Source organism: Pogona vitticeps, chromosome 2 (assembly GCF_051106095.1).
Source record: "Pogona vitticeps strain Pit_001003342236 chromosome 2, PviZW2.1, whole genome shotgun sequence".
In the NCBI taxonomy this organism is placed as follows: Eukaryota; Metazoa; Chordata; class Lepidosauria; order Squamata; family Agamidae; genus Pogona; species Pogona vitticeps.
Genome location: NC_135784.1, coordinates 73,648,752 through 73,937,109, shown reverse-complemented (window position 1 = coordinate 73,937,109; position 288,358 = coordinate 73,648,752). Strand labels below are relative to the sequence as shown.

Sequence of the window (288,358 nt, the reverse complement as noted above, 5' to 3'; positions counted from 1 at the left end):
TTTCGCTTAGCAATGTTATCGTTTAGGAGCGATTTTTTCAGAACAATTTAACATCGCTAAGCGAGTCACCACTGTATATTTTAAGCATATTACATTATCACACTCATTTTGCATGGATGTCTTCTGCTCCATTATATCTTCCTTCTTCTTTGGAAGAGGAAGGGCCATGGACCTGACCACAGCAGCCAAATGTACCCCAGATATACACCAGTTACATCATTTCATAAATTTCTGACCACACAATGCACAGCCATAACTGAATCATTTCATTGGCCAGCGATGTAACTACAGTACCGAACATTTCCCCATTTCAGGGAGAGTTGTGGTTTTTTTAGCCATTAGATTTCAATTCATTCTGTACTGTTACTGCTTATGTGCACACTCCTATCAATTTATTTCCTTTGGAAAGGCCTCGGGTTTCTGGGCACTATGAGGGAGGGGGAACCAGCATGTTATGAACAGCAGTACAATCGCTACAGATGTCAGGTGCCTTCCTGCCTTTCCTTGATCACTTCTCCTCATTTCTGTGCCCAGTGGGATGGGGTGGATGAGGTGTGGAGACCAGCAGCTGAGGGAAAGGGGGGATTTCATCCATGTCCTTCCAAAGGGTGCAAATCAGAGAGAAAAAAGTTGCAATCCAAATGAGAGATGGGGTATTCATATTTGTATACAAATACCCCCACACAGCTGGAGTTGATGAGGGTCCGGCCCCTAGGACTGGACTGTCCACTCACACATCTGCTCATGGCAGCAGCCCCGCTCTTCCTTCCAATCACTCCAGAGCACCCGGTCGGTCAGCTAGCCACTCATCAGCCTTCCAGGGAAACTCATCTTCCCTCCTGCCAGGAGTGGCTAGTCAACCGGGTGGTCTGGACCCTCGCTTACTCCAGCTGTGCAGGGGTATTTGTATATAAATATGAATACCCCCATCTCTAATCCAAATCTCTTCCCAGCAACCCCATCCACCCTCATCCCATATCTCTCCTCACAACTTCCATTCTGTTGTCTGCAAACTGTTCTCAAAAGGCCTGTTCAGGGTGTGCAGGGATGGGGTGGGAAGAGTTGCTTCTCCTCTCTCTCTCTCTTTTTTTTTAAATTCTGTTCTTGCAAAATATTGTGCTCCTTCTGGTTGCTGTATGGCCACTGGATGGCCACTGCACTTGTATCCTTAAAAAAATTCTTTAACAGGTATATCAACAAATCAGCAACTGTTGTTTTTACTAGCAGCTTGAAACAGAAAGCCTTTCATATCTTCTCTTTGAATGAGGGCTTGAACACACACTGTTTCCTGCTTTGAATTGTAAAGAAAGGAGGGTAGCTTCTCCTCTGTTTTTCTTTTTTTTAAATTCTCAGCTCTTGCAAAGTATGTTGTTCCTTTGCAAAGAGAAAGGGGAGGAGGAGAGAAGGCCTGGACTTTCCATTGTAACACAGATATTTTTAAAAAAGGAAGGGAAAGCACTGTGCCAGGAAACATCAGAGGAAATAAATAATTTCCACAGTGTACGTGACCATCATGTTTCAAACAGGAAAAAAAATGATTCGTTAAGATTAAAATAAATGGGAACATTTCCCCCCGGTATAAATACTACGTGGCCACAATTCGTTACAACAGAGATATGGACAGAATAGTTAGAACTGGGATACATTTGGCTGGTGTGAACAGGTACCATATCAATCAGTTGCAAGTATTCTACAGGTTTTAAATATTTAATCTTACTCAATCATTAGATAAATTCTGGAAGATACTTGGTGGAGCAAAAGCAATAAAGCATCATTTACTGCTTTCTGTGCAAGTGTGATGTCTTTGAGCAATCGCAGATATTTTCCACAGCTGCTTTCCTCAGGGTCAATCAGAAGTCAAACTCATCACCAAGCCTTACCATGCCATACATTATCCCAAAGCAAAACACAGCAGTTCAGCTAATTGGGTTTAACTCCCTCCCTTTCTCCTTGACTTTGCTCAAAGAGGGACTATGTGCCCCCACTGTGGAAAGGCCTGCTTTTTGTATCATTAGGTGGCAGCAAAAGCCAGCAGAAAATAATTTGTTCCACCCTGGAGCCAATGAGTTGAGCCACTGGGAGAATGTGCGTTCATTTCGTTCAAGCTCTGTGCAGAAAGGAGCTTGCAATTTGCCTTTTCCTAGTGACAAAAGAGAAGTGTCAAGGAGTCTGCCAGCATTCACGAGGGAACTGATGTAGAGATCAAATCTCACTACAGTACTCTGTTGAGAAATATCTTCAGAGCTCCAGCTGCAGTAGCTTACAAATCCATTCCTACAAACATACATGGATCATTACATTTGCAAAAGGGAAGAAAAAGAGACATTTAAATCCAGTTAGATAGGTGGCCTGGGAAACTGAAGGTGCGCAGATCTTTCAGCTTTCCCTCTGAAGTGCTTAAAAATCACCCAGGGGCTCTCTTAGTAGAAAATTGAAACATAGATGGTAAAGCCATCAGAAGCATCTGACCATCGCCACTTCTCTCCATTGGTATGGAGGGTAGTGCTGCTTTTACTTTGCATGTTCTCAGATACTGGAATTATTTTCAACCTCATATGTTGCCTTTAAGAGGTTTTGGCTGGGAGGGACCTTTATGAGCTGGGGTGACAGTCAATCAATCCATTCTTAGCCAATTCTTCCTTCTCTGCTTCTGATTCTGAAGACAGCCATGTATCTCTGCTTATTTCCCCCTCCTTTTTCAATCTGCTCTCAGTTAGTGATAGAGTTAGCATATAGTATTTAGTAATGCAATATGCTGTTAGCACTTTATGTAGTCATAATGTAGTCTGGAGTTAGCATGCCTTTATCTAAGCAGGTTGTGAGTCATTTAAAGTCTGTTCATGTACCCAGTATTTTTGTACAATATGCTGGGGTTTTTTATTTATTCAGAATTGTGAGTTAATGAAACCTTTTATTCTTTCTCTTAGCAATGTCTCAGGGTGAGTTAGTGAGACTGTAAGTGCCAGTTGTGGAGACAAGAAAGGGTGGTCTACTCTGGGGACACCTAAAGTTAATTCTGCTCTATAGGTCCCTGCACCATATGCTCCATTGCTAGAGATTTTAAGCCAAAATTTCATACTTGGCCAAGAACAGATGTTGCTTGTTCTAAAACTGATCTTGGGATGTGGTCATACCAAGTTTCCAAGTTACTCCTCATAAATTTTGATGTTTTTTGGGGGGTGTTCAGATGGTGCAAAGCCATTATCAATTCTTTTATTCTCCCTCTGTGCCATCTCTGCATCAGATCCAGCCTGCTGGGAGGCTACTACTATATTTGTTCTGTGTATCTTAACACAATACAACTGACATTCCATTGAGCGGGTACTCCAAAACTGATTCATTTTCTATGCATCTGGCATGTAGTCCCACCTCCTTCACCTGCTGTAATTTGACTCCCTTAATTTTTAAATTAATTTTCAAATGGGAATGTTGGTATACTTCTATCAAATATGGAGCATCAGTCCTCCTACCATCTTTTGATCACCACTGCAGTGCACTGTGGGTTCTCCTCTATGGAGGGTAATGAAGCACAGAAATAGGAAGAAATGGCCCAGATCAGTATGTGGCCAGCAAGGACATTTTGTTGACATAGCGATGTACCCAAACAACTTTTTTTAAGTGAAGTGGGCAGAGAAAGGCACACGAAAAGGAAGGGGATATGCCCCTCTCAAGGGGTATAGACAAACATACCACATCTAAGTCACCCCAAAAAAGTGAAATGGTTAAAAAATGTATGAACCACTATCACTGGATATATGCCACATGACCACAACGCACAATTTTACAGGAAACAGAAGAAACTGTTTCTCTAGTGTGACTGCAGCCTAGGTTCTTGTTTTTAAAGTAGCAGAAATCCAGTTCTCAGTTTCTTTGTCCTTGGACAAAGTGTCAACCCTCATATAGTGGAAGAATGTTTATAGGGCTTACGTCTGGCCATGGCAAATACCTGAATGTTCTCCAAAAATGTTTTCATAATCTGGAGAAACAAGAAGAGGCCCTTTAAACATTCAGTTGAAGTGGTTATCTAATGTCATCACCAATTCAATTGCATTCATGGCTTCTTTGCAATCAGCCAAGTCATTAGCTCTGTATAAGCAATTTACCACTCAAATAAACATCCTTGTCTACAGCAGAATATTTTCAGCTGCAGATTCAAATCCAGTAGGTATCACCATATAAATAATAGTCCTTTTGATGCTGATCTTTACTTTGTCATTGGTTTTGTAAGTTCATTTATAAGAGCTTTCAGGTGAAACATTAATTATCCCACCACAGTAATCTATAGAGAGCAGTAAAAGTAACAAAAATACTTGCAAATTTTAAAGTAATTAAATCTGATGGGATGAAAAAATTAAAAAGGCCAGCACATCTAGCTCAGTGTAAAATGCTTCCTCATCCTGTTCTCACTTCTCCATTACTAGATCAGTGGCACTAAATTCCCGGAGATTTTTTTTTTGGGGGGGGAGGCCTGAAAGGAAGGGTTCTGCCCTTATGTCACAGGGGAGGACCTTGAAATGTCACAGAGATGAGGAGGAAAGGAATTGGAGAGAAGCAAGCACAACTCTCATATAAACACTTTCATACTGAGCCAGTGATCATTGGTGCCAGCTGGAAATGGGTAGAAATGAATGTCTATCGTTTAGACATCTTTCAGACCACCCAACCATAGCCTGGTAGCCCAAGTGAGACACATTTAAATTCACCTGGACTTCAGATGATACTCTTACAACTGACAATCGTGTATCTTCAGTTTTTAGTAAGCTGACTATCCTTAATGGAAGGAAGATATGGGTGACAACTCCAGGTGAGTCCTTTGCTAAGTGCTGTCTTCATGCTGAAAGCAATCATGGACCAAGACATTCACAACCCCAAACACTGTTATCTTTAAGCCAATAGTGTGTAAGCCAACTGTGTGTGTATATGTGTGTGTGTGTGTGTGTGTGTGTGTACACAGACAGACAGACAGACAGACAGACAGACAGACAGACAGACATGCTATTCTAAGTGGTTGTTTTTCACTCAAGGGTACTCATCCTGCTTCACCCCACTGATCCAGTTTCCATCAGCTCTCTCCAGCATCGCCAGTAGTGAGGAAACATAGCAGCTGAAGTCTAGCAACCTTTGGACATGTTTCCCCACCTTGTACAGTGAGGTCTTGACTTGAGAACTTAATCCGTATTGGAAGGCGGTTCTCAAGTCAAAAAGTCTGTAAGTCAAGTCTCCATTGAGCTACAGTGCATTGAAAACCGATTAATCCCGTAACAGGCCGTTTTTGTTCCATTTTGGTTTTTTTCTGGTCTGTAAGTCAAATCTCAGTCTGCAAGTCAAACCTAAATTTTGCGGCCAGAGAAGTCTGTAACTCAAAAAGTCTGTAAGTCAAGCCGTCTGTAAGTCAAGGGTCCACTGTATATATATATATATGGGGGGGTGCACCCATCCAACACACTTTCAACTCCACCAACCCATTTCATTCACCTATTCTCTTGGAGAATAATGTCCTCTTCAAGATAATATAGAATTGCATCCAGCTCAGTGTCCCTTTTTGTGTGGAAGACACCCCCAGGTGCACTGCCTCCAAATGCTGATCATAGTCTGCATTCAGAAATAAAGGAAAGAACCAAGATATGCACTTCATAATAAGCTTTGTGCTACTGTAAATCATACATATATATGTCCCAAGACTTTTATACATATATCTATGGCTGCCCAAGGCATGTGTGTATGCAAGAGGAGATCCCATAGGACTCTTGTCAAAATTCTTTCTTTCCCTCTCCTGACTGGCCCTCAACTAAATGTGCAGTGTCATTAGAGGGTATGAATTGATGCCGGATTTTAGTATGAACTTTTCCTGAGTGACAGAGATATAGTTGCCAGAAAAAGAAAGAAAGAAAAAAATTACCCATGCATTGATTTAATGGCTGTTCCACCATTGCTACCTACTGCCCTAAAAACCTAGACCATTTCTCTTGCACATGAAGTGGTTGTGGTCACACCAACATGAACTGGCAACAGGTTAGATGCAAGGCAGGGGACAGCTTCAAATGGATCTATTTTGTTTTATTAAAAAAATTATTTCCATGTCCAGAAAAAATTGGAAATCTTATGCAATTTAAATGGTATGCATTTTCCACAAAAAAGAGGAAAACCCAAAGAATGAATGTCTAATACTGGGTGGTTTGGTTTTTTTAAAAAAACTGGATGGAACCATTCCACTCATACTCTCCCAAAACTGGATATTGCTTTGTCTCCCTTTAAAAGAATATTTTTTCTTTGGCAGACACAAATGAATCTGTGCTCTTTACAATTTTTTTCATGAAAACGCAATTAGACTCCTACATTTTGAATAGAGAACTTGATTTGCAATCATAAAGGGGCCCTCCTATCATTACTTCCCATAAACAATGGCTATTTAAAGTTCAACATTAACTTTGCATTCTTCCTAACAAGGCTGTACATTGATCCTGTCATGCAGAGTGACAGTGTTATGGCATTTTGGATGCTCCGACTGCATTAATGATGTGGTTTGATTTGCGAACGCCCTTCTTACAGCATCAGACACTGACTCACACACACAAAGAGCTGAGAGCAAGAGCTGGCATTTGTGGTCCATGTGCTACAACTTGACTGCTTCATTAACCTTTCTTTATGTAGATCTCCATTCTGAGTCTGGCGTGAGTTATTTTTGGGAAATGCTTCAAAACTGTATTTTGAGCAAGCTGACTGAAGGAAAAACATATGCAACTTCAGACAGAGATCAGAGTGAAATCTCTAGTTCATAGTCAGGCATGTCTCTTGCTACCTTGAGCGGTGACATGTTCCAGGATCAGGACCAGTTTGGGCTTCCTGTTGGAAGGAAAAAGGGAGGGAGGGAAAGCAAAGCTAGTTCACACTCAACCCACTGCCTCACAGCCCACATTCTGAGAGAACAACCTGACATCAGAAGACGCTTTCCAGCCTTAACTGCCTTCCTGCCTCTCTCACAACCAGGGCTGAAGCATCATGGGGAAGGTGTGTTTGCCCATTTCAAGCACCACAATCTTCTCATATAAATTACGAATGTCATAAATTGTGAAGTAAAATTTTCCACTTCAATGTTATGTTTGTCTTCATTCCATTATAATTCAAAAATTTTCTACATCCATGATATGAATACTTGGTCTTCTCCACCATGCCTCCAAACTGCATTCCTCTCCCCCGCTTCTTTTTAACGTCTGTCTCCACTGGATATAACCCCTCTATGAGCAGAAGAGGAGCACATTTAGATTCAATTCGGTGTCACTGTTTCCCTCTGTTTTTCACAGTAAAGTCCAGTGGGCTAATATTGTATAGCTCTTGAATAATAGTAACTGCATTGGAAGTTCACTGTAGTAAGCGAAAAATTTTAAGTTATTGCGATGTACACCCTGTGTCCTTTATTTTCTCTTAAACACAAGTCCACCCTCCGGCTGTATGTCCTCACTTCACGCTGCCACCAGGTAATATTCTCTTAATACCAAAAATCTTAGACACGTGCTGCCAACATAACCAATTTATTGATAATATAGATGTTATGTAAATCACAGAAGAAATGACAGATGTTTAGAATTATTCATTAAATATCATTTGCTTTCACTTGGGTTTGTATGTGTTCTTATTTACTTTTACAATATTCCTTGACTATCTACTTAATCTATATGCATTTGAACTCTTTCCTATTCTTTCTAGCATTACAACTTTCCAATCTCTGTTTAAACGTCCTCAAATCAATCTCCTAATTCACTCTCTTTACTTCCCTATCTCCAAAACCACTTTCCTCCAACTCTCTTCCCTAACTATCTCTGCCTAACTGTCTAACTAACTCCTCAACTGTCCTTCTGGTTCCGCCCCTTCCTGTCTTCTCACTGGCTCCTCCCTTGAGCTTCCAATGATGGACAGACATGACATGGGGGTTCCACTACAGTTATGTTTATTGTTTCAGGAGGTCTTGTGTACAGAAGTCCCTAAAGCTGGCTGCTGTGATCAACATGTATGAGAAGATGCCATGTATGGCTAAAATGACTTCCCTTCTTGAGCAAAGTGGAGGGGAAATACTGGTTCCTGGGAAAAAAGGGGAAATAAGCCTAGGAACAATAATCTACTAATCAAATCACTGAGTACTTAGAGAAGACAAGAAAGTAAGAAGACGCCTGAGCCTATTATTCTCCACTATACACTTATTATAGTTTTGGTGCTCTAATTTCCAACATGCGTCAGCTCTCCATGTAAAGAAAAATTTAGGGTGGGGGAGACATGCAAGTGGTGCCATTTTGTACTTGAAAGGTCTTGCTTTTAACCAAGGATTTCTTTTTTTATTATTATTATTCTCATTTTTTGCAGGCTTCTCCTTTTTGCTTAAAAACAGTTTTCTGGGGGCTGTAACAGGAAATTACCAGAGGCTTCCCTTGTGTTTTCATTACATGTTTTGACTGTATCTATTCTGCCACAGTCGAGGCTTCTCCTGAAGAGTTGGCACTAACTTGATAATGCTAAGATACCTGAATGGAAAGATTCCTAAGCCTTTTCCTTAGGTGGGTGGTGCTGCTGTCACTACTCAAACAAATGTCTGGAGTCCCATCAAATCTCTATCAAGTCTCCATAAACTATGTCAAGCAACTCCAGCATTTTCTGTTTGGATGTTGGCATGGGGAAGGCAATCCACTATGTTGCTGTTAAAGGTGATGTCTGCCTGAAACTTATAATAAGAGACTAATCCCCAGGCATCTAGGGAACATTGACTGGGGGTAAGGACAGAACCAACCTTGACAGCTCTAATGCTTCTTCTCTGGGGAATTTCCCTGTTTTCTGAAACCAAGAAAAATATAGACGTCCATCTTGGAAAAGTAAGGTCTTGTGTTTACTGCACAAATGAAAGCATGAGCATTTTTAAAGGGCCACTTCATAAATGAGAAAAATCAATTCTTCAATAGCAATGTGACACTTTAAGACACTTTGTCTTAAAGAGACAGGGCCTGCATATGAGAAAATGTTGCTCTTAATTCTGTAGCTCATACACTGCTCAAAACTTTCCCCAGGGAAACATATTTGATAATCAGATGTATTACAACAAAGCTCATCCTGCCTGAGGAAGGGGTTTAGAAAAATGACAAGTTTTAACCTCTTACTTGCTGCTCTACCTTGTCCAATTGAATAAAGGCACAAATAGAGACTTAGAGTTCCAGAAGATGGAAGGACTGAGAGGTGAAATGGAACATAAATGAATTATAGCTATAAAAAAGGTTGCAAAAAAGAAAAACACATATCACTAAAATTTGTTTTCGTAGGAGAGATAACACAGAAACTGTTCATTAGCCATAGCTAGAGCTGTTCAAAGCCCATCATAGCTTGCTGAAACACATAGAACAGTGGATTACAGATCGTCGGCTATCCAGACTTCTCTTCGGAATACTAGATATCATACAATTAGCATGAACTACACCAATACACTTTTCTTAAATTAATCAAATTTTGCCAATGACTTTGATGAGAGCAAATTTCATCTTGGGTTTTCATCCTTATCCACATTGTATTTTTGATGGATGCACATTGCAAATGTCCAGGAATAAGAAGAAGTCATCAACAGCTTCAGGACAAATGCAGAAATCAGGCACAAATGAGCGATTATAAGGCTGAATAAAGGAACAAATGAGGACACCAGCAAAAAGGAGTTGCAAACAGATCCTGAATTGACAGCAATATTACTTTTATGTCCTCTTACACCTATGAATCAAAGGTGGTGTTTTAGAAATTCAGTGTATGGTAGCAATAACATGGTTTTGTAGCACATGTCTTTGTAGCAAAATTGTAGCCATTCACACACACACACACACACACACACACACACACAACACACACACACACACACACACACACACACACACACACACACACACACACACACACACACACACACACACACACACACACGAGCTAATTATATTTTGTAATCTTATGCATGTTGCCTACAATAAATAAATCCTTCCGACTTGATCCACTTGAAGTCATCGCTATCCACTTTGGAGTGATTTGTCCTTTCTTTGATAGCCCCTCAAGTGCCTTCCAACATTATTCAGGGCACCCAGTGGCAGGACATTTTCTTTCCATTGACATTTTTCTGTTGTCTTTCCTTTGTATCCAAACCTTTGCTTCTATCCCATGTTCATACATTTTGTAATATGAAACAATTACCACTTCATTCTTCCCAAATAAAAGTTACATTTGTGGAGTGTGAGACTTCTTGATGTAAGAACATGTGGAAACATTATTGCTTTCATATCATCATGGTATAGAAAATGACTATATTAAATAATGGATTTCAAATTAATTATCTTGAATACCTTGAAGATCTGTGATTTCATGGATGAACTTGCAATGATTCAGGTTGCTTGGCCGATCTGTCTTTTGGTGGCCTTCTTTCTTGTGATGAGCCTTTCTATATAGAGCTACTCTGGCCCTTGAGAAATGAACACATAGACTACCTCCAAGTCCATATTTGAAAATAGATTCGCAAAGGCTTTCACGGCCGGGATCTAATGGTTGTGGTGGGTTTTTTGGGCTCTTTGGCCGTGTTCTGAAGGTTGTTCTTCCTGACGTTTCGCCAGTCTCTGTGGCCGGCATCTTCAGAGGACAGCAACCTGTACTCTGGTGTAGTTGGCTCACAGCCATAAATACTCCACTCCCAAGCCAACTACACCAGAGCACAGGTTGCTGTCCTCTGAAGATGCCAGCCACAGAGACTGGCGAAACGTCAGGAAGAAAAACCTTCAGAACACAGCCAAAGAGCCCGAAAAACCCAGAACAACCATATTTGAAAACTTAACAGCCTGGTAGAAACTGCCAGAAGTTTGTCATGGGTGGATAAAATGGTGCCCCCCCCCACAAGCCCTGAATCTCAAAAAATTAAATTGGCTCCAAAATGGAAACTCACACTCCTACCAGTCAAGCTCAAGGAACTTCCCCATGTGGGATCATACACAAGCTGGCTCATGCCAGTTCAGTCCAGGTGGTTCAGTAGCAAGAGATCACCACTGAGAAGGTATTATCCTTGATGCCCATTCCCTGTATTGGTCTAATTGTTTTAGGATAGCGAGGTACTCAAGCAGAGTCTGAAATGCTGATTTAACAGCACCGGCAGATTCATGTGGCTGAAGGTGGTCTTTCAGGTAACCTGGACTCAAACGGCCAGACGTTAAAGGGGCAATAACAGAAATTTAAATTGGATTGGAGCTATATCAGCAACCAGCACATCTAGGACAACAGAGGTGTCTTGTGTTCTCATCCCCTAACGCCTGTCAGAACACAAGGGGGAAATGTGCTGTGCCAGCTGATGTTTCCTAACCAGCCCTAAAGAATTTCCCTCATAGTACAATGTATTGTAATAATGCAGGTTGGATGCCACCAGAGTGTGGATAAAGAAAGCAAGCTTAGGTTTCTTCCACAGTTTCTGTACCAGCTAATGGTTCTAAGAGTCATTCCTGGCCATTAGTACCACAATATGTCCTTTCCTTATTTGGTCCGAATCCAAGCAAACTCACTAACTAGCATTCTTGGTCCTTCCAGAGGAGTGCTACTCTGTCTAAAACCTATCTGAACCCATATTCAATCAAGGGAATTTTTAGAACTTCAGTCCTAGAGACTGACACTCCTTGCCTGGTAAGAGTTGTTGAGTGTGTTGCCCACAAAGCCACATTTCCATCCATTGTAAAAAAAAAAAAAGTGATAGTGATTAAAAACCATCCAAGGGTAATGTTTGATCATTACTGACCTCCAGTTCAACCAGTGACCTAAAGATGAAAAGGCTATGGATCTCATTACAAAGCTCATTTCAGAAAAATCAATAAGCCATCTCAGCATAATATGAATTGATTGACTATCTTTATAAACGTCAAAAGGCTACTCAGTAATCATCCACTTGGCCCATTTATTTAAATACAGCCAACTGATTTAGTGATTTCTTGTAACATAAAAAATAATATGTTGACTCTGCCTCTGCACATATTTGATTGTTTTTAAGGAACATCCTTACAAATTGCAAGAGTAAAGAGTGTGGACACAGTAGTCTAGCACAGTGGTTCTTAACCTTTGTTACTCAGGTGTTTTTGAACTGCAACTCCCAGAAACCCCAGCCAGCAGAACTGATGGTGAAGGCTTCTGGGAGTTGCAGTCCAAAAACATTTGAGTAACAAAGGTTAAGAACCAGTGGTCTAGCAGACCATGAGATTATACACTGTTCGGCTGAACATAAGAGTAATTTTAGATCAAAATCTATGAGAGCTGGAGGCTGTGAATGACAGCAGCACTTTCCTCATCATCTGTTGCTATGTGTTCCATTGTTTCCAACTTAAGGTGACTCTATGAATCCGTGACCTCCAAAAATTCCTACTGTATGAGGTTTGGCTGCCTGTATGCTGTGGCTTTCTGACTGAGTCAGTCCATCTCTCACTCTATTTTTCTCCATTCCTGCTTACGTCAACTTTTCCCCAGGATTATTTTCTCCTGTGGTGAGCCTTGTCTTCTCATGATATGTTCAAAATATGATAGCCTCAGTTGAGTCATTTTGACATAAAGAGAGTTCAGGCTTGACTTGTTCTAGCACACACTTGTGGGTTTTTCCTGACAGTCCATGACATCCATAAAGCTATCCTCCACACTCGATTTCAAATGAAATGATTTTCTTTCTGTTAGCTTTCTTTGTGGTACAGCTTTCATATCTGTACGTACATAGCAATTGGGGGGGTATTATAATATGGATGATCTTGGTCTTTGTCTCCAGCAATATATTCTCATTTCTCAAGGAACTTTTCCAGTTGCTCCAGAGCTGCCTTTCACAGTCTCCAGCTTCTGATTTCTTGGCTGCAATTTCCATTTGAATGGACAGGAGAAAAAAATAACTATTTTGATTCCTTTATTTGTCAGCATTAAAGCTATGCCATTGTTCTGTAGTCATGACGTTTGTTTTCAAATTCAAATGTAATTGTGCTTTTGCACTTTCCTCTTTCATCTTCTTCAATAATTATTTCAAGCAAGGCACTGGACTAGAAAAAAAAGGAAGGGTAGACAGTGAGAATAAAGAAGAGGAAAAGAGGTTTGGAAGGACAAGTGACTCCTCATAGTTATCACTAGGTAAATTATAATCCTAGAACTGCAGGGCTAGAAGGGACATCGCACAAGCAACGGGAGACAGTTCACTGGTTATCACATACCCCATAGCCTTCTTATAGTAGCATGGGACATGGGACCGTGGGACCCAAGAGTGGCAGCCAGAAAACTGTAAAAACCAAGTCATTGTGAGTGATGTACAGTGCAGCCCTGTCCAAGAGGCACAGTGCGGAATTGAACTCTCAACATCTGGCTCCACAGCAAGATACCTAAATCACTAAGCTGTCTAATAACAAGACTGAAACATAGATGCCAGAATTCCACGATTGTGTAACAGTCAGAATGTGTAATGCCAGAATTATGTGAGATAATCTGGAGAGGACCTCTCAGAGAGGTCACATAGTCCTCAAGTCCAGTCCACAAATTTGTGGAGACAGCCACTTTGTGAGGTTAAACCTACTGTGGAATAACTTTTCCACAATATCCCACATGTTCTAAACAATTCTTGTTTAAAGGGTTGGTTAGCTTTGCTTCCAGAGGAAGGCACTGAGAAGAGCATCACATTGTTTGAAACCTCACTTAACCATACAATTGGAAGTGAAACTGTGGCCCACAACCACAGTTTTGGTTGGCACATCACTCAAAAGAGGAAATAAATCTAAGTGATTTGGTGCAACAGCAATGGTCTAGCACACTGGTTCTTAACCTTGGGTTACTCAGGAGTTTTGGACTGCAACTCCCAGAAGCCTTCACCACCAACTGTGCTGGCTGGGGTTTCTGGGAACTGCAGTTCAAAAACATCCGAGTAACAAAGGTTAAGAACCACTGGTCTAGCACAGTCAAAAATGGTAATTTCACTTCCCTGACACTCCACATAGGAGCAGGAAAGTGTTCAATTTGTTTGAAGCTCACTTATTAAGCCAGGTCACAATACTGGTAATTGATAGCCTGGTAGCTTTGACAGCTGCAAGGCTTGATTTTAGTCTGTTTCTAGTCATCACATGCTCTGGAAACAGACTAAACTAGATTGCACCAACCCACACCAAAAAAGTAGAACATGCTGACAGAGGCTCAAAAAGGGTGGGTTGGGTTGCTCTGGGCCACAAATTGAGCCACTCTAGCAATTACTGGAAAAAAGAGTGAACCAAGACACTCCCACAATGTACCAAACAGTGGGACAAATGCCCATTTGAATGATCCCTAATCTCCTATCAGCTGCAGGTGAAACAGCAAAACATTCCCATGTTAACTATATTGTGTATCTCCTTCTTTGCCATTAGAATCACAGAATCATAGAGTCGAAAGACACCCCAGAAGTCCAATCTCTACCAATGCAGCAATTCACAGCTAAGGCAACCCTGATGGACAGCGATCCAACCTCTCTTTAAAACCATGCTGTGGAATGTCTGCCATGATCAGAAGCAAATGTATTCCGAACCTGAATCAAGGGCGTACAGACTGCAACTGGCCCACCCTCTGTCCTTGAGAAAGCATTCAACCTATTCCATCCCTTGGTCCATTATATTATCCATGCATTTCCAGATCTCCATTAAAACAAATAAACAACAACAACAAAAACTAAACCAAATATATTTCTGTGAATGGGGGAAATATTGACTGCTACTGCATGATTCTGGGCCAATGCAACAATCTACTGTATGAACTCAAAATGAATATAACAATCTCCTTAGACAATATCACATGGACACTAGGATTAGTGTTGTAATATTCCAGTAAAGTTTAGTAAAATGAATGAGAGAATAAGGGGGGGGGAGAGAATATTTTAGAACAAAAAAGTTTGTCTTAAGCCCTTCTCTTCCACGCCACAGTTCAATTAAAGGGCAAAGAGTCTGCAAGGGGATATATATACCATATAGTGACCTCAATATGAGCCATCTAGTGCCTCAGTGGTTGGAGTATCCAGGATAGCTTGAGCTTTTTTGGGGGGGGTCAGTTGCAGCGCCACGTCAGGGACGTTGTGGCGCTGCAGGCTAAGCTGCAGAAACCTGTACTGCAGGGTCAGAAGACCAAGCAGTCGTAAGATCGAATCCACGTGACGGAGTGAGCGCCCGTCGCTTGTCCCAGCTCCCGCCAACCTAGCGGTTCGAAAGCATGTAAATGTGAGTAGATAAATAGGGACCACCTTGGTGGGAAGGTAACAGCGTTCCATGGCTAAGTCGCACTGGCCCAAGTGACCACGGAAGATTGTCTTCGGACAAAACGCTGGCTCTATGGCTTGGAAACGGGGATGAGCACCGCCCCCTAGAGTCGAACACGACTGGACAAAAATTGTCAAGGGGAACCTTTACCTTTACCTAGTTGCCACTCACCTTCTTCTTTGTACCAGCAGTGACTAAATGGCTTTCGATGTCTCCTTTTTTCAGTTTGAATAGCTGACCATCTTTTTAGTCTTACGGATGTTCAATGAGATGTGAAGAATCCTATTCAGCACTGGAGATGAACACTGGCTCATTTGCTTCACCCCGTATCATCCGGGAATTGCACAGATACTTTTAATTTGATCCATTTTTGCACATTTGCTTGAAGATAAGGCACCTACCTATTCCAAAACAATGCATCTAAATGACTTACCCCTGTTATCATCAGAACATTCTTCTTAATGTTTAATTAAAATCTCCTTTCTTGTAATTTGATTACACTGGTTAGGGCTCTGCAAACAAGCTTGCTCCATCCTCCATGAGACATCCTTGCAAATGTTTGAAGACAGCTGTTCTATCACCTTTCCTTCTTCTCTTTTCTAGGCTAAACATATCCAGTTCCCTCAACTGTTCTTTATAGATCTTGATTTTTACCATCTTAGTAACCTCTGGACATGGTTCAGCTTCTTGATATGCTACTTAAACTTTGGCCATTTCTGGTCTGATTGAAGCAGAACAGAATGGCATTATTACTTCCCTTGGTCTGGATGCTATAATTCTATAATAGCCTGTCAGGCAAAATCCAAAGGAACAAAACAAAGATGAAGACAAAAACATTAAAGACTACTTAATATTTTAATGTAAGCTTTCATGGATACATCCATGTCATCAGGCATACAGAAACAATGAAATGGAATGAAATGTAGATATCAGTTTCACATTCTAAATGTTCATTGGTTATACGCAGTAATTAGGGCTATGTGTGTTTTAGGGTCCTGTTGTAAAAATTCTTCAAGACAGAAAACAGATGCCAGGTTTTCACAGAAATGGTGAGGGGGGGGGACAGGGAAAAGAACGAAGGAAAGAAGTTAGCAGAGGAATCACATGTGTTCACGTAGGGAATATAGACAGTTTTCACCTTAGAGCTTTGTGATATTTCATCTACATTTCATTCTGTTTCTTTATGTCTGACAAAGTGGACGTGTCCACGAAAGCTTACATAAAAATATAATAGTCTTTAAGGTGATGTTTCTGTCTTTGTTTTGTTTTGGTGTATTTTTGGATTTTGCCTGATAGGTTTGCACATCTAACACGGCTACCTCTTCTAAAACTGTAACAGCCCCGTAACTGGTGCCATTGGTAAGACACTTTAGCACATACTCGAATTCTTCTCTTCAAAACTATTGGTAAAATAAGGATTAAAAGAGATCACTTGTTTTGTGTCCTACCCAGATTGCTCAGTACCTATTGGTGCATCAGTCAGAATCTGCTTTTCAGTTTACTGGAAAAAAATCATCCAATGAAAAGGTTGTACGGAATTAGGAGTGAGGAAAAAAAAGAAATTAACCAGAGTTGACATTATCAGAGCTACTATTTTGCTTAGAGCAATTATAAATGATGTATCTTCAGTGTTTCTGGCTTAATTTGTTCAGACATTAAGCTACTGAAAAAGAGTTTTTACAATGGCACATGAATATTTTCTTAAACAAGGCTTAAAAAGCTGAAAATAGCAAAATCCTGTATTATTTTAAAATTGCAACTATGCTGGTCTCTCAGACAAAGTTCTTTAAAAATTTCCATTCTCTTGGTTTCTTAGCTGTGTCTTTGCATTTAAACTATGCATTAGAAAATGCAAATAGCAGCAGTTCAGGGCACATCACTATTGGAATCAGAGCAGGTGAGGAGGTGTGGTTTTTCTCAGCTTCCTTATGGCCTGATCACACGTAGCAAAAGAATCCTAGTTATACTGATATGGCTGTTTTTTAGATTGTTTCATAAATTTCCAAGCAGCTGATGTACAACCAAAGTCAATTAATTTTCCTGGCCAGTGGTTTATTTCCAGTTTATTTCCCCCTTGCCAAGAAGGTTGATTGTTTTTTTTTTTTTTTTGTACTGATAATGAATCACTTCATTCCTTATCATTTCAGCTTGTGTGACCATTGCTGTTGATTTATTTCCTTTGCAAAGTGGTTGGGTTTCTGGGTACTGTGGCCACTTCATGACCATTGTGCTTGTATCCTTAAAAAAAAAAAAGATATACCAACAAATCAATACTGTATTAGGATCTGCTGCCATTGCTGCCACAACCTCTGCTTCTGCTGCTGCAAAAAAACAACATGAATACATTCACAGAAGGAAGGAGACAGCATTCCCTACCTATCTAGCAAGTGAAGGAGGGCTTCAGACTTCCTGATCTGAATTGCAAAGAAAGGAGCATTGCATTTATTTAACCCTGCTCTTCACAATACTTTGCATGTTTTTCAAAACCCAGCTGGGGTTCTTTTGACAGATGTGATTAGGCCCTTAGTTTTGATTAAAATACTATCAGGAAAGCTCTCAGGAGGATGCCAAATGGCTGTCTTGTTATATAAAAAGACAGATTTGATGTCCAAACATCAAATGCAGTGTAACAACAACAACAACAACAACAACAACAAATGGCAATAGCAGGAACTACATAAATACAGCTCCAATGTTTAACAGATACTTAAGTTTTTGGTTAAAACTTGTATCTGTTATATAATACCAGTTAATATTTTTATAATTTTGACTGTGCCTGGTGTTTATTATAATAATAATAATAATAATAATAATAATAATAATAATAATAATAATAATAATAATAATAATAATAATAATAATAATAATAATAATAATAATAATAATAATAATAATAATAATAATAATAATAATAATAATAATAATGTGTACCAAAGTATGAACCAGAAAAATAATGAATTGGTCTGGTTCATGGTTTGGGTTGTGTCCCAGTTTGTGGATCCTGTTTTGCTGAAACAGAATGAAGCGCCAAACCTTTTCCCCTACAGTGCTTCATTTGGCTTTGGCAAAACAAAGGCCCACCTGCCCCCTTCCCATTGTACCTGTCACCTCCCTATATGGTCCTGCCACCTCTGCTTTCTCCACCATCAGAGACAGCTGATCAGGGTGCATGTGCAGAGGTAGATGCATGTCAAGGAGGCAGCAATTGGCTTCCCTTCCAGGAGCCTGGGGGCTGCCTGCTGCACATGTAGCCAACCCCCCAGCTGATCAGAGCTAACCACAAATCACAAACCATCACAAACCATCACAAACCACAATTTGACAGGTTTGTGCCCATCTCTGCTCCTGACCACAAGGTTCTGGGTGGGAAGGTCTTGAGTCACAGGGGTGTGGTTTGTTGTTGTTTTTGTTGTTGTTGTTTTACCACTCTTTCTAACTGAAGTTTATGGGCTAGGCAGAGGGGCAAGAATTGGAACTAAACAACTGTCTACACTCACGGCAGTGCTGGGAAAGATTTGTCATCTTTCCATGAAAAAGGACTTTATTGCATAGGATAAATTGCACCACACAGGAGATGGAAAGAATGTGTTTACTGGGAGTTTTGAAAACCTGATCAGTTCTGCATTGAATCTTGTGGAAGAGGAAGTAAACATTTCAGAGAATAGAAGACACCAGCTGCTGAGATAGTAGTTTCAGTTTTGAACAGGAAATATGACAGTGAGATGGGCATCGATCAATGGATGGAAAATACAGAATGAGGTGGTTGGTTTCAAATATCTCTATAGAACAGGGCAGTAAATCACATGCTGCAGGTCTCATGTGAACCCTGGGGGAATCAAATACATAGCATCACAACATCCCCCCATTTTCATCCTTTAAAAAACTGCTCAGAAATCCTGTTGTTTTTTTTTTCCAGTTTTGCTGTATTCTGGGTTTCCTCAGCACTTCTGTTAATTTGAATATTTTGGGCCTCCTTAGGACTTCTGTTATGCTGGCTGGATAGCACGGTGAGTGAGATAGCTGGCTGTGGTGTCAGGCAGATTAGGTGTTCAGTTCACCACTGGGCATCCTAGAAGAGCCAGCCTGTATGGCTTTGGGCAAGCTGAATACTCTCAGGATGACCCCAGAATAGGGAAATGGTAAACCACTCCTGAATACTCTCTACCGAATAAACCCTAGAAAGGGTCACCATGAATCAGAATTGACTTGACAGTGCACAATTATAATCCTTGCAACACTTCTGTTAATTTAAATACTCAAGAAGAAAGACTCATCTTCAGATGTCTACACAGTTTCTAGGAATCTAACTTCACTCTGTTCATGGGAGACTCTTCTTTTTACTACCTATTGCAGAAGCTAGTTGGATGCTTAGGCAGAAGGAAGCTACAGAGCCGCATTTCTCTGGCGGTGGCGGCTGTTGCTCGGCGCTGCCTCATTAAAATAAGTGCCAGTGTTTTGATACATAATTCACATTTACAATTTTTGCATGCAGAAATAAACTTTAAAATTAGGGAATCACTTTTCTTTAATGAATTAGCCAGAAGGAATGATTTTGGTTTTTTAAAGGAATAACATTTTGATGCATTCAAAGCGACGTGTTACAAATTAAAATCTTGTATTCTTCACAGCTTAATTAAATATGTGAGCCTATGTTCTTAATTTTTGTTTTATTTAAGTAAGTAAATAAATACATACATAATGTTGCTATTTAATAAATAAATATGGTCTAGAGGGGCGGGGTAAAAATCAAATAAATAAATAAATAAATAAATAAATAAATAAATAATTATTTTGAATTTAGAACAAAAAGCTGCCCAACGTTCCCTCTAAGTTGCGTGAGTGTGTAGGGGTGTAGCATTGCATAAAGCACCTGCAGTCAACCCAGTCTTTCTGCCCATTTGCTTCTATTCACAGCTGGAGCTCTGTACCCAGGGGGCGCAGCCCCCCCCCTGCAGTGCTCCAGAAAATTAGAGAGAACGTTGGCCATGCCCTTGGGAATCGGGATCCCTGTGCTGCTGTTCAATCTTATAAAAGGTCTTTGGTCCTGCTGAAACTGCCCATGCTTGATACATTAAAAGAACATGGGAAACAAACAAGGAGAACATGAATTCTTAACACAGTAAGGCATATATGATTTAATCAACATAACTGAAGATTAATGGGATGAGGTGAGACTCATTACTAGATGGTAATAATTGAGGAAATCGACAAAACAGGAAGGAAAATCAGTAGCACAGTACAGTATGTAAAAGATGTGTGCATCTATGAGGAGATCCATGACTTGACATATTGAAAGCTGGTAGACGGCATTTGAGTACTGAGTATAGCAGAGGCAACAAATACTGACCAAAGACTTAGAATATGCCTTCCTCAATGAAACTGACAAATATCCCAAAAAGAGAGATACAGAAGTAATGATATCTCTTGGAAATCCAACTCAGCCTAGAATGTAAGTTCTAATAAATGTAAATAAACTCTATGGCTCTATTGAATCCAAAGGCACAAGATATGATAGCTCATAATGGCAATCAGTGTTTCCTAGCTATGATGACTCACATACTACCTCCATACACTGTATATTTCCTTCCAACATGTTACTTGGGAGTAGCAGTGTGAGAAACATGTCCTCCTTGCTGGCTACTCTTGGGTATTATTTGTCCCACCCCTCTGAAGAAAAGGAAGTTGGGCTAGTTAAGATCTTAGTTTGATCCAGTAAATCTCTTCTTCTGTTTTCATTCCATTCTCCCAGGCATGGGCCATTGTCCACTTACATTGTTTTGTGTTGTCTTTAGTTTCTTCTTCTTTTGGAAGTTTTTTCCCTCTTACCATAAAAATCTTTGCCTTTCCATGAAAAACCAAGCATACTGATCTCTCTCTCTTTTCACTAATGGGAATGGGATACAAACTAACTAACTAACTAACTAACTAACTAACTAACTAACTAACTAACTAACTAACTAAATAAATAAATAAATAAATAAATAAATAAATAAATAAATAAATAAATAAATAAATAAATAAATGTCATGCTATTTTCAAACATGTAAGAACTTCGGCTCAGTGAACTATTATGATGTGTTATGACTTCAACTTAACACTGCTGAAGGCAAAGTTTACCAATATCAAGTATTAGCTTTCTATATCTACCCAATATTGTATAATTTGTTGTAAAAGCAGTCTGATCGCAGAAGTAGAATTCTACGGAATTGCCAAAGCTAGTCTGTCATAGCTGATCAATAGTTTATGTCAAATAACAATATACTTTAGTACATATTTTCTCAGGGGCGAAAAAACCCACAGCAACTTTCCATTCACTGTATTTAAAGTATGACTGGGGAAAAAGCCCTCTTGATTATTTGTTTTATGTAATAGTTCTATTTTAAGAGATTATGATTGCTTTCTTGATTAGGAGCTTGATTATATTATTTTGCTCCTGAGTATCACAAAAAGAGGCCAGACTTTGGTCTTGAGAAAAAGACCGTACCTCTGCAAGTTTTTTTTTAAAAGTTAGGGATATCACATTATCATTTTCACAGAAAAAGATGCTTCTGGTCTGTTCACACATGTATGCTAGGCCTTCATGTTAATTATTGCTAAAGTCATTTGTTTTAGTGTATATTTATAAATGTGAGATAGCGAGCATATTTGCATGGCTAATGAAACTTGATTTGCAATTGTTGTAGACCAGGCTGCTGTGGAAGAGTAGAGGACGGTTTGCTGGGGCAGGGATATCTCTCTGGACCAAACCTCAGGATGGGTCTTGGAGATACTAGTGGGAGTGGCTTCAGGAGTTTTTAGGTTCAATGCCACCAGTATGCTCATCTCTTATCTCTCTTTTCCATATAATTCCAAAGAAGATGTTTGTGCCTCTACCAGTGTCTGAGGGCATGATGAGGGCAAACAAATTGGAACTTAACTCAGAAGAGACAGAGGTGCTCTTGTTCAGACAAAAGACAAAGCAGAGAATAGGGACCGAGTCTGTGCGAGGTGGAGTTACATCCCCTCTGAAAAGCTGGGTCTACATTTTGGATGTGCTCCTGGATTCAATATTGAGTCTTGAGGCATAAGCTTTAGTTGTGGCCAGGAGTGAATTTACACAGTTAAAGCTGGTGCGCCAGCTGCACCTGTTCCTTGAGAAACTTGATCTGATTATAGTGAAACATGCCTTTGTGATTTCCTGCCTAGATTATTGCAACATTCAGTACATATGGGGCTACCTTAGAAGAATGTTTGGAAACTTCAGCTGACTCCATCTGCTGCAGCCAGAGTAGAGACAGGCACTTGTTAAAGACAGAATATATATACTCCCGCATTACAACAGCTGTCAATTTCCAGGCACAATTCTAAGTACTGGTTATAACCAATAAATGATTTGGGTCCATACTATTTGAAGGATCCTAACTGGCAATTAAGAACTTTGAGAGAGATCTTAATTCTCTCATCCTACTACCATCTCCTCATCCTACTACCATCACAGGACCATTTGTTGTGGATATAAGCAAGAGGGGTCCCTTTCAAAGGCTGCTCCCAGTCTCATCCTCCTACAAGGAAGTGAAGACCTTTCACTTTAGTCAAGTGTTTACATGATTTGCAGAAATGGAGGTATTACAAATGCTGCATTAAATGAATTTGGAGGGTGGTATTTAAAATGATTTTAAAGCATATTTAATTGTGGGTTTTGGTGGTTTTTTAAATATTACATCTTATGGTTTTAAATATTACATCTTATGGAGACAATAATTAATGGCTCTGTTCTACAGAATCCAAAGGGACACATATTCATATTGTAATCTCAGCAACAGCATATTATGCTATCATCCTGGAATTATTATTTGGTATCCAAATCCCATTGCATCATCTCTGAGTATAGTTTTTGACACCCAGAGTGTTCTGGTAGGATAGCTGAGCCCAACACAGTCTAGTTGGAACTCATGCATCACAGATTACTCTCATAACTGTCACAGCTCTGGTTTCAGAAGAGAGACACAGAGTAAAATCACTGCATTGTTTGATGTTAAATTCAAATTTTATAGTATTCTATTCGCGAAGGCTTTCACGGCTGGGATCTAATCGTTGTTGTGGTTTTTTTGCATTTGTTGGCCATGTTCTGAAGGTTGTTCTTCCTAACGTTTCGCCAGTCTCTGTGGCCAGCATCTTCAGAGGACAGGAAAAACCCACAACAACCATTTTTTTTGTATTCTTCATTACTTGCCTCATATTTAGAACTTCCTGCTATGCAGTGGTCCAGACAGAGACCCACAGAGCAGATTTGTGTATTAATTTACAAGAATCAATCAAATATAACTCCCCTTATAGTATAGTTACTTTACACGTTTATGACAATTTACTTCAAGTAGCATACAGTCTCAATATAAATACTCAGAGACTCTGGTTTAGAAAGAATAAAAATGTTTCTGTTTTACTTACAAAAATCTTTATGTCAGAATACAAACAAAAACATGATCACTGATTACATTTTATGGTATCTTAACTGGCTAGCCTTCACTTCACTGATTGGTTACATAAATACTCAGAACAATGACATAACTAACCTCTCTCAGAATATTCACATCACTAGACACTAACAGACTGGAATGGAGCTAAAAATATACAGAATCTTGACAGACCCTGACTGAGCTTAAAAGTTGGGAAATAAAAACTGAGGTGCAAAGGGAAACAATTGGTTACTCAAGGTGACTGACATCCACCCAAAGCCACTCCCATCAAAGCTTATTAAAGGCATAAAATGCTGATTGCTATTCCAACTGACCCCTTCACGGACTGCTGCCTTGTCATGGTGAAGGGGCTAGAGCAAGCTATGGGCTATGCCATGCAGGGACACCCAAGATGGACAGGTCATAGTGGAGAGTTCTGAGTAAATGCAATCCACCTAGAGTAGGAATTGGCAATTCTACTCCAGTATCTTTGCCAAGAAAATGCCATGAACAGAAACAAAAGGATAAAAGATATGACACTGGTAGATGGGCCCATCAGGTCAGAAGGCATCCAACATGTTACTGAGGAAGAGCAGAGGACAAGTACAAGTAGCTCCTGAGCAAATGAAGTGGTTGGGTCAAAGCTGAAAGGACGCTCAGCTATGGATGTGCCTGGAAGTGAAAGGAAAGTCCAATGCTGCAAAGAAAAATACTGCATAGGAACCTGGAATGTAAGATCTATGAATCTTGGTAAGCTGGATGTGGTCAAACAGGAGATGGCAAGAATAAACATTGACATCCTGGGTGTCAGTGAACTAAAATGGACGGGAATTGGCGAATTCAATTCAGATAGTTATCATATCTACTATCGTGGGCAAGAATCCTGTAGAAGGAATGGCGTAGCCCTCATAGACAACAAAAGAGTGGGAAAAGCTGTAATGGGATATAATCTCAAAAATGATAGAATGATTTCAATACGAATCCAAGGCAGACCTTTTAACATCACAGTAATCCAATTTATGCACCAACCACCAATGCTGAGGAGACTGAAAGTAACCAATTCTGTGAAGACTTACAACACCTCCTAGAACTGACACAAAAGAAAGATGTTCTTCTCATTCTAGGGGACTGGAATGCTAAAGTAGGGAGCCAAGAGATAAAAGGAACAACAGGGAAGTTTGGCCTTGGAGTTCAGAATGAAGCAGGGCAAAGGCTAATAGAGTTTTATCAAGAGAACAACCTGGTCATCACAAACACTCTTTTCTAACAACACAAGAGGCGACTCTACACATGGACATCACCAGATGGGCAATACCAAAATCAGATTGATTATATTCTCTGCAGCAAAAGATGGAGAAGCTATACAGTGTCAACAAAAACAAGACCTGGAGCTGATTGTGGTTCAGATCATCAGCTTCTCATAGCAAAATTCAACAAACCTATCTATTCTAAAGGAAATCAACCCTGAGTGCTCACTGGAAGGACAGATCCTGAAGCTGAGGCTCCAGTACTTTGGCCATCTCATGAGAAGAGAAAACTCCCTGGAAAAGACCCTGATGTTGGGAAAGTGTGAAGGCAGGAGGAGAAGGGGACAGAGGACGAGATGGTTGGACAGTGTCACCGAAACTACCAACATGAATTTGACCCAACTCCAGGAGGCAGTGAAAGACAGTATGTGTATATATACATATACATATACATATACATATACATATACATATACATATACATATACATATACATACATACATACATACATACATACATACATACATACATACGTACGTACGTACGTACGTACGTACGTACGTACGTACGTACGTACGTGTGTATGTATGTATGTATGTATGTAGATATATATGTATATATGTAGATATATATACATATCCATACACACACGCACACACACACACACGCACACACACACACCTACAGTATATATATGTTCATGTCTGCCCAGGCGATGTAACATGAAAACCCCACGGCCCCTTTCTGCCAGTCTTCTGCCCTCTCAGTTAGTTTGCCAAATCTCCTAGAATATCAAGGTCATCCACTCCTGAAAAGAGTTGACTGGCTGCTTCTTATCTTGCTTTGCCTGGGATGGGTTTTCAACACCTTAATTGCTCCTGCTGAATTGGGACACAGCATGCTCTGAATGAGTTAATGGAGCAAGAAATCCTACATCTGGGCCTTGATTCAAGCTATCAGTCAGGTCCAAGAACAGGCTTTTTGGTTGTTGTGGCCGGCATCTTCAGAGGACAGCACTGGCTGCAGAGAAGATGCCGGCCACAGAGACTGGCGAAACGTCAGGAAGAACAACCTTCAGAACACAGCCAAAGAGCCCGAAAAACCTACAACAACCATTAGATCTCGGCCGTGAAAGCCTTCACAAATGCGTCAGGCTTTTAACTTGCACATTTTCAATTGTTTTCTTTCTTGCCTTTAGATCACCCTTGTTTATCATGCAGAAGCTAGTAAGCTTGGATGACTGATGATATGTATTTTGCCGAGGGTTGTATTCCACCAAAAAAACCAAAATAAAAAAAACACCCCCCCCCCCCAACAGCTTCCATATTACATGGATAACCTTTTCAGTCATGTCTGGTCCTTTAGATAAGAAATAAGACTAACAAAGGGGAAAGAAAAACACTTTTGCTGCATTCAGAGAGTCAACTCTCTCTTGTTCATGTGATAGCTTTCAACACTACTTTGTTTTCCTGCTACAGCCCTCATAATAAACATATCTTTCATTCCTTATTGATTAATCTCTGAAGGATAGAATTCTCACTATCCTGCTCTGCTTCTAGAGTGGCTGCTTGTTGTGTGGATCCTGAAAAGGGGCAGGACTCGCTCACCCACCCACCTCCCACCTGCACAACAGGAGGGAAAATGTTAGACGGCAAACCTACAAATAGTCAAAAATGTTAAATACCTCGGAATATATCTGTGTAACTATAAAAGAAAATAATTATATAAAACTACTTAACCAAATGAAAATGGACCTAGAAAAATGGAAAAATCTACAACTATCACTATTAGGAAGGATTGTAACAATCAAAATGAACATCTTGTCAAAAATACTCTTTCTGTTTCAAACAGCACCAGTGAAAATAGAGAATAAATACTTTGATTATCTAAACAAGGCAATAGTAAAATTTATTTGGCAAGGGAAGAAAGCCAGAATCAAATTGAAAATGCTGCAAGAATCCAAGGAAAAAGGAGGCTTTGGTTTACCGGAACGGACCTTATATTACCAATTGTCTGTCCTAATGTGGCTGAAAAAATGGATTAGTCTGAAAAACAAAAGACTTTTGTATTTGGAGGGGTATGATTTACAGTTGGGTTGGTATCCCTTTTTATGGTATCAGAAAGCTAAAACACACAGGTATTTCCAAAACCTCTGTATTATAAACTCCTTGTATATAATATGGGCGAAAATAAAAATGAAAATGTACGAAAATACCAGGATGGGTTTCACCTATAGAAGCATTTGTTCATCCCAATCTTCTAAATTTTGAAATTGTTTTGACTTATACAGATATCTTAGATATAGATAGGAGATTAAAACCGAAACAAGACCTTGTAGACCAGGGATTAGATGCATCGTGGTGGCCCATAATGCAAATACAATCTAGGTATGAAAAGGATTCACAAATATATGATTTTTATAAAGGAGAGAAAATATTTCACCAAATAATGTAAACATCACATGATAAATTAATTAGAAAAAAATAAATTTCTTTTAAATTGGAAAATGGAGGATGAATACTGTAGGTCAAAGAAACGATGGTTCAATGGGCAAAATGTTTTGGATATAATATTGACTTTGAAAAATGGCAAAAACTGTGGTCTAGAAACTTTAAAATGACAATGGCAACATCTTATAAAGATAATTTATATAAAATGTTTTATAGATGGCATTTACCCCCGACAGATTAGCTAAAATGTACTCTAATAGGTCAAGGAAATGCTGGAAATGTCATAAGAAACTGGAAGTGACAGAGAAGGTAAAAATTCCAAACTTTCTCAATCCCAGGAACTTCTATTAGCATTTTGAGATCATTGGAAGAAACTGAGTTTATCCCGGATTGCTGAAAGTGCAAAAAGGAAGAAATAATGCCTTTTTCCTTTGTTGGGAAGAGATAGAACCCAACATTGTTAGGAAGACTGTACAATCAATAGAGCTATATAATTATGGTGAATAGTAGGCATGTCCAGTGTCATCAGAAAAAATGTGCAAAACGAAGTCAAATCAGGGGTATTTGTTGGATTTTAGTGCAAATGCAAGGTGGAGCAAAAGATCTTTGCCTACCTCTGAGGCACAGCAACACCTTGACACATCCTTCTTCATCCATTTGGCATTTATTGGGTTAAAAAGATGGTTTGCAATTCCAAATGAGCAAAAATGAACTCAACACCAACCACATTGTGTTCAGAGCACCAAAGGAGAAGGCAAATGAAAGCTGACCCTGTCTCATTCCTATGAAGCCCAAGAGATTCCTTGGACACTCCAACCACAGAGGATCTAGGGAGAGTTCGGATGAAGTCACTGTAAACTGTGTATTCTTTGCTGTTGCTACGCCACCTATTTTGCAGAACTGTAAAGTGAAAGATTTGCACCGCTGTTTAGACTGACTTTTTGAGTGCTGGAATATTCTTCTTGTGGATCCATATGCGTTGACACAAGCTGCACTCCTCACTGCTCTCCCAAAAAACCCCCACACTGTTAACCTTTTAAAGCTTTATTGATCAATTTTGTGGATAAAAGAAAGGCCACAGCTTCAATTGGCTGCAGCAGAATAGTCTTGGTGTAGCATGAAGGATACCGACAGCAGGTGACCTGCCTGTTTGCCATCCAGCGCCTACCTTGCAACCCTTGTAAAGTTACCAAGGATTGCCAAGCTGAGTTGGGTATGTGCCAAGGTGTGAGGCCACTAGGAAAACTCACCAGCATTCCCAGGGTGGGGGCTGTGGCAACCCTCCCAAATAGGGCATGCCCCCTTCAGCCTTGCCACTCCAGGACCCCATCCAGGAACGTCCAATTTGGGATAGGGCCACAGCCCATCTCCCTTAGCTGGCATTTGCTCCTATGCACAACAGTATATCTGTTACAGGTGTCATCTGTAACCAGTGACACCTGTGACAGGTGTACATAATAAACTTCACCAAAATAATATATTGTTACAATACACTTCTCTTGACATCTCTGGACAATTTTTCAACACAACTGTTTGGTGAAGTGCTCCTGTACCTCTTTCAAACCTACCAAGCCGCTTACGTTCCATAGACCCTGATTAGCCATGGTCTCCCACTAAATAACAGCCCTTGAATCACTGTTTCAAAGCTACCCAAAAGTTTTACAGGAGGATGTCTGGGGAAGCCTGATAAGGTTGCAACCGAATAGATGGCAGCTTTTTCTACCTACTGAAGAGGGTGGTGTTTTTGTGTGTTGATTAAAGGGGGACTGGCATAAAAAGTATTCTCTTTAATATATTCTTCAGTATTTATTATTTATTTATTTCAAATATTTTTTTACTCCACCTTTCTCCTTGAAAGACAGGGTAACATTCACCTTTATAAGCTCTACTTTAGTCCTCCAAATATTTTCTGGAGATTTAATTCTACTCTTGCTACAAAAAAAAATCAGTATGTGCTGTTGGCATTCATGCTGTTTAATAGCATGGCAGAACCACCTTTCAGGAATGGTGGCATTAGGCATGCTTCACTAGCTCACTGAGCTCTGAAGTCGCCAATTTATTGCTTCATAGCACAAGGTATGACTGGAAATCTCAATATTCTGGCAAATGTACAACCCTGAATGCTATAATTCCAAGGCCTATTTGGGTGCTGCCTCTCTGTAACATATTTTCTCAGTCCCCGAAATGTTTCAGTAATATAAAGCTTTACCAGATACACATGCATATATGAACATTGTAAATAATGTAAAAAAAAAAGATCAATGATCCAGTGATACAGAGTGTTGTATCACTTTATCATTTTATTGTATTTTATCTTTGTTGTTGGCCGCCTAGAGTAGTCCATTGGACTAGATAGGCGGGATATAAATTAAATAAATAAATAAATAAATATAAATAAATTGTATACAGAAAGTAAGATGGCAGTGGTGACGGATGGGGACAGCAGTGAAAAATGGGGACTTAGGGATTTGAGATGAGCAAGAATCAGATAACAGGATCTAGGCCTATCGGACATCTTAGTGGGATGTGTGTGCAAAGTACGCCCCACAACCTGAGGAAAGGTGAGACTACTGTTGCCTTTTCCTTCATGTGCCACAGTATATCATTCTCAAGGCCCTTCAAAATAAGGCACTTGGGCTATTGGTAATTCCAGAAAGTTCTGCCAGCTCCTCCTCCTGCAGCTGTCTCCAGAACTGCAAGGAAGCCACATCTCTCACTTTGAGGCGTCTTGGATTGAGATGTGCAGCCAGCAATCAAGTTTGGAGAACCAAGAGCCAACGTTGCACGGCTGCCAGGTAGTCTACAAATATATGCAATTCTTAACATTTAACTATTCTTACCCTTCTTCTTCACAGTGTAAAATAGCCCAGACCTCATTTAAGCCTTTGTGTGATTACATTATGCTGTTGTTGTGTTTTTATGAGGGCGATTATAACTGGCAGAATAAAAGAGCAATTTCTGGTCTACTTTGCATTCTGAAATTGGAGATGGAGCTTTTTTTCACTGTTATTTGTTGCTAACTGCCTTTTGTGCCCACCACAAAAATACAACAAATGTTACGGTCAGCAAAGGACAGAAGGGAGCCCCTCACCACTGCAGGAGTATACTGGATAGCTTGCAGTTGTGGCCAGGTATATATTGGAACCACAAAATGAAGCATCCACACCAGAATCAAAGAACATGAGAGACACTGCAGACTAAAACAACCGGAAAAATCATCAGTAGTTGAACATGCCCTAAAACAAGCTGGACATGAAATTCTATTTCAAAAAACTGAAATACAGTGGAGTCTCGACTTATGTGCGGCTCCACTTATGAACTTTTCGACCCATGGACTTCTCTGGCCACAAAGTTTCATGTCGAATTGCGGCCGGAGAATCGACCTGCAGACCAGAAGGGGGAGGCGAGGAAAGTGCTAAATTCAAATTTGGCACTTTCCCTGCCTCCCCCTTCCAGTCCGTAGGCTGCAGGTCTAAGCCCCGAAAGCCCAAAGCTGACAGCGGGCGCAGGGCGGCTTTTGGCTTTCTGGCTTCCAAAGCTGCAAGCGGGGGGGGGAGGCGGGGAAAGCTGAAAGCCGCCCTGCCCCCGCTGTCACCTTTCGGGTTTCAGGGCTTAGAAAGCTGGACCCACTGGCCTCTTGCCTCCTGTCCCCAGTGCCCTGGGCACCGGGGACAGGAGGCAAGAGGCCAGTGTGTCCAGTTTTCTAAGCCTCAAAAGTTGTGAGCAGGGGGAGGGGGGAAAGCCAAAAGCCGCCCCGCGCCCGCTGTCAGCTTTCGAGGCTTAGAAAGTTGGACCCACTGCCCTCTTGCCTCCTGTCCCTGCTGCCCAGGGTACTGGGAACAGGAGGCAAGAGGCCAGTGGGTCAGGTTTCTAAGCCCTGAAAGCCCAAAGCTGACAGTGGGTGCAGGGCAGCTTTCAGCTTTCCCCGTCTCCCCCTGCTCGCAGCTTTGGAAGCCAAAAAGCCTAAAAGCCACTCCGCGCCCGCTGCCGGCTTTTGGGGCTTAGAAAGCTGCACCCACTGGTCTCTTGCCTCCAGTCCCCGGTGCCCTCTGCCTCCTGTCCCCGCGGGAATGGGAGGCAGAGGACAGTGGGGACAGAAGGCAGAGGCCAGTGGGTGCAGCTTTGGAAGCCCCGGATTTTTTTTATCTGGCTGGAACGAATTAAATGGTTTTCAATGTATTCCTATGGGAAATGGACCCTCAATCTACGGAATTTTCGACCTGCGGCCACAGTTCCAATACAGATTAATTCCGTAAGTCGAGGGTCCACTGTACTGGACAACACCAGCAATCATTATGTTAGACTGCACAGGGAAACCATTGAAATCCACAAATACCAGCAGAGCTTCAACAAAAAAGAAGAAAGTTTAAAACTCAACAAAGCTTGGCTCCCAGCACTGAAAAATACAACATGCCAAAGGTCTACGAATTCTACTCAGCCACAAGGACCCGTGGTCACTACACACAAAAGACCAGCTAATGACATCCATCAATCACAGTGACAGATAATCTCTCCTCCTTATCACACCAATACACCCACAACAAAAACACACTGATCACCATAATCGCCCATCTCCTGAACAGGACAAAAAGCTGATCCCACAGCTATAAATACTCAATTCCCAAAAAAACTGCACCAGAGCACAGAGTGCTACTCCTGACCTCTGAAGATGCTGGCCACAGAGACTGGCAAAATGTTAGGAAGAACAACTTTCAAAACATGGCCAAAGAGCCCAAAAAACCTACAACAACCATTAGATCCTGGCCATGAAAGCCTTTGTGAATAAATTGCCTTTATTTCGTTATCACAACAGACAGGTACAGGATGCAGTAAGGCAGCAGAGTACTATCTTTTACCTTTCCACTTTCCAGAATCTTCCTTTTGATTTTTTCCTTTTTAATGTACTGAAAATTTACCTCAAAGTCCTCTATCAGTGTGCTCACATAAACATTGAAATGATAACTTCTGTCAATGTATCCTCTGACTACAAACAGCTTCCCAGAATTATCCATTATATATGCCAGGAAGAAGGAGGAAAATGTCACAACAGATTCTTTGGGTGGAGGTAAAATTCTCTAAAATACCAGAGGTTGGGTGAAGGCTCAGAAGCCATTGAGTTTGGCCTGGAAGAGAGAATACAGGGACTTTGCTAGTCTTCTGATAAGTATCCATAGGTATTATAGCTCCTTCTCCATAGCAGAGTTTGGTCTACTATGACAAAATCAAAAGGATACTATTTGTAGAGCTAAATGCAATGTTAGTCCAACCTAGAACTGATCCATTGAAATCTATAGGACCTTGAGAGTTGTGACCAACAAGTTTCATTCATTTCAGTAAGTCTATTGCAAATAAGATTAACATGAGCTTCAGCTCCCAGAAGGACAGCAATACACCAAGTTACATGATATATTTACTACATATCAAGAGACTGGGTTTTGTATTTTTCACAGGTATAGATACATGCCAGATCAGTAAGACTTCAAATGATGGTTGACTTCAGAAAACTGCAATCTGCCTTGAGGTAATTTTGAAGAAAAGTAGCATTTGCTCATTTTCAGCAAGAATAATTTTATTGCATCAGTAGCCCTCTGCCATAATTTAAGGTAGTACTCTGAGTCCTTTTAAAAAAGCTGCTCATGCTATTTCTGCGTCTACAGTATTTTTCGACGATGCCCCAGCCACACTCTATTGTGCCAAATTTGTGTCAGGTGAAAAAGGAAAACAGAAATCTTGTTTCAATACTTGACAGTAAGCCAATGAATTAATTGCTACAGAAACTTTAATTACAAATTATTATCTGTTGATAATAGTTTTTTAAAAAATACTGAGAACATTATTCTTGATGAAACCCAATCCAGACATCTATCTACATGCTCAGACAAGTTTTCTGATTTTGCTGGAGAGAAATTAAGGGGACAGCATAAAAACCAATAATAGCTATTTTCTAGACCTCCGTTCCCCATTTCATAGCACTCAGTGTTGTCAAAGCCCTGCAGATAAACTGGATTCTATTTTTCCAAAACCAGGAGTGGCATCTAAATAGCAGGTTTTGAGAAAGCCACTGTCCTTTGAAAATGAGCGATTTCTTTGTTTCATTCACTTTACTGCAAGCACTGCACATTTTCACACAAAGCTTTTATAGAAGTTCTAAAATATACCTGTCCTATCTACATCTGTACCTAAGGTACATACTAAAGTTATGAGGCTACTGAAAAATATTAATTACACCCAGTTAGAGAAGAAAAATGTACTGAAAGGATTGTTCCCCTTAGGATAAGTCATTTTAATGATGGTTTGGACCTGACCTGCAAGTTCTAATTCATGGTACAGTATAATGTGCATTTTATCATACAAGAGGTTCCTTTCAGTCCGAAGCCACACCCCACACAGTACACAGAGAGAAAGGCTGTCCATTAGAGGCTGTGGGCTGGCTCTGTGCAGAGAGTACAAAAGACAGACTTACATGCTATCCAAAGACCTGTGTGGAGCCTTCTCACAGAAGAATAAACACCTCCAATGAGAGAAAAAATAGATCACACTGAAGAGAAGAACCTTTTAAGTGTGAACCAGACCACTCCAAATCCCCCTGTAAAAGCCAGACTATGCAAAATATATGTCCTAGAAAGGAAAAAAAATAGTTGAAACTATGGAAGAATTAAAACAACAGGTAACAGGTACAGCAAAGAAAAGTGAAAAATATGGTGGATGCATGAAACAATATAGAGAAAACATGCAATTTTGAAATAACCAATGATTATTCTACACATCACTAGGAGAAAATGCAGAGCAAAAGAAATTAGGTCCATGTAAAGATGATGCTCTAAAATTTCGAAAAGAAATTTGGGAAAGCCCAAGTGAACATAATAAAAAGGCCTCATAGATTAAAGATATTTGTAAAGAAACTCAAGGAAATAACAACTGAAATGATTAAGAGACAAGTAAAGGCTGTGAAAACTTAAAGTGCACCTGGTCTAGATGAGCTCCACAGATTTTGGTTAAAGAATTTAACAAGTCTCCATCAACATCTAGCACTGCAATTTAATGACTTACTTCAAAATTCCACAACTGAAGATTGGATGACATCAGCCACACATTTATGATAATAAATGATCATCCAAAGGGCAATTAACCCAGTAATTATTCACAAATTACATTTCCTTCCAACAATGCTGAAGCTCCTCATAGGAGTACTTGCAAGATCAATATATAATTATTCAATTGAAAACTTCCTATACCCAACTGAGCAAAAAGGGAACTTTAAAAAGTCAAGAGGCATGAAAGATCAGCTGATTATTAATACTGAAGAATGCAAAAAGACAAAAAACAAATCTTAACATGGCCAATGAGTTGAAAGGCTGTCTCCTGTACAATGTTATGAGCCTCTATCCAAAGTTCTTCAGGCACTCTGTCCACCAAATTGAGTTCCTTAAATCTGTTCTTCACTTCCACTGTGTATTCATCAGGGATTTGGTTTAGATTATACCTGACTAGCCCAGTGCTTTTTCCTACCTTCTTCAGTTGAATTTTGCTATAAGAAGCTGATGATCAGAGCCACAATCAGCTCCAGGTCTTGTTTTTGCTGACTGTATAGAGGTTCTCCATCTTTGTCTGCAGAGAACATAATCAGTCTGATTTTGGTATTGCCCATCTGGTGATTTCCATGTGTATATTGTCTCTTGTGTTGTTGGAAAAGAGTGCTTCTGATGACCAGCTTGTTCTCTTGACAAAACTCTATTAGCCTTTGCCCTGCTTTGTTTTGAACTCCAAAGACAACCTTACCTGTTGTTGCTTTTATCTCTTGACTTTATGACTCCAGTCCCCTAGAATGAGAAGAACATCTTTCTTTGGTGTCAGTTCTAAAAGGTGATGTAAGTCTTCATAGAATTGGTCAATTTCAGCCTCTTCAGCATCGGTGGTTGGTTCGTAAACTTGGATTACTGTGATGTTGAAGGGTCTGCCTTGGATTTGTATCGAAATCATTCTATCATTTTAGAGATTGTATCCCAGTACAGCTTTTTCCACTCTTTTGTTGACTATGAGGGCTACTGCATTTCTTCTATGGAATTCTTGCCCACAATAGTAAATATTATAATTGTCTGAACTGAATTCACCCATTCCCGTCCATTTTAGTTCACTGACGCCTAGGATGCCAATGTTTATTCTTGCCATCTCCTGTTTGACCACATCCAGCTTCTCAAGGTTCATAGATCTTACATTCCAGGTTCCTATGCAGTATTTTTCTTTGTGGCATCGGACTTTCCTTTCACTTCCAGGCATGTCCACAGCTGAGCCTTTCAGGTTTGGCCCAACCACTTCAGTAGCTCTGGAGCTACTTGTCCTTGTCCTCCATTCTTCCTCAGTAGCATGTTGGATGCCTTCCAACTAGAGGGGCTCATCTTCCAGCGTCATATATTTTAGTCTTTTGTTTCTCTCCATGGAGTTTTCCTGGCAAAGATACTGGAGTGGCTTGCCAGTTCCTGCTCCAGGTGGATTGTGTTTAGTCAGAACTCTCCACTATGACCTGTCCGTCTTAGGTGTCCCTGCACTGCATAGCCCATAGCTTATCTGAATTACTCTAGCACCTTTGCCACAACAAGGCAGCAGTCTGTGAAGGGGTGTTGATGCCCTAAGTACATGCTTATTTTGCTTAATTGTTAATCCTGGATCATGGAGAGGTACTGTATATAAAAATTATCTTTTGCTTTTTGCTTTGATTCTTGTTGTAAATCTTGCCTGTTCTGCTGATATGTCGTCCTGCACATCCAAGAGACCCAAATAAGTCCCACATTGCACGTTTTGCATCATAGGTCTTTTGAGGCTTAAATGTAACTGGGTTATATAAACCAATTACTGCTGAATGAGCACTAGCAGTGCTTGGGACTTACAAATATCTTCACATACTTATATTTCTACATTGGCCCCTCCACAAATACCTCAGTTGGCATCTTTTTTCACTGCAGATGATATATTTTTCCCTCCCTGAAGGTATAACTTTGAAAACCTGAGATGTCTATTTCATACATTCCAGGTTTGCTCCAGATGGATGAAATTGAAAAGAAGATAGGCCATTTTTGAACTTGTCATGCTTAGAAAAGAAATTATTTGTGAATTTTCCTTCATTTCAAGTCAACAAATAAATGCCTTTCTATACTCCCCTGATGTTCCTGTCAGTACCTTAGAAGCATTGCTAGGCAGACATTGTCAGATATTATGATGTCTGTCTCCAGATTCTTGGAAAATTATTTTATCTCAAGCCATTTGTCAAAATGATTAGTGGGCTCTTATCCTAGCCTTTGGATCAGCACCAAACTCTATAAGTCTTCATCTGAGAAATATTTTATATTTTTTGTATTTTTTTTTTAAAGAATTTCCTTTAAAAATATATGTGGGGTAAATCTAAATTTCAGACCTAGTTAAATTTGACCCATTGAATGAATGGGGCTTGTGGAGTCATCAGCTATGTCAGTCCCATTGGCTAATTGGACCTGCTCTAGATATGGCCCAGCACAAATAAATATTAAATTAGATTTAGCCCAATATAAATAAATATTGAATGCTTTTTAAATAGAGAGATATAAGAAATGCCTCAGGCATTTCTTAGCAGCCAGAGGACCCCCTGATCGTGCCACATCCTGTAGATGTCTAGCTATCTGACAACAAATGGAAGAAGGTCTGTTCCGTGTTTGCACCAAAACATTCTGCCCTCTGCCCCAGCCAGCATAAACTGTGCGCTAACTCTGTGGAAACATTTTTCATATACTCCAGTGTTTGTTGGTTTATGATGGCTGTTCTTTTCATTTGTCACTTATTTGTTTATTTAAAACATTTCTACCCCACCTTTCTCCTTAAGAAGGGCCCAAGGCAGCTAACATAATTCAAAGATGATATTGAAAGCTAAAAACAATAAATATACGAATACTAAAATAGATAAAACATATACCACAGTAAAAGCTAGTAAATGAAAGGAACATCAAAACACACTAAAAGCAGTAAGGCTCAAGAATCTATTTAGAAACTCCGCTCAGGCAGCCACTCACTGAGGGAAAGCTTGTCTGAAGAGAAGGTCACTGCTTGCTCGCAGAAGGACAGCAAAGAGGGGGCCAGCCAGGCCTCTGGTGGGAGGGGATTCCACGATCTGGGAGCAGCAACAGAGAAGACCCTCTCCTGTGTCCCCACCTGTGAAGATGGTGGAACTGAGAGAAAAGCCTCCCCTGATGATCTTAACACCTGGGCAAGCTCATAAAGGGAGAGGCAGTCTTTGAGGTAGCTTGGAGCCATGCCATTTAGAGCTTTATAGGTTAAAGCCAGCACTTTGAATTGTGCCTGGAGACAGCTGCCACTGGAGTTGTCCTTACAGGAGAGTTATGTCATGCCTGCAATCAACCCTGGTTACCAATCTGTTAATATATAAGAGGAATTAGATCTGCAAAAAGTACTTTCATGTACACTGTAGGTCTGATTCTTCCCATGTTTTATTTTGATTTGTTCTTGTGTCATCCTCAAAGCAAAACTCATGAAACATGTAGGCAAGCTGAACTAAACAACCTGAAAAGGGGATTTTTCCACACTTCAATTTGTATGTATAATGGTTTGGATCTAGATTTAGGAATGTGCACTTTCAAATGGAATTCCCTGTCCCACTAGCCTGTGGGCAGCCCAAACAGTCCCCTGAAAATAGGGAGCCTGGTAGGTGGGTTGAGCTGAGATGCTGAGGAGGTTTCCCCCAACTGAGTGAAGACACCTTTTGTGAGTAGTGACTGTGAAATTAGAATCTGTTTCATTGTGAAAATTAGCATTGCTCCTCCAGAAAAATTGAGTAGTGACTGGAGGGCTGGCAAACACTGCATAGAAGGATGGCAAAATTTTTCTGAATATACTGCATCATGGAAAGAAGAGCATCTCTAAGCCAAATGTATTCCAATCTAATTACACCTTAATGGAGGCCTTCCACTATAATGTATTTATTATTTTTTATTTATTTTTATTTATTTTATTTATATCCCGCCTATCTAGCCACTTAAGGCCACTCTAGGTGGCTTACACCAAGGATAATACAATATAATTAAAACAATTATAAGTAAGGGGAAAAACTTAGAAAAAGTGAAACGAAAATGAGGGGAGGAAAAAAAAAACACCTCTTGTATGAAACAAGAGGTGGCTTATCAGACTCAAATCAGGGAACAGACAGCTGGTTATCCTGTTGGAAGAGAAGGTACACAACAGATTGAGGCCTGCCTATCCACTTTGGCTGATCAGGAAAGACGAAGTGTTTCACAGAAGATAGCAGACTCTTCTGGAAGAGCAGCAGAGGGAAAGAGTAACAAAGGCAGGAGGTAAGCACTTGCAGGCATGTTGCATAGTGAAGGGACACTGTTGGGAAACATTCAGTGTCTTTGGAACTACACAATCAATATGAGACCATCTGCTTTACCATTAATCCTGAGTAACTCATATAGAGCTAACAATCACAGTAACAGCCTTCAGAAAGCACAATGGAATATAGGGTGGATGAAAGGATTCCTGCCACTCCCCAGAGGAGAAGGAGATGTGGTGGCATTCATGGCTGCTTACTGAGGGGGACAGAGGCAAAGGTGAGATAACTTGCCAGGGGGTATCAAGTACACTGCTGTCTTTCTGGTGATAGTTCAAGACTCATCAAGCCTACTGGTTTTATCCATTCCTTTTGATCCATATGAGAACAGATGTTCAATACAGCCATCTGGACCCTGGTGCATAGGTGGCTTTTTCATAACTACTTCTTCTTCTTCCTCTTCCTCTTCCTCTTCCTCTTCTTCTTCTTCTTCCTCTTCTTCTTTCTCTTCCTCTTCCTCTTCCTCTTCTTCTTCTTCTTCTTCTTCTTCTTATTCTTATTCTTATTCTTATTCTTATTCTTATTCTTATTCTTATTCTTATTCTTATTCTTATTCTTATTCTTATTCTTATTCTTATTCTTATTCTTGATAAAGTTCATGACCCAGAAAGGAAAACAAAATAAAGAAAGTGAACAAATAGGTACACAGACAATATGATTTTAAAAAGGTTTGGTTGTTTGGTCAATAGATCCACCACTGACATGGTATTCTCCCTCAGACATTTGCAGGAGAAATGCAGGGAACAACATTTGCAGGAGAAATGCAGGGAACATCAGCCACTCTTTGTGGCCTTCATAGACCTCACAAAGGCCTTTGATTTGGTTAGCAGGGAGGGCCTTTTTAAAATGGGATGTCCACCTCAACTCCTTAACATCATCAGGTCCTTCCATGAGAGAATGAAAGGCACTGTAGTCTTTGATGGCTCAACCTCAGATCCCTTTGACATCCCAAGCGGAGTGAAACAGGGCTGTGTCCTTGTGCCAACCCTTTTTTGGGATCTTTTTTGCTGTCATGCTGAAGCATGCCTTTGGAACTGCAACAGAAGGTGTCTATTTCCGGACTAGATCAGACGGAAATCTCTTTAATCTCTCTAGATTGAGAGCGAGGACCAAAGTCCAAATGAAAAGCATACAGGACTTCCTCTTCGCAGATGATGCAGCCATTGCTGCCCACTCTGCTGAAGACCTCCAACAACTCATGAATCGTTTTAGCAAGGCCTGTCAAGACTTTGGACTAACAATCAGCCTGAAGAAAACACAAGTCATGGGCCAGGGCGTGGACTTACCTCCCTCTATTACCATCTCCACACAAGCATTGGAGGTTGTTCATGACTTTGTGTACCTTGGCTCAACATTCTCTGACACCCTCTCTCTAGATGTCGAGCTGGATAAACGCATTGGGAAAGCAGCTACCATGTTCTCTAGACTCACAAAGAGTATGGCTCAATAAGAAGCTGATGGCATATACCAAGATCCAGGTCTATAGAGCCTGTGTCCTGAGCACACTCCTGTACTGCAGTGAGTCCTGGACCCTTTGTGCATGGCAGGAGAGGAAGCTGAACACCTTCCATATGCTTTGCCTCCGACGCATTTTTGGTATCACTTGGCAGGACAAAGTTCCAAATAGAGTAGTTCTAGAACGAGCTGGAATTTTTAGCATATTTACATTACTGAAACAGCGACGTCTACGTTGGCTTGGGCATGTCATGAGAATGGCTGATGGTTGGATTCCAAAAGATCTCCAGTATGGAGAATTAGTGCAGGGAAATCGACCCAGAGGGAGACCACAGCTTCGATATAAGGACATCTGCAAGCGGGATCTGAAGGCCTTAGGAATGGATCTCAACAGATGGGAAATCCTGACATCTGAGCATTCAACCTGGAGGCAAACAGCACATCATGGCCTCTCCCAATTTGAAGAGACCCTTGTCCAGCAGGCCGAGGCAAAGAGGCAGTTATGAAAGCAGCAAAATCAGGGAGCTGGACAGGGGAGAGATTGGATTAGTCTTCAGTGTGGAAGGGATTGTCACTCTCGAATTGGCCTTCTCAGCCACACTAGACGCTGTTCCAAGTCCTTGATACAAAGCACGATACCATAGTCTTTCGAGACTTAAGGATGCCATCGATGGTTGTTTGGACCATGGTCTGCATTTCCCTAAAGAAGAACTCTTGGTAAGGATGAATTGTATTTCACTAGAGTCAAGGAGAACATTTCCTAGGAATCTTACAAACAAGTTCTGGACACCACACTTTAAGAATGATGCCAACAAACTGGAACATGTTCAGAGGAGGGCAGCACAGAAGAGTTAGTCTTCAGAAGAGCTTTACATGAGATAGGATGAGACCAAGAGACCAAGAGAGACACCAAAGACACTGCCAGGAACAGGACTGTCAGTGACATTCTGACAATTAGAGTGGTGAAACAAGAACTCACCAATGGATAGGAAAAGACAACTGGAGGGAATTACCTATATCTATATACAAGGCCACAGAGCATGGAGACAAACCAGATAGCTTCTAGGAAAATATATATATCTTTATTTCCAAAGAGTGCACATATCAAGAGTATTTTATAAGATGCCATAAACAACATTAACTCCTCTTTCTAAAATGATTAGCAATCCATGCCACATGCATATTGAAAGCCTTTCAGAAGAGGACTTTAGAACTAGAGGCAGGACATAAGCCTTTCACATTTCTGGTTGGTTGGTTGGTTGGTTGGTTGGTTGGTTGGTTGGTTGGTTGGTTGGTTGGTTGGTTGGTAGGTAGGTAGGTAGGTAGGTAGGTAGGTAGGTAGGTAGGTAGGTAGGTAGGTAGGTAGGTAGGTAGGTAGGTAGGTAGGTAGGTAGGTAGGTAGGTAGGTAGGTAGGTAGGTAGGTAGGTAGGTAGGTAGGTAGGTAGGTAGGTAGGTAGGTAGGTAGGTAGGTAGGGTGGTTGGCTGGTTGGCTGGTTGGCTGGTTGGCTGGTTGGCTGGTTGGCTGGTTGGCTGGTTGGTTGGTTGGTTGGTTGGTTGGTTGGTTGGTTGGTGAGCTTCTAGACCACCCAAATTAGTGAAATACTACTCAGGGCGGTTTACATAATTAAGCAAAACATATAAAATAAAATAAAAGAATGCATAGATAGTAGCACAAAAAACAAAACAAAACACACACATACACACACACCCAGAAACCCAGAAACAAACCTTTGGTTTTCTGATTATGAATATTTGTTGTATCATGTTGACAAATTTAAAATTGGAATGAGTGTTGAACTGTATGTGGCATTAAACTAAACAAGAAATGCTGTTCAGTTGTACAATCCATTTGTGATGCATGTCATACTTTGCTGTCTTAGAAGAAGGATTAAAGTATCTGTTTTTATCCCATGGAGAAAACTCAGCTAGACTAGCAATTGAATCTTACTTCAGCACTCTTGATGCTGGGACAGCGACCTTCACCACATAAGAGGGTAGTAAGTTGGTTTAGAAGCTGCAGAGGGACATATATTGTACACAGCACTTTGTTTATGAACACCTTTCAATTGCTTCCAGCATTTGCTTCCTGAGATTAGGGCCAACCTTAGCCTAATGTTAGGGTCAGCCTTGATGATACTGTACAACCAAGCACTTCCATGAAAAAAGAGTCACTAGAACTAAAATATTTGGCTACCTATTGATAGACTTACATAAACGCTTATTATCCTACACATGCATATAAATGTCATACGTTTTGCTCCTTATAGGTTCTGACATGAAGTCAGTTCCTATTTAACTCAGTACTGAAGAACATTAGAAGGTAAGAACAGCCATATAGGGTCAGATCAGTGGTCCATCCTTTTCATTGCCCTGCAAGCAAGACTGTATTGAAAGAATTTTGGGTAAGGAAGAGAATAATCTTTCTTACCCAGAATCATTTAGATATGGCCTTGCAGTCCTGTAGATAGGGCCTAAGTAACCTCTTCTTTACCATCTACATTGAGCCACAGACATTTAACAGACACTTTTAGAGATGGTCAATTACTGTTTTTACTTATTTGAGTAAGTAAATATTCAGAATAATTATTTGAGCATTCTGGGTTGCCCCTGCACAAATATAAAGGTTCCTTCTATGTGAAGAAGACAATTAGAATTTAGTCGAGATTCTGTCCCCCCCCCCAGCAGAAGAGAATGGAGCACTCATTTTTTACAATTCTCCATTCTTCTACACTTTGTGTGCCGAAGGATACATAGGTTACCATCTCACCAGCAGCACAGTAAGCCACATCAACCTGAGAATAAGTTAAAGGAATGAAATGAGTGGGAACATTGCCTGCTCATTGGAGGCAGAGCAGTAGTTGATAGTAACCATCCCCCAAGCCATCCAAGGTCAAAGCCTTTTATTTCCTGAATTTTCCTGATTTTTTTTTTACTATCTAGATAAATACAAATAATTTTATATCAGCTGACTTGTATAAGCTATACAATGGCTCAAAGTAAATCAGTTGTTATGTGGAAGAAAAAAAATTCAATCTGAGTTGAAATAAGTTCACACACTTCTAGTAGAATTTTTATACATTTCACTCCTGCATCAGTGAAATGTATAAAAACAGACAATCAGTTCCTCAAGCAAATTCTCAAATAGCATTCTTGTGACCCACCACTGCACAGAACAAACTGTGGAGATTTCTTTACATGATGTGACCTTTGTAATCCAAACACTACACACCAATTTGCTGGGAGTGTTCCAAAAAGGCGGAGTGGGGGGGGGAGTGGGAGGACCCACCTCTGCTGGGAACGTTGACCTACAAGTGTCTTCTACTCCTGTTTGTCAAATGTATTTCACCCTCGTAACCTTCTGCAGAGCAAAACAAAAAACTGAAAAACAAAAAAAAAATAACAAGAGTGTATTCAAGTCCATGATGGGCCTGTACAAAGAAGGAATAGCATGCCAAATGATATGTGCTTGGATTGCCTCTCCGGTTGCTAGGAGACAGATGCTGAGAGCCCCTGTCACTGGAACCATCCTGATTGGGTGGATGCGTGGAATTGCTGAGTCGTCCTCAGAATCTATTGATGTGCATTTGAAACAGCTTATAAAATAAGCCATTCTAAAATAAATGCCCCTTCATCAATATATTTTCAACAGAGGAGAGAAGCCTTTGCTTTACTTGAAAATGATTGTGAAAAGTCAGCAATAGATACCAGTTGGTTGCCACCTTTTTGCAATGATGTGAAGCCATTGCATATCTAAGAGGCAGCAACTATAAAGTTATATATACATATATATGAATGGAAGACACAGCTCACAGAATATGCTTAGCAATAAACACTGGTGCAATGACAAAATGCAAAAACCAAATGGTGATCAGTATATTTTGGGAAAAGGATAACCATCTTTGCTTTAATCTATTCTTAACTTTTGTTTGCAATAGGATGTGCGCAGCCCCCCAGATTTGGTTCAGATTTTGTCCTGATGCTTCAGCAAAGAACCCACTTCTGGTTGGAATGATTTAGAGCCAGTCTGTTTCAGTCTGGAGAACGAAAGTGTGCTGAGACTGAAGACCTCATCTCTTTTATTGGCTATAGTATCATATGGCTGTGGCATGTGTTGTCTTTCTCACAACTGTATGAACACTGCAAATTTAATGCCCTGTAAAGGAAGGGAATATGTGCGCAGAATTGCAAGCAAATAGGGCCAAAGGGTTATATGCTATGTGACGTTATGATGTGGGTGGGTGTTTTAAAAGAAACTGCCAGCTGCTTTTCTGTTTCTTGGTGGGATTAGTGAGTAGGTGCAGGGTAAGTGTGTGTAAGAGTTTTCCTAAATTATTGTTTAGGAAATGACAGTATTAGGAATTGCTGTATTCATCAAAATGCCAATGTTTGAGCAGGATGGGTGCAGCAGTTCACATGACAGAAGACTCCTAACAAATGAGGGGAGTAGTAGTTAGCTTTCCTCAGTCTTCCCAGCGCTGTGAGTTTTGGGGCAATTTGAATGGAGACAGCAGACATCAGAGATGTGTCCCCAGGTTAGAAAATTGTGTTAACATGCCATTCCTCATTGGATTCAGTCTAGTTGGACTGGGGCCACTCATTTAACTTTACACTCATTTGCAGGGCAGTCCATTCTATATCATGTTTGAAATACAAAAAAAAGCTGAATCAGCAGATACCCACAAATCAGGTGATAAGCAATATGCCTCAAGATACTTAAAAAGCCTCAAGACCCTACTTTTTGTTATTGAATTTGTTTCAATAAATGGACTGTTATATTTGGAAGTACTGAGTTATTAAGGATACACTGTTTGTCAAGAAGAAAGAACTGCCTGTGAATATTCTTGTTTGATCAATCTTTCTTCAGCTAACACTAGCCATGAAGGATGTGTATATTCTAAACGTTTGTTTGACAGCTTAATGGAAGTAGCAGCTTTATTGTATTTGACTGGAATGCGATGCATACTCTTTCAAGAATTTGTGAGAGAAGCCTGTAAAACCTGCGTGTTGTAAAAGTGATTAACCTATAGTCTCAAGTACTTGTAAGCTTGCAGCCCACATTGTAACAGGCAGAGATGAATTTCCTCTGAGTCTAATGTACAAAAACTGTCAAACATATATAAAGTAGGTTTATTTGTCTGTATCCCAGCAGTCTGATCCAAATTTTCTACCTATCAGTTGTAAATCTTTCAGAGTTAATATGATTTTTCCCCCTATGTTTGATGGGAAAGTATTCATACCCATCCCTCCAGTACATTAACAGAAATTTATGGCAAAATTTGTGAAGTGATTTCCTAGGCAATCATGAAATTTTAATCTGACGGAAGTAATAATTACATGGTGAAGTTGAACAGAGATAACAAATGTTTCCATTTAAGTGACAGATGATTAAACTGTGAATTGAACTAATAAAGCACAGGAGATTATGAAAACTCTCACCCAGATCCTTATTTGGAAAATGTTCCTTGGCCAATGTTAACTTCTTTGCTTAATTTTAGCTAACGTGTAACTAAAAATATTTGTTGCCAGCGCCAGCTTTTCAAAACACTGAACCAAAATTCAGCAATCAATTAGGTATATGGATAATACCTTAGCTGACAATTGAAATAGTCCTAATTATTGATAACTAATAGCAAATATTTAGGGTTGCCAGATCAGCCATATTCCATTCCACCCAAACTGAACTTTCTTCTCCTCTTGGGCTGCTCACCCTGAGATTTATTTTCCCTCCAAGACATGCAGAGAAGCACAGCTATTGCCCCCAAGACATGGAAACCCTACCATTAGTACAGTGCCCCTGGAAACCAATCATATATTTTTTTTTCCTAGAAGGAATAAATTTACTCCAGTTATGGCTAAATTTGTTGTGATTAATTTCTGGTACATGGATGTGCATGGAACCAAGTGAGATGATGTTTCTATTTGGGCATGGCATAATTCTTATACATGCGGAACAGGAAAGGGGCATGTGAGGCGTGTGAATGCACTTGGACATCTTCCTAGGCAACAACAGCATTCAGTTGGTACCACGGGTTGGCTTCTAACTTCAATGAAGAAGCAGAAGATTCAAACAGATTGTGGCTTATACATGAAACAAATGGTATAAACACAATATGAACACATCACTAAACTCTTTGGCCGAAATCTAATATAATGCTAGCAGATACTAGAGCAGCAGTTTAATAAAAGCATCCGTTCCCATCACCACTTTTTAATTATTTGAGGAAAGTGCGGTGAATTTGTACATGATTGTGGAACCAGAGGTTGGGAGTTTGATTCCCCACTGTGTATTTAGGGAGAAGAGCTGGCCTCTGTAGCCTTGGGCAAGCTGCACAGTCACAGAACATGCCTGAAGAAGGGACTTGTAGACCTGCTTATACCATGAAAATTCTGAGAAGGGTTGCCATAAGTTAGAGTTGACTTGATGGCACACAATTATTAAATTATTATCCTTCCACTTCAAAGGCCCAAGCATATTCATATAACAAGCATGGAAAGACTGGATGATTGTTCTGATGCTGATAATTTTTAAAGTTCATGTAAAAAAAAAGTTCTGCCATAAACAATTTAAACCAGTTACACAACTTTACTTACTTTTCACCAAACAACTGCTGCATTCCCTCTTCTTTTGTTGATATCTCAACAAAATAATTTCCTGCGAGGTGGAAAAAAAACCATTACAGGCATGAATCTTGTAGTCTCTTGCTCCTGGGGAGAAATCAAGGTGGTGTTAGGGAATCCCTCCATTCTACTCAGAACATGATTTCTTGGCAAAAGGTTTAGTTCTCTCAAGGAATCACACTGACAATCTTGTAGGGTGCTTTTTAAAGAAATTTTGCTGTAACTTTTGGATTATTAAAATTTCTGCTTAGAATGGCACCTTTCTAAGCAGGATTCACCATGAAGGGTGTCTAGTTTCACAGAATTTGGCAGTTTCCTGTTCAGAACTACTAGTGAAAGAGGGATGGGAGGGACAAGACACGTTTTGTTTCCTGGGGAGGTCACATTTCTCACCGGTATGGTGGCACAGGGAGAATTAGAATGTTCTCATCACATCCTTTCATATGCATCCTTAATGCACATGCATGAGCTTGTGAAATAATATGCTTGCATTGGCCACCTATGATACTACATCATTTCAGAGACATCAAACAGAAATTTAGACATCTGTTGTTAAAATGTGGCATTCATTTAAATCCAAACAAACATCTAAGTTGAAGAAGGCTGTTTCAGGTTGTCAAAATTGCTGAAGCATTTCCCTCAGAAGAGCACAACAGAATTTAAGGAAGGTAAATTTTTTAAAAATTTTGCATTACTGTTGACAACTTAATATCACCTATAAACTGACATACACAGAATGGGATAATCAAATATTTAATGAGTTTCTTGGAAGGATTCTCTAATTTTCTGACAGTGGAAACTAAGGATTGAGTTGAACAGTTTTGAGTGATGATTAGGAGGTTATTAGCTTGTTCTCCATTTTCTTCTGCTCCTTGTCCATAAACAAGTTAATTTTAGTTGGCTATCAGGATTGGTAGCAGGTGTTGGCATTGCTGGGCACCTGCTAAGAAGCGAAGAGTGGTGACTCCAATTCCAGAGGTTCTGTGAATCCACTCTGGGTTTTAATCTAGTCATCATAGCACATATCCAGAGTCACAAATCCTATCTCCAAAATAGGCCCAGGGTCTTGGATAACGTGTGTAATGACTAAAATCTGGAATGGAATCATAACACCCATAAAACTGGAATAAGCAGCCTCTGCTACTGTTAAGATTCATGCCTCAGCAGAGGCCTTTAGCTGAATGGCAGAGCCCTCTGGCCAGCTTCGGTTTGCCTGCCCTGTCCCTCTGTTCTAAAGCAAACCATCAGTGAGTAACAAGAAGAAGGAGGAGGAAGAGAAGAAGCAGCACTAGCCCCGCCCCCTGTCCCCCATAGGTGGCAACTAGAATTTGCCCCATGGATGCAAGATTAGTGAGCATGCAACAAGAGGGACAAAGGGTATTTTTTCATAGCACTCCCCACACCCCAGCACAAACTGGAGCCCTGGCTATCCAGTGTAGTGCTATTAGTATCTCACTCTCAAAAGTAATCACAAATCAGAAATTGTGGGTTAAGGGAGAGTGGAGATTTCATATTCATAAATACTTGAAAGCACAAAAGCAATACCAGCTGTCATCTTAACAGCTGCGGTGACAAGCAGTGTTTTCAGGGTAAAGAAAAGATGGAGAATTACTGCTGCTTTTGGATGTCAGCTGAGCATCCTTCAGCGACACAAGCAGCAATAAGGCATGTTGGGGACTACCACCACCAGAGTCAGCATAAATAGTATTTAAGTATAAGTTTAGAGGACTAATGAACTGGCGTCCCTTTTGCTGCTACAAGCAAATGTGACTGCTCATCTGGATTTGTACTGTAATTCTCCAGTATGGATTTAATGACAGAATCTCAGATTATCTTCTTCCATACCTACACCGGATTTATTCTCATTCTCCCTCTCTTCACCTTCGAATTATGTAGGCTTAAAAATATACACAGAGTGTTTTAGATACACTGTTCACAACAATTCACATTCACCAAAAAGTGGGGGCGGGGAGTCCATTTCTGTCTCCAATTAACATTTAAAAATTGAGCCTGCATTTTGGTCTCTGCTGTAATTATAATCAGCCCTTTCTTGTAAAGAGATTAAAAAAGGAAACGGGAAAGCAGAAAAAGGGAAAATGTTAGAAGCCAATTCACTGGGCTTTTAGGCGTTTAGTCAATTTACATTTTTAATCAGCAGAAAATTTATGTAATAACACAGAAGGACTAAGGATCTTTTGGGACAAAAAGCAGAAGAACTATCCTTTTAAAAATCCCTGTGTTTTCCAAGTTTGCTTCTTGCTTGCTTGGAACAGTTATTCAAAGAGATCATTATCATGTTACATATTCTTTGAAATTAAGCATAAAGTGAATTTTAAATATTTGATATGGAGTGTGGAATGCAAGAGGGAATTATTTCCTTTTCACTAAAACCAGATGAAAATCACTCAGACTGGTGCTGTCTAGTCACATCTGATTTATGATGACCTAACAGGGTTTTCAAGGTATATGAGACATTTAATGGGTTTAAAATTTATCTTTTTCACACCACCATAAGCTTCCATGCCAAAGCAGTGATTTGAACCCAGATCTCCTGAATCCTAATCTGTCAGTCTATCCTGGATCCAGTGCTGTCGATGGACACTTAGATAGCATCTGTGATCCAATCCACCCATTTTCATTTCAGGAAGATTACCCATTTTTGGCAGATTACCTCTGCCTGGACACCTGGTCTCTCACATTAGTCCATGCACTGGTAGTCTCAAGAATAGACTATGGTAATGCTTCCCCATGACACTGATAGAGAAGCTTCAGCAGGTCCAGAATATAGTGGCTAGGTTACTGAATGGAGTTAGTAAATGCCAACGTAGATCCCAACTCTGACCACCTTACACTGGTTACATGCCCAATTATGTTCCAGCTTCAATGAGATGGTTCTAATATATGAAGCGCTAAACAGTTTGGGACCTCGATACCTGGCAGAACGCCTTCTTCCAGTGGGAACTGCTTGTCACACTTGCTCGTCACAGGCCAAACATCTGAGGATCCTGACCCCAAGAGAGGCACCGAACGAGAAAACTAGGAACCGGGCTTTGTCAGCAGTTGCGCCCTAACTCTCAAATCAATTTCTTCCAGATATCTACCTGGCCCCTTTGCTGGCAATTTTTAAGAAGCTTTTAAAAACATGGCTGTTCCGACAGACGTTTTATTCTGATTCACCATTCTGGTGAAACTAGTAGTCAGTAAGATCATAATACCACCATTTTAAATGCTTAAATGTTTTAATGTTGTTGATTTTATTATCATTCGTTGTATTGCTTTTCTACTACCACTGATGTTTTATGGTTAGATGTTTTGCTTATTGTTTTGCCTTCTTTGTTTTGTTTTGATATTGTAAACCAACCAGAGTGGCCTCTGGTTAGATGTGTGTGTGTGTGTGTGAGAGAGAGAGAGAGAGAGAGAGAGAGAGAGAGTGTGTGTGTTCTATATATATTTATATATTCTATCTAGTATATCCCACTGGCCTTCTGTAAATGGTGAACAGGTAAAATGAGTGCTTCCAAATCCTTGCCTCTGGAGGGAAGCAGTGACTTTAATAATTGTATGCATGAAAGGTCAAGAGGGGTTCTCCTCCTGTATCATAACACTGCAGTAACAACAAATGTTGCTTTTATTATCTTCTTCTCTGTTACATATATTTTCAAGGAACAAAAAAATATCCTACAGATCAGAAGCTGTGGCATATGTGATGCAAGGTCTGTTATAATCATCAATCTAAAATACTCAACATTTTTTAGAATTTTAGAATTTGAAAATTTGAAAATCACATGCCTGCTAAAAGGGTTTTACTCTGAGGTGACTGTCTCTCTCAGATTGGGCCATATATGCACATTCTTCTTTCTTATCACTTGGTTATTCCACAAGTGATGGCTCTGCAGCTTAGTGTGGAAAATTTTGTATCCCAAATGATATGGCAAGATATGATGCTTGTTTTGGAGTGATTTCACACATGCAAAACTTCTGTCATTCTTCAGAGGATGAGAAAAAAAATCACTGTTTTCACTTACGGTGAATTAAACTGAGAAAAATGAGTCCATGCAACATTAGCTTTTCTAATTCTACAAGCTGTATTCATATACAATCACACTCATTTCACACACCAGCAAGGTTATGCTCAAAATGCTCCAAGGTAGGTTTCAGCAGTATGTGGATCATGAACTCCCAGAAGTACAAGCTGAAATTCAAAGGAGTAAAGGAACTAGAGACCAAATTGCTATGCACTGGATTATGGAGAAAGCCAGAGAGTTCCAGAAAAACATCTGCTTCTGTTTCATTGACTATGCAAAAGCCTTTGACTGTGTGGACCACAGCAAGTTATGGCAAGTCCTTAAAGAAATGGGAATGCCTGATTACTTTATCTATCTCCTGAGAAACCTATATGTGGGAAAGGAAGCAACAGTTAGAACTGGATATGGAACAACTGATTGGTTCAAAATTGGGAAAGGAGTATGACAAGGCTGTATATTGTCTCCCTGCTTATTTAACTTATACGCAGAAAACATCATGTGAAAGGCTGGACTGGAGGAATCCCAAACTGGAATTAAGATTGCCAGAAAAAATGTCAGCAACCTCTGATATGCAGATGATACCACTCTCATGGCAGAAAGTGAGGAGGAATTAAAGAACCTTGTAATGAGGGTGAAAGAGGAGAGTGCAAAAAATGGTCTGAAGCTCAACATCAAAAAAGCTAAGGTCATGGCCACTGGTCCCATCACCTCATGGCAAATAGAAGGAGAATATATGGAGGCAGTGGCAGATTTTACCTTCTTGGGCTCCGTGATCACTGCAGATGGTGACAGCAGCCACAAAATTAAAAGATGCCTGGTTCTTGGGAGGAAAGCGATGACAAACCTAAACAGCATCTTAAAAAGCCACCCTTCCCCCCACCTTAATTCAAGCCTTCTGTTTTGCTTGCCTGTTCCTTTTTTCATAGTTCTGAGTTAGTCTCTCTCTCTCTCTCTGTCTCACACACACACACACACACACACACCTACCCACCCACCCTCCATTTTCTACATGTGTGTGTGTGTGTTTAGTCGTTTAGTCGTGTCCGACTCTTCGTGACCCCATGGACCAGAGCACGCCAGGCCCTCCTGTCTTCTACTGCCTCCCGGAGTTGTGTCAGGTTCATGTTGGTTGCTTCGCAGACACTGTCCAGCCATCTCATCCTCGGTCGTCCCCTTCTCCTCTTGCCATCACACCTTCCTAACATCAAGGTTTTTTCCAAGGACTCTTTTCTTCTCATGCGATGGCCAAAGTACTGGAGCCTCAGCTTCAGGATCTGTCCTTCCAGTGAGCATTCAGGGTTGATTTCCTTTAGAACTGATAGGTTTGTTCTCCTTGCAGTCCAGGGGATTCTCAAGAGCCTCCTCCAGCACCACAATTCAAAGGCATCAATTCTTCGGCGGTCTGCTTTCTTTATGGTCCAGCTCTCACTTCCATACATCATGACAGGAAAAACCATAGCTTTGACTATTCGGACTTTTGTTGGCAAGGTGATGTCTCTGCTTTTCAAGATGCTGTCAAGATTTGTCATCGCTTTCCTCCCAAGAAGAAGGCGCCTTTTAATTTCAGGGCTGCTGTCTCCATCTGCAGTGATCATGGAGCCCAGGAAGATAAAATTTGACACTGCCTCCATATCTTCCCCTTCTATTTCCCAGGAGGTGATGGGACCAGTGGCCATGATCTTAGTTTTTTTGATGTTGAGTTTCAGACCGTTTTTTGCACTCTCCTCTTTCACTCTCATTACAAGGTTCTTTAATTCCTCCTCACTTTCTGCCATCAGAGTGGTATCATCTGCATATCGGAGGTTGTTGATATTTCTTCCGGCAATCTTAATTCCGGCTTGGGTTTCTTCCAGTCCAGCCTTCCGCATGATGGCTTCTACATACTGAACATTTATTTATTTATTTATTTATTTATTTATTTATTTGTTTGTTTGTTTGTTTGTTTGTTTGTTTATATCCCGCCTATCTGGTCTTGCGACCACTCTAGGCAGCTGAGTGGTTTGATCTCTCGCACCTACTTTCCCCTTGTTAACTGAAGCCTTTCCAGCCTCCTGCTTGCTTCCATTAATCTCCAGCGGAAGCAGCCATCCACAAGCCCTGGATTGATTGCCCGGGGCTGTAAAGCCCTAAACAATCAAGCAGGCTTATCTCCAATCTTTGAAAGAATGGATTTACAAGTGCTCTGCCCTGTCACAACCAAGGAAGTAACAGGGAAAGGTGGCTTACAATTTGAGGCTTGGCTGCAGGGGTTGGGGGGGTTGGGGGGGTAGCGCTCTGCTCATTACCCCCAGGATATTCACTTTTATCTAATTTGGGGTAAATTACTCCTGTCTCCTGACCACTGCAGTACTGAATACCTTTGGAATGAAGTAGTGTGCATGGAATGGATCTGTAATTGTTTTTAACTTATACTTAATTCTCTTCTTTTTAATACTGTGAGCTGCCTTGAGTCCACTTATCGGGATAAAGGCAGCCTATAAATAAGACAAATAAAACTGTATTTATTTAAACTATTTTTACCCTGCATTTCTCCTTATAAAGGACCCAAGGTGGCTCACATAATTAAAAGACAATATTTAAAAGCTAAAAACAGTAAGTGTATAAATACTAAAAAGAATCAAACACTTAAAAATGGTAAAAAAAAATCAATACCAAAAACAGATTCAAAGCAACAAGCCACAACCCTCCATTTAAAAATCCCTCCCAGACAGCCAGTCACTAAGGAAAAGTGTGTCAGAAGAGAAAGGGAAGGAGGTCAGCAGAAATGGAGCCAGCCTGGCCTCCTGTGGGAGGAAGTTCAAGAGAAGGTGCTCTCCCAGTCAATTGACTTCCCTCATGGTGGAGTGTTGAAAAATTAGCCCTTCCACCCCATAAAGGTTTCAAGTAGACTTTTTTGAATATACATATTTTTAAAATGTTCACATGTGGATACACCTGAGGGACTACTAAGGGTAAATGATAGTTAAGAATGACCCTAATCAGAGATTTATCCAGTTACAAGCCATATTTCCATCTGATTTCTGCTTTTTGCTGTTTAATTCTATGTCATATGGAAGTTTTATATGTATTCCTTCTCTGGCATTTGTATAAGGTAGATATTTTTCAGATTTTTTAGCAGGCACATTTGAAAATATAAATTTATTTCTAAATAAGAAGAAAGAACAAAGCAAATTAGTTCTAGCGCAGGAAAATTCTGAGACTCATATCTGTAGTAGGGGAATATGCATGTTACTCTGAGCTCCTTCAGGGAAAGATAGGAACATCATTGTCATAATCCCCATTGTCATCATCATTCTTGGTTAGAACACCTTTGAAGAATATGAACTTGTGGTATGGAACTCAGCAGCTGAAATTGGTAATTACCTTAGGATGGCAATATCATAACACTGAAATCAATGTCAAATAAATATCTGTGGAAATACTTGGGACTTTACTGGCTTGGTGACTTTGCCATGTCTGAAAGCAGAATCAATTCCACAGTCTTGACAGAATTAATTTGACTTTTACTGTGATTTATTCTTAGTCAACCTGTATGTGTGCCCAAACTTTTCTTTTTTGTTTGATTTTTGGTTTCAGAGGCAGTAGCTACCTTGTCTTTCTCACTCATGTCACAGCATAGACATCTTAGAGCAAATGTAAAATGTTGCCTAGCAACTAGCTAAGCCTGCTGGGATAATCTTGCTGTTGATTTTCATGATTATATTCAAGATTTTTATAATATCATAAAAAGCACCAAATAAATCCCATCTTCTTAAATTCTTATCATTTCCTTACACATTAATTAATGCTTTGCAATAACAGGAAATATATTTTCTTAAACCCTCTGTTGTTGCTCCCACAATCAGAAGTTCAAAAATGGAGGAAATCCTGCGACACAGCATGCCTAATGATAGGGCTAAGAAAATAGACTTTGGCATCATCAGCCAATTCACTGTGATGCTACTTGACTCCTAACTTTAAATCTACATAGCCTTCTGTTAATTATGAGGATATTTTTTTGAGAGAACAGGTAAAGTCTATCACAAAAAAATCTTTGCCCTTTACTCTTGCACTTCTGTATATATTTTAAAATTTTGTTTGCATTTCTATATAACCTCAATACCAGAGTTTGAGGCAAGTACTCATGAGAAACAAAATATAAGTTACTTGAAAATGCAGAAGGCAAGAAATTGTTTTCAGGGAATAGATCTTAAAAAGTCAAGAATCTTGGGGTACCTTAAAGACTAATAAATATTTGATTCTATCTATCAGCTCAAGCAAAGTCCATAAAACTAGCTCACAAATATACATCTTGTAACATAAATACTGAAGGGATTCCCAATGTTGTGTAGTGCGCAGAATGATGTACTAGGACTCTGGAGAAGAGGGTTTGAATCTCTGCTTAGCCATGGAAACTGACCAGGGAAGTGGAACTGGTAAAACCACTCTTTACATATCTCACTTACCTTTAAAGCTAACCTATTAGGGTTGCTATAAGTCAGTTCCAACTTGAAAACACAAAACACACACAATCTACTGAAAGTACAAAGAGCAAACAAAAATTTACAGTGATAAATTTGAATGAGTCACTAAAATTGACAGTACAAGAAAATGACAATATTGATGTACAATAATTAATACCTTTGGCTGATATCAGATAATTACTGTCTAAGAATTTTGGAAATGATAAAGTTTGAGTTGTCTTTCTGAGCACCATCACAGGGTGACCATTGAGAGAGAATAGTATAATGAGTGCACCACTCAAAAGTGTGTTCCTTACTGTCATAAGTATAAACTTTGAAGGTTAAGATGCTCTAAGGAGGTAAAGATACTCAAGAAATTAGTCTGATTAGGAAATCTGTGTGTACAGATAGGTTCACATACATGTCCCAAAAGTAACCTAATGCCAGAGCATTTAGAGCTTTAAAGATCAAAATAAAAACCTTAAATAAATATTGCAGCTCACCAGCATTGTCAAACTGAGCTGTTCCGTTCTGAGTGAGACAAGCTTACAGATAATTTTCATTTCCCATCTACATAGATAGTATTACAATAATCTCAGAAGGCTGATCTGTTGGGGTGGGCAAAAGGAGGTGCTTCCTTGCTCAGTAGCCAAAATGTTATGAGGGTGTAACACAAACTTTGTTAGGCAAATCTCCGCAACTTCAGAAATTATCACAGACATTATCTATTGCAGGCTGAGTCACACGACTCACTATGTGGCAGATAATGTCCATGGTCATTCCTTAACTTGAGCCAATTTGCCACCAAAACTGATTCCATTTGGGTTGTACTGGTCAGAACAACTTACCGAATTTTTGTTGTCAAGTCAAAACTGACTTATAGCGACACTAATAGGGCTTTCAAGGTAAGTGAGATATTTAAGGAGTGGCTTTAACAGTTCCACTCCCTCAGTCAGTTTCCATAGCTGAAGAGGGAATCAAACCCTGTTCTCTGGTCTGTCACTCTATCCGCTATACCACATTGGGTACATGGGCTACAGAATTTTGCCTACAGGTAAATTTATTTATTTAAATTTATTAAATTTAAATTTATTTATTAAATTTATTTATTAAAATAAACAGTGTGATTTGCTAACAGAGAATGTAGTGATGATCACTACTTTTGATGGATTTAGAAGGAGATTAGACAAACTGGAAGATAAGGCTATGATACAAATTTCTGCCAGGAATTATGGTAAACTATTACCTTCAATATCAAAGGCGGGACGTCTGTTGATACCACAAGTAAAAAAAATGGCATTGGGCTCATTTCTTTCTGGTCGCTCCCCAGCCTAGCAGCAACCATTGAGATGTTCCTCTCTTATATCTGCAGATATAAGAGAGGAACATCTCAATGGTTGCTGCTAGGCTGTGAAATTCCTTCCCGAGGAAGGTTATTTGATTCCATACACACACCAGTTGTAATTTCATTGGGAGGCAGAGAAACCTGGGCTGCCTGGCACTTGATTGTTTGCTGAAGAAGGGGCTTTAAATAGATCAGTGCTGTACCAAATGTGCTTTTAAACTGCTTTTATTTCAACCTTGTTTTAATATTATTATTTTGTTAAATTGTGTGTTATATAATGTCCTGTGTTTTTATCTGTGGCTTTTTAATTAATGTTTGAGCTGCATGAATCTCATTTGGGGAGAAAGGCAGTATAGAAATCAAAGGGGGGGGGGAAACTCCTATTCATTTTTAATATATAGCCAAACTTTCTCTTTTGCAGGACTCAAGGTAGTTTACAATATGAGTTTTAAAAACAGATGTAGAACATATAGATAAACAGAGGTTAGTCATCATGGCTAATTTAATTCTCATGGATGTCAGTGGTAAGTATGACTAAGCCTAGGTCAAATGCATCATCCCCATCTGGTTGCAAAGGCATAGATTGGGAGTTTCTCACTGTGCCTCCTTGACAGGGGCTGGATTCAATGATCCCATAAGGTCCCTTCCAGCTCTGCAGTTCTGATTATCATCATCTACTATAAGGACCTTTCTGAGTTTCTCAGTATGACATTACATTTCAGAAATATATCTTTCAATTTTGATTTAATCACATGATGACTGTTGGTAAAAGTGTAGCAACTTTGCTCTAAGTGACGTACTACATCCTGGTAGCAAAAACATGGATGATAGTTCTGGTTTTTCACAACAGAGTGTTAGTCAGTCATATGCAAATGCGTAGAATTTGTTCGAGTGCTTGAATTGTTCTTTTCTGACCTTCATATCTTTTGTCACTGACTTGTACAACACAACATGAAATTCTTCAGTAGCATACAGAGGCAGCGATATGCTTCCGGGCAATTGCTTTGCATGGCTACATTAGTGACATGGCAGCGACAGTACTGACAGTTCTGCCCTATAGGGCTTCCCCCCTCCCCCCCCCATCGTGCTGCGAACTCTATTTATACACCCAAGCTTTGAGCCATGCAAAGCATTTGCAGACTAGGATTCTTCTTGACCGCATCATAAAAGCCAACAAGCAGCAAAGAGCTGAGCAAAATTATTTTGAGCAAAAGCTGCAATTTCCATGTAACCGTGTCAGACGAATAACTCAGAAAGGTGGCCTAATTTATTGGTGATTATGTTTTAGGCCGGCATGTTGCACCCAATCTCAACTCTGCAACACTGCATTATGTCATTAGAGATGAATTGTACAGGCTCATGGGACGTTGAATGCCTCACCATATGACATACTGTAAAATGACATGACAAATGCTTGAGACAGTATAGCTGTCTCTAGAGCTTCGGAGGAAAATGCCCTTTTACAAAAAGGATACTCTTTCTGTGCTTTTATGCCAGGATATTGTATAGTCATACTTGACCGGGAGGTAGAGAAGAGCTCATTGTTGTGAAGAAAATAAAATGTTTTTTATTATTCAACCAATTTAATTATAAAAAATAACATGAGGATATGCAGTATATGTCAAACAGAACGGACCTGTTTCCAAAGTTATTGCCCATTTCTTTCCCTAACATATGAGTCTGAGATTGCCATATCTGGAAAGCGGTCACGTATATTATCATTAGATGGAACTGGCTCCAATTAATGAATATCTTGGCTGGGCTGCCATTTTATAGCAGACATTAATACAAATTTTGAACAGCTTTGTAGTTTAATAGAATCCTTAAATATTTTCTGTAGAAATTTTCTGTGGTTATACTTTCGGTACAGTATGTCAACAAGGCCCTTCTGTGTTGTGGCTGACAAGCGGTTTAGAAAAATTCCGTTTCAAGTGACAAGTTCCTTCTTTGAGCCAGCATAGCTACTGAGTGGGACCATGTTCATGGGGAGAGGAGGGAATTCTGGGAACTGTAGTCCAAAAGACACTTTTCCATCTTTAATTGGACAATACAGGCTCATTTAGTAGTGAGCTGGATTTACTGCAGGTTTTTGACACATGTAGATTTCGTGGCACAACTGGATTATTGTGTGTAGGGGGGTGGGCTTTATGAAACCCACCCTGGGGAATGAAAGATATATTTTGTCACCCACTCGAAGACCATTCCCAATAGTAATCATCATCACTGTCAATGTCATCATCAATGTCTTAAAATCAGCTGTGAGATCCACCTCCAAAATTCAGTTATGTGACTTCCCAGGCATTTCCTGGGCTTTGCTGAAGTTGAAACGTGTTCATTTTATCTTATTTGAATTTGTCAGGTCAATTAATCTTGTTTAGCACTTTTTCTACAAAAATGCATTTCTGTGCTTCATCTGTTCATATGAGGAAACCTACAGACAGAATATTTACTTCTTTGTAATTTGAGGCTGTTTGGCATTTCTTCTCATGTGTTTCAAAGATAAGAGACTGTATATGCATCAGAGAATCATGTGTGGCTGTCTGGTTTCAGAACCATTCAATTCAATTATTCAAAAAAAAATCTCTGGTCTATGAATGTGGGATTTGTGCTTCTGTATCCATGATTCAAAATGCCAGGAAAAGGCTTCACGATATCATGCCAGTGTTGCCAGCAGAAAAAGGATGCCAAGTTTTGCAAAGCAATGAGCTAGAAAAGTGAGTGTTCAATCAAGTCAATCCTGAAGTCTCACTAGAGCAAAAATGAGTAAACTGAAACTATCCTGCCATGCACATACAATGAGAATACAGAACTGACCGTAAAAGGCAATTTATTGCTGGGAAAATTGAAGTTGAAAAGAGGAAGGCCTATTTTATAATGTGTAGCCTGCATAATTAACTTTTAAACCAACGGGAGAGTACTTTAAGCACTATGGGGCAGTATATATGCAGCACATTTTGCTTTGCTTTAATTCGATACAGATCATCTCAATAAAGGAAGCCACAGTTATTAGTTTGCAAGACCTGAGCAGAACTTACTGGAAAAGACAATATTGCTAGGAAGAGAGAACAATCTAATATGACACGTTGGTTTGCAAGATCTGAATGGAGCTATTAAAGATATGGCATTCTGGAGATCATCACACATCAAAAGTGACTTGATAGCACAACACATTTTTTGATTCATTTTATATTACCAGACAATTCTATGGTGACAAGATGGGTGGAATGGTTGAAACTATGACATAGGCACCAACACTCTGCTAACATCAAGTAAGACCATCCCCAGCCAGAAAGCAAAAACAGTAATTTCACAGCTTGAATGAATGAGCTTTTGCATTTTGTTCTCCATTTAAAAATATGTTTTAAAATATTTTTACAACCAGACACAGAATCCCTTTGTCAGCACATATACCTGCAAGGAATTAAAAAGTTCTCCTTCTGAGAGTTAGCTAACTGGATTTTGACTGACATGGTTGAAAGTTCAGATTGTGTCTCTGTTCCAAGTGCAACCATTATACTATACTGTCTTACATCCATGGTGACTATATACTGTAAATGATGCCAAGGCTGATATATTTTGGTGGTAAAAACAATTACAATGTGTGTAATTTGCATGATATGGAAAATCCATATTGATTTGCATAATATGCAAAAATGTTGGCTAATAATAGTTTGCACGGTATGCAAATCATGCTGTCTGAATTCAGAGAACTCGAATATAATAATTCTATGAAGCTGGAATATCACCTCTTTTTGTGTGTTTAGTGGTCGACTACTTTAGCATACGCATAATCAGCCACTATGAGATTCAAAATCTTTACATTCTGTAACCATTTGTAGTGACATCTTGGCCATAGGGTCTGCTTTGGGCATGAGAACAGAGAAAAGAAAAGCCAGAACAAAGTTGGCTCAAACATTGAAATTAACCTTTTTCTTGCCCTGCAGCAGTGAGAACGGCTAAAGGCCAAGATGTCACCTTTCATTTTGTGTGTGTATTTCAAATATTTTGTCTGACCCCATTTTAATCCTTTCGGTTTCTTGCTATGCCATGCCTTAAACAACCAATATATATATTAGAATCTCTTATACTGATTTCACCTAGAAGAATAATGATAGTCCTCTTCATTCATATGTATTTTATTTTATTTTTTATTTATATCACCCATCTGGCAGCCAAGGCCACTCTAGGTGGTTTACAACAGTAAAGGACAACAATAACATAATGACAAGGAGCTTGACAACATCCATAAAATACAAAAGTGCAAACAAATTACAATAGAAAGACACCATAGAACATAATAAATAAAAATAAAGCGAAAAGCATGGCAGTAGGTTAAATGTTGATTTATTAGAGGCACTATTGCATCAAGATGTTTTCTGATCTGGGAAGGCTTGTCTAAATAACCAGGTTTTTAGCTTTTTAAAAAGGCTCCCAATGAAGGGGCCAGGAAGCTTTCAGGCAGGAGACTGTTCCATAATCGTGGAGCCATTGACACATTAGCAAGCTACTGGAGAGAGTGGTGGCCAATCATCTTCAGGCACTTCTGGAGGAAATCAATGTCCGGGTTCAGGCTGCATCATGGCATAGAGGTGGCATTGGTCGCCTTGCAAGATGACCTTTTGAGGGAGGCTGACAAGGGCAAAATGTCCTTGTTGGTCCTAATCAACCTATCAGCATGCATTGACAAATTGGGACATGTCCAAGGAAGCCATTGTTTCCAAGATCTAAAGAGCTGGACCTGTGATCCCAACCTCAGCATGGACATTGAAGTCACTCAGAACAAGGAGTCTGGGGGTCCTCAGTACCACCACTGAGATAAAGTTCACCAGCTCTGGAAAGGAGAGTGCTGGATTTCAGGGAGCACAGTAAACCAGCACCATCCCAAATCCATATCTGGTCCCCAGCAACATGTGGAGGGTTTCAAGGCCTTGGATACTCAAGGTGGAGAGCCTGACAACCTCTAAGATGATGGCGACTTCCCTTTCCCGACCTTCCAGTCTACCCTGTTGTTGGATGGAATATACGGGTGGGTAAATTAGTGAGAGGGTTACATTGCCCTCTGCACTCATCCAGGTCTCAGTTATCCAAGCCAGATCTGCTATTTCATCCAAGATCAAGTCCTTGGGTTTTATTTGAAGCAAATCAGGCATTTAACAACATCAAGGATAGAATGGAGGGTTGCCTGATGAGGTTACCTTGATTCTGGGCACTGGTATCAAAGCTAGAACAAGGGACAGCCTTCAGACATCTGACCCCTGTTCTTCTAGGTTTAATTGCTATTGTGCCAGCATCATACCTTCCTCTGATCATTATGACTTGGTCATTACCCTTCAATGTGTGACAGGACCTCAGTTTCCACTTATAGGTGGCGTATAATAAAGTGCAAGGTGAAGATGAATAGTGCTAACAGATATTAAGTCAATCAGTAGATTAATTGTGATTAATTGCAATACAGTAAGGCCACTAATTAATTAATAGATTTTAAACTAATAAGGGCAATTTCAGTAATAGGATTGATCAATTTTAGAATTAACTGGATTGATATTAATTTATTAAACTATATTTCAAGGGCTAAGTTGAGAAACAAAAACCCACCCCACCCCTATGTAATAGCTAAAGCAGAACAGTAGTTGATGGAATTTAATTAGGATGATAATAGGGATTAGATTGTATTGGGTATTAGTTCATTAGTTATAGTATTTAAACATTTCATTGGTGAGAGGCTAACTCGTCAGACCTTAGACTATAAATTAATTTTCTATTACAACCGTCTTGTGGGCAAATTCAGCACCCCCCTCTACAGAACCTTATGCTCACCTTCCAACACTTTCCATAACCTTCATTAACAGTCCATCTCAAGTCCCTATATATTTGCTAGCTGTTTTCAGTGGTTGTTAAAATGGAGCTTAATCATGCCAAGATTGAGAATTCTGGCATGGGGTCAATGCCACCTCCTCTTCAGGTCCCACCATTCTGTCAATGTCTTCCATTATTAGTGGAACTATCACTAGTACGATTTATTTATTTATTATTTTTATTCATTCATTCATTCATTCATTCATTCATTCATTCATTTATTTATTTATTTATTTATTTATTTATTTATTTATTTATTTATTTATTTATTTATCATCCATCTGACAACCGAGGGCACTCTGGGCAGTTTACAACAATAAAGATTGAATTTTAACAATACAGTATAATGATCTAATAATGATCTAATTTGAAAGTTCAGGATGTGTTGCAGACAGTCTTTTGCGGGCAGGGACAGCCAAGGATATCGAGACTTCATTCCTCGCCATCTTTGAAGCAACTACTTTTTTGCCTCCGTGTAACATTTTAGCTGAATCCAACTGCAATCCCTTTCAATCCCTCTCAGTAATGTCTAATGAAATAGTTTCTGATAGAGGTTATCTCTGGCATCCTGTCTGATTTTACAAGTCCCATTATGCTGCAAAAATGCCTTATAGATTGTATTCCGGTGGGCGATCAAAATTGGTGTTGTGGCTTCGGACCTGTTGTCTTCTGAGTCAGCACCATTTTCTATAGGTGATAGTAGTATCGCCACGGTACTGTAGGAATATAGTTGGAAATTTGAGTGGAGTACTAGCCAAAAGAGCCAACGGGACTCTATATGTACTTGCCATTTGTATCATGTCCTCTTAAAATCAGCTGATGCAACGCGTAGTTGTTATTTTTGTAAACTATCCCATTATTGATAATCTGTACAGCACACCTGTAACCAAACAAAACTGTGCAGAGTATAACACTAGGGTGGGGAAAGGATTAAAAAAATGCATAGTTCATACAATTTTATTTTTTTAATTCACATGCTTTAATATTTGAATGTCTATGCAATGCTACATTTCCAATACAAATAGACGATGGCTATTTGCTTTTTTACATTCAAAACCACATGGCAATAAACTATATGCTAATATATAAATGTCTTTCTAAGGTATGTTTGTGCGATGACAAAGTTAAACAGCATCTGGCACAACCGAGCCACGACTTCCTATGGCCTATCATCAGGCACGATGAGTCATTAGTTGACCTTCAGGGTTGTATGTAAGCTAAAGCCAGTTTTTCTCTTTGCCCTTCTCCATTTGTATCGGTGTCACAAAAAGATTTTATGTAGGTGTCCCTGTGTACTCTCACTAGCATCACGTGTGTTCAGGCAATGATACTATGGTTGTTGATCATGTCCCCACCATCAGCATTAATGAAGAAAAGCCCTATGGTTCTGCCGGTGTAAAGAAACAGAGAGAACTCTACTACCTAGCTGGATACTCTGATTGGTCCAACCTAAAAGCTGGACTGGATGAATCCCAAGCCGGAATTAAGATTACTGGAAGAAATATCAACAACCTCTGATATGCAGATGATACCACTCTAATGGCAGAAATGGAGGAGGAATTAATTAATTAATTAATTAATTAATGAGGTTGAAAGAGGAGAGTGCAAAAATGGTCTGAAGCTCAACATGAAAAAAAACTAAGATCATGGCCACTGGCCCCATCACCTCCTGGCAAACAGAAGGGGAAGATATGGAGGTAGTGACAGATTTTACTTTCTTGGGCTCCATGTTCACTGCAGATCGTGACAGCAGCACAAAATTAAAAGATGCCTGCTTCTTGGGAGGAAAGCAATGACAAAGCAATGACAACCTAGAAAGCGCCTTAAAAAGGAGAGACATAACCTTGCCGACAAAGGTCCACATAGTCAAAGCTATGGTTTTTCCAGTAGTGATGTATGGAACTGAGAGCTGGACCATAAAGAAATCTGACTGCTGAAGAATTGATGCTTTTGAATTGTGGTGCTGGAGGAGACTCTTGAGAGTTCCCTGGGCTACAAAGAGAACAAACCTATCCATTCTGAAGCAAATCAACCCTGAGTGCTCAGGGCTGGAAGGACAGATCCTGAAGCTGAGGCTCCAATACTTTGGCCATCTCATGAGAAGACTACCTGGAAAAGACGCTGATGTTGGGAAAGTGTGAGGGCAAGAGGAGAAGGGGACAACAGAGGACGAAATGATTGGACAGTGTCATTGAAGCGGCCAACAGTGGGAGGCAGTGCAAGACAGGAGGGCCTGGCATGCTCTGGTCCATGGGGTCACTAAGAGTCAGACACGACTTAATGATTAAACAACAACAAAAAAAACTTTAGGTGTTTCTATTGAAACAGTAGACATAGGCAGCAGAGTTACATGGCTAGCTAGCAAACTAGTTACCTTGTGAGGCCACTGCACAAGGCTAATATATAACAGCATGCACTGCTTTAAGTAATGGTAGCTGTTTTTATCACAATGGAAATAAATAGTGCTGGTTTTACTTTTGGACACTATTGTCTCAATATTATGCAATCTCTGGGGCACCTGTCCACTTGGGAAAATGTTGCCTAATTTCCTTTCTTGTGCCCACATGGCAAAAAAAGAGACAGTATAGAGTCCATTAGGAGCCTGGACTTCTAGCAGGGTCACACAAGGCGGACTGATCAAAGCTGAGACTAAGACACATTCATCCTCTTCAGAAATGAATGACTGCATCATCAGAAGAGAATTGACTGTTCCACTGTTTATGGGATGGAAAGATTCTTGGAGAGCAGCTATTATGAAGCAGCAGCAGCATAGAATCATGGAATAATGGAGTTGGGAGGGACCTATAGGGCTATCAAATCTAACCCTCTGTTCAGTGCAGGAATCCAAGTCAAGATGGTAGTAGCAGAGGACTGGCAAAGGAGCTTTCATAGAAAATGGTACTGACACTCAGGGCAGCTCTTGCCACTACTGTGCAGAACAAGGAAATGTTGTACTAATTCTTAACTAATTCTGAAAAATCCATGAAAGCCTATAATGAGACAGTCAAAAACAAAACATGGAAGTGTAGAAAAATGAGACTCCAGTGTTGGAAGGCACTGGGGAAGAGCAAAAGATAAGTATAAGTAGTGCTGTTACTAATTGGGCAACCAAATTCAGTAGCTGATGTGTACATACAGGAACAGCCATAGCTGCACAATGTGGATCACTGGAATGTGAGAAATATGAACTAAAATAAATCATGAAACAAGAAATTAAACTTTAAGATATTATAATACTTGGTGCGAGAGAACTAATGTTGATTGGAACAGGACAGTTTCAATCAGATTATTACAAGGTGTTCCACTTTGGAAGGGACGGACTCAGAAGAAACAGTGTGGCTGTAATTGTGGGATGAGATGTAGGGCAAGCAGTTAGGAGCTTTAATGTAGAATGGGGCCAATCACTATTAATCAGACTTCATAGAAAGTCTATGAACATAATAATAATTCATGTCTCCAAATACAGTGGCTGAAGGAGAAGAAATTGAAAGCTTTTATTCAGCTGTCCAGGAAGAAACTGATCATACACCAAAACAGGATATTCTGACAATCATGGGTGATTAGAATGCAAAAGTGGGAAATAAAAGAAAACCAAATATCATTGAAGAATATGGCCAAGATCTCAAAACAAAGCAAGAGAGGAGCACACAGAATTTTGTTAAGCCAATCATTTATTTATTGCAAAATACAAATGCTGCAATTTGCTTATTTCAAATACATGTTTCATGCAACCAGACACAGGACTGTACACATGGATGTCACTGGATGGCTATCTTAGGGATCAAATAGTCTATATAATCCATAAAAGAAAATTACTGTATGTAGATGTGGGAGCTGGACAATAAAGAAGATTGGCAGGGGAAAAACCCATTCATTTGAAATGTACTTTTGAAGGAGAGTTTTACATATGCCATAGACCACCAAAAAGGCAAAGAAGTGTAAAATCAAGCCTGAATACATGTTAGAAGCTAAATGACTAAACTAAAGCCATTTTATTTGGGGCATACGATAAGAAGACAAGGTTTACTGGATAACTCAATGTTAGCAGAAGTTGAAGGCAGTAGGAAAAGAGGAGGACTTTTGATCTTTAAAGTGTTGTTACCTCTCCTAAGTGGGCTGTTAATGGATTCAGCAGGCCAAGCCACTCTTGGAGCTTCCAGACCTTCCCTGCCCCGTCCCCCCATCCTTGTCCGTGTGGGCGTGCGCGCGCTCACACATGTGCCACATGCTATGTGACACACTCACTTCCTTTTTACTGATGTTGACCAATGAAAAAGTGAAGGGGTTGTTCTTTCTTTAAATTTGTATCAGAGTATTGCACAATGATAAACTGTTGAAGCGGTGTGTGAACTTTCACGACAGTATCATGCTCCCTTTCCATCAGTGTCATCATATCATCAAGGGAGCCAGACAGTGCGTCAAACATGTCAAGCATATCATGAAGCTGAAAGCTAGCGTTGGAGTCTTGAGCCATGTGCCCATGGTTATTTGGGATTTCCATCCTTTTTTACTACTAAATCACCATGATGGTGCAGTCATGGGGATTAAGAGTAGATTTTTATTAGAGCTATACCAGTGTATATGGATATTGCAGGAACTAGCCGAATTTAGCTGTGGTGTGATGAAAGTAAGACTCCAGTGGTGGAGTACGGGAAACAGCCAGGTTGGGAGTAATTACAAATAAAGACCCAATCAAGAAGAGGCTTTACCCTTGCACAGATGATGATACTCACTAGGGATACATCTGAAACCTGTCATCACAGTTCGAAACAGAACCTACCCCCCAGAATACTAAAATACAGCATGATAGGAAACTAAATGCAGCCAAATGCACAGAAGTAATTCATCATGCTGCCACTGCTTCATTAAATAGTGGTATGAAAAAACTGCAGTTCCCAGCATTTCATTGCAAAAAAGAAAAAAGAACATATGTTTTGTTCTTCACACACACCCTCAAAACACTTGGCAAGGCCAAAGCATAACAACCTCCCCCATCTGCTTTCTCCCCACTGTTTAGGCTCCACACTATTTCTCATTTAATTCAGGATTATGAAGGGGTCACATGTACAGCTCAACAACTCAACAGTTTTGTGTAGATTTAACAGCAGACAGGATAATGTACCATAAACAAACCCTTCTCAAAAGCCCCCCCCCCCCATTTGTTAGGTTCAGGTCTATTAAAAATAAGCTGAGAATGCTGCAGCATTCCTTCTTTCCTTCGTAAAATGTAACAACCTCTACTTAAAATAGTTGAATCTAGGATGAAACAATCAGACGCTCCTCTACAACCTCTCCTTTTTTCCTTCATGACCCAATTTCTCTCCCCATTTTCACCTTTAGGAAAAGAGAAACCATTTTCCTTCTAAAGTGGCTGATGATAATAGCTCTTTCCCAAGCAATATGAGGTAACTAATCAGAATAATGATGCCAGCAGCTGTGACTTCTAATGAAGTTTCAGACTGTCATACCAGAGGAAGTCTTTGTCTTAAAAAAAAACACATCAAAACAAAAACTGTCATCCTGCTTGATCACCTTAATCAGTACCTAATGGTGCCACAATATCATTTAGCATGTTCAATATCAGCCTTCTGAATTCATATTTCTAGGCTGTCCTTTTACCTGCAATTTGTATCCATTGTTGTTTCTGCATCAGTCAAGATTCAGCATTAAAGTGTCTAATTACTTTTAAACCTTGGCAATCAATACATTGCTAAATTCTGAAAGGAAATAAATATATTAATAGCAAGATTACAGAAAAATGCATATGCTTTCAGAACAAACAGATGTATAGTTAGGCCCAGGACACACTGTTCCATACCTCCTTGTACAGATGTTTAGATAAACACACAAGCAATGACATCTTAGAGAAGTTAGTTTTTTGGACTACAGCATCCAGAGTTCCCCAGCCAATAGCCATGCCGGCTGAGGGGTTCTGGAAATTATCGTCTAATATACTAATTTTTCGGTACCTAGATGCCCAAGTTTTGGCAGTGGCCAGGAGTGCCTTAGCATCATTAAAATTAGAGCACCATCTGCACCTATGCCTGGAGATGGTGCACTAATTTCAATTGTGCTAAAGCACTCCTGAACACCTAAAGGGGTCTGATCTGGTGACAAATGCCTTTGTTACATCCTGTTTTGATTACTGTAATGCACTATACATGGGGCTGCCTTTGGAACATTTTCGGAAACTTCAGCAGGTTCAAAACACTGCAGACAATTGTTAATTGGGGCAGTTTTCAAGGATCCCATTACCTCCATCTTACAGCAGTTCCACAAGCTTCCAATCCATTTCCAGATGCAATGCAAAGTGCTTGTTTTAGCCTATAAAGCCCTAAACAGCCTGGGTCAAAGACCTATGACTGGATCATGGACAGTTGCAACCCCTCCTGCTCTTCCCCATCCCTTGCACTCCCCGGTGAAAAACTTAAAGCACTTTTAGAAAAGTCCTCATCTTCTCTACAGATACGAGGATAATCTCACCAAGTTGAGGGGGGAGAAGCTGTGGTAAGAGTGGGAAGAGCACTTGGTCGCCAAGCAGCCCATGGCCCACATGTTGCTCACTCTTGTTAAAAAGATGAAGCATGTTAGCAGATGCAACACAGAGAGAGAAAAAGAGGTGGAGAGGGAAAAGAAAATGGAATGTGCCCTAATTATGAATGTATATATTGTAGCTCTCACAGCGGGCTTGAGTGGAAAGAGTTCAGGGACAGCCAGAGCCAAATGGAGCAGGTCTTTCAGCCCAGCCTAGGACCATCCCTGCCTTCCCTTCTACAGCCAGTTGACAGCTAGATGGTACTTGAAGGAGGGAGGAACACAATGTGTATGATCTGCCAGGCCCCTATAATGTAGCGGGACTCTCAGCAAAGCTAGTGGAGTTGTTACCTCTTCTTCTTTTTGAAGACCTGAAAGAAAGAAAAAAACCCTGTAAATATTAAATATCAATTAAAGAATTAATTTTGACAGAAGAATTTTTCAGTCTTAATCTTACATTGATTACTATATCATAATACTACCTCAAGACTGGTAGTCAAGTCGCCCTTGCACTGATTTGTTTGTAGCTAGCTCGTTTCAAAATGATATACAAAAACTGTGCTGTACTTGTAATTTTTTTTACTATCTGACTCCTAGACTTCAAAGCTGCATTGTCTATCCAAGCCTGAACTCACCGTTCAGACCCAGGACTCACCAGTAACTCCTTAATTTCAAATTCACAGCTGTTCTATTTTGTTTACATGGAGGTAAATTTGGACAGGTGACCCAGTGTGGTGTAGTGGGTAGAATGATGGACAAGGACTCTGGAAGCCTGGGTTCATATCCCTGCTTAGGCATGGAAGTTCATTGGGGATGTGGAATTGGTAAAACCACTCCTTAAATATCTCACTTACCTTAAAAACCCTACAAGTTGATTCCAAGTTGATGGCACATAACAAGATCAACAAGAGGATTTAGATAAAGTGAAGCAAAGGAACAAAGTACTGTTTTGATACCAATATGAAACTAGTACATAGGGACATAGAAAGTTGCGTTTTAGTGAGTTGGACCCTTGGCCAATCCAGTCTAGTACTGTCAACTCTGACTGGCAGAATCTCTCTATCATTCTAGGTCACATTCTTTCCAAGCCTCATCTGGTTATCCCTGAAACTGCCTGGTGATCTCCCACCCATTTCAACAGGTTTGCAAAATGAGACAAGATGGGTGTGAGTTCAGGATATTTTCTAACCTACTTATCAAGGTATACTTTTAAAAATTGTTTTTCCATTTGGATTTTTTAAAATGTTATAGCTCATCCTTTCCCACTTAGGAATAGATTCTTCATCATCATCATCGTTGTTGTTGTTGTTGTTGTCATCGTAATTATCATCGTCATTGTTGTTGTTGTTGTTGTTGTTGTTGTCGTCGTCGTCGTCGTCGTCGTCGTCGTCGTCGTCGTCGTCGTCGTCGTCGTCGTCGTCGTCGTCGTCGTCGTCGTCATCATCATCATCATCATCATCATCATCATGTTCTGTGACATCAATTCTGACCTATGGTAAATCTTTTCAGGGTTTTCCAGGTACAGAAAATCCCCATGGTTCCAGTAGTTTACCATTCCCCTCTTCTGGGGGTATCCTGGGACTGAGCAGTTTGCCCAAGACCACACAGGCTGGTTCTACTTTGAAAGAGGCACACTGGGGAATCAAACTCTCAGTCTCTGACTCTGTAGTCAGGTATATAAACCATTGAGGTATGCAACCAGGTTATAACTATGTGCCATCAAATCAATTCTGACTTATGGCAACACTTTTCAGGGTTTTCCAAGTAGAGAACACATAAGTTTACCATTCCCTTCTTCTGAGGGTGTCTTGGGACTGTGCAGCTTGCCCAAGGCCACATAGGTTGGCTCTTTTTCCAGGAGTAACAGCACAGAATCAAACTCCCAACCTCCAGCTCCACAGCCAGATACTAGATTTGGGGGAGGAAAAAAAAAAATCGCTAAAGATGTACGCAGTCACTCTGTTGGCTTTTTACTAGTTACTACTTGAGCAGAAAATATGCCACATGAAAGAAATGCTATGTGTAACAAATGTTGCTTTTCAAAAATTTCCAGTCTTACATTTGCTTTGATGTGAAAAAATATTTAACAACAACGTCTGTTCAGCTCAGCATAAAGTATCAACATGACTCAACAACAACAGATTGAGCTTTCCGTGTGCATTTTTTCCCCAAACATCTCCAGTACACATTTATGGAATTGATTTATAATTAGCATTCTAGTGGTAGACCTTGTTGGTCTCTGGAGAGAAATAGTGGGAAGACACCAATCATAGCAAAAAGGAAGGAAGGAAATCTCCAGGTGCACAAGAAGATAAAACCCGGAGTGCAATGCATTTCTAACAGAGTTCTTCCTCAGGGGCAGCCTTGAGCATGCAATTTTATTTTTGGTCTCTTCACATGGATGCAAAATAGCTCCTGTAGATTATCAGAAAGAGGAAGGGAAAATTAAAAAAAATACTTTGTATCTTCAGTGAAACGTAAGACCTTTCTCTTCAAGCAGACCTTTCCTTAATAAGAGGAGGTTTTTTTTTTAATGGGTTGTTCTGCTTTGTTGTTTTAAATGTGTTTTCATATTGATCTTATTGCAGTTTTAAATATATCAGTTGTTTAATTCTTTTTAAATATTTGTATACGTACTGTTTTTTGCTTTTTAAATTTTTCTTTTTAATTATGTAAGCTGCCTTTTCAAGGAGAAAGGTGGGATACAAACAAACAAGCAAACAAACAAACAAGGTGTGAATGAAAAACTGCCTCTGTGACAGTCAACAGGTACAGAATTTCATGTGGTTTCCTCTGCCACTGCAGGGACAAATATTTATTTATTTATTTATTTATTTATTTATTTATTTATTTATTTATTTATTTATTTATTTATTTATTTATTTATTGGACTTATATACCGCCCCATAGCGCTACAAGCACTCTCCGGGCGGTTTACAATTTAATTATACAGGCTACACATTGCCCCCCCCCCCAGCAAGCTGGGTACTCATTTTACCGACCTCGGAAGGATGGAAGGCTGAGTCAACCTTGAGCCGGCTACCTGGGATTTGAACCCCAGGTCGTGAGCACAGTTTTAGCTGCAGTACAGCGTTTTAACCACTGCGCCACGAGGCTCATGCTTCTTAATGGCCTACAGGGTAGGTTTCCATTTGAGAAAGTTTGGATTTACCACATAAGAATACTTTGGTGGGATGTTTACATGTAGAGGCATGTAGCTATGTGCCGTCCAGTCAGAACTGATCTACAGGGAACCTAGTAGGCTTTTCAAGGTAAGTGAAGTGTTTAAAGAGTGGTTTACCACCTCCCCAGTGAGTTTCCATGGCAATGCTGGGAAACCAAGCTAAGGTCTCCTGAATCCTAGTTCATTACTCCATCCATTACACCACACTGGATACCAATGGAGGGAGTAATGAGATTCATTTTTATGGAGAATGTTGCCAGAGGTACAGATTATGGGATTATAGTCCAAAAAAACTGATTTTTTCAAGCTTTGATCTCTTCTTGTGGGAATGATAATTCTATTGTAAATTACCAAATTAACCTTCCTTCAATCACATTTTTCAAGAACCCTAAAACAGTAATTCCCCAAATGTGATATATCAGAAACCAAACTGGCATATTCCACCTTAAAGTGCCATTCAACAACTTCAATTTATCCTAAAAAGTTTGGACTCACTCTCTCAGTTTGGGGTGTGCAAATACAATCTGCTTTGATTTGGTTAATTTTTTTGTGTGTGTGTTACAAATTACACACAATTCGCTATGAGCTGTTGTGTCACCTGTCCAATTTGATTTGGACTCAAATATTTCAATGTATTTGTATGTATGTATTTCTCCAAATATTGGAGAAGCTACATAAAATGATGGAAATGAAGGGCTATGCTCTGGGATGAGTGGATAGAAGCCAGTGCCATCAACTATTGCTTAACCTTCGATATGTAGGCAGAGTTTCCACAATTTTCTTCCCTCTCCCCTCCCAACCTCTCCTAGGAACCATGAAATATTCTCAATCTAATTACCTAATAAAAATGTTTCTTGATGGGGGAAGGAATATCCTTGGTTAGTGCCTCTGTGGTGCCACTGGACAGAGAACCTGATATCTGCCTTGTATGTGACATTAGCCATTTGTACTATCTGGAAAATAGGAATGGATAGCAAAAAAAAAAAAGAGAGAGGGAGAGAGAGAGAGAGAGAGAGAGAGAGAGAAGAAACAGACAATGTGCTGCAGAAACAAAAGCCATTAGAAGGATTTGTTCATGTGAAGTAGGAAGTAAATCTAAAGTATGAAACAAGAAAGGGAAGATAGTTTAGATCCTATCTTTTGGAATAAGCTTTTTTTATATTTGGTAGAATGGTATTGTTTATTTGTTATGTGCTGTCAAATTCCATCTGACTTATGTCAACCTGACTAGGATTTTCAATTTATGAGAAGTATAAGGAGCTTTATCAGTGTCCCATTACCAGTACATTTCCATAGCTGAACAGAGATTTGAACCCATATCTCCCAGTCCACCACTCTATTCACTATACTATACTGGCAGGTGTACATTCAGATCATGGGTTGGATCCAAAGACAGGAATTACTTCTAACACATTCATTTTTTGAGAATTTCAAGTTCATCCTGCCCTGTTTATGAAGAAATTTGAGAATGCTGGTGAGTTAGGATGTAAAGAATATTTTCTAATTTTTCATTCACATCAGTTTATGGTGCCTTGACTTGATGAGACACCTTGATGAGGAATTTTAAAAATTCAATGAGATTACAAACCTTCAGGCAACAGCAAGACAGAGGGGGCTATTTTCTTTTCTCATCAAGGTCTCCATAATTTATTCCAAGTGTCTCTACTTCAGACTTGTGTCCTTTTGCTTTGAGAAGTCAAACACGTACAATCAAAGCAAGCACGCAATAACTGGCTAATATCTGAAAAAGATGCAAACAGCTCCTCACATGTGTCTAATCCTCCAAAGATCATGTAGCAAAACAGCCATCGGCCATTTGTAAAATTGGCACCCAAAGGTTATTTGGGCATTTTTACTGCATTTGTGAGGAAGGGAAAATGGTTCTCATTCCTGTACTCTTCTCTTCCTGAAAACTCCACAAAATACCTCAGTCTCTCACAGGACAGAGAATATTTTGTGTTCCCTCATCCACACACGAGGACAAGACAAGCAAGATTTTAGAAACCAGCCAACACAATGATGTGATCAGCTCTTCCCATCTGTAGAAGTGAATGCAATCATTTTTTTCCAGATCAGTTCACCAGCTTCCTCTGCCCTGCAACTACTTCTCAAGGTTTAGATTCCTCAGAAAGAGTATGGTATTGGGCATCGGTAAGTTCTCTTCAGCATATAAAGGAAATCACCACAATCATGAGATTGGCATCGGTAAATAGAAATATTTTTTCTGCTAACATAGATCCATGCCTAGTGTCTGTACAATATATAAAAAGTAGCAATGCCTCAGAGTAAATTACATTTTCCGAACACTACTTGCATTTCTATTTCAATGACCAACTTTTAATCTTTCCATTTTACAGTAGGACAATCTCATTAAATTACTCATTTTTAATGACACAAGGCAACCTATCAAAAATTGTTAGCTTCTTGAGATCCTGTGGCTCCAGTGCAAGAGCTTTGTGCTTTATTTCCCACTGAGGTCTCCACAATTTGTGCAAAATTATTTCTGAGCAAAACAATCTCCTTTTCCTTTATGAAGCAAAGTGCAGTGTCACATACACACAGAGCTTACACAGGAGAGTCCAATAATTGCTTTAAAAGGTGCAGCAACTCATCCAGTGCTTTTAATTTTTAAAAGTCCACACATCAAGGAAAGAACAAGGCAATTTGTGTGACTTGTGCCAAAAATATTATAAAATGTGAGAAATCTTGTTGAAACCGACAGGAAATACCCCACTGTCTTGCAAGCAAGGCAAAACATTTTGTGGTTTCGTATTGTTGCAGTAAGAATTAGACAAGCCAGGATTTATATCCTAGTTCATTTGTCTTTTATCCCCTGTGTATGTGCTAGATTGTTGGTCTTTTTGTGCACATTTTCCCATTCAAGGCACATTGGCTACAACAGGAATATATTTGACAACTACTTTTGTCTTCTGAATGGCAAAAGACATTAGGTAGAAACTTTATTTTTTTAAAAAAATGTTGAATAACACATTTGTTTATTTGTTACATGCTGTCAAGTCGCACCCCTTCATGGATTGCTGCTTTGTCGTGGCGAAGGGGCTTGAGTAACTCAGAGAAGCTATGGGCTATGCAATGCAGGGACCCCCAAGACGGACAGGACATAGTGGAGAGATCCGACTAAAAGCAATCCATCTGGAGTAGGCAATGCCACTCCAGTATCTTTGCCAAAAATCCCCCATGATCAGAAACAAAAGGCTAAAAGATATGACGCTGGAAGATGGGACCCTCAGGTCGAAAGGCGTCCAACATGTTACTGAGGAAGAGCGGAGGACAAGTACAAGTAGCTCCAGAGCTAATGAAGTGGTTGGGCCAAAGCCAAAAGGACTCTCACCTGTGGACATGCCTGGAAGTGAGGGGAAAGTCAAAGAAAAATACTGCATAGGAACCTGGAATGTAAGATCTATGAACCTTGGGAAGCTGGAGATGATCAAACAGGAGATGGCAAGGATAAACATTGATATTCTGGGCATCAGTGAACTAAAATGGACAGGAATGGGCGAATTCAGCTCGGATAATTATCATGTCTACTATTGTGGGCAAGAATCCTGTAGAAGGAATGGAATAGCCTTCATAGTCAACAGAAGGGTGGGAAAAGCTGTAATGGGATACAATCTCAAAAATGATAGAATGATGTCAATGCGAATCCAGGGCAGACCTTTCAACATCAGAATAATCCAAGTTTATGCACCAACCGCCATTGCTGAGGAGACTGAAATTGAACAATTTTATGAAGATTTACAACACCTTCTAGAACTGACACCAAAGAAAGATGTTCTTCTTATTCTAGGGGACCGGAATGCTAAAGTAGGGAGCCAAGAGCTAAAAGGAACAACAGGGAAGTTTGGCCTTGGAGTTTAGAACGAAGCAGGGCAAAGGTTAATAGAGTTTTATCAAGAGAACAAGCTTGTCATCACAAACACTCTTTTCCAACAACACAAGAGGCGACTCTATACATGGAAATCACCAGATGGGCAATACCGTAATCAGATTGATTATATTCTCTGCAGTCAAACATAGAGAAGCTCTATACAGTCAGCAAAAACAAGACCTGGAGCTGACTGTGGCTCTGATCATCAGCTTCTCATAGCAAAATTCAAGCTTAAACTAAAGAGAGTAGGAAAAATCACTGGGATACTCAGGTATAATCTAAACCAAATCCCTTATGAATACACAGTGGAAGTAAAGAACAGATTTAAGGAACTCGATTTGGTGGACAGAGTGCCTGAAGAACTTTGGATAGAGGTTCATAACATTGTACAGGAGGCAGCAACAAAAACCATCCCAAAGGAAAGGAAATGCAAGAAAGCAAAGTGGCTGTCTAACGAGGCCTTAGAAATAGCAGAGAGGAGAAGGGAAACAAAATGCAAGGGAGATAGGGAGAGCTACAGAAAATTGAATGCAGACTTCCAAAGAATAGCAAGGAGAGACAAGAGAGCCTTCTTAAATGAACAATGCAAAGAAATAGAGGAAAATAACAGAAAAGGAAAAACCAGAGATCTGTGCAGGAAAATTGGAGATATTAAAGGAACATTTTGTGCAAAGATGAACATGATAAAGGACAAGAATGGGAGGGACCTAACAAAAGCAGAAGATATCAAGAAGAGGTGGCAAGAATACACAGAGGAATTATATCAGAAAGATTTGGATATCCCGGACAACCCAGACAATGTAGTTGCTGACCTTTAGCCAGACATCCTGGAGAGTGAAGTCAAGTGGGCCTTAGAAAGCTTGTCTGACAACAAGGCCAGTGGAGGTGATGACATTCCAATTGAACTATTTAAAATCTTAAAAGATGATGCTGTTAAGGTGCTACATTCAATATGCCAGCAAGTTTGGAAAACTCAACAGTGGCCAGAGGACTGGAAAAGATCAGTCTACATAGCAATCCCCAAGAAGGGCAGTGCCAAAGAATGCTCCAACTACCGGACAATTGCACTCATCTCACACGCCAGCAAGGTTATGCTCAAAATCATACAAGGTAGGCTTCAGCAGTATGTGGACCGAGAACTCCCAGAAGTACAAGCGGGATTCCGAAGGGGCAGAGGAACTCGAGACCAAATTGCAAACATGCGCTGGATTATGGAGAAAGCCAGAGAGTTCCAGAAAAACATCTACTTCTGCTTCATTGACTATGCAAAAGCCTTTGACTGTGTGGACCACAGCAAACTATGGCAAGTCCTAAAAGAAATGGGCGTCCCTGACCACCTTATCCATCTCCTGAGAAACCTATATGTGGGACAGGAAGCAACAGTTAGAACTGGATATGGAACAACGGATTGGTTCAAAATTGGGAAAGGAGTACAACAAGGCTGTATATTGTCTCCTGGCTTATTTAACTTATATGCAGAATACATCATGCGGAAGGCTGGACTGGAGAAATCCCAAACTGGAATTAAGATTGCCGAAAGAAATATCAACAACCTCCGATATGCAGATGATACCACTCTGGTGGCAGAAAGTGAGGAGGAATTAAAGAACCTTGTAATGAGGGTGAAAGAGGAGAGTGAAAAAAATGGCCTGAAACTCAACATCAAAAAAACTAAGATCATGGCCACTGGGCCCATCAGCTCCTGGGAAATAGAAGGGGAAGATATGGAGGCAGTGACAGATTTTACTTTCTTGGGCTCCATGATCACTGCAGATGGAGACAGCAGCCATGAAATTAAAAGACACCTGCTTCTTGGGAGGAAAGCGATGACAAACCTAAACAGCATCTTAAAAAGCAGAGACATCACCTTGCCAACAAAAGTCCGAATAGTCAAAGCTATGGTTTTTCCTGTCGTGATGTATGGAAGTGAGAGCTGGACCATAAAGAAAGCAGACCGCCGAAGAATTGATGCCTTTGAATTGTGGTGCTGGAGGAGGCTCTTGAGAGTCCCCTGGACTGCAAGGAGAACAAACCTATCAATTCTAAAGGAAATCAACCCTGAGTGCTCACTGGAAGGACAGATCCTGAAGCTGAGGCTCCAATACTTTGGCCATCTGATGAGAAGAGAAGACTCCTTGGAAAAGACCTTGATGTTAGGAAAGTGTGACGGCAAGAGGAGAAGGGGATGACAGAGGATGAGATGGCTGGACAGTGTCTGCGAAGCAACCAACATGAAATTGACACAACTATGGAAAAGCAGTGGAAGATAGGAGGGCCTGGCGTGCTCTGGTCCATGGGGTCACGAAGAGTCGGACACAACTAAATGAACGAACGAACGTCAAGTCGCATCTGGCTTGTGTCAACCTGACTAGGGCATTCAAGGTATGTGAAAAGAAGTAGTTTCTGTGACTGGAGTCTCATCTCTGAGTGACTTGAGAGGCTGCAGCAGATCATAGCTTGAACATGGCACTGGCACTTTTCCCTAACATAGGATAATGTCAGGGAGGGTATATAGAAAATTTCTCCAGTCTACTTCCAAGATGTATGCCAATAGGCACAGTAGCTCGATCTGAGTTATATGTATGAATTTAACCATCATAATCAGATCTATCTGGGTGCAAAAATATCATATGGCAGCATTCATGCATAGACAACGTTCCTTAGAAATAACTTAATCTTTGGTAAGATCTGAGCATGACATGTGCTTGTGCTTCTTACAAATAGCCAGCTGTTGATGGTTTGGTGGATTTTTTCGTACTTGACTTAATGGTAATTTGGTGAAATTAAGGTAAACTCATTCATTTTGAGTAAATATGGATATATGCCGGGGTTTCCATTGGCTGGGTTGTTGCCATAGTAACACATTCTTAGCAGCTGAAATCTATTAGCACTGGTCTTTTTCTCTCAGTCTCATGTTAAGTAGAGAATTTGCTGACATGAAATGACTTCAGAACACTTTGCTTCTAATGGGAACTATTTATCTATCCTCTACTAATTAGCAGTTGACTGTTGCTGAAGTATATTAAATAAAAGGGGAAGTGGGGGAGCTCTTTCTCCCTCAAAAGAAATGGAGCACAAGAGGAATGGTAGAGTTAATAGCTACACTAAAGTCACAATCCAAAACACACTTTTGAGGGAGAACAGCTCATTGAACACAGCAGGGCTGAATTCTGAGGCAGTATGCAGAAGGTCGCAATGAGTCCTGCAAGTTCAAAAGTATGAGCTCAAAGGATCAGGTCATATTTTGCTTTGCATATGATAATTGCTTGAACATGCCCAACAGCTAACAAAGTCATTTCTTCCATATTGTCTTTACAATGGGGAAAAGTTCAGCTGTACAAGCACATCACGTGGGCAGGTGCTACCAATGCTTAATAAATGATGCTTCTCCTAAATAGGAACAACTACTGCTGAAGTATATTGATGAATGGGGTGGAGAGGGATTATGTCAAATCTGTGGGGATGAATGTCCAATTGTCCATCTGTGAGGTAGCAACAGTCTGGACTGGATGCCAAGAAGGAGCAAATAACACAATTCCATTTAAAAATGTAGCATTCTAACCTCCATTTCTACTGAGGCCATTGCTTTAAATCAGGAACATCTCTCATGTTGCTAGAACGTCAAGAAATGTGTAAGAAAGAACACACAGGATAAATTCACAGTTGTTCGAAATGCATTTGCATGCAAGAAGGCATGTGGAAGTCAGATTTAGAAAATATTCAGCTTCCATAGATGTTGCAGGATTTCTGTAACAGCTAACTTCTGAGTTCTACAGTGAAAAGAGACGCACGCTATCTTAGCCTGGTTAAGTAAGGGAGCATAATCCATAAGATCCGAAGAAGTAGACTTGTGCTGTGGTTCTCCATTGAGACATGAGGGAACAAGGAAAGGCATCTTTTTTGTTGCTATTTTTTCTTTTCTTTTTCTTTCCCTTTAAAGGGAGGAAAGGCCATGTTGCTAGAGGTGTGGTGTAAATTTCCCTGACCCAAAACCATCTGATGCACCAGATGGCATACCATAACCCGTTGTGACCTTAAGCAATTCTATTTAGCCTGATCCAGTCTGATCCAAGGATGATAATTTAGTCACACCCTTCACCTGTCTCAACATGTTGGCAGAAGTATAGGGGGATGGAAGGCAAGAAAAGGAAAGAGAGGAAAAACTGGCAGGTGTCTCATTACTGAGATATATATATTTTTTAAAAAAAATCCTTTTACATTTCTATTGGTGGAGATCATTTCAGCATATTATGTGACTATTATGTTAATAGGTGACATTGATTTTACAGTCCATAAAAGTGACAGAGAAAATGGCATGTAATACCTTATATATAATGAGTGACAAACAGTGTCCGCTAGTGGAACATTTTGTTACAATCTCTTTTGGAAGGTTTGTTTAAGGAGTTAAAGTTGCCATCTCCAAGCTGACACTTTGCAGACTCGTATCAATCCCTCAACCTGACTTCTGGTAGGGTTTGGGATCTACCAAATTTGGAAAGTACCAGCTCGGGGAAGTTTGCCCTTCAAGCATGATATCTAACAATATGTGCAAGTAGGTTTTGTCACTGATCTCTTGACTTCCTTCCACCCCAAACTACCTCTAGCAACATGTGTGTTGTCCATGCACCCCTCAAACACATAGATCATTTGTAAATGGCATGTAGCTGGAGAAATTCCCATGAAACTGTTGCTAAAATGTCCTTCAAAAATATTTATTAATAATGATTAAACGGTGTTGCTTGTTGCATCCAAAACAGCTAATGCCATAACTACAGATTTTGTTATTTCTGAAATATAGGTCTGTGATGTGGCAGGCCACTCTGATGTCACTGCCAACTCAGGCCTCTCAGAATGCCCACCACACCACTTCACACTCGCTGCTACCAATTGTAATGACTATTTAAGAAGGACAAACCAGCTACTGGACCACTGGATGTTGTCGGCACTCTTCTTGCGAGTCAAGTCAGTCAGTGGAGCTGCTATCTCGCTGAACCTAGGAATAAATCTCCTATAATAGCCTACAAGCCCAAGAAAGATCTAACTTTCTTCTTGGTGGTGGGTCTAGGCCAACTACTTATAGCATCTACTTTAGCTTCCAGGGGTTTTATTCTACCTCCCCCTACTACATGACCCAAGTACTTCATTTCAGGGCTACCCAGCTGGCATTTGCACGCTTTCACCATTAGTCCAGCTGCTTTTAATCTTTGCAGCACTATTTCTAAGTGACAAAGGTGAACCTTCCAGGTGTGACTGAAGATACCTATGTCGTCTATATAAAGTCACTAAGTAAAGTCACTAAGCTCTTGCAAAGTCTTGTCCATAAGTCTTTGGAACATAGCTGGTGAATTCCTTAACCCAAAACTTAGGACACGAAACTCAAATAGGCCAAAAGGGCTACAAAATGCTGTTTTCTCCTGATCCTTGGGGTCAATTCTCACTTGCCAAAACCCTTTGGTCAGGTCTAGGCAGGAAATATACTGACATCCCCCTACGGTCTCTATCAGGTTGTCCAATCTGGGCCTAGGGTAAGCATCTGGCTTGGTTACTAAGTTAAGCTTTCTATAATCAACACAGAACCGAATACTTCCATCGGGTTTGTCCACCAGGACTATAGGAGCAGACCAAGGGCTTGATGATGAAACAATAATATTCTCCTTCAACATCTCATCTAGCTCCTTGCGCACCTTGTCAACATGGCCCAGTGACTCTATATGGAGTTAATGCTTGTGGGGGTGCATCTCCTGTATCTGTCTTGTGCACCACTCCCTTGGCTAACCCAGGCTTGTTAGAGAAAACACGTTAGTGTTACATAACAGCACTGATGTTACCTGTCTGTCATGGGTTTGGAGGGAAAGTTCCATCCTATGGGGAGTGGAAGGCGGGACATCAGGAGGAGGGGCTGTACTGTATAAATATGTGATGCCTGTGTGGTGAAGGGAGATGCTGAGACAGACACTGTGAGACACTGGGTGGTGACGAAGCAGCAGCTGGGGAAGAAGAAGCTGTTGTGGGAGTCTGGGTGTCTGACAGGGTACTACTGTGTGTCAGAGTACCAGCCTGAAAGGTTCAGGGGTCTGTTGGTTAGCCAGAACTGATGGGTTCAGGGTCTGTGCTTTAAGTTAAAGGTTCTAGGTGAACCAAACTGTATGCTTGTGTGTGTGAGAATAAGCCACGTTACTTTATTTTATTCACCTAATTGTTTTATTTACCCTGTTTGTATTTAAAATAAACCTTATTCTTTTATTGTTTAAAAATCCATCCCTGGTCTGTGTGACTTATTATAGGGAATGGTTGGTGGCAGCTTAGTGTAACTGTGTGACATATCCCAGTAGGTCTGGGTTTGTCACATTGATTGGTGTCCAGCGTGTGGGATACGACTGGTCCAGTTGTCCAGTGGTCCAGCAAAGCCTTGGCAAGTGTGCCCAGAGCAAGGGGGGTCTAGTCAGGGACAGTTTGAGGCGCGTAGGTAATCTTCTAGGTGTACCTCACGGGGAGGTGCGCTAGTAGAAGAACGTGCCAACTGGGGAGACTTAGATTAAGGTGCTCTGAGGCAGCCTAGTTTTGGCGGGAAAAAGCTGAGGAAAAACTGCGTAGCAACAGCGAGCTAGCTTGCCAGCTGAGAGGCCCAGCAGAGGGGGGTAGGCTCTGACTCGATACTGTTACAAATTTAGTGCTGAAGAACAGCAGCCTAGGGAGAGCTGGTTCTGAGGCAAAAAGGAAAAAAGTGGTCGTTTTATTTTGAGGCTTGACTTTTTAAAGCAGCCTGTTCTGAGGGGGGTTATGCCCTTGACTCGAAGCCAAGTAGCAGACATGAGTGAAGTGAAAGACCCCCAGATTGACCAAGGTTCTGAGGATGAATTTGGCTCAGTGCAGGGTGACAGCACAGGAGAGCAGGACCCAGAACTCAGGAAAATACTCCTAGCCCAACAGCATGAACTGAGGGTGAGGGAAATGGAGGAAAGGTTAGAGAGAGCGAGAATGGAGAGGGAAGAAAGAATGGAGAGAGAGAGAATGGCGTTTGAATTAAGAAAACTGGAACTGATGAACCAGAACAATAATAACAATAGGGATTCTGAGGGAGGCCAATTGTCTAAGGCTGACCTGAAGAAATTCCCTGTGTACCACAAGGGAGATTGTCCTGAGGTGTTCTTTTCCTTAGTGGAAAGAGCGTTTGTGGACTTCTCAGTGAGGGAAACTGAGAAGATGACCATCATGCGGTCTTTAATCAGTGGTAGCCTGGCTGAGGTTTATGCCGAGATGCCTGAGGAATTGATGAAAGATTTTGCAGAGTTTAAAAAACTGGTGTTTGCAAGACATGGGATAAATGCAGAGCAGCTGAGACAAAGGTTCAGGTCCCTCACTAAAAAACCAGAACAAACTTTTACCCAAGTGGGGGCCCAATTGGTGAGGCTGCTTGAGAAATGGCTATCGCAGGAGGGAATAGAGACCTATGAGCAGCTTAAAGATTTGATAGCGCTGGAGCAGTTCTATTCAGTCCTGCAGGGGGAATTGAAATTCCAGGTGAGGGAAAGGAAACCGAAATCTGTGGCAGCAGCCGCAGAGATCGCAGATTTTATCTCCCAAATAAGAAAGCCCTTGGGTGAGGGGAAATCTGTAGGTAAACCCAAAGAAACCTACAGCAAGTACTCTCAGGGACCAGGGAAAAGCCAGCAAGGGGGAGGGGCCCATGGTGAAGGGAAGCCCTCAGACATGAAACCAAGACCTCAGATTTTGGAGGGAAAACCAAAACAAGATGAGAGAGAATCAAAATATACCAGAAAATGCTATTTCTGTCAGGGAAAGGGTCATCTAATCTCAGAGTGTGAGAAATTAAAGCAGCTAAAAGGAATGGTGCCTCAGAATTCTAGTGGGACCAAGCCAAAAGCTGTGTTCTGTGTCCAGAAAGAGCAAAGCTCATTGTCACAGAGGGAGCCTGTTGCCATGACTACTCAGTCTGGAACAGCTACCTATGCTGATCAGGCTGAGGAAAATGGTCCTCTTCTGGAGGTAAAGCGCTGCTTGCTGATAAAAACAGATTCTCAGTTGTTTGAGACAGCAGGGGTGGACGTAGGAATACTTGACCGTCAGTATAGGGGGCTGCGGGACACTTGTTCCCAGGTAACCCTGTGCCATCCAGATATTATTCCTAGGGAGTTTATAATCCCAAATGAGAGCATGAAGGTGGCAGGGATTGAGGGGCAGATAATCTCTCTGCCAGTAGCAGAGGTACCTGTCAACTTTCAAGGCTGGAGGGGAGATTGGCGGATAGCGATTTCATCGACTCTGCCAGCAGCCGTGCTCGTGGGAAATGACCTGGCTGAACATGTGAAACGGGTGCTAGTGATTACACGCTCACAAGCCACCACAGGGACAGTTCAGGGGGGTAATGATGAGCCAGAGACGGAAGCAGGTGGGGGGAGTTCAGAAGCTGTGGTGGAAACCTTAACCACAGACAGCAGATTTGGACAGGAGCAAAAGGCAGACGCCACTCTCCAAAAGTGTTTTGAACAGGTGACTGACGCCCAGCTAACACCTGAGACCCCAGTGAGATTTCTGGAGAAAAAGGGGATTTTATATAGAGAAACCCTGAGGAATATCTCAAAAGGGGGAGATGGGATCAGAAGTCAGCTGGTGGTACCTGAAAAGTATCGCCCCATGATCTTACAAAGGGGTCACTCTGACATGTTTGCTGCACACTTAGGGGTGAAAGGGCCCCTTGATTGGATCAAACAAAATTGGGAGCAGATCACCCAGGATGACCCACAAGACGTTGTGACCTACATAGACACCTTGATGAATGACCTAAGGAGAAATCTAGAGCTGGCAGCAGAAAACCTGCAAGCTCAGAAGGTCAGACAGAAAACATGGTATGACCGCAAAGCTAGAGAGAGACACTTTGACCCAGGGGAGGAAGTGCTTTGGCTTAGGCCCTGCAGAGAGAATAAACTGCAGCTCAAATGGGCAGGACCATATAGGGTCATTTCCAAGATGTCAGACCTGAACTACCTTATAGAGCAGGAGGAGAACCAAGCAAGGAGGGTGGTTCATGTGAATGCCCTAAAACCCTACTACCGAGGGGAACAGAGGGTTCTATTTGCTATAAAAGCAGCTGAGAGTGAGGAAGCTGAATTACCCTTCTGGGAGGGTAGAGGGGAAGTAAAATACAACCCAGAGGAGGTAAAGATCAGTCCTGCACTCACCCAAGACCAGCAGCAAGAACTAAAAATGCTGCTTAGTAAATATCAACAGGTGTTTTCCAACAAGCCGGGGATAGTGAAGGGAGTGATGCATCGGATCCACACAGGAGATGCACCCCCGCAGGCAGTATCCCCATACCGAGTAACGGGACCCTATAGGGACAAGGTGCGGAAGGAGTTGGACGAAATGCTGAGGGAGAACATAATCGTCCCCTCTTCTAGTCCTTGGTCCTCTCCGATAGTCCTTGTGGACAAGCCTGATGGGAGCATTAGGTTTTGTGTCGATTACAGGAAATTAAACCGTGTAACCACTCCTGATGCCTACCCAATGCCCAGGCTAGACAACCTGATTGAAACCATAGGGGGTTGTCGGTTCATCTCATCATTGGACCTGGTAAAGGGATATTGGCAATTAAGAATTGATCCCAGGGATCAAGAAAAGACTGCCTTTTGCAGCCCTTTTGGTCTCTATGAGTTTCGAGTCCTGAGCTTTGGTCTCAGAAATGCACCAGCCACATTCCAAAGGCTGATGGACCAGACCTTGGCAGGGCTCAGTGACTTTACAGTGGCCTACATTGACGACATAGGGATCTTCAGTAATACCTGGGAAGATCACCTGATACACCTGGAGTTAGTGCTGCAGAGGTTAAGTGCAGCAGGGCTAACAGTAAAGGCCAGCAAGTGTCAGCTGGGTAGCCCAGAAATAAAATACTTGGGTCACATGGTAGGGGGAGGAATGATAAAACCCCTGGAGGCCAAAATAGAAGCTGTTCGTGATTGGCCTAGACCCAACACCAAGAAAAAGGTCAAATCATTTCTTGGGTTGGTGGGCTACTACAGAAAGTTCATCCCGAGGTTTAGCGAGATTGCGGCTCCGCTGACCGATCTGACGAGGAAGACGGCTGATGAACGCATCCCGTGGACCAGCGACTGTGAGGCGGCGTTCCAGAGGTTGAAGGAGGCGTTAATCAACTATCCTGTCCTGCGTGCTCCAGACTTCGACCGGGAGTTCATCATCTACACCGATGCGTCTAACAGCGGGGTAGGAGCAGTTCTGTGCCAGGAGGATGAGAATGGTGACCAACATCCAGTGTCCTACCTGAGTAGGAAACTTCAAAAAGGTGAGAGACATTTGGCAACCGTGGAGAAGGAGTGTTTGGCCATAGTCTACGCGATCCAGAAGGCCAAGCCTTACATCTGGGGAAGACATTTTATTCTGTGTACTGACCATTCACCATTGCAATGGTTAAAGACAATGAAAACCCACAATAGCAAACTTATGAGGTGGGCTTTGAACTTACAGGACTATGACTTTGAAGTGAAGGTGGTCAGAGGGTCAGTGAACTGTGTTGCTGACGCCTTATCAAGAAGACCTGAAGACTGAAGACGGCGAAAGAACATGGACTATATGTATATAATGAAAACAAAAAGTTAAAATGTACCTGGTTTTAAATTGGTTTGTATTAATAAAGGTAAATTGATGTAATGTATATGGTAAATGTTTAAATGCCTATTTGAAATGTTTAACTTAGAATGTAAGTAAGTATAATATGGTAGGTATAATTGGTGTTGTGTGTTTTATACAGGTTGTTTTTTTGGGAAAAAGCACCTTAGCTTTCCCCCTACAAAACAACTTATAAAGAGGGGAGGTGTTACATAACAGCACTGATGTTACCTGTCTGTCATGGGTTTGGAGGGAAAGTTCCATCCTATGGGGAGTGGAAGGCGGGACATCAGGAGGAGGGGCTGTACTGTATAAATATGTGATGCCTGTGTGGTGAAGGGAGATGCTGAGACAGACACTGTGAGACACTGGGTGGTGACGAAGCAGCAGCTGGGGAAGAAGAAGCTGTTGTGGGAGTCTGGGTGTCTGACAGGGTACTACTGTGTGTCAGAGTACCAGCCTGAAAGGTTCAGGGGTCTGTTGGTTAGCCAGAACTGATGGGTTCAGGGTCTGTGCTTTAAGTTAAAGGTTCTAGGTGAACCAAACTGTATGCTTGTGTGTGTGAGAATAAGCCACGTTACTTTATTTTATTCACCTAATTGTTTTATTTACCCTGTTTGTATTTAAAATAAACCTTATTCTTTTATTGTTTAAAAATCCATCCCTGGTCTGTGTGACTTATTATAGGGAATGGTTGGTGGCAGCTTAGTGTAACTGTGTGACATATCCCAGTAGGTCTGGGTTTGTCACAGTTAGTACTTTGTAACTAAGGATTTCAATTCCTTCTGCTGCTCTTGGGAAAGTAAAGGGCTGATTTTGACTTCTTTAGGGTTGTACCTAACTTTCCCTCTCCCTTCCCAATAAGGCAAATCATGTTTCTCCTGGTCAGCTGCTTTCATGGCAAATAACACCCTATTCTCCTCTCTATAATATGGTTTAATTATATTCACATGAACCACCCTCCTGCCTGGTTCTCCATCTTCTTTAATGATGTAATTAAGATCATTCATTTTGGCAATAATTCTGAATGGTCCTGCCCAGCTCAATTGTAATTTGTTCCCTTTGAGAGGTCTCAGCACCAGTACCTCATCCCCAGGGTTAAAACTTCGTTCTCTGGCTTTTCTGTCATACCAGACTTTCTGTTTGTTTTTCTGCACTTGTAGATTCTCAGCTGCTAGTTCTAAATTTCTTTTCAGGGTGTTCATCAGGGTGTCTAAATATGAGATTACGTTCTCAGGATCATCTTCTTTAATTTGCACCCAATTCTGTCTAATTAAATCAAGGGGTCCTCTCACTTTGCTCGCAAACAGCAACTCAAAAGGACTGAATCCTGTACTGTCTTGGGGTGCTGATCTATATGCATACAACAGTAACTGTAATCTCTGGTCCCAATTGTTAGGGTTTTCAGCAGAATAGGCCCTAATCATGCGCATCAGGGTCCCATTAAATTTTTCTGTAAGCCCATTAGATTGCGGATGATATGGGGAAGTATTTAGATATTTGATCCCACATATTTGCCATAGTCTCTGAATGAGTTTCGAGGTAAAAGATGTTCCTAGGTCAGTCACTATCTCTGACGCAAAGCCCATTCGACTTATATAACTCAGCAGGGCATCAGCCACTGTATGAGTCTCAATATTTCTCAGAGGAATGGCCTCTGCATATTGTGTGGCATGGTCCGCAATAGTCAGAATGGATCTGTTCCCCCTTTTGGTTACTCTAGGCAATGGCCCTACAATATCCACGCCAATACGCTGAAATGGGGTAGAAATTATGGGTAATGGGCACAGCTTTGCCTTTGTTTTATCTCTGTTATTACCCTGTCTCTGACAAATATCGCAACTCTGGCAGAAACTCTTAATCTGCTTTCCCATCTCCGGCCAATAGAAATTTTGCGCTATTCTTTGTTTGGTTTTATTAATTCCTAGATGAGCAGCAAATATATCTGAATCTCCTCTTTCTAATATTTTCTGGCAGTATTTTACAGGAACTACTAACTGCTTTTGAATATCTTCCCCTCCTTTCATGGGCTTTACCAGTGTCTCTCTGTACAATAATCCCTGTTCACTGTGGAATCTTTCAGGTGTTTCAGGGGTTAACTGTATTTCAGACACTTTCTCAAAGCAGCATTTTAGTGTGGGATCTGCTTGTTGTTCTTGAGAAAAAGTATTGTTTTGGGGAATATCAAGTGTAAACAACTCAGCTGCGTCTCTATTGTCGGTCACTCCCTTCCCCTGTCTGTCACTCTTTTCTTCAGCTGCCTCTGCTTGCTTTTGTTGTGAATGTGTTAGAACTAGAACTCTCTTAATATGCTCAGAGAGGTCTGTACCAATTAAAACGGCCGACGGCAACTGTGAGGAAATTCCTACGCACCAATTTCCCTGCCATCCCCGATATCGAATAGGTAATTCAGCTACAGGCAAAATAAGAGTTTCTTGTCCTATTCCCTTCACTGCCATGCGTTCTTTTTTAAAAATGTATTTCTGAGGTACGATATCTGGGTGACATAGAATTACTTGTGAACAAGAATCTTTCAGAGCCATGTATTTGTTATCTAAAACACAAATATTGTCCCCCGCCGTTTTAAATAATTCTTGATCCGTTTTAATTAGAAAGCAATGTCTAATCTTGGCAAAAGGAAAATCAGGTTCAATATTAACATCTTGTGTAGAGAGCTCTGCTTGTGTTGCCATGAGTACTGACTCCTCCCCTTGTGTAATATCTTGTCCCTGCTGGACACAGTAAACAGCTTTAGGTTTGCTTAAATTTACTTTTTGTGGTAAAAATTCTCTATTTTCTCTGTTTTTACCACACTGGGACGCAATGTGACCTTTTTCATTACATTTAAAGCAGGTTTTAACATTCCATTGATCATTTCCAGCACCTTTCCCTACTTTTCCCTCCAAATTTTGCCCTCTGGCTTGGCGCTGTTCTGAGGACTTTCCCACAAAATAGCCACCAACCCTCTGCTGGTCTTTAAATTGTCCTCTGGGATATTTATTAGAGTCCTCCCCAGTTTTCCTCACACTTTTTCCCTCAGAAAAGCTGGTTTTTCATATCTGGGAAATGAAATCAGCAATCTCCCCTGCCTGTTTCAAATTCTGTGGTTTCTTGTCCTTGACCAAATATTTTAGTTCACCATGTAAGAGAGAATAAAACTGTTCCAACCCCACAACATTTTTCAGATCCTGAACTGTCTGAACTCCCTCCTGTAATAGCCATTTGTCTAAATATCTGGACAAGTTTGCCCCTAATTGTGAGTAGGATTCATCAGGTTTCTTAGTTAATGACCTGAATTTTTGCCTTAGATGTTCTGAGTTTATGCCATAGCTGGCAAACACTAACTTTTTGAATTCAGTATAATCTTTAATTAATTCGATTGGCATCTCCGCATATATCTCAGCCAGGCCTCCACTCATGTGGGATCTCAATATAATCATCTTTTCAGATTCCCTCACTTGAAAATCCTCACACGCTCTTTCATACATCACAAGGAATGATTCTGGATCATCTCCCTTCCAAAAAATTGGGAATTTCTTCAGGTCTGCCTTAGATAACTGACTCCCCTCAGAGTTGGCTCCCCTATTGTTATTATTGTTTTGATTTTCCAGTTCTAACCTTCTGAGTTCAAAAGCCATTCGTTCTTTTTCTAGGGCAATTTTCTCCCTCTCCATCTCTAAAGCCATTTGTCTCTCCTCAGCCTTGGCCTGCATTTCTCTCTGCCTCAGTCTTTCCTCCATTTCTAGCTCCTTCAACCTGTATTCATGTGCTTGAGCTAATTCCAACTTTCTGAGTTCTGTTGGGTCTTCCTTTGAGGAGTTTTCTCTCTCCTGATCTCAGGTAAAACCTCCCTCAAAATCCCCATTTTCCTCATCTGACCCAGCTGCTGTTTCACACGGCACCTGCTCAGTTTTCTTGCCTCTAGTCAAAGGCATTTTCCTCTCTTAAGACTTATTATTCCCTTTTAAAATCCTTGATTTTAAAAGTCCACTTTTCCTCCTGTCAGTGAGTGTCTGTGATACAATCTAGCTTCCAGCACTCCTTCACTGGCAAGCTAGCTACTGTTACCAGGCTTCAGCCTCCAGCTAGGCCTCACACCAAAGACAGAATTTCTCTTTCTGCCTCAGGCACGAAAATCTTAAACACACAGCTTCACCCTGACCCAGGTTTAGCTGTTTTGAGTCCCCTCAGACTCACTGCCCTTGGTTCCGCTTTGTCCCTTCAGAGTTTTCCCTAAACTCAGGACAAGCCAGCCAATCTGCCACAGATTTTGCTTTGGGCAACTCTCCCCAGAAATGGTCACCACAGAGCTTCCCTGTCTTAATCCCCAATCTGAGGTCCCACGCCCTTCTACTAGACTCGCTCCCCCTGAGACAAGTCCTAGAAGGTTACCCACGCATTCATTCAGACCTCCCTAACTAAAAACCCCTGCTCTGGGCACCTTTCCAGTCAAGACTTCACTGGATCTTTGAATCCCGCCACTGGACACCAATTTTATTGTGATGTGACAGGCCACTCTGATGTCACCGCCAACTCAGGCCTCTCAGAATGCCCACCACACCACTTCACACTCGCTGCCACCAATTGTAATGACTATTTAAGAAGGACAAAGGTTTCCTTCAAAACAAAACAGGTTTATTGATAACAAAATAAAATATGAAAATCACAAGTAGCTAATCATGATGTCAATCACTGTATCTTTTTAAATCAATCACAGACTTCCCTCACTGAACACTTAGGCACGCAGGCCTCTAGACAAGCTCTTTCTCTCTCACACTCCAGAACTCAACTCCCACACTCCCTTCACACCCCTTTTTCTTCCAGCTCTTCCCTCTTCAGCCCCACCCTCCATCACCCCATTGGCTGATGATTCACTCCCCAGCTGTGACGGACAGGTGAGGTCAGGGCTGCCTGTTACAAGGTCCATTATGCATTTATTACCTCTCCTGAAACAACTACTGACAGATAGCTGTGTTAGCTTAATTAGCGTAATTCATTACTTCCCATCTCTGAAAGCAAAATAAGACTTTGTTCTTCATGGACTGCTATTAGGGTTTTCCATCAACAGACACAATACAAAGAAGTACAGAAAAAGAAGTGGCTTTCTCTCACACAGTTGGCTCTGTTGGACTAATAAGATGTGTGAACAAAGAAGATACTCCTTTTCCCACTTGACTAGCTTGCTAAATAGTCCAATGTGTCTTATAATTTGGAAGACAAGCTGTTCTCCCAAACCCCCCATTCCTCACATCATAACACAACATTTAGTGTGACAGGAAATATCATCCTCTTTCACAAACTAGTTAACAGTGGAAGGGAAGGGGGAGAGCACAAATACAGCACTGAAAGCTGTTTATTTGGTTAGCTTCAAAGCTACAGCAGCTGCAGTTGGCGATTCGTTTCATATGGTGTCACTTGCATTTTTTTCATCCAGTGTGACCAAGCATTGTTTGTTTTTCTTTTGAAGACATTTGCCCCCTTTTTTTGCTAGCACAGCTGCAGATGTGAGCTTACTCAGACCAATGTTCACAGAATGCTTCGGAGGAGAGTCAATAAGCATGGCTAACCACCACAAAGTATAAATACATACCACCTCTCTCTATTTCACATCTCTTTTTACAATGTCCTCACAAATGCGTTTTCTCTTACCTTAATGTTAAACAGTTCAGTGGCTGAGAGCTTCATAGCTACCAGTTTGAATTTGTGAGCTTAGTTTGACAACAATAACCACCCAGAGTGGTAGAATATACCAGATGGGCGGGATATAAATCAAATAAATAAATAAGTAAATAAATAACATAACATAACATAACATAACATAACATAACATAACATTTGGCAACAGCAGGCTTGTGGTTTTCCTAATTAAATAGGGTGAATCCCCTGCAGACTAATGAAACATATGAAAAAAGAAATATCTCTAACAAAATGCTGCTATGTTGAATGCTTCTGTTCAGAATCCTCCATTTTAGTCTGGTCTTGTTTCTTTACCACAGTTCTGTATCCATGGAACATACACAGTCCTCACTAAGCTGTTTTAGCACGTTTTTCCTTCCCTTTGGTATGTATGCTCCTATAAACCAAGAGTTTTCCCAGAGCCTGCTGACATCTCCTTCTTGCATGGGAATTCTGCTGCTTGGGTGGCATAAGGACCAATACATAGAGAATGGAATGCACTGCCACTATATATAGTATGTATATATACTACAATACTGTTGCATAATTTATGCCTACAAGAAAATGATGATATCACTGGCCAAGGGTGATTTTGCAGTTAAAAACTTCCTACTTCTCTCTCATGGCTTTTTTGACTCCTGAGTAATCCTTATCATCACATGGAAACTGTGAAAGATGTTGGTCAGAAGAACTGAAGTCTTTAATTTCTGAAAATCTACTCCTGGTGGGAACATTATCAGCTGACTGCTATTCTCCATAGTTCCATTCCACAACTCCCATGGATTCTACACAATGAAAGGATTTGTACGGACATTTGAAAGGCTAGGAGACAAAAAAAGGTTTTTAATTACAGAAAATTGCACTGCCTGATAATCTCATATCATGCTCACACATACAAGTTACACAACAGGATTTCAGCCATGTGTGTTGTTAGTATTATAGGCCATGTAAGAAAAGAAAAGATGGCACCTTCTGACCTGATTTTTGTTCCTGTGCTATACAGAAATGAGGAGACCTGTGTCATAAAAATATTTATACGTAGGCTGCCCCAAGTAGACTTTGTTTAGGGGGGCAGGGTAAAAATCTAATAAAAGTAAAGTAAAAAAGTTTGTTATTAACTTGCTTTATTTGTACTCCACCTGTTCTCCAATGAAGGGACTCAAGGTATGTTGATCACCAGTTAATACCTGCGGGTAAAGTTATGATTGCAGAGGTCTGCAACTCTATAAGGTTTGGAAACAAGGCAGCGAAGTGCTGTCTTCAGTTCTGCAATGCCAATTGTTCTATAGTCAGGGTAATGGATCCAGGAGGGCAGTTTGGCCCAAAAGCTGAGCCCTCTTTCCACTAGGCTGAATGCAGTGTGAATATGGCTCCTGTGGAGCCTCTTGAGGAAGAATCTGAATCAGAGCATTGCATTTTACTACCTGTGCTAGCCTGATGAGGCATTTATATTCTTATTAGTAGGAACAAACCCTTAGCACAAAGGATTGTGCTTTTGCACCTTCAAGAGCTTTAAAGCAGAACATTGTTTCCCATGACAGCAACACAAGGTGATCAAAGAACTGTACCTTTACCTATGCTAAAAGCTGTTAAATGCGCAGAAGCCTTTATTGTTTTAAATGAAAGCATCTTCTCCTTTGCTTTGGATTTAGTCTCACTTGCAAACAAATTAAACAAGGATGTTTCCACAGACTCATTCTCATGGGGACAAAACTAGGTGGTCATCCATAGTTTTCTCATTGCAGCTCAAGGAAGCTAGGTACCAATGATGGTATCCTGATCATTAAATAGCTATGGAAAGCTAAATTCTTTTATGTATTTGTATGATCAGAATATTGAAGATGTTGTGTTGCAAACTGCATAAGACTATGACTTTGAGTTGTCACTCCACACATCGGGTAAGCAGAGTTTTCTAACTCCTGGGTTAGCAATATAACTAATAAACTACTGAGTTGTTACATTTATTTCCTCAAAACTGTCATTCTGCAATCATGGGAACCAAGCCCTATGAGGAAAGACTGAAAGAACTGGGTATGTTTAGCCTTGAGACAAGAAGACTGAGGGGAGATAGGATAGCACTTTTCAAAGACTTGAAAGGCTGTCATACAGAGGAGGGGTGGGATCTGCTCTCAGAGTGCAGGGCGCACAACCGTGGCTTATCTGAGAAAACTTCCTTTAGAACGGTATGACATTAAACTAATTACCTTGAGAGGTGGTGAGCACTCTAATGCTGGAGGCATTCAAGACCTGGCAGGTCTGTTTTGATTTGAATTCCTGTATTGAACAGGAGGTTGGACTTGATGGCCTTACAGACCCCTTCAAATTCCATTATTCTCTGATTCTGTGATTCTATGGAGCAAGTATAGAAAGGAGCAGCTTTGGTTCATTTTAGCAGAAGAAAGATGGCATAAAAATGAAATGAAATAAATAACATAAGTAGATGATTGCAAAAACCCACCCACAGAGGAAAGGTTGCAGGGGTGCTTTTATTTGACAAGGGACCCAGTCATGTGTAGTGCTTATATATTGGTACATTTCCTGCTGAATGCATGAACCATAAAAAGGTGGGCTCAGTAAGAGAGGTCAATTACAAGATGTTTTTCTCTGTCTCTCATTTCTGTCTAACCGCAAGACAAAGAACAAAAGTGATCAGGATATAGCAGTTAAAAAAAGTCGAAAGCCAGGAAGTTTAGGAGATGAATTTCTGTGGCTAGTCAAATGCCAGAAGAGAAAAGTCTTTGCAGATTGCTGAGTGATCATCTGTGAAGCGGCAAGGTGGGCCTCCTCTCTCGGAAGAGAATTTCATATTTCAGGTTTCTGCAACTGTTTTTACTTCCAAAGCAGAATGAGCCGATCCCTGTGGCTAAACTGACATTTCCAGGAGGAAAACCCAAGGCAAACAGGGAAACTATAAGTCAAACGATATAAAGTTCTAGAGCTTCCTGACATACTTGGGGATGGGGGAAGCAGATCATTTGATCTGGGGTTCATCTGATAGTCCACACAAGTGTTAAACTTTGGATCTTCTAAAAAAATCGGTGAAACATGCCCTTAACTGTGACGTAGTTTAGGGCAGGGATGGCAAACCTATGGCACGTGTGCCACAGTTGGCACGCAGAGCCCTTTCTGCTGGCATGTGAGCCATAAGTGGCTGGATTCCTACTCCCACCCCACAGAGCCAAACCTCAGGAGGAGGCTGCAGCCGGTGCTGGTGCTTCGGCAGGTGGATCTGGAGCAACTGGTGCTGGCAGCAGAGGGGCCTTGAGGCACCTCCATGCCAGAATTCCCCCTTCCACTGCCACTCCCAGTTCCATGTCCGCCACTTCCGGTTCCGGGTGCACAGCAGTAGCACACCACCCACTGTTTTTTGTTTTTTTCCCCCCCAGTTTGGGCACACAAGCCCAAAAAGGTTCACCACCACTGGTTTAGGGGCTAATATAGACTCATTTTTAAAAAGGAAACAAAGAAATGGGAACTTTACATTTGTTTTATTAAACTGATGGAAAGCATTGTTAAACCCAAAACTATCCAGTTAAACGTTGTTAAACACAAAACTATAAACACAAGTCTTGTTGATGAATAATCAACATAATTTCAGTAATGGTAATTTCTGCATTCCTAGCTTTTTGGAGTTTGTTGACAGGAGTGATCAAGTGATCCTTACAGGAAGCCTTTCACTTTTTGGGAGCCCTCACTCTTATGATATCCTGAACAAACCTACCAATTATAGGAGAAAAAGGAAAGCCTTATTATATATAAGCAAGGACAAGAGGCAGGGGGTAGGAATAAATAAACATTCTTGTTATGGGAGCAATGTAAACTGTGGGTTCCCCCAAAGTTCTGCTTTTGAACTTCTATGTAAATGAATGGAGGATGAGGATGGCGTCAGGACATCTTCCTCTTCTTCATCTTAGAACTATAGAGCTGAAAGGGATCATATGGATAATCAAGTCCAGCATCTATTAAGGAGGCACAGTCTCGGGCTCCGTAGCCAGATGCCTGAAACCACTGAGCTATCCAGCAGTTCTTTTTCTTCTTTTTAGAGTTGTGAAAACATAAACTGATTGTGAAGACTTTCAGATAGATATCTCAAAACTGGTGAAATGGGGAAAAACTGGGAAAAGGGAGAAATAAAGGGCTCTGGTGTGGGATGGGGAAGAAACAGGAGCTAGGCACTTTCCTTCTTTCTCAGTTCCTACCCTTCAGTGAATCCATACTGCAATAGCTGGATGCTTGTGCTCAGCTGTCAGTCTCCCTCTGAAATGGAAGCTGTAATTCTGACCTTTTAGCCCCCAAAGCACCAAAGCAAAAATCAGTACTTTGGAGAGCCCCAAATCTATTAGAGCACCACCTCAGGCTTTCTCAGTTCACTTTGAATTGGTTTAGACACAGATAAATACCCTTCCACCAATTCTGGAGTAAATTCTGAATCTGAAGCCCATCTGTAGTTTCAACACTGGGATGTAGTGAACAGTTTGATTAGTTGCACCTGGAAAAATTGTGGGAATGGAAATATACAGAAAAGGAGAAACCAAAAGTATCAGAATTAAGGGTAGGTGCAAATACCAGTAAATACAAGTAAAAATATAAACAATAACTTTAAATAAAATTTAAGCCACTAAAATATCTACCAAAAAGGAGCTTCTAAATCCTCAAAAGTCATCATCAGGCTGGCTGTTGAACAGCTTGAGAAAGAGAGAAAAGATAGACAAATCCAAAAATCATGCTGGTTAAATGGTGAAGTAACAGGATCTGAAGTTACACTCATGATCCAAGATCTAGATTGCACACTTGAGGAATTGGGTACAAGGTATTTCAGCCATGGGGGTTGCAATGGCTGGAATATAGCAGTAAGTCATAATGAAAATAGGCCCATTGAATCAGCGGGGGTTTTGGTGCTGACCTATGTAAGTTAGATAGATTCAATGCATATAATCTAGTTGTGACTTACTACTGGGCTTCAACCAATATGTAGTAAGCTAGTAGATAGCTCAGTGAGCCAGAGATCTAGTTGTGAAACCAGAGGTTGGGAGTTTGATTCTCCACTGTGTCTCCTCAGAAGAGAGCCAGGCTAGGCAAGCTGCACAGTCACAGTGTACCTCCAGAAGATGGGAATGACAAACTACTTCTGATTACTCTATATGGACTCCCCAAAATCCACAAGGACTCAATCCCACTCAGGCCCATTGTAAGTGCCATCAGCCCCCCAACATATGAATTAGCCAAACACCTAGCAACCCTCCTACAGACCCATATTGGACAAACCTCATCCTACATCAAAGACTCAGGACATTTCGTAAGCAAGATCAGCACCCTAAAACTCAACCCTAGGGACAGACTGATCAGCTTTGATGTAGTATCCCTGTTGACTAAGGTACCAATAAAGGACACCCTGACACTCATCCGGCAGATCTTTCCAGAAGACATCAAGGCCCTCTTCCAACACTGCCTAACGACCAGCTATTTCCAGTGGGATAATGAATTCTATGAACAGACAGAAGGGGTGGCCATGGGGACCCCCCTCAGCCCAGATATAGCAAACTTCTACATGGATCATTTCAAAAAAACTTGTCCTGGCTTCAGCACCCCTCGCACCCACAGTCTCGTTCCGATATGTGGATGGCACCTTTGCAGTTTGGAGCCACGGTGAAGAAAAATTGGAAGAATTTCTCAAACACCTCAGCAGCATCCACCCAAATATACAATTCACCATGGAAAAAGAAATAGAGGGCCAACTCCCATTCTTAGATGTCATGGTCGTACACAAAACTGACCTCCGACTGGGACACAAGGTCTACAGAAAACCCACCCACACAAACCAGTACCTACACAAAAATTCCAACCACCACCCACAGCAAAAAAGAGGCATAATCAAAACACTGGTAGACCATGCAAATTGGAACTGTGAAGCTCAGTTTCTCAGCACTGAACTCAACCATCTGAATTGGGCCCTACAGGGAAATGGCTAATCCAAAAATGAAATCACAAGAGCCATCAAACAAAGAATACAACACCAAACTGAAGAAAAACAGCCACCCACAAATAAAGGCAAATAAATTAAGATATTTTATTAGGAAGCTGTAGAGAATTCCCAGGTTACTCACTATACAGATTGTAGATACTCTAAAAGCAAAGCAAAAAAAGCAAAGCATGCTGCTTATATACTGTCCAATAGTGTTAAAGTGTTCTCTGGGTGGTTTAATCTAATGAGGGAAAAGATTAGATCATAGTAGCATTGTGGCAACAGAAGTATTGTGGTACTCTATAAACTAATAAATTTATTTCTCTGTGAACACTCAAAGATTATAGTCCACTTCTTCAGACACATTTTCCACAACAATCCTGCATTTCTGGCCAATCCTAGTAAGTGTTCTCTCAACACATTATATGTGATTTGATGCATAGGAATGTGACAGGCAATTAACAACATCTGGATATTTATAGGAAATGCTTTAGTTGTAATCCTGAGAATAATTTCCAATGAATGAGAGAACATTTATCCATGTAGATGTAGATATACATTCTAGAAGTACTTATAGCAATTGCAAGTTCAAATAATAACAAAGAAAAAGCTGTGTAGTTCTTTTGCACAATTGAAAAAAGGAGGGTGGTTGATAATTTCATTAGATCAGTTGTTTAAATCTTGGTTGAAGGTTGGATAATGAAGCTGATATACGTAGGTTGTAGTTGTAAACACATTTTTAAAAGAATCATTTCTATCCCTCACTATTTATATAATCTGAATTTTTAAAATATGCCCAACATCAAATCAAGAAAACAACACCAAACTGAAGAGGAAAAAGAGCCTCCCCCAAATAAAGTATTTTTGCCATACAGCAAAGGAGTCACGGACCACATAGGGAAACTTTTGAAAAAACACAGCCTACAAACAGTATTCAAGCCCATCACAAAAATACAACAAATAATATGGTCAGCAAAGCACAGAAGTGACTCCCTCACCACTGCAGGATTATACTGGATACCTTGCACTTGTGGCCAGGTATATATTGGAACCACAAAACGAAGCATCCACACCAGAATCAAAGAACATGAGAGACACTGCAAACTAAAACAACCAGAAAAAATGGCAGTAGCTGAACATGCCCTAAAACAATCTGGACAAAAAATTCTATTTCAAAATACTGAAATACTGGACAACACCAGCAATCATTACAGTGGTGCCTCACATTACGATGTTAATTCGTTCCAGCGAAATCACTGTAGAACAAAAACATCGTAATGCGAAAATAAAAAGCCCATTGAAACACATTGAAACCCCTTGAATGCATTCCAATGGGCTGGAAACTCACCGTCCAGCGAAGATCCTCCATAAGGCGGCCATTTTTGGTGCCTGTGCAGCAAGGAATCCATCCCCGAAAACAGCGGGGAGCCATTTTATTTACCCGGTGGCCATTTTGAAACCGCCGATCAGCTGTCCGAAAATCATCATTTTGCGAAGAATTGGTTCCCAAAGCAGGGAACTAATCATCACAAAGCGAAAAACCCCTATTCAGACCATCGTTTTGCAGTTTTGTCATAATGCGGGGCAATGGTAAAGCGGGGTACGACTGTATGTCAGATTGCACAGAGAAGCCATTGAAATCCACAAGCACCAGCAGAACCTCAACAAAAAGGAGGAAAGTTTGAAACTCAACAAAACTTGGCTACCAGCTCTGAAAAATACAGCGTACAAAAGGTCAACGAACTCTACCCAGTCACAAGTACCAGGGATCACTACACACAAAAGACCAGCTAATGACACCCATCAATCACAGTGACAGATAATCTTTCCTCCTTATCACTACAATACACCCATAACAAGACACACTAATCACCCATCTCCTGAAAAGGGCAAAAGCCTATGTCACAGCCATAAATACTCAAATCCCAAGCAAACTACACCAGAGCACAGAGTGCTGTCCTCTGAAGGTGCCGGCCACAGAGACTGGTGAAACGTTAGGAAGAACAACCTTCAAAACACGGCCAAAGAGCCCAAAAAACCTGCAACAACCACAAGTTTAAACTACTGATATAAGAATACAAAATAAAATGTAGAAGGCAAACATGCACACTACAGGATCTTCATGCCTTTCAGATATCTTTGTTCTTAGATTGGCTAAGAATCAAGTTTAGTGTTTCTTGTCCTCAGATAAAAGAATAGTGCAATTCTTTCAGCGCTATCAATCATTTTGCTCACAGTCCTTGCCTCGTCATTGTTTAGTCATGTCTGACTCTTTGTGATCCCATGAACCAGAGCACGCCAGGCCCTCCTATCCTCCACTGCCTCCCGTAGTTGTGTCAATTTCATGTTGGTTGCTTCACAGACCCTGTCCAGCCATCTCATCCTGTCGTCCCCTTCTCCTCTTGCCGTCACACTTTCCTAACATCAAGGTCTTTTCCAAGGATTCTTCTCTTCTAGCCAGTCTCTAGGCAAGGACTGATCAAGAACGCCCCATGATCAGTCCTTGCCTAGAGACTGGCTAATCAAGGGTTTGATGCTAAGAAATGGAGAGATGCAAGCACTCATGCAAGATTCAAGAAATAGGGAGCTTGGGAGATATTACCTTAATGAGGAGCAGATATTGCTTTGATTTGTATGACAGTTCTCTCTATTCCACTCGTCCAAGGACCTATTTGTTATAAGATGGCACATCATACCCTAACCGTGTGAATCAACCCTATGACTTTCCACTGATGGGAGTGCTACTTATACGATACATATTGTAGGTAGAAAATAAATTTGGGGCACTAGCCAAACTAAAATGAATCACTTTGTGAAATCCTTGGGTTTCTCATTCGTTCTTGTCAAAACAAACGGAATTCTTGTGTCTCTGCAGGGCTCCATTTACACAAAATGAAGATGATCTTAATGAGTTGTTTGCCGTATCCTTAAGTTGAACCAAATCTCCTTCCAAAATTCTTTTCAATCCACTATCTTTATAATTCTCATGGGAAAGGTAAATTATTATGCCACTTCTTTTCTTGGGCATTGTGAGTGGGGATATTAGATTTTCAACACAGTATGTGTGAAATTAAAAAGGCATGTCATATTAATGCTGATGGAATATTTACACTGTAACATCCTTTCATAGAAGTCTGCAATTTTGTTCTGTCCATTTGAATTTTAACTTTGCACAGATTCCTTGTTCTGTTGTTAAACGCTAGAGGTATTTTGTTACTATACCCAAAGCTCAACGGTAGGCAAAGTTAAATTGAATTTGTAGTGACGTGCTTGTTACTAGCTATGTTGCAGTTTTTCCATGCAGATTGTCCTCTATGTCAGAAAAAGAAATTATGTTTACACAGAATCCTTTCTGAAATGATAGCTTCTATGAATTTGCCTTTTTAGAAAAAGGTTATGTTCTTTACCAACTAGCAGATTGCCAATGTAGCCCTACATCCTTCTTCATACTCTTCCCATTTCTATTCACTGCTGTGCTAAATAAACACTTCTCAGATATAGAATATAGCTTGAATGTGATTAGTCCTAGAGATTATGAATTTTAAATGGAGATGATCCTTATAATGGGTTACTAATTGCAATTGCTGTAAGCATCTTCTGTGCATTTCCTCAGTCTTTCCAACAAGTTTAATGCATTTTCAGTTTACACATAATATATCTTTATTAAGAAAACCTATCCTATATACCACTCAAAATACAATCTCTGTTCAAGTTTTATAATTTGTAATTAGTTAATTGACTAAAGATTAAAATCAGTTCAAGGCAATGTAAGTTAAGTAGGGGGAAGTCCTCTGCACACTTTACTGGGATAAAGCTCATGCAATACCAGGGGAGTTACCAGTTCACCAAAATTCCTTGTTTTGGGAGATGCAGACTTTTAACTGTCTCTCCCCACCTTCTTTATAGAACAAACAACCCAAATGCACCTCTTGAGGTGGATATTAAGGTACGCCAGATTAGTTGTATTCAAAGTAATTAGTGGGCAAGGGTGATAGACCGATAAGTAACCAGGATGGCTGGTGTGTTTTGATCACGTCCTCTGTCATTCTGTTCTTCTGTTTTTCAAGGAAATTGCTTCAGTTTCTTCTTCGTCTGCAGTTGAAACCCCTGAGAGTTCCCCCATACAGGGTATTTGCCTTCAACACACTTGGAAACAAAGGAGTCAGTTGTAGGGATTTCTGAACATAAGACCTCTGTTTATCTCAAATAGATTTACTGGAAATTGTATCTTGTGATGAGCATTGTGAGTAAGCACCCCTAGTTCATAGCCAGAAGCTCACCTTGACAGCCACAATGACCACGACCATAGCAACAACTACTACTACAAGTACAACATCTACAACTACAATTGCAACTACTATTAGATTTCAGTAGTAGTAGTAGTAGTAGTAGTGGTGGTGGTGGTGGTGGTGGTGGATGAAACACACTTCAGTGGTCCCCTGTAGTCATTGGGGCTTTGGGAACAAAGTCAGTTTTTTTTACACAGTACTATAAGCTGTTGCAGATCTCAGAAATAACATCATCAGACTTACAAAAAACCTGCAAAATTAGTAACAGCATAACAGTGTGCTGATATTTAACAGATATGTTTTGGTTTAAAACTTGTATCTATATAATGTTTTTATAATTCTGATTGACTGTATCTGGTGTTTTTTAAAAAGAAGAAGAATTAGTGTCCCAACCTCTGGCTCCACAGCCAGGTGCCTAATTCACTGAAATATCCAGCCAGCCACGCCGCTAATGTAGCAATCATACGTTTCTGCTCAAAAAGATACTAGGGTGATGGATGATTTATAGTCTGGAGTTCTTTACTTTTGCATATTGTTGTTCCAACCATTACACTCTAGTTTAAATTAAAGGGTTTTTTTTCTTGCTCTTTCCAAACATAGAAAGACACAAATATAAATCTTGGGGAAATAAAATTTGTCCCTTCAAAGAAAAATAAAATAGAATATCTCATTTTATGCAGATGTTAGCAAAAAGGGCCTGATGTTGTTTGGGTTCAAACAGGAGAAATAGCACTTGTAGTTGATATGTAAAAATCTTGAAGCACAGCCATGGAACTGCCAAAGAACACAATGTTACTTCTTTCCAATTTTAAAAGGACCTCTGTCCTGCCTTATTATATGGTCTTTTTCACAGGAGGTATACCTGCTGACTGGAAGCAGCTGAACCTTGACACTACTGCAATACATCCCTGGAAGTTCTTCTTGTTGGTGTTTTTACAACTTTACATGCTAACTAGAGAGTCTGTTGAAGCAGGGAGTCTGCTGAATTCTGTTGCTGAGACCAGTCATGTTTGTCATTTTGCTGTTTGATCTGTTCAATTGTAAGTAATGGAACAGTTTATTCCTTCTCCTACTAATGTCTCATAGTAAATTACTGAGACTGTAAGTGCCAGTGGATGAGAAAAAGGGGGTGGACTAATCTGGGGAACTTGAAGCCATTCTGCTTTGTGAATCCCTGTACTTCTCCTATGGAGCTAGAGGAATTTAACCAAAAATTGTAAGACAATGCAGTTTGCTTTCCCCCTCCAGAGGTGGTTCCTGTCCACTAGGGAGCAGGTGGTCACAAGTCCCCATGGTTCAGGGGAAAGCCTACTGAAGCTCCCAGGCCAATTAGTGTCTTCTTTGCCATAAAATATCAGGTTTTAAAAAAAGGTATCATGACGTATACATTATATTTGCACAAAAATTTGAGAGAAAAGAAATTTTGATGGAGTTGGAGTCCTGTATTTCGTGGCATGGCATGGGAAGTACTGGTGCTATTGGGAAGGAAGAAAAAAAATCCACAAGCTCCTCCTTGTACAAGGAAAAATGTGGGAGAATAAAAACAATGGAATCATTGAACAGTATCCACCGTCTCCGATAAAGCAGGATTTCTAAAAGCATTCCTTGCTGACGGCCATCCACTTTCTGTTTAAAAAACTTCCAGTGAAGGTAGGCCTTTCCATTGTTAAACACCTCTTTGTTCGAAGAAGTTCTTCCTAACATTTAGCTGAAATCTCCTTTATTTTAATTTTTGAATCCACTGCTTCAAATCTCACTCTCTGGAGTCACAGAAAAGAAGCTTGCTCCAGCTTCCATATGACAGGCCTCCATAGAGTTTTAGTTCTTCCTGATTATGTTCATGACAATGATTAAATAACATTTTCCTCCCATTTAATGAACTCTGAAATCATTTATTGAGACTTTAAGCCCATTGGTAACACCAGCTAGAGGTGACTCAGTTGCTGAATAGTAAGTCAACACTTATGTAAATCACTTTGATTCAAGGGTGTTCTCTAGTCAAGGCTGATTGGATTCAGGCCTTGAATAGTCAGGTTTCTATGAAGGTTGTGAAATGACCCTTTGATTAGCTGTATGGCAAAGGGAAATCAAAAGCAGCCAATTGTATTTCTGGGTGGAATGGAATAGCGGGAAAGGAAGATGATCCAGAGCAAAAAGTAGACTAGAGAAGGAAGTGCCATCAAACTGCATTCAAAAGCAAAATAGTTGAGTAGTGCTGAAAATGGATGCAAAATGCAATCATCTCCTTCAAAAACAACAGGGAATGTGAATCTCCCTCTGCTGTGCAGAGAATATTATAAGCCTTTGCAACGTCATTGCCTTTGCTCCTTTGGGAGGTGACACATTTTCTGTAATTCCTACTATGTTTTTGTGTAAGGCAAATCATAATTTACATGCACTGTTATGGAGATCAGAATTTCATCTGCACCTCTGTTTACAAACTGCAAGTACCCTTACAGATAGAAGACTAGGCTTAGCCCCACCCCAGATAAATCTGACTCTGAATTTACAACTAAAAGCAGTAATGATTTACATCTGCATTTACATCTGTTTAAATAGGATTTTGCTTTGTGCTTCAACAGTCAAGGTCGTAGTGAATTTTAAGCCTACGTGGTTTTGTTTCTGCTTTATGTCATCCTCTACCAATTTAGGCATAAAAACGGAAGAACTTGGAGGTGTTAAACAGCAGAATCCCCAGCCAACAGTGGGCAAAGGCTCCATTGACCAATATAGGAATAATTCTGGACTAAGAAGAGAAACTACTCATTTCTTGCTCCTACTTTGACAGTGATTATTAAGTACTATTTTATACAAGTGGCTTGTGAAGTAGTTCTTTGTGTGTCCCTGGGTTAGGACAATAAGGAAGACTTACACTGAATCTGACCTTTTGTTCTATCTGACCTAGTCTTGTCAAAAGCAGCTGGCAACTGTATGGAGGGGGCTGAAATGGAAGCCAGGGCCCACTGAACGCAAAGAGGAAGCTCAACCACTGAGCCTGATAAATGGGAGGACTTGATTAATAGTACGGATCTGCTAATTCCTGCACTGGGAAAAGGAATGCAGCGAATGGATTCAGAGAAGTGTCTGCTTCTACTTCTAAGACTACTTCTTTGGGTCCTAGACATTTCCCAATAGCACCAGTGCTTCCCATGCCATGCCACTCTCCAAACCCCACAAAAGTTGATTAAATTGTTACTAAGGGATGAAGCTGCCCCCTGCCCCTTGCTCCCAAGCAAGTTTAATGATGAAGTCAGAAGTGGTTTAGGTTTGGAAAATCATACAGGAGAAAAAAACCCGTAATTTCCTTTCCACCTTTGCTCCTCCAGTCAAGATGGAAGGCTATTATGACTGTTCTAAAGTCACTGCATGATTGTATGTGTCACAGCTGTGATGGCCTATAGCAAACAAAGTTCTGCATAAGGCTCCAACTTGTTTCATCTAATCCCACTAAAAGAGAAAAAGAAGCAGTAATTTAACATGAAAATAATATTAAAGCTAAGTAATACTATACTCACTCACTCCCCCCCCCCCCAATTATTACAGTGTAGTTATGCTCAGCCTATGCACTGCAGCAGTACATCAGTTGTAAACAGACCCTTCAGCACCTTTTGCTTCTGAGTTCCTTGGCTGTGCCAGAAGACGCCCTGCCTCTCTGTGGCTATTAGGTTTTTTAATGTATGTTATTTTATCCTGTTTTATCACCCATGTAAGCCGCCCCAAGTAGATTTTGTCTAGAGGGGTGGGGTATAAATTCAGTAAAAGTAAAAGTAAAGTAAAAGGCAGGGGTGGCGAGGGAGTGTATGTGGGGGGCAGGAAATCTGTCAGGAGACCCCTGCTCTAGAGTACTGTGTCCAGCTTTGGACACCACATTTCAAGAAGGATGCCAAGACATTGGAACAAGTTCAGAGGAAGGCCAAAAAAAGATCATTAGGGGACTGGAAACCAAGCCTTATGGTGAAAGACTAAAAGCACTTGTCATGTTGAACCTTAAGAAGAGAAGACTGAGAGGGGATATGATAGCACTTCTCAAAGACTTGAAAGGTAGTCGTACAGAAGAGGGGCAGGATCTATTCTCAACCATCCCAGAGTGCAGGACACTTAATAATGAGCTCAAGGCACAGAAAGCCTGGTTTCAGCTGACTATCAGGAAAACTTCTTAACTGCTACAGCGGTATGACAATGGAACTATTTGCCTCAGGAGATGGTGAGCGCTCCAACACTAGAGGCATTCAAGAGAAACTTGAATGACCATCTGTCAGATCTGCTTTGGCTTGGATTCCTGCATTGAGCAGGTGGTTGGACTTGATGGCCTTATAGATCCTTTCCAACTCAAATATTATTCCATGATTTATTCTATTCTATTTATTAGTATCTTTTTTTAGCAGCATTGAGGCTAATTTTGCCAGGAATTGGAAAACAGCTCATAATATCCAGTTAAGTGATGGGCATATGGAAGTCTGGGACATAGCAATTAATTATAAACTTACATGTAATATAAAAATAAAGAAGGGGTAACTAGTAGAGATGAATTTATAGATATATGAAGAGAATTTATTGATTTTGTGTTAATGTAGGGAAAGGACAAAGCCCAAAGGCAAGAGTCCATGCAGTTCTGGAAGACGGGATTCCATGAAGGTAAATGTTTTAGGCAGTTACTCCAAAATGGTCCTGGTAGTTGGGAACACTATATATCTAGTTATTTTTTATTATATCTTCAGCTGTTTATTAGATGTTTTATTTTCTTTGTATTTGAAACAAATTATTTAAATTATTTAAAAATGGAAAAAATAAAATAAAGATTCAAGAAATCCTTTGGTTCAGCATATAAAAGAGGTTTGCACATTTTCCATTTTTGGGTGCAATTATACATTTAAATGGATATTGCTCTGAATTTTTCACTACCTGAATCAGATCCTCCCATTCAAGCAACCTATTAAGGTATTCGCGAAGGCTTTCATGGCCGAAATCTAATGGTTGTTGTGGGTTTTTCGGGCTCTTTGGCCGTGTTCTGAAGGTTGTTCTTCCTAACGTTTCACCAGTCTCTGGGCATCTTCAGAGGACAGCATGCTGTCCCACAACAACCAACTTATTAACGCTGGCATTCTCCCAGCTGGGTAAACAGAATACACAGAAGTAAAGTATAGAGCCATTGGGGCTGATCCATGTGCACCTGGGCATTGAATCCCAGAGCATGTCAGCTCAGTCCTTTCAATTCAGACCTTCCATGTTGCAAGGTATTAAAAGAAGTCTTACTTGCATGCAAGTCGATCTGTCCACCCAATTTGGAATCCAGATTAACCAACCAATTCAAGCCATTGTTGCAAAGGAGGTGAAAGGCTTGATAGCTCGGTGGTTTAGCTACCTGGTTGTAAAGCCAGAGGCTGGGCGTTCACTTCTCTACTGTTCCTCCTTGACAGGGACTGGATTTGATGAGCCCTAGGGTCCCTTCCAGATCTCCAGTTCTAAGATGATGGTCATGCTACTGACGAAACAGCAGACGTTCAACAGGAAAAGCAGAGAAGGGAGTGTAAGCAAGGCAAAATGTTGCAAAGCAGGTCGCAGGAGAGCTTTGGCTTTGTGTTCTCCATTTGTTGCCGCACCGAAGATAGCAGCAGCTTGTATTGTTACTGAACTTGCTAAAGCACTTTGTGACCTTTTGCGATAAAAGGTATAATTTAACTTAAAGTGAATTCTCTTTACAGTTGCTTTATTATAATCATGAATGTACTGATATATGCTTGTGCTGAGAAGAACTGTGTGCTGGATAAATGAGACTTACAGAGAAGAACATTGTATGTGAAGTGTGTGTCGTGTTCTGGTGGGCACGATTGTATACTAGTATTGTTCTGTGATTATTGTATTCAAGAATAGAGATGAGCACAAAATCATTGGTTCATTTTGGGGTAGTTTGGGGAAATGCACTTGCTCAGAATGAAACAAAACACTGAATTATTTTCATTGGTGATTCATATACTTCATGGTTTGTGCAATTCAGGGCTTCTGAAAGGCTCACACACAAGTTATAGATATGAAACTCACAGTGAATCTTCATACAACTCTCTGCCCCACCCCTTCCAAGTTTGGTGAAGAATGAATTTGGGATGTCTGAGTTATAACCTCCCCAAAAAAAGTATTCCCAGGAAAGTGCTCTTTAACAGCCAGCTACATGGTTTGGAAAATAAATTTATCAGGTTTAACTTTAATAACATGGGGAAAGTGGCACTTTTGTTATTAGTTTCTTCAAAAGCACTCTTTTTGTCCTTTTACAGGTGTCTTCTCCGATCTAGTACCATTCTGTAGATAGGCAACAAATCCCTGAAGAAAATTTGAAAGAAAACAAACTCTCTAATCTACTACAGAACCACTTGGCTCACAACAAGAACGCCATGGAGTTACACAATGAGATTATAAGTTCATCCAGCCACCCACTGAGCTAAGGAGAAATGTCAGCCCTCTGACAGAGCCTCTCCTTTTGTCCCATCAAGCCCACACAGATGGTACAGATCTGTGGTGACCTGGAGGCCATTTTCCACAGATTATAGCTCAAAACAAAATTCCCCAACTATGACAACAACTGTTACAGCAGAATAGAGGATATACCTCATTCTCCACAATTGAAGAGAAACAGTCTCCACAATATGAAGAACAATATAATGATCCACAATAACATTCCTCTCAGCACTACATTGAGAAGAACTCTACATAGAATTCTCCAGAAGGTCAAAACAAAGAATTAGCTTTCTATATTGAATGCTTCTGCTGTCACTCCCAGGCTGAGATCATCAACAGAGGACATGGTTTACCCTACAGTTTCAACCAAATCGATCATGACGCCGTAGGGTGGAAGATAAGGGTGGAACTGTTTTTGCCATGGACAAACTGAATTATACATAACAAGCCAGTCTCAACAGCGAATACTGAATTACAATATTTTATGAAAGTTTTCTCCAAGATATATGTGAACAAACTATGCCTTAAAGACCACAAGAACTTCAACCAGACACTTTCTACCTCCTGCCAAAACTGGGCAATCCCAGTAGGCCCATCGTATCATGCATCAATGCCATCCCCACTAGGGTGTCTGGGCATTTGGACTCCAGCCTCAAAGCATAAGTAACCAATGCGCCATGCTACATTAGAAATACAAGAGACTTTTTATGAAAATTGCAGTCCACTCACATTCTCCCTGATGACACTGTCCTAGCCACTATGGATGTAGAGGCCCTCTAAATCAGCAGCCCAGACAAGATAAACTAAAGGGCAACAGGAATGACATTCAGAATGAGGACACAGCCTAACTAGCCACTATCCTGAGTAATTTTGTGTCTACACTCAACTTCAACTTTGTCAACTGTATCTATCTCCAGAGGAAAGAAACTACCATGAATACTCATATGATAACACAATACACAAATATATTTATGGCTAACCTGGAATTATATTTATTTAATTGTTGTGCCTCCAAATGGCTCCTCAATCTGAGGTACATTGTTGACATTTTTATTGTCTGGAAAAGAAGTACTGGAGAAATTCTACCAGAACTTCAAGAACTTATCCTGACCTTTTGTGAGGATCGATCTACACAGCAAGTGCACTTTCCAGATACCACTATGAAGCTACACTATAAACATTGTAGCATCACACTGTAGCAAACATCCACCAACAATTACACATACTTGCATGCCTCTAGCTTCCACCCTGAACACACCACAAAAATTATTATCTGTAATCTAGCCCTTAGATATAATCACATCTGCTCTCACCCCACAGCATATCTCCAAACTCATGGAGCTACAAAATGACGATTCTCAAACTACAATATTCACTCAAAGTGGTTGAAGAACAAATTAACATGGCAAGATGGATATAAAAAAACAACCTTCTACAAGGTGACCCACAGGAGAAAAGGGCAGAAAAACATTACCTGTCATCTTCTATTCACAACTGAACTACTCACACTTTCCATTATTGGTACACAACCCATTCTAGATGACAATACATCATTCTGCTAAGGCTTTAGTGGCAGGCCTGTGCTTTCTTACAGACAACACCCCAAATTAAAACAACTATTGATCCACAACAGACCACACAACCCTGATATAGAGATAGGAAATAGGCAATTTAAGGTCTAGAGTGTGTCAAAAAGATTAATATCAACCAGGAGTTCTTAGTTGACTATATATATAGTTTGTAATAGCGCGTGTGTGTGTGTGTGTGTGTGTGTGTGTGTGTGTGTGTGTGTGCACGCACGCACACACAGAGACACACACACACACACAAAACACACACACACAATTACAAACTGGTTTGGTGTGCAAATGAAGAGATATGCCAAATTTTTTGCAACATCTTTAAAAGTAACATTCAAACTCACAGACTAACATGACCTAAGAGGGAACAAAGATTCTCATAGCTGTTTTCACTGAAGAAATGGTAGTGACATAAATAATTAATCATGTTCTAACCTGGCTCCACACTCTGCTTGTGCACTGAGACAGTGTCTTCTTATCATCACACAGCTTGAGGTCTCTTGTCTATGCTCTGACCAATCTCCTCATTCTAAAACCTACACATTGTGCCAGTACAAACTTACCTTAAAAGCTCATGCGTCTCTTTTCTGAATAATCTGAAAAATAGGTTTACAGGAAATGAAGACTGCAGTCTTCTATCCATTTCTCTAGGACTGAGTCCCACTGAACTTAGTGGGACTTTTAATATTTTGAAATATATACTACAACTACTAAGACTAATAATATTAATAAAAAGATTGCACAAACAGATTACAAAGTTAGATGTGACAGAGTGGCAAAATTAGTGCATTGGTCATTATGCAAAATATATAACTTGACACTTTCCAAAAACCCGTGGGAACATCAGGTAGAGAAGGTATCAGAAAATGAGGAAGTCAAGATGTGGGATTTCTGGATCCAAACAGAGAGACCCCTTGAACATAACACACCAGAAATAGTAGTAATAGAATGAAGAAATGTCTGGATGATTGACATTGCAATTCCAGGGGATGCCAGAGTTGAAAATAAAGAATTGGAAAAACTAAAAAAGTACAGAGACCTGGCAATCAAAACATCTTGCATCTGGAAGAAACACACTTCAGTGGTCTCCTTGGTCACTGGGGCTTTGGGAACAATATCAAGAAATTTCACAGAGTACTATTAGCAGTTGCACATCTCAGAAATCACACCACCACCAGAGCTACAAAATCTGGCAATATTAGGAACAGCATATATACTGCACCCATATTTAACAGATACTTAGGTTTTTGGTTAAAACTTGTATCTGTTATATAATGCCAGTTAGTTTTGACTGTGCCTGGTGTTTTTGAACAATAACAACAACAACAACAAAAAACAACATATATTGAGATTGCTCAGGAAAAGCCCCCCCCCCAGCTATTTTAAAAGGTAGCAATGGACTTTCAAAACAATAAAGGTGAGAAGCAGGAAAAGAGTGTCTATGTACATCTGTTGTGTTGTGTTTTAAATAAATGGATTAATAATGTGAGGTAGCTTCTAAATCAATTTATTGAAAACAAGAAGTTGGTAAGAGGTGTTTGCTTTGAAAGAAGGTAGACTCTCCTTTGGACATTTAATAGCGCACGTTTCACTCGAAGTTTCATGGGATAGGTTATCTTTGGTTTTCTTCTAGTGGTGGATGGATGGTCTAGAACAACCATTCTCAACATTATTTTGGCTATGACTTTTGACCTTTTTAGGAGCCCTTCTCAGGTTCCAGGGCTGTCTGTCAGACAAGAAAAGCCTTTGGCTGTATGCAAACAAGGATGCTAAACAAACAGACAAATCTATGGCCCTCTTCAAATGTGCCAGGGCTGTCCAGGAGACCATATGGCCTTTGTTGAGAATGGCTGGTTTAGAAGACCTTTGAGATTCTTTCCAAATCTACAGTTCTGTAATTCTACATGCATGGTGTGTACAGGTTCATGAAATCATTATTTGTGATGTAAAAGGTATATGATTGTGTGTTGTACGTGTAATTTATGTTACCGAGCAATCATAAATCTGTGCATAGAATAATTATCAGAACCAGATACATCTTAACATTGAAGTTCTGGATACATAAAATGATCTGTATAACTGAGGTTTTTTCACAAAGGCATTTTAAAAACAACTTCTATTTAAATATCCCAGAGTTAGCAAGGTCTTTCTTTCTTTCTTTCTTTCTTTCTTTCTTTCTTTCTTTCTTTCTTTCTTTCTTTCTTTCTTTCTTTCTTTCTCTTGACTAGTCAACATATCAGTTTAATACTCCACCTGGATGACAACATCCTCAAGAATTAGGAAAGCATTTTGGTTTCTCCATTAATCTAGAAGAAAAAAAGGGAGCACATTCTAATTCATTCCCCCCGCCCCACAAAAAATAGAGTAGGGCTCTCCACTGAAAATTAAAATGTAGAATGTAGGACAGAATGGTAATTTAGGAAAAGAAAAGAGCTGAAAACCTATGCAGAAGAAAGCAGAGATGTCGTTTCCATGACAACAAATCCACAAGAACTCATTACAACCCTATTGATTCTTATGATGGATGTATATGTTTGGGGCAGGCACAGTGGCAGGAGCTGGTGAATTAGTATATATAATTATATGAAATAATCATTCCCCACACACTTCCTTGAGCCAGGCACCACAAATAAATGTTATGATATAAAACAAGTTGCTTAAGTTGCATTCTATTCCCCAATGAACCAAGCTCTACGCAATATCAAGTCCCATAGGATATAGGGATGCATTTTATGATCTGAAAATTGACTTAATGCAGCATTACTTTCTCTATCTGAATTACATTTCAAAGAAGGTTATGTTCATTTCCATTGTGAGAAATGGATCCACATTAACATCTGAATGTAGCTTTAAACTGTCATATATTTTACCTGGAAATATATGAATATTATGCACTATAGAGTAGGGAAAATGAGGAGGTAGAATTGAAATTTACCACAGCTGTACATTGTATTGGTGCTTTCCATAAATATGCTGACAAAAAAAGGCGACAACTGTCACCTGGCAAATATCCAAGATGTCTCAGGGCAGTATCACAGAGGATATGTATGTATATGTACAGACATGACAGAGTGGCAAAATTAGTGCATGTATGTATGTACAGTATAGATGAAAGATATTACCCTTTAAGTCTTAGGGCAAGTGGAGTATTCGTGCTCTATTGATGCAGTATTCACTGCCCACAGTTAGTAGCGTAGGATGTGGATGGCAGCCTGTATCAAGCTATTTTATTGTGTATTTATTTAACACATTTTTACCTTGCTCTTCACTCACACAGGCTTCCAGAAAACCAGAAACAAATACTGGCAATGAGACAATCCCTGCTTGCAGGATTCCATGTAAAAGACACATCAAAGGAGAAGAATGAAGGAATCAAAAATCAGACTCCTGCAGGAGCTGGAATCTTGGTTACAAAGTTCATCGGGTGAAACATTCAGCAGTTCATAGAGCTGCATCTAAACAAAAGGAAAGGCAGCTGTGCTTTCTAGCTATGGTGGGCTCCGTAAACACAGATGATAGTTTGGGGAAGGGGCTCATAGTTGGGCTGGGGCTGGCATGATGAAGGGGTGCCTGGCTGCTTCTGCTTCTCCATCTTTCTGTCTTCAGATCTTCAGTGTTTTTGGCTAGATAAGACAAAGCTATCTGACACTAAGGTCCTTAAGAAGACAGGGCCAGTTTATTTTGTTCTGCTTACCCCCTCACACTTATCAGTTCTGCGCCAGAAATGGGTATGTACACACACAAACACTTCTATTAAAAAGGGAGGCATATCTTCTCATACTACATAAACAACATAGATACATGACTTAACAAAAAGTGAAAAGACATTCTTTGTTTTGATATATCAAGAATTTGGATTAAGAAATAGCTGCTTAAAGGTATAATCATGAAAACGGGTGTTTATTCAAGTTCTTCTGCACAATATAACTTATAAATTAACTCTTTCAATTCATAGCTATCTGCACCATTATTTATATCTACAGGGAGATTCACACCATTGCATGGATATTTGTGTATCACTACGAGTAGTGTGTGAGAATAGAGAAGCTCTTACAGCAATGAAAGTACAGATACTTTTTCCAAGTTTGCTTTATTTTGTCATTGCATCAGAACATCAGATTAGGTTGCTTCTGAAGGTGATAGCATTAGAACATGCATTAAAGATACCTGTGTTTCTCCAAAGCAAAAGCAACATATGCTGTTTATATACCGCCCCATGGTGCTTAAATCACTATTTGGGCAGTCCACAATTTAATTATGCAGGCCACACGTTGCTCCATTGAGTATTAAATTTACTGACCTTGGAAGGATGGAAGGCTGAGTCAACCACAAACCAGCTTCCTGGGCCAGTTGGAACTGAACTCTGGCCATGAGCAGAGTTTCCACTACAGTACTGCAGATTAACCATTGTTCCATGAGGCTTCAAGTGTTGCCTCATCATCTCTAATTAAAGCCAAAGTTGGCTGGGCTTGATTAGAGTCAAAGCTTCAATATTTTGCTGATGCAGAAAGCCACCTAGTGAGGAAACAGTGCATTATATTCTCAAATGTATTTTCAAATGTATTTGCAAATTTTCCTAAAGTAGTACAGGAAAAGTGAACTTTTTAAAAGGAGAACCAGCAGGTGGATGGGGATATTTTAGTTGTTGCCTATTCAATCTCATTTTCAGTCCAACTAGTGAAAAATGGGTTAAAGCCATTCGGAAACCACCTGCAAGAGAGACAATGCATGGTGCGGTTAGGCGGATCTTTTGTGGGAAGGGGGACGTCAATGGATTCACTTTACAAGTCAGTCACAGAATTCAGAGGCCTATGATTCCAACAAACCATATTAATCCTCTTTAAATGCCACTAAAGTCATAACAGAAAGAGATACAAAAGCCCTGCCCGCTAGCAGCACCTTTCAGGACAGGAGTCAACTGCATGTTTTTTTAAAAAGAAAATAATGATGATGATAGTCTGATGTAGTGTCGCTCTGTGATGAGAAGTGAGGGATAAAGTTGCCAGTTCTGCCATCTTCCCTCAGACTGCCTTCGAGGAAGGGGTGCAGTGATAGGGGATTGGATTATGGGTTGGTTTATAGGGATTTATTTTAAAGATATTTTATCCCTGCCCCTCCTCTCCTCCACCCCCCAAAAACTGCCCCTGATAGAAACAATGAACAAGTGCTGGACACCAAGAGGTTAACCAGACATAAATAGGTGATGGTATAGTAAATCTCAGTAGCCAGCAAAATGCTTTAAATTATGACTGTTTGATCACCATGGATGTATTCATATCTGTACTGTACTGCCCTGGATCTCATGACTGTTTAGAAGGGTTCAAGAGAGTGTTAGCAGCATTTCCATGACACATTCTGAAAGATTTTGATGTGAGTGTTATTAGTATTCATTGATTTATATTTCAGCATTATTTACTCATCACCAGAAGTTATTACAGAAGCAGCTGTGAAGCATGGTTAATTAGAATGGGCCACTTAGTATGGTTGTTTTGCAAGAGCACATCAATCTTCTTTTGCACTACTAAGTGAATTGACTATGGAAATCAAAAAGGTCGTTAATTTCTTATCTGTTCCCATTCATATCAATAAAGTCAACTGCTTATATGAGTTTTATGGTCTCAAGGCACCTTACAAGCATTCAGTTAGAAATGTCCAACTTCTCCCAGTGTAGAGGAGTGAACTGGCATGACCAACCTTGTTTTAAATCCATGCAGAAGGGAAAAAAAAACACAAAAACTGAAAACTTATTGAAATTTCAGATCAAAGCCAAACTGAAATTGTTGGAGGCGATTAAAGAGAATGCAGTTCCAGATGATTTCTGAACTATAGCCAATCAAATATATTCATTCATTTTATAACAAATGAAACATGATCTGAACATCATGCTGCCACAAAATTGCCTTCATATTCGATTACATGCTTTTTTAGGATACCAAGCAATTTCCATATGTGTTGCAAGAAAGCCTAACACAAAGTACAATTATTTCCCAAACTGTATCCTTTCCACCATCCACCATCTTCAGCAAATATCACAGACACACGAATGGTATGTAAAAACGTCAAATTATGCTTGAAGTCTGAGAAGCAGAGGGTTTTTTTAAATAGGGGGGGGGAGATTCCTTGTCTATACATAATTTAACTTTTATTAGGAGATGAGTTAGTAAAGTTAACATGTACTATCTATGTGAGATTTTCTTAGTGCAAGCACTCAAACTATGGTCCATGATAATATGTGAGCCAAGACAGAATTCAAATGTGTCCCAGGCCAGGATATAGTTATCCATGGTCTTGAGACATTACAGCTGTAATGTCTGAAACTCACCATCGGTTTTAGCCAGCCTTGCCAATGCTCGAGCCGCGGCTGAGCCACACTTTGGCAGCGCAGCTCGCCTTTGCCTCCCTCTTTCAATCTCACGAGAACAATGTAGAAGGAGAAGGGGGAAAGTTAGGTTATTTAAGGACGTTCCCCTCTCTCCCCTCCCTGTTCCTTTTCTGGCACCCACCCACCCACCTGCCCTGTATTCTAGTGTGAGTTTATCTGGTTGCCTTTGGGGCTGGATAGGAATTTTTGACCCGCATCCTGATTGGCTTTGGATGCAGGGATTTTTCGCCTATCCTATGCTGGAACAGGTGCGCTGGCTTGACTGGAGGTGGAAATTTGGTTGCACTGGCGGATAATGCAGATAAAACAGGTTTTTGGTGAGTCCCGTTGCAATCTCAGGTAAGGTATAGCCCATCTGACCTCCCAGTGCTGCGGATCGTGCGATTACTGTGCTTGGGGGGGGAAAAAGATGCGCTGGGGCCACACCTGGACCAACAGTCAATAAGGAGAAGGTGGCTTGAGGCCCAGGGGTGGTCAAATTGGGGGCAGCTGGGTTCTCGTTGTCTTTCAGACCGTGAAAACCTTGGGCCAGGGACTCGCCCATTTGTTGCTTAAGGGGTCCTTTGAGACCTCTGTGCTTAAACCTGATTCTGCACTAGGGAAGGACCTCTCTTTGCCAAAGGGTGGCAACAATTATTATGTTTAATAAAGTGTGCCCTGTGTTTAATCCATAATTCTAGCCTCGTGTCTTTATTCCGTGGTAGGGTGGGCAATGGTGATGAATGATGGGAGCTGTAGTCAGACAAATATGTGGACTGCTCCATTTCGCCTATTCCATATTAGAAAGATATCTACCAGGCCATTCATCAAGTGAGACAAAAGTAATCTGTAATATGTTAGGGGCAGGATTTCACATTTCACATTTTCTCTGCAACCTACATTTGTACCCATAAGTGAGTTCAAACATGTTTATGAGTAATCTGGTGAGAAAGATAAGCTACTGGCAATGGTGCGGCTAAAAAATATTGTAAATAAATAAATAAATAAATATTCATAAGCTTGTTCAAACCCACCCATAAACTCAAACATAGCTTGCAGAAAACAATAATTTCATAGAAATCCTCCCCTAGTAATAAGTTTATTTCCTGTCAATTCCAACAAAATGGCCTTGTCTGTGACTGGCATATAATGGCATACCTCCTCTCTTAAGAATGGGTCTGTAAGTTTCCTCCCTCGTTGTGAAATAAAGACAGATACAGTACCAAACTTTCTTACAGTTGAGCCACTGGAATTCCCATGTATACATGGTTTTTGGTGATGGTAGTGACTGGTTTTGGCTCAGATCGATTTCTTTCCCGCACATGTTAGTCCTGTTTCTCTTTCTCTCACTTGCCACACCCATTCTTAAATGGCCATATAGTCCCACAAGCAGAGTCAGAAGAAACCAATTCAAACTAGAAGCAGGCTCCAGCCACTCTCCACCCCACCTCACTTATACAAATCTGATCACAATGTTAGTATTGGCACTAAGTGTTAGAGCTTTCGAAAGGAGTTGTTGAAGTATTGGTTGTGTCCAGCAATCAAATCCAAAAACAGTGTGCACCTCATGTGGATTTGTAATTGCTTCCTTATGTGGTCCTGGAGGTCCTGATTCCAGCAGCGCAATTGTGTGTGTGTTGCATTCTTTTTGCAAGACTTTGAAACTGTACTCTGGATTCACAATTTTGTCATATTATATTGTGTCAGTTCACACTGAAGCCCCAGAAGACCAGCTGAGTGCAAAAGGCATTCCAGATGGGAATTTAAACGCTAAATTTCATGTCATATTATTTAACAGGTTAGTTTTCATCCCTCATTTACTTGCCATCTGCCATTATTTCAGTTCCATTGCAAGACTGCCTGGGTCATGCATGAGCTTTCAAAATCAGATGAAAACAAAAACTAGTGTCAGCCTTGTTCATAAAAGGCTGGAATTAAAAAGAAAATTTGAAATTATATATACCCTAAATGTTATTAGCTATTGAGCATTTTGATCATGGACATCTTCTGTTTTAACACTGAGTCTTTTGAACGATAATTTGCACATAATGCTGTAGAGGAACAACTTTCTCATATATTGCATTGAAAATTTGAGGCCATTTTGTCAATTAATGGTTGAAAAAAGTGAAGCAAGCTTTGGGTGACACATGCCTTGAAATATGTGAAAGTATTGTCACTTCTTTCACCTCAGGTAGCTAAATGCCTTCAACTAGCCTTATGCATAAGCATCCTTGTTCTAATCGGCCACAGATTTCTGGGTAGAGAGGAGATTGTCCAAAAACACTAGGCACGTTTGTTGTTTCAAGGGTAGAGACTGTGTTTTCAGGGGTTATGTTTTGTTGAAGGGGTTGATTGAAGTTCTGTTGGGTATGCTCACTTGTTGATTGTGTGGGATAGTGGACTATCTTACTTTGGTAATTAAAATCAGGGATCTAAAGTAGTAGTCCATGGCCTAGTCTCATTTAACCATTGAATCCCATAATCCATAGTGCAGAAAGATGTTCCTAAATGACTGTATTGCTATTGCAGTAAGATGATGCAATAAGTAATCATCCCACTTATATTGAATGTGGCTGGACATTATTCTTCCCACAAGCACAAAGGAAAGTTATATTCTAGAGCAGTGATGGCGAACCTCTTTGAGCCTGAGTGCCCAAACTGCAACACAAAACCAACCACAACCATCCCGAAGAGTCCATACAACCTCCAGCACCTGCCTAGGACCCTCCCCGCTCCCCCTCTGATTGCAATCCTTAAAGGTTCAGGTGGCAGGAGCCATGTGTTTCCATGTCTGGCATCTCTCTCTCTCTCTCTCTCTCTCTCTCTCTCTCTCTCTGTGTGTGTGTGTGTGTGTGTGTGTGTGTGTGTGTGTGTGTGTGGTGGCGGCAGCAGCCGTTGCCATCTTGGCTCTCTCTTCCTTCCATTAATTCTTCTCGAAATCCAGGATAGGAGGAAGAGTAAGTATTTCCTGATGGTGACTTGTGGCTCGTGTGCCAACAGAGAGGGTTTCTGTGTCACCAATGGTGGCATGCGTGCCATATGTTCACCATCGCTGTTCTAGAAGCAGCACTGCTGGATCAATTCTAACATCGGCCAAAAGGTACTGGAAGAGCCTCAGGGAAGTTTTGTCTGTTGCAGTTTTGGAATGTTTGCCTACAGTTCTCTGATCATTTGACATGTCTTGTCTCAGTCTCAAGCATGATTTACAAAGCTTGGCAAATCTTGTGTTTCAATCCCCATAACCCTTAATACCTGCTACTATAATCTGACTTAAAAAAGGAATATTTTTAAAAAACGCTTGATTAATTAGCTAATTGTTTTTCACAGGGAGGCCACTGCTATAGCTGTACTGATGTTTCTAGAGTTTCTAGATGTTGCCTTTTGTGCTTTATATATAGGTGTCTGAGCTGCTCTGTGAAGCTCTTAGCAATCATGCCTTGATTTTCATAATACTATCATCTTCTGCACCCTGTTTCTAACTGTGCAATGCCCATGAATTATTACCTATTCAATATAGTACTAAGAAATACAAAAAACATACAAAGGTCTGTCTTGCTATGGATAAACGGTTTGAAGTAGCCATCCTCAAGATAAAAATGTGCTTCCCCCCCTCACAGAGCATTGATGTGCCTGAAAGGAAAACAAACATGTGGACTTGCCTTTATGTGGAAATATATTTTACTTAACACAGTTGTCCTTCTCCAAGCCGGATTAGGTTGTCAGTTTGATCACCAGACTATGGGTGTATCGGGAAAATGGAGGAGACATCTACTTGTGCAGTTGGCTTTCCAGGACATTCCCACCTCAGTGAAAGCTCTTTATAGCCCACCAGGCTGCTTCTGGACATTTAGCAAGCAGGTAAAATACTTATTATAGAAATGCCCTGTCCAGGTGAAGTCTTTTTCCACTCATGAAAAGCATCCCAGGATTCAAACTGCACTTTTTAGGGAAGTGATGGGAATTATTGTCAGTCAACACAAGGAAGGCAACAGGTTGCCCCTTAATGCGGTAGATTCTTAATAGAAATCCCAAGGGAGAACCTTGTATTATTCACATTGGCAGAATCAACTAACACCAGGTGTTAACATTGTGAGATCAAGAAATAACATTCTAACTCGGATTATAAAGGTAGTATCTAGTGAGATACATAGAATATGAGTGTTTAAATAAACAAATAAATAAATGTCTCCAGCAAGTGGTTTCCTTGCTTTGTGAAACATGTTCTAATAATGTGCAATTAAGAATGCAAATCAGTGAAGCACTGTCGGGAGCAGAACAGCAGAGCCGAGGACTGTGGGAACCAGATTGTTAATGCAAAACAGAACTATACAATGAATTGTTAATGCAAAACAGAACTATACAAGGAATGAACCCAGAACAAAAGCTTAGGTCTCTTTTGCCCTCACTACCTCTGCCTAACTTCAAAGGACATTAAGAGCAGGCAAGGCCATTTAGCAGCTGGGGTTGTTCGAGAAGTGCCAACTCTCAGCAGCTTCACATTTAGTAGAAGTGCTCCAACCACACGGGAGAAACAGCATGTTGCCACTAAATACAACAGCATCCCAATCATCTCTCCTTCAGGAACTAATTTGAAACCCACGAAAAACAATGGAAATAAACAGGTTGGGCATTACTATAAAAACATCCTTTCATTACCTTACTGGTGCACATACAGCACCACTCCGTCGGAAAACTTCTCCACAGAAAACAGCGAGCAGACTTTGACAACAAATACAACTTGCCTCAGTTGTTTTCTTAGATGGTAAGTTCAAGTGTTGTATTGTATTGAAATTGGGGCCCTGGGGTACGTTGACGTGAATACAGCCTTCCCACTGGTAGAAGTTCCTTCTCCTGATAATCCTGCTTGTCTTCCTATTTCACCTTCTGCGTCTACTTTAAATTTCTCCTCTTCTCTTCCATGATTTACATTCTGGCAATGTTTTACACAAATGTTTTAGCCTGTGCAATGTGTGATATTTCATAAACTTCATGTGCATTAGATCTTTTAGTATTGAAGCTTATCTCCTCACAATGAGTTTCTAGATTAATTGAAAACAGGGATACTGAAATGCACCCAATATGAACAGTGAGAAAACCAGTTGGAATCAACATTCTTATTCCGGCTTTAGGGAATCCCAGTTTGTTGACATACATAAGAGGGGAGTGCTTTGTCCTGCATCATTTCATACTCATTTTTCACATGTGTTCATTTATGAATCTAATGGGGGGGGTCCTGCTCATGTAAAAAATCCCCCAACTGTGCAAGAATGCTGATTTTTTTAAAAAAACATTATTTAAGCTGCAAATGCAGCTTAAAACTGAATTCATTTTTCTGTTTGCTGCCACAACACCCTGCAGATTCATGTCTAACTTGTGTTCTACTAAGACCCATCTGTGCTTTTCACATATACTGCTGTAGTTGTCCATTGGATTTCCCCCCCTTGCTTGAATGTAGACATTTGCATTTTCACCTATGGAAATCCATTCATTTTGTTTTAGCCCAGTTCTCCCATGTATCCATATTCTGTCCTCTGAGACATTAGCCATCTATCTTGATTTAGTGTCAAAGCAAAGCAAAGCAAAGCAAAGCAAAGCGTGCTGCTTATATACCGCCCCATAGCGCTTCAAGCACTCTCTGGGCGGTTTACAAGTTAATTATGCAGGGTACACATTGCCCCCCCCCAGCAAGCTGGGTGCTCATTTTACCGACCGTGGAAGGATAGAAGGCTGAGTCAACCTTGAGGCCAGCTACCCGGGATTGAACCCCAGGTCGTGAGCACAGTTTTGGCTGCAGTACAGTGGTTTAACCACTGCGCCATGAGGCTCTCTAGTGTCATCTAGAATTTGATGAATATCACTTCTGTACTTCCTTCAAATCATTTATAAGCATATCAAGCAACCTTGGGTTCAAGGCAGAACACTCCATAGCAGAGTGAAATGACCTTAAGCCATCTCTTTAAACATTTGTATTTGTGCTAATGAACAACTCAAGATCTAAATTTTACTCACTGTGGAAAGAGGTAATTGTTAATTTTTATTAAAGATCCAAAGTTAGGATTTTTTTAAAGGTAAGAATGTCACATTCACAGTAGTGATGTTGCTAGTCTAGTGGCTTTGGGTGAGCCACAGAGCTTTGAGCAGCCACATACTCAGCAAATATAGCCTCTGTGTGGTCTACAGGATGTTTGTAAGGATGGCATTAACAAATTGAGCTCAAGTAAATATTTAAAGAATTTTCCATTCAGATTTCCTTTCTGTACAATAACTTATTTAGTAATAGCTTATGCTACTAACTGCGTTTCTTGGCCATGTAGAAACTGCTGAAACCTTCTTTCTCCTGGATCTCTTAGTAGCTTTCAATGCTTTCATCATGGTGTTATTCTGGGATACCTTGCTGGGTAGGGCTAAAGGCCAGTGTGCTCCAGTGGCTTTTATTGTTCTTGATGGGTAGGTTTTCAAAACTACTGCTGGAAAACTGCTTCTCAGATGCCTGGCCTTCATCAAATGGAATGCTTTAGGCCTCCATCTTGACTCTAGCACTTTTAATATGGAACCATGGGGAGAGGCCATAGCTCAGGGATAGAGAGCATATTTTGTATGCAGAAGGTCTCTTGTTCAGTTTTTGATATCTTCATGTAGTGCTGAAACTCTGGAGAGTCACTATGTATATCTAAACAGAGACTAACCTTATCTCTTGTTTTTGTTTTCCTAAGACTTCCCCCCATGGTATCTTATTTAATAGATGCTTGGAGGTATTTCCCATTCATCAATTCCCACCACTATTAGAACAATCAACCTTATTCATTTCTATTATTATTATTATTATTTTTAAAAAAATCATTTTTACCACACACACCCTCTCTCATACACACACACACACACGGATGTGTATCCATGTGCTTATGTGTCAATGTCTACAATACTGAGACTTCACTCCATGGATCTGATGGAGGCTGCATCTGACAAATCCATGATAGCTTCCAAATAAATCTTTAAAGTGCTACTTTGCTGGTCAGTGCTGGCAAGATCTGGCTAGATAGACCAGTGGTCTGACACAGAGATTAAGATGGCTTCCTGTAGGGTAAAGTCATCTGGAAATTTGGTTTATTGTTTCACTACTATGCTCTTTTATCTGATCCAAGTTGAAAATTAATACAGTATATCACTTTTTATGACTAGCTGTCGATAAACAAAGTTAAGCTTAATCCAGACAAGATGGAAGTTATAGCAGTTAGACTTTTTGTTTCTCTAGTCAGTGTACAATCCAATGTCAATGGGTTACATTCAGTCTTAAAAATCATGTTCCCAGTTTGGGAATTCTCCTGAACCTGTTACTACTTTTGATGACTTGGTGTTGATGGTAGCCAGGAGTGCTTTCCCCAACTTCATCTGGTAAACCAGCGATACATTTTCTGGGGAAGGGATCATTTATAATTTAGTCATGTCCTAATTGTATTACTGGTAATAAAATGTATGTGAGGCAGACTCTCAGTACCACTTTGTAACTACTATTGGCTCTACATGTAGCAAACATACGATTCTTTTCAGAAAAAACTGAACTTGTACCATCTTCACAGGTTCTTATACATATTTAAGCCCAATTAAAAATACTGGCACTAAACCTAAAATGTTTAAATGATGGCCTTCCACCAAGATATATCTACCCATACATACCTGCCTGCATGCTCAGAGAGTAACATCTGCCTTGTGAATTGTTGTTGGCTATAAGAATGTATATCAAAATATCTTAAAAATATAAGGAACATCTGTGATATTCTCTTAATGTCTCTATCATTTAAAAAGTGCAATAAATGAACAATAGAAACAGATCCTTTTCCATTTTTCCTCCTAAATTATAGAATATTCACCAAGCAAGCAATGATGATGACCAGCTTGTGCATAAGATTTAGAAGGATTAATTTTAAAAATTAAAACTATTTGAAAATATTTCCTATTTTGTAATTGAAAATATAGAAGTTATTTTATTTGTTTTGATTATTGTATAGAAAATCTGATGTATAAATTGATCTTCATCATTTCTTGCATGGAGTTTTGTAAAAAAAAAAAACATATTGCATTGCTTGCATATTGATTGAGGGAATGTTTACCCAGAAAAAGGCCTACCTGGCCCTTTTGTGGGAGTAAAAAAACTGTTTCTTTGACCATTTGGATTCGTAAATCCACGGCTGAAATCCTGTTGCTGTAGCTCTGAGTGCACACAGATCAGGACATCATCAGCCATGTCATTTTATCATTAATTAAAGTTTCCAATTCCCACCCCATCACAGGCTCTGAAGCTCCCTAGGGGTCCTTATCATTCTGGAGAAACCCATTAAAGTCTTTAAGACCTAAAAATTAACGCCACTGGCCTTTGTCCCTACAGCGGGGACATTTTTGAGTATTAAAGCATTCTGTCCATCCCAAGGCTTCTATGGGATAAAGTGGGTGGGGGGTTGGAACCAGGACATGGGTGGGATTTGTAAACTTTTAATTGCTGATAAAAGATTGTAGTGGATGACATCAGTGGCCTTGTGTGCCATTAATTTTAATTGACATTGGTTTTGCATTTAAATTAGAGGCTTTAATTTTTTATTTAATATGTCATTTTTTCTTAGTGGTTTTAAAGGTTTCAGTTAAAATGCCTTGGGAGTTTCTGCACCTAAAGACATACTGGAATAGCTCTACATATGTGTACACATAAATGTATGTACACATAAATACCAGTTAACAACCGCGCACATTGTAATTAAGTATATAGAAATTATTTTATACAGAGATAAAAATCATTGCAAAGGAACAAAATGATTCAAAAAGAAAAGAAAGGATCATTTGCAAAACCTGAAAGGACCAGTTTTCTGGATGGAAGGCCAGCATCACTACAGCTAGAAATAGATGTTACAAATAGCCCATGAGAGGAACAGGAACATTTTTAACTAAAGTGATAAAGTGAGTGTCAGGCCAAAAGCTTCCCTCATTTCAGGGATCACACAGATTAGCCTGCTTTGTTTGGCAATTGGTCTCCAGGACTTAAGCCGAGGGTTCCTTTGAAATCTGCTTTCAAAAAGATTGGAAGACTAACTAGACATTAACACACATTTGACTATAATTATGAATGCCTACTTGTGACTATCTCTAACATCTATTTCTGTACTAAAAAGTTGTATAACCTATAATTAAGGCTGTTGCCTAAACATAAAAGTATATTAATTTCTTTCAATTTAGTGAGGACTTTATTTACAAACACATTTAGAAAACCATTTCTCTTTTCTGGATGCTACTGATTTTACGGACATTTACTGATTCCACTTCCACCTGTGTTGATCTACTACTCCCATCATTTCCACCCACCATAGTATGCAGCCTGATGGGACTTGTAATCTAACACATCTGGAGGGTGTCACATCTTGGGGGAAGGTGCTGAAAGGTGAATTTTATTATCAATAATTCTTGCTTTGATATTGCTATTAATGGTGTTATTTTGCCCATCGTATCTTTCAGCTAATTTAGAAAGTGTTGGTATAATGAAATTTCATGAAATATTGCAATGGAGACATGCCATCGAGTATAACATTTCTATGCAACACTTGCGGTAACAAGATATGGCTTATTTTGAAAAACGGTGAAGTGCATCATTTTTTAGAAAATATATTTACATTATCAATATTTCCCCAAACCACTGTGAAGCAATTTTCTGAGGTAAATTATAGCAATCTGACACCTAACTGAAACATATTACCTTCAGGCTATTAGAATACCTTGAGAGATATAGCAGCATGTGTCTGCTCTTGTTTTTTTATATTAGCTATAAATATAGACTTATAGTTTCCTTTCATCATTATGTGGAATAATTTATTGCAGAAGCAATTTTACTTCCTTGCTATGATCAGTGAAGAAAAAGTTAGCTGAAGTAAGTGTAGGTTAACTAAGTCAGCTAACTTGGTTTGAAAGAAATTGTTTTCATATCTGCCAATGAGAGCAACTCCTGACCTTGCCAGGGGGGTGTCCCTGCTGAAATTTAGGGGTGGGACACCATCTGTCCCAGTCCACAAGTCACCCCTGCCTTCCAATATTTCATTCGTGAAAACAATCCCCCAGTCAAATCTACTGTACCGTATTAGCCTCACACGATCCTCTCCTACGACGTTTTAAAAACAAGGCTAGGCTCCCAAAGGGTCCATGCACTGTTTGAAAATGCCTGTCACTGGATCACAGAGGAAGCAATTTCCTCTCTCCATATACAGCACTGACATGCCCACAGTGGGAATCTTGCTGCTTCTCCTTCCCTGTGGTACTCGATACTCTGTTCTGAAAGGGTTTCCAGCCTTCTGGCACCAATACTGAGAGTATAGGGAGGTTGTGCACAGGATGGAGACACAACACTTCCAGGATTTGCTGTTGCGCTTCTTTCATTGTCACAAGCATTCAGTTGGGTCCTCATCAAAGACAATATTTTTTTCATTTGGTTATTGGTTTTTGTTTTTATAGCTGTATGCGATACAGTGAATAAAACAACACAACCTGCAATTCATTAGCAGTCCAAAATGACTAACTCAAGAAGAGGCCAAAATGAGCTTCTTCAGGTTGCAAAGTCACAGGCTGACCACTGCATGGTGCCTGTGTCTTCCTTTGGTTATCACAGAGTTGCACTAGAAACATAGATTCATTGCATTAAATACAACTGTTAGCCCAACTAAAGTAGATCCAAAAATATTTTGAATGTAATAAGCCAAAATTTATATAATTGCCATTGATTCTATGGGTGAAGGCTACCCTGTTATAACTACTTATGGGTCTACTCTAGATGAGGCTAATAACTGGATTCACCCATAGATTCAGCATGAAAAACATTGGCGGGAACCTTGCAGGACTTTTCAGTTAAACTCCCTACTCAGTGCAGGAAATCCAGAATTAAAACATGCCCAACAGATACCTGAACAATTTCATCAGCTCCTGGAGACTGTGCCCAATGCTGGCTGGCAATGGCTGAAATCTTGTTGCTTGATTATGTAAAAAGCATAACATTCAATCAGTTTCTAGATGGCAATTGTTAATTGCCAGCCAGGAACTCCTGAATAGTAATAATTTTGTATAACAATTCCACAGGATTTCACCCTTTGTCTATAAAAATGCTTTTCTTGGGACAAATCCAACAAATTCAGCTGTTAGTCCAAACTGGACAAAATCCATCAAGCCAATAGGGTTACATAAGAATTCCCATTGAGTCAGTGGTATATTCTTGTTCTTAAGCTGATATGATTTGGTCCTGTTTTTCAGAGCAACAGAGCACATGCTTTAAACCCTACAAAAAGTCCATTAAAAAGTCTACTGAAGGTAAGTTAGGGCACCATATTTTCTTTCCACTTTGTTTTTCCTCCTCCAAACTTCATACCAAATTGCTGAGTTATTCACTCTCTTTGCTGGCTCCTGCTGTATACAACCTCACTGAATTAAGGTATCACAGCTGGAGACCTTACTTTCCCAAAGTGCTGCAATATGCAGTATAAAGGAAATTATAGAGTAAGAAGTCTCAGCTGACTTTTTTACTGATTTCTTTTGCTAGCTTTCACAAGAGGGACACCACTGGAGGCTGCTACAATTTAAAATAGACAGTGACTTTTCTTCTTCATGATGTTATGCTTTTGCAGTCTGTGTAAAATATACACACAGAGAGAGACATCTCTCTCTCTCTCTCTCTCTCTCACACACACACACACACACACACACACATACAAGAATACAATGCACTAAATTGTCAATTGTACCTGCTACCCATGTTTCTTAGGGAGGTCAACTAATTTCTATGCAACTTCCTCGAGGTTTCTGAAACAGTGTCACCCCCATTTACTTCTATTGTACATGGAGGTATATCTTTTATTAGCTCTCATGGAATTTTGGGGGAGTATTGGGATTTGATCCAAGCAATATGAAGGGTAACAAATTGAAATCTTGGGTGCCCAGGATGTTAAAAAACCAATCACTCTGTATGGGGTGGTGGTGGAGGGGAGACTAAGGATGGAGCAAAGAGTTATGTAGTGGTGTACACCCATGTAGTTTCTAGAGGGCTGACACTTTAGTGTCTGCTGAAACGGGTGTTGGTAAACATGGGGGCAGGGAGCAGTCATAGCTCTAAATGCAGGAGATCCAACTCCCTAATGCTAAGCCAGGGACTGCTGCTGTAACCAATAAAAATGTGGACTTTTTCTCTCCAAGCAAATGGTGTGTTGTCTTTTGAATTCTGAGGGGTTGGAAGCTGTGGCCCAAGGGGCTATTCAGCAATAGGCCAGCAATAATTCCACACCTTGAAGTGGATTCCTATTTACAGTGGGCTTTTTCAGGGTTTTCTAGGTATAGAGTACAGTACTTAGAAGTGTTCCCTTAATTGTTCTCTACTTCTGGTTGCATTCTGGGACTGTGCAGCTTGTCCCAAACCACATCTCCCTATGCCAAAGTATGTAGCCAGATGCTACATCTCACTTAGCTATCCAGCCAGGCAACTTCACTGAACACAATGGAGATTACTTTCGACAATGTATGCTGCCATTACCATTGCCTTCAGTATGAATGGAAAAATAAGAATTGACTTACGGTACTCTTCTTTTTAGATGGTCTCTGAGAATGGGAAAGATAAGGTGGTAACTTTAATGCAACTACCTGTCCATGTACAAATGAAATAGGTATATTGAGGATGCAATACCCTATATCTGACTTCTTGCATTGGGTCACAGTTTACAGCAGTTTACAGCCAAGGCCATGGCCTGGCACTGGGCTGCGGACCGGGGCTTGGGGACCATTGCATCAATCACAGTGATAGATCATCTCCCCCCCTTATCACAAAAATACACCCATAACACACAAAAAACCATGATCACCATAATCACCCAATCTCCTGAAAAGGACAAAAAGCTGATCCCACAGCTACAAATACCCACACTACACCAGAACACAGACAGAGTTCTAACTCCTGTCCTGTGAAGATGCCAGCCACAGAGACTGGTGAAATGTTAGGAAGAAAAACCTTCAGAGCATGGCCAAACAGCCTGAAAAAACTACAACAACCATCAGTCTTGTAATCAATTGGCTAGGGTTTCACATAGGCAGCTCCTGACCAGAGCAAGGAAGAGCATCCTCCAATTTGATGGGAAGTCCCCCTATACACAGCTGCACATTAAATGGGGGGGGGGGGGGAAGAGAAAGATTTATATAATGAAGAGTGGATTTTTGTAGGGAAGGAAAATGAATTTTCTTCGCCTTGCTCTGGTAGGGAGAATCTCTGAATTCTAGTGAAAAACAAGGGAGGAGGAGGAGGAGGAGGAAGAGGAGATCCCTCAAGCTTGGAGTGTGTGCACCCCAGGGCCATTGCCCGGGGTGAGCACAGCACGGAACTAGTTCTGCAAGTAAGAAACTTTCCTTCCAATGTATTACCAGTGTTCCATCTCCTTCCTCCCTACCGGCCCCTATAAGCTTGGTCCTTAACTTTACCATTGTGATATAACATTGTAACCCAATGTTTGATGACACCATGCTCATATTCCATTTGATCTCTGGTTTCATAGTGAATTCCTTTCTCCTCTTCCAGCTAAATTGCATTATTTTTGAGTTTTAAAGTGGTTCATATGTACAGCCAAGACTCTGCAAACAGCTTTCAAGGGGTGTTTGGTTAGCTGCTTCAAGCCAGAATGAATTGTTTTTAAGAAAATCTGGGGTGTAAAAATATGATGGAACACTATGAATGTACACTTATGGTGCAAAAATTGCTGAAATGATCTCATTAAACTATTTGTTCTAGTCCTATTAAAGTTAAATCCTGAATTGAGTGCCATCCATTATGGCTGAGCTCCAGTGCTGTATTCATTAGGGACTTAATCAAATGCCCAGTGGAGTTCTCAATTAAATCTTCTTTTCAAATCTAAAATTATTACTTGTTTTCTACTGAAGCCAAATCCTGCCCCAGCAGTGTCTGTTCCAGCCAGGTTTTACTTCTGTAGAAACAGTAACATTTGGGTCAGCAGCATCTGGAGTAAAATTATTGTTTTACTTTTATATTAAGCTTGATGAAAGTATATTATTTTCTTACTTTCACAAAAAGCTCTCAGAAGAACTTGGGACATCAATGTTGATATCAGCATAGTGCTCCTTCCTCCACCTTAGGTCCAAAGCTTTCCACCTCTTCTTCCAATTTAGATTTGACAAGGAAAATCTCTTGGATACTTAATTCAAGTATCCAATGAGAGAGTAGGCCACTTTTGCAAACTTCATGGCAAAACTGTAAATTGAGGTTTAGGATGATTCTAACCTGAAGGAGACAATAAAAAGATAGGTGAGAAGAATGACCCCCCCCCCCCGTCCTCAAAATGTTAATGCTAAATTTTCCTTAAAAGTTATTTGCAGGAAACTGTGATCAAAGTTTGATAAAGCAGTACATAATAGATGAAAAGATGAGAAAGAGAAAGAGAATGTTAAGAATATACATCAGGACCCCTATATCCACTGGGGATTGGTTCCAAGCCCCCCCCCCCGTGGATACTGAACACCACAGGTAATAGCGAAAAACTGTATATTTAGTATGATAAAAGGAAAAAAGAAGAAAAAAATTGATTTCATGCATATTATCAGATTGGCCACTGAGGGCGGAGACCATGGTATGTATTCTTCACTTGAAATATTCATAGCATGGTCTCTGGTACTATATGTGAAAAGCTTTTTCTGGCGTTTTCCCGCTTTCTTTTGAATCCTATCATCAAATTAGTTCTTTATGTAGTAGTTGTTGTTTAGTCATTAAACTGTGTCCAACTATTCATGACCCCATGGACCAGAGCACACCAGGCCCTCCTGTCTTCCACTGCCTTCCGGAGTTGGGTCAAATTCATGTTGGTTGCTTCGGTGACAATGTCCTATCATCTCCTTCTCTGTCATCGCCTTCTCCTCTTGTCTTCAAACTTTCCCAACATCAGGGTCCTTTCTAGGGAGTCTTCACTTCTTATGAGATGGTGAAAGCATTGGAGCCTCAGCTTCAGGATCTGTCCTTCCACTGAACACTCAGGGTTGATTTCCTGCAAAATGGATAGGGTTGTTCTCCCTGCAGTCCAGGGGACTCTCAATAGTCTCCTCCAGCACCACAATTCAAAAGCATCAATTCTTCAGTGGTCAGCCTTCTTTATCGTCCAGCTCTCACTTCCATACATCACTACAGGAAAAACCATAGCTTTGACTATGCGGACCTTTGTCATCAAGGTGATGTCTCTGCTTTTTAAGATGCTGTCTAGGTTTGTCATAGTTTTCTTCCTAAGAAGCAGGTGTCTTTTAATTTTGTGGCTGCTGTCAACATCTGCAGTGATCATGGTCTCAAGTTCCTCTGCCTCTTCGAAATCCAGCTTGTACTTCTGGCAGTTCTCAGTCCACATACTGCTGAGTGCAATTGTATGGTAGTTGGAGCATTTTTGGCACTGCCCTTCTTTGGGATTGGGATGTAGGCTGATCTTTTCCAATCCTCTGGCCACTGCTGAGTCTTCCAAACTTGCTGGCATATTGAGTGTAACACCTTAACAGTGTCATCTTTTAAGATTTGAAATAGTTCAGCTGGAGTGCTGTCCCCTCCACTGGCCTTGTTGTTAGCCCTTCTTTCTAAGGCCCACTTGACTTCACTCTCCAGGATGTCTGGCTCAAGGTCAGCAACCACACTATCTGGGTTGTCCAGGATATCCAGATTTTTCTGGTATAATTCTTCTGTGTATTCTTCTCACCTCTTCTTGATGTCTTCTGCTTCTGTTAGGTCCCTACCATTTTTGTCCTTTATATCATGTCCATCTTTGCACAAAATGTTCCTTTGTAAGACCTTGTTGGACAGCCACTTTGTTTTCTTGCATTTTCTTTTCTTTGGGATGGTTTTTGTTGCTGCCTCCTGTACAATGTTTCGAGCCTCCATCCATAGTTCTTCAGGCACTCTGTCCACCAAATCTAGTTCCTTAAGCCCATTCTTCACTTCCACTGTGTATTCTTAAGGGATTTGGTTTAGATTATACTTGACAAGCCCAGTGGTCTTTCCTATGCTCTTCAGTTTAAGCTTAAATTTTGCTATGAGAAGCTGATGATCAGAGCCACAATCAGCTTCAGGTCTTGTTTTTGCTGACTGTATAGAGCTTCTCCATCTTTGGCTGCAGAGAATATAATCAATCTGATTTCAGTAATGCCCATCTGGTGACATCCATGTGTAGAGTCACCTCTTGTGTTGTTGGAAAAGAGCGTTTGTGATGGCCAGCTTGTTCTCTTGACAAAACTCTATTAGCCTGTGCCCTGCTTCGTTTTGAACTCCAAGGCCAAACTTACCTGCTGTTCCTTTTATCTCTTCACTCCCTACTTTAGCATTCCAGTCCCCCATAATGAAAAGAACATCTTTCTTTGGTGTCAGTTCTTTGGTGTCAGTCCCTGCATGGCATAGTCCATAGCTTCTCAGAATTACTCAAGCCCCTTCACCACAACAAGGCAGCAATCCGTGAAGTGACAGTATATCATACCTGCTACCAAATTAAAAGTCACACTAAAATCATGGCATGTAATTATATTTAAGCAATGAAGTATGGCATATTCTGAGCTATAGTAAAGCAAGAGAGAAGGATGGATGAAGAATATCACCACTGAAGAATATCAAGAGAGAAAAACAGGAACAGTTTCGGGAACATTTAAGAACATCATCACTGTTCAATTTCACGTAATTTGCAGTGTGATCAGATGAATATGCTTTGATTTACTTTTCCTAGAGATTCCCCAACAGGACTGTGAGACATTCTCCGCATGAAGATTAATTTCTTCTGGTCTCACTACTGTTAGCTTCTGGATTGTTATAGAAATCAGGACCTATGCAGCACACTGCATCTGAGTTCAGAGTCTATTCACATCAAATCCTACTTCCTTTCTGATCACAATCCAAAATTCTGGCTTGAACTCTAATGGCACGAAGTTTATGATGTCTGAAGGAGCCTCTCATTCCATATGTGTCCTGTCTTCAAACATTGAGTATTTGGAGGTGGTACTCTAGATGTTCTTGCCACCTGAGGTGAGCCAATCAGGGACAAGGAGCAGAGCATGCTCTTTGGCACTATCCTCTCTCAGGTCTATGGGCATCTATCTGATCCACTCACTGAAGAACCTTATAGATACGAGGCCAGTTTTTTAATGTGTTTTAACTTAACTATATCTTTGCCATGGCTATAGATACAGATTCTGAATTATTTTATTCACCCACAAATTCCACTTTCAGTAGTCCCAATGGACACTTTCGGTAGTCCCAATGTCAGCAGGAGATGGCAGCCTCTTTTTGTAAAAATGAAGGAGGAGGCCCAGAAAAGTGGCAAATGGCAACTCACACTGTACAAAACAAACAACTATTGTATACGGAGGAAGAGGAGGAGGAAAACATAATAAAGTACAGTGGTGCCTCGCTTAACGATTTTAATTGGTGCTAAAAAATTCATCGCTATGGGAAAACATCGCTAAGCGAAACGCGTTTTCCCATAGAAATGCATTGAAAACCGGATAATCCATTCCAATGGGAACGGATTGCTGTCCTTAAGCGAAAATTGCCATAGGAAACATCGCTAAGCGAAACGCGGTTCCCCCATTGGAATGCATTGAAACCTTTTCAATGCATTTCAATGGGGGAGAAAAAAATCACCAAAAATTCAAAAAGAGTCAGAACGAAGCCAAATTTGGTTAACAAAGGGTTTATTAAGTGCATTAACAATTTCAAGCACTCTAAACCCATTTTAAACAATTTAACACCTTTTAAAAATAGCAAAAACGGAGCTGTCAAAAACATCGCTAAGCGAAACAGGGGGACCTAAACTGTCATTGTTAAGCGAAGCAAGGTCCTGAACATCGCTATGTGAAATCCCCCCATTGGAAACATCGCTAAATGGAGCACAAGATCTCTCCAAAAACCTCATCGCTAAGTGAATACATCGTTAAATGAGGCAATCGCTAAGCGAGGCACCACTGTAATAGTACTTTAAACAAAAATAGAATGAGAAAAGATATGAACTCAAATGGATTGGGAATAAAAATATATATTTTTCAAAATTCATAGCAAGTGCTGTCGCGCGGGTTTAATCAAAAAGTATTAAAGTGCCTACTATAAATGAGTGATAAAGCTAATACACATTAAACTTAATTGAAGTAGAATTATAAACTATAAATAGTGTACTGGATATCATGATTATTTTATGTGTATTTTAAATCTATTTTAACAGTTCTAACTATTGTTTTAATACTGTTGTAGGTTTCATTCTTTTTTAATGTCATGATTTATTGGGGTTTTAGTTGGTTTGTTGTTGTTTTTCCGTAATATGTGAGCTGCCTTGGGTCCCTCAAGTGGGAGAAAAGCAGCACAGAAATAGAAGGAAAGAAGGAAAGAAAGAAGTTATTTTTTTCAGCAGAAAAGCTAGGAAAAATGGTTGAGAAAGAAATTTAATACTGAAACAAGGAACAAGTCAATGGATCCAAACTAGAATGGACTGGGATTTTTAAAATAAAGTTTATACATTGTATAAATGGAGGGAAAGGCATGTTGTTGAATCAAAGAGACCGGCTCACATTGGATTCTACTCAGGGGAGAGCAACGTCCCCATGTTGACAAACAAGCAAGTAGACTAACAGTAGTAAATACCTCCAAAGTTTAATTAAAAAGAAAAATAATGAAATCTAAATCCCTTGAAGTGAAACCTGCATCAGGCCAAGATGACTTGGGGGACTTCTCTGTTTGCCACCCTGATCTGCCTGAGGAGCTCAGCTAAATGTAGAGAATTGGGAAACTGGACAGATAGCCTGTCCATGAGATTTTTGTACGACATCTTTTATCCACCCTTATTTTTCTATAATGATCAGTGAAATTCACACCTAGTAGAACTCAATTCGGATGAATTGTTTCTTTTTTTTTCCTGCATGTCGTAAGAATGTATTCAGAAGCATGATTAATTTCTACACAAATGAATACACACATTGAACTTAATTCAGAAAAGTAATTTCTATTTTTAACTGAAGGGAAAGAAGCATAGAGGCAGTGTGCACTATCTACACAATGAGCATAAGAACCTAAGAAAGAAAACTGACAGCAAAAGATAAGAGTCTGATCATGAATAAATGAAAGATTATTTTTCACTGTAGGAAAAAAAACTATCTCAGAAAGATTTGAATTGTTTTGCAGATAGAATGGAAAGAGTTTGATGAACAAAGGGAAAGGATTCTGATCTAGCAAAACTTGAAGCCACTCTACAATTAAGTGAAGTAGTTTGAAAGCCTTACTGCTTGCTGCTTTCTGGAACATTTTGTAGGTGGAAAGGTGGAGGAAGCAGCTATAGTTTTCTAAATTGATGATGTGTCTGTAACTAAGCTCAATGATTGTAAAACATGCTGTATTAAAAGATGGTCCTGAGACACTCAAGTAGTGAGAGAGAAACTGATAAACCAAATAAATAACGAGAGGTTGCTTCACATATAATAGACTACATACATATCGGTAGAAAAGTTGTTAGCCTTATAGTCCTTCGTTCATAGAGTTGTCATGGAACTCATTGTGGCATATATGGGATTTCTAAGCACTCTGAAACAAACAAACAAACACTCTTTTATTAGTATAAACAGTTTGAGCTTTCAAAATTTGGATTCAAAATTGCAATTATTTAGATAAAAATGGCTGGGATTCTAAGGAACCTTTCCTCAAACTTTTGGGTAGATATTTCTGCATACTCTGTGAGATTTGACCAATGCACACAGATCTCTTTCATTAATTAAAAAAAATAAGTGGAAACTGCCTGATATTCTTTCTCAAAGTAATTTATACACCAATCTTTGAAGGGTCAAGGACACTGAACTGCATCCCTTCAGCAACTAGATCTTTCATAAGAAGGACGGCTTGTAGACAAAGGGCCTTTTCGGCAGCTGTCCCCAGACTATGGAATGCTCTCCCGACTGAGATTCGTCTGGCGCTGACTCTGATGACATTTCGGTGCCAAGTCAAACCCTTCCTGTTCCAGAAGGCTTTTAATTGAAATAACATCAACTGTGGGTCCTGATGGCAATTTTTAGATTGTATTTTAATTGTGTTTTAATCGTTCTATCTTTTATTGTATTTTAATTGTTTTTCAATTGTGAGCCACCCAAAGACCTTTGGGTAGAGTGGGCGGCATATAAGTTGAATAAATAAATAAAATAAATAAAATAATTTGGAGAGTTGTGGTATATCAGCACAACACAAATGATAAAAAATTCACACTCATAAAAGAGTGTTGTGGGTTACTAAAGGATAGCAAAAGTATTTCAGAAAGACCCATTCATGTATGGAAGCTACTATACAAATCTACTCTATGCTCCAATAAAGGGCATACAGATCAGAACTGCACTGACCCATCCTGTGTACTTTAGGAAATATTCTGGTCCCATGGGATCTCCTCTGTCCCCCTTAAAAACAAACCCCCTTAAAAACAAATCAAACCAAAAAACCAAACACTTCCACAAATAGGGGTAATGCAAGCAACCATTACCTAGAGGGAACTACACAGTGTCCCAATTGTGTGAACTACCCATTCAAAGCTCTACACCAGTGGTTCTTAACCTTTGTTACTTGGATGCTTTTGAACTGAAACTCCCAGAAACCCCAGTCAGGACAGCTGGTGGTGAAGGCTTCTGGGAGTTGCAGTCCAAAACTCCTGAGTAACCCAAGGTTAAGAACCAGTGCTCTACACAATAATCATCCTTCCACAATCATATGCACACATATACTAATAGTAGAATAATATTTAAGTAAAGTTTTGAAAACAAAGCTGAGTGAGAGAACAAAAGAAAGAGAGATTTAAGAACACAGAATGGTATTTGGCATTTGCAAAGTTCTTTCTTTCTTTCTTTCTTTCTTTCTTTCTTTCTTTCTTTCTTTCTTTCTTTCTTTCTTTCTTTCTTTCTTTCTTTCTTTCTTTCTTTCTTTCTTTCTTTCTATAAATACTAATGGTGACTTCAGTCTCACACCTCCCTAGTGCCTCAGTGGTTGGAGTATCCAGGGGAACTCTTTGGCTTTTTTTTTAAAAAGGTGTTTAACTGTCACTCTCTTCCTCCTCCAGTGCCATTAATGACTGATAGATTCAGTTATCACCTCTCTATAATAATCATCTTCATGTGCCGTCAAGTCCATCCTGACTTATGGCAACAATCCTCAGGATTTTCCAGATATAGAATACTCAAAAGTGGTTTACCATTCCCTTCTTCTGGGGGCACCCTAGGAATGTGCAGCCTGCCTGAGGCCACACAGGCTGGCTTTACTTCACAGGAGGTGCAGTGGGGAATCGAACTCTCAAATTTTGATTCGGCAGCCAGTTACCTAAACCACTGAGCTATCCAACCAGTTTCACCTCTTTATGAATCAATGGGAAAAAAATCCCTTTGTGAACCAAGTAAATAACTTGGGTGTCTTATTAGACTTAATGCTCCTCCTGAAGAAACAAGTGAAAATCTTGGCTGGCCAGCATTTTATTATCTGCCCCTGGTTTGGGAAGTTTCTCTTGTAAGTTTCCATACATGACTTCACCCTTCCTACTCCTTTCTCCCACTCTTCCCTCTCAGGTTTTCCCCCATTCTCTGCTCTATCTTCACCCTTGTCTCTGATTGATTGATTGATTGATTGATTGATTGATTGATTGATTGATTGATTGATTGATTGATTGATTGATTGATTGATATACCACCCGTCTAGAACATGTCTACTCTGGGCAGTTTACATATAATATAAAAATAAACTAAGATGTAATCCAGATTAGTCCAAGATGGGAAAGGAAAAAAGAAGGAGAGAGAAAGAAAGAGAGAGAGAATGAAAAGGGTAGGTAGGCTAGGTAATGGCTGTAGGGAAGACCTGTCTGTATATCCATGTCTTCAGGTTAGTCTTGAAGGCCGTCAGTGAGGGAGCCAGGCGGATCTCAGCAGGTAAGTTGTTCCAGAGGTGAAGAGCCACTGCTGGGAAGGCCTGATTTCTAGTTTTTTCCCACCAGGCCTCCCTTGGCATTAGGCCCCTCAGCCGCCCAGCCTGACTGGAGCGGGTGATACTGGTAGAACTGGGCGGAAGAAGGCGCCTGACTTGGTAGTGGAAACTTCCATGGTTTTTGTGAAGAAGGAGGTGTGAATTTCTTCCTAATATGGATAATAATCTGAAGAGTTTGAAGAGCTTATAGCTGTTGATTCTCCCCCCCCCCGGTAAAACAGCATCCTGTTTATACCAAGCATGAAGCAGTGGGTGATAGGCAGCAGTGCTGGGTGAACACTCTACCCCCTTTAGAGAGTCAACCAGAAGCTGCCTTGCTCGTGTTGAGAAAAATACATCAGAGTTGATGTCAGAGAAGTTCGTGTAGTGCACACCCTCTCAAGAATAGGGATTCTCTGAGAGAAAGGGACAGAAGGAAATAGTAGACCTGGAATCACATAGGTACCCCCTGCCCCCCAAAAAACAACCAATTCCCAAGAAAGCAAACTATTTCTGAAATGGAAAAGATGTGGAAGGGAAGTCTGCACTGACATCATGTGGATCTTTTAAATTAATCTAAATCAATGGACAGCTGAACTCCCCTCTTAGTTAGAAACAATTAAAGTATGTGAATGAGCTCTCATTGAAGAAGACAATAATGCTAGGAAACATTGAAGGCAGTAGGGGAAAAAAGGAAACCTGAGAGGAATTGACTTAACAGAATGAGTTGCAGACTTTAATTTGTGTTACCTGAGTAGGGCTTTTACCAATAGGATATTTAGGAGGTCCTTCATTCATAGAGTTGCCATAAATTGCAAGTTGCTTAACACTGTATAAAAACAATAATAGCGATCAGTCAGTTGTTACTAATATGATCTTACTTGTGTTAGTTTAGGGATTTTCAAATCTATCTTTTTAGTGATCAGCAAATACTGAAGTATGCACATATAAAGGTCGGGGAAAGAGATTGAAAAAATGGTCTGGACTGATGTTGTAAACTGGCTGCAGGAATAATCTGTGTTTGTGTTTTTGTGAACTATGTTAAAAGCTGAATGTGCAGACAGCAGTATTGAATGCTGTTCAAAGATAGTGTGAATGTAATGACATCAATTGTGCCAACACCTATCAGAACAAGTATTAATATTTTCTTAACACATCATGCAATGACTGTCTTTTTCCCCCTTCAGGCATCCAAATAGCAACCCAGTTTTAGATTGCTCATTCAGATATCACATATCTTGAATGTGACAAAACAGTCAGCCAAAAAAGAAAGAAAAGAAAAGAAAAAACTCTCCTGAATTTGTAGCCTATGTAGCCTATTCCCATTTTCTTTGCCAGTTCCTATTAATAAGCATTGCTCACAATTCAGGCATTATCAGTGATATGCTCAGTCCTATGGAGGAAAAAAAACCCAGTAAAAATGGAATTGGAGATACAGCAATCTCTATATCTATGAAAATGCAGCTGTAGGTTAAAGTTTTGGTGTATACTTGACATAAGAAGAAGTATCTGAAAAATGCTGATATCTTTAATTGCTATATTGGGTAGAATCCTGTCTCAGTCCCCATTCTGATGAACTTTTTGGAAGCCTTGATGCCTATGCCCCGCGGTATGGTTACTTATTCCTTAAAGCATTATACTGCTTTGTATCAGACAATGTAAAGGTTATTGCTGTCCATACATAAATTCTACATCTGAGGTCTTTCTCAAGGGGCAACCATTATAATCTGTTAAAATAGCATGTACAAAAGATAGGACCAGTGGCTCCTACACAGTGTGGTGCCATTCCTATTTAGCTAGCCTGTTCTGTGTAAGCATTTTGGCAAGCATTGACAATACTGGAGAGCAGAACCATCGAATTAATTAATGACTGGTAAGTGTATATTAGAGATGGGCATTGATCAGAAAAATTGTGATTCATTTTGATTCATGATTTGTCATGGTCAACAAATCACAAATTATGAATTTATGATTTTTTTCTAACAAATTGATTTGTCAATTAATTTTTTAATGTAAAACCCTATAAAACATCCCTCCAAGCACCTAGAGACATCAGATTCACAGAAGCTTTCCTTGATTCCCCTGTACAAGTCCTGCATGATTGGCAAAGTTTGGGTTTCAGATTTCCGAGTTATATACCCACAAAGTGGGTCCCCCTCCAGGAAAGTGTCCATTAGCAGCTGGCTTGGAAACCCAATCTTCAACAAACTGGGAGATGTTGTAAAGAAGAGTCATGGGAAGCTTCTCTTTGGTTTTGGTGTCTCTAGGTGCTTGGGGAGAACTTTACTGGGGCTCTCTCTTTGTGGGTGTATAATGTGGACACCCAAAACCCAATAGTCACCAAACTTTGAGGGATTGTAGAGGAGACGAAACAGACATTTCCATGCAATTTGTGTCTCTATATGCATAGGGGGGCATTTTAGAGCCCAATGCATCTACAAATCAAAAATTGCAAAAAAAATCATGTTTCATACAAATACAAATCAATGAATTAGCAATTTTTGAATGAATTTAATAATCTCTTTCTTAATTCATGCTGATCTCTAATGTGGTTGCAAGAATTACACCAAATGACATGCCATACCTCAAAGTGATCCTGTTAGGAATGATTCAGACCAACCCCAGCTGGAATAATTTGGTTATCTAATCCCAGCCTTAGTTAGTCCCAATAAAACGTCCCAATTTTTAATTATCTAGCTATGAGTGCAGCAACTGCTAAGGGTTTATCTAGACACATCCCATTCTTAAACTGGAGAAAGGCATTCTTTCTATGGAGAAAGGAACATAATCTCCCAAATTGTACACCCTCAGCCCTGCAATGTATGGGATCAAACCTGCAATATTAGAAGGATTGCTTATAGAAAGAAATTTGCTGTGTAGGGAGATGGCAGAATGCACTGCACAGGAAGGAATAACTGGTGACCCCTGTGAATTGAAAGGAGGAACCCATAAGCAGCAGTGGTAGATCTCTTTGGAATTTCATGTCCTCAACATGGGCTACATAAAAGGGGAAGGTAAGACAAAAAGATTATAAGGAAAGGGAAAAGGTAAGATCGGCTTTTCAAAAATCTGTGCACCTGTTTCTGTTTTGAACATCAAAACAGGGATAAGTGATGGAAAGGACTAAAATAATGGATGAGCTTCTATGTTTTTTCTCTGGTAGGGTTTTATTATTATTATGTAAAACTCTAGATAAAAACCATGAAATTGATCCTCATGAGTTTTATACAGCAGATTTATCTTCTTCTCTTATACTTTGCTGTGAAATGCAACCTGCCTCAAGATTTGGAGCAGAATGAACTTGTCTTAAACTTGGCACTGTGGCTAGTACGTAATATGGGTAGCAACTCATTAATTAATGACTATTAACTGTCACAATTTATAGGGTTACACTTACATCAGCAAAAATGTCCAATAGAATTCTGACCCACAGGAAAAGTAGCACATCTTCACAGTGCAGTCAGTTGACTAAATACTGGTGGCATAGTTATACTGGTGTGAACCAGATCTGGTGCCAGAAGGAATCAATTTGAACGAATCAAAAGCGTCTTATTCCTATCAACACCTTTCAGGTTCTGTGGCTTCCTGGGGCTCCCTTTTGCCTCAAGAAAGCCTTTGGGAGACTCAGGATTGCGGGAAAGCCCTTAATAGCTTTTTTAAAAAAAATCTCTGCTGGATTCATGCTGGTGTTCCCAATCCCAGCAGCAGTGATACAGTGATTTTTGATGATTAAAAGCTCTCTCCTCAAGTCTTGAAGCTCCCAAGGGCTTCCTCAGGGCAAAAGACAGACAGAACCTGAAACTGGGGGACAGGAGGTTTTCAAATAATTCAAAATAATTATTTCTGGGATGCAGATCCTGTTTACACTGGCAGAACTACACCAACGTAACAGGAGAGACCCATGAAGTTGTATGTTCTGGTTTGTCTTTTTCTGTTGGCTGTATAGCTCAGTGAGTTAGGTATCTGGCTGCAGAGCCAGAGGTTGGAAGTTCCATTTTCTGCTGCACTTCCCAGAAGAAGCAGCAGCCTGTATAGCTTGGGGCAAGCAGCACAGTCACAGAGTACCCCCAATGGAAAGGAGTCATGAATTGTTTATTAGAAAACCCTGGGGAGGGTTGCCATAAGTCAGAATTGACTTGATAACATGTTGTTCTGTTTTTCTAACACTGGTGATTTTTATGATGTCACTTGTAATCACTGATTTGGTTTTTGATTGACTTGTTGAATTTATAAGAACATCAACAAATATTTATTTATAAATTTATTTATTTATTTTATATATTTATTGCTATTTATTTCATTTAAAATATTTTTACCCTGCCTTTCTTCTTGAAAAGGACCCAATGCTACTTACAACAGTGAAATACAATATTTGACAATACTCTGACTGTTAAGTACCTTTCCACAGCAAACCATACAAGGATGAGCAGTGAACCATAAATGGATGAGCAGAGATGGGACCAGAGGAAGGAAGGATCAGCAAAGGTGGGACCAGAGGAAAGAAGGGGATCTGTGGGCTGGAATGCAACTCACATTGCATCCAGCATAAATAGTGAACTCCCAAATCAATTTGCAGCCCCTGTTTGAGCACTGATTGCTATTTCAAATGTAATACATGCTTAGAATCAAATTGAATTGTTCCAATTCAGCTTTACATTGTTATCACACAAATAAAACCTGCTTTGGGAGGAAAAGGGGCTGTACCAATTCAAACCAGCCCCTTGTGTCATGCAGTCAGTAAAATACTTTGAATTCATTTGTTTTATAAAATGGGGCAAATCTTGCAGTATTTTACTATGTAGTCACATTCTAACTAAGGGTTAGCAGAAGTAAGGGTAGAGCAATTACTACTGCTAGTGTAACCACTTGCCTTTAGGCAGGATGTAGGCTCCAATCAGACACATATTTGAGAAGGAGGCTTAACACTGGAACTTCTATTTTAAAGGGGAAACACCTAGTTCAGTGAAGAGACACAATCAGACAATAGCAATCTGTCCTATTTCCTTGCTCTGCAGCAAAGGCTTGAAAAGAGGAAAGACCTCTGGCTCTCCCTTCAGGAGACAGAATATCCTCTGAAATATGCCCCAACCATGCCTCTACTTGGATTCATATGCTTCTGAAGTGAATGTGAAAACATGCAAGAAAAAGTAGAAAGCGGCTGCTCCTCTACTTCAGGGATAATGTGAATCCACTCTAGAGTTTTTGTTTGTATATGAGGGGGTGCTGATACATTTGAGCCTTGCCCAGGAAAAAATGAGCTAGGAAGCTATAAATTGCAGGGTGTATTGGCCAATTTGTCTGTATTCAATGCTGCAAAAATCAACTACTTATGATTTTAACTTATCTTTCATGTTCAGGTTCAAAGTGAACATGACAGCACTTCCAGAAAAGTTTAACGTGGAAGAGCACAGGGCCATAATCAAGTTCCTGTTTCTCCAAAGGAAAGTTGAAAAGCAGATCCATGATGAAATGTCACAAACTATGGGTGACAGTGGCCCTTCATATGCAGCAGTTAAACTGCTGGTTGTCGATTTTAAAACTGGCTATTTCAAAATATTAATGTGCTTTATTGACAAAGTTGAGGCAAAACATCAAGGAAGAAGGTTGAGGAAAACTCTCCAAAGGTGTCATTCTTTTGCATGACAATGCCTCATCACACACTGCAGGTGAAACAATGCCAGAACTGACCTCCTTAGGCTTTCAAGTGATGCCCCATCCACCCTATTCTCCCGACCTGGTGCCTTCTGACTATTATCTGTTCCCTAAAATGAAAAAACACCTAAAGACGACGATTTGGGAGTGTTCTGGAGGGAACTAATGCTGCAAATGAGTGGTTGCACCAGCAGTCGGAAGAATTTTATTTGCAGAGACTTAAGAAGCTGCAGGACAGGTGTCACAAGTGCATTGACTTCCTGGGAGAATATGTAGAATAGTGTGGCAGTTACAGCTTCCTAACTCAATTTTTTTCTGGGAAATGTTCAATACTTATCAGCACCCCTTCCTATAAGAGGAACCATCCAGAGTGCTGAACCCTCTGCTCAATATAGGTTCAGCACTTAGGCAAACATTCACAACACCCTTAACATCAGCTCCTACTGCTGCCTACTCACTTATCCTCTGCGCAGTTCAATAGAAAGCATTTCAGTACATGGAAGGAGCAGCTGTTGCATTTTGCCCTTTATTCATCGGCATTCCTTCCCTGGGCAGTACAGCCCCACTGAATCAAATCTTCCCTGCTGTGGGACAGCAGGGAGGATGTCATCCAGTGAGGCCATCCACACAGCCCAGAGTTTGGGAGTGGGGGCTGAGAGAGAGGAAGCAGCAAGTACACATTCCCTCCACGCAGTGGGTCCTGCTTCTCAGCAGCAAGGACTGGTCTCGCCTTGGTCGCTGGTGGCAGCCATGGATTGTGCACTTGCAATCTACCTGTTTGTATATTCAGTCTCTCTGCAGGATGGATGAATAGGACCATCAAGAGCAAGGAAAGGCTTAAATTATTTGTCTGTTTGTTTGTTTATTGAATTTGTATCCCGCACCATCTGTCAACCAGGCCACTTTGGGTGGCTAACAACAGTATGAGCAACAATATTAAAACACAATAAAAAAATGAATACATTAATAATTAATAAATTAATAATGTGGTAGCTTTCTGCACACTCAGCCTGCATCTGCTCTGGCACCTTTTCTCACTGGAAAAAGAAGGAAAAAGTGGTCATTCTTTGGAGGTAGAGCTGTCATTTCTCCGTGCTCTATTGTCCACCCTCTCTCTCTCTCTCTCTTTCTTTCCCTCCTGTGGAGGACTTGCCTGGTTGGGCCCTAGTCTCCGCAGCCATGCCAGCCTCCTATCATGTCCTGCATTTTGGGTACCACCTCACTGAATGAAGAGTTTGGGTGAACTCAAATGCCGGCACATTCCCACGACACTTCTGCTGCTCGGGATAAAGGCATTGTCCAACTGTGGATTTGGTGGGGATGCTTGCCATGGACCTGTAGAGGGTTTTGTGAGAGGAAACAGCAAGGGCGGAGGAGGCGGGCGGGGAGGGGGACTCAATTCAACCTTCTCTGCCGGGCTGCCCAGCAACTTTCTCTCTTCCTCTCCTTCCTTGTGTGTCTGTCCTGTGTGCCATTCCCTCCTTGCCAATGATTGGTGCCCAGGGAGGGTGAACGAGAGGAGTGAAATAAGAAGAGCCATTGCCTTCCTCTGGCAAACCGCCTTCCCTCCCCACACTCAGAAGTGGGACAACTTGTCGTGAGAAGACGGGTTGAGGGGAGGGAGGGCCGGCGGTGGGTGGGTGGGCTCACGGACGGAGGAGCTCTTCTGCCCTCCTTCTTTAACCTTTACTCCAAGGGCAGCGGAGAGGAGGAACGGCTGCTCTTGTACTGTTGCGCACCCCCTCTCTGCACCCAGTCGGGTGCTTTTCCTTCAAAATAGAATTGGCCGCGCTGAGCCCCCTTTTCCTCAAATACTGTACGTGTTTCACGTCATGTAACGGCGAGGTCCCTTCGGTGTGGGGCGGGCTGGGAGTGCTTCAGGGGAGGCTGCGTGGGGCACTGGCGGAGCCACCGGGCAGGTGTGGGTCTCAGCTGTGGCAGGGGCGGAGCTGCTTTTTTGGCGGGGGCTCCTGCCTCTCCTCCGAGCGGGCTCTCTCTCGCGCGCGAGCGCCTTTGTGTTGGCGCGGCTGAGGGGAGCGAGCGAGCGAGCCAGCCAGCGAGCCGGGACTCTTTCAGCAGCGAGCGGAGCAGCCACTGAGCAGCGGGCGCCGAGCTTTAAATGAGCATTAAGATCGCGCGGGGAGAGCGGCGGCAGCGGCGTGGGCTGGCTCGGACGGAGCGCGCGTGTGGAGGAAGGAGGCAGCGAGCGCGTCCCCTCGGCTCCAGCGGCGGCAGCGGCAGCGGCAGCAGGTCGGTCGGGCGCTGGAGCGGAAGGCTGGCGGGAAGGGGCAGAAGTGCGGGGGGCAGAAGAGGGAGAGAGCCAGAGGTCCAAGGAAGAGCTTGCACGACCGCCGGCGGGGCGAGGAGGGGGAGGAGGTGAAGGAAGAGGAGGAATGGGCGCCGGGGGAGGTCCGGAAAGGCAGAAGGCAAAAAGGTCCTCTGAGGTGCTGTGGGCAAGAGCGGGAATGGGGACCTGGAGCGGGTCTAATGATGGGGCGGTGGGTTTGAGGAATAGAGGGGGAGGGGAGGGAAGGGAGGGGGAGGCTTGCCCGAGGGTGGTGAGGGGGTGTCGGGGGTCAGCATGTGGTGAGAGGGCACCCTTCTCCCTTGGCCCGCAGGGCTCCCCATGGCGCTCCTGCTCGGAAATCCGGCCCTCCTGCTCCCGACCTTGGTCTCTTTCTTTGGAAATAGTCGTTCTTTACCAGCTCCTTGTTTCGAATTGCGACCCTCACTCACTCCCCCCCCCCCGTTTAACTACTTCTGTCACGTCCCTTTTTTTGCCGGTGACAGCCCGAAGTGCCCGCTACCTGTTTGCTTGCTCGGTTTTCCAGCAGGAAGGTGTGTGTGTGTTGGAGACCTCAGAAGGCGATGATGGGTTGTCTTGTTTCCATCCTTGGCGCCTGGTGCCTTGGACAGGGTCGTTCCCCGCTGTTTACACCATTGTCAAGACAGAGGCGCGGGTTTTTTCCGGTGTGCACAGGTTTCCCTGCTGGCAGTCATTTCTACCTGTGGAATTTACCTGCCCTGCACAGGTACTTTGCACCCTGTTTTGGTGTGTAAGGGCCCTTGCCATCGCTTGAGATACGGTCCTTGCTGCCATACATTAAAATAGGGGCCAAGAACCTACATCGTGGGAAATATTCGTCACTCTTGAGCAGCATCATTAGGTATTTTGGAGGTTGGAAGTCACAACGAACTCCTCGTCGGGCTTTCAGAAAACAAATAACTCTGATTTACACTCTTTTACTGTGAACGGCGACTTTAATATGATCCTCAGAAACGTCCACTTTTTGTACAATGTGATCACACGAAAAGGTTTTTGTAGAGTTTGATCATAAAGAAAGATTTCTTCGATACAAGACAATTGTGTAGCATTGGAGAAGGGGGAGTAGCAAGTGCTGATACCCTAAGTCAGCAATAATAATAATAATAATAATAATAATAATAATAATAATAATAATAATAATAATAATAATAATAATAATAATAATAATAATAATAATAATAATAATATAAACAACTAAAACACCCAGCTCTGGGACATGAAGTGACATTTGTAAGGAAAGTTCCTTATTTAAATAAGACCAGAATTTATGACTAGGAGATGCCTGTTGCTGCATGAACGACAACTGTTTGCCATTGATGGTTTGCTTAGTATCAGACACATGTTGGGAAGATAGTTGCGTTATCAGCCATATGCAAAGCTTTGCCTCTTTTCTGTGCTGATTGTTGGTCTCTTCCTGTTCTCTCCCGTTTGCACTCTTCATGCACAATGATATCAACAGTGACACACAATGCCTGAGATGCTCCTGAAAGCAAAGAGCTTTGGTAATGAAGGTCACTGAACAAGCATTTGCCTAACACAGCCAGACTCATTCCTGCTACCCACTTTTCCCCTGAGGCAGGATTCTTTAAGGAATTGAACTCTAGCCTAACCTGAATGTACCTGTAGAGTGTTGGGTTGCAGAAATTAACTATGAATATAATTACATCCATGTAAGACTCCCAGCCAAGCTGATATACTGAGTTCTTCTCAGTTCCCCCAACTCATATTTGCTGCACTTTTAGGGGGGTGATTTCAGACTAAGCTTTATCGAACTAAGTGGCACTTACGTCTGAGTAAATATGCAGAAGATAGCATTGCATGTAAACAAGGCTTTAAAAACACCTCTTTTTTGAGCTTAGTAGCATTCTGTTCTCTTGAAGTAGATAGTCATGCTGCATTAGCAAAAAGTCAATATTAATGTGAAATATTACATTTATACTATAAATATATGCAAAAGAGATTTCAGTGAATCTAAATGAATAATGAATGATCAATAAATGATTCTAAAATTCTTATATTGATTCAGAAACCTTCTTGTCATAATTTTCATTCATGTTATCACTGATTTTTGAATTTGGTACAAAGAAAAGAGATGAAACATCAGCAGCAATGTGATTATTAATGGTTTAAATACTCCTTCTTATGCGGAGTGTTGGGAATGTTAAACATTTCATGTGATGTTTCAGAAATTACAACTGAACAGCAGTGGATGACACATTACAATAGCAAACAGAACAGTGCATGCCTTGTTCAACCATGACGCACTGTTTTTTTTTTTTTTTAAATTGATGTCACTATTGTTTCAAAATAAATGAAAATGCTCAAATAGGATTTCACAAGAACAAGAAAACTTCACGGACATACATACATACATACATACATACATACATACATACATACATACATACATACATACATACATACATACATACATACATACATACATACATACATACATACATACATACATATATATATATATACATATATATATATATACACACACACACACACACACACACACACACACACACACACATACACATACATACATATATATATACATACAGTGTATATATATATATATATATATACACAGTATATATATATATATATATATATAGAGAGAGAGAGAGAGAGAGAGAGAGAGAGAGAGAGAGAGAGAGAGAGAGAGAGAGAGAGAGAGAGAGAGAGATGATTGTGGGTGGCATTTTATGTTGAACAGAAATTGCATTTTAGCTTTGTATTTAATGTCTAATTAAAATAGGTTACACCAGTTAAAAGTGATACTTTCTATGCTCAATTTATTTCTAGTTAGCCCCATTGAACTCAATGGGACATTTACATTGAGTAGGCATGTACAACATGCACTCAATATGTGAAATAATGGACAATTTATAGAAGATGTAATATAGGTATACTGTTTTATCAACAAAACAAAGCTTCTGAGGATTAAAGAGACTTTTGTTCACATATATTTTCAAAAATTCAATTTAAATTTTAAATAGAAATTAAATTAAATTTGAAGTTCAATTAAATTTGACTTAATATTTTCTTCACCAATGATGATTTAGATGAGATGAGATGAAATTTTTACCGAATGTCTTAAAAATGACATCTGTGAATTTTTGAGATGTTTATGGTAAATATATCCTAGATTATTTTTTAAATGAAAGTTAACTGAATTCATTTTATAGTAATTCTACTGATTTCAGTAATTGAGATTTAAGTAGTACATATGTTTTCCTTACTGAAATCTTAGGGACATTAAAATGCTGAATTTTGAGTACATCTTATCTGTGGCAAATTAACGTATTTCTAGGATAGAACATGTGTGAAGAGAGATATGATTTGGGGTAAATTGGGATGCTTAAATCTTATTGAATTCAATGAGATTTTAAATATATACTGTACATAGAATTACTGTATAGCCAAACATTTTAGATGCTGACATATGTACAAATAAATATATTGCTCTTTGCATCCATTGTCTTTGAAAAAATAAACAAACCAAGGATTAGTGATTTAAGCTGGAAGAAGATCTCATATAACATATTGAATCAGAGAATGATTTGTCCTTCAACTACTAGGAAGAGAGGCTGAAATAAATCTATCATAACATTAATTAGAGCATGACCTTTTCGCCACCGCATTCTTCTTTTCTTATTTGTTGACTTTTGATAGCTAGAAGCAATGAATTACTAATCTCAAAGAAGATGATGTCATCACATTCTTCCACTTCATTGATCATCAAAATAGGACAATAATGGGTTCTGAAATATATGCCCCATCTTCTTAAAATTCCTTTTTCCTTCAAGGGACAACCTGTCCTGTAGGGCTGTGTTTCAAGGAGAAGACTGAATACAGTGTGTAAATAAAAATATACATTCTTACATTTAAGAAGATAAGATGCAGTGGTCTGTGGATAGTGCTATGCTTTTCACATGTATGATTTGATTCAAAGAGAATATTGTGAACTGAAAATGTATGTTTCTGCTTTAAGCCTAGTATTTTAAAATATTTCACTAAAGTATTCTAAGAGAATAATTTTCACAAACTGGAAGCAATTCATCATTTCTTAGCTTGATATAACACTGGGTTATGGTTAACATCTAGAAATTACTCTTGCTTTTTTAAACATGTTCTAGTATAGTTCAAAATATAATATCTGCCAATAAATAGTCTTGAAAATATTGAATTACTAATTGTATCAACATTGGTAAATGCACCTATAAATGCCTAAAATATTACAAGAGATGTTAGTTCAATTGTATATTATCTTTTTTTAAGGTTTACGCAATAGTATTAAACTAGGGAATCAAGTCAAATAAAATCTTCCTCCTAAGTAAACACACTTAGAGACAGTGTCGTAGGAGTGGTACAGTGCACACTGAAAATTGAAAATTAAGACATATGGTATGGAGGTTTGGTTAGTTTCTCTTCAGTGCTGTGTGAGTTTTCAGAGTTTACAACACTTTTTAGCACCTTTCAGGGAACTATATGAAACGACGGCATACATTTGGAATTATTCTGGAATGGGAAAAGAAAGGACATCAACAGAAACACTACAGAAATAATGTGTTGAGTCAACAAAAACATTTTCTTGCAAATGTGGGAGGTCTCTTTTCTGAACAGGGTCTTCCCATTTTTTTCCCTTCCTATTTCAAGAAGAACTATCTGGGGTTGATTCGACTTCTTTGATTGCCTGGTTTGTTTTTTACATTTTTTCCCATACCTCATGCATGTTCCGCTGCTGTATTAAAAACAACCACAACAAGATAATCAAAGGTTCTTCTACCAAAATGATGAAGACTTAGGAATGATTGTAAACATCATATAGTAAACCCAATGGGAGGAAGGATGTATAAGAGAAAGAGTTATAAGGAGGCAGTACTATAGGGCTCCTCCCACAGGCATCAGCTGAAGTAACTGATAAACTGGATTTTTCCAAGACGTAAGATTTGGAACACATATTCCTCTGTTTAGCATACAATTTTTTAGTGTGGATGATTTTACATTCCATTTCTACAATGATACATGGATGCTATATGTACAAAGAGAACATATTAGATGTCAGCCATAGACTCCTTAAACTGGAACAGTCACAGAATAGTATGGACATGTTCTGAGGCTGTGAACCTTAAGCCCCTCTGAAATATCAGTTCACTTCAATGGAGCTTGTGTTGAAGCAGGCTACATCTTTTCCTTGAAGTAGTATAACAGCCTAGCATACAAATCCAAAGCACTGTAAACTAGAAGCTAAGAAAATGACACTCTGAATTATGAACATCACCTAGTAATGTTTTTTTCTTCTTTCAGTTGACTTGGTAGCAAAAGGTTGCTTGGTTTCAGAATAGAGTATAATATTTGTATGTTTTTAGACGATCATGTTTTCCAAACAACAGTAATCCTAAAAGAAGAGTTGTGTTTAAATTATTGTTTCAATATCATTGATGAGCAGACTACAGTTTATAAATGCTTTTTAATTGTGAAGATGGTGATGATGATTAGATTATAAGATTAGAGGACTTTAAATTATTCAGAAGTGTTGTTATTGTTTGGATCTTATAGGCGGGATATAAATAAATAAAAAATAAATATATCGGCAAGATTTTAAAGGTTTAATTTAATTCTTTAGTATGTAGGAGGCAGTGGAAGACAGGAGGGTACTTACTGCTGACTAGACATTATAGGAATGCACTGTCAGATTGTACTACATGTTGTTTCAGGCTGATAAATTTATCCTTATGGAAAGTCTGGTCTTCCCAGAATTGATTATCAGATGATCTCCCTTGATATAAGAACAGAAATGCAACAAGAGTAGGCCGCTCATTTTGTAATGTACAGTGGTGCCTCACATTACGGCATTAATTTGTTCCAGTGAAATTGCTGTAGAACGAAAACGTCGTAATGTGAAAATTAAAAACCCATTGAAATGCATTAAAACTCCAATGGGCTAAAAACTCACCGTCCAACGAAGATCCTCCATAGGGCGGCCATTTTCGGTGGCTGTCTTGCGAGGAATCCATCCCAGAAAACAGCAGGGAGCCATTTTATTTACCCGGTGGCCATTTTGAAACCGCCAATCAGCTGGAGGAAAATGTCGTTTTGTGAAGAATCGGTTCCCGAAGCAGGGAACCAATCATTGCAAAGCGAAAAAAAGCTTATTCAGGCCATCGTTTTGAGGTCTCAAAAGCGATCGCAAAAGCATCATCGTAATGCGGTTTCGTTGTAATGCGGGGTAATCGTAAAGTGCGGCATGATTGTATCTCAATTATCTGAGAAAATACACACTTAACAAGCAAGGGATAGCAATGCTGCCTGTGCCTCCTTGATTTTAAAGCACTGAAAAGCTTTACACACTTTTTACAATAAACCTTAAAATCCTTCTGCAGCTAACCTTTTTATACTATAACATCTTTTAGGTCATGTACTCGAAGACCCACAGTTCTTCACTAAGAAAGCTCTTAAATGTAGACTCACCATCTACTTCAAATACAAATTACAATTCCCATTCCCACCCATCCCCAATAATTTACTGAATTTAAAAAAATTGAATGTTTTGGGGATGTATCTGATATGCATAACACATTATAAAATGCATGTTGAAAGCAAATAGTGGATTTAAATATTACTTTTCATGAATTTTAGACAAATGCCAACAGCATTCCTATAACTTTGCCTCTGTGACATTTCCAATCTTTCTTGTATGCTTAGAATACGAATAATTACAACTATGACAAATAATAATTAATTCTCAAGTGATTTCTTGGTCTGGAGATGACTGCATGGAGCACAAGGTTTTTTTTATTTTAGAAAGTCATTTTTGTGACAGAATTCATTTTAGAAAGACAAGGTCACTTGCAGTCATGTTAAAGAAGACAAAGGATTAGATAATAATGTCTTGTGGCATTGTAGTGATCTAATGATTACAGACAAGGTGCACTCTTATTATATTATGTAAACCTTTAAATACTCCAAGGAAGACATATACAAAAATCTGCAGTTGCTAGAAGTTTTTTCAGATGATAGGTTATAATGTTTTCAGTACCTTTTGAAAGCAGATATCTACCAGAAAAGCAAGCAAAGGAGTACATATGATTTCAGGATATTTGGAAAAGCTTAATGTCAAAACAAAATGGATGAGTATGTCACTTAACCTTTTTGCTTACCATTGTTAAATCAGACTACATCTCAATTAATAATGTTTAACTGATTCTTAATTTATTATTTTCCTGTCCTGTTGGTTGAATTCAGATGAAACCTGGAATCCCAGAGTATTGAATGACTTTTTAAAAAAAATGTCTGGATAAATAAAACATTCCACCCAAAATTAGAAGCAAGCTGCACAATTAGTGCCAAGGTAGAGTCACATTGGGACTCTATGAATACCCTGATCTTTAGAATGTAATAAAATTCAGGTCCACTCTAGTGGCATGATAAATTTTGTGTTTTAGTATGTTTCTGTAAAACATGTTAAAACATAAAATGTTGACATTCAGTTAATGAGCTGCTTTATTTTTCTGTAACTTGATAGCAAACAACAATGGTGTTAATAGCATCAGGGAACTATTAACTTTTGGAATTAAATGTAGATATTCATTCATTTTTCTCTTGCAGAAGTAAGATTATTTAGTATATTTCCCAGGGAGTAAGTTATATCAGATTCAGTGAAGCTTATTTCTAAGTAGACATGCATAGGACTGCATTGTTATTTAGATGATTTCACTGATTATATTGTAGGAGATCTTATATGTTTAGAACTAGTTGTAAGTTACTTTTTATTATACATCCTATTACTTGGTTGGGAGTTGGGGGCACTGCTTTACAGTGGTTCTGCTCCTTCCTGGCTGACCATGTCCAGAGGGTGGTGCTGGGGGACAGTTGCTCTGTGCCATGGCATTCATGTCATTGGGTTCCTCAGGGCTCAATACTGTCCCCCATGCTGTTTAACATCTACATGAAACCTCTGGGAGAGGTCATCAGGAGGTTTGGGTTGAGGAGTCAGCAATATATTGATGACACTCAGCTCTACCTCTTGTTTTCCACCAATCCAGGTGAGGTGGTTTCTGTGCTGAACCCGTGTCTGGACCTGATAATGGACTGGATGAGGGTTAATAAATTGAAACTCAATCCAGACAAGATGGGAGTGCTGTTAGTGGGTCCCTCGCCAGACAGTCTGGAGGGCTATTTCCCTGACCTGAATGGGGTCACACTTCCCCTAAGGGACAGGGCCCGCAGCCTGGGGGTGCTCTTGGACCCCAGTGGAAGCCAAGGTGGACTCGGTGGCCAGGGGCGCCTTCCTTCAGCTGTGCAAATTGTACCAGCTATGGCCCTACCTGGACGAGTTACACATGCACTGGTAACATCTCGTATAGATTATTGTGATGCGCTCTACGTGGGGCTGCCTTTGAAGGTGGTCCAGCGACTGCAACTGGTCCAGAATCGAGCTGTGTGGCTGGTGAGTAGTGGGGCCACTAGGGGACATATCAAGCCGATTCTTATTAAATTACATTGGTTACCAGTTGCTGCCTGGGCCCAATTCAAAGTGCTTGTTTTGACATATAATGCCCTAAACATCTTGGGCCCTGGATACCTGAAGGACCGCCTCCTTCCATATGAGTCAGAGTGCCCTTTTGAAAGAGCCGTCCCTCAAGGAGGTAAGAGGGATGGCTTGTAGACAAAGGGCCTTTTCGGCAGCTGCCCCAAGACTATGGAATGCTCTCCCGACTGAGATTCGTCTGGCACCGACACTGATGACATTTCAGGACCAGGTCAAAACCTTCCTGTTCCAGGAATTGAAATAATATCAACTATGGGTCCTCATGGCAATTTTAATTGTTTTACCTTTTTATTGTATTTTAATTGTTGTAAGCCACCCAGAGACCTTTGGGTAGAGTGGGTGGAATATGTTAAATGAATGAATGAATGAATGAATGAATGAATGAATGAATGAATGAATGATAGATAAATAAATAAATAAATAAATAAATAAATAAATAAATAAATAAATAAATAAATAAATAAATAAATAAATAAATAAATAAATAAATAAATCTAGTTCTAGCATATTACATTTTCTGTGTTCTTTGTTTATTACAAATTGTTCATGTAGTTCATTATGCCCTGTACAAGAAATTATGCTCTAAGATATTATAGCTATGAATTTTGAAAATGAATTCTGGTTGTATCCTGTTGTACCCATCTACCAGTGGAAGTGACCACACTGGTGGAACAAATCCTTCCACAATATTTCACCACAAAACTGGTTCAGAGGGAGAATCTATAGAGCAGATCTGGGATATTATGAAAGGATGCATATGGACAAAGGAGAACCTACGTATTTTATGTAGGTGAAATTCTGTTTGTGTGCGTTTAATGGAAACCATTGTGTATCTTGACCTTGCAGGATCTTTTTGAGCCATGTATTTTAGTGTTCCTCAACAATTTAAGTTGCTAAGAAACCCACTATGTGTTGGGTATATAATTTTCATTGAAAATGCCATCATAGCCTACTCAGTCAAATCTTACTATAAATATTTATGTCCCCCTAAAATATCCAATTTCATACATCTTGTTCAAAATCAGTTGTACTGAGTTATTTTGTCGAGATTCCTGTAAAAATACATTTCACCATTGAAAAACTGATTAATTAAGTTTTAATGAATAAATTCATGGCATTACTTTTGAATAATATTTGAAGAACAGCACTTGATTTCTTTTCGTGGGAAAAATAAATTTTCTTCTGAAATGCAGGGGTACTGAAAATACATCTTAATGCATCGAAGTATGATTAAACAGGTGAAAATAAGTGAAAATTCTTAAAAATTAGAAACTATTGAGAATTTCTGGGCTCTACCTTCTCTAGGAATTACGTATTTTAAAATAGTAAACAGGAAAAGTGTTTTTAAAAGTATTTCATAAGTATCAAGAGTACACTTTTACACTCAGAAGTACATTTCACTAAGCTTAGTGTAATCAGTAAATTTACTAAACCTCCAAACAAATATCTTTATGCTGCCTTTGTGGATTTTTCATCAGCCTTTGATCTGATAGACAGAGAATGCCTATGGTGTAAATGGGGAAAAACAAACATTGACAAGAGACTCCTGTGGCTTATACAGCAACTGCATAAAGAAAACATGATGCAAGTGCATGTGGGCTTACAGGGGGCTCTGTCACAACAGGTTTGCATTAGTTGAGGGGTGAAACAACGCTGTATTTTAGCACCTTTTCTCTTTAACTTTTATTTAAACTGCTTCATCCCTCAAATGGCTTCCCCCTCATTCTTCCCTCCAACCATTGGCTCTAGGAAGATCTCAATATTGCTTTGTTCTGATGACCTCTGAACAAAATTGGTCTTAAAAGAATGCTGTCCAAATTTGGGCAGCTCTGTAAAGAGGAACGGCTAACAATCAACTACAGCAAAACAAAGATTATGGTCTTTGGAAAGAGCGCCTCTAAGCAAAACTGGTCACTGGAAGAGCATGCTATTGAGCAGGCAGACTCATTTAAATATTTGGGTGTGCAATTTTGTGAGAACCTCTCCTGGAGACAGCGTTTAAATGCCACCATTTTATTGAGCACCAGATCAATAGGGCAATTTAAAAGATTTTTTTTTATGGCAGAGAGGCCAGCTGATAAATTCCATTTTCAAAATGTTTGTTGCCAGAATTCTAGCACAAATGCTCTGTGGGACAGAACTATAGGGATAGACAGCCAAGCCCAAATTGGAAATCTTGCAGAACAAATTCATGAGGCTGATACTGGGGCTTCCCCCAAGAATTCCCTCAGCTTATCTCAGAGCTGAGTTAGGCCTGTTCTCAATTGCCACTAGAATCTATCTGGCTTATTTTAGGTATTTTAGGTATTGGCATAGACTGAACAGCTTGGAGGCTCCTCCCTGACAAAGTTCTCCTGGTTAGAACAACTAAAGTTCAGTTGATGGACACAACAATGTCACCAAAAATTAAAGGTTTACAATCTTCTGATGGAAAAGTTCCTTAGTTTAAGTTCCCTTAGGAGCTTAGGAGCTCCCTTAGGAGCTTAAACTAGTTAAGAACTGGATCTTTGACCTTGATGCCAGTCAGGACAGGGCGGCTGTTGTTGGTCTCATTTTTTCTACCTGGTATCCCCAACTTCAGGTGAACCAGGCAAAACCAAAATATTTTGAGTCACTGACTTTTCCCAAGATTTGCAAAGCTTTTACAGAACTCAGATTTGGACAGATGGCCTCAGCATACCTCGAAGGGAGATATAAAGGAATTTCAGTTGAGGAACGAAAATGTGTTTTTGGCTGCAACCAGATTGAGGATTTAACTCACTACTTACTGTTTTGTCCTCTCTATAAAAAATCCTAGAGAAAGATTTCTGGCACCCATCATTCAGATTCATTTGAATTGTGCCACCACTGAAACAGTAGTTGGATTGCTTGCCGATACACTGTTGTACATTACATATGCTGTACCACAATTTGCACTGTCAGCTAAAAGGATGAGGTTTCGATTTGTCAAGGAGCATAACAACACATAAATGCTGAATACAGTGGACTGACATCATATGCCATGACAATATTCTTAGACCAGGTTTTATTGGTTTTATGGCAATTACCTGCTTTAATTGGATTTTATATGCTACAGTAGTCTGTACATTGCAAAGGTCTATGGCCAGAAACAATAAAGTGTATGTATGTAAATTACTCAGCAATATGTTTCTATAATATTGCTTCTTAAATAGATTATAAATAATAAAAGTAGTAAAAAATTTATTTATTTATTTATTTATTTATTTATTTATTTATTTATTTATTTATTTATTTATTTATTTGATTTATACCCCGCCTATCTGGCCCGCCGGACCACTCTAGGCGGCTTTTCTTTTCAAGTTGGCTCATAATTTTGTTTTGGCAAAGTTTCTGTGCTTTTCATTAACTTGTTAAAAGAAATTGTGGCAGAAATGCTTTCACAGTTTATTCAAAGATACCTATTACATGCTTTGCAATCTGAAATTAATTATACGAAATTAAATGCTTTTGCTAGTCATACACATCTGTTTCATGTTGATTGTTAAGTAAGAACTGACTTGAGGAACGTATTTTAAAGGAGTCACAAACATACAGTGACTTTTTATTACCAGTGCATTGCTTTTCCTTATAATGCACTTAATAAATTAACTTTGAGAACGTGCAAATAACATTTGCAGTAAAAATATAATTCAGTGATTTTAACTGAAGAATACTCTCATATAATTTATCACTCTATTGTCATCATATGCTAATCCTCAACTGAAGCTGAGGATGAAGTTTTGGTTACACAAACTTGTTTCAAAAAGTATTACAATTGTTTAGAGCTGGCTGGACTGCTCAGTGGTTTAGAGATCTAGCTGTGGAGCCAGAGGCTGGGAGTTCTATTCCTAACTGTGCATCTTAACAGTAGAGCCAGCCTGTGTGACCTGCTGTGGGGCCAGCTGCGCAGTCCCGGGGCACCCTCAGAAGAATGGAATAGTAAACCACTTATGAGTATTCTCTACCTGGAAAACCCTAGAAAGGTAAAGGTTCCCCTTGACAATTTGTCCAGTCGCGTCCGACTCTAGGGGGCGATGTTCATCTCTGTTTCCAACCTATAGAGCTAGTGTTTGCCCAAAGACAATCTTCCGTTGTCAGAATTAACTTGACAGCACATCCTCCTCCTCCTATTTATTATCATCAGGAGTAAAGCTCCATGGCCAATAAAAAGTATTTGGATTCCAGTCCTCATTATTTGTCTTCATTGGCTATGATAGCTAGATGTGATGGACACTGAAATACAATAACATTTGGAGGGCCAGAATTGTCCGTCTCTGGTTTATACGAAATTAATAACCCTTAAGTAACACTCTTCTGCTTCCCAGATTTGTTTAAGGTTGCTGTCCCATACCCACTTACTTTTGAGTAAGCCCCACTGAATGTCACAGAAGTTACATATGAGCGTACATGTTTAAGATTGCACTGTATATCTGTGCCATGACTAAATTACTGTACATAGTTATGTACAAAATAAAATTACTTCTCATTCATATGTAGCAAGATATTAGAAGATAGCTCAAATAGCTTAAATTATAATTTCAGTATTTTTTAAAATATGGTCTCTGTTTTGATTAAATATCTTTATATGTAAATCAGTGCTTATATCAAAAGAAGTTATGGTACTTGAGAACCCAGCAGATCATTGAACTCATATATATATTGATAAATTATCAGTTGATCTGTTCCCAGTGTTCTAAAATTTTGTATTTTCCTGTAATCCATGCAAAATGCCTAGATGAAGTGTTTCTAGAGTAAAGATTGACCATGATGGATACCAATGCATAATAAAAAAACCAAGTCATACATATGCAAAAATCACTTTTATCTATATAGTAAAAATAAGCTATTGATTATCAAAATTCTGCAAGGATTTTATGGCTAATTTTTAAATGCCCAGACGTCCAAAGAGAACACTACTGAGAAGGAACTGACTTGACCCATATACCCACACTCCTTAAAGGCAGCTGGCAATTTGTGTGCTTTCCCCTTTATAATACAAATCAATTCCCCTTTTTACTGTTCATGAGTTCTGGATATACTGATTTAAACTGAGAAAGAACCTTGGCAACACACAACACTGAAAAATTCAATGAAAATCTCAGATTATTTACTAAATCTGTGTTTAAATGAGATATGTTCATATGAGATAAAGAGTTAAATATGGATTTTTAGAAAGCAATCTTAGGTTGATCAATATGATGCTAAAAAGGAGGTTTCATTCATTTAATCCTGATCATATAAAAGTATATTGCAATTTTTCTCAGATGCACTATGAACACCAATTCCCTTTCTACCTTTTGCTACCCAAACATACACACAGAGAGAGACACACACACACACACACACACACACTCATATTGTTGAATTATTTCCTTCCTTCCTTCTTTGATTTATATACCACCTTATTAATTCACACACTACCCTATGTTTAAGCATAAACAAGTTTAAACTTAAAGTCCCCATATATCCCACATGACAGTACATTTCACAGGCCTTTCACAAAGCAATTTCCTCAGCTGAACATTTGGATACCACTTCAAACTTACAGTCGTTGAGAAAAGAGCAGAAAGAAACAATGTCCTTTTGATACACTGCCAATCTCCCAGCACCTTCCTAGGCAAACCTTACTGCTCTGATGCCACACTTATAGAACACTCCCTGCAAAGATTCCATTGTACCAATGGATTGAAGAAATTGAGTGCCTGTCCTCAATATTTTGGGGGAAGGCAACCCCATGAGATTCCAAGGATCTTGCTCAGTTCCCATCTGTACTCAGCTTTCAGGAGGCAGCAAAAACCTCTTACAGAGGCTTTCTACTTTTGCTGGTGGTGATAAGTGCCATTTTTGGTGGAGAATCATGATACCTAGCTAATGGTCAGAAATTAGAATTTTCTTACTTAAATCTGCTTGCACAAGTAAACGGACATAATAAATCTCAGTGGTGAATTGCTACTAGCCAAAAACTTAGTGTATGCAAACACCACTCAGGTGACTCAGCATGCAACTCCAAATCTCTATGTTGACCTCTTAATTAGAGGCAATTCGTTCTGAAAATGTATGCCAATGGACTTATGCTGGTGTAAATCTTCAACTGGATTCCAGCCAGTTTATAATAACTGGTATGTAGTAAAACAAACAAACAAACAAAAACCCCAACAACACAAACCTAGATCATACAGCTTTGTAACTTCACCTTGGGAATTGTCTATCTAAATGTATTTATTCATTGTATTTATCTGTTCTTCTAAGACTTTCAAAGGAGGTATAAGTGCAAGACCTGCGATAAGAGTTTCTAATTTTCTTTCCTTAAGATAATGGGCATGATTCTAGCAAAGTTAAAAAAACTTGAAGTCCAGTCATTTGGTGCTAGAAATCCATAAGCAAAGTGTTGCTTATTGAATGTTTCTGCTAATGGGCAGGAAATGCACTCACCTTTCTTTCATCAGTCCATGGGTGTGTCCCCTGAAAATATACTTGTACTCATCCATACATTGCATAAAAACAATAATCTCAGAGTCAGATGTAATCCATAGGGCTATCTGTCTCACAGGGTTCCCCTCAGGAGGGGTATCAAATAGGGCACCTTGTAATAATAAACTAATGTAGATGTATACTCACAAATGCATCTATTTGATAAAGAAACAAAACTAAAAAGGCTTTGTTAAGGCAAAATAAAAACAAAGTATGTGTAGAAAGAAAAATAATTTTCTCTAGCCAGGTACTATAAATTAAGGGCATTCAGACGGTATGCTACACTAGCACTCATCTGATTTGGTAAGAGTAAAATAACTACAAATTATTTTTTTTATATGAATGCTTATTAGGAAAAAGTCCATGTCTATAATTACTATCAGCACAATATGAGAATGGAAAAAGAGACACCTCAGAGATTTGAATGGATGTGAGAGCTGGACCATAAAGAAAGCAGACTGCCGAAGAATTGATGCCTTTGAATTGTGGTGCTGGAGGAGGCTCTTGAGAGTCCCCTGGACTGCAAGGAGAACAAACCTATCAATTCTAAAGGAAATCAACCCTGAGTGCTCACTGGAAGGACAGATCCTGAAGCTGAGGCTCCAGTACTTTGGCCATCTGATGAGAAGAGAAGACTCCTTGGAAAAGACTTTGATGTTAGGAAAGTGTGACGGCAAGAGGAGAAGGGGACGACCAAGGATGAGATGGCTGGACAGTGTCTGCGAAGCAACCAACATGAAATTTACAGACCTCCGGGAGGCAGTGGAAGATAGGAGGGCCTGGCGTGCTCTGGTCCATGGGGTCACGAAGAGTCGGACACAACTTAATGACTAAACAACAACAACAGAGATTTGAAGTCAGATATGTATCGAACCTGTGTGAAAATTCCTCCATATTTATGTTCTGTGTGTTTGACAGTGTTGTTCCCTTAGTTAATAATGTGTGTGCTCTCCATGTTGCTATTATTCTTTTTGGTGGTATCTACAGAAGAAATGTAGAGTGTAAATCAGTATATGAAAAAACAGCACATTGATAAGAGCATTTATCGGTATACATATAGCTTTATTAAGAGAAAAAGGCCTGATTCTGAAAAGTGAGCTGGAACAACCAGTCATAATTACACAACATATGGCACTTTTGTGTGTCTGCCTTTCATGGTCAGATCTATAGTGATTATTCAGCTGTTGCAAAATTTTTATTGGGATCTTTACAAACTTCTGTGTTTCTATAGAGTTTAAGTGCAGATGCCTGGTATTTTGCTGCTTTAGATAGTAAGTTGCACTAGAGTAGACCTATTGAATCAATGGCAGTTTGATGAATCAATGCCTTCATAAGCTCCGTTGATTCTAATGGGCATACTCTAGTGCAGCTTACTATCAAAATCAACTATATTTCAGCCATCTGTACTTAAACTTCATTGAAACATTAGAAGTTTGCACAGTTCAAAATAACCCATTGTGCTAAAATTAAGTTGAGATCCCGTTGGAATCAATGGAATTTACAGAGGACTTGACTCACCAAATCCCCACTAATTCAGTGGGCCTCATTTACAACACAAACCAACAAGATTCCAACCAGTATATCTATGGTTTACCAACCCAGGATGTCTAAGAAGCAAGATCGAAACAATAGCTAGATACCGCTAAGGGCTGGTGGTGTTCTGAGTGGTAGAATGAGGTGCCCTTGGTCTGGCTGCATCATGTTGTTGCTGATAATACTTAAAGCTTTTAAATATGTATTTACATCTTAGTAAATGTAAAGGTTCCCCTTGGGCATTTAAGTCCAGTCGTGTCCAACTCTAGGGTGCGATACTCATACCCATTTCCAAGCCATAGAGCCAGTGTTTGTCCAAAGACAGTTTCCGTGGTCGTGTAGCCAGCGCGATTAGACATGGAACGCCATTACCTTCCCACCAAGGTGGTATCTATTTATCTACTCGCATTTTTACATGCTTTCGAACTACCAGGTTGGCAGGACCTGGGACAAGCGATGGGAGCTCACTCCGTCATGTGGATTTGATCTTACTACTGCTGCTCTTCTAACCTTGCAGCACAGAGGCTTCTGCGGTTTTACCCGCAGTGCTACCACGTCCCCCTTTTTACATCTTACATTTCTTAATTGTGTGAATTTCTTCTCTCTTCTGGAAATAATTTGATGTTTAGCTTGGACTGAAACAGATATGAGAGGTGATTGTTGAATAGTTGCTGCTGTTCCTAAAACAGGGTATGAGGAAGAAATGCACTGAATTTTTTTCCCATATTTCACCTCAGAAAAGGCCACATCCTTGCCTTTCTTATTTCACAATGATGTTTACTGAAGAATTCTCCTTTAGATATCATCCATTTCTTTCTCCAGAAGACAAGCACAGATTTTTCTAAGGGCCCTATGTAAAGTTTCTTCCCTTTTACTGTAAGAGCAACATGCCAGTTTTACTGAATTTAGTTTATATTATGGAATGAAGATTGCAGCCTTGCAAAGGGTTCTGTTTTCAGAAAAAACTAAAAGTCTAAATCCAAAACCAAATTACTCTACTTAAAGTTACATCGGGGCTATACACAAGAAAGGGGCACCTTTGAGCAACACAGGACAGCATTTGGAAATAATGTGTTATGTTTAGGAAGATAGTGCCATGTTTCCCTGAAAATAATATTTTCCCTGAAAATAAGACAGGGTCTTATATTAATTTTTGCTCCAAAAAACGCATTAGGGCTTATTTTTAGGGGATGTTTTATCTTACCGTCATATCATCTTCTGGTTGCTGCATAATGGTGGAGGGCGGGGTTTCATTTAACTGGAGCTTATTTTGGGGGTAGGGCTTATATTACGAGCATCCTGAAAAATCATGCTAGGGCTTATTTTCAGGTTAGGTCTTATTTTCGGGGAAATAGGGTAGCATTTACTTCTTAGTTTTAAAACATTGTTCTGGGGACTGTTTGGATTACTTTTTGCAATGTTTCTATTTTGTAAAATATATTTGGAAAACTGAGAAAATGATGGATTCGTGTCATTACTGATAGGTTACTCATAACGGGGAGGGGAGATTTTTTTTATGACATGTAACATTTTCTCTGTGACCTACAGTTGAATACATAAGCAAGTTCAAGCATGTTTATAATAATATGGCTTTTCTCACCAGATTACTCATAAACATGTTCAAACCCACCCATAAACTCAAACATACTGTAAGTTGCAGGGAAAAAATGACGTCATACCTCCTTTACTCATAACTAGCAAATAATGAATAGTGTGTTGACTTGTAAAAAGAGTAAGAAGTGACTCGAATATGTTGATTTTAAAAGATAATGTCGAAGTTTTGTAAAGGTGAACTATGCAAGGGGCCTTCTTAGAGGAAAAATAAGAGAGGATAGCAAGAGATTAGGGTCAGTGGTCCCTGCTGCTTTAAGGGTTCAGGTTGGATGCAGGAGTTTTGCCAATGATCAGTACTATGCTGAATACAGGAATGTAAGTCCTCACTTGCATCACTCTTGTGTGCAAATTGCAAAATTGCTTTCCTCGCCCTGCAGGTATTTTGTGGTAATCTGCAGAAGAGAGTAGGAGAACAATTCTTTTTCTGCAGCATAAGCAAAACTATGCAGATAATGCTTAATATAAAATTACACTTTACTACATGCAATGCAATTTGTGCAAATTAATGATGGCTGCTGCTTTGTTATGTGGACTTTTAAGGATTAGAATCATCAGAGTGGATGGTTGCTGGCTTTTTAACTATTAGCCAGTTCTTTCGGGCATGCTGTATGTATGTGTGCTTTGCTTCTCAAGAGGAAAAGACTCTAGCTTTTTCATAGAGAAAGTTTGTGCAAAGAAATATTAGGGGAGGAGAGAGATTAGGAGGCATCGCACAAGGGCTTAAAATTTTCTCATCCAGATGTCTTGTGGAGCCACAAGATCCTAAATAAACGAGAACAAAGAATTTAGGCAGCATTCTTCACATTTACTGGGAAATAGAAGGGGCCCATCAAGTTCTGTTTTGCTTAGCTTGCACAAGGCAGCACTTCAAATGGTAGCTGCTGCTAAGCAATTCGCTCACTACTTGAACCACATAGCCTCAGTAAGGATAGGAATCAGCTGTTCAGTCATAATTTAGTATGGAAAATTGTGTTCCTTTTACATTTGTGTCACAACATGTATTGTTCTGATTGCCTAAACCCTAAGTGTATTTAACATCACTAAGATAAATATTCTCGTTTAGAAACTACTACAGTATGTTGTTTATCTAACTCTACTTTAAAAAAAACATTTTATTTTCTCCTTGATGTTCTTTGGTCTGTGGCTAAAGAAGACTGTTAATTCATATGCAGCATAGTGAAGTGGCGTTGGTGTTTTGATGTGTAAATACTTAGATACCAAGAAAGGAAATGGGTCCTTATTTAAGAAAAATGCTTTCCTTAAAAGTTAATGAATAGTTCATTAATGCCTAATTAGACTAAATTGTAGTGATTTTAAATTTTGCAGTGGCATATCCACTCTCACAATCTGAGCAATAACATCAAAAGGTACAATCTATCATTTTCTAGCTATATATTTTTTTAAAAAATGATCATTTGCTTCTCAGAAAATAACATCTGATAGCTGTGGAATGGCTAATTAATTTTTCACTGCAATTGATGTGCAAATAATTAGTCAGTACCACAGCCCTGCTTTACCGTGAGATTCACTCAAACAGTTATTCATTGCTGGGATTCAAGGTCTGCAATGAACTGTCACTACATTTATTTGACTTGATGAATATAGTTATATAAGAGTTTCTTCCCGCTAGTTGATTGATTTTAATTTTCCAAGCTGCCACAAGCTTAAAATCTTTACCCTCTATCTGAAAAACAGTGTTTCTCTCTTCTATTTTATGCTTTTCTGGTTGCATCTGCACTGGAGGGTTATTAGTACAAACCAGCTCAGAGTGACTGCTTGGACACCAGAGACTCTAAAAGCCTGTAATAGCCATAATAATAGAGTTGGTTGAAGGATACTGGTTGCCTTGACAACTGTGCACGTGCCATACAAGATAATGTAACTGCTCTGGTAGCAAGATCTGCACTGCATTTCGATTCCAAAAGGGTTTCTCTCCCCCCCCCCCCGGCCATGTTGTGGTTCACACACCTAAAATTCTGATCAGGTAAATAATGTGGTTTGCTAATTTAATGGATCCCTGTAGTATATAAATAAGAAGCCAAGCATTATTTTAATGTGCTTCTATATTTGTCTGATCAGAGCACCATCAGAAAATGTATATCTGCATCTGGTTATGCAGCCACATCAGTTATTCTTTTCACCGTGGCACCAGTACCTTACTCTGCTAAGAATAAGGAGGTAATTTTTGGCATATATGTCAGAAGCCCTGTAGAGACATTATGAAAAGCATGTAAAATAATCATGTGAGAATATAAAGGGATATAACAAAATGGATATGATAAACATGTGAGAAAGATAAGCATACTAGTTTTGTCCTTTCCATGTGCAGTTCTGTTCTCTACAAATGAATTGCAACAGTCTGAAAAAACTGTTGCAATTCTGTAGTTATAAGTCCTTTGGAGATGCATGCAGTCTTGTCCCCAAAGGACTTAGAGTAATAAACCCTTTACACTCTCTAGGTACAGTGCCTAGAAAATCAACATTCCAGATCATGGGGAGACCCAGCATGGTTAGAAGGGACTGCTCTCTACAGAATGTCATTCACTCACCTTGCATAGAGACTAACAGAAAAGTCCAAGGCAGAACTAGTACATTTCTTCTCTACTTATTTCATTGGTGCTTACTTCCAGGTACTTCATACTCCATGTCTCCAGGTTGGTTTTTAAGGTCTGATTAATTAGCATAGATATGATTGTGTCATATGGGTGGTATTACCAAACCTGGAGCCAACTCTGTTACCATATATATTCTGGTGTATACTACATATTGCATATTCTGGACTTCTGAAGTCAGATGAGATCAGGTGTCTTGTGGCAGTATCTTATGCTAGCAAATATTTTGCATTCTAAGAGAGTCAGTTCTACACAAGAAAATAAATAGACACAAACCTGCTATCAGAAACTGCAATATTAAACAATCGGTTGATGAGCACATCAGCCTCTTAGAACACTTTGTCACCATTCTTAGGTGGAGCAAAAAGACATTTCAAAGGGAAATTAGAGAGAGAAAAATACAAGCATTTGAAACACTCATAAGGGACTTGACCACAATTGGAAGTTTCAAATCACACTACATGTATTAATCACAGCCAATTCATTTGTGTTATCAGTGGCGTCATAATAACATTTGTCAGTCTTTGAGCTGCCACAAACACTTTCAACTCTTCATTGACATACAGTAATCCAATTTTATCCCCCAGAATTAATGCAATTGTCACTTCCAGTACTTTCTGTCTTTAATTCCTGGAACTTCATTATCTACATTCCTCCATCAGCATCACCACAATGTATATTCTAATCTGGATAATAATTTCTGCATCAGATGAAGTAAATAATAGTCCACAACAACACATGCTTAAAAAAAAACTTTTTATCCACTAAACTACACTAGGTCTTATAAAATAACGGCAATATTCCAGTCAAAATCTCTCAGCTATTATTTTCATGGATTTTATGCACAGTCTCCAAGCTATATTAATCCCTTTTTATTTCCAAATTAATTTAATTTATCTTATTACATTGTCTTGTGTTTATACCCAAGACTTTTATACCAATATGTATATAGATTCTTTTTATTTATCACCTCCTGAATTTTGATGCAACTGCAGGAGGCAGTAGAAACTAGGAGGGCCTGGTGTGCTCTGGTCCATGGGGTCATGAAGAGTTGGACACGACTAAACGACTAAACAACAACGATGAAGAAGGGCTGGACTCCAAGAAGTGCCGACACTGTGACGTTTTCTAGTTGGGATGGCTGGGCAGGAATTCCATGGTTATGGATGCTGTTTTATTCATTTTCACTTTCAACATATGTTATTTGTTTCTGTGTGCATTCCTAAGTGTTTAGTAGCTTGTAGTCATGACGGTGCCATGATTTTTAAAATGTGAAACTTTTTTTTTTTTGGTCATCATTCACACATTCAGGGGATTTTGTATTTTGCTCAGTCATAAAGTTAGTAGTGGGCAAGGTGGTGTTGTGAGCAAGGGAGAGAAGAAGAATATTACTGAATACTTTAAAAATACATGAAATTTCATGACCACCTAAATGCCCTTTTGCAGCCTCAGCAACTCAGATGTCTAAAACCACTCAGGGGTAATAGCTTATGGAACATTTCACATGCTTCCTGGGTGCTGGCAAACTGGAAGCAGAAATACAAGAACCACAGTAGTTTAGATATCAATTCATAAATATATCTGTTCAGAATATTATTATTATTATCATCATCATTGTTCCCAGATGAAACACAATTGATATTACTGTATTAGCAACTAAAGAGAGTCATTGGTCCCAGTATACTGAATTTTATTCCTATTGAATAAGCACACCTGTCTTTTCCCCACTTATTCCTGAGAAGAAAATTTTAACTGACTTAGCCCTGGCCTAAGGTTACCATATTCCAGTTTTCTAGAATCTAGGCACCCTAATTTGAATATATTGTGCAACATTAGTTTTTTAAAAAATGTACATAATAAAAGTACTATGTACATTAATTGTTGCATGTTTTTTATATCAATGTATTTTACTCTCCCATCATTCATATGGTAACCATGGGTCTGAGCAAGCTGGCATAGTGTTAATGGTTAGAGTGCTGAAAAGGAGGGCCCAGGTTCAAATTTCTGCTTGGTCACAAAGCTTAGAAGGTATCCTTGGGCCAGGCAGTATTTTGTCAAACCTTTTCTTACAGGGTCACTTTTTGAATAAAATGGTGGAAAGGAGGACTGTGTAGAGCAGCCGTGTCCATTCCAATGCATTAAAAAAAAAAAAACCCCACATTTTGTCACACATATGTGCTTCTGGTTGTATTCTTATCCATTAGCTTGAAATTTTTAACCTCTGTTTTTACTGATGGCAAAAAACACCTGTAGAGACATGAGAATATCACAGGAATCTTCTACAGATAACACAGTGACACCTTGTTTGCAGCGGGGATATGCAGGGAGAATTGATGGTAAACTGGAGAAATTAAGATGTTATTTTCTTCATAGATGCAAATTGAATATTATACTTTCAGAAAATGTTCAAAATATTTTAAAAATATAGTAAATTTCTTTTTGATTTTTTATATACACTCACACACATATGCACACATGAAATTATAGAAAGGCAAGTGTCACTCCAGTGGCACGTCTTTCAAAAAAAAAAACTCCACTCTCATTAGTTGCTATTTCCTTTCATTGCTATAGGATATATTGTAACAAAGAATGAGATTCAGAGCAGATCTTGAACATTTATTTATTTATTTATTTATTTATTTATTTATTTATTTATTTATTTATTTATTTATTTATACACATTTTAACCCCCTCCTTTCTCTCTAAAAGGGCCCATTTACTTTTTGTTTGTCAGAATGTTTTATCCATTTTCAATGGGAACAGCAATTGAGGTAGGGGGTATGGGGGGTAAGGGGAGAATAGGTATGGGTAGGAAAAAGGGTAAAAAATTCAGAGAGTGAAAGAGTATTCTTACATCCTCTTTTACAATTATTCTGAAGAGGACAATCACAGAAGGAAAAATGTAACAATTTTTGCCAGAGTTTCTATAGTTACTAATCTCTCCATTCCCTTGGACTTTCACATTCTTCTTTTATCTACACTTTCAAATCCATATTTCGAGTCTGGTTATAAAATTGTTCCCAGTTTTTGAGTCCTTTTTAAGATGACGTTTCATTTAATGCTTCTGTTAATATATCCATCTCCGTCACTTCCAACATCTTTTCTATCAACTCCTCAAGAGACGTTAATTCTTCTTTCTTCCACAATGTTTCCCATATGTTATCCTCACTGCAGTAATTGCATGTATTATGAAATACCTGATTTCTTTATCTATAATCTCAGGCATAATATTCAATAAAAAGAATTCTGGTTTAAATTGTAATACACAAGATGCAATTTTTGTAACATTTCATGTACTGATCTCCAATAATTTTTTGCTTCCCTACATGTCCACCAGATATGGTAAAAAGCACCCTCCTGTGTTTTGCATTTCCAACATTTGTTGTGGAAATTTTCATACATTTAGCTGGAGTCATATGCCACTAAATCTCTGTTGATTCAATTGGCCTATTCTAGTGTGATTGAGCATGCTAAGCAACAGGATTTGGGCCATAGTAAATGTAACAGCAACCATGATTTCAACAACAATAGCAAAAAGAAGCTTCTCACTATCTATGCCTACTACTTGCCTTCTAACATTCCTCATCTCTTTATGCCAACTCATACTTTCTTTAGGGTAGCACCTAGCCAACTCACAGAATCCAATGGCATTTTAAAAACAGAACTTAACATTTCTGGAAGGCCACAGCATCATAGACTCATAGATTGTAGAGTTGGCAGGGATCCAAAGGATCATGAAATCCAGTCCCTGGCCAATGTAGGTAATGCTGTAAGGCATATAGTCTGAAAAGTTCCTTTTTTAGCCCACAGTTCTTATAATGCATAAACCGGCATTCACACCTGTGGCGTTATCACTTTCTCTGCATTATTTTGAGGCATCTCTGCAAATATTCCTACAATTGCAACATTCACCAGAGTATTTAGTTAACCCATCTATAAAATCCTGTGAAAATGTAGATAGCTTCACTCATTGGTTATTTACATGAAAAACCTTGTTTCTTGCCAAAGAGTTGGCCAAACCAGTGAATGCAAGTTTTGGCCAATATCTGTTGTCTATTGGGCTAGAGGGCAGCCATCATGGTGAAGCAGGTAATTAGACTTAGACTCAGGAGACCTTGATTCCAAATCCCAACTTGGTCATAGGAATTTACTGGAGGGATGATGGTGGCATGGATAAAACCACTCCTTAAACACTACATATATCTTGAAAATCCTATTAGAGTTGTCGTAAGTCAGATGTGGCAGTGTGGTACTACACACACGGGCTGAAGACCTACTTTAAAAAAAATGAAATGGATTAGGCCAGCTAACGGCTTAAACAGATGCAGAGTAGCATATCTAAAATCTGACTAAAATCCAGCTAATCAGGTAATATGGCAACCGTACTCCAGCCTCACAGGCAGTATTTACGTACTGCTGCTGTCAGCTGGTTTTGACAGAAGATGCTTGTCATGTTATGGTTTTGTCATAAGACTAATTGCCCTTCAGATGATTGATTGGAGATGTCCACTTTCCAGTTTTTTTTCAAGCTGTGTTATTACTGAAGGAGTCCAAAGAGGTTTAAAAAGCAATTTATTAATCCACCGATATGTCAATTTAAGAACTGCATCCTAGACATGCAGTCAGCTGGTCTCTATGTTGTGAAATGCAAACAAATAGGCATGCTTTGGATGCTTTTCAAGTTTGATTTTCACGTATCTTCTAGTGCCACTTTTTGACTTGCATATTAAGGACAAGAGTTGGAACCAGTAGCATAGAAAATGGCCCTAAGAATAAAGCTTCAGTGAGGGAGTGTCAGAGTCTTACAATGTGCTTGTTTATCCCCATTCTATTCTGGGGTCCATGGTTTCCCAGGGCAGCTACTAGTCAAGCAGGAAGTAGGAAGCAGGCCACTGTCCAGTTCACAGCAGGCTTTATAATGCATTGCAAACCATGACGAGGTGGATAAAAGAAGCCCTTATGCTTGCCAGTTCTCTAGATGAGACCAGGACTTAGTATTTTTGAGGTCTCTAACATACACCTTGCATCTGTGTTTCCAAATATTAAAATCCAAAATGGAGTTTTTCATCACTTTATAAAATCTAACATTTATTTGTGTTTTCCTGTTTATGAGGTTGGCTGCTGAAGATGAATTCCTATGAAAGGAAAGATTAAGAAATGCTCCTTACTGTCGTTCTTATCTTCATTACCTGCAGGGCTATTTTGCTTTTGTCATGAGTTCTAAGTAATTTGTTTTTCCTGTTTTTCATCATTTTACCCCTCTCCTTGCAAGTCCTCTTGCCATTCATAACTGCTTTACATGACAACTTTCTTTTGGCTGCTTGTCCTTACATGCCATTTATTTTTCTGAAAATTAAGTGGGTCAATGTCTCATTCAGGGGGTATTCAAAACTGATTGTTTGGGGGGGAAAGATGCACAGAAGCTCCCCCTACTTGATTTAAATAACAATAGCAGCAATTTAAACTTCCCATTTTTTTGTGGAAGGAAGCTTGTTGCTGAAGAATTCCTGTGTGTGTTCTGTGTTGTCAAGTTGGAACCAATTTATAGAGGTCCTAATAAGGCTTTCAAGGTAAAATGTACTCAGAACTATTTGCTTCTTCTGGATTGCAAGTGGTTTACCAGTATTACTCTCCCAATGAGTTTTCATGGCCAAATGGGGGATTTGAACCCTGTTCTCCAGAATCCTAATCCACTACTATATCCACTACACCACACTGCAAATCCAAATAATTTATACACTACATTTTTTAAAATTTCATTTCGCCTTTATGAGAAATCCTTCAGTAACATTTTCCATGATTTTTGAAAGCATAGAGATGTTTTTCCTCCAGAATGTTATGACACACAGGGATGGCTCAATAGCACAGTGAATTAGATATCTGGCTGTGGAGCCAGAGGTTAGGCGTTTTGAGTCCTCACAGTGCATTCCAGAAGAGCCAGCCTGTGTGGCTTTGAGCAAGCAGCACAGTCCCAGGGAGTCCCCAGAAGAAACAAATAGTTCTGAGTACATTTTACCTGGAAAGCCCTTAAAAGCGTCATCATAAGTCAGAATTGACTTGATGCCATATCGTCATTGTTATTATTATAGGACATGAAACCACTAATCTCATATTTTTTTTTCTGGTAAAGTTTAGCCATGTAATTAAAAAAGCATCACACAACTTCCTAGGCAAAAAGTGTGTAAGTATGTGTATAAGTGAATGCACATGATGTTTTTCCGGAGGTCTAGTTAAAAGTGGAACGTGGTGACATTGCAGGTTAAGCTGCAAAAGCCTCTGTGCTGCAAGGTCGGAAGACCAGCTGTTGTAAGATCGAGTCCACGCGATGGAGTGAGCTCCCATCGCTTGCCCCAGTTCCCAACAACCTAGCAGTTCGAAAGCATGTAAAAATGCAATTAGATAAATAGCTACCACGATGGTGGGAAGGTAACGGCATTCTGTGTCTAATCATGCTGGCCTCATGACCACGGAAACTGTCTTCGGACAAACGCTGGCTCTATGGCTTGGAAACAGGGATGAGCATCACGCCCTAGAGTCAGACACGACTGGATTAAATGTCAAAGGAAACCTTTACCTTTAGTTAAAAGTACATTTCGTAGCGATATTACAAAATTTAAGCCCCAATAATTTTGATAGAAGGTACTATCTTAGTGCTTAGGATCAGGATGTGAATCACATTATAGAAATGTTGACGAAGCAAATGTCCTAATTTTTGCTGTGCCAAAATGTAAGTGCTTAGTATTATTTATACCAACTGCCGTAAGCTGTCCATATCTTAGAATGAACATTTGAGGTTTTCCTCCAAGTATTTCCTCTGAGAGATGCTTGGAGGTTGAGAATCTGTGGCTCCTTGCCTACGGAATGCTTTCCCTAGTGAGCCCCCTGGCTCCAGTTCTATCATCCTTTTGGCATTAGGATAAGACATTTCTTGACTTGCAGGCATTTGATAAGATATTACTTGTCAATTATTACATATTGGCCACATTACAATTCCTTCTTGTCCTTCAGCTGACAGGCAAAAAACTTCTTCAGGCAAAAAGCTGTTTCTTTTAAACAGTAAGTTGTCTCACAAATGATGGTTTTTAACTTAAATTGTTTTTGAACTTGATTTTTAAAATCTTAATATATATTTAATTGTTTTAATATTATATTTATATAGTGTTTTTAAATCTGTTGTTTTATCTGTTGTGACATATAGTGGTTTTACATCTGTTGTTTTATCTGCCTTGTATCCACTATAGGGAGAAAGGCAGCATATAAATAATATTAATTAATTAGTTAATTAAATGATTTGTACTTGAGATAATGTGTTATAATTTATTCTGTTTCTGTAGTTTTAAACTTGTGTATATTCTAATTGTAATATGGCTTGAATTTAAAAAATGGGTAAGAAATATAATAAATAATTAAGCAATTTTAACTATGGTAGTTGTCTTTGTTTCTAACACCACCGCCAACAATGGGCTGTCAATTCATTTTTATCATAATAGGGAACCCCTTTCTAGGGTTTTCTAAGTATAAAATATGCAGAAGTGGTTTGCCACTTTCCCGTTCTGGGGCTGCTTTGGGATTGTGCAGCTTGTCCAAGGCTACATAGGCAGGCGGTTTCCCCTGCAAATTGAACTTCCAGCCTCTGGCTATGCACCAGTTACCTCATTCACTGAGCTATTTAGCCAGTTTTTAAGCCACACAGGAGAGCAGTGGAATTTTAATATATGCTTGCTAGGAGGCTGTGGTACTTAGACATGGCCCTCTGGAAACAAATTTATGCTATGCAAGTCAGATTGTGTCATAATCCAGCAAAATATATCTTTCATTTAATTTACTTGAAAATTTTCAAGGTCTCTTGCCCTGGGTAAGCCTTTGAGAATCTGGATACCACAATAAGGGGATCTTGAATAGCCAAAAATCACTGTTGGCTGAGGGATGGTGATCCCAATCCTGGTGGCAGTACAACCATTTGCAATTTTCGTATATTAGCATGTATGCGCGTACGCACAAAAACACATTCACACACAGGTCTCTCAAAGGCTTCTCAAGGGCAAGAAGAGATAGGACATCAGTAATAAAACTATCATCAAGATTTCCTTGTTTCACATTCATCCCATGCTTAGTACACGATGGCCCAATTTTTGTTTTATAACTATTTAACATAAATGCTCATGCAAGTTTATGTCTTTATTATGCTTTTATTGGAAACTCCCTTAGTTTTCATTGCACTTTAAGGCTTGTTAAAAACTTAGTAAGTGTGGTATTGGTAAACCTGGATTATTTCTTGTGAAGGATTCCTGTCTTGCAAATTGCTTGTATAAGAGACATTCACAGGGTTTTCTGAACCTTAGGGCTCCAATCCAAAAAATACACACTAAGCACTCTCTCCCCTTATTTTTATCCCTAGCATTAGATCCCTGCTATATAATGGAGTCTGCCTGAGACACTTCTTCTAATTTTTGTGTGTATTGTTGGACAGTACATGAGATTTCATCCCAAAATATTGGGCTCATAGCCAAGCATTATGTATCAATATTTAGCATGCAACTTAGAAACGTCTTCCATTTTACAAAATACCGTGCCTAGCCAGCCTGGGGTCAACACATGTGAGAAGTGGAGTCTGAAACTTTCTAACATTGCTGTTCCCGCCACCTTAAAACCATCTCCTTATGCAAGTACATTTATTTATTTATTTATTTATTTATTTATTTATTTATTTATTTATTTATTTATTTACTTACTTACTTACTTACTTACTTACTTACTTACTTACTTACTTACTTATTTACTTATTTATTTATTTATTTAAGGCTCTGTTGGTTTTTAAATAAAGTGTCCAGATGGTGGTGCAGGTATTTACCAGTGAACCAAATACGGATCAGGATTGTGCACACTTAAAAACAAGATGATGCTCCATTGCACATTAAAGGTCCAGTAGAGTAATTGAATGGTAAATCACCTCTGAGTGCCTTATACCTAGAAAACGGGGAGGGTTACTGTGATAAATCAGAACATTTTGGTGCTGGAAAATTATTAGTTTTTTATTTTACAAAATAAACCTACTACTACAGGAAAAAAACTTATATAAAATACAAAACAATACAATAATATACAATTACCCTTGTGCACCCATCACCTTCAGGACTAGCATTACACTTCATTCCATCCATTTTCACTCCAAAATTTCATTGTTTCTTCTCTCGGTGTAAATCCCCTCCCTCTCCAAAATACATGTTAATATGTGAATATTCAATCTAATTATTTCAGATATTTCTTTAAATATTAATTTCCATTCTTTCTTTCTTTTTTCACATAACCACCACATAAGTAAATACGTCCCCTTCTCTTTTTTACAACTCCCAACATAATGTTGACACACTTTTATCCATTATATTCATTTTAACCGGCGTTAAATACCACCTCCATATTACTTTATAGCAGTTTTCTTTTATCCTTACTGATATGTTCTTCATAATTCTCTAATCCCATATTTTATCCCATTCCTCTCCTATTGCTTCTTTATCCAAATCGTTTTGCCATTGCATTTTTAACCCTTAAATACCCTGTTCTACTTGAATTAATAATTTATATATTTGGCTTACAGTTCCTTTTCTTTCTGTCTTTTCCTCTGATTTCAGTCTTTTTTCTATAATCTCTTCAAATTTTGTCATTTCTCTACCTTTCCCTTCTTTAGTATACCATTCTCTTGTCCACCTTTCTAGTTGAATTAAATTTAACCATGAAATCTCTTCTCCTCCTAGTACCTTTTTTATATCCCCTTTTCCTCTCTATCTCTATTTCCTCTTCTCTATTTCCTCTTCTCTATCCAGTCTTTTAATCTACTTATCTGTTTACTTTTTAATACATTCTTTAAATTTTTTTAAATTTTCTGGAAAATTCCTTAATTCCACTACCTGAGATAGAGGGGATATCGGTGGACTCAATACCTCTCTGAATTCTTTCCAGTTTTCCAACGTATTTTTAAAGAAAGGATTTTTGATCTTTTTAATCTCTTCTGCATTTTTTTCTTTAAACAAAATTCTTTCCACACTTTCTTGTATACCTTCCAGTTTTGTTGAGGAAAGTATGAAGTTCAACAAAACTTGGCTCCCAACTATCAAACATTCTACGTGCAAAAGGTCAACGAACTCTACCCACTCACAAGGACAGGGGATCACTACACACAAAAGACCAGCTAATGACACCCATCAACCACAGGAACAGATAATCTCTTCCCCTTAGCACAACAATACACCCACAACAATACACACTAATCACCCATCTACAGGAAAAGACAAAAGCCTATCTCACAGCCATAAATACTGCACTCCCAAGCCAACTACACCAGAGCACAGGTTGCTGTCCTCTGAAGATGCCGGCCACAGTGACTGGTAAAACGTCAGGAAGAACAACCTTCAGAACATGGCCAAAGAGCCTGAAAAACCCAGAACAACCATTAGATCCCGGCCGTGAAAGCATTCGCGAATATATTGTCACTTGTCTTCTTTGGTGCCAACAGCTCAGTCTCCTGTATTAATTTCTGCTTCTTCCCCTTTCCTCAAATCAAATTGTTGATCATCTTTTTAACTCTATGAATGCTTATTCATAGTTATAAATGAGCATTTATAGAGTGAAAAAGAAATTTCATTCTTGTGGTGTTTTTCCACTCTGGGAATGAACAACAGCTCCTTGCTCCATTCTGCAAGTGCCTCAAAATCACACAAATACCACATCTGACCATTTGTCTACTACTGGATGTCTTACTCTGTCTCTCATCTTATAGACAGAAGGAAAGATATCTCATTTGAAAAGTGAACAGAAAGAAAAAAGAGGGGAAAGATTGTTCTGCTCTTCAGAAAAAAAATCCTTCCCCAAATAATTTGGAAGGGTGGTGCTTTCTCTCTCTCTCTCTCTCTCTCTCTCTCTCTCTCTCTGTATATGTGTGTGTGTGTGTGTGTGTGTGTGTGTGTGTGTGTGTGTGTGTGTGAGAGAGAGAGAGAGAGAGGGAGGGAGAGAGAGAAATATGATTCATGGACCATGGATAGCATAACTTCACCCCAATTTAGTAAGGGCCACCAACCAAAAGAGGACAGGAAAACTTATTACATTCAACCCTCAACTTACGAACAGCCCCACATATGAACTTTTTGATTTACAAACAGCTCCATTGGCAAAAATTGGCTTCGTCTTGCGAATGGAGCCTAGACCTACAAACGACGTTGAGGCTCCATTCACAAGTCAATGCCATTTTTTGCGAACGGAGCCGTTTGTCGCCTTCGGAGCTCTAAAAGGGCTTTCTGCCCAACACCGGAGGAAGCCCGTTGAGAGCTCTGAAGGTGCCGATGGCCTTTCTCTCCCACCCCACAGCTTTTCCCAAAGGGCTGCTCCTGATGGCTTTGCAGATCGCCTTCCCCCCCCATGCGACTTCTCTGCTGCCGCAAAAGCCATCAGGAGCAGCCCTTTGGGAGAAGCCACAGGGCGGGAGAGAAAGGCAATCCAGCCTTTCTTCCCCACACACACACACACACTCGGGAGCAGCCCTGTAGCGGTGGTGGAGGTCCAGGCCCGGCAGCGGCAGTGAAGAAAGGCAGAGGGGAAACTGAGTGAGGCTCGCTCACCAGAAAACCTTTTTAATTTTTTTTTTCTTTTGCAGGGTGGGATTAAGCTGGTGGGGTTGTTTTTTGCAGGCCCAGGGGCTTGCATTGTTTGGTGCTTTTTATTGTATTGTATTGTATTTTTTTATTTGGCTGGAATGGATTAACGGGGTTTCAATGCATTCCTATGGGAAATGGGAAATCGATTTACGAACTTTTCAACTTACAAACACTGTTCTGGAATGGATTGATTTCCTAAATTGAGGGTCGACTGTACTGCCTGGCACTTACGTGAGTTTGCTTCCCTGCTCCCCCTGGAAATACAGTATGTGGAAATCTGTGTTGTCTTAAATCAATATTATAATCTTTTAATCAAATTAAAATCAAGATCTACCTGTTTAAAAATATTCTTCAGAAATATAAATCAGTGGTTCTTAACGTGGGCAATAATGCCCCCCAGGGGGCGATTTCATTTTTCAGGAGGGCGGTAGAACGAAAAGGGGCGGTGTGGGGGCGCTGGAGCAGAAGGAGGGCGGTAGGGGGGCGCTGGAGCAAGCCAAACCTGTGAAGATGACTGCAGCCTTTTTACAGTGTGCATGAATATATATTTTCCTCCAATCTTAATTTAGTTTCAGAGTTTTTGTCTTGAAATTTTTAGTTCCTGCATTGTGGTTTGTTTTTATGCCCTTTTTATATTTCTTTTTGCGTCTTAAAATTCGCTTGCAACTAAATCATTAAATGTTTTTGGGGCATTTCATTTTCTTAGAATTGAATTTTGTTTTCAGGGGTCATTGGATTTAAGTGTCATAAATAAATAAATAAATAAATAAATAAATAAATAAATAAAGAAATAAATAAATAAATAAATAAATAAATAAATAAATAAATAAGAAAGATATCATCACTGCGGGGAGGGGGGTGGTGATAACTTCCTCAATGGCTCAAGGGGGCGTTTCTTTCAAAAAGGTTAAAAACCACTGATATAAATGAAAGCCACTCTTTGAAATAGGTACATAATTTCCAAATTAATCTGTACTTGTTACATAGTTTGCATTGCCTTTTTTCCCTCAAGATTTTAAAATGTCAGTAGTACACGGAACAGAATATTGAGGTTAAAATTTGCAAAGAAGGTTTAAGTCCAGAGGCAAGTTATTACAACAGATAAAAATATGTTTACTATTAGAAATTCCAGTCTCTTGGAATTGAAAATATGAAATAAAAAACAACACATTGCTAAAACACTCTTCCCCCCCCCCATGAGAATATATCTGCTGCTTCTTTTATTAATTCATTTCTGAGATTCAAAGTCTATCTCCCAAAGCCACATTTCAGGGTCTAAGAGGCACACAGATGGCTGTCACTGCACCATACTAATCTTTTACCATAGCAACAGGAACTTTATCCCATAGCAACAGACTCCAAAAAGATAGTTAAATAAGTTAGAATGTCCTGGAAATAGCCCACCATGTAACAGAAAATGGTGTTTCTGTTACATGGCGCTTGTTTTTAAAAAGGTTACACCTCTTATGTCTTGTGGGCTACTCAAAAAGAAAGACCAGATGTGAGAACTTATCAGCATCTGGCACTTTGTCAGAAAACTTTATGTTAAGTTATGTATGGCATATTTGTCTTGTTGTTACCTACTGGTCAAATGACTTAAGCTTTGTATTAGGAGTGGATCGAAAGTGATTGCTGGGGGTGGGTGAGTTGGATTCAGAGTTGAATTTTCTTGCTGATATTTTGGAACAACTTAGTTGCATAGGAAAAGATATCATGGCTTTCCAGGTCATGTAAATCTTCACAAGTGATAATCAGCATTTTGGAGTGTGCCAGAAGAAATGTAGGAAATCAGTACCTATGCAGAGTATATGCTCTTATTAAGGCATATTGTCTTAGTAAGAGCAAATGTTTACATACTAAGGTAGCTAAACACTTCTGTTAACTCACAGTGAACGTTTTACTGTGGGTTAGCTAAAAACAGGTGTGCAACTATCTGTTTCACATATCTAGTATAATGTGATTACTTGTATTAAAGCCACAACGTGGAGCACCCACTGGTCCACCAGCACTGGGTAGCTTCCCACATCTACTGACAGTACTGGGAGCCTCATCTTTTTACACTCAGAGAGAAGGGAGTCACTGGAGCTGCCCTTCAACCCCCCAGTGAAAGCAGCATCACCAACTGGCTTGTGTCAAGGTGGCCGAGAAGGCTCCCCAGAATGGGCTCAGCAAAGATGCTGTTCTGGCCTGAGGGAAAATTCCAGTGGCTCCATTTTTTGCCATGTGTTGAGCCCTGACCTCAGGCACTGTCTGTAGCTGGCAAGCCTTCTAGCACAGACTGGCTGGTATCAGAAGGTCTGATGTGGTTCAATCATGGCACCAACAAGCACTTTTTAAAACTGCATCAAGGCTCGCATCCTTTCTGAAAGTGGAGTTATGGCTGCAGCATTTTGCCCGAGACGTAACTGTTGGATAATTTTACAAGGAAGGACAGCCTGCAGTGTGGCTGTCATCAACATCAAAACCACATGAATTTTCTCCAGGGAAAAATACTGTTAGCAAACTAGGTGAAGCTGATAAAAGGCATTTCAGGCCGCAGCAACTGTCTCGAAACAGAGTGCCAAAGTTGGGTTGCTCCCAGAAGCAACCTTATCATGCTACAAACTTGCTCCCTTCAGGCACCGTGTGATCCTGTCAGGAGCATGCAGGATCATCAAACCACCAACCATCAAAACTACTGCCGTATAGGAATTTGGCCTGAGTTTCTTTTATGACAGCCTCTAGGCTCCAGATGAAGTTTTGCCCCTGAAGCTTTTAGGAGGAAAAAAAATACTTATATATTTGCTTTGGGGAAACATCTTATGTTGTAAAGCAATGGTATTAGATACAGAGCAGCCATTTATTTCATTAGTGCTGGCCAAAGCCAAGGTTGTGATCTTTGTCCCAGCAAACCACACCTGGAAAGGACTCCCAAACGCAATCAGCATATTTGTTTGTCTGTTTTAAATTTCAAAAATTTAACATACCTTCCCCTATACATATTACAATCTCCATCCTCCGTTACCTCTGTTTATTGTTTGCCATTCTCCTCTTCGTTTCCCTTAACCTTCCTGCTTCGTCGTTCAGTCGTTTAGTCGTGTCCGACTCTTCGTGCTAGAAGATATCATTCCTTTGCTAGAGAGGTGGCTGTCTTAGTCTGTAGTCTGTAGCAGGAAAATAAATACAGAATTTTCTGACACCTTATAGGCTAACAAATTTTATTAGACATAAGCTTTTGTTCACTGCAGCTAGGGATGAAAATCTTCACTTGTCTAATCCTTGCTTGTGCACAATATGAACTATAAAACAAAACAAAACAAACAAAAAAACATATTCTGCGAGAAGGAAATATATTTTGCAGTACTCTTACCAAGAGAAAAGAATGAGAAAAATTCTATTGCACGAAGTGAAAACTGTGAAAGTAACTCTGAAATTAAAAAAAAATAGTAATAGTTTTATGCAAATAAAAGTAATTGTGCAAGCTGATGATATCTGCTACTTTGTCTTTTAAGGATTAGAAACATCAGGGGCTATTTGCCTATTTGCCTGTTTTCTAAAAGAGACAGTTCTTTCTCCTTGCTTTTTTTGTGTGCTTTGCCTGTTAAAGTGAAAGGACACTAGTTTTGGGGAGAGGAAAAAAGAGCAAATCATAGAAGCATTCATAAGGAAATGTAACACCCTCATCCACCCACTCCTGCTGAGCCCCCCTGGGACGAGACTTTAACAAGCAAGTCCACTTGCAACTTCAGATTCAAACCCCATTCACCACCACCAACTTCAGATTCAGTTTTCCTCCATCTTCTTATTGTGTTTAAAAGATTGGGAATGTTGAGTACAGAAAACACAGTCATACCATGCCTTTAATTTCTTAAATGCTGTTAATTTTTCTGAATAGCTTCTCATTCTTGTAACATTCTAACGCCAGACAGAGTTATTGTGGAAATTGTTTACATGGACTTCGGTATCACAATTAGCCTCCTCTCTATGTATAAAATGAAGTGGATTCTTGTCCGTGAAAGCTTACACGATGATAAATCTACTTGTCTTTAGTGGATCACAAGTCTCACTGTTTTTATTGCATAGTCTCTGGATTTTGACATTCATCCATAGTTCCAGTTTTATCACAAGGATCAAAATAAGGAGCCAGAACATAGATGAGGGGAAACATCTGTCATCCCAGAAAACTGCACAAGGTGAAACACTTTTGTCATCTCAGACCCAACTAAAGAAGAAGCTCTGGCACCTTCCAGTGTTAATTTCTACCCTTTTACTTTTTGCTGTATAAATGAGTATTCAGTTTTCTTTATTTTTCTGACAAACTGAGCATTGTCTTTAGGGAAGCTGAAGTGTTGGACAAAATACACCCATAGTCCACCTCATCTCCCAGAAGTTGCTGATAGGCTTCATTGGAAATAATTCCCTAATTAGAGATTATGACATCTGTAAGGCCACAATTACATGAGCCAAATGTTGCCTTTCTATCTACCACTGAGTTCGTATCATAAATTCACAGTCACATGACACACGGCCATTAGTGAACCATTTACCCAGTGACCATGCTAACTACGGATCATTTCTTGCTTATCCAGAGGATTCTACTTTTTTGTTGTAGATCTTTTCAAAAAACGGTTGTTTTGCTGCATGTGTGAACTACCTTATTGTAACTTTTTTGAACTACTGTCACTGTGCATGTACTTTTGTTTGTTTGTTTGTTTGTTTGTTTATTTTCCATGGTGTTTGTGTTGCTGTGTTGCTGTGTTGGTTAACTTCTGTCACACAATCTCAACAAGAAGATCCAGGGCCTTACTGAATTGGAAAGAAATGTTTTGGTAATCCAAAAACACACATCCTGAAATAAATACCACGTAACTGGAAAGCACAACAGGAATGCAATTAAAAGTTGCATAACCACAGGGGGACATTTTGCTGGTTTGACTCTGGCCTAAGTTTCCCTTTTCCCTAAGTTTTTTATTTCCAAATTGTTTTCATCCCAAATGCAATGAAACTTACCAAAGTTTTTGATTTTTTTTCCAAATCAAAAAATTAAGTGAAAAAAGAGATCTCCATGCACACAAAGCAAATTCATTCTTCATCTCCTTTGCCCCTGGACATCTCTACTGTTGCTGGATAGCTCAGTAGCTTATGGATCTGGCTAGATATTGGGAGTTTGATTCCCTAATGTCCCTGATAGGAACTGGACTTGATTATTCATTTTGTCACTTCCAGCTCTGTAGTTCTAAGATGTGAACTGCACAGATATAGGATGGAAAACACCTGGCTAGACAAGAGTACCTGTGAAAAAGGGATCTAGGAGTCTTGGTATACCACAAGTTGAACAGGAGTCAGGAGTGTGATGCAGCTGCCAATAAAGCCAATGTGATTCTTGGTTGCATCAATAGGAGTATAGTGTCTAGATCAAGGGAAGTGATAGTGCCACTCTATTCTGCTTTGGTCAGACCTCACCTGGAGTACTGTGTCCAGTTCTGGGCACCTCAATTAAAAAAAGATGCTGACAACCTGGAACATGTCCAGAGGAGGGCAACTAAAATGGTTAAAGGTCTGGAAGCCATGTCCTACGAGGAGTGGTTTAGGGAGTTGGGAATGTTTAGCCTTACAAAAAAGGAGGTTGAGAAGGGACATGATAGCCATGTTTAAATATCTGAAAGGCTGTCATGTTGAGGAGGGGATATGTTTGTTTTCCAGGGCTCCAGAGACTAGGACACGGACCAATGGTTTCAAACTGCAGGAAAGGAGATTCCATTTGAACATTAGTAAGAACTTCCTGATGGTCAGAGCTGTCCGGCAGTGGAATAGGCTGTCTCGAAGGGTGGTGGAGTCTCCTTCTTTGGAGGTTTTTAAGCAGAGGCTGGAAGGCCATCTGTTGGAAGTACTTTGGTGAATGTTCCTACATGGTGGGGGGTTGGACTGAATGGCCTCAGCGGTCTCTTCCAACTCTATGACTCTATGGTGACAATATTGGTTTTCATTACACCTGAATTCATATACTGTATTCCTGTTTTCACTCCAGCTCATAAAGTAATTACTGTATGATTAACATTAGGATCCTTGCCATCATTAAAATATTTTATGCCAGTTGAGCAGTGCTATACGAGGGAATGCACTGGCCAAATCCAGCAGGACAACTTATGCTGTGTCATCTGAAACTTTTTTTAAAAATTGAAAAAAAAAAAAAACATTTCCCTGTGATAGTCTCAAGGCCTCCTTTCATAATGGGGAAGCCATTAGGGGCTACAGGTTGAAAATGACTTCTTTAGTTTCTGAAAATTACTGCTAGTAAAATCATCCAGATGATGGTGCATTTTATTAATTAAATATACCCTTCCCCCCCCCCAGCTCCCAATGTCTTCTTGATTAAAGGGATCTCAAGGGAGCCTTGGGATCTGGGGAGGGAGGAATGGGAACCTTTTATTTTCTTGAAAAACCACCACAGCTGATGACATCAACAGCCTTATAAATTATGCTGTTGGATTTCACCCATTTTATAGTTGGAAACACACCCAAGGCAAATGAATATGGAACCCAATGGCCAACATCTTCTAAGTGGAAGAAGCACTTTTGCATAACATTTCAGCATCTGCTAATCTCAAAATAAGAAGTGTCAGCTGAAACTGGTAGTCAAATTAGCTTCTCTGTAACTTTTGTTGATTCAATGGACCTACTCTTGTTTTGACTCACTAATGGGTTTTAATTGATATTCCACCAATAACATTTCTAACTATATTGTTAGATTGTCTTGCATTGCTTTCTGGATAATTGTCAATGCATTCGCTCTTGTATTTTGGTCAAGGTCATCTATAGATATAAATTACTTTTATTACTGAATTACAGGAGAACAGAAACAATACAATGATTTCTTTAAAACAGTACTGTATATAGATTCTAAATTCAAAATTTGTAGAAATTGCAATAGGATTGGTTAGCTTAAAACTGTGGCAGTTACCACATGAGTAGCAACATGGTCTTTGCCATGAAGTTATGAAACGGCTGTGAAAACAGTCATTAACAGCTATGAAAATTTATACAGTGGTTTTTTTTCTTAATGGGTTAAAAAAATTCTTCATGGGCTACAGTCTTCTGGTTCCTGGAGAAACAATTAAGTAAGCAAACGTGGGGGGAGGCAGGGTGAAAAAAAGAGAGAGAGTGACATCACAGCTCCAACAACAGTAGAGTAGAAAGAAGGCAGATTGGGTAGTGAGTTATGGGTAGAGTTGTCACATGTCAGGAACCAGCTGGAGTTTCGAGGAATTCAAATGCTTCTCTGGGTCTCCAGTCAGAAACTCAAATCTCAGGGTGCAGAGCTGGAGGAAGAGAAAGTTTAAGTATGTTGTGAAGTGCTTTAAAGCCTGGGACTCCACCTGCACCCATTCCTTGCTGGTGCACTTCTTATGGGCTAGTGGTAAGCTTTCCATAAGCCCCAAACAGCAGCCTAGGGCATGGGAAAATTCAGAGTTTGTCATGAGTGGTGCGAGTTAGGCTGCACTAGTGTAATACAATCTTACAGGCCAAAAATTTACTTAAATGAAATGGAAGAGTGAAAATTCTGCTTTTGAGAACCTGATTCTATTACAGTATGCACAAAGCTCATGCTGAATGTCAATCATCATTACCATGTGCCATCAAGTCAGTTCTGACTTATGGCAACCCTTTTCAGGATTTTCTAGGTACAGGAGAGAGCACTCAGAAGTGGTTTGCCATTCCCTTCTTCTGGGGGTGCCCTGCGACTGTGCAATTTGCCCATGGCCACACAAGCTGGCTCTTCGCCCTGGAAGCACAGGGCTCCACAGTCAGATATATAACTCAGTAAAACCCACAAGTCTCATTGCTTGCCTTTTTTCCCTATTGAAGAAAAAATTCTATCTATCTATCTATCTATCTATCTATCTATCTATCTATCTATCTATCTATCTATCTATCTATCTATCTATCTATCTATCTATCTGTCTGTCTGTCTGTCTGTCTGTCTGTCTGTCTGTCTGTCTGTCTGTCTGTCTGTCTGTCTGTCTGTCTGTCTGTCTGTCTGTCTGGCCGGAACTACCTACCTACCTACCTACCTACCTACCTACCTACCTACCTACCTACCTACCTACCTACCTACCTGCCTGCCTGCCTGCCTGCCTGCCTGCCTGCCTGCCTGCCTGCCTGCCTGCCTGCCTGCCTACCTACCTAGCTAACTAGCTAGCTAGCTAGCTAGCTAGCTAGCTAGCTAGCTAGCTAGCAGCTATACCTGCCTACCTTAGGTCGAGGTCCGTTTCCCATAGGAATGCATTGAAAACCCTGTAATCCGTAACCAGCCTAAGGGAAAAAAAATACCCCCACACACAAAAAATGAAAATAAACACCTTACTGGTCCAAAGCCTTCCAGGGGTCCCCCGCCGCTGCAATCGCCACTGCCCGAGGCCTCCAAGGGCTTCCCTGCCACTACCGGAGGCCTCTCGGAGGTCCCCCCTGCCACTGCCAGTGGTTTTCCCAGGGTGGACCAGGCCTACCAGGGGAGGGCTTCCCCTGGTAGGCCCGGTCTACCAGGCTTTCCCAGGCAGTAGACCGGGCCTATCAGGGGAAGCCGTCCCCTGGTAGGCCCGGTACATCCTGGGAAATCCAGCGGCGGCAGGAGGGACCTCCGAGATGCCTCCCATTGCAGCGGAGAAGCCCTGGAAGGCATCCGGAGGCATGATCGATGGCCTGCGGACCAGAAGGGGGAGGCGGGGAAAGTGCCAAATTTGAATTTGGTGCTTTCCCCACCTCCCCCTTCCGGTCCATAGGGCAATTCTCCAGCTGCAAGTCGATGGTAAATTTTGTGGCCGGAGAAGTCCGTACCTCAAAAAGTACGCATGTCGAGCCATGCATAACTCAAGAGTCCACTGTATCTATCTGTCTGTCTGTCTGTCTGGAACAGTAAAGGAACTCTATAAAACTGAAATAAACATGTGTGCACATATGTATAAGTTGGTGATCAATACAAATTTATTTTTCACATTTCTCTCCATGTAATAGAAGAAATTGAGACATTTATTTTGCACCCACCTGCCTACACAGTCCTAGTGGTATAACTATGCTTGAAAAGTAAGGGAGATAGGAAGACAAATGGACAGACCTGGGGAATGTGCTACACAGAGGGATGTTTTTCTGTTTCCATTGTAGCTATGCCAAGGCATCCAAGAGTAGCAGCCTAGTGATTTCAGTTAGAGACAGTGCTCTATATCTTAGTGATTGGAGTTTGGAGAACATATCTTGAGCTTCATGTTGTGCTTATTATGCCTGCCCTGTCCTTTGTTTCATGTTCTAATTTCTGTTCGGGCCATGTGCATCTTCAGAAGCATAATCTGCTATACAGTGGTGCCTCGCAAGACAAATGAAATTTATTCATCTTGCGAGGCATCGGTCTCGGGGGGGACGTCTTGCGAAGCATGATCGTAGAAGAAACCGTCTTGCGAGGCACCATAGCGATAGCAAAAACCAATAGTCTTGCATGTTTTTCATCCCACGGGGCATTTGTCTTGTGAGGCACCATTGTATGTGCCCAATGACTTGCTGAGATCATGAGCAGATGCTCTGTTCTATGCTTTTCCAGCAGATGCAATGGTACCCGCTGTCATAGTCTAGGTAGCTGCCAATGGCTGACATCCCCTTTCTGCTCTTCTTGCTTCTTCTCTCCTTTGGCAATGCCGCTTTATTGGTTAACAGAAGACTTTCGTCCCATTGTACATCTGAAGATGTCATGCAGAGCGTAATCAATAAAACATTTTTTAAAATTTTAAAAAACTGGGTGTACAGTTTCTTTTGCTTTCCGCCCTAGGTAGAATTAAGGTTGGCGATTGCTGATCACCCTGGAGAGATGATGGGGGTTGGAATGTAATATTGGTGGTGACAGAGGGGGTGGATATGGTGCTGGAGGGAGCGTTGGCTGTTTCAGGAGATCCCGAGTTCGGCAACTGGTCCCAATCTTGGACTCTAATGTTTCCTTTCCTGGAGAGAGGCAAGGTTTTTCCTTCCTTCCTCCTCTTTCTACAATGGAGCGGAAAGCCTGTTATTCCAGCAAGAATGTTTCTAATATATGGGTAATTACGGGCAAGGGGAGATATGGCATTGGCGCAGTAGCGATCAAACCTAGAAGAACAGTGGACAGATGTTCGAAGGCTGTCCCCTGTTCTAGCTCTGCTGGCACCTGTTCGAACCTAGGTAACCAGCCTAGCCAGCCTCCCTCTCTCTCCCTCGTGTTGATAAATGCCAGGTCTTCCCACAACAAAACCCAACTCATCCAGGATTTGATCCTGGAGGAAAGGGCAGACCTGGCCTGTATAACTGAGACGTGGGTGGGAGCTGAGGATGGAACTACTCTTTTTCCCTCATATGCCCACCTGGTTATGCCATCCAAAACCAGGGAAGCCAGGGCGGGTAGGCGGGGAGTGGCCATTGTTTGTAAGGACATCTTTCAGGCTGCTAGACTCTTTGTGGTGGCAAGCCCAGGTCTAGAGGCCGTCCACGTGTCATTTGGGGCCAGGTGTGGCTTTGGTATTGTGCTGTCTTACTGTGCTTCCTGCAAACCAGTACATTCTCTGCCGAAGCTGGTGAATTTTATCTCCATGGCACTGTTGAGGGTCCCCAGACTATTGGTTCTTGGGGACTTCAACATTCATGCGGAGGCTGAGGTTTCCGGTCCAGCTCATGAGTTCCTGGAAACCATGACTTCCTTGGACTTGACCCCACAAGTTAGTGATCCTACCTATATGGGCAGCCACATGCTGGATCTGGTCTTCGCTGCCGAGCAGAGAGAATGTGCTCTGACAGTGGCCGACTTGATATCGGCCCCTTTGTCATGGTCAGATCACCACCTAATTAAATGCAGCCTCTCAGTGGCACTTCCCTCCTGCAGGGAGCTTGGACCCGTTAAGATGGTCCACCCCCCGCAGGTTACTGGATCCTGTTGGATTCCAAGATATCAAGCGGGGGATTCCAGCTGGCTTGGTTGGAACTCCTGTCAATGCTCTGGTGGATGGCTGGGATACTGCTGCCACCAGGGTGGTCAACATGATCACACCTAAATGCCCTTTCCTCCATCAAGCCTAGCCAGCAGCTGAGGGCCATAAAGCATAATTGGAGAGGGCTAGAGAGCATTTGGAGAAGGCCCCCAATGGAAATTTATTTAAAAGCCACCAGGATCGCTAGAAGATCATTCTTTGCTGACCGGATAAGTGAAGCTCATAACCAGTAGGTGGAACTTTTCCATATACTGTAGTGCACTATCTATCCAGATTTGGCCACAGTGATAGGCCTCCAAGTAGTATTTCCTGTGACCAATTTGTGGCATTTAAAAAATCTAAAGTGGAGGCCATCTGCCGGGACCTTGATCCCTTTTTACGGACAGTAGATCGAGTTGAGATGTCCAGGACATCATCTTGTCTGGAGAGTTTAACTTGCTTTCAACCTGTGACATCCAATGAGGTGGACAGGCTGCTTGTGCGCTGTCATGCCGCCACCTCCTCCTTAGAACCTTGCCTGGCTTGGCTCATGAGGGCAGCCAAGTGAGTAACAACAGAATGGGCCATTGCAATAATTATTGGGTCTCTCCAGGAGGGCATGGTTTCCCCCTGCCCTCAAGGAGATACTCAATAGGCCCATTCGAAAGAAACCTTATTTGGCGGCAGACGAAACTGGTAATTATAGGCCACTCACCAATGTTTCTTTCTTAAGTAAAGTGGTTGCGAGGGAACTGACACCCTTGATCCATTCCAGTCGGAGTTCAGGCTGCAGCATGGTATGGAAACAGCATTGGTCACCCTGCAGAATGACCTCCTGAGGGAGGCTGACAGGGGCAATATGTCCTTGTTGGTCCTCCTCGATATCTCAGCGGCCTTTGACACCGTTGAGCACGGTATCCTCCTGGGGCAGCTCTCTGAGCTGGGGATTGGTGGCCTTGATTTGGCATGGCTCCATTCCTTCTTGCAGGACCATCCCCAGAGAGTGCAGCTTGGTGAGATGATTTCCACCCTGTGGATCCTCAATTGTGGGGTTCCGCAGGGGTCGATCATCTCACCAATGCTATTTAACATTTATATGAGGCCACTGGGTGAGGTTATCCAAAGTTCTGGGGTTCTACCTCTCCTTTTCTCCAACTGAAGTGGATGCTGTTTCATCCTTTTAACAGTGCTTGGGAACCATTCTGGGGTGCTTAGCCAAGTAAGCAGTTTCAACTCTTAAGCTAACAGCTTTACTGAAGAAAACACACATGACAGGAGGAAAACAAACTAGTCATAATTTTCATGTTATACTTCATAACCTATCACTCACAAATATTGTTACAGTACCTATATTTTTAAAGTAAAAATGTTACCTCAGTCTGGTTTCCATATATTGCGATATACAAGTGTCAGCTGAGTGTTTTTTTAATTTGGTTTAGGAAATAAATTATTTACAAAGGTATACAACATTCTGCCCCTTGAGGATGGAATAGTTAAAAATCAAACCAAAAAAGGCAAAAGAAATCAGGGGGGAAATGTTCTTGCTAAAAGATTGCTCGCATTCTTAAATACACTTGCGCTTACTGACATTGCTTTAATATTGTTTTGCTGTAATGTGTTAATATACAGGTGTCACAATGTGTTGGGCCTTTACTTCTGTGATGAAAATGGATTTGACTACATATCTGGCTGCAGTGCACCTACTGCTGCTAAAGCAAGCTCTGTCTGCTTATTCTTAGTGACATGTATGCAGGGCCAGGCAATTTAAAGAAAATAACGTCTTATAAGCCAGAGATGAGCTATCTTCAAGCTGCAATGCATTAAAGCTTTTTGTACATATTTTAAATGCACACCAATAACAGTTTGTCTAAAAATGGAAGCTGTAATGCTGGGGTAATCACAGGCTTGAAAGCTAGAAAAAGAATACAATTCACATACATAATGCCATTCTCAGTGTTGATTATATAGCTTTTGGCATATAAGCTCCTTTCCAGTAAACACTAACACAAAAGAAGGGGGAAATGAGGCAGTTCTGATCTTCTAAATATTGGTGGAAGTGATAGCTTAGTGGTTTAAGAAACTGGTTGTGAAGACACTGTGCCTCCTTGACATGGGCTGGACTTGTTCCCTTGGGTTCCCTAAGGTTCCTCCTAGCTCTGCAGTTTTAATATTTTTATATTCCACTCTATGCAAATTCTGGAGTCAGTGGAGGCAGCATTAAAGTTCTTGGAAGAAGGAAATAAGATCAATGAAAGACATCTGTCCAATTATTTACAAAAAAAAAATGCAGAGCCCTCTGCAGGTGTTTGTTATACAGTATTTGTAGAATGAATGTGTATGGAGAAACAGCTCCTATCCTCCAACTAACTCATGTTCAGCTAAATGCAAGAATAGAATAGAATAGAATAGAATAGAATAGAATAGAATAGAATAGAATAGAATAGAATAGAATAGAATAGAATAGAATGCCTGTACAGCCATATCCATGAGGTTTCTCTTTAGACATTCAGAAGAACATACTTGGGTTGATTAAAGTTGGACAAAACAAAGAAAAGCAACCAGCTTGCAGAAAATAGCAAGAGATTTGGCAGAGTGTAACATCTTCCTGACTATGGTGTTCTGCAATCTGTAACTGGCTGTTGCACAAGCTGCACTTTTGGAATCTGTCAGAGTATAAAATTTACAGGCCTGAGCAGAACAAATGTATTAATGAGCAGCCACGATGTTCAGGTGTGTCAAAATGCTGAGTCACAGTGACGCAGGAGGGCTGGCTCAAAGATGATGCAACATCTGTGCTGACTGGATACAGCCAGATGCATAAGTGTTTATATGTGGACTGTGTAGAGAAGATGTATTCCTGCTCTTCTGATGAATTCATGGTGTCATGCTGTCGCTCTGTATATTTGTAAATATCCTGTAAATACACGTCTGGTGCTGGAAGAAGCTGATCGTGTCTGAGTGAGTCATTTTGCTACCAGGACCTTGAAGTTACTCTGCTAAATTTCCGCGTGTTCACACACTAACAGAATCAGTGGGTCTTCCATTTCTGCACATACCTCTTTGCACAAGCTCCAAAAAAGGGGGGGTAACTCCTTGTACAATACAACTTAATTCTGGTCAATGTGAATTAGCCACAAAAACACAGCAGATACTTTGCTAGCCATAGTAGACAGTTATAATGCAGGCATCAGAGAAAAGTCTTATGTCTGCCTTATAGTTCAAACTTGCATGGATGTTTTGGAAGTGACAGACTTAAGAGAGGATCACTCACAGCCCACCATTAACTTGAATGTAGAAAAAGGCGTAGCTAGCTTCTGGAGATAATGAGGGTGCAATCATGAGTGCCTTTTTCTTTTCTGTACTGCCACTACAGCTTCTTTATTCTTTTTGGGTGGGAAGGGAAATCTTGTCTTAATGCCCACCAAACTGAGACATTCACTATTAGTTTCTAGCCTCTGGAGGACAATCCAGCATGACTTTAAAAATGAACTGGTATGACTGGAACAGACAAGCAATAGAGTGCTCTTGTTCACTTTTTATGGGACCCAGGCATGACTTTGTGAGTAACACTGCAATCCATTTCTTTCCCACTGCGTTCTTCCTTGCTTTTGTCTCAGTGATCAAATCACCCTTCAGTGACCACTAACCTCTCATGCTTGTCATGGCTATTTTGAGGCTTACCTTTACAGGAAGAGAGTGACTAAAGTTTGTGTGTATTTTCACAGACTTTGGGGTTCCCCCCTACCTGCTCATATCTCCCTTTCTTTTGTGCAGATCACGCTAGTTTTTGTGTGTGAAAACTTCTTGTGCCAGATTAGGGCTGGCCCAAGACATATTGTTAACTTGAGGCAAAGAAGATGCCCCCCCCCCAAAAAACAATACTCATAATGGCAGATGAATCTTACTTCTGCATATGTGATAAGATAGCATCGTCTACTTCTCTTGAAGGCAGCAGACTGCCTGTAACAAAGTCTTTTTACCCTAGAGACCAAAACCCAAGGACTTGCCACAACTGAACCATATATCTATACTTCATGCCTCCTGAGAGCTGCTGATGGAAATTACGTGGAAAACCACATGCTTCCCTGAGAATCTGTGTAATGTTGTGAATAGAGTGTTGGAATAGGATTCAGGAAACCTGGGTTCAAATTTCTGCACCACCATGGAGATTCACGGGGTTGGGGATGGCACTTGTAAAACTACCTCTTAAATTTCTCACATACCTTGGAAATCCTACCAAGGTTCCTAGCAGACAAAACTGACTTGAAGGCACATCATGTACATGCTAGTGATGTGTGAATACTATCCATTTTCATTCGATCTGAATTATTTGTCTCACGAATGGCAGCTGATCAGAAACTGATAACCCCACTTTGCTTTTGTGAAGATTCAATGAGACCCTCCCTTTTTTTGTTCCCCTAGATAAATGCTTCAGACTTCACTTCTTGTTTTAAACTCATAATACTTATTAACTTGTGCAACAGGAACATTAGTCACAGTCTCAGTCAGCAACTTCTCTTTCCTTTCCAGTGGGGGAGGGGGGGAGAAGGAAAGGGTTCCCAGAACTTTCCCTCAACAGTTCTCTTTCTCTACCTGGTCCTTCAGGCCAAAAGTTTCAGGGGTCTGCATCAGTTCTGACATGGACTCTGATGGCGGTAGCATTGACCGCAGTGGCACAGGTTCATTCTCCCACCACTCCACTTTTCTCTCTATCTTCTGATCGCCCCACCAACTCATGTCCTTGGGAGAAGTCCTGTCCATCCTGGTGTAGAGATTTCCCGTACTTCTACATTCCATCAACCCATTCTTGCCTGCCTGCCAGGTCTCTCCCCCACTACGTCTTTCATACCCCCAAATAAGAGGGCTTATTTGGGGGTTGACACCATTCTTCTTGGCCTCCTCCACAGGCATCATCATCTTTTCCATTCCCCATTCAGTACTTTCCATTCTCACTCTTCAGAGAGGTGTTTTGTTTTTGTTTTTGTTTTGTTCTTCCATTTTATTCTCAGTCCATCCAGCCTCCTCTGCTCCTTTCTCTTTTCTTTGGTCTCATTATATATTTTCCTCTCTTCTTTTGGTCCCTTCCATTTCCTCTCCTTTCTTGCCTTCCCCCCTCCCCAAACCAGTGTCAGTTCCTTCTTTCCTTGCTTTCTCCTCCCTACCTCTTGGTTCTGAGGGATGGATGTCAGGTGTCATTACCTTTTTCCAAGGAAGAGAACATGGAACACAGGTGAGAGGTTTCTTCTGTCCCTTTTTTTCACACCTTTGGATTCCAAATAATTTCCAAACGTGAAGCACACCCTTGCTTCCTACTTCAGCTTATCATCCCTTAAATAACATGTTTCATACAGTTGCATGTACACAGCAGAGAATTTCCATGTTTGGACCACAGTGCTCATATTCTGTAACATATGTTATCCATCATCTATGTACATGTTACACAAGCCCCCCCCATAACACACACACACACACAGAGAGAGAGAGAGAGAGAGAGAGAGAGAGAGAGAGAGAGAGAGAGAGAGACACACACACACACACACACACACACACACACACACACACACACACACACACACACACACACACACACACACACACACACACACACACACACACACACACACATCTATAGCCAGTATTGCTATGTTTTTGTTTCAGCAAGCATGATATAGCATGCTGCAGACATTTGGTGTGGAAATTATACTGCTGTCAAAGCTCTGAATTGTACTTTTCAGAAATAATTCAATGCTGCATTAGTGTTTGCATTGGCTTATTGTCATGACCAGAAAGGGGCACCAACCTGAAAACCAGTGGTTTGTGATAGTTCATGGTTCATGGCTAACCACGAACCACAAAAGATCACCCCACAAAATAATAGTTAACAGTTTGGTTTTTGAGTTCATGCTGGGGGACTTCCCACTTCTTCCCCTGCCCCCACCATCTCCCTACCTTGCCTTGGAGCCGCCACCACTATCCTGAGAAGCAGCAGGCCCAGCTCCTTCCACAGAAGCCAGGCCTGTTGTTTATGTGCAGTTGCCCACCACTCAGCTTGGCAAAATGGGATCAGCAAACCAAATCATGAACCAGCACAGTTCATGTTTTTTTCCTGGTTTGTGGTTTGATCCATGCCCTTCTCTAGTCATGACATTTTATATACTGTAAGCTATTCCATTTTGGGGTTCCCTTTTCAACACTTATAAATATCAATTTATAAATGTCTCCATCATGTCAGAACATCCCTAAAAAGCAATGTTTCAAGGTTAGTGTAGGAATTATTTGGCCCACAAAGTGTTTTGAAGCACAAAGACCCACAAGGCGAAGGGGAAACCAACATTTTAAAGTTATTTTATTTCTAAAAAAATGAGACAATCACAGTTTTAGGCACAGTAATTGTATTTGAAAATAAGGCATGCCCTGGACTTAATTTTTGCATAAATGAATGAATTAAATGTGTGAAAAACAAAATCCGCCACTCCTCCATCACTTCCTATTTTTCATTATAGATTATGTGGCTGTTAGAATAGCTATTTATCAGAGATATGAACCCCAGATGCCTGAATCTTGCTGGACCTTGTTTTAAAGCATAGAAATATCACTAGGCTACAAGCTGCATTTTTATTTTTTAAATAATGCTGTTGACTCTTGTTTGCCTCCCTAAATCCTGTATGACAAGTGATCTTAGTTGTTAATGTGAGATTTCCATATTCTGGAAATAGCTGTGACAGAGAAAGAGCAAACAAAGGTTCACATAGTATTATGTAGCCCCATCCCCCAACCTGGTATCCTCTAAATTCTTTTATGATCAGACTAGATGATAGTATATTATTAGAAGTGAAGCTTCCTTCAATGTTGAAAGATTTCTGATTGTCATAGCTCAGGCTTTCTCTCAAGTCCATGTCTTGCATTCCAGTAAGATTTCTTTAGTGGTTGGTCATTTCAAGGTAAACATTGGCTTAATTTGCAATTCTCATTTTCCAGGTTGCCATCTATAAAGGAATCACATTGTAGGAAGAAACACACCTGAAAAATTCTAGAGATTCAGAATTCCACAGGCATTTAGTACTAGTTGATAGAGTAGTCACAGATTCTCTCTACCTAACCTTCTCTTTACCTAACATACTCATCTGGCTCCTTTAAAAAGCTTTCAAGGATTGGGATTTCAAAGTTCTCTGTGGTTTTAACATTTAGAAGATTAAGTTGCTTGCTAAAGAAGCTTACCTTTTGGGGGAGAAAAGTACGTCTAAAATTAGGACACCTCCGGCTACTGAGCTACAGCAGATGTATTTTAAAATGGAAAATAATCGCAAAATCCATGACCAGCCAAGATAGCATTTTCTAACCCCCTCCCGAAAAAAGTGATGAAATGGTTGTGTGACTAGAATAAATAACATCTCTATTTGCAGTCCCTTTTTGTTTATTTGTTTGGTTGTTTTGTAGACATGGGGCAAACTGGGCCCTTGGTTTTACCATAATTTTTGACAAAAGTGAATCCATTCACACCAGCCTGTGCCCATTCCGATAGTTTGTGGAACATCATAGGTGTCTTGTGTGAGGGCCTTTGTGTCTCATTATAGACACGTGAGCAGATATGTTTGGATGACCTTTGGCCCAAATCCTGACAATTAAAGCCAGCAAGTGTAGCAGGATCAACATAATATTTTAAGGTGAATTGCCTCAAGTTAGGAAATCATTGCAGGCCATATATATTGCTCGCACATAGATTTATATAAAGGCATTGAAAATAGTGGTAGTTTCATTTTCAATCCCTTTCTCAATGAGTTCCTATGTGGAGTTTTTCTTTTTTCCCCCAAACAGCAGTGAAACACTGGGCTAAAATTTTTGCCATGCTGTTGAACATAGAGCAAATAAATTTTTATTTGTTTGTTTTATTTATACGTTGCCTTTCTCTCAGTAAGGGGACACAAAGCCTTTCATTGACTCCCAATACCTTATCTCCCTGCACTCTAAACTGTGGCACCTAAATTCTTCATCCCCAGCTGAGCATCCAAATACATAACAAGACTATACCTCCTCTCCCGCCCTCCCTCTCTGTCTCTCTCTCTCTCACACACACACACACACACACATACACACAAATATACACACACCATGTACCTAAACAGTTTCTTTTGTTTTTACCTTTGTTTGTTTCTCTGCCTGTGCTGTCACCATTAATATAGATAATTTTCCATATAGTGAAGAAAATGAGGGGGCAGATAATTCTTCATTAGGTTATACCTTAGATTTGACATAATGTGTTATAGTGGTTATTGTTTCCTGGATTTTTTTATTTTTATTTTTTTTTCTGGAAAAAATAAATAAACCTTTCATAGTAAGTCCCTCTATATTCCAAAAATCAGTTGTAAAAGTACGGAATTTACTTTCCCAACAACAATAAAAAAGAATAGGATAAAAAACCCCACACTCCATCATTCAAGTCTGTGCTCCCATAGGGACAGCTAATATTGCTTCTCTAGCATTTTAGTTTATGCAAAGATTGTTGTCAAAACATTTAGCAAGTTGGCACACCCCATGTTTTCATGTAATTGAGCATCCTTGTCCATATGCCACTTTTCTCTCTCCCTTTCAGAAAAATGTTCAGTTCCCTTCATATTTGAAAAGTTCTAAATGTTGAAAATATTCTAAAACTGGAAGCCAGGCATGTTAAGATTTTAGGTTCTATTATACCTTGAAGATGACTGATTTCATAGGTTCTGATAGTCCCTCCACCAATTGGAGTTAGAGCCTGCTATGGCCAATTTATTCTATGGACAACTTTCCAGTGACAAATCTCTGTACTGTGACAAACACACCATCTGCCTTCAGGGCTGCATTTGAAGCCCTAGATACCTAATAGAAGCTTTCACAGCTCTCAAGAAGCCACAGCTTCTGTGCCAGAGTGAAGTGCCAGACTACGACTTTTGGGAAGAGACTCCAGTATAGCGCAGTACTGATTTCTATGGTTAGAATTTGGTGTGATTGTTCCAACCAAAGAACTGCATTTACCAGTAGGACTGAGAAGCAATCAATTCCCTCTTCACTGTTCTAATCTCCTTTCTATATATGCTCAAAACTTGCACCACAGTCAGGAAACCCTGCAGACCAGGTTTTCATGTAAAGGTTATAGAAGAGAGGAGGGCAGAAATCCTATCATGCTAGCAGACAGATGTTAGTGTAATGTCAGATTTTGGTCTAAATGAAATATATGATAGACAGGCAATAGGAAGATTGTTGTGCTGGAGGTTGGTTGGTTTGTGCTTGTTTGTTTGTTTGTATGTGCCTTTCTTTCCATAGGAAAGAATGTTGTTTCAATGTAGCTAACCTTAGCTCCTTTGCAATCATTTTGTAGTGGATGTCACTAAATTTATTTCTAAAACTAGCTTCCAGGTGGAACATTCCTATAAAATGCAAGGAATTGTATCATTCATTGCTGTTTAATCAGGGAGCCTAATTAAGTCTTAGCAGAAAACGTTTCCTGGGAAAGCAACTACATTTGGCTAATTGCAGCCGGATGGAATAGCAATTATAGATCCCTCACTAGGTAAACAGGAAAAGTTTATAAAATGAGGAATGCTTAAGAAATGTTTTGTTTTCTCAAAGCACAGGAATTTCTCAAAATTATCTTAAGTATGAACATTAGACCTCTTTAAGGTTTTCCTATTTTAGCGAATAATTTAAAATGCAGGGGATGAACAGGCTTTTAAGAGATAGCTGCTTTTCTGCCCTTTTTCATTTTTATAAAACAAAGCATGCAGAATATAACGAACGTAGCATGAATTCCTTTGTGAACTCAACAAAGAGTTTGCTTGTTTGTCCTCAAAGATCTCCAAAATTGTTAGAGCTAGAAAGACAAAATTTTGTATGGATGCTACTGAAGACCCAGCTTAAGTAACTGCATGGGTTACATCAATTGATCATGCAAACAGGGGATTCTGGGAACTACAGTCCTCCTACCAAAATTATAAGGGTTAGAAAAACTGACATTTCCACAGATGCTACAGCTGGATGTATTGTTAACCTGCATGCAATAGTCCAGGGAAGGAAGGGTTAAACCAGATAGGTGCTGTCTATTTTACTTCAGGCACTCTATTCCTTGTAAGGTTACCCCGGGCTCCTTTCTTTTTTTCCCTCTCTCACACCCTGTTTTGCATCCAGCAAGGGGCTTCTTGTGTGACCTCATGGAGGTTTGTTGTTGTTTTTTCTGCAGAAGGACTTTAAGATAACTCTTTGGACTTGAGTTAAAATTACTGTACATGCATTTCTATGTCTGTTTATAAGTAATAGAAACAAAAGCTTGTTTCAGTCTTACCAAAGATTGAGTAAGGACCTTTATCCTCTTGCTCCAGCTATATATTGTCAGCTTTCACTAGACATGGAGGATAGCTGCTGTGTACAAGTATTTCAAAACTGCCACTGGTTTTACCAAAAACCCATATCTTTAATAAGTAATTTTATATAAAGTAATAGCTCAATTGGCCATATGGGCTGGAGATTGTGGCAGGTAAGAACTGGGTGGATGGGGAGAGGGCAATAATGTTGCCTGGATACTACTTATTTTTTAACTGAAACAAGACATAGCTGGCCAGGCTGCTTAGGGGGTTCTGGAATCTGTACTCTAGATTAATGACTTGGGGGCATTCTGAGAGCTGGAATCCTGGTATCAAAATGGTAGATGCAAATCAATTTTTCAGTTTAAATATATGGCTGTGTTGGGGAGGGGAAAAAAGGGAAACAACCAGTACGGAAAAAATAAAATGAAATTCCTTTATCATGACCAATTACATTTCTGCTGAAATATGCAAGCTTTCAGATTTTCCACAACTCTTTATCTGCTTGGATAGTAGCAACAATTAAAATAAATAATACATAAACATACAAAATGGCAGGAGGAAGCATGGACATTCAAAAATTTGGCCAGATGTTTTAGCCATGGATCTACAGTAGAGATGGGGGTATTCATATTCTGACCCCCTGGGGCCAGACCATCCACTCACCATTCTACTGCTGCAGGCTCCGCGCTCCCTTCCCATCGCTCTGGAGCTTGCAGTGGATTAGCCACTCCTGGCAGGAGGTGGGATGATGAGCCTCTCTGCCAGGTTGAGCAGTGGCTAGTTGACCGTGAGCTCTGGAGCAATAGAAAGGGAGCACAGAGCCTGCAGCAGCAGCTGAACAGTGAGTGGATAGTCTTGCCCCAGGGGGCCAGACCCATGTTATCTCCACCTGTGGGTGGGTATTTGTATTTGTATACCAGTACCCCCATCTGTAGTCTACACTGATACTCAGTGCCATGCTGGAGAAAGCAAAGATGCAGTAGTTAGGGAATATGGGTGGTGTACTACAAATCCCAGAATTCTCCATTCTGGGAGTTCTACACACCTTACAGACACCTAAACATGGCTCACTTGGGGGGGGGGGGAAGCCTAAACTGGAATGCTTTGACATTTACCTAGAGTTATTTACACCAAAGCTTCCTGCTTCTGCCCCAGTGCTAGCTGGAAGCTTTCTTTCTGAACAGGAAGCTAGGAGGAGCTAGGCCTTGCTAAGCCTCAGAGCCTTTGGGTATAGGTCTTTTCTCCCATGTTTAGGTATCCATAAGGTGTGTGTAAGTCAGAAGGAATGCCCAGAATGGGGAGTTATGGGTGAGCCTCATTTAGTTGTCTATAACAAGATCCCCAACCCCCAGTCCACAGCCCGGTGTTGGTCCAGCAAGACTCAGGCTGGGCCGCAGAGAGCGACCCCACCCCACTCCCACACACATTCCTCCCGTACAGTTCCTTTGTGCATGCACGAGCATGCCTTTGCCCACACGAGCACTTCCCCACCTCTTTGCGCATTGTGCATTTGCACAAGTGCACGTGCACCCAAATGAGTGCTGCCCCACCCTTTGCGCATGCGCACGAGTGCATACATGCCGACATGAGTGCCCTTCCACTCCTTCGCATATGTGCATGAGTGTGAGCGTGCCCACACGAGAGAGAGCACCCTCCTTCACGCATGCTCGGAAGGGAATTGTCGGCAGGGGGCGGTGGTTTCGGGGTCCTTCCAAGGCCGCAGCCCACTGCCGACATTTTCCCCCAGCTGAGCGGCGGGGCTTCAAAGCTCCCGCTGCTCAGCTGGGGGAAAATGGTGCCTATGGGGAAAAATCGCAAAGCGATTTTTCCCCATAGGCAAGATCGTAGTGCGATCGCAAAAGAGATGGCAAAAAAACCATCGCTATGCGATTTCTTCGTTAAACGGGGCGCTCGTTATACAAGCCACCACTGTATCAGATTAGACTTAGTAAGGTACTGATTTTGCATTTTATTCTATTTTCAATGGCCAGCATGGCTACTTCTGTACCTCCAAACCGGATTGCACATTAGATAGGACCACTGTATAACTGAGCAAATATATCTGTAATATAACTTTACAATGAAATTGGAGAAGTATAATGTGATTAAAGACACACAGCACAAAAGATTTTGCCCTGTAGAAATTTGTGAAAATGCTGGTATTTTAAAAGCATAGAATTATAAAGATGGAGATACCCTAAACCTAAAGGATTTTAAAGCCTGGATTGACACAACCACGGAAATCACAAGTTTTCCCCTGTCCCCACCCCTTCCAAATATCCAAATTGCCTCACAGCTAGAGAGCAGTTAGATATGGGACAGCGTACTGTACAAATAAAAATCCAAGAGGCAATTCCTTAAGGGCTGGCTGATTATGTATGATTTTCACAGCAGTAGCTTTCCTCCTCCCCTCCAGTTTCCACGTGAGCTTGCTTTGTTTTGTTTTGGAACATTATCATACCCCGTCTTTGTAAATCTTAATTTTTTAGATGCAAGAATCTGCTAGAATCACATGTTTTAAACACTAGTGCAATTTCAGCTCCCTGACGTACCTCTCATGTATGGTTTGGCCTTTAAATGAAAAGTATGCAAGGCAGAGATTTTGAAGCTTTCATGTACCGCTGATACCCTGATAAAAAAGGGTGCCAGAAAAAGAGAGGGAACAGAATTTCAAGCAGTTTCCATATGCTAAATTTATATGTATTGATGCAAATTTTAAAAGCCATCATGGAAAGTGAAATTTAATCCATCTCACCATAGTAGGGAGAACTGCAACCAGGCCACTACCTACCTTCTCAGTCTCTTCTCTTTGTGATAACTGCTAAGAGTTGCCATTGCGGTCCATGCTCTCTGTCTTAACAGCTCTTTTACACTGGATTTGAACCAGGCAGCTCTTTTTTTTTTTTTTTTTTTTTTGGACTTATATACCACCCCATAGTGCTACAAGCACTCTCCGGGCGGTTTACAGTTTTAATTATGCAGGCTACACATTGCCCCCCCCCCAGCAAGTTGGGTACTCATTTTACCGACCTCAGAAGGATAGAAGGCTGAGTCAACCATGAGCCGGCTACCTGGGATTTGAACCCCAGGTCGTGAGCACAGTTTTAGCTGCACTACAGCGTTTTAACCACTGCGCCACAAGGCTTCTTCATACAGAAGATGCATTACGTCTTCTCTCCAAAGTAGGACATGTGGCCAGCCTAGATATAAAATGTGCTCTTACACTCTGAAGTCTAAATTAGAATAAAATAAATATGTTCCACAGACTAACTTATTATGCTAATTACTTCATTCATAACTAGCACACTGTAACAACCAGAGGCATCTTTCCTCCTCCAGAGCCACAAGAAATATAATCCCTTTTGGAAAAATAAATGCAATAATTTTATGTGTGAACATCTAGAGTGCCAGATAAGGTATATGGGGGAATAGTGAAGGAGATGGGGCTTGTGGGGAGAGAACTGTTATTAGGCAAAATTCAATTTCACCAAAAGTGGTCAAATAGTCTTCAGCTTTTTAAAATACATAGACTCTGTATTGAAATATTTGACTCACACTGACTTTCCCCCTTATATCCAGTTATAGTCATCTTGTAATTTCAGTTTTGGAGAGAAAAATATATTTTCTAATTTAAGGCAAAATCAAAATATTTTTATTTATTTATTTATTTATTTATTTATTTATTTATTTATTTATTTATTTATTTATTTATTTATTTATTTATTTATTTAATTTATACCCCGCTTATCTGGTCATTTTGACCACTCTAGGCAGCTAGAAATAGAAATAAAAAGTTAAAAAAGACAAAAAGATAGTGGCATCTTAGAGACTAGCTTTTTTTTATGTGAGCTTTCATGGACAAGCCTACTTCATCAAATCTTCTAATTTATTTTTTAAAAACATATGTTTTATTGGGTTTAAAACTGTAAAAGGTAGGCTGTCATGAATGGAAAAGTTGGTATTTTAATTTGTTCACTAGGTGCATGAAATAGAATAGTTGTGAGCTTATGAGGTCCCTAGGATTGGACTAAGTTTTCTGCAGTTTAATGAAAGAAGGTGTTTATGTCAGGTGGGTGTTGATAACTACCTTCAGAATATAGCATAAGTTGTTTCTACACCTGTCCAAAGGGGGGGGGGAATTGCAGGCCACAAGACTTTATTTTCTTGGTAATGGTCCAGTTCATGTTCTCTTCCCTCTAAATATTAAACTAGCCTCCTCTCTTGGAGCACTCTTTGTCTGTGGAGAAGTCACAGAAACACCCTGTGGGGAGATTATATATATATATTTCTGGTACCTTCCTTGGAGCTAAATTCTTGACCCAGCTCAGTGTCCCAGAATTATTTTCTGCTGCAGAGAGTTCTGTGCTGTTTTCATTTTATCTGAAACAGAAAAAGCAACAGTGCCAGCCAGCCACAGATTTTGAACTTTTCTTCTGCAGGACAAGTACTGTACTTGAAATGTTGATATATAATATGGACAACCATTTGGAATGCCAGGTGAACAGCATCCATTCCTGCTCGGGAATAGCCTGTCCCAGTGGCAGCTCCTTGTGATGTCACAGTGGGAAGGCAGTCACGGAGTGGAAGAGATACTGGAACGGTCTCTAGCCCAGCTGGTGGTGGATCCAAACACAGGGGCATCCAGGTGAAACCCAGCTAACACATCAGACTACAGGGCTGTTGTTTTTCAGCAGCCATCCAGGTGGCCAAATGCTTCTAGCAGCTGCATCTGTTACTGACATTCCCACTCGAGCTTTTGCCTGGTGTTGCTTTACTAAGAGCACTTCTGACAAGAGAGAAGTTTTTCCAGGACCTTTGCTACAGCTGGAGCTTCTGGAAATGTCACTGGCCTATGGAAAGAAAAATTACTAGTAGGGAATAGGTGGCGATGGCTGTTCAGGTTTTGAACCCATTTAATGCACACACAAAAATCCCATCTCTGTCCTCTAGAAGCACTCCCCCTAAATTCGATCCCCCTACATAGAGACTTCTCTGAGATTCCAGCCAGCTAGCAACTGTGGCAGCCATTTAGTCATTCTTTTCTAAAACTACTTCATATAATTAATTTTTCTGAGTTCTTGTGTCTGAAAAGTCTTTACTGTAGCAGACAGTGGCAAGACATGAACAAGGTAATAAATGTATTCCAGTAACATCAGAAAAATGGGTGACTTCCACTAATGCCTAAGTGCTGTTGTTATTGTTTTAGTACTGTGCCATAAAGTCAGAACTGACTTATAACAGCCCTAATAAGGCTTTCAAGGTAAATGATATATTTAAGGAGTAGTTTTGCTAGTTCCTCTCCCTCAGTGAATTTCCATGGCCAAGCGGGGATTTGAACCCTGTTCTCCAGTGTCCTAGTGTGTCACTTAATCCACTACACCACACTGGGAATCAAAATGCCTTAGTGGCCTATTAATCTCTTTTTCTTTTGATTTTATCTCATCCTTTGTTCATCTGAAGCAAAGAAAAGAAAAGAAAAGAAAAGAAAAGAAAAGAAAAGAAAAGAAAAGAAAAGAAAAGAAAAGAAAAGAAAAGAAAAGAAAAGAAAAGAAAAGAAAAGACAGCAATAGCCATGATAGTATAGACAAGAATGTATTTGGGAACCTTATGCCTTTGTCCAAGTGTCAGCATTCAGTATCCAGGCAACAAAGTATTCCATGCTTTTATGGATCTTAAGGCTTGTGTCCTGAGCTTTAAGATCCAGTTCTGGTTTTTGATTTGTGCCCTTTGTTTCTCTTGATCAGTAAGGAAGTGTCATTTCTGGAGAGTGTCCCAAAAGTATAAAATTGCCTCAAGGACCTATCAAAGTCCAAGCCCGAAGAGATTTGGGAAAAGGTAGGCTGGAAGAAGCCTATCCACATGTAACCACTTATACACATGGATATTGCAAACACAATTAGAAAAGATCAAATGATTTATGTTTCTAAAGAACATACAAATTAGCAACAACTCAATCATATCTCAAAGTGGATACTTCATACACATGTCTCTTAAGTTTCTTGTATTAGAAACATACTGCTGCAGGGGCTGATGAGAGAAATGTCTTGAAAAATCTTCTAGTGTTAGGAATTCAGATTACTGCTGTTTACAAAAACTTGTTTTCTGAAGTCCAAAATAAAATCTTGTAATGCAAGAATAACACATAATGCCCCATAGAAAGAATTTGTCTTTCCATTCCCCAGCTCAAATACAGTAAACTGAAGCATGAAGTGAATGAATAAGACTGTAGTTGAACAGTAAGATGACAAAAATCATGACTGCAGAAGAACTACACAACTATAATGTTGTCAATGAAGAAATTGAAATTATTAAAGATTTTGTATACCTTGGCTCAATCATCAGTCCATATAGTTACTGCAGCCAAGAAATCAGAAAAAGAGCAGCAATGAAGGAATTAGAAAAGATCATCACATGTAAAGATGTCACTGGAAACCAAAACCAAGATCATCCACACTCTTGTATTCCCAGTCAATATGTACAGGTGTGAAAGTTGCACTGTGAAGAAGGCTGACAAGGAAAAAAAAGCTGATTTATTTGAAAAGTGGTGCTGAAGAAGAGTTTTGTGGATAGCCCGGATTGCCAGAAATATGAATAAATGGGTCCTAAAGCAAACCTGAACTATCTCTGCATGCAAAAATGGTGAAACTGGGCCTGAAACTTTGGGCACATGATTAATAAAGACTGTCACCTTGCCTATACTGTACTAAAATACCATATTTGACAAGTATAAAGATTGTGTGGGCATGGCTATAGCTAAGAATACACTTCATATTATATGGTAGTCAAATGGGAAACACTAAACAACCATTTATAATGGGTAACACTAAACAACCATATCATTCAGTTTAACCTATCCACATCATACAGTTCTCATGTAATAAGAATAGTTGAGTATTGTAGCTAAAATTGCCCTGAACATATGTAGAACAGTTTTCTAAATTATAGTCTACAGAGATTGTGTTTTCTATGGCAAATATACTGCCAGTACAATGGAAGAGCAGGGCCTCAATTAAATTGTCTCTTTCAACAAGATTGTGTTGTAGAAAGAAGTTTCAGGACTCTAATATTCTCTAATGAAAATTTCACTTAAAACACCCTTTCATTATAGTGGCTTAGTTTACAGAGAGATTGTGGCAGCTTTAAGCTCTATACAGGGGGAAATGAGTGTAGTGTTAAAAATAACTCGAGAAAAAAGAAGTGTGTGTTGCTTTGTCAATATATTAATGAAATTCAATCACCATGCAAAGAAAAAGGAAGCTCGTTTTCACCTGTTGACCCCTTGCAAAATATAAAAACTTATCTTGAGCTCCTAGTTTTTGAAGTGAGATGAAAGGCAATGCTTCAGTTTATCTCTTACCTTCAGAGGAAGCTCACTGATTGTTTGTCCTTATCACTTCAAGCCAGAAACTTACAGAGATTGCTAGACACTTCAGTGGCACAGTTTTAAATTCCCAATTTGGCAGGAGGTGGAGATTTCTTGTTTCCATTTAAACTGCTTTCATTTCAAAATGAAATCCCATTTAAAGCCAGAGGTTTGGACTGAAGCCTGAGGATCAAAAGAAAAGAAAAAAAAAGAATTTGAGGTTTAGCTTGAATTGGTGTCTGAAAAGGTAACAGCCATATTTAATTGCTTTTGAGCTCCCCTTGCTTATGCTCAGGCCAAATGAAATCACCCAGCCTCCCCTGTGTTTATAATAGGACTTTCATATGTTCTAATTATTGTCATCATTTAAACCATAACATAAACCATTCCCCTCTTGTAATCTGGATAAATCAGTCCAATACAGCAAATCATAATGGTGCAAGAAGGTGCAGTCAGAATGGGACAGCTACCCTAGGAGGAAAGGTTAAACTCTTTGGAGCTGTTTAGCTGAGCAAAAAGGCATGTAAGGGGAATTAGAATGATGGATGTGTAGAAATGTGTATCATTTGGAGAAAGTGCATTACATTATTCATGTATCACAGAAGCCTTGTTCAGGCATTATGGCCAATCGAGAGGCAAGGATGCGAGGACCCAAGCCCACCCAAGTCAGTAAGACCTTCACATGCTTAAAGCACACATTTGCAAAGATGCCTGAAAGCCAAAGGATTGGTAGATTTGATAGAGCAAATTTCTGAATGGGTTGGCAGCGTGAGGAGGGGGTTAGTTTATCTGTATACCTCTGTTCCTATCACCCATTTAGCTCTAGATGGATCCAGGCAAAATGCCTCGATAGGGCTATAGTTGAATTGTGGATTTCACTATCAGAAAATGTTACGCTATCTGCTAGCTTTTAAAGGGAACTGGGCAAATTCTGACGCAAAGAGAGTTATCTCAGTGACAACCAATCACTATACTTATATATTCCCTTTAGTACTAGAGGCAATATGCAGCTGTATACCGTGACAGGGGAACACAGTCAAGAACGTGCTGTTGTGCAGATGTTTTATTTTGGGTCCTTCCATCAGTGATTTGTTGGTTGCTGTGTGACTGGAATGTGGTACTGGATAGGCCTTTGATCTAATCCAGCACAATTGGTTGTTGCCAGTAATCATGTTGTCCTAAATTCAAGTTAAGTCAGGTCTACTGGTGATAGGATGTAATCTTCTCTCCCACTGCCTCCATAGACTTTTGTTCCTGGTCTAGAGGCTCTCTCAGCCTTCTGGAACAGTCTTGGGGGTGGCTACAGCAGTAAAAAAAAATCGTCCATACTTCAAGAGACATTCCATTGGTATTGACTGCCTCTCACTAACTGCTAAAATTGCTATTCTTTCAGATGGAAACAAATATAGTTTTATCTGCACTGTTAAGGCAAATACAGTCAGTGACAGCCCTGGCTGAAATGACAGAAAATAGCTCATAATTTCTAACTTCCATATTTAGGAAGCAGTTCAACTTGTAAGACAAGATGCAAATTTCCTCATACATTGTGTTGCTACAACACAGTAGGTTAGGAAACTGAAAAAGGACTTCTAACCGCTCTTTCAGTTTAGCATGGGAATTAGTCCAAGGATGGTCAAAGCTAGCTTATTCTGTTTCAAGATAATCTTCTCCCTTATTTCTTTGTTCATATAAATAGATTTTTTTTAAAAAAAATACAACACTCAGTTATTGCTTCATGATACTGTATTTCTAGTTCCTAACATACATATTCATTTCAAACTCAAAATCTCTATTCAGTTAAGAATATTTTAAATAAAACATGACCACCCTTCATTAAGTGTGAAATGAGGCCAAGAAATTTTAAACATCTTGTTGCCTAGACCAGCAGTTTTTAACCTTCCCCTTTAAATATATTATGTTGCTGTGGACCACCAAAACTTAAGTCAAGATTTAAAATCCTAAAGTGCATGGAATATTTATTTAAAGTTTCTCATGAAGGGTCTCATCGACAAATATTCTTTGATATAACAATGACACTTTTTAAGATGATTGGAAGAAACTTAATTTTGCTTTGAACAGGATGCACTGTCATCAACTGCATCAGTTACTTTCCATTTCATATTTAGCCAGCAATCCATTCTGAGGCCCAGCCAAAACATAGTGTTACAAAATTCACTGTGATAATATTGAAAAATCGCTTTACCTGACAATAACTAAATGGTTTTATTATCAGAAATGAAGAAGAAACATGGTCACAAAGTCCATCCAAAAAACTCACTCACACTGACATTGGCAGATTCCAACTCACTCTTCCTGCAGCTTCTGACTGTCTCTGCACAGTAGCAAGAACTATCACGTGCTGTCTCTCAGCCTCTCAGCATCATTCAATTGCATGTTCTCACCATGTGCAAAAATATGAAACACTTATTTGCTATCAAGCAGTTGTTTTCATACCCAATCTTTACTTTTGCTTGTTTTTAATGGAGGCTGTAGGCTAGAAAACCCAAGTTTTACACAAGGAAGCAAGGGATATTAAGATTTCTTTTTCTTTCTTTCTTTCTTTCTTTCTTTCTTTCTTTCTTTCTTTCTTTCTTTCTTTCTTTCTTAACTGCAAAAGTTCATAACATTTCTTCAAACCTTTGCAGACCCACTGAGAGGAGATAGTGGACCCTTGGAGGTCTGCGGGCCACATGTTAAGAACCTATGGCCAGACTTTTTTTCCCTTAAGCATTATTTCTTCTGTTGGTCCTCAGCCTTCACATTTTAATCTAATAATGTAATAGACAGCTGACTATGTAAGCAAACTCAAAATGTACCTTCGTTCAGTTTTCATGTAACTTAATAATAGGGAAAATTTATGTAGAAATATGCATTTATTTCATAGTCCTTCATTTTACAATCTCTGAAAATAAAATGCTGTTTGAATTGCTACAGTTTCTTATTCTCTAGTGCTCATACACAACCCCAAATAGCAGCATTTTAAAAGTAGTCACATTGCTTGCTACTTGTGCCAACTGGAGGCCAAATCTGCAAAAAAGAAAGAAAGAAAAGAAAAGAAAAGAAAAGAAAAAGTGTATCCCTGAATCTTTGCTTCCAAGCAAATATAGGAAAATTATGTCTGTATAATAGAAGACAACAGAAAGTGTTTATCATGTGGCACATCCCAAGCAACTGAAATCTAAAGGAGCTTGTGAACTTGCAAACTACGTTTTGTTCCTACTTGATAAGGTTTCAGCTGTTTTTGCTTCTCTTGCAGGGATATCCCATTTTGCCAGCAAACGTATCACATCCTATCGTCTCTTCCACCAGCAAATGCTGTTACTGCCAGTCAGTTTACCATTTAATAGACTTCTATATTACATAGCACCTCTGATACAAATGGTTACCAGTTGCAGAACTCCCGTGTCCCCCAACCAATGCCCCTGGACTGTTTTATGGTCGTGTTAGGGAACATAATACCCTCTCTGTCTTCACTTTCACACTGATCTTTCCTTTGTCTATCCCAGTACTGTACCAGATCTGCAAGGGTAAGAAGCTGCTTCCCCCACCTCCTGCACTGCTTTCACCTCCCTCTCTAGTGTCTCCCTCTTTCTGGCCATTTTTATTTTTCATGGATCTTTCCCTTCCTCCACCTACTCATCCAGCCTTTTGTTCTCCTCACTTTCTTCCCCACAGCAGATGTTTCTTTACTTCTCAAGGCTGCCTCATTCTGGTTCCCAAATCCAGGCACATTTGAATATTATGTATGTTTGAATAATATGCAGATAGGTCAGGAAAGATGGGTCATGAAATGGTCAACCAGAAACACTTGCCTTCTATTTTCTGCTTAGAAGCACTCTTTTCAAAGGTGTTTTTTTTTTTGTAAGATAGAAAATAGAAGGTTGGGGTTTAGATCCTTTGCCTATTTGGTTACCCATGACCCCTCTTTTTTACTTGTGCCTTTAAGAGTTGCAGAAGAAGCAGGTATCCACTAGTCACTTTTCTAGAAATGAGGACCCCACCAGTTGTGAGATCCTGCTTGAAACATATAAACCAACATACATTTTGCAGTAGAATTTGGGGGTGGCCATTGAGTTAAATAATGTTTACTCTTCAAAAACTAAATATAGGTGGATGGATTGCAACTTTAAAGACAAAGTGAAATGTTTGCTACCCTATTCACTCACATTCCCTCCTTCTCACACATCCCTTTCCCTACTAAGGCAGCACAGTGTAATACAGGAAACAGCCATGCAGCTAAGAAGCATAAGACAAGAAGCACAGGCCAAATGGCGGGCATCCCTACTTACCCTTGTGTGTGTGCATATGTGTGTGAACATACCACATAAAGGTAAAGATTCCCCTTGACAATTAAGTCTCTGACTCTAGGGGCCAGTTTTCATCCCCTTTTGTAAGATGTGGAGCCTGCGTTTGTCCATGGACACTTTTGGTGGCCACATGGCTGGCATGACTAGACATGGAACGCCGTTACCTTCTCATCGAGGTGGCACCTATTCATCTACTCACATTTGCATGCTTTTGAACTGCGAGGCTGGCATTAGCTGGGCCAAGCAATGGGAGCTCAGTCCGTTGGGCAGATTCAAACTGTTGACCTTTCAATCGACTGCCAAGTGGCTCAGCAGTTTAGCCTGCAGCACCACACATGTCCCTACCACATATCTACTTAAAGCCAAAATAGGTAAGTTTTACCCAGCCCCTGGGTTACACTGCAATAGAAATTGTGTTGTTACAATAGTAGAATGACCAGTCATGGACATCTTTGTAACTTGGTCCTCCACCACGCCAGTGAGAACAGGTGCAAGCATTTGGACCAAAGCTGAAGGCTTCCTGCTCATGAGGAGACCTCTTACTCTTCAATAGCTCTCATGTATGGCGCCCTTTTATCCCTAGTAGCTACCTTTCAGTGGCCTACTGACTCAGTTTGGATACTGACTGATTCTAATTAATTAAAATCTATTTTAAGAATACAATAATACCAATACATACCCCCAGGATCTTCAAAGCATCTGTGCCAAGTTTCAGATGTTTAGGTTTCCTGGTCTTATAGCTAATAGACAGAGACACTTTTATTACTCTAGAAGATTAGAAATCCATTTTATTTTATTACATTTTATTGCTCTACAAGTATACCTTTGTCATGTCTCAATGTAGGAATGATATTCAGTGTCTGTGTGTGGCAGATTGTTTATTTCCCATCTCTTCTATTTCTTCATGGAAACTTTCACTTTGAAAAACATCTTTATATTCTATTGCAAAACAACTGTAAAGGTAAAAGCAAAGGTAAATATTCCCCTTTATATTTAGTCCATTCTAGGGGACGGTGCTCATCCCTGTTTCCAAGCCATAGAGCCAGCGTTTTTCCATAGACAGTTTCTGTGGTCATGTGGCCAGCGTGAGTAGACACGGAACACCATTACCTTCCCACCGTGGTGGTACCTATTTATTTGCTCATATTTTTACATGCTTTCGAACTGCTAGGTTGGCAGGAGCTCTGACAAGCAACAGGAGTTCACTCTGTCACGTGAATTCAATCTTCCGACTGCTGGTCTTCTGACCTTGCAGCACAGAGGCTTCTGCAGTTTAACCTGGGGTGCCACCACATCCCTAAAACAACTGTAAATTCCATTTTAAGACAGTGTCCTTACTATCATTTGATCCCATGGAATCCCTTCTACAAGTTGTGTAGTTCTTCTGAGTGAATTAGATTTGCTACATCAGGAAGATGGTGTGGATTCATTGTCGTTTAGTTGTGTCAGACTCTTCGTGACCCCATGGGCCAGAGCATGCCAGGCCCTCCTATCTTTCACTGCCTCCCGGAGTTGTGTCAGATTCATGTTGGCTGCTTTGATGACACTGTCCAAGCATCTCATCCTCTGTCGTCCCCTTCTCCTCTTGCCTTCACACTTTCCTAACATCAAGAACTTTTCCAAGGAGTCGTCTCTTCTCATGAGATGGCCAAAGTATTGGAGCCTGAGCTTCAGGATCTGTCCTTCCAGTGAGCACTCAGGGTTGATTTCCTTTAGAATTGATAGGTTTGTTCTCCTTGCAGTCCAGGGGACTCTCAAGAGCCTCCTCCAGCACCACAATTCAAAGGCATCAATTCTTCGTTGGTCAGCTTTCTTTATGGTCCAGCTCTCGCTTCCATACATCACGACAGGAAAAACCATAGCTTTGACTATGTGGACTTTTGTTGGCAAGGTGATGTCTCTGCTTTTTAAGATGCTATCGAGGTTTGTCATTGCTTTCCTACCAAGAAGCAGGCGTCTTTTAATTTTGTGGCTGCTGCCTCCATCTGCAGTGATCATGGAGCCCAAGAAAGTAAAATCTGTCACAGCCTCCATATCATCCCCTTCTGTTTCCCAGGAAGAGATGGGACCAGTGGCCATGATCTTAGTGTTTTTGATGTTGAGTTTCAGGCCATTTTTTGCACTCTCCTCTTTCACCTTCATTAAGAGGTTCTTTAATTCCTCCTCACTTTCTGCCATCAGAGTGATATCAACTGCATATCGGAGATTGTTGATATTTCTTCCGGCAATCTTCATTCCGGCTTGGGATTCATCCAGTCTTGCCTTTCGCATGATGTATTCTGCATATAAGTTAAATAAACCGGGGGACAATATACAGCCTTGTCATGCTCCTTTCCCAATTTTTAACCAATCAGTTGTTCCATATCCAGTCCTAACTGTTGCTTTCTGTCCCACGTATAGGTTTCTCGGGAGACAAATAAGGTGGTAAGGCACTCCCATTTCTTTAAGAACTTGCCATAGTTTGTTGTGGTCAAAGGCTTTTGCATAGTCAATAAAGCAGAGTAGATGTTTTTCTGGAACCTTCTGGCTTTCTCCATAATCCAGCACATATTAGCAATTTGGTCTCTAGTTCCTCTGCCCCTTCGGAATCCAGCTTGTATTTCTGGGAGTTCTCGGTCCACATACTGCTGAAGCTTTCCTTGTAGGATTTTGAGCATAACCTTGCTAGTTTGTGAAATGAGTGCAATTGTGCGGTAGTTCGAACATTCTTTGGCACTGCCCTTCTTTGGGATTGGGATGTAGACTGATCTTTTCCAGTCCTCTGGCCACTGTTGAGTTTTCCAACAGTGCTGGCATATTGAATGTAGCACCTTAACAGTGTCATTTTTTAAGATTTTAAATTATTTTAAATAGTTCAACTGGAATGCTATCACCTCCACTGGCCTTGTTGTTAGCCAAGGCCCACTTGACGTCACTCTCCAGGATGTCTGGCTCAAGGTTAGCAACCACATTATCTGGGCTTTCAGGGATATCCAAATCTTTCTGGTATAATTCCTCTGTGTATTCTTGCCACCTCTTCTTGATGTCTTCTCCTTCTGTTAGGTCCCTCCCTATTTTGTCCTGAATCATGTCCATCTTTGAACAAAATGTTCCTCTAATATCTCCAATTTTCCTGAACAGATTTCTGGTTTTTCCCATTCTATTATTTTCCTCTATTTCTTTGCCTTGTTCGTTTAAGAAGGCCCTCTTGTCTCTCCTTGCTATTCTTTGGAAGTCTGCATTCAGTTTTCTGTAACTTTCCCTATGTCCCTTGAATTTGGTTTCCCTTCTCTTCTCTGCTATTTCTAAGGCTTTGTTGGACAGCCACTTTGCTTTCTTGCATTTCCTTTTCTTTGGAATGTTTTTTGTTGCTGCCTCCTGTACAATGTTACCAGCTTCTGTCCAGAGTTCTTCAGGTACTCTGTCTACCACATCGAGTTCCTTAAATTTGTTCTTCACTTCCACTGTGTATTCATGAGGGATTTGGTTTAGATTATACCTGACTAGCCCAGTTATTTTTTCCTACTCTCTTCAGTCTAAGCTTGAATTCCAGGTCTTGTTTTTGCTGACTGTATAGAGCTTCTTCATCTCTGGATGCAGAGAATATAATCAATCTGATTTCAGTATTGCCCGTCTGGTGATTTCCATGTATAGAGTCTCCTCTGGTGTTGTTGGAAAAGAGTGTTTGTGATGACCAGCTTGTTCTCTTGACAAAACTCTATTATCCATTGAACTCCAAGGCCAAACGTTCCTGTTGTTCCTTTTATCTCTTGACTCCCGACTTTAGCATTCCAATCCCCTAGAATGAGAAGAACATCTTTCTTTGGTGTCAGTTCTAGAAGGCGTTGTAAGTCTTCATAGACCTGGTCAATTTCAGCCTCTTCAGCATCGGTGGTTGGTGCATAAACTTGGATGACTGATGTTGAAAGGTCTGCCTTGGATTCGTATTCAAATCATTCTATCCTTTTTGAGATTGTATCCCAGCCCAGCTTTTTTTTGTTCTCTCTCTTTTTTTTTTTTTTACCTTTTTCCTTCTTTTTACTATTTAAACTGAGAGGTGTCTGCTCACCTGATGTATTGAAATATCTGCTGAGACTGAGACAGACCACTGTGGTCCATCATCACATCTTTCTATGTTAACTACATTCAAGCCACAGCTATGAACTGACTGTCTTTTAATAAGTTACTTTGGAAATAAGTTACATTCTTCAGCCATGGGCTGAAACAAAATTACTTTTTGCTTCTAATGACCATGCCTGCAATTTACCACTTTTTCTGTGGCAGAAAAAGTAGAATCTGCTTTCCACTCCATACTGGTGGCCTGAATAGTGAGAAAAGAAAAGGAAACCTCACATTTTTCTCTTCAATATCCATCCCACTGGCTTTCTTGGTAGAGAGGGTATTGTACGAAGATGGAAACAGAGAGACAGTGTAGATGTGAATGAGAGAGAATGAAAAGAGAGAGTAGGAAAACTTGTGGATTTAAAAGAAAGACAAGAGTGAGTACACAAAAGAGAGTAGGTGGGGGCAAGAGAGAAAGAGCCCAAAATGGGGTAGGTGGGAGCGCAAGAAAGTAAAAGCAAACAGGTGCATGTGCGAAAGAGAGAAGGTGAGCAGATAGGAGTGGACAGGAGTTGGTGTGTGCACAAGAGAATGGGTGTGTGAGTGAGGGTTTACATACTAGAAACAGAGAGAAAGGAAGCAACTGAGAAAGAGAGGGAACATGGGTCCATGTGCATAGGACAGAAAGAGGGTCTATGACTTAACGAGACACTGGCCTAGACCACTAATACATGTGTAGACATGGTCCTTGTTAGTTGCCAGACAGTCCAGGTCCCATGATAAGGGGAACTATGGTTTTTCATATAAAAGGTAAAATGGAGGTGGTTGCTAAGGTTTAATTTTAGAAGTCAACTTTTGGATACGTGAAATCAGGAAAGCCTGTAAAATGTATTCCATATTAGTTTCTAGAATCTATGGCTTTCAGGTAGTGAGTTAGGGGCTCATCATGACTTGTATTCGATCTCAATGGATTTAGCAAGTATTAAAGGTTCAAGGTTGACTCAACCTTCCATCCTTCCAAAGTCAGTAAACTGAGTACCCAGTTCTGGGGGGGGGGAAGAGATGAGTAGCCTATATATTTAAATTGTAAACCAACCAGAGAGCACTTTATTTATTTATTTATTTATTTATTTATTTATTTATTTATTTATTTATTTATTTATTTATTTATTTATTTATTTATTTATTTATTTATTTATTTATTTATTTATTTATTTATTTATTTATTTATTTTATTTATTTAATTTATTTATTTAATTTATATCCCGCCCATCTAGTAAATTCTACCACTCTGGGTGGCTAATAATTGCTATGGGGCAGCATATAAGCAGCACACTTTGCTTTACTTTGATCTCTCAATAAAATATTAGCAGAATTCAGTGGTAGCATTACTATAGGTGCAGGTGAATCAGGCTGGCCAGCTGAAGGAGTAGCTGTGCCTTCTTTACCACCCAAGGACCCACTGTCACCAGCATATGTGAAACAAAGCAAAAGAAAACAATGGTATTCTGGGACTCTGTTAGCATTAAATATTAAACCATTTCCTCAATACATAGCTGGCAAGAGCCAGGAAAAAATGAGCTCTTATTTTAGTGCAGAAAACCTAGTTCTAATTGTCTGGTATATCTCATCTATTTTTACAAGTACTGTAATTTATATTCTACCTTTCTACAAGATCCACATGGCAGTTCCAGGAAGGTCCACCTGTCCTCTTCCAAGATTCCGCTTCCCCGTGCATCTTTTCGTGTCCCAGATTGTACTTCTTGGAGCTTTTGCCTTTTTCTACTCTTGTATTCTGCAAAGGAATGCTGACACTGTATAAATGCATTCATCTGAGATGCTGGGTAGATTATAGTATGTATGTGCACTTTGGGACCACTTAGCGATCACTTGCCAGCTGGATGGCTCAGCTTGTGTTTAAAGCACTGTTCCTAGTATCTAGAAAGCAACATCTGCAGAGTTCCAAGCAAGTTATCTTGTCATGTGCATGTAAATTAAACTGAGAAGTGAAGCGTTAGAAACCTCCTTAGGATTCATCAAACCTAGCAAGGAACAAATGGCAGTCAATAGTTCACACACATTTCAAATTCAAAGTCCCTTCTACAAGGTAATTAAATGCAGCTAATTTATATTCACCAGGAAAAAATAATTCCCAAAAAGGCTCCCTCTCCATTACCAAAACCATTATTATGATGATAGGAAAATGCTACGTATTATCATTAATAAACAATGTCTTTAAAAATACAAACAAGAACATGAGGGATATATTAAATCTTCAGAATATGGAGTGAATTTCCTGTTTATCAGTTCATTTTTTGAACTGATAACTATCTCTGAAAAATGGAGCAAAAAAAGTTTGAGGAAACACAAAGAAACTTTCTGTTCTCTTTCAGTCCTGTAGAATAATGTGACAACATAGCTTTAAATACTGTCTGCAGTGTTGTAGGCTGGCTTTATGTTTCCTCTCCTTGTGAGCATGGGTATTGCTACTGTAGTTAGGAAACTTCTTGTACAGAATTGCATGCACAACTTCTCTTTAAAGTTGTGCTCTCCTTCAGAACTAGACCGGACCAAAGGATAAATGCTGGACCAGATCCTTCCAGATGCCAGAAGCCTATCTCATGTTTACTTCTCCTCATCTCTGCAGGCTGCTGGGTCCCTGCAGCCATGAAAGAGAACATGTTGCCTCAGAGTGCTTTGAACTCACTATAGGGTGTACTCTGTACTATGGTCTAATTTATTATGGCAGTGTTGCATCTGGAAGTATTGCCTAACAAGCTGTTTGGCTACAGGGTGTTGTGTCTTGATTTGACTTTTTTTTTTGTACCGGCCTAAGGTTTTGTCCTTCTATCTGTAGGTGATCAGGCAAGAATGAACAGCTGCTTTGTGACTTGTTAAGCTACCTTTATCTCTCCTTGTGCACTGGAGGGACAGAAAATAGGGCCTTTGGCCTTCTCTCTTTTCAATACTTCCAGCAGAACAGCCTGTCTGTGCCTCCAGCACTACTCATTACTGGCCAAATAGCTCTATGTCTGGATGCTCCTGTGATTCAGCCACTTGTCCTTTCAGGAAATGACCCAGAGGTCCCACCCTGGGTGCAAGCATGGGTGCATCCCCCTTCCAACAATGGAATCTATAGCCATTAAACCTAAGCTAAGCAATTCCTTCAAAAGACTAGTCTTGTACAAGCTGTATAACAACATAAACGAGACAGGGGTGCTCTTCTACTGCCCCTTTCTCTTGCCAAAGGTGCAAAACACTTAGTTATTTCACAGCTATTTAAAAATCCCTCCTGAAGCATCAAGTCAGGAAAGGTGGCAGCCTTTAGCACTGCACAGCTGCTGTATGCCACTAATTCAGTCATGGATAATAAACCCCAAAATGTGCAACAGAAACTGCAGGGGAAGCTTTGTTCAGCAGAATGGAGTCAGTCAAATGAGACGGAACCAGAATGCCATCATATCATGAGAACGTTGCTTTTAAGCTCAGAAGCCATTTCATTTTTAAACCTCTGGATGTACGAAAAATTCCATTTTTGTGAAAACCATAACCATACAGTAGTTCTGTGAATACAAACCAGGTATTTAAAAAAAATCACATAGTTATCTCTACGGTGAACTTTGGAACTTTTACACCTTCTATCACTGGAAAATTTTTCAAATGACTTTTTTTCCTTTAGTGTTGTTGGCTATTTCTCTGTTTAAATAAAAACCTTACAATATTTCACAGCATACAATTATACCTTAAACCAGTGTTGAATGCTTTCCATAAATATTACAAAATTATAGATGCCATTTAGCAAAAACCCATTAATGTCCTTCATGACATGGTGAGAACAGATGGCAAGATTTGTCAAGCACCAAATTATTTCAGGAAGGAACAGGAGCTTTCTTACTCTCTGCTTACTCAGCAGCCCACTCAACAGTGCTTAGAAGAGACCCGCTCCAAAATTGGGGGGGGCAAGTCCCTCATCTTGCTTGCTCCACATATAGTTCTTGTAGTAGGATACAGCCAGTCACAAATGGCAGCAAGCTGGTAGAACCAATCACAATAAGGGTGACAGAGATATTTATCATCTCAGGGTCTTGTGTGCTTAACAGTAAAAAAAGCAGTAACAAATTAATAAATTAAATAAGACCGACATCCCACCCAGAAAACACCAGATCTCATTTGAGATCATAAGCTAAGCAATGGCAGCCCTGGTTAATACCCACCAGGGAAAACCAGGGATCTCATGCAGGGCTATTAAGGAACCCTGCCTGACAAATTGATTGGTTGGTTGGTTGGTTGGTTGGTTGGTTGGTTGGTTGGTTGGTTGGTTGGTTGGTTGGTTGGTTGATTTGATTTGATTTGATTTGATTGATTTGATTTGATTTGATTTGATTTGATTTGATTTGTATCCCGCCCATCTGGTCTATGCAACCACTCTGAGCGGCTTCCAATATAACATAAACAATTAATAAAAACACATAGTTACATAAATCTTCAAATGAGAATGTAAAAACCAAGAAAATAGAGTAAAAATAAATAAAGGAAAAATGAGAAGGAAGAATCAAGTATTGACTGGAGGGAAGGCCTGAATAAACATCCATGTTTTTAATTGGCTTTTAAAGATACCCAGCGTAGGGGCCGCGCGAATCTCCGGAGGGAGGTTGTTCCAGAGGCAAGGAGCCACGACCGAGAAGGCCTGGTTTCATGTCTTTTTCTTTTGGGCCTCTCTCGGTGTCAGGCTCCTCAGCCTCACCTGCTGACTCGCACGGGTGATCCGGGTAGAACTTGGTGGGAGTAGGCCAAATATCGAGGTCCTAAACCTTTTAGGACCTTAAAAGTAAGCATTAAAACTTTGAAGTCGATACGGAAGCAAATGGGCAGCCAATGCAGTGCGGCCAGAGTAGGAGAAATATGCTGGTATTTTCTCACTCCACGTTCTGCACCACCTGGAGTTTCCGCATCAGCCTCAAAGGCAGCCCCATGTAGAGTGCATTACAGACAACCTGGAGAACTGCTACCAGTAATTGATAGTATTGGACTGGGTGATCTAATGGTTTGATTGAATATAAAGTAGACTCTGTTTTAAACTATTTTTAAGGTGGCACTAGGTGTTCAGTTTCCCCACACTGGACATGGTTTGGCTATTATGGTGGTTTTCAGATATCAGTGACTGTGTGATTGCATTGGGGTGGGGGAATGCAAGAAGCCAAGCTGCATGTATCTGTGATTAAAACTACTCCTAGTGGAAGGAAGGACAGATGGACGGACAGATGTGGATAAGAATACTTGGTTCCAAACAGGTGCTGTTATTCAGGCACTTCCACCGTCTTTTGCAGCATGCAAATGAGACCAGTGGGTCTCCAATGATTCCTGTGCACAGTGCAGCTCAGTGGTTTCCTGTGACAGAAAGAGGTATGAACCTCACCACTTGCGTTCATCAGTGCAGTGTCTTGAGCTAAAAATGATCATCAGTGGGGAAGAAAAAAAACCCTGCAGCCCTTAGCATAGAGTGGGAAAAGGTACGATCCTTTGCTACCACCTTTTCCTCTTTGCCATTGTCCTCGGCCACAGTTGGTGGGACACTGCGTTGCAGGATATTTTACTGTTTGGTTTGGCCCCCGGGGGGAATCAGAAGCAGTGCAGTCCCCAGGGTCAACACAATCAACATTTCCTCCAGCACTGGCCAATTTGTTTCAGTGTGCGCTGCCATCAGTTCAACTGATGGGAGGCAAGTCCAGCTGAAGCAGTATCGCAGCGCCAGTGGCCAAAGATGATGGCAAGAGGAAGAGGAAAAGGGATGATGGAGGAATCACAGTTTGCTGGTCGCCAGACTGGGGTGCAGCTGCAGCTGTTGCTTTAGTTGATCCACCTAAGTGAATAGGAGGCATTGGCAAGCATCCATCAATGTGCTTATTTATACAACAACTCCACTATTCATTTTGCCTTCCCCTTCCCTTCCACATCCTCCACCTTTCTCCTCCAGCTCCACTTCTTCCTTCACTTCTTCTGGAGCAATTCAAGGCAGGCAGGCAGGCAGGCGGGTGGGCGGGCGGGCGGGCGGGAGGGAAGGCAGGCAGGCAGGCAGGCAGGCAGGCAGGCAGGCAGGCAGGCAGGCAGGCAGGCAGGCAGGCAGGCAGGCAGGCAGGAAGGAAGGAAGGAAGGAAGGAAGGAAGGAAGGAAGGAAGGAAGGAAGGAAGGAAGGAAGGAAGGAAGGAAGGAAGGAAGGAAGGAAGGAAGGAAGGAAATCTCAGGTCATTTGCTGGATACTCACATCATTGATGTGTTTCCATGGCTTTCCAGTCAGAGTGCTAGAGGAAGAGAAGGTTTGGTTTTTCTAATGTTATGTGTTCTTATGGCCTCTCCACCTATTCCCAGCTGGTGCCACAAAAAAACTGGCTCCATGCAAAGCTGTCTATCTGATGGATGTGCCCAATTTCATCATGAACATTTCCGGTGTGATCTTTGTTGTTGACTATCCCTGTGACATGACAATGGCCTTCTTCTTCCTCAACAGCTTTGACTTGAAGTCTTAGGAAATGTGGATGCTGTGGACCTGACAACCCAAAGTCCATTTGGTTCGCATACTTTTTGGAAAGGAGGGTTGGAAAGCTGGGGATAGCACAGCCCACCTGAAATCACACTGCAGCCCATACCTTAAGACATTTTGCAATAGGAAGTGAAGTGTCATAGCAGGGTCCAAAAGCCCCATAGTGAGAAGCTAGGCGGAATTCTTCTTTCTTCCTTTAATATCCACAGCTGAGACAACACCCTAGTTGTCTAAGATAAATCTAGTTGTCTAAGATAAATAATCATTAGTCTTTGGCTGCTATAAGGAAGTGGATTCAGCTATTTTTCAGTTTCATTTGTGGCTTTTATTCTAATTCCCCATTTTAGTTTATCTGGAAGACAGGCTCACAGAATTTGTAAGACAAATAATTGTACCTTAGACTTACACTCACATTATATTTCATTATTTGTTTATAATATTTTTCAGCTTTTTTCCTAAATTCCTCCTAAAACTCTTAGACAGCCTACATGAAAAACACAGAGTAGGAGAGAGGGAGGGAGAAAATCAGAACATGGAGGAAAGCTTTGGTTGTTTCAGCAAGGCCAGGCCTGGGTCACACAGACAGTGTTTTGTTTCTTGTTCTTTTAGAAAAATAAACACACACACATCACATCACATCTGTGCAGTTGATAAAGAATTGTTGTTATTGTTTAGTCATTAAGTCGTGTCCGACTCTTTGTGACCCCATGGACCAGAGCACGCCAGGCCCTTCTGTCTTCCGCTGCCTCCCAGAGTTCTGTCAAATTCATGTTGGTCACTTCAGTTACACTGTCCAATCATCTCATCCTCTGTCGTCCCCTTCTCCTTTTGTCTTCACACTTTCCCAACATCAGGGAGTTTTCCAGGGAGTCTTCTCTTCTCATGAGATGGCCAAAGTATTCAGGATCTGTCCTTCCAGTGAGAACTCGGGGTTGATTTCCTTTAGAATGGATAGGTTTGTTCTCCTTGCAGTCCAGGGGACTCTCAAGAGCCTCCTCCAGCACCACAATTCAAAAGCATCAATTATTCGGCAGTCAGCCTTCTTTATGGTCCAGCTCTCTCTTCCGTACATCACTACAGGAAAAATCATAGCTTTGAGTATGTGAACGTTTGTTGGCAAGGTGATGTCTCTGCTTTTTAAGATGCTGTCGAGGTTTGTCATCGCTTTCCTCCCAAGAAGCAGGAGTCTTTTAATTCCGTGGCTGCTGTCACTATCTGCAGTGATCATGGAGCCCAAGAAAGTAAAATCTGTCACTGCCTCCCTATCTTTCCCTTCTGTTTCCCAGGAGGTGATGGGACCAGTGGCCATGATCTTAGTTTTTTTGATGCTGAGCTTCAGACCATTTTTGGCGCTCTCCTCTTTCACCCTCATTACAAGGTTCTTTAATTCCTCCTCACTGTCTGCCACCAGAGTGGTACCATCTATATATCTGAGGGTGTTGATATTTCTTTCGACAATCTTAATTCAATCTTAATTGGGATTCATTCAGTACTGCCTTTTGCATGATGTATTCTACATATAAGTTAAATAAGCAGGGAGACAATATACAGCCTTATTGTATTCCTTTCCCAATTTTTAACCAATCAGTTGTTCCATATCCAGTTCTAATTGTTGCTTCCTGTCCCACATATAGGTTTCTCAGGAAATATATAAGGTGGTCCAGCACTCCCATTTCTTTAAGGACATGCCATAGTTTGCTGTGGTCCACTCAGTCAAAGCCTTTTGCGTAGTCAATGAAGCAGATGTAGATCTTTTACTGGAACATTCTGGCTTTCTCCATAATCCAGCACATATTAGCAATTTGGTCTTGAGTTCCTCTGCCCCTTCGAAATCCAGCTTGTACTTCTGGGAGTTTTCAGTCCAATACTGCTGAAGCCTACCTTGTAGGATTTTGAGCATAACCTTGCTAGAGTGTGAAATGAGTGCAATTGTATGGTAGTTGGAGCATTCTTTGGCACTGCCCTTCTTTGGGATTGGGATGTAGACCGATCTTTTCCAGTCCTCTGGCCACTGCTGAGTTATCCAAACTTGCTGACATATTGAGTGTAGCACATTAACAGTGTCATTTTTTAGGATTTTAGATAGTTCAACGGGAATGTCATCACCTCCAATGGCCTTGTTGTTAGCCATACTTTCTAAGGCCCACTTGACTTCACTCTCCAGGATGTCTGGCTCAAGGTCAGCAACCACACTATCTGGGTTATCCAGGACTTCCAGATCTTTCTGGTATAATTCCTCTGGTATAATTCTTTCTGGTATAATTCCTCTTGCCACCTCTTGTTGTTGTCTTCAGCTTTTGTGAGGTCCCTACCATTTCTGTCCTTTATCATGTCCATTTTTGCACAAAATGTTTCTTTAATATCTCAATTTTCTTAAACAGATCTCTAGTTTTTCCCTTTCTATTATTTTCCTCTCTTTATTTGCACTATTCATTTAAGAGGGCCCTCTTGTCTCTCCTTGCTATACTTTGGAAGTCTGCATTCAATTTTCTGTAATTTCCCTATCTCTCTTGCATTTTGTTTCCCTTCTCTTCTCCACTATCTGCAAGGCCTTGGACAGCCACTTTGCTTTCTTGCATTTCCTTTTCTTTGGGATGGTTTTTGTTTCTGCCTCCTGTACAATGTTACGAGCCTCCATCCATAATTCTTCAGGTTCTCTGTCCACCCTATCTAGTTCCTTAAATCTGTTCTTCACTTCCACTGTGTATTCGTAAGGGATTTGGTTTAGATTATACCTGACTAGCCCAGTGGTTTTTCCTACTATCTTCAGTTTAAGCTTGAGTTTTGCTATAAGAAGCTGATGGACAGAGCCACAATAAGCTCCAGGTCTTGTTTTTGCTGACTGTATAGAGCTTCTCCATCTCTGGCTGCAGAGAATATAATCAATCTAATTTCGGTATTGCCCATCTGGTGATTTCCATGTGTAGAGTCGCCTCTTGTGTTGTTGGAAAAGAGTGTTTGTGATGACCAGCTTGTTCTCTTGACAAAACTCTATTAGTCTTTGCCCTGCTTTGTTTTGAACTCCAAGGCCAAACTTTCCTGTTGTTCCTTTTATCTCTTAGCTCCCTACTTTAGCATTCCAGTCCCCTAGAATGAGAGGAACATCTTTCTTTGGTGTCAGTTCTAGAAGGTGTTGTAAGTCTTCATAGAACTGGTCAATTTCAGCCTCTTCAGCATCGGTGGTTGGTGCATAAACATGGATGACTGTGATGTTGAAAGGTCTGCCTTGGATTCATATTAAAATCATTCTATCTTTTTTGAGATTGTATCCCAGTCTAGCTTTTCCCACTCTTTTGTTGACTATGAGGGCTACTCAATTTGTTCTACCGGATTCTTGCCCACAATAGTAAATACGATAATTGCCTGAATTGAATTTGCCCATTCCTGTCCATTTTAGTTCACTGACACCCAGGATGTCAATGTTTATTCTTGCCATCTCCTGTTTGACCACATCCAGCTTCCCAAGATTCATAGATCTTACATTCAAGGTTCCTATGCAGTATTTTTCTTTGCAGCATCGGACTTTCCTTTCACTTCCAGGCACGTCCACAGCTGAGTGTCCTTTCGGCTTTGGCCAAACCACTTCATTAGCTCTGGAGCTACTTGTCCTTGTCCTCCACTCTTCCTCAGTAGCATGTTGGACGCCTTCCGACCTCAGGGGCTCATCTTCCAGCATCATATCTTTTAGCCTTTTGTTTCTGTTCATGGGGTATTCTTGGCAAAGATACTGGAGTGGCTTGCCAGTTCCTGCTCCAGGTGGATCACTTTTAATCAGAATTCTTCACTATGACCTGTCTGTCCCTGCCCGGCATAGCCCATAGCTTCTCTGAATTTCTCAAGCCCCTTCACCATGACAAGGCATCAATACGTGAAGGGATTCACAGATAAAGAATTACCTCCTCCTAAATGGAGTGTTAGGAGGGAGAATCAGCAACTTGTTTATCACTTTCAAAAACCCTTCCAACTCACACCCACCAAGCTGGATGTAGGATACAGCTGTACCAGGCTTCTATTAAAAAAAATGGTTTTCACATATTTATTTATTTTATTTTATTTATTTATTGCATTTATATGCCGCCCATCTAGACATAGTCTACTCTGGGCGGCTATGGGACTTATATGAGCTTCTGGACACTCTCTGACTATGTGTGCTACATGTGAATTTCATTAAGCTGTGGTATATTGAGAACAAAAGCCATCTCCCTGTTGCAGATAATGTTGTGGCTTGCACCGTTTCACACAGCTATCTTGTTGTCGTCAGGTGCTTTGGAGGATGAGGATGCTGTTATCCTGCCAACCGTGTTCATGCAAAATCCATCTATCTGGTCAGTCAGCTTCTGTATGTGTAATGGAAGGTTACCATGTTGGCATCAGACTGCAACCTGTCTTGCACCAGCCTGATTCCTGAACACTCCTACCAGTCATATGATAGAATGCCACAAGCAGAAAACAGGAAATACACTAGTAGAGCTGATATTTTAAACATTATTCTCAAAAATCGTCTTTGCATATTTTGATATGAAGTCTTTGCAGGAGTATTCTCAGAATAGAAATGAAATGTTTGATATGTATTCGACGTATTATTTAAATTCCGTGCCTAAAATTTGAAGCTGATTCACAAGCAACAGTTCTCCTTTGTGTAAATAGTTATGGTATAATGATGATGATGATGATTATGGTGATCCTACCTATGCTTTAGTGATCAAAATGCATATTCCCTTGTTTATATACTGCCCTAAACTGCCCTCCTTTTGTTTCTCTCCTTGTGTCAAATTTGAGATTGCAAATTCCTTGAGCTGAGAAAGAAGCATAAAACATGGTAGCTCTGCAAATGTTTAGTTTGACCCCTCTTCTCCTACTGTTCACCTATCTCACTTTCTGTGAAGACCCTATGAATGTCCCCGATGTTTCTCTGTGGTAGGTTGGAGGAAAAGGTATGCAAAGAAAATGGAATTGGTCTTTCCCAACCTGGCATGCTCCCTATTTTTGTTAGAACGTAACTCTCAGAATTATTAGATAGGTACTCCAGTACAGCCAAAGGGCATCAACTTGGGAAGGGTGCATAGAAGGACAGGCAGGGAAGAAAACACTGCAGCTTCACACACTCTTTCAGCTGATGGTGTTTTTTTTACAGTGGTGCCTTGCTTAACGAGTGCCTCGCTGAGCGATGAAATCGCTTAACGAGGCACTCTGGGCCATCGCTGGAGCATTCGCTCAGCGATGGCCCCTATGGGGTTTTTTCGCTTTGCGAAGATCGCTAAGCGATTCGCTTAGCGATCTTCGCATAACGAAGCCGGGGAGAACAGCTGATCGGCGGTTCCAAAATGGCCGCCGGAAGGTCCGTGCCGCATTTTCGCGCCCTGCCCTCGCTTAACGAGGGCGCGAAAATGGCGGCGCTATGAAGAAACATCGCTGAACGGTGAGTTTTCAAGCCATAGGAACGCATTGAACGAAGTTCAATGCGTTTCTATGGCTTTTTAAATTCCGTTTAGCGATGTTTCGCTATAGCGAAGGTTAATCCGGAACGGATTAACCTCGCTATGCGAGGCACCACTGTATATATATACTGAAGGATAATTCTTTGGGCTGTGAACTGGAAATGCTAACTAGGCCCAGGGAAGAAATAGTCCCTTTATGCTAAATGTACATTTCTTTACACCTAGATTATCATGTATTTCCTCTATTTATGTAAATAATGGTTAAGAACATCAGTTCTTGTTTGGAAGGATGACAGCATTATTAATACATTGACTATTGACAGATTTGTGGATGTAGATGTGATCTTAACATGGATAAAAATGTAGCGGCTTTGATTCTACATCTTGATCCAAAGTCTTTGTGGTTTTTATCTCCCACCCATGCCTTCAGGCACCAGCTAGCCCAGCTGTAGCTAATACAAAGAGTCACTCGTGTAGCAGTAAAGCAGCCAACGGGAGTGGAAGCAGTCTGAGTAATTGAATTGCTCTAGAGAGACATGATGGTAAAGCCTGAGGTTTATTTCTGCTAGGAGCTGGAGAGAATCACGGCAGTCTGAGACAAAGCGTTCATGTAGCCTCAGGAGCCAAAGGCCTAGTTTTTCATGGTTCTCAAGACATGCAAAGGTAGAGACCATGGTCATTTTTATAATTCAAGTTATTTTCACATCCCAAGTTCAAATATTAAAATATTTCACAAATATGTCCATTTGGTAGTTTTTTTTACTCATTTTCTGATGATCTGAGTGCTTAATGTGCGCTCTGTTTTCATATTCAAGATGTTTAATTTGGAATGAATTTAAAAGTAAGTGATGTTGTTTTAAAAGCAGGAGTTCTGACAGTTATTATCTCCCACAGAAACTGATTGTATTTCAGCATAATACTGAACTGTGTGTAAACTTTATATTTAGACATAATCAAGGTTCCCTCTAAGGTGCGCACCTGGGCGTGCATACAGAACTCTGCCCCCCTCCATGCCGAGCAGCTCCTCCACACACTCACAGCAATAATTTTCAGCCCCTTTGGTTTTGGAAGCCCGCATGGGGGGTAGAGTCACATGCATAAGGGGCAGAGACCCCTGTACAGCGCTGAAAATTAGAGGGAACATTGGACATAATGATAAATAGTAATGGGTTTATTCTCATTCAACTTGAGCTTGTATATGCTCCCTTCCTTTTTTTCCACTGGAACAGTTGTTTCTAATTTTCATTAACTCATTATGTGGTGTAAACCCTAAAATGTGGTTAAAATTAACTATTGTTAATGTTTGAAATTGTAGTTTGTTTATGTCTGCTCAGATTAACCAGTTTCTCTGAGTACCTTGATGTGTGCTTTCTACACACTGCATAAGAGTCAAACAACTCCTGTTGCAGTCATTTACGAATGATTTGTTCTGAATAATGTACTGGACAAAGTCCTTTGATTTTCATGCATTTCAAATGTTTATTTAAATTAAATATATATTTGTAAAATGCAAGTGAACTTCGAAACTTAGTTAAAGTTAGCTCAGTCCGGTTCTAGCAGCTGTTCAGGCTACACAAGAGAAGACACCAAAATTACTAGTACAAGTGCATCTTTAGGTAGTTCCTTCCTCTTGTATATTTGAAGGCTACATAATACATTCAAAACACTATGGCTGAAATCCAGCAGTAAGTCAGAAGGGGAGTAAGCCCATTCAATTAGTTGAACTTACAGAGGGGTTAGCTCACCGAATCCCTGCTGATTCAGTGAGCCTTCCTAGTTGTGACTTATTATTGGATTTCAGCCACAGTTGCCTTTTACTCTCTTTTGGACCAACCAAGACAGAGCTGAGAATAATATCAAAGTGGGCTATATCTGTTGAAGACTGAGCCGAGAGTAAAGAACAAGAATTTGTAAATTAACATTATGAACTTAATGTCACCATACTCTTTAGTGTTTTGGTTGCAATAGGTTAAGGTGGTCACTCCTCCAGAGATTGTTATATTCTGAAAACATGGGAGGGCTAGGCAAATTACATTTGATTTTCAACTGGAGTACAAACCAGTATATTATAATTTAATTTAATTGTCCTCAATAGAACGAACTGACAGAAAATAGAATGCCATATTTGCAGTTCTTTATTTTCTTCAGTAGGTGGTGCTACAAAATTGTGCTTTGCTGTTCCATGCTCATTGCTGATGTTATTCTGAGTGACAGCATTAATCTTTCTTCCATACAAGGAAATTCACATTTCTTAAGAATAATTTTACAAATTTCTTAATTTCTTAATCTGCACTTCAAATCAAGAATGATTTTTGTCTAAGATTTTTAGGTGGAAAATGAATATGGTTTTCAATGTGTGTTTATTATGTTGGAGACAATATCTTGGCGAGAACTTCAGGTTCAATACTTATAACTCATATTTGTAAGAAAAGGCCTTGATGTGAACTTAATAAGATAAATAGTGTGCTATTGTCCCTGACTATAAATAAAACAAATATTCATTCTGATATGCAATTTAAGTATTACATTACTGCACCTCTACCATAATTCCTCAGTATTGTATTCCATGGCACCACTCAATATTTCACAAGAAATCCAGCTCTGAAATTGACATTAATATCCTAAAACCATCTAATATCCCTTCTTAAATAGGTAAGGGAAGAGCACTGGGACATCTCATATCTCCCTGCTTTTTAAAATTTACTGGTATTATTTGCATTACAAAAAAAAGCTGTGGAGTGTGGTCTTTTCATGACTTTTACTTCAGCAGCAATCATAACAGAACTTACAAAACCTGAAAGAACAGAATTCTGTTCCTGAATCAGCGGTCTTCAAAAGTCCAATTAAATCAATTACAAGTGCTGTTATTTTAATTATTTATTTATTTTTGTTAATGTGGGCAGTTCATCAACTTAGGTTTCATCTTTTCATTTTCAACCTCATTGGGTCATTAATTTTTGTCTGGAAGATGATACAATAGAATGAACACAAAAAATATCAAATATGCTCAGACATCTGGGAGTTTACTATAATAAAATATAATGGGAGTTCACCATAGAAAAACGAAATGTTAATCAAATGTGGGTTGGTAGGATAAAAGAAGCCTGCAAACCAGGGATTGGAAATAATATGTTAATATTTGATAATTTTTTTTACTTCTTTGGACCAACACCATGGGCTCTCAAATTCTGATATATTTTTAAAAAGTTTGAAAAGTAGCATTAATTGAAGTTTTATTTGAAAAGTTAGCTCTTATGCCCATTATGTCACCTCACTCCCCAACCACGACCTATGAATGTATATGGACTACAACATTCAGAAGCCTTAGTTAACACATCTGTGATATTTCTCAGCACTTCTGGGGGTTATAGACTATTATTATTATTGAGCTATTGTATAGAACTGATTTGGGAGTAACAGAAATTGATTATTATGACCTCACCTGGATGAGGTAGGCAGCCTTTGAGCCTGCTTCTAACCAGGGCATATGTTTAATCAAAGCTTTTTATAGTGTTTCACTGAAGAAGTGTAATACTGAGTGGTCAGTCGGCTCAATGGTTCTCTATTTTGAGGCTTTTCATAAATCTTGGACTATAAGCAGAAGTCCTAAGGCATTATTTGCTGATTAACTAAGTCTTCTTTGTGTTTAATTCAAATAGTTTTATAGAACCATGGTTGGGTTACTTCACAGAAATCTAGTTGTGAAAGGGAAAAATAGGTACTCATCCTTTGGATGAAGAGAAACACATAAATTAATACTTTAATTAATATAATGATAACACTAATTTATTGGCTGAAATACTGTTGCTTAGCAAAATGACTCAGTTTAGAAGTTCTAGACTAAATAGACTCACTATGCTAAGAAACAGCATGGCAGTTCAACTAGAGTAGGGCCAATGAATCAAGAGAACTTATGGAGGAGTCAATTCACCAACTCCCTACTGATCCAGTGGGCTTACTCTAGTTGCAAATTACTGTGCTAAGGCACAGGATTTCAGCCAGTGAGTTAAATGTAGCTGTAAACTACAGCTCAGACACTCTGAAATGTTATTATATGTCTTTCAGTACTCGGAAAATCCAAAACTGTCTGTACGGAATACTTCCTCTCTGAAGTGCAATCCAATAATAAAGAGAAACAAGTTTCCTGAGATTTTTTGGAGGGGTTTACAAGGACTGATTATTGACATTTCAGATGTAATTAAGAAAAAAAGGCTTTTCTGTAAAACAATTGTATTTGGATTATAATTTACAATTGGTGTGTCCCTCCTCTGTAATGTTAATCCAGCAGTTCTACTCATTGCCTTCACCATTTTTCTAAGTGAACCATTCATAATCATTTCAATATGAAATACTTATTTTATTATCTGTAAGAATAAATATTTAAATTATGTGTTTATATTCTATATTCTATTATACTTGAAATATTTTAGTTCTCGTTATAATCTGCAAAATGTGATTATGTTGCATGGTATAAAAAAGTTTTTGGTAATTTGGTTTTAAATACGAGAACCCCATCAAAAGTTAGCAGATGCATTAGTAAAACACCAATAAACTCCTTAGAGATATGCCCTGATCATTTGGGATATTTGATTATTCAGAAAACAGTGCAATTCAGTTTATACCAATCTGGAGGCTTCCCAGTTTTGTCTGGGTCTGAATCTGCATTTGAATTTTCAGATTCGGAAAAAGCAGTCATGAGGAGAAAGACTGAAAGGAAATATTGTCTAAATGGAAACACACATGCATTCCCTCAGGCTGGATTGTGTGCTACTTTAGGACTCTAGGCTTCCACACTCCATTCAGTCTCTGCCAGATTGTGAGAGTCAGTAGGGAGAGTGAGATAAACAGCAGAGATCAGTGAAAGAGAGATGTGAGAAAGTGCATGTGTTTAAGTGAGCACACCTATATCCATGAGGGAGCACACAGGCAAACAGGGGCTGCAAAAGAGAAAGGGCAAGAGCAAGAAAGGGAGAGCTTATCTTAGAGCAAGAGGGGAGTGAGAAAGTGCAAGAGAAAGAGAGGAATAATAAGAGAGAACTCTTAAGATTTCTGTTTTAGGCAGGCTTGCTAATGCCTGCACAGCAAGGTGACCAGCTCTGTATTGAGATGACGCCTTTAGGTTGGGCTATAAAGACTTTTTGTCTTTTTTTTTTTTTTGTCAGTATAAAAGGTATCACCTCAATACAAAGATTGGAATTTATTTTGTGCCAACATTTGTATTCCTGCACTGAGCAGGGGATTGGACTTAGTGGCCTTATAAGCTACTTCGAACTTTATCCTAGCATGACTACCTATGCTTAGGTAGGAAGGCTTAGATAGCTAGGCTGCTGGAGAGGCCTCACATTTAGAAAGTCAAGATGAAGGAGGATGTTAGGGTTGGATTTTAGAAGCTATATTTTAAATACAATTAATTAATAAGGTTTATATAGAGAGAGAGTCTATGACTGTCACATGGGTTGTGTAGAAGTACATTGGGAGGACCCAATGATTTCCTACACTGATTGTTCAAAATATCTGGTGTCCAAAGATACATTACCTCTGAAGGTGGAAGCATCTTTTAGGGGGACCTCATGTAATTCTTCCAGTCAACCTGGCATCCAGTTCAAAAATGTGGGAAAAAAATATTAATTGGTAATCTCATCCTCTTGGCCAAGTAGGCATCCTTCATTCTTGAAAGACTATGATAATGAGCTCTGAATAGATGTCTTGGAACAGCGTCTAGCATGGCTGAGGCGGCCAATTCAAGAGTGACAATCCCTTCCACACGGAAGACTAATCCAATCTCTCCCCTGTCCAGCTCCCTGATTTGGCTGGTTTCGGGACTGCCTCTTTGCCTCAGTCTGCTGGACAAGGGTCTCTTCAAATTGGGAACAGGCACTTGTTCAGCAGACTCTCTTGGACATACTCAGAAAAAATGGAAGGCAGATGAAGTTTTGTGGAGATACATTTTTTAATGATAGTTCAATTTGTTCCAGTAAACGAATTCTTATTTAAAAAATGCCTGTCTACAGATACTAGTCAACCAGGTACTTAAAGTAGAAATTCTATCCCACTTGGAATTGGATGGGAGGGGTGGGATTGTAGCACCTGAAGAGAAAATGCCTTTACTTGCTAGTGCATATATCGTAGCATTTTCAACATGCAGTAAACAGAATTGGGCACTTTAGGGAACTGGCAAGCAAGTTTGTGTTTTTTCCACTGTGGTGTTTGAACCTTGCAAAAACTCACTCTCAGGGAGAATTTTTTTTAAAAAAAAATCCCCTTTTTCCCTTTCATCAAGATTTCTTTGTTCAATAATTTCCCCAATAAATCTCACAGGAAATCTCCCTAGATTTCTCTAAAGTTTCATGATTGTTTCTTCTGGAACAAATGCCAAGCTCAAGAGAATTCATGGAATCTATGCACAGAATGGCATTTTTCCTGCATATGATTCATCTGGAAAGTGCAGAAGAAACACCAGGCTGCTAAGGATTGGTTGTTGTGGGCAAACTGCACCAGAGCACAGAGTGCTGTCCTCTGAAGATGCCTGCCACAGAGACTGGTGAAACATTAGGAAGAACAACCTTCAGAACACAGCCAAAGAGCCTGAAAAACCCACAACAACCATTAGATCCCGGCCGTAAAAGCCTTTGCGAATACACTGCTCAGGATTGTTAACACTGATGTAAAGAACAGCATCATTCCTGTGCAGGAGTCACCAGAAAGGGGCTTAAGTGGTCCAGAATTTGTTAGTTTCCTGCAGAGCAGCTGGTGAAGAACAAAAAGCATATAAAAGGAGAACTGAGATTAGGGTCTTGTTTTTCTCAGAAACCTGTGAAACCTTGCAGATGCAAGGAGTCTGGGTGAAACATTAATCATAATGGTAATGTTCTGCTACTGATCTGAAGCAGCAAGTAACAGAATGAACTCCTTTTAAAAAGCAGTGTTCCAAGCTCTGAACAGTCACACGAAGAAGGCAAAAAGAGTGAAACCGGCTCTCTATCCAGAGTGGGCCATTGGTTTATGCCTCATTTCCCTTTTGCCTTGTGTCCCTTCTGTGGGGTAGGATTTCAGGGAACGAAGACAAGCAGGAAACGCCCGTGGATCAAACTGGGGACCCTGTGAAGCTGGATTAGGCCCAAGAGCCTAAACTGTCCACAACCTGGTTTAAAAAGCCCATAAAAATGTCTGAGAAGGATTAAAATATCTGCTAAATCTTTATGGTTCAAACTTTACAAATTTAGCATTTCTTTTAAATAGATTTTAATAAGTTTTTATTTCTCTTTGATATCTATTATCTTTCCAGACACTTTTTCTTCATCAGGAGCTAATTTTAAATGATGCTGTAAAAAACTCATGGGGAGGGGTTGTGCATTTCTTCTAGTATAGGATTGATGTTATTGTTGTTATTGTTAGTTTGTTGTCAGTGTTTTATGAATATAGTTCAGTAAGCTCACACACAAAATTCCAAGTCTCCTTTATTTAGATAAGAAGCATAATTGGAAGGTTGCATTTAATATAGGGCATCATTTGAAGGATTATTCAAGTTAGTAGAAAGTAGAGATGTGCACGAACCTCAGTTTGTAGCTTCATGCCTGTTTGTACACACAGTGCCACAGGGGAAGGGAATGTAGCGGACCTGTAGTGCCGTGTGTATGAACCAGCACAAAACTCCAAACCAAGGATCATGTTCATCTCTCATAGAAGGCTTTGGATTTGTGGCTTGTGAACATTTCTCAAGAAGCACCAATAAAAATGTTTCCTACTTTTGTTTTGCAGATCAGTACGGATACCTATTACAATATATCTATTTGGATTTTAACACATCTGGCCAGCTTCTCTATTGCTATTTGAACAACCCCATCAATCCTTAGTTGGGTAATCAAGAGCCGCAAAGCTGCTTTCCACGTGGACTGGTGCTGACGTTTCTCGTCCATCTGCGAGAGCCTCTCCATCGAAACCTAGAGAAATGGCGACAAATGGAACAAAAGTAGCCGATGGACAGATCTCCACAGAACTCAGTGATGCCTCAATCACCAACGACAAGCCTAAGACATTGGTAGTGAAGGTGCAGAAGAAGAAAGGAGAAATTCCAGCCAGAGACACCTGGAAGGGAAGATTTGACTTTCTTATGTCCTGTGTGGGCTATGCAATTGGTTTAGGGAATGTGTGGCGGTTTCCATACCTTTGTGGGAAAAATGGAGGAGGTATATCCTTTAGTTTGTAAAATTAACCGTCTTTTACTAAAACTTATTCAAACTTTAATGTCAGAAATGTCCTTTGCCAAGAAGGACAAGATGCAGTTCCTATCATGCATTTAGAAAGGCATGAGAATGTTTTTGGCAAAAGGTGAATGTTTGGCAAAAGCTGTTAAAAGATTGCAAGATGGCTGCCAGTATGGCCAGAAATGCCTTGGGCCATTTCAGTGAAGGATGACATTTCATCTTTGGCCATCCAGCTTTTATTGCTGCCATACAGAATTAACCCACATACTACAGGGATATATAGTCATGGCCAAAAATATTGGCACCCTTGCAATTCTATCAGAAAATGCAACCCTTCTCTGAGAACATTCTTGCAGTTGCAAATGGTACGCACATGTTCATTTTTTTGGTTTGCGTTGGAACAACACACACAAAAAAAGAGAAGAAAAGTCAAATCTGACACAATCCCACACAGAAACCCAAAACTGCACTGGCCAAAATTATTGGCACCCTTAACTTAATATTTGGTAGCCATCCCTTTGGAAAAAATAACTGAAATCAATGGCTTCCTGTAACCACGAATTAGTTTCTTACACCTCTCTACTGGAATTTGGGACCACTCTTCTTTTGTAAACTGCTGCAGGGCCTTCAGATTTGAAGGATGACTTCTCCCAACTGCTGTTTGGAGATCTCTCCACAGGTGTTCTATAGGATTCAGATCTGGACTCATTGCTGGCCATTTCAGAACTCCTCAGTGCTTTGTTTGTAACCATTTCTGAGTGCTTTTTGAAGTGTGTTTCAGGTCATTGTCCTGCTGGAAGGCTCATGACCTCTGGTGGAGATGCAGCTTTCTGACACTGGCCACTACATTGCGCCCCAAATTTCTTTGGTAACCATCAGATTTTATGATACCATTCACACACTAAAGGCATCCAGTGCCAGAAGCAGCAAAGCAAACCCAAAACATCTTTGAACCTCCATCATGTTCGACTGTAGGGACTGTGTTCTTTTCTTTGAATTTCTCATTTCTTTCTTTTTCTTTTTCTTTTTTTTTTTTTTTTTTTGTAAACAGTGCCATGACATCCTTTACCAAAAAGCTCTACTTTTGTCTCATCTGTCCACAGTACATTCTCCCAGAAGGATTGTCGTTTTGTCACATATGTGTTGGCATACTCCAGTCTTGCTTTTTTATGCCTTTGTGTCAGCAGTGGTGTCCTCCTGGGTCTCCTACCATAGTGTCCATTTTCATTCAGGTGGTGACAGATAGTGCAAGCTGACACTGTTGTACCCTGTGTCTGCAGATCAGCTTGAATTTGTTAGGAAGTTAATCTGGGTTCTGTATCCACCATTTGAACAACCCTTCGTTGTAATTTTTCAGTAATTTTTCTCTTCCATCCACATCCAGGGAGATAGCTAGAGTGCCATGCATGGGCTGTCAACCTTTTGATGATATTGTGCACAGTGGACACGGGAACATTAAGATCTCTGGAGATGGACTTGTAGCCTTGAGATTGTCGATGTTTTTCCACAATTTTTCCTCCCAAATCCACAGACAACTCTTTACACTTCATTCTTTTCTCCATGCTCAGTGTCACACACAACACAAAGATTAAGTCAACTTTTCTCCATCTTAACTGGTTGCAAGTGTGATTACTATATTGCCCACACCTCTTACTTGCAACAGGTGTGTCTAAATACAAATTAAAAGAGCATCACATGCTTAAAAAGCAATTATTTCTTACAATTTAGACAGGTTGCCAATAATTTTGGCCAGTGCATTTTGGGTTTCTGTGTGGGATTGCATTAGATTTGAGTTTACTTCTCTGTTGTTGTTGTTGTTGTTGTTGTTGTTGTTGTTGTTGTTGTTGTTGTTGTTGTTGTTGTTGTTCCAATGCAAACCAAATAAATGAACATGTGAGTACCAAAACATTTGCAACTGCAAGAATGTTCTCAGAGAAGGGTTGCATTTTCTGACAGAATTGCAAGGGTGCCAATATTTTTGGCCAATTATTTCTGTTTCAGCATCCTGTAGAACTGTGCAAAGTCCTCCTACTAGCAGCCAGTACAATTGAAGCAGACCCCAAAGGCTGTATGATAATGTTTGCTCTGTTTATTCTTTACCATACCATATCCTGAGGGTCAACAGGATAACTCTTCCATCCATTTATTTATCACTGGCAGCAGCTCCAGTGGTTAGCATTACAGAAATGGGCATGCCTTGTTTATTCTGGGAATACATAGGGCCCTGTATCCACATGCCCCACCGCAGATAGTGAAAAGTGTGGATTATTGCTAGTAGTTTGTTGGACCCTGTACTCCCCCCATCTCCTCTCTCTCTCTCTCTCTCTCTCTCTCTCTCTCTCTCTCTCTCTCTCTCTCTCTCTCTCTCTCTCACACACACACACACACACACACACACACACACACACACACACACACACACACACACACACACACACACACACACACACACACACACACACACACACACACACACACAAAAAATCTCAACAGCTCTGAGGGTTTTCTTCAAAGACAATTGAGAATCCATTTCCTTGTGTGCCCAGGATGTTGGGGAAGGCATTGGCTGGAAGGCAGAAAGGGCGGGAGTTGGAAAATATCTCCCAGGAGGCAGCATGGCTGAGGCCAGTGCTCTCCTCCTGCCTGGCCAGACAATCCAGCTCTGAGTTTTATGATGCTGCTCTGCAAGGAAGCCCCAAACTGCCAAGAGACGAGGCAAAATGGTAGTGACTTAGCTATATAACATTGTGTTTGGTTCCCATTAGTGTCCAGATTGATAATTACATCTTGAAAATCCGTGTTTGTAGGTATTTTCATTTAATATTTTTAGTATTTTCAGATCATGGATAAATGAATCAGTGGGTATTTGTCCAGCAGATACATGGGTCCTACTGTATCTTCCTTTATGTTTTATAGGAAAGCAGCCACTTTAAGCGTGAACAAAGTTCAATTGATTTCAAATGCCTATAATCTCTGGTTGGATGAAGGTTAAAGGCAGCTCATTCTTGCTGAAAAACAAAGACCTTCAGAATATCACAAGTTCTTCTCTTCTTCTTCTCTGAAATGGCATATTCTGTAATCTACTATATTCAAAAGCAACTGGAGAAAAACGTATTGCTGGAACACAGAAACATAGAGAATGACCTTATCCAACAAGAGAGATTTGGGAATCACACATGCTCAGTCCTGGATCTTAGAGTGCCACATGACTGCTATCATGATCTTTTCCCCCATGCTGATGATGGAAAAGCCCTCTTGCCCTCTCATGGCAAAAAAAAAAGTTTTAAATTTTAAAAAAGGTCGCTTTCAATGCATTTTGGGAGGCGCTGATTCTTGTGATCCATCAAAGCATGGCAAATTTGCCCCAATATTCCCTAGAATAAGCAAGGGAGCTTTTATTTTATTTTTTGCATTTTTTAAATTTTTACTTTGAGGAGTTTTGGTTGCAGTGGGAAACTGGGGACCCTGTTCAGATGAAAGGCCACATATCACTCACTCAGTTGTACAGAATGTCACTGCTCAAATAGTCCATGAGCCACATGCATTTATAAAGCCCCAGCTTCTCTGGACACTGCATATTTGGATTTAGTGAAAAGAGACAGAAAGAAAATATGACTGCTCTAAGAAGCCCCCAAGAGTGGTGTTTCTCCTTTAAAATAACAGAAAACCCCTACCCCATCCAATTGCTCTATGTAACAAAAAAAAAACAAAAAAACCTGTAATTGCAAAACCAGGGATGGATTCCTATTTACTTCTAATTTCATTTTGGAAGGCTAGTGTGGATCAAGCACATACTGAGTCAAATAATCAGCCTGTTGAGCCTGGTGTTTTTCAGGCTGACCGGCAGTGGCCCTCTAGAGTTTCAGGCAGAAAAACTCCCAACTCAGCTGGAAATGCCTGGGGCTAAATCTGGCACGTTCTACATGCAGAACATGCACTCTGTTATACAACTTACAACACATTATCTGTGATGTGCAATTCAGTTCATACTACAAACGGCAAATACTCTCTAGCACCTTAGAACCCTATTCCCTTGCCTGAATCCCCACATTTTTTTCTAAGATATTTCATGAACTCTAGGCAACGTCACTGTGTTTTCTTCCCCATTCCTGGGCAGTATTTTTACAAAGTCAGAAGTGAGCCCTGGTGTTCAGGGACCTAAAACAGTCTGCGAGTATGTCTCCAGAGGGTATGTGTGGGCATTTGTGTACATGTTGGAACTTGAGAGGTATCATGGTGAGGGCTGTTCAAAAACGGTATATGTATATTTTCAAGATTGAAAACTATCCATCCCTGCCATAGAAATTGTGTTATTCATAGGCTTAAGGCAATGGTGTCAAAGGTGTTTTATGGTAATCTTGTACCTAACTCTGGCTAACCTCCTGGAAGAAGAGCCAGACTGTCAAGTTATGAGCAAACTGCGCAGCCCCAAAGCACCCCAGAAGAAGGGAATGAGAAAAATCACTTCTGAGTACCTAGAAGGCCCTGGAAAGAGTTGCCATAAGTAGAATTGAGTTAGTGGTGCATAATTATTAGCAAAGTCTTATCTAATGCTAAGTGATATCTCTCATACAAATTAATGGGATTAGAAAGTCTTTCATCTGGATCACACCCAGTAACTATGATTTAACAACAGCATTCCACTTAGTGAAAGCAGTCCTATCAACAGAATAATTTCCCATCCACCATCCCCTAGCATGACCTCAAAGTTTGTTGCAGAGGACTTGGAAAGTCTTCTGAAAGAGATGCACAGTGGGACAACGGAGGAAGAAAGAAAAAAAGAAAGAAAAAATCCTATTGGCTTGGCAGAAGCCTACTAATATGACACTGGAATGAATCAGAACTTGAAAGCAACAAGTTATAATATACCTATAACTAGACACTTTTTTTTTTTTTGATAATAAGAGTCTCACAAGGTTTCATTGGAAAGCCATCTAACTAGCAGGGATCAAATTATATTACTGATGAAATGAGTGACTCTTACTTTTTTATGGTGTTTAAAAGCCTTTCGAAATATGTTTTGACAGAATTTTTGTTTTATTAATTCTCTTACCAACCCCTCTTTTTAAAAAAGAAAAGCCACAGTAAAAAGTTATGAAAAACAAATGTAATGAGTTGCTTTTCCAACCCTGTAACAAGTAACAGAAACAAACTTTTTTTTAAAAAAAGTTGTTTTTGTTTTAAAAACTCTCTTTCTGTGTCCTTTCAGGAGCCTTCCTGATTCCATATTTCCTTACTTTAATTTTCGCTGGAGTTCCCCTGTTCCTTTTGGAATGTTCACTTGGCCAGTATACGTCCATAGGCGGCCTTGGAGTCTGGAAGCTTGCTCCAATGTTCAAAGGTACAATGCGGAATGAAATACATGTTTTTATTGCTTCTGTCTCATACTTAAAAATTTGGGTGTTGCAAAGAAAAATATCTTGATCATTTTAATAGTTGCCAATTTTTTTCCTGTCATACTAGAAACTGGTATTGTGCAGCAATATTAAAATACTATGCAAATGTGTCTCTGTGTATTGTAAAAGAAATGGTAAAATGACTTGAAGTCTTTAGGATAAAAAGTGCAAACAGGGAATGAATATCCCCTGCCTCCCTTTATTTCAAATTTTATGGAGCCAAAATAGAATTAGATGCTCCCTTCAGTTATGAACTATTAAAAGAGTGTTATGTATATAATATAAGAGTGTTATGTGCATGTGCTATATATATCATTATAATTCCTGTATCATCAGTACAAGTCTCAACAGTTTCAAAGTTCAGCCTTTAAAATTATAGAAATAATGCCACCACATCCCATACTTCCCCCCCCCAAATACTGTGAATGTAAAATTTGTCCGCATATGTGAATGAAGAGCTATAGCCAGTCTAGCTGTAATTTTTACTTGTTAGCCTTCCAACAAGCATTAGGCTGTCAAAACATGTGAAGTTGTTTCCTTTACAGATCAGGCTAAATCTGTGAACAAACTGATAGCATGAGCTCCTGAAAAAACAAGATAACAACAGACACATTGCATGGCAATTGGTATTCCTGACAAAGCAACACAGTGAATTCTAGCTATAGTTTCTCAATCATTATTCATTTATTTATCACCATGCATATGGTATTTCTGGCAATTATATAATTTATCTTGTGCCCTTTCACAAAAAAACAAAAAATGAAACCATGGACTTTTATTACTCTCCCTACGAAGTGTGAGCATATATCAATGTGTGCATGTGCTAAGTAAGAGCTGAAGGCTGGGGAGAAAGACTTCATTGATTCTATCTGAGCAACAATCTGAAACCAGGTGTCCCCACTTTGTATCCCTATCTTTTCATATAAGTCTCTTGAATATTGCCTGTGTTTTTGCATATGTTTCTCAACACATAATTTTCCAGGTGTAGAAAGGTCAAACTAGACAATGGCTAAACTCCAAGTGGCAAAGCTCTATCAATCAATGAGGATAATGACATCAGCTGCAGCTGTGCTGCAGCAGGGAGGGGGCAATAAAACACTTCCTAGAGGCCCCCCGCCAGGTTTCAGAGATCCTCAGGAGTTGTCTCATTCTCGGGCAGCCTTTGGGAGTTACAGGGTGGGAGTAAGAGCAATTTAAAACTGGAAAACCATCACTGTTGACCCCAGTCCTGTGGCAAATAAGGCTGTCTCTTTCCACACAAGAAAAGCATAAATAGAAAAAGTACTTTTGCATGGCGCCATTTAATCATTAGCCCTTAATGATTTTGAATCTCAATATTTGTTGAAACTTCTCTCCCACAAAACAGCTACCCACAACACCCAGTCCTCACTGTCCTTGATGCTTAAAATTGTGACACTCAAGGGGGGCAAAAAAGCCCATTGAGATTTCTCAATTGTGACCCCTTCCCTCTGGAATAAGTTTCCTACAGAGGTTCGTCAGATACCATCCCTCTTGGCCTTTGGGCAGATGATTAAAATAGAATTGTAGAAAGCTGCCTTTGGTGTTTTAACCAATTCAACTGAGATGTTAAATTTGTTTAAACACGTTTAATTTTACTCAAATGTAGGTTTTATAAAATTAGCTAGTGACAGGGTTTGTACAATGTTTATTGTATATTATGGTTATTCTTTTTGTGTGATTTTCAGTTAAGTCGTTTTTTAGGTTCTAAACTGCCCAGGGAGTGTTCGCACTAATGGGGTGGTATAGAAGTTTAAACAAGCAAGCAAACAAAGAAGCAGACCATTATTATCATGTTTTGTACTGCTATCCCCCAATCTGAAATTCATGGGAATATGTGTGTCAAGCAGGGTCAAGATATGCAGACCAAAACACACAAAGTAATTTTATCTTACAAGTATTCACATTTCACTAAAGTTATGTAGTAAAGATCTGCTGATAAGAACCTGACTTGTTCTCTTCTCTCCTCCAGGTGTGGGATTAGCTGCTGCTGTCCTGTCCTTCTGGCTTAATATTTACTACATTGTGATTATTTCCTGGGCCATATATTATTTGTACAACTCTTTTACTACAGTAAGTGCTTTTTTTCTTGTTGTTTTAAAAGCCCTTAATCACAGCCAGACGTTAGTATTCTGCTTGATTTCATCAGACTTGACTGTAACAATAACAACAAAACAAATAATACATTAAGTTGCTGGCAATAGATCTGAGATACCACCCAAACAGACTGAACAAAAACCTGTGCCTATTTGGAAAAGTATTGTATAAATGTATTATTCAAATATAACAATTATTGTCGGACAAAGAGAGAGAGAGAGAGAGAGAGACATAGTGACACCTTAAAAACTAATTGCTATATTTTAATGTGAGTTTTCATAGATCAAGTCCACTTCCACAGACATAAGAATGAGACTATATGACTGTCACATTTATACATGGCTACATGTCTAGGTGTGGATACAGAAGGACAAAGTGACAATGGTTGGTTCGTATGGCAGACACAAGCTGCAAATTATGTGACTCACTGTGGAATTTTTAAGGGAAAGTAACCTACTTAAAAGGAATCAGTCCAGGGTCTTGAGTAATTGCTATTGTTTTGTTGTTGTTGTTGTTTAGTCGTTTAGTCGTGTCCGACTCTTCGTGACCCCATGGAGCACGGCAGGCCCTCCTGTCTTCCACTGCCTCCCGGAGCTGGGCCAAATTCATGTTGGTCGCTTCAATGACACTGTCCAACCATCTCATCCTCTGTCGTCCCCTTCTCCTCTTGCCCTCACACTTTCCTAACATCAGGGTCTTTTCCAGGGAGTCTTCTCTTCTCATGAGATGGCAAAAGTACTGGAGCCTCAGCTTCAGTATCTGTCCTTTCAGGGAGCACTCAGGGTTGATTTCCTTTAGAATTCATAGGTATGTTCTCCTTGCAGTCCAGGGGACTCTCAAGAGTCTCCTCCAGCACCACAATTCAAGGGCATCAATTCTTTGGCGGTCAGCCTTCCTTATGGTCCAGCTCTCATTTCCATACATCACTACAGGAAAAACCATAGCTTTGACTATTCAGACTTTTGTTGGCAAGGTGATGTCTCTGCTTTTTAAGATGCTGTCGAGGTTTGTCATTGCTTTCCTCCCAGGAAGCAGGCATCTTTTAATTTCGTGGCTGCTGTCCCCATCTGCAGTGATCATGGAGCCCAAGAAAGTAAAATCTGTCACTACCTCCATATCCTTTCCTTCTATTTGCCAGAATGTGATGGGACCAGTGGCCATGATCTTAGTTTTTTTGATATTGAGCTTCAGACCATTTTTTGTGCTCTCCTCTTTCACCCTCATTACAAGGTTACTTAATTCCTCCTCACTTTCTGCCATCAGAGTGGTATCATCTGCATATCTGAGGTAGTTGATATTTCTTCCAGCACTCTTAATTCTGGCTTGGGATTCCTCCAGTCCAGCCTTCCACATGATGTATTCTGCATATAAGTTAAATAAGCAGGGGGACAATATACAGCCTTGTCGTACTCCTTTCCCAATTTTGAACCAATCAGTGTTTCCGTATCCAGTTTTAACTGTTGCTTCCTGTCCCACATATAGGTTTCTCAGGAGATAGATAAGGTGGTCAGGCACTCCCATTTCTTTAAGGACTTGCTATAGTTTGTTGTGGTTGACACAGTCAAAGGCTTTTCCCTAGTCAATGAAGCAGAAGTAGATGTTTTTCTGGAACTCTCTGACTTTCTCCATAATCCAGCGCATGTTAGCAATTTGGTCTCGAGTTCCTCTGCTGCTTCGGAATCCAGCTTGTACTTCTGGGCGTCTTTGGTCCAATACTGCTGAAGCCTTCCTTGTAGGATTTTGAGCATAACCTTGCTAGTGTGTGAAATGAGTGCAATTGTACGGTAGTTGGAGCATTCTTTGGCACTGCCCTTCTTTGGGATTGGGATGTAAACTGATCTTTTCCAGTCCTCTGGCCACTGTTGAGTTTTTGAAACTTGCTGGCATATTGAATGTAGCACCTTAACAGCGTCATCTTTCAAGATTTTAAATAGTTCCACCGCAATGCCATCACCTCCACTGGCCTTGTTGTTAGACAAGCTTTCTAAGGCCCACTTGACTTCACTCTCCAGGATGTCTGGCTCAAGGTCAGCAACCACACTCTCTGGGTTGTCCGGGATATCCAAGTCTTTCTGGTATAGTTCCTCTGTGTATTCTTGCCACCTCTTCTTGATGTCTTCTGCTTCTGCGAGGTCTCTTCCATTTTTGTCCTTTATCATGTTCATCTTTGCACAAAATGTTCCTTTAAATATCTCCAATTTTCCTGAACAGATCTCTGGTTTTTCCTTTTCTATTCTTTTCCTCTATTTCTTTGCATTGTTCATTTAAGAAGGCCCTCTTGTCTCTCCTTGCTATTCTTTGGAATTCTGCATTCAATTTTCTGTAACTTTCCCTATCTCCTTTGCATTTTGTTTCCTTCTCTTCTCTGCTATTTGTAAGGCCTTGTTGGACAGCCACCTTGCTTTCTTGCATTTCCTTTTCTTTGGGATGGTTTTTGTTGCTGCCTCCTGGACAATGTTACGAGCTTCTATCCAAAGTTCTTCAGGCACTCTGTCCACCAAATCAAGTTCCTTAAATCTGTTCTTCACTTCCACTGTGTATTCATAAGGGATATGGTTTAGATTATACCTCACTAGCTCAGTGGTTTTTCCTACTCTCTTCAGTTTAAGCTGATGATCAGAGCCACAATCAGCTCCAGGTCTTGTTTTTGCTGACTGTATAGAGCTTCTCTATGTTTGGCTGCAGAGAATATAATCAATCTGATTACGGTATTGCCCATCTGGTGATTTCCATGTGTAGAGTCGCCTCTTGTGTTGTTGGAAAAGAGTGTTTGTGATGACCAGCTTGTTCTCTTGACAAAGCTCTATTAGCCTTTGCCCTGCTTCGTTTTGAACTCCAAGGCCAAACTTCCCTGTTGTTCCTTTTATCTCTCGACTCCCTACTTTAGCATTCCAATCCCCTAGAATGAGAAGAACATCTTTCTTTGGTGTCAGTTCTAGAAGGTGTTGTAAGTCTTCATAGAACTGGTCAATTTCAGTCTCCTCGGCCTTGGTAGTTGGTGCATAAACTTAGATTATTGTGATGTTGAAAGGTCTGCCTTGGATTCGTATTGACATCATTCTATCATTTTTGAGATTATATCCCAGTACAGCTTTTCCCACTCTTTTGTTGACTATGAGGGCTACTCCATTCCTTCTACAGGCTTCTTGCCCACAATAGTAGATATAGTAATCATCTGAATTGAATTCGCCCATACCTGTCCATTTTAGTTCACTGACGCCCAGGATGTCAATGTTTATTCTTGCCTTCTCCTGTTTGACCACATCCAGCTTACTAAGGTTCATAGATCTTACATTCCACGTTCCTATGCAGTATTCTTCTTTGCAGCATCGGACTTTCCTTTCACTTTCGGACTTTCCTTGCTATTGTTACATGCCAGCAAATCATCTCCGACTTACATGACCCTATGAATAAATGATCTTCAAAATGTCCTGTCCTCAAAACCCTGCCCAACTCTTGTAAACTTCTTTCTGGAGTCAATCCAATCATGTTTGGTCATCCCTTTTCCTCCTACATTCAATTTTTCCTAGCATTACTGTTTTTACCAGCAAGTCAAGTCTTGCCTTCTCATGATATGCCCTAAATATGACAATCTCTCTTCCAGTGTTTTTGCCTCCAGAGATGATTCAAGTTTGATATGTGCTATGACCCATTTTTTAGTGTTTTTGGTGGTCTAGGGACTCCTCAAGGCTCCAACACCATATATGAAGTCATTCTTTTTTTCTCCCCTATCAGTCTTCTTCACTGCCTAGCTTCAACACCACATATGATGATCCAAGAATAAAAGATTATGGATGATCTTAGCCTTGGTCTCCAGTGACACATCCTTACATTTTATGATATTTTCTAACTCCGTTATTGCTGCCCTTCTGAGTCTCAGTCTTCTTCTGATTTCTTGGCTGCATCTCCATTTCAACTGACGATTGAATCAAAGTATAGAAAATATTTATTTCTATTTTCTTCATGGTCAGCATTGAAGTTGTGTGGCATTTCTATAGTCATGATGTCAGTCTTCTTAATGTTCAGCTGAAGTCCTGCTTTGACAATTTTGATTCTTTCACTTTCATCAAAAGTCATTTCAAGCCATTGATGTTTCTTACACCAGGTTTCACTTTTCCATCATCTGGATTTAGTGTTGCTTCCTGTATGATATGTTCTGTGTACAGACATGTAAGAGGATAACATGCACCTTTGTCTAACACCTTTTTCTTAAGGGAACCATTATGTCTCTTTATGTTCTGTCCTTATGGTAACTTCCTGTCCACAATACAGTTTTTGCATGAGGACAAACTAATGATGAGGCATACCCATTTCTTTCAGAACTATCCATAGTTTTTCATGATCCAAAGAATCAAAGGCTTTGCTGTAGTCTATAAAGACTGTTGTTCTTCTAAAACTCTTTGGTGTGCACCAGTAGCCAACAAATACTTGCAACTCTCAGAACCGCTATCCATTATTTTCTTGAAATCATGAGAAATGGGTGAGGTGGCAGAGGATTGGAGGAGGGCCAATGTTGTCCCTATCTTCAAAAAGGGCAAAAAGAGGGACCTGGAAACTACAGGCCAGTCAGCCTGATGTCAATCCCAGGCAAAATTCTGGAACAGATCCTAAAGCAGTGTGCACCTAGAAAACAAGGCAGTGATAACCAGAAGCCAACACGGATTTCTTAAGAACAAATCCGCCAAACTAATTTGATCTCATTTTTTAATCAGGTCACTTCCCTGATAGAGGGAATACTGCAGACATAGTATATCTTTTCTTCAGCACAGCTTTTGACAAAGTCTCCCATGATATCCTGATTAGCAGGCTAACTAGGTGTAGGCTGGATAGATCAAGTGTCAGATGGATACACAATTGGCTACAGAATCCTACTCAGAGGGTGATGGTTAATGGGTCCTTCTCTAACTGGGAGGAGGTAACTAGTGGGGGTAAACAAGGCTCACTCCTGGCTGCAGTGTTCTTCAATATTTTTATTAATGACTTGGATGAGGGAATGCTTGTCCAATTTGTAGATGATACCAAATTGGGCAGAATAGCTAATACCCGAGAAGACAGAAACAAAATTCAAAATGACCTTGATAGGATGGAGCCCTGTGCTGAAAGCAACAGAATGAAATTCAACAGGGATAAGTGCAAAGTACTGCACCTAGGAAAAAGAAGCCAATTGCACAGTAACAAGATGGAGGATATCTGGCTCAGAAAAACTATGAGCGAGAAGGACCTTGGAATTGTTGTAGATCACAAGCTAAATATGAGCCAACAGTGTGATGTGGCTACAAAAAAAGGCAAATGCTATTTTAGGCTGTATTAATAGAAGCAGAGTTTCCACATCTAGCAAGGTGCTAGTCCCCCTCTATTCAGCATCGGTTAGGCCTCACCTTGAGTATTGTGTCCAGTTCTGGACACCACACTTCAAGAAGGATGCTAACAAATTGGAACAAGTTCAGAAGAGGGCAACAAGCTTGACCAGGGGCTGGAAACCAAGCTTTATGAGGAAAGGCTGAAAGAATTGGCCATGGTTAGCCTTGAGAAAAGAAGACTGAGGAGTGATATGATTGTTGTTGTTTAGTTGTTAAGTCATGACCCCATGGACCAGAGGATGTCAGGCCCTCCTGTCTTCCACTGCCTCCCAGAGTCATGTCAAATCATGTTGGTAGCATTGATGACACTGTCCATCCTGTCGTCCCCTTCTCCTCTTGCCTTCACACTTTCCCAACATCAGGGTCTTTTACAGGGAGTCTTCTCATGAGATAGCTAAAATATTGGAACCTTAGCTTCAGGAGTCCTTCCAGTGAGCACGCAGGGTTGATTTCCTTCAGAATGGGCAGGTTTGTTTTCCTTGTGGTCCCCTCCAGCACCACAATTCAAAAGCATCAATTCTTCGGCTGTCAGCCTTCTTTATGGTCCAGCTCTCACTTCCATACATCGTTACTGGAAAAACCATAGCTTTGACTATGTGGACCTTTGTCGGCAAGGTGATGTCTCTGCTTTTTAAGATGCTGTCTAGGTTTGTCATCGCTTTCCTCCCAAGAAACAGGCATCTTTTAATTTTGTGGCTGCTGCCACCATCTGCAGTGATCATGGAGTGATATGATAGCACTTCTCAAATATTTGAAAGGCTGTCATACAGAAGAGGGGCAGGATCTGTTCTTGATCATCCCAGAGTGCAAGACACGTAACAATGGGCTCAAATTAAAGGAAGTCAGATTTCGGTTCAATATCAGGAAAAACTTTCTAACTGTTAGAGCAGTACGACAGTGGAACCAGTTATCTCAAGAGTTGGTGAGTGTTCCAACACTGGAGACATTCAAGAAAACCTTAGATAATCACCTAGCAGATATGCTTTGATTGTATTCCTAGCAGATATGTTTTGATTGTATTGAGCAGGGTGTTGGACTTGATGGCCTTGTAGACCCCTTCCAACTTCACTTTTCTATGATTCTATGACTCTATGAACCACGAAGGATGAATCTCCTCCCCATGGACTGCCAAACCATGAATTGATTGGTTGGTTTGTCAGGGGTTGTTTTTAGACAGTTGGAGGCTGCCTTAAAAAAAAATAAGCTGACCACCCCCCCCACAACCTGCCCCCTTCCAACTATCCCTGTCACCTCCCTACCTTGGCTACAGCCACTGCCACCACCATCCACAGCGGCCTGCACCACGGCAACTTCCACAGTCACCATCCACCACCACTCGCTGCGATGGCTTCTGCCACTATGGCCTGCCTTAAGAGAGTCTGGGCTGCCCTTTGCAAAGAGGGCAGCTGCAGCTTTCCTGCCCTAAAAGAAGCCTCAGCTGCCATCTTTGCAAAGGTTAGCCAGTGTCCCTTCTGACAGGCTGTGGCTGCAGAGGCCACCACAGTGGGCGGCGATAGATGGTGGCGGCAGGCAGCAATGGATGACAGTGGTTCCGGGTGGTGCTGGATGGTGGCAGCGGCTAAGGTAGGGAGGGGAAGGGAGTGGGAGATAGGCTGTGGGGGTGGGTGACTGTGGGGATGGCTGGCTGCCTATAGGCCTGCCTAACAACTGATCGGTGGGCCCATAGGCAAAATGGGAAGGCCACAGGAAGAGAGGGAAGGCTAGCCTTCTCTCTCTTCATATGGGGCACAAATAAAAATGGAGAAATATTCATTCCTTAATATTTGTTGGAGTCTCTGGAACTCACAAATACGAAGGGATTGATGTTTAATGAATCAGCAATTTTAAAGAAATTCCATGATTCATTTTTAATGGTTCTCCATGTCTAGTTACAATGTTCATGTTACATAAGACGATTTCGTCCACTAAATTTCAACATGTAATTGTGACAGAATATGACTTCTCCCCAGCCATAATGAAGTAAAGATTTTACACAGCTGTGTGAGATGAAATAGGTGCTAATTTGAGGTTTAAATCATTGTTAAAATCAGTGTTTGGGTAACCCGTGTGTTCTTTGACTGTAACTCCCAGAAATCCTGGCTAGTTGGCAATGAAGGCTTCTACGAATTGCAGTCCAAGAAACACCTAAGTTACTCAAACATGATACCCAGCATTCTGATGAGCAGGCAGGGAGGGGCAGGGCAGCTCATATGTGTCACTGACACACACACACACACACACAATTTTTAAAATATTATTCAATATTATGTGATTTTAAAATACTGTTCAAAAATACCAGATATTGTTAATCAAAATTATAAAAACATTGACTGGTATTATATAACAGATACAAGTTTTAACCAGAAAGCTAAGTACCTGTTAAATATCGCCGCAGTATGTATGCTGTTCCTAATATTGCCATTTTTGGTAGCTCTGATGGTGTTATTTCTGAAATCTGAAACTGCTTCTAATACTTTATGAAATTCCTTGATATTGTTCCAAACGTTCCGGTGATGATTAAAAAAATATAAGGCACAGGCAATCAAAATTATACAAATATTGACTGGTATTATATAACAGATACAAGTTTTAACCAAAAACCTAAGTATCAAATATTGGTGCAGTATGTATGCTGTTCCTAATATTGCCGGGTTTTGTAGCTCTGATGGTGGTGTGATTTTTGAGATCTGCAACTGCTTACAGTACTGTGTGAAATTTCTTGATATTGTTCCCAAAGCCCTGATGACTACGAGGACCACTGAAGCGTGTTTCACCCCCAAGCAAGCTGTTTCAATTGCCAGATCTCTGTATTTTGTTAGAATTTCTAGTTCTTTATTTTCGATTCTGGCATCCCTCAGAAAAGCAATGTCAATGATCCAGACATTTCTTCATTCTATTACTGCTATGTCTGGTGTGTCATGTTAAAGGTGTCTATCCGTTTGAATCCAGAAATCTCATAAGATCTTGACTTCCTCATTTTCTGACACCTTCTCTACCTGATGTTCCCATGGGTTGTTGGAGGCTGGCAAGTTTTAGTTTTTGCATAATGACCAGTGCACTAACTTTGCCACTCTCTCATGTCCAACTTTGTAATCTGTGCAGTCTTCGGACACTCACAGATGAAGTGTGACAAAGTTTCATCTGTTTCTTGGCAGAGTTGACATTTGCTGTTAGCACTAATCCCTTGGATCTTAGCTTTCATCACATTGGTTTGGAGTGCTTGTTGTTGTTGTTGTTGTTGTTATTTAGATGTAATGTCTTTGCCATCTGCAATCCCTTGCTGGAATGCCTACCCAGCTATATCTGTGTGTGTAGTAGGGAAAGAACAAGAGAACAACTTATTTTTCCCTCTGCGTTGCCAAGCAATTTAGGCATCCATTTAATTTCTTTCGGCTTTTAAAAAGCTAAGAAGATTTGGACTATATGGTAACCTCTATATTTTATGGGCCAGGTACCATATCCTGCATAGCCGTTTCTTCCTAAATGTATCCTAACTCTGACACCAAGTATAGGACCACAACACTGTACTGATGCATTCCTGAATAACATCTAAATCAAGGATAGCTTCTTGAACTTACCAAAGGGAAACATGGAGAGAGTGCTCTGAATCCTCCCATTCATCATACCCTTTCATTCATTTCCTGAAGTGCTGCTTTTTGCCTGCCAGGACAAAAGAGAATTTATCCCATCATGGACAAAAGAAGAAAACTCTGAGGAAGAAGAGCCATCAAGGAAAAAGGATGAGTAGGGGACTGTTCAAACATCCCCTACCATGACCTATTGGAGATTTTAATTCTACCTCCGCTCAGTTTTTGATTGGTCTTCTAATAGGTTCTCACACATATGTCTAAATCCAGAGCCAATACAGTGGTTTTAAAAAGTGCACATGTAGAGCCTGCAATAGCAAGAGCTCCCTTCCCATCAGAAAACCCCTCTGCTTGGCTCACTCTGTACCAGGTGTATCCCTTTTGAGAGCTGGCAGTTTTGTTCCTTCCCTGTGTCAGCATGAAGTGGTACAAAGACGAATGAGTCAATTGTATCTGGTTCAGCATTATCTTTTCCCTGTGGAGTCTGCCTGGAAGAAGGCAAAGCGACTCACAAATGTTGCAGGCAGCCTTCTCTGTGAGGAGCTTTAAATCTTTTAATCAGTTTACTCCAACACAGTTCTTCCTTTACACACCAGTGTGCCACAACATACGGTCTCTGAACTATATGAAATAATTCACAGTCTGTAATTTGTGAACTACAAAGTCCATCTATGGGTTTATTTATTATTTCAATTTAGTTATCTCCCCACAGTGGAAACACATTCTCTGGGCAGTTTACAGCAAAACATACAAAGAAAGAATAAATACAGGGCAATATCCAAACGCATGTCAGCAAATAATAAAATCAATTAATCAATAAAACCACTGAACTAGCTAACCTATCTTTAGATATACAAAACAATTTAGAATTACATTGTACATCACAGGTATGATCACTAATAAAAGGCAGCTTTCTATATTTCTTCCCCCCCATACACACCCACACACACACAAGTTCTTTAAAACTTTGAGGGAAAGCACCTGGTGAAGTTTATTCCAGAGATGTGAGGCCGGCCATAAGAAATGTATCCATTTGTTACATGAGTATATGCATTCATATATATTCCATCACGTTCATTCTGACTTATAGAGACCCTTTTTAGAGTTTTCTAAGTAGGGAATACTCAGGAGTGGTTTACCATTCTCTTCTTGGGGGGGGGGGGAGACACCTGTGCATCTTGCCCAAGCTACACAGGCTGGTTCTTCTGGGATGCACAGTGAAGAATTGAGCTCCCAACTTCAGGCTCAGGAACCAGACACCTAACTCACTGAGTTATCCAGCCAGCATATATAACATGTCACCTTCTCCAAATGTCGCCTGAGGGAAGCTAACAAAGTATGGGAAGCAAATACAAAGTAGTGATCAAAACAGCATAAAAATCACAATAGGAAAGGGATCAATAAAAACAGGCTTAAAAGCAAATTAATTAAAACTCTCCAACTTGGCTGAATGGCAACATGGCTATTGCTCCACAACAAGATGAGACTTTCAGTTCACAGCCTGTCTGCTAGAAGTGAGCGTTGTGCAAAGGATTTCACAGAACAAAGGGGTGCTTTTTCTGATCAAGTTGGAAGATACACATTCATGGTGCCCTTCTCTTAATATGGTTCCAATTACAGTGGGGTCTTGACTTGAGAACTTAATCCGTATTGGAAGGCGGTTCTCAAATCAAAAAGTTCTCAGGTCAAATCTGCATTTCCCATAGGAATGCATTGAAAACCATTTGATCCGTATCTGCTCTTTTCCGTCCATAGAAACTAATGGGAAGCTGCTATTCTGCCTTGGACCACTAGAGGGGGATATTCTGTTTCTTTTTTTTCTTAGGTCAAGAAAGGTTCGGGGAAGGCAGGGAAAATACAGTCCAGGCAGTACCAGGCAGTCCGAAGACTGTCTCCCAATCCACTCTCTAAACGCTGGGAGGAGTGAGGAAGCAGACAGACACCCTTTTCACTGGCCAACAGTTAACGGAAAGTTCAAATTTTGCACTTTCCCTGCCTCCCACATGGTTTTTTTTCAGTTCTTAACTCAAATCTAAGTATGTAAGTCAAGTCAATATTTTCCTATGAGAGTGGTTCTTAAGTCAAAATGTTCTTAACTCGAGCCGTTCTTAAGTCAAGACCCCACTGTATAACTTTCAAGGTTTATTAATATTTTATTAAAAGTTACGTATCACTTTTAGAACCGTATCCTGCATTCCTCCAATCTTTATTATGAATTTGGAAGTGAGGCTGCGTCCCTGAAGCTGTCATGGGCCTACTGAGAAGGTTCTTATCACCAACCAAGTTGGTTTCAACTTTTATGGCATGTGAAATAGTCACACAGTGTGCAGATAGCATTCTATGACTCCAGCTAAAACTAGCCATCAGTCTGTACTGGAGGAAAAAAATAATAATTTTATTACGTCAGGAGCCAATGCAACAAATTGGATTTCGTTCTGTTCATGCCATAGGAAAATGATACAGCTAATATCTCCTGTCTGCAATGCCTCCTCACAAAAGCCTGTGAGATGAATCATTAATACAGATATGGAACCATTTTTATAGATATGGAACTGAGACTGAGGTTTAGTGACTTGCTCAAGGCCATCTGGTGAGTTTATGGCTTAGCTGGAATGTGACGTATCTTTTCCTAGGCCTATTTCCAGTCACCAAGGAGAAAGCAGCAAAGAAATTAAGTCTAGGTAGTGATTAAAATAAACTTTATTTTAGAGGCAAAATGCATCAGAATTGCTTTAACTTGATATGCATATTTTCAGAAAGAGGAATCAGACCAACTTGATATATTACTATGCTGAACTGGCTGAGATGGTACTGAACCTATTGGAGAACAGCAGTAAAGAAAGAGGACTATTTATGGTTAACAGGAGATTGTGCTCTTTTTTGAATACTGGAAATCCCATATATATGATTTCTGATTTCTGTTAATCTAGCAAGTAGTGAAATGATTTGTGGTTTATACAGTACAGAACGAAGAGTGGCATAGTCTAAATTTGAAGAGACATACAACAATGTATTCACGAAGGCTTTCACGGCTGGGATCTAATGGTTGCTGTGGGTTTTTCGGGCTCTTTGGCTGTGTTCTGAAGGTTGTTCTTCCTAACATTTCGCCAGTCTCTGTGGCCGGCATCTTCAGAGGACAGCACTCTGTGCCCTGTGGGCACCTCTGGCCTAATGAGCACAGAGTGCTGTCCTCTGAAGATGCTGGCCACAGAGACTGGCGAAATGTTAGGAAGAACAACCTTCAGAACACAGCCAAAGAGCCCCAAAAACCCACAACAACCATAAGACATACAACAATCTTTTGTGCTCACGGTCCGATAGCAATGTAGGGCATTTAAAAGTGTTCATTGTTGTCTCAAATAAGATATTTCAAAACTATAAACTATTACTAGGAGTATACATGCACTCTTTTTGAGAAGAAGAGAATCAGCTGTCATGATTAAATCCAGCACTGCTGTTAACATCATAACTGGATGGCCCCATAAAGAGACAGCCATGTTCTTCAAGGCCAACAGCAACTGTACCTGGATATTTTTTCTTACATTTTTGTAAAAGAAGGCCCATAAAACCATATTTCATTCTTCTAACAAACAAAAAATATATCTGGAATGCTGGGAGAAAAACAGGTTAGAAACCATCTCTTGTGTCCCTTAATACAACCTATTCTTTGGCTCTTCAGTACATGGAATTCAGGAACACTTAAGTTTCAAAAGAACTGTGATTCTTGGAATAGCAATTCAAGACAGACTTGGAAAAGAAAATTCTTTGCATACACAAACCCCGGGGGAGATCAATGTTCTGAGAAACTGAAATCAAATTAATTTCCACATTGGCTATCATTTTTGAAAAGTAGATACACCTTAGGTTATACTGAGTAATAAAACACTGTTGTTTTTGTTCTTTTCTCCCCATTCCCTATCCCTACCTTTTTAATTAGAATCTTCCATGGAGGCACTGTGATAATCCCTGGAACACAGACCGCTGTTTCTCCAATTACAGTATAACAAATACCACCAACATGACAAGTGCTGTTTTGGAATTCTGGGAGTAAGCCAAGAAGAATATTTTTCTCATTCCTATGCATATGTAGAATTGATTGCTTAGTTTTTGAAAAAAAGGTAAGTCAGGCAAGTTCATACACTTCCTCTTTTTTTCCAGACGTAATATGCACCAAATGACAGACGGACTGGAAAAACCAGGACAGATCCGTTGGCCATTAGCCATTACTTTAGCAATTGCCTGGGTTTTAGTCTATTTCTGCATCTGGAAAGGGGTAGGCTGGACAGGAAAGGTAAGAGGGGTTTTTGCATTGTGTTCTGTTTTTTGTTTTGCAAACCTACCCACTGCAATCTTAATCAGCACAGTTTTTTTTTTAAAAAAATGCATGCATTGGTACAGATAGATGTGTCTTGTTGGTAGACCTTTCCATGAAATTTTCAAATATGTTTACCGCACATTATACACTGATGTCTTTGTTTATTCAGCTTACAGACCAGCCTTCCTTATAGGAACTCAAAGCAGTGGATACTGCTGTGGCTTAAATTAAATGTAAATGCTATGTTTGAATTGTCTCTGTTCCAAATTGCATGATTAATTACTTAGGCTTCACAAAGTGATTTCTGTGAGCATTTAAAAGAGAACAAAAATGATAAGAAGATAAGTAAGTGTGCAAGATTGAAGAAGCAGGTTAGATGAAAGAAAACTGAGCATGAATTTGTTCTGCATTACACAACAGTGAGATGGAATTTGTAGCATCTACTTAAGAAAGGAGACTAGTGCTAGATTTCTCTCAGATGTCCCATTACAGTATTATATTTTCAATTCTAGTGTTAAACTCATTGAAGGAATTCAGTATGACCCTTGTGTTTAATCCTGTCCATCTCATTCTTCATATTAGGTGGTGTACTTTTCTGCTACATACCCATATGTCATGTTGCTTATCTTGTTCTTCCGTGGAGTAACACTACCTGGTGCAAGGGAAGGCATTTTATTCTACATAACCCCTAAGTTTGAAAAGCTGTCAGATTCTGAGGTAAGTATTTTGAATTATAAGTATTTTGAAGTATTTTGAATTCCATTTTGAATTATATTGTCACTTTTTTTAAAAAAAAATATTATTATGTTACTTTTATGTCTTATTGTTAGCCACTCAGAGTAGACTTCGGTCTAGATGGGCAGGGTATAAATAAATAAATAAATAAATAAATAAATAAATAAATAAATAAATAAATAAATAAATAAATAAATAAATAAATAAATAAATAAATAAATAAATAAATAAATAAATAAATAAATTCAGGCCGGATTTGTAACTTAAATATTTATATGATTGTTGTTATTACTCTAGTGTTATTATGTACTTATTGCCTAGCAATATTCTCACCTTTGAAAGTATGGATATCACAAATAAAAAGTTACACACATTTGTTCTTTATTATTAGGTATGGCTGGATGCTGCCACACAGATCTTTTTCTCTTATGGTTTGGGTCTTGGCTCATTGATTGCTCTAGGAAGTTACAACCCCTTCAACAACAATGTTTACAGGTAAAGCAGCAAGGTTTCTCTCCTGGCCTAGATATGACATATATGGAGACATTTCAAGTCATATGGAACACACTCCCTATGAAATCTAAGAAGAAAGGCTGTATCTAAAACAGGGCACTAGGAATTGCCTAAGTTGCCTTCCATATTAAACTCAGAGTGGCAGCTTGTTCTTCAAGGAGAGCTCCTGCCAACAACGTTGAGCTACAAATGGAAATAGTTGGAATACAAAATTGAAGACTTCATTCCTTCCAGTACTACATTCAGATTGTCTAATGCCTATCATTTGGGAAGAAATACAGGGCAATCAAAGATATTGTGATGGTTTCTCTATGTTTAAAGCAATTTTAGAGTTACACATTCATCTTATTTTGTAAATTGAAATTAAAAAATAATTTTACAAATTTACATTCAGTGGCTTCCAAGATATATAGCGTCTTGAAGGTGTCAGTTTGATGGGGAAGGATTACGGAGCCGTTCTTGTAGCCCTTAATTGGACAGCATGAGATCCTAACAGATTATCTTTTCTTGTAGAAGGCCTGTAAGATCAAGGGTATGCATGCTATAGGGAGATTTCAGGAATAATTACAGCATATTTTCGTCCTTCCTGCTTCCCACACTCTCTCATTCATTCATTCATTCATTCATTCATTCATTCATTCCTAGTTGTGTGGCAGTAGAAGATTCCAGCTGGAGAGAAAGGTGGAAGCTTTCCTTTTTCCTCCTGAAGAACTTCTGTTTTTGGTGTGGTTTTTGCTGTTGTCTGGTGAGCCAGGAACAGCTCTGGACAGCTAGTAGGAAGTCTGAACAAAAGGACTTTTCTGGTTCTTGGGGTTCACTATAACAATTGTAATCTTACGATAGAAAGTTCTATGAGCATTGCATGTCTAGAGAAGCTTTGTATGCTGCATATCAGGGTATAGAGCACTCTTACAAAAGAAACGAAGTTGGCTGATTCCTTTCTGTCCTTCTACCAGCAAGCAAAAGCTTTTTTTTTCTTCAACAAGCTCAGCGAGGAGTTTTAATGTGGCATGCTGTATTCTTTATTGTGTTCTCCTGTGTTTTAGTGTGTTTTAAACTGCTTTTGTATTAGTATTATTTTTGATGCTATTTTATGTTTAATTTTTAAAACACTAGAACTTGCCAGCTGAAATCTATTAGTAAGTTGAAGCTAGAGCAAGCCCATTTAATCAGTGAGGATATGTCTCATTGATTCAATGGGCCTACCCTAGTTGTAACTTACTACCAAGTTTTTTGCTATGTTTTTTAAAATCATTAGTGAGCCACTTTAGGGTGTTGCATTGGAAGAAAGGTAATATTAAAAAAGATAGACAGATTCATTCATTCATTCATTCATTCATTCATTCATTCATTCATTCATTCTATCTGGGTATTCTTGGCTGAGATTCTTTCAGCCATATGTAATACAGCGATACATCATACAAATAACATACTTTCCCTTAAAGTATCTTATTCAGAAAAGTCTGAACAAGAGACACACCAAAAAATAGTGTTTCAAATGGCAAGCAAGAATCCTATTGCTGCTCATGTTAAAACTCATATCTAGAGATTAAATAAGATGGCCTTTTTTATTTATAAACAGCCAACTTTGACTATTCAGTCATTAAACAGAAACATTAATTAATGCTAATGAGAGTATGGTTAAGCTCTCTGACAAGAAGAATATGGTTAAAGTGTTCGATTTCACAAAGGGTCACTATCCCTTGCTCTTTTCTTCCTTCAGGGACTCTATCATAGTGTGCTGCATAAACTCCTGCACAAGTATGTTTGCTGGTTTTGTTATCTTCTCTATTGTTGGATTTATGGCTCATGTCACCAAGCGTCCTATTGAAGAAGTTGCAAAATCAGGTATGCTGTCTCTTTAATGAATTGTGGTACATTCTTGTTTCATTAGCTAGTATGTATGGTAATTAACTCTTTCTAAACATTGGTAATTTCACCTGTTTGGCTGTTCATCTGTCTTCTGCCCAGCCACCTGAAGAAGATATAATTCAAAAGACCAAAGAGAATTGACAGTCCTCACAGTTATAGCTGACTGTTTTTTACAACCTCAGCAAAAACTGGCCTGAATGTCTTTATGGAGTCTTTGATATTGTTTTCATTGATAATTCTGTTGTCCTCATCACATATGTTAGACCAGTTTTGTATTTTCCCCTGCTGCTCCTCCCCCCATGAATTGTTTTGCTAGTAAACAGGGTAGAGATATTGTCTGGAAAAAAATTAAATGGGAAGAAGTAAAAGTCAAAATCCTACTAGAATTTCCATTAATGTTGTGTAATCTGTTGCAGCTAATCACAGTAAATTTAACAATATGGACCACGTCCTGCGACTGCATTTCTTAAAGACAATCATAAGACACATTTTGGCTGTCAAAATTGTAGAAAATGCTGCTTTAAAATAAATTTGGATACAGTTCTCAAGTCAAGACCCCACTGTAAACTTAATGTAATGGGGACATTGAATGATTTTCCAGCAGTATCACATTCTGTGACCTATAGCCAATATCAACACTGGCACTGCAGCACTAACATGATGGAACATTCTTCCCTTCCTGTTCAAAATTATGCAAGCAAAAGGAAAATAGTGATTTGAAGAATATATAGGAATAGAAAGCCTAGAAAACACCCCTGGATCCTTACAATGTGGATAATAAGAACAAAGAGATAGCAGGCATATTTTAAAAATGAGTATCTACTCTTCTCCCTCCAAGTTAAATGCTGATGGATATTAATAATTCTATCATTGAGGATTTTTAAAAAATTGCAGTGTATGTAAAAGAACTGTTTGAATAGAAGGGACCCAAAGTATTTATTGTACGAAATATTGATACCAGACTGGCAGTATGAACATTCAAAAACTAAACTGCAATACAGATAACAAAAAGAAGCAAAGTACCTGGACTTGATGTTTTCTCAGATGAATTAAGACTAATGGAAGATCATGACTTCTTGATGGCGTTTTAGCAAATCTTTTCAATCATATCTAGGTAAAGGTAAAGGTTCCCCTTGACAATTTTTGTCCAGTCGTGTTCGACTCTAGGGGGCAGTGCTCATCCCCGTTTCCAAGCCATAGAGCCAGCGTTTGTCCGAAGACAATCTTCTGTGGTCACATGGCCAGTGCGACTTAGACACGGAACGCTGTCACCTTCCCACCGAGGTGGTCCCTATTTATCTACTTGCATTTGCATGCTTTCGAACCGCTAGGTTGACAGGAGCTGGGACAAGTGAGGGGCGCTCACTGCGTCGCATGGATTCGATCTTACGACTGCTTGGTCTTCTGACCCTGCAGCACAGGCTTCTGCGGTTTAGCCCGCAGCGCCACCACGTCCCTCTCAATCATATCTAGAGAACAACAATCATTCTTGAAATCTGGCTGAGACAAACCTTTATTACATTAACTAGCAGATAAATGCTGAAACTTGCATAGTAACTTTAGTGATCCATTTGGTAATGGTTTTCTTAAAAATCATGCCATAGCAGAATTTACACAGAGTGTGAAGAAGGATCAGGAAGCATGCAGTTTGGATTAGAACCAGAGAAAAAACATTGTATTCTACCTATATGCAGTTGGTGAGAGAAACTGTGATGTAGATATGTATTTTATTGACTGTGGTAACAGCCTTTGACAATGTCCAGCAGCTGATGGAGTTGTTCATAAACAAAGGTCCCAGTTGAAGAGACATTTTGTGTTTTGATATTACACTGCAAAAAGAATAAACTAGCTTCAATGTTTCTCACAAAAGTATTAATTTTAAATATGTATGTGTGTGTGTGCATACAATAAACCTTATCTCGTGTATCAGTGATATGCTTATGACTGAATCATGCTTTACTGAAATCTTTGTTTCAAATATTTTACCTCTGCTCCATATCCCTCATTTTACATCTTCCAATCATCAGACCTTACTGTGCTTCTCGAACTATTTTGGTCTAAATCCAATAGTCAGTCTCAATTAGAACAGACCCATTGAATTAATGGGACTGATCCATGTGATCTTAACAAGTTTTACTCATGCCCTGGGTCTGCTCTAGTTAGGACTGACATTTGGGTTTGCCACAATATCTGTAACTTTGATGTCTAGTTGGTGTAATGCATCTTATTGTTTTGTGTTATTGTACTTTGAAATAAGCTGCACTGCCCAGAATCCTGTTGCTCATCTATACTTGCATAAGGGAAACAACATAAAGCTTGTCAGCAAATTACCACTTATTAACAAGGTGCTATTTCCTTTCCTTTGTGTGTGCTTCATCAGGAACACAGCAAACACCTTGTTAGAGAGTGGAAATTTGCCCATCATTATGAAATTTTCCTCACACAAGTTTAAATTGGCAGTAGGGTTTGGAGCACTAATTGTCATAAAAAGATTGAAAGTGAGTGATGCAAAATAATCTGTTACATCTTGCCTTAGTCACAATTTTGAAGCCACGTGCCATTTTGTCCATTCCCAGGTCCAGGGCTTGCGTTCTTAGCATATCCAGAAGCAGTGACGCAACTTCCTGTTTCTCCATTGTGGGCAATACTATTCTTCTCCATGTTGCTTATGCTGGGAATTGACAGTCAGGTAACACAGATACAGCGTTGTTTTTAAATGTTTTCACAGACAGCAAACATTAAATAGTTCACAATGTGTTTTTCTCAGCACATGAAATTTCTCGTTGTACAGTATCAGCTACTTTATTGGTGCAGACAGGGAAAAGGTTGTCAATAGGGCCAAACATATTGGTCAAGTCCAGACGTAGTGCTTTGTGTCCTTTTTTTGTTACAGGAATGATACATTTGCATTTAGGGGTGCTTTGTTTTGTTTTTGCTCTAACAAAACAGTAATCAAAATGGTACATCTTTTCTCTTGTACACCCAGTTTCAGGCGGCTTGTTCCTATCACTACTGTTTCCCTTTTATGTCCAATTGAGGAGGCTTTGTATAAGCCTTCTCTTCCAATAAATCCTGCTTCCTGTGCTGTGATCCTAGCCTCAGGGAGAGCTTTATTTGGGTATCACAGGGAAACTGCTTAGCAAACTAGGAGGTCTCGTCAGAAGTCAGCCTAAGAGAAGAAAATAGTGAGGAGAGAGCATTTGAACTGCTAGCCTGTACCTAACCTAACAAAGCAAGTACTGCTGCCTCACTTGAGCATAAGACTATACTGTGGTTTAGAGATGCATAACTAACCCTTGGACTCAGGCACTCATGTTACGTCTCCTGCTCCAGCATTGCTAGATTTGCTTGTCAGTTAATTTCAGTTTGATGAAACAATACAGTTTCATCAAATACAGTATAATGCTCACTTTCCCCTTCTATAAGGTGCAGTTCAAACTAACCACAGTTTATCAAGGTTCAGATACCGAGTGACAATAGTGCAGTATTTTTGAAGCAGTGTAATGAGTAACAGGAACAAATTCCTGCTTAAAACTGCTGAGCAGAGAAATTAACCGACTAATTAAATACTTTTAAAGAAAATACAATTAAAGTCTGTTTTCTGGCACCTAAAGAATAACAGTGGGCAAGAGACAAGTTTCTTTAGGGTCAGGAATCCAGAGGAAACAGCATTTTTCAGGTCAATGCAAAGCTCTCCCTGCCAAAAGGGGAACAGGTAGACTAGGGACTAATGCCTACCTGTTCTGCATAGAGCCAAACCAACGTGGAACTAGAGATGACATGGGATAGTACCTTAGATTACTCATTTTTTTTTCTAAACCACTTATTATGAAGCACTCAATAGAAGGGTATGCATTTCTGAACAAACATGGATAATCCGAGAGCTCTCTTCAGAAAACTCATTTTCTGCTTTTTAAGACATATCAAACTCAAGAGGAAGAGAAAATAAGCAATGATACCAAGTAAATGATAGCAAATTGCAGAAAGCATTGATATAATAGTGAACAGAAAATGATATGGCTTTGATTGCCAATGGAGTTATAAACAACCTTTATATTTTATAAACTGCCGGAGAATAGACAACTGGTATATAATTCGTGATCATGTTTCAAATTAGGTAGTATACAGTCACCCTTTCCCCCTGCCCCCCAGTTTATTTAAAGAGATTCTGTAGTTCTATAGAGAAAGACAGACAGAGTTCAACAAATGCATACTGGTCCCAGAAAAAAGGGACAATCCCTCCTTTATATTGTAGCATTGAATGGTTTGTTTGCTAACATTCTTCCATGTATAAAAGCATGGGCACTGGGGTCCTTAGACCTACTAGATTCTTGGAGGTTAGTAAAAGATACTAGAGGGAAGCTATAAGAAACATATACCCTGAAGGGAAATATTTCTACTACAAATATGCAAATTTCTTATAACCCAATGAGCTGTTCTGAGAATTCTGATCTTTTCTGCAGTTGGGGTCATGATGAAAGAGGTATGCACAACAGCATTTAATGGTGATGACCTGTTAGTCACAGCAGGTTAATTATAGTGCATAAGGAAGATGATGGGTAGGCCATGAAAATTCTCCAGAAGACAAATGAAGACATAAGACATAAGACATAAGAAATTTATTTGTCATTGCACTCACAAGTGAGTGCAATGAAATGAGGTGCTCTTCCCCAAGGTAAAACTGGACAACACCACTACAAAAAAAAAGTTAAAATAAAAAAAAGTTAAAATATACACAAAAAAGCAACACTTTTTTGATTCTGGGCCATTACCAATGACAAAACTGACATACAACTAGGGTTGTGCATTCTGGTATTGGTACTGTACATTCATTTTTTTTAAAAAAAAATCTTCTTAACCCTTAATGGGATAAATGTCAGCTGTGATGGACCACCACAGATTCAAATTACCAGTGTGCTATAATCATATAGTGTTATGAGGACTTTGATTCTGATACACATATAAGAGCAAAACAGGCAAAAAACAAACAAACAAACAACTGCACAGGTTGTGTGTGGCCCTTCTAAGGAAAACTCTCTGGTTCGAGGTTGGATAGAAATGAGTGAATCTCAGACATGTTCCTGTGAAAACTTTGTGCAATCCAAGTGGCCAAAAAAAAGATGGTGAAGAAGACACTTCTCTCCCAAAGAGCCAATGTGCCAGAGAAGGACAAAGATGACATCAGCACTCAAACAGACACTATCAGCTAGTGCAACAACAGCAGTGATGCTGCTGCTTCTTTGGTTGGGAAAGAGATTGATGAAGAACACCAGACCATGCCTTCCATATCCACCCCATGCAGCTCCACCATATTCAAGGAAGGTTTACTCCCAGCCCCCATTCCCAGCAAATCTCTCCTGTGCAAAGCAACATTGGGTTTGCTGGGAACTCAACTTCAAGTATATCTGGTGTGGGGGGAGCGGAGGAGACTGAGAGGAGCAAGGTGGGCACTATTTCAGAGGCATGTGACACTGAAATCACCACTGTTCCTCCAGCTGCTTTTGTCCCACCAGTTGCCAGAACTAGGAGTGATGACAAGTTAATAATCTTGCTGTTAGGAACATGCAGGATTCAAAACATGCCTATCTCTGCAAGGTCATGGCAGAGGGAGAGGCATATATGCAGGAGTCCTGGAAGTCAAAACAGATGGATCCTTTGTCTTAATGCACTGGGAAGGAATCTATTTGAGGAGGACTGGCCAAGGTGGCAGTGGGACTATTGTCATGACCACCAACTAGTGTGCCCAGTGGGAGAGTGTTCTCTCAGGCAGGGGACATTGTCAGTCCACATTGCTCAGGCCTGGAGCCTGGAACTGTAGGAAAAACTACTTTCCTTAAGGTCAGCTTACCATTGCTGGGTTTCCCTGAAGTCCCCTTTAAGGAAGTGAGAATGTCACTGTCTGCTCACAGTACTAGGTATGCCATGCTTCAGTCTGCTGCTCCCCCTTCTGCCTCTTTCGTTCTACCAAATGCTTATCCAAGATTGTGCTCACTCACTCAGCTGTGCTGAGCCCCATGCAGCTGGCCCAGTTCGAACCCACCGTAGGTGATCTGCTGCTGCAATCTGTCTGCCAGAACTGCCCAAGGTGTTTGCCCACTCCCCAGTGTGACCTCTTCTCTTGTTCCCCAATGCTGCTGGCATTCTCACTGCCCAGGGTTCAATCAGTAGGCCCATTACAGTCTTTTCCTAATACCGAGGCAGAATCCATACCTTGGCAGCTTAGCAGCTGTCCTAGTTCTTGTAAAGGAATGTTTTCAATGTCCCTATCTTACTTTAGGCTTCAAATCTATGTTATGCATGTGTTAGCTTGCCTAGTTACCAACACAAGTGTGCCAAGGGGAGGTCATTTAAAACAGGAACCACTGGGCCCTGTGGTACAGCTCCTGATAAGCAATGGTTTCATGCAGTTGTTTAAATGCTTTACATTGTCTTCTGGTTTCTGTAAGATTGCTTTTGAAAACTTTAATTAGTGTAGCACCAATGAAGATGGAATACTGAATTGTGGGAGGCTCAGCTTCATACAACAAGCATTCCCTGATAGCCTTGAGGAAATTAGAACATTTAACTGGGGCAGGGTGGGTGGGGAATCACTGGACCAGTAAGATAACAAAATATAGAATCCTAGCAAATCCTCTCTATTTGTGGGTGGAAACACCTGTATAAAACATTGGCTAATTTCTGTACATTCTATGGAGTAAAGCTGAGGATGTTATTCTCTAGTGAAATGGTGGGGGGGGGGATTCCTTCTCCCATTGCATGGCCTCCATGGGTCCTGAGTAATCCCTTCCATTGTCCAGAATGGACATTATGGGGGCCTGTGGGACAAGAAGGGGAAGTCCTTAATTACTGAAAATTGCTGCCAGTGAAATGCCTTTACCAGCAGTGGTAGTTTGTGGTTATAAACAACTTAAACAACCTGTCCCATAGTCTCCACATGTTCCTGACAATTAAGGGACCACTCAGGACTCATGAGGGCCAGGAGACAGGAAGAAGAAATGTTTAGTTTCAAAAAAAAAGTCTCTGCTGATGACATCATTAGTCTTACACCACAGACTTTACACAAACAGGATTTTCAGCCCATTCACAAATCAACAAAGCTGATTTTTCATGCTCCACCTTAGTTTGGCTTCTTTCTGAGCAACAACTACTTCATAATGGAGTTGAAAATAAACTAGGTTCTTTTGTTCATTCTATCAAGCCTGATGTTAATTTTTTTAAAAAAAAAATACACCCACTAACACTACATTAATAAGACATTCTGAAGAAATTGCTGTGACTTTAATTAGGTCAAACATATCCTTAACGGAATATGGCTTTAGGCTATTTGAAATAGCCAAGAAAAAGTAGCCTAATATTTCTGCACACTGAATACATGTCCAAGGGCATTCAGGATTCTTCCAATGTTGCATTGTTTACCATCTTGAACTGCTTCATTTCAAGTGTAATAGAAAATATTCCCATTTTACCTTCACCACTGAGTATTTTTTAAAATGTCCTCCATATCCTGTTCTGTCCTTAGTCTGCTTATAACACGTTGAAATGCTTACTGTTACATTGCCTTTTCTGACAAACTTTCAAGGGCCTACCAAAAAATGGGGAAACACTCCCTACATGATGACAGACAGACACATGCTAAGTAGCTCTCTTGGAGGTATGGCAGTCATTCATTCACTGTAAGGAAGCAGCTTGGTATCTGCCTCTGGAACAAAACATCTGGTCTGAGCAAATAAAGAAACCTGCTAAGTTTAAAAACAGAGGTCCGTTCATTCATTACTTAGAACCTTCTAATACCATTTTTCAGACCTAACAAAAGCCTCCAAAGCAACTTACATAACAGAACTAATTCAACAATAAGATGCTAAAATCAAAAGCAATACACTTAAAAATGTAAATGACAAAGCACCAAAGTTAACTGTAGTAAATGTTTTTAATGCCAGTCTAAATGCCAGTAGATTTATTTATTTATTTATTTATTTATTTATTTATTTGTTTGTTTGTTTGTTTGTTTGTTTGTTTGTTTATTTATTTATTTATTTATATCCCGCCTATCTAAATGTGACCACTCCAGGCAGCTTAATTATGATGTTCTCATGAGAGGTCAGTGAGCTTAATTATGGCCCTGCCCCATATTATGCTGGATGAAAATCATGCCCTTCCTTTTTAGATTATTTTTGGCACAATATATTGATTTCGTTGGGATCTCTTTATGGAGAAAGGTAGGATAAAAGTATTTCAAATAAATAAATAAATATTGTGTTATTAAACAACCAATATGAATTTTAACTTTTTTAGATTCTTCAAGAATTGTGAAGGGCTAGGATAAAAATGAATGTTCATTTAATCTCACTTGGTTTGGTTAATCTTTAATTCTGTTTTCAGTTCTGTACTGTTGAAGGATTCATAACAGCTCTGGTAGATGAATTTCCGAGGTTATTACGCAGTCGACGAGAAATTTTCATTGCTATTGTTTGCGTTGTTTCCTATCTGATAGGACTATCCAATATTACTCAGGTAAGTCAAGTCCCAAATATTTATTATACTTTATTTGCTATGGCTACATGTTTTAGTAAGCAGAATTAATGAAGACAAATGCTTTCTACAATGCTTATGATTTTAAGAGAGTTGAGACAATGATTACTTCAAGTTTTTCTTCAAATGCAGTGAGACTCAACCATTGGCATTCCAGATGTTTTATGTGTAAGCACTCAGAAGCTTCAGTCAGCATGTTCAATAGCTAGGAGTCTAGGAGCTAATGTCGAAAACATCTGGAGGGTCAAAGGTGGAGAATTCCTGCCCTAATGGATTTGAGACTAATACAATGGACAAAGGAATAACAGTTATACGTAAGCAACTTGCTTGGGTTAATGCTATGCTCAAGTCTTCCATTTAATTTGCATCCACTAAGAATCCCATCTCATTTTTTTTACCCTTACATAGAACAGCCACATACAAACATAGTTTTTATAATCAATACCCAAATGTTTTTAATAAGTTTTTTAACTCAAACATTCCATAGTTTTCATGAAGGCTTTCATGGCCGGGATCTAATGGTTGTTGTGGGTTTTTCTGAAGATGCCGGCCACAGAGACTGGTGAAACGTTAGGAACATGGCCAAAGAGCCCAAAAAACCCAAAACAACCATTCCATTGTTTGCTTAGCCAAGCATGTTAGTCTGTTATATTTTATTGCATAAGCAAAAAGTCATGGCAATGTTTAAAACAAATACTGTACATAAAATGTGGCATTCAATTTTTACGCAAGGCAATGCATCTTACATGTCAACTCTTTCTTCTGTATCTACTTTGTGTCTTTGGTTAGATTAAGATCCCTCAGCAGTAAATGAATGGGCATGTCATATTTCTTTTATATATCTTTTTCATTTATATAGCCACCTTTCTCCCTGGATTGGGAGTTTGTCTTATGCAACATCAGGCAAAATGTTATTAATAAGGATAATTAGAGAATTCAACAAACACATGGACATTGCGGTACAGTAGGTCACAGTTATCCGAAAGCAAGTGGTAGATAAATGCTCAGTAGACCATAAAATATAGTAATGCAAAAAAAAAAGGATTCAAAAGTAATCTCAGTCTTGAATTTTATACATTGCAGGGTGGACTATATGTGTTCAAGCTTTTTGACTACTACTCTGCAAGTGGGATGAGTCTCTTATTTCTTGTGTTCTTTGAGTGCATCTCCATATCCTGGTGCTACGGTAAGTGATGTTTTATTCTCCTGAAATGTAATTTAAACATATAAGACTGTACATACTGTGTATAGGATTCACATTTAAGTAAATATTGGTGTAAGCTCTCTATGGCGTTGGGCCTGCATACATTTCCTTCCCTTGCCATCACCCTTACAACTGCCTGAAAACAGGCTGTTAAAAGTTGCTGTAGCCCTCCAAAGCAGGTTTTTAAAGATGACCTGGGGAGTCATTGGGCTACAGTTGGAGAGTAAAAATGCCTTCATTTTGTTCCACCAGTGGAAGTTCAGCTTTAGATCCTGTCCATTATGCTGTCTTCGAGATCTTTGGGAGAAGCCCTTCTTTCACTTCTGTTGCCTCCACTGAGTATGTCTGGCGCAGATACTTCAGCAACACTTTCCATAGGCAATCTGACACATTTTTTCTTTACATGGGGACAGTGCTAAACCAGTGGTTCTTAACCTTGGGTTACTCAGGTGTTTTTGAACTGCAACTCCCAGAAACCCCAGCCAGCACAGCTAGTGGTGAAGGCTTCTGGGATTTGCAGTCCAAAAACAACTGAGAAACCCAAGGTTAAGAACCACTGTGCTAAACTACCAAAGCACTGGATTAGGCCTTTGGGAAATTGTCTGGACGGGTCCATATGATATATTAAATAGACACATGCAGGTTCTCTACATATTGGTTACTGAGTTCTACCGATCGTCATTCTTTCCTTCTTTCTTTTTAGGTGTAAACAGATTTTATGATAATATCCAGGAGATGGTTGGCTATAAACCATGCATCTGGTGGAAGCTCTGCTGGTCCTTCTTTACTCCCATCATTGTGGCAGTAAGAACAAATTATTGTTTTATAATGGAAAAGAGACTAAACAACCTTGCAATATAAAATACATAGTATTATACCAGTGAGCTAAAAATCAAGATTTTTTTGTACAAAATAAAATTTTACTTCCATACAAAATAAAATTATGTATTCCAATGAGCCTCCCAGTTATTACCTAAATACCTATTTGCTGGTGGGTTGATGAGCATGGGAACAGCCCATTATTAGATACCTTCCTCTTCTAAATTTAACTTTCGATATTTTGTTTTAAAAAAGCTGGTAAATGAGTATCCAAAAATAGACACTACCTATAATGGCTCTTTGTGGGGACATGTGCCTACCAATAGTCCCTCTTGGCTTTCTCATTACTTACTTTATTATTTATATTTATCATATTATTTTTCATTGTGCAATCAAATAATTATCAGCTAAAACAAACCAAAATATTTTATGTCACTAATAACTAACTTTGACAATATTTTTCCTCAGGGTGTATTTATCTTCAGCGCTGTGCAAATGACTCCTCTTACAATGGGTGATTATGTATTTCCAAAATGGGGCCAAGGTGTTGGCTGGTTTATGGCTCTATCATCTATGGTGCTGATTCCAGGTTACATGGCATACATGTTCCTTACTTTAAAAGGCTCCTTAAAACAGGTAAAGTGTGTACTTCATAACAAACTTACTCAAAGCATAATTCTATTTTCCTCAGTTACAGCATCAAAGTCTAGTATACCTCTTAGCTGCAGCCTGGCATCCTCAAGTCAGCCTATCTACAGAATGACCAGAATCCTGATGGTGCTCATGTATGCTTTATGCAAGTTGCCAAACAAATTGCAGCTAATTGCTGGTGAGGTACCAGGATGATGCTCAGCTGTGCAATCAGGAATTTAACCAGGCACACAACTAAGATGAGCCTCAGCATCTCTATAGTTAGCTGCCATGAGCCACAGCAAGTTATACAAACCACTAGTTACAATTTTGATGTGATCCAGCAAAGAATTCAGAGATTCGCTTGCTTCTCTGTTCTGAGGGATGAACATCTACGTGCTTTCAAACTTTCAGATCTTACAGTGTGTACAAAGTAAAAGTATTTAGTACTAATGCTATACCAAAATGTCTCCTACAATTCTTTTTGTTGATTTGGGGGGGGGGAATCCTTTCCACAGTCTGTGTGGCATCTAGCAACCCACCCACCTGCACTTCTGACACTTCACTTGAAGCCCAGGGGAAAATGTTACAAAGTATACTGTTCCCAGAGGGCTATTTCAAATGAGGGGATGTAGGCAGCCAGAAGAAAATTGCAAAGTGGTACGAGATGTGTAATGTAAATAAATAAATAAATAAATAAATAAATAAATAAATAAATAAATAAATAAATAAATAAATAAATAAATAAATAAATAAATAAATAAATAATCACTTTGCAATGTTATGGTAAGTTCAAAAACATCACAAAAAGAAATCCTAAAGCAAAGGTCCCCAACCCCAGGCTTGTGGCCCGCTGCCGGTCCGTGGCCTGAGCCAGACTGGGCTGTGGAGAGATACCTTCCCCCACCCCTGCACAAACTCCCACACACACAACCCTTTGTGCCTGCGCATGAGCATATGAGCACCCATACGAGCACTGTGGTGGCCTTTGTACATGCACACGACTACGCTTATATTCACACGAGTACTGCACCACACTTTGTGCATGTGCAAAAGTGCACATGCGCCTGCATGAGCACTGTGCTGCCTTTTATGCATGTGCATGAGTGCGAGCATGCTCGCTTAGCAAAGGGGGGTAGCCTGCCTTCCTCAGCCGGTCCATGGGGCTAAAAAGATTGGGGACCACTGTTCTAAAGGACTCTAAGAATGGGGCAGAAAGATGAAAATCTTATTCCTGGAGAAATTATACTTTTGAAAAATTGAGGACAAAACATGACATAGCACTAGTTTCACTTTCTTCCTGAAACTGAACACCACTCTGATCTTCTCCATACCAGCCAAAAATTATACTGTAAACATTGGTAAAAGAGAAAAAGGAGAATGATTCCTTCGAAATGTAGCATTAGGGAGGGCTTGGAGAATGTGCTGGACCCTGAAGAATAATTACTGGTAGTCAGCCAAGATGACTCAGAAGACATTTTTCTTTTTTAAAAACAATTGAGATTTGTTTTGTTTGAAGGCCGCTTTGCAGAATTCTCTCCAAAATTTCTCCACAATTTGTTTGATGGCTGTCTACCACCACCCCACAATGCCCTAGAACAGTGGTGGCGAACCTATGCACGTGCGCCACAGCTGGCATGCAGGCACTCAAGCCATAAGTCTCCAATGAAAAACACTTACCCATCCTACGATCCTGGATTTCAGGAAGAAGTCTTGGGAAGGGAGGGAGAGCCAAGGAGGCAATAGCCTCCACACCACAAACATACACACACCCCTGGACATCAGGTATGGAAACAGCCGGCTCCTGCCACCTGCACCTTTAAGGATTGTAGCCGGAGACGGAGCGGGGAATGTCCTGGGCAGGCGCTGGAGGTTTTGTGGCCGGAGGAGTGGGACTCATCGGGATAGTCATGGTTGGTTTTGTGTTGCGGTTTGGGCACTGGGGCTCAAAAAGGTTTGCCATCACTGCCCTAGAATAACACTAGGTAGAGGGAATTGGCCCAAATCCTCTTACATATCTATGCAAATGCTGTTAAGGTTTGGAGATAAATTTCTTCATGAAACCACTGTAGACACCATCTGTTTCATCCTGAGTCACACAGCTCAGTATGCAATAAGCAACTTCTAAATTGATTTCTTAACTTGAGGGAAATTACCTCTGTATGTTACACCATTTGTGTTATGCCAGTGTAACTAGGCAAGAGGATTTGGGCTATTGCTGAGGAACTAAAGTAGCGGCCAGGCCTCTGACACAGTTGCTGTTTTTGCCACTTGTAATGGCTGTGCAGAAATATGCTACAAGTGCAGCTAATGGAAAAGTCCATCTCTGAGAAACCACTGGATAATTTCTTCTTTCCCTGAAGAAGTAGGATGAAATGCCTCTCCATTCCTCTCCTTACAAATAGTCAAGAATTTCAAAAGGTCATTGGTACACAGCTAATTAAGGCAAATATCCTGATTATGTAGGCTTGATTGCTACAGTTTACCATACTGTGCACTGTTTTACAACGTTTCTTTCAGGTCATGTTGGAAAGATAATGAAGTAAGCCGCCTTGGGCTCTTTTTAAGGAGAAAGGCAGGATAAAAATATTTTACCTAAATAAAATGAACTTGTGCTTCCTTCCTTCCCCATATAATTGCACTGTTAAAGAAGGACCACTAAGAACAAAGTATGAATTGAATCTGCAACTTCATGACATTCAAGCTGAGAATAGTGATATCCCTCTCTTTTCTCTTCACCTTAGCGTATCCAAGTAATGATTCAGCCAAGTGAAGACATTACTCATCCTGAAAATGGGCCTGAACAAGCACAGCAGAGCAACTCTGCAAACAAAGAAGCATATATATAAAGTTTGGGTCATAGAAATGATTCAAACCTTCCTCTGGGTGGGAGGGGGGGCAAACAAATAAACACAAAAGAAACATGGTTGAATATGACCACAAATTTATGTCTGAGAATAAAATTACCTACCTCTAGTGGCACAAAATACCATCACCACTATAAGGGAAGCAATTGTGGCTATGATCGAACCATTGTGTGGGCTTAGTTGTTGACAATGTTTTGTGTTTTCTGGCAATCCATAGACTGTTAACATTTTTATTCTCTTTCTCACTAAGAGCTGAGTATCTGTGGAATTTATAAAGGACACATGTAGGCCATTTTTAATCTACCTTTTAGAGCAACAATTTGAAGTTTTGTGCAGCTGGTTTTTATTAATATATTTCTTACTGTTTGAATCCCAGACTGTTATTTCTGAGAACAGTTAAATTGGAAAGCTGTTTTGTATTCACCAGCAAAGTATTTTTTACAAAGAAAATTTACAGTGAAAACGCTACCCTAAAATAGTAACCAATCTCACTCTTGAGTTGGTTTTTCTAATTTCCTTGAAAATATCCTTCTGCACAGAAGTATATTAAATAACTTGTATACAAAAAAGCAAGCTATTTCTAAAAGTATAAAGCACAGATTAAATTGCACCACTACTTAACTCTGTCTACCAGGCCTCTCACATTTAAGATCTTATTTTATATATATTTTTGAATATTGTCAGTATAAACATATTTCAAATATTGGGCCAATTAGAAAAAATGAAAGTGGCAATATTATGACACATGTACTACAAATCATAAGCCTCTCCGAAAGCTCAACCATATTTAAAGCTGTACAAATTATTATTTAAGCCAGATTGTGCTTCACTTTATGTTGCACCATCAACAGGTGTAACACTACATCACCAAAAGAGAATCGTACAAATATTTTACAGATCAAAAGGCTCCCCAAGGAAAATAATTGAGGGCTTTACAATTAGCACTGCTCTAGTTTGTCTGTTAAAGGCCTATCAACAATAAACGTTTTAGACTAGCAAAAGTATTATAAAAGCACTTTGAAGATTTTTTTATTTTTATGGTTTTATTTAGATGTATGTCTTTCATGGTAATGATGAAGATACAAGGAAAAGGTCTTTCCATAAACAACGCCACACTATGTTCTAGCTTGCACTTTCCACACAGGTATCTATGGTTGACCAGTTTCCTCCTGTGTAGAAAACTGCAAGGCAATAGAGTCCATAATGGCAATTCTTGTTTGGCAGCTATGAGATAGACAGTAAGGATCATGGGGAAAGTGATCTGCAATGTTTTATTTTACATGACTGCAACAGAACTGTGCAATGAAATATGCTTTTCAGCAAAACCTTGTGCAAAGTACAATGTTAGATAGCACACACTTTATGTAGAACTACTATGTGAACAACATGTTGTGAACGTTGGGTTTTTCGTTGTTTTTGTCTGAAGGTGACAAACATATGTTCTTGCAATAAGGTATTATTCTCAGAATGTCAAGCACATTATTGTAGAAAATATATATATACATATATTTCAACTTAACAAAAAAATTCTCATAAAAAGAGTATTGTTTAGTAGGGTCTAAACTGTTTCATACAGCAGGTCAGCTGTAAAATATTCAGAAATCTATGATACATGCTAAATGTCTATAGAAGAACTCACAAACAAATCCAAATGTCTTGTAGATTTTCAGGGTCTAGGAAAAAAGAAAACATGTCATACTACACATGCTTCATATACGTTATAACTGTGAATTTCATTAGATTTAAGATGCAAATTCAAACTTTCTCTTTATTGTTTATGTAATCAAGTCCCATGTTGTTCTAAGAAAAATGCAGTATTCAATGTTTGATTGTAGAACACTTATGACAGATGTTTGACAGATTTGCTCTTCAGCAAAATTCTGCGCAAACGTATCATATATAGCACAAAAATAGTGTTGTAGAATTACTGTGTGTAAACTGTGAATAGCTGTATCTTTTTGTAGTATTTGCCCTTTAAAAAGAAAGAATATATGATCATATATGCTTTTTGCAATAATGAATTATTCTCTAAACATCAAGCAAATTTATCTCTATATAAAAATATATATGTAATATATACACATTCTAAAATATATATAGAGCCTGTTTAAAGAGAGAGAGAGAGTACAGTATAATTTAGAAAACTGCAATGTTCTATGGACCAAATGTAAAATATTTATAAATTAAGATGCATTTTAAATGTCTATAAATGGTGTCCTAACTAAAGCACGGTTGTTATGTAACTTTCCAAGAGCTTAGAAAAAAAATAAAGATTATATTATACATTCTATGAAGTGGCTTTACTTTCATTCTTTCATTGGGCAAAAGGTTTTAATTCATGAACTAAAACTAATGAATTAAATTCCAGTATCCCAGAACTCACTCCCTTTGTGGATGACCATCACTGGAGAAATACAGTTCTTGGATCATCATTCTAGCTTTTTTGGAACAGAGGGTGTCAGACAGTCCTGGACACATACTCTTCTTCTCTGCTGCCGTGCACCCAGCTTCAAAGGAGTTTGTTCACCTTTTTCTTCCTGATTTTTAATCTGAAGCACAATGGTTCCCAACCTTGGGTCCCCAGATGTTCTTGAACTCCTAGAAACCTTCACCACTAGATGTACTTACCAGGATTTCTGAGAATTGTAGTCCTGAAACATCTGGGGACCCAAGGTTTGGGGACCACTGCTCTAGTATCTTAACTGGGCGGTCCTCTGAACCCCAACCCACACATATATGGGAGAGGCGCGGCAGTTTGCTCTGTGTTATGTTGGGTTTGGTTGGCTCCAGGCTCTGGCTTTCCCTAGTTCTCTTTAGCAAATAAAGGAAAGCAAAAGTTTTACACAAAACACCAGCAACATCTTTAGCAGGGGACTAAATGAGATGAATGAGATGACAGAGGCAACCAGAAAGAGGAGAGTGGGACAGAATTGCCTGATGTCTCTGACCTTGCCCACTTAGCAAGTGGAGGGGGAAAGCAGGGATCAAAGTCCTTTGATCACTGCTTTCCCCCTCCACTTTCTTGCAAGGAAAGTGCTTTCTTTCTCCACTTTCACCACAAGAAAGTGCTTTCCCCCTCCACTTTTTTCACAAGAAAATGGAGGGGAAAAGCAGGAATCATCAAAGTGCTTTGATCCCTGCCTTCCCTCTCCACTTTCTTTCTTGCAATGAAAGTGGAGGAGGAAGGCCGGGATCAAAATGCTCTGATCCTTTCTCCCCCTCCTTACTTCCATGTATAAGACAACTCTCAATTTTTAATCTAAAGATTTTAGACAAAAGTATTATCTTATACACAGAAAGATACGGTATGTATGTAATTGAGTGTATTTGTAAATTGATTGTTGATGGTTTTCTCGCCCATCTTTTTCATTTTTCAATTGTCCTGTGGCCCATCTATGAATATATCTCTTACATGCTTGTAGCATCTGGACTCAAGCTACAGAAAGCAAGATTTATACTGAATAAAAGACAATGGAGAGGTAATAGTATTGGTTTACAGAGACATCAAAGACCTGCCAGTCACTCAATGAAACAAATTTTTTAGGGCAAGCACTATCGTAGGTTTTCATGCACCTGTTAACTGCAACAAGAGTAGAACTAAGGAGAACAAGTGAGTCTGTTCAGTTCTTCAAAAAGTCTCTGGTTTATGAATGTGAGATATTGTGCTCTGTAGTCACCATTCAAAATGCCAGGAAATTGCCCAATATTGCTGCATAATATTATACCCGCATTGCTAGCAGGAAAAAAAAGGATGCCAAGCTTTACATAGCACAGGGCAACCTGAATGTTGACAACACCAATGGCAGCAATCAAAATAGTCTACAGGATACCTTCTTCTGCTCACTACTAAAGCCCTGACAATTGCTTTGTGTTTGGGTCAGCTTCTGGGATTTTCCTTTGCATGGTATCAATTTGTGAATGGTAGTGATGCTGGGGACTTCTGTTCAACAGCTCGACTATTTTTTTAAAATATTTTCACAGGAAGGAGGTAAAATCATGTGGCCAGGAAGGAGTTAAATGCTTTCTTTCACACTGAAGGCTGTGGCAGTGTTAAAAATGACAAACTTTTGTCCCCTTCCATATAAAGCTGCTTGGCTGACTTCAGACACATTCTGATTAGTCAGAATGCTATGCTATAAGTAAAACAGCAGATTTCAAAGCATTTCGAGCTTTAAAAAGCACTAATTAGACAGCTTAATTTAGAGTCATGAATGGCTCAATCATTCTGAACAACAACAACAAATAGCCGGTAAAATGGATGTGTTCTTTTTTTAGGTATGCAAATGTTATCGTATCAATATATTTAATCTTTTCCATCAACTGTAGATTTATAGTTGCTTGTGTCTGTACAAGGGTTACTTTTTTAAAAAAATCACAACTCAAAGATTCTTTGCCCAAACATCTCCATATCTGACGCAGAGCAAGAACAGACCTTCTGCTACATCTGTGTCAAATTTGGTGCTGATCTAAGGTCGACTTCCATAATTATGTATTTTTTGTTTGGAATATCCTTATTTTTGGGTTCAATTGGTGCCAGGGCCAAACCTATTGCTCTTCATGCCAATTTGCCAGACGTCTGGAGGAAGGATTTCTGGCAGCTCCCTGGCTCTGGGGTCTAGTTCCCTGAACCGATCCCTCTGTTGGCATGACAATGCATCAGCTATCCTTTTATCTAAGCCTGGAACATGTCTGGTGTGCACCAATATATTAAGCTGCAACACCTGTAATGTAAAGGCCCTGACCAATGACATGACTCATTCTGACTGTGACATAAGGTTGTTTATGATATAAACGACCGCTTGGTTGTCACACCTGAAACAGACCACTGAATTAGCCCATTCCTCTGTCCAAAGCCATAATGCACCCACTATTGGGAAAAATTCTAAAAAAGTCAGGTCCTTTGTGATGCATCTCTGATGCCAGTCGTCTGGCCATAAGCCTGAACACCGTCTTCCTTGAAAATAGATGCCAAACCCTAATGACCCAACTGCATCCAAGTGCACCTGGAAATCCACTCTCAAACCTATCTCGCTTCTCTAGAATGAGATGCCATTAAATTTATCAATGAATTGACTCCACATGAGGAGATATTCCTTCATTCCTCGGGTCACCCTAGTTCTATGTATAGGTCGATGAAGACCTTTCATAGCACCACGCAGGTGTCACAAAAATGTCCATCCTGGTGCCACTACTCTATAGGCAAAACTTAAGTGCCCAACTATTTCTATGTAATAAATATTCTATGTAATAAAAATGCTAGCCTAGTTCTAAGATCCACCAATTTATTACCAGGTAACCATGAAGTTTGCTGTGACGTGTCAGGTTCTATGCCTGGAAAGGCGAGGGACGTGGCTGGTCCCTCTGTCTTTTCTTCAGCAAGGGGCAACAGTAGCTCTTTAGCTAATACCTCAAAAGTATCCAAGAATTTGCATTTATCCGAGTTCCTTTTCCCACACAAAAGGAATTCATCAAGGTAATGGGCTGTGGAATTACAAAATACCCTGTGCCTAATCTCCTATTCAATAAATGTGCTAAATTTTTCAAACACAGCACACAACACTGAGCAGCCCATGGATAAAGCCCTGTCTATGTAAAATGAACCTTGAAACAGGAAACCCAATAGGTTAAAGTCAAGAGGGTGAACTGGCAACATTCTAAATGCTGATTTAATATCACATTTTGCCAGTTCAGCCGCCACACTACACCTCCTGACCATATTTATCACCTCATCAAATGATGCGTACCTAACGGTGCAAATTTCTGGGAGGATGGCATCATTGACTGATGCTCCCTCCAGAAAGGAGAAGTGGTATATTAAACAAAACTCACCCTGGTCCTTTTTAGGCACTATGCCTAAGGGAGAAGCCCTCAGGTTCTCAGTGGGGGTTCTGGGAAGGGGCCAAGGACCCTACCTTCCTTAACTTCCTTATTAGTCTTGCGCTGCACAATGTGTTCCATGCCATTAATTGATCAGAGGTTACATGCCATAAAGGCTTTATGTTCTCCTTCCTTCGGGATTTTGAATCTATATTTAAAGCCTTCTAACAAATAACTGGCATCTTCCTTGCGAGGGTAGTCCCTTCTAAAACACCAACCCTAATTGGGCTGGGCCCCTTTTCTAGGTGCACCCCTGTCGCTATTGGGCTTTTTTCCTTCTCCTGTGCCTTTGTTCTGACATTGGGCACCAGCTTTGAAGCAGGAAGAGTTCGAGTGCTGCCCTCCACATGTAATGCACTTGTGCCTAAATCTACATGGCTTCCTTATGCAATATCCTATGGAGTTGTATTCAATGTAAGGCAAGTGGGGTTGAGCCGCCTGCCCCACACCCAGGGGGGGTGAGTTTGTGTAGTGGCCATTTTTCTGTTCAAATGACCACTATCAAATCTGTCACCAGTATTTGGCCTGGTGGGGATCATGTGCTGAAGCCTCAAACTGGGCTGTGTTTCGTCTCAGTGCATGTTGTGATGGATAGCACTCTGCATGCGGAGCGCTTGGTCATACTGCAGCCATGCCTGGCCTTCAAAATCAGTATATGCTCTACATATGATGACCAGGTACTGGAAGAGAGCCAGTTGGCCCATGTCCTGTCAGCCTTTTTCCTTCTACACTTTTCTTTCTTTCTTGTCCTTTTTATCCAGTTCTTTCTTCTCAACATTTCTGTTTAGCAGGTCAAATACATCAATGTACAGTGGTGCCCCGCATAGCGATGATAATCTGTGCAGCAAAAATTGTCACTATATGGATTTGTCGCTATGCGGGGAAAAAACCCATGGGAATGCATTAAAACCCGTTTAATGCATTCCTATGGGCAAAAAACTCACCTTAAAGCGAAAATCCTCCATACGGCAGCCATTTTTGCTGCTCGGTAAGCGAGGAATCTGGGGAAAAACAAAGCAGGTGGCCATTTTATTTACCCGGTGGCCATTTTGGAACCACAATCAGCTGTTCTAAAAACATCACTATGCGAAAATCGGTAAGCGAAACAGCTTACCGATCATCGCAAAGCGATTTTTTACCATTTAAATCATCGCAATGTGATTGCTTTTGCGATCACAAAAAGTCATTGCTATGCGGATTCGTTGTTAAACGAAGCGCTCGTTAAGTGAGGCACCACTGTATTTACCTCCTCATCTTTTTCTTTTGTGGCAGTGGTTAAGTGATCCCCCAGGGGCATGGAGTAGTCTCCATATGGTAAAGCCCCTAATGCAACGGTATTGTAGTCAGTGTTGGGCACTGATGGATACGGCTAGCCCCCTGCAGTAGCAGAATTGTCCTGGTGTGCCGGCGGCGTAATAGAAACATAAGGTGTGCTCCAACCACTGAACTGAGGGTTGGTGCACTGCCATGCTGCAATAGCAATCCCTGTTCAGCGTTGTGTAGAGTGTGTATGCTATTTAACTATATGGGCTACCACGGGCCCAAGGCCAGGCAAGAAGAGGCATATGTGAGCCAGGTGCAATAGTTGACTCACCCGACAAAGTCACAGCCCTGCATGGTTTCTCCTCCAAGAATGGTTTGTCCAAGCAGACCTCTTCTACCTCATCCTGTCCTTCTTGGTAGGCTGACACAGATTCAGATGCCCCAGGGGTTGATGACCTCCTCCATTTCTCCATGCTACATGATCTAGGAGTCCTTCAAGCCCCGTCCACATCACATCTGTTAGGAACATCTGATACCTTATCAGACTCAAGGGCAGCAAACCTGTCCATTAAATCCTGTGCCATTGCTTTTAGCTTAGCCTTCCACTGACCTTTGGTCTCCCTGGAAGACCTGCGTGGTTGCAACTTGCTAGGTTGGGGAGCTTGCCTTGCCACCCTTTGGGCCTCTAAGGCTGAGATTTTCTCTTCTAATTCTTGCCACACTGGCCAGGACTCCTCGTCTAAGGGGGATTGCAGAGGAGACACTTGAGGAGCCAGACTTTTCTTGGCAGGTTGTTTCCCCTTTCTGGTGCCTTGCCCCTTCCTGGCCATCATTGTTACTCTATGTTATGTGCTATTAACAAGCCAGAAATAACACAATAACTCAAGAACCTGGTAAATGCTGAAGAAAGCCTTATTATTAATTAACCACTGAATTTGTCAAGCTGTCTTGCTATTACTTATGTATGCTCACTAATGACCACTAGGCCTTGTGGAGTGCTAGCCTTGGGACCCAGGTGGGGGGCCACAGCCCCTACCTCAGGGAAAGTGCCTTACCAGAGACACACTTAATCAAATGCTTCTTAATCAGAGCTGTTTATTTAAAACTTTTAAATAAATTAATTGTATTAATGTCCCAGAATACAGTGGTGCCTCGCTTGACGACGATAATCCGTTCCGTTCAAATCTGTTAAGCGAAATAGTCGTCAAGCGAATTTAAAAAACAATTGAAATGCATTGAAAACAGTTCAATGCGTTCCAATGGGCGAAATACCTGCTCGTTTTGCAAAGATCCTCCATAGGGCGGCCATTTTCCAGTGCCTGTAAAGCGAGGAATCTGTGCTAAAAACAGCGGGGAGGCATTTTGCACAGCGGGCAGCCATTTTTAGAGCTGCCGATCAGCTGTTTTAGAATCGTCATCTAGAGAAAAATCAGTTCCCGAAGCAGGGAAACGATCATCATCAAGCTGATTTTCCCCATAGGAACATCGTTTTGCAATCGCAATAGCAATTGCAAAAACTTTATTGTAAAGCGGTTTCAACGTTTAACGAGATAATCATTAAGCGAGACACCACTGTAATGCCAAGTGGATTCAATATAGTTAATAAAATGTGCAATGAATTTCATTTAATTAGCTAATATCCCTAACTTAGCAATCAACACTCAAGACCTACAATTAATTTATGCTTATAGTTAGGCAGTTAGGTAGCTTGTTTAATTACTCTATCGGTTAATGCTCTTTATTAAGAAAATTAATTAGCTGATTACTCACTTGATTTAAGTTTACTTTAATTTATTATTTTATTTTTATTACAAGTCACTTGATTTATTTTTATTATTTAATATCTAGTAATAATTTCTCCTTCTTGCTTATTATTATTATTATTATTATTATTATTATTATTATTATTATTATTATTATTATTATTATTATTATTATTATTATTATTATTATTATTATTATTATTATTATTATTATTATTATTATTATTATTATTATTATTATTATTATTATTATCATCATTATCATTATTATCATTATTATCATTATTATCATTATCATTATCAGTATTATCAGCAGCAGCAGCAGCAGCAGCTTGGCCAGTCGACCCTGCCGGCCACCAGCTGCAATTGCCCCTGACTGTTAGATTTTGAATGAGGGGAAAAAAGGCATGCGGGTGCGGAGAAAGGTAATAAGAAGAACCGAACCCTGAAAAGCAAAAAACAACAAAAAGGGGACCGGAGACTGAAGTGGCTAAATGAAAAGCCAAACCAACTAAAATTGCCGCATTCCAAAACTTAAAAGCAAAATCAGCAGTATCCAAATTGAACTATCCAACAGTTCCCGAACACCTGGGGACTATAACCTTCTTTCATTTTCTTTAATCCCTTTTAGTTATCATCGACTATGGTTCAATAGATTCCGGAACTATTATTTCTTTCTTTTATACCACCTTCCTTTTCCGTTATTTATTTATAATTTCATTTTCTTTCTCTTTTTTTTGAAATTTAAATTCCCGATGCGCCACAGTGCGGCTGGCACGAAAACATGCCGCCACTTTTCCTCTTTTCTGACAGTACAACTCAACAAGAACTAAATTGCAATAACAGAATTAATTAATAAATGAAGTAAACTGAAAACTCAGGGAGGGAGCCGGTGCTACCCTCCTGTGCTGTAGATCCTCGATCGCAAATGACACAGATAAAATTGCAGCAACACAGCCAAACTCTTTCTCTTTTGGTAACAAAAAAAGAAAAGGGTGGAGTGAGGGGGGAATGCCCTTTAAATACCTTTGGGTTTTCCCCCTCCTACCTACCTGTCTCGAGAGACTGAAACAGTCTCACAAAGAGTCTGCCTCGCTGCCCGAAGTCCATAGAGTCGTCGTCAGCAGCAACAATCTTAACTGTGCCTGGAAAGGGACACAATAGTCTAAATGAGTTCTGATAAAAACAGAATAGATTGGTATTATTACTTTCTTAGATCTGGATACTATATGTCTCTTGATGCATCCTTGCACTCAGTTTGTTTTCTTTTTCAAGTGTGCTTCCTTTTCACATGTGCTAGTGCCAAGCCAGATGTTACCCATCCTACACTTGTCCATTACATTTTCATGCTTAAATATGGAACTTGATATTTCCCCCCTCTTTTTCAATTTTGTTTTTATAATATAAGAACATAAGAAGAGCCCTGCTGGATCATGCCAAGGGCCCATCTAGCCCAGCTTCCTGTATCTCACAGTAGCCCCGCCAGATGCCTCTGGGAGCACATGAGACAACTAGATACCTATCTCCTGACAGCCCCCTGCATCTGGCATTTTGAGGTACCTTCCTTTTAAGCCTGGAGATTATAAATCTTTTTAAACTTGGAGATTATACATTTTGTTTTTATTTTTGCTTTGTTTTGTTTGGCCTAGCTCTATCCTGATTCTGGAGTATCACTCTTCCCCCCCTAGTTTGTTGGCATGTATAAATTCAATGGACATCTTTACTAATTGATCCAAGGGATTTACAGAGATGCTAAATGAGAGGGGGGGAAAGACAGAATTCTGCAGCATTCCATCTGTCATTGCTCTCCAGGACTGCAAGGAACCATGGGTAACTGTTCTTTAGCCACAGCCCATCAACCAGGTAGAGATTCACCTCGAAGTATCATCATTTACCAGTCTAGTCAAAAGAATATTTCAGAGACCCTGTTCAAAAACCTGGTGAGATCAAGACACACTACAGCCATGGTATCTCCTGATCCACTCATATAACTCTTGTCAAACTGAGAGAGAGCCTACCTTATTCATGAGAAACCCATGCTATGCTTTAGTAATCACCATGTTCCTTTGTCTTCATCGGTCTTACTTTTTCTGCATGATTCTTAGAGGATTTTAGACTCATTGGAATCCTGTTGCTCAGTTCTGAGTACATATGTAAAAGCTGATGATACCATGAACCACAGATTTAGTCTTAAGTTTCCTATTCCCTGTCCTGGGTTCCCAAACTCCCTTGGGATCCCTTTCGAGCTGAAGACTGGGATGAGGGTGGAGCCTTTAGCATCCAAAAATCACCACCACTGGTCCCAATGGTCTTTCTGCCCACAAAATCCTCCACCTCTGCCTCCAGGCTCCCCAATGGCTGGCCCTGTTTCAGTGTCCAAGGACAGTGCCTATTGTCAACTGTGTTGTTCTAAAGACACAGCCTGCTTTCTGATGATCATCTTCTCTTTACCGCCATCCTCCAACTGCTGTAGCACAGTCTTCCAAGTGCCTTCAGCACTGGTATTTGTCTTCATCTCTAGAGACATCCTCCCTTTGTTGCTCTTCCAAGAGAGTCTTCTTTGCTCTATAGAGAAACAATTCATTTTCTCTAATGAGCCCAAGTATGGCAGGCAGGCCTCAGGCAGCTGCAACTTTAATTCCAGCAGGGCAAACAGCCTGCATTTAACATGTGTAGCTTGCTAAAATTCTCAGGCAGGAATAAGAATGTAATGAATACTTGCAATTTTTTGTCATCTGTGATTAAATGCACCATGAGACATCTTTGACAAAATTGTCAGCCACTACATGACATCAAAAAGAACAGCACTTCTTTTGTCAACAGCAGCATTGGCATTAGCAACTGCTGGTAATTTACACAAAATGTCACATTCCCAGGGGTTACAACAGCAGAGTCTGATAAGCCAGTCCTATGTCAGGAATTCAGGGAATGCAGAACCGATATCCAAACACCAAAGTCAACTCACACAACGTAGTCCAGGGTCAGAGTCCAAAGCCAAGGGTCCAGAGTACAAGGCTCAAGGTTGTCAGGAGCATGGATGCAAACCAGAGGTTTGACTCAGTGCTTCCACAGACTTTCAGCCGTCTGAGAGCTGCTTATATAGTAAAAACAGCCCTTGAACTGCTGGAAGCCTTTTCATCCTGTCAGAACTCAGGGCTAGTTGATTGGATGTTTCTGCGGGCAGCCTTCAAGTGATCCTCTGACCTTTTTGTCATAAGTCTTCCCCGAAGCCTGGCCCTCAGCCTGTCTACTGGGGGAGGAGAATCTGGAGGCGATTCAGGTGTTTGTATTTCTAATTGCTCAGCATTCTCCTCAGCTACAGTTAACCCTTCAGGTTCCAGATCTTCGGCTGCACTCATGACACAAAAAGAGAGAGAGTATTTTCAACCAAAAAGGTTTTCAAAATCTCATCCCTGTACTTTATGCAAAATACAGTTCTGCCAGTCCAGAGTCCATGCCATTAGCTGTCCATTATCAGTTCTCTGTGAACACATTATTGTAAGCCGCCCAGAGACCTCTGGGTAGTGTGGGCGGCATATAAATTGAATAAATAAATATTTATTTATTTATTTATTTATTTATTTGATTTATATCCCGCCCATCTGGTAGGTCAGTACCACTCTGAGCGGCTAACACAAAAATATAACATTGTAATAACATAAGTACAAAAATCAATAACAAAACATAATGATCATAAATAATAAATAGAAAAGAAGAAAGGAATAATTCAAATTAACTTAGAAGCTGGCAGGAGGGAAGGCCTTGACATAAAGCCATGTTTTTAATTGAGTTTTAAATGTACCCAGCGAAGGGGCCGCGCGAATCTAAAATAAATAAGTAAATAAATAAATAAATAAATTACTGCACGTGAGTGAGCAGCATCTACTTGGGGGATGCCAAAACCTCAGCATACAGATAGTATTTGCACCACTACACAAAGAAGTTGGAGAAAAATAAAAAACAGAAGGAGGAAATACTCACCCTAACACCCTAATTGACCTATCCTATCAAAGCCCATACAGCAATCATCCTGCCACAACTACCCCCACACTCAGTTCTAAGAGCATTAATAAAATTTCAGTAAAATTTCATAAACTAAGCTGAAGGCCTGTTCCCACTGCCAGAATAAACCAAAAGAGAGATTTTTAAAAAAAAAAAAAAAAAATCAGGCTAAAGTCACACAGACTAGCCTGAATCCAAAACTTTTGTGTTGGTGTTTGCATCCTCACTGCTGTCACCACTTGGGACTGGTGTGTGTGTATGTGTGTGTGTGAGAGAGAGAGAATGGAAAGGAAGGGGGAGGGTGATAAGAGGGAAAGAAAAGAGGGGGTTAAGGGTGGGAAGGTGGGGGCAGATGGTAGGTCAGTGAATGGCTGAGCAATTGTGTGGGGAAGGGAGGGATTGGGCAGGGGTCAAGCGAGTGAGCAAGGAAATGGGCAGGCAAGGGAGAAAGCAGGTAAGTCAGCAGAGGGGGTAAGTGATTGTGTGGGCACTGCCTTTTTCAACATGTGCTCTGCATTTATTTATTTTTAAATTCCTTCTATCTGGTACAGCACTGTATCTAATAGCAGGAATTTTTTAAAAGTGGATGTGGATTCCCATCTGCCACAAAATAAACAGACCTCTGAAAGAAGAGCAGAAAAACTTGCTCCCCTAGAATAGTGCTCCATGCACGCATGTACCTCGTGTGTATACTGAAATTTAAAACACTTTTTAAAGTAGAAATGGGTACAACAGTGGGTTTTATTGTCAGTGGAATCAAGCCCTGAGTCAGAGTGGAGGCGGTGGGGAAATACTGTTCTAGAACACAAGACTGTTATCTAAGTAGTGATCCAAGTCTTCTAG

The 288,358-nt window shown here is 40.0% G+C and overlaps 1 protein-coding gene across 5 annotated transcripts; it reads left to right on the top strand.

Annotated features, from left to right (window-relative positions):
* Positions 1 to 121,580: 121,580 nt before the first annotated feature.
* SLC6A1 (solute carrier family 6 member 1) lies at positions 121,581 to 276,900 on the top strand. 5 transcript variants are annotated; one of them, XM_072989730.2, is made up of 16 exons: positions 121,746 to 121,846; positions 128,359 to 128,415; positions 236,223 to 236,650; positions 241,878 to 242,009; positions 244,055 to 244,155; positions 257,064 to 257,173; positions 257,285 to 257,417; positions 258,024 to 258,158; positions 258,568 to 258,671; positions 260,413 to 260,537; positions 263,138 to 263,250; positions 268,941 to 269,072; positions 270,174 to 270,276; positions 270,998 to 271,098; positions 271,582 to 271,749; positions 274,488 to 276,900. In XM_072989730.2, the coding sequence occupies exons 3-16, from the start codon at positions 236,413 to 236,415 to the stop codon at positions 274,590 to 274,592; spliced, it is 1,800 nt and encodes a 599-aa protein (XP_072845831.1). In that variant the 5' UTR covers positions 121,746 to 121,846; positions 128,359 to 128,415; positions 236,223 to 236,412; the 3' UTR covers positions 274,593 to 276,900. The 5 variants fall into 5 exon arrangements, with proteins under 5 accessions (XP_072845829.1, XP_072845831.1, XP_072845832.1 ...); XM_072989728.2 differs by lacking the exon at positions 128,359 to 128,415 and having other exon boundaries at positions 121,581 to 121,846; XM_072989731.2 differs by lacking the exons at positions 121,746 to 121,846; positions 128,359 to 128,415 and adding an exon at positions 146,292 to 146,543.
* Positions 276,901 to 288,358: the final 11,458 nt, after the last annotated feature.

What these genes read in the sequence shown, in the direction of transcription:
- SLC6A1 (XM_072989728.2), top strand. Translation starts at nt 236,413, where the DNA reads ATGGCGACAAATGGAACAAAAGTAGCCGATGGACAGATCTCCACAGAA. An exon ending in TGAAGAAGTTGCAAAATCAG is followed by an intron (nt 260,538 to 263,137) that starts GTATGCTGTCTC and finishes GTCCATTCCCAG; the next exon opens with GTCCAGGGCTTGCGTTCTTA. An exon ending in CTCCATATCCTGGTGCTACG is followed by an intron (nt 270,277 to 270,997) that starts GTAAGTGATGTT and finishes CTTTCTTTTTAG; the next exon opens with GTGTAAACAGATTTTATGAT.